General features: G+C 39.6%; 5 protein-coding genes and 1 non-coding gene across 21 annotated transcripts; 1 reads left to right on the top strand and 5 right to left on the bottom strand.

Moving 5' to 3' along the window:
- The first annotated feature begins 43,210 nt into the window (after positions 1 to 43,210).
- lrpap1 (low density lipoprotein receptor-related protein associated protein 1) lies at positions 43,211 to 64,347 on the top strand. Its single transcript, XM_008408386.3, has 8 exons — positions 43,211 to 43,484; positions 52,296 to 52,440; positions 54,941 to 55,071; positions 55,171 to 55,291; positions 56,672 to 56,827; positions 60,555 to 60,637; positions 60,977 to 61,153; positions 62,359 to 64,347. Exons 1-8 carry the CDS (start codon positions 43,323 to 43,325, stop codon positions 62,425 to 62,427), a joined length of 1,044 nt encoding a protein of 347 aa, XP_008406608.1. The 5' UTR covers positions 43,211 to 43,322; the 3' UTR covers positions 62,428 to 64,347.
- LOC103464387 (protein Dok-7-like) lies at positions 62,926 to 87,781 on the bottom strand. Of its 2 annotated transcripts, none has more exons than XM_008408441.3 (12): positions 85,576 to 87,781; positions 85,412 to 85,457; positions 84,669 to 84,751; positions 83,353 to 83,503; positions 82,110 to 82,310; positions 74,300 to 74,419; positions 69,981 to 70,091; positions 68,486 to 69,342; positions 65,496 to 65,550; positions 65,186 to 65,317; positions 64,655 to 64,864; positions 62,926 to 64,066 (listed from the first exon to the last, which is right to left on the bottom strand). In XM_008408441.3, exons 1-12 carry the CDS (start codon positions 85,627 to 85,629, stop codon positions 63,930 to 63,932), a joined length of 2,157 nt encoding a protein of 718 aa, XP_008406663.1. In that variant the 5' UTR covers positions 85,630 to 87,781; the 3' UTR covers positions 62,926 to 63,929. The 2 variants fall into 2 exon arrangements, with proteins under 2 accessions (XP_008406663.1, XP_008406673.1); XM_008408451.3 differs by having other exon boundaries at positions 69,981 to 70,088.
- A 301-nt stretch (positions 87,782 to 88,082) lies between these two features.
- rgs12b (regulator of G protein signaling 12b) lies at positions 88,083 to 145,997 on the bottom strand. Of its 6 annotated transcripts, none has more exons than XM_008408398.3 (19): positions 145,582 to 145,997; positions 143,016 to 144,288; positions 142,308 to 142,547; positions 140,400 to 141,428; positions 135,254 to 135,373; positions 112,594 to 112,615; positions 105,165 to 105,334; positions 103,472 to 103,564; positions 103,191 to 103,334; positions 101,440 to 101,622; positions 101,100 to 101,250; positions 100,691 to 100,776; positions 98,564 to 98,767; positions 98,259 to 98,332; positions 98,039 to 98,165; positions 97,318 to 97,414; positions 97,170 to 97,231; positions 95,002 to 95,275; positions 91,445 to 94,700 (listed from the first exon to the last, which is right to left on the bottom strand). In XM_008408398.3, exons 2-19 carry the CDS (start codon positions 144,090 to 144,092, stop codon positions 94,096 to 94,098), a joined length of 4,758 nt encoding a protein of 1,585 aa, XP_008406620.1. In that variant the 5' UTR covers positions 144,093 to 144,288; positions 145,582 to 145,997; the 3' UTR covers positions 91,445 to 94,095. The 6 variants fall into 6 exon arrangements, with proteins under 6 accessions (XP_081463057.1, XP_008406620.1, XP_008406628.1 ...); XM_008408406.3 differs by lacking the exon at positions 145,582 to 145,997 and adding an exon at positions 145,108 to 145,320; XM_081606927.1 differs by lacking the exon at positions 145,582 to 145,997 and adding an exon at positions 145,108 to 145,319 and having other exon boundaries at positions 95,002 to 95,173.
- Positions 145,998 to 149,522: 3,525 nt separating this feature from the next.
- htt (huntingtin) lies at positions 149,523 to 192,003 on the bottom strand. Of its 9 annotated transcripts, none has more exons than XM_081606883.1 (68): positions 191,870 to 192,003; positions 190,943 to 191,026; positions 189,990 to 190,110; positions 189,185 to 189,244; positions 188,992 to 189,071; positions 187,582 to 187,720; positions 187,334 to 187,475; positions 186,369 to 186,547; positions 186,089 to 186,293; positions 185,709 to 185,756; positions 185,417 to 185,494; positions 184,577 to 184,953; positions 183,298 to 183,462; positions 182,363 to 182,489; positions 182,175 to 182,290; positions 181,983 to 182,094; positions 180,815 to 180,952; positions 179,653 to 179,811; positions 179,465 to 179,562; positions 179,249 to 179,388; positions 179,093 to 179,156; positions 178,877 to 178,977; positions 178,625 to 178,771; positions 178,417 to 178,537; positions 177,845 to 177,990; positions 177,553 to 177,737; positions 177,194 to 177,411; positions 176,235 to 176,361; positions 175,443 to 175,570; positions 175,236 to 175,346; positions 175,032 to 175,109; positions 174,445 to 174,668; positions 173,967 to 174,045; positions 173,694 to 173,855; positions 173,532 to 173,587; positions 173,306 to 173,454; positions 173,015 to 173,151; positions 172,794 to 172,910; positions 172,561 to 172,683; positions 172,119 to 172,378; positions 171,883 to 172,025; positions 171,352 to 171,577; positions 171,069 to 171,213; positions 170,683 to 170,862; positions 170,391 to 170,567; positions 170,166 to 170,242; positions 169,934 to 170,069; positions 169,710 to 169,832; positions 169,366 to 169,573; positions 168,647 to 168,792; positions 167,846 to 168,023; positions 167,575 to 167,673; positions 167,304 to 167,488; positions 166,871 to 166,997; positions 166,635 to 166,738; positions 158,450 to 158,604; positions 158,218 to 158,357; positions 158,050 to 158,132; positions 157,838 to 157,968; positions 157,577 to 157,709; positions 157,025 to 157,180; positions 156,749 to 156,939; positions 156,331 to 156,445; positions 155,342 to 155,555; positions 153,138 to 153,348; positions 152,811 to 152,973; positions 152,406 to 152,566; positions 149,523 to 151,165 (listed from the first exon to the last, which is right to left on the bottom strand). In XM_081606883.1, the coding sequence occupies exons 1-68, from the start codon at positions 191,965 to 191,967 to the stop codon at positions 150,952 to 150,954; spliced, it is 9,720 nt and encodes a 3,239-aa protein (XP_081463009.1). In that variant the 5' UTR covers positions 191,968 to 192,003; the 3' UTR covers positions 149,523 to 150,951. The 9 variants fall into 9 exon arrangements, with proteins under 9 accessions (XP_081463009.1, XP_081463021.1, XP_081463011.1 ...); XM_081606895.1 differs by having other exon boundaries at positions 153,138 to 153,246; XM_081606885.1 differs by having other exon boundaries at positions 175,443 to 175,567.
- On the bottom strand, positions 174,856 to 174,985 carry LOC145553706 (small Cajal body-specific RNA 14). Its single transcript, XR_014089741.1, has one exon.
- Positions 191,870 to 250,150, bottom strand: grk4 (G protein-coupled receptor kinase 4). 2 transcript variants are annotated; one of them, XM_008408554.3, is made up of 16 exons: positions 249,792 to 250,150; positions 226,199 to 226,294; positions 218,053 to 218,165; positions 216,424 to 216,501; positions 215,372 to 215,472; positions 210,497 to 210,589; positions 209,985 to 210,048; positions 209,743 to 209,883; positions 204,447 to 204,637; positions 202,430 to 202,467; positions 201,930 to 202,019; positions 201,534 to 201,742; positions 199,955 to 200,092; positions 198,634 to 198,771; positions 198,281 to 198,458; positions 191,870 to 197,332 (listed from the first exon to the last, which is right to left on the bottom strand). In XM_008408554.3, exons 1-15 carry the CDS (start codon positions 249,841 to 249,843, stop codon positions 198,282 to 198,284), a joined length of 1,719 nt encoding a protein of 572 aa, XP_008406776.1. In that variant the 5' UTR covers positions 249,844 to 250,150; the 3' UTR covers positions 191,870 to 197,332; position 198,281. The 2 variants fall into 2 exon arrangements, with proteins under 2 accessions (XP_008406776.1, XP_008406768.1); XM_008408546.3 differs by having other exon boundaries at positions 198,327 to 198,458.
- Positions 250,151 to 259,231: the final 9,081 nt, after the last annotated feature.

Raw genomic sequence — 259,231 nt, 5'->3', positions numbered from 1 at the left:
CTCTAAGTCACCTTTAATTCACCTTCATGGGCAGAGAAAACCAGGAACACACTAGGAAATAAAATAATGGCAGAACTCAAAGCTGGATGAGCTCCAAATAGTTTAAAAGAACAATCAGGACATGTAACAACAATTGTACAATGCATCTCGGAAAAGGATCATTTACAGGCAGCGATAAAGTTCATCATAAAAATCTATGAAAGGCTTTCTTCATAAGGATCTAAGATTATCCTTTCTCCTTAACTATAAAATGTTACCTTGCAACTACAAATTGATTTAGTAATAAACAAACACAAACAGAGCATAAAAGTACAGAGGAAGGAATTGATCTGTGGTCTTTTATGTAAACTATTGCAGCAGATCATCGTCCAACCCTGTGCTGTAGTTCCCATCTACCCGCCTCCCCACTGCTTCTCTGCATCTGTTTAATGATGGCTTTGCCAGACTTCTAACAAGATTTGCAGAGTAATATTTGTCCTGTTTGATTGTTTCTCCCACCTGAGCTGCTGATTTCTCCTCAGCTCCTCCAGAGTTACAACAAGGCCTATTGAGTGCTTCTCTGATTAATGCTCTCCTCTCAGTTTAGACAAACCATAAAAGATTTTCGAAAGCATTTGATGACACTATTCAATTTAGGTGGTTCACAGTTAAGGTGTATGAATACTGCATACATGTTAGACTGTGTAATGTAATGGGAAGAAGCATACAGGGAGATGCAGGAGAGAAATGAAAGAGCATGACGAAAAGGAAATCTGCTTGGTGGACATTTGAAGTGGGTGGGTAATGTTGAGACAGATGAAGATAAATCAAAATACCGCGGAGAATGTGACTCAGACACATAGAGAGAAAGAAATGCTAATTACAATAGGAGAAATGTTGCCTTTGTGACGTATTAGTTTAATCTAAACTGAATGGGGGGGAAGCAGAATTGTTCCACAGAGCCACAGTCAGTCAATGTTACTGACTCTTGCACATTTCCATCCTGCATGTGACTGAAACGTTGTAACCCAGCCTCACGGCTTAATGGGAATCTGTCCTGAAACAAAAATCATTGCATTTGCAATGATGGACATGCGGAGGGTGTTTAAATGAGCCGTGGCAGGAACAATGTGTCCCAAACAGACATATAGTGTCTAAAAGGCAAATGTAATGCCCAGAAAAGATTCCTGCAGTTATTTTTTGTCTTTGTCTTGTTGTTTTTCCAGAAATGTAAGAAATAAATAGTGATGGAAGGCAAATATCTTTATATTAGACAATATAAAAGTGTATATACACACACACTCACAACACAACACCTGAGCAGAAATCCTAACTCCCAGAAGTGTATTTGATTCTGATTGTGTACCTAGTTAGAGATGCCATCCCTCGGCGATGTCTTGTATCGGCACATCTGTGTGGGTCTCTTTCCGAGAAGCAGACTGCCTGGAGCTGGTTGGCCACCTGGTTCCTCTGTGCCAGCCGTAATCCAATAAATAAGACTGACTGGAGATGGCTGCATTAGCTCCCCAGACCAGTCTGAGAGCAAACCATCCCACTTCTGTTTCTGAATGAGTGCGCGTGTGTGTGTGTGTGCGTGTGCATGCGTGTGTAGGCGTGTGTGTGTGTGTGTGTGTGTAGGCGTGTGGGGGCGTGTGTGTGTGCGTGTGTGTGTGTGTGTGTGTTTCCAAACTTTAATTGCTCCTTCTCTTGCTTCCTTTTGTTAGGGCAATACTATTAGCCATTCATATTATTTAAATTATTAAGCATATTAGTTTGTGAATGTATTGTTCAATAGTCTCTTAAGTTCTAATGACATTATAGACATATCTAATGATATTGCTGCATTGCTGCTTTATCTCTGCAATGTAATGGTCTAGGCAGGGAGAGGTAGGGTTCATCCCAGACAGGTCGTCAGTCTGTCACAGGAACCCTACGTCAAGTTTTCAGCAAATACCTATGTTCAAAAGCCCATTTGTTTTTGTGCTGTATCATGTTATCTTTGTTATATTTAAAGATTCAACAGTAGAGATGGGACCAAACTGTGCCAGGCTTCTGCTAATAAAGTGCCTAAGCATCCCCTGTAAAACAGATTCTTGATAAATTAGTTTGAAAAACGTCTTGAAAACCTTTAAAAATATGTATTTTTAAGTTTCCATGTAATAATTAAATGTTAAAGGATTCATCACATAGTTGTTTTAGACTACTTAGTTCTTACAAAATGTCATGAGGCACCATTGATCTCTGGAGTCTTACACAACTTGTCAGACTTCTCACAATCTCTTCAATGGTGTCATCTTGCAGATTCTGACAGTGATATTACAAGATAGGGAAAGTAACACATCTTAAGGCTTTCAGATTCTGAATAATCTTAGGAATCATTAAAGCCTGATGGCTGGCTGATCAGAAAGATGGTGGTGGAAGTAAAAGGTTGGAGGTTTTTCACATCCGATAGGAGACAGAGGAACATTCAAAAAGCAAATAAGACACAATCATGTGAGGTAAAATGTTATATTTAAACTTGAAAGTAGATCCCACTCTCCACTTTCCCAGCCTTTTCTTTTAAATATAAATGTATTAAGATGTGCTATGGACCAGCAACCTGTCCAGCGATGGAAGACAGGGACAGGACCAGGACCTCAGCTCTAGCTTTCAGTAGTTTCTCCTCCTCAAACATACAAAGCCTCAGAAGCATGAGCAGCATCTCACACAACACAGCTTTGTCTTTGGCACCTGGGTTTCCGTGGCCTTTACCAAGTTACAGTCACTTTGTCTTCAGTAAGACCTGCTGACCTGCTCATCTTCAACCCTCTTTTCCACCAGAACCGTCTTCAGGATAGTAGCTCCCAGTGAGATTTCCAGTGTTCTTGTTTCTTCTGTCAGATCACAATTTTGTCATCTTCTTCTGCAGTGTTTGCTGCATCTACTACATCTTCACCCAGACTTCACCCTGGTTTTATCCTAAATCTCTAAAGGGTGAGCCATCTCTCCAAGTTCATGAGTTTTCAAAGAAGGGCTGAAGATGACACATCTCATCCAGCAACTGTCTCCAAATCCCCCAATGGAAGTAAAGATGAACCGTCTCAGAGGGACTGCAGATATGAAATAGCTATAAGATATAAGTTATATATCCATCAAATGAAAACATCTATGTTGTCCCTTTTTAAATAAAGCCATAGTTCAGCTGTCATCCAAGGACAACCCACCTCCACAAGTTAATTTGTTTGACCAGCTCTTGATCGTCCCACCAACGTCTCTCCTTTGACCCTCTGGTCATTGGGCAATCTTCCCAAATCCATGGCCACCAAATGCAATGGATTTGGTTCAGCAACAATGAACCAAATCCATTGTTGCCGCCAGCCTGAACTGCTACCATGTAGAAAGAGGTATACTGTATTTATGTTGCTAAAGTTTAGAAAGTCATTTGGTTTAAAATACTTTTAGACACACAGGCTGTCCACATTTATTTTATTCAAACACAAGAAAATGTTGGCAGATGCAAAAAGAGTTCAATCAAAATATTAATTCAATCAAAATATTTATATTATTTTCTGAGATTACCTTTTTGGATATTATCTTCAGCTGTTTTTAATAATGTCAAAACATCTTAGATTTTTTGTTAAATCAAGTTGCTAAAAGAATCAGAGTGGGTCATTTTCTCACCACAACACTCCTGAAAACACAAAAAGTGAATTGTCTGGGTTAAAACCACCCAGGGGTAGATAAAAAATAAGGCATAAATGATAGTGCCAGTTTCAAATTGTGTGTGTGTGTGTGTGTGCATGTGTGTGTGCGTGTGGGCGTGTGTAGGTGTGTGTGTGTGTGTGTGTGTCTGTCTGTGCACGGAGAAAGACAGAAACCCCAGAAAATGTAATATATTAGATTTATTTCCACAAACAAGACGAGATAAAAGGGAGAGAGAGCCTCTGGTTATTGTTTCATAAGAGCAGACAAACTGGACTCTCCTGTGGTTGTCAGTAATGTGCAGTTTGTGAGGCTATTGAGTCAACAGTCAACGTCTTACTGCTTGTAATTCAGAAATAAAGTACAAATAGCACACTCTCATTTGCATTAACGGAACATAAATCTACATTTATGATTGTTAAAAATAACTGTACTTGCCAGTTGCATCTCTCCCATTATTTAAGCACTAAATAGGTGCTTCTGTATTCTCAGGTTTTTGCTCTAGAGATGTATTATCAATTTGCCCTGAGCTGTTTCATTTTTGCTCTCTGCTCATTTTATTTTTCAGTGTGCCTCATTTTTGGGGTTACAAACCTGGTACTGGAAAACTATTCTTACTGTCCTTCAGGACATCCACATGGCACAAGCTGCATATGAGATACAGTGATCCAGATCCAGAGAAAGAGAAACATGATTGTGATAAACTCTCCATCACGGCCGTCTTTAACCTCTCCTACAGTCAAACTAGTCAAGATTCTTATTCGTAGAAAATTATTTTATGGATAATTTGGGCCTTGAATTGAGAATTAATGAGTGGAGCTTAAATGTGAGAATCCAAATGTCGAGATTTTCAGCCTGGACTATGTGGTATTACTCTGCCAGCTGCCAAGTACAAATAGCATCCAAACGAGCCCATATTTGAATGAGCCAGATGTTCATAGAATTAAAGGTACATTTAAATGTAATGCTCATTATTGCTGGGGAGTTTTTTTTTCTCCTTTGCCTTACATGTCTTTCTACTTTCCCTGTGGTGCAGATGCACTAAAATTAGGTTATTAGAAATGACAAAGTAAAAAGGTCTTTGTTCTGAATGAGGCTGTAGTACAGCTGACATTGATGAAGAAAAGTGTTTAATTGGACTGTAGCCTCATTAAAAGTTGTAAAGAAATCGGTTTCAGTGAAGGGTTTGGTTTTTTTATCACCTATAGAGACCCTTGGTTGTTAGTTCAATATTTAGTCAATTCTAAATCAGAAAACTGATGTCATTGTTCACAAATCCTCCTGTCACTAAAAAGCTGGAAGTGAATGAGTCCAGTTACAAACTTTAACTCTGCTGAGGTTTTGAAACCTTAAATTGAACAGTCAGTTGGCAGTAGAGAAGAGCTTCTGTCCTGGGAGAGGAAGAACCTCTTCAGAAGAAGAAGCAACAGAAAACTATGCAACACAAAACAGAGGATCTTTTCTGCATGCTGAATATAACATATACAGACACCATAATTGGATGATGTGACCATTTATGACCTGAATGTGAAGTTAGCGTGAGCTCAACAGCTTGTGACTTCTTTGACATCTGACCAACAGCAAATTTCTGACAGATTTAGCAATTATCAAATCAGCGATGACAGAAAGCTGCACACAATGGAAGGAAGAGAACTGTGCGATGCAATAGGAAATTAAAACATAGCATACACAGAGTAAAAATCTGTTTAAATGGACACTTGTAAATGTTTGAAGTATATAAAACACAAGGAAAACATGCTCTTTTTTATCTTTTTTGATTGATTATTGTACCAAATTGTCCACTGATGTACTTACAAATGATTAGTGCCTTTCTGCAGCTTGTCAGCTAATCAATTGTTTGTAATAGGAGTGTGACCTAGATTGATGTCATTTGGTAGAAAGGACTGTGGGAACCTTACTGATGGAGAGAGTAGCATTGACAAACTCCCTGATCCCCGTTTGCACAGCACAGGTTAGCGCTATAGGCTAGAAATAGAAATAGAAAGTTTTATTTCTTGGTACCGAGTACTGCTGTATGTAGGCAAGTGCTAAACAGTAAGGGGGTCTTAAAGCTGTCAAAGCCCTCTACACCCCCACAGATCTTTTATTGGCACTGCATGGGTTTTTAATTGTCTAAAATGGTCTCTCCATAAAAATGGGAATTAATTGAAAACCTGGCTGAGCTTGGAAGAAGCAGCTCCCTTCCTGCACCTGGAGTTCAATATGCGTTTATTTTTTTTCCACTTGAGATTCATTCCTGTTAATAAAAGTTACGTAACAAGGCACAAGCCTGACAGTAACAATGGAAAAGCACTCATGTCGGATGGAAGAGACAAAATTATGTAAATGAATCGTGTCTTGGTAAAATATTTAATCGAACAAACAAATAGCGACTGTGTCCACCACATTCAAGTTTGCAGAATATCAAGCGATACGCTGCTGTAGGCTTAGTTTATTACTTTGGTTCATTTTTTTTTTGTTCCATCTAAAACTGGGAGTCAACTTTATGCAAGTTCTTATTCTGAGAAAAGACAAGTCACATTGTGCAGCATGATTTATAAGATCCTGCATTGACTGTGTTTTCATGCCTCACTCTGACACTTCTCCTTCCCTGACCCTGGTCGCTGCATCTCCTCTTTCGTGACTGTCTTTGGGTTTTTGTAATCTCAGCAGCCTCTCCCTCAGCTTCTTCCTTCTTGACCCCGGAAACTTTAATTCCCACACTTTTCCTCCTTATTCAGAGTCTGGTCGCCACTTTTATATATCTGTGATTTCAAGCCATAGATACGTTTCTCCAGTACAAATGTCCATAAAGCTGCCACAACAGAACAGACTGTAAATCACTGAAAACTAATCTAAAAGGCTCATACAGTTGAAACAAGAAGGTTTATATTCACTCATTAAAAAGACACATATGCTTCTTTTCTCAGTGTGTGAAGTGAAATCAGATCAAATTTCTCTTTTTTAAGGTGAGAATGACCAAACAGAAAGAACATGTCAAATATTTATTTATTACAGTCTTCAAAATCAAAAGTTCACGAACACAATGATTACTGTCTCTTTAGACAATGACGGGAAGCCCAGATGTTGATGTCACGGCTTTGGAAACGTTTGATTGGTCAACTGACACATTTGAGGCACAGCTTTGGATGTATTTTATGACCAAACATTTAAATGCCTTTCAGTCTTGGAATAAAACAAACAAAAATATTTGTTAACAATCCTAACCACACAAAAGCTCATCCTTCTGAAGAAAACTCACATAGTCCTATAAGAAAATAATTTTTGTTAGTCTTCGCTCCAGAAAAAAGAAAATGTTCAAAGCTTTTACGGTCATGAGGAAATGAAACATTGGGTACATTCCCTCTACAGCAAATAACATTTCTATTGCCTTTTGGGACTTCAGTAGGTGATATCAACTGGCGACATATAAAGATGTGGAGGCTGTATATTATTCAGAGAGCGAGGCGAGGGATATCTTTGTTAAACCGCTGCCAGTCTGCTCTTTTTTCTCCACACTGAACTCTGAAGCTTACTGTCTCCTCTGGGAGGATGTGAAATGGGCAGCGCAGCCATTTCACCATTTATCACTGAGAAATAAACTCTGACCTCCCCCCAAATATATATATATATATATATATATATATATATATATATATATATATATATATATATATATATATATATATATATATATATATATACAGTAAAAGGTGTATATATATATATACACCTTTTACTAATCTTTTCAAAGTCATAAAATTAGGTCCTCATTTATATATTTATATATAAATTATTTTTTTTTTCCACTTATTATTTTATGACTTTGAAAAGATTAGTAAAAGGTGACATTCATCAGTCAGCTTTGCGGTTTGTTTGCAGCTTGATTGTTTTGTGTCACTTAAAAAGGTTTTAATGTTCAGTAACATCAGGAGGTTTTCATTGTTATGATCTTCATCAGTGCATGGTTTAAACAAAGGTTGACTCAAGGCACTTTACAAAATCCAACTCAGGCAATTAATTCCAATACAATCCAATTAATGTGTAATCAAATTCAGATCCAATCACAAACAGTTTAATTTTATGCTTAATCATGTTACAGTTCAAATTGTGCTGATAAAATAAAGCTATCTATCTGAGAAAACCCTTCTTTACAGCAGTCGTTGTTCCTAAACAAGCAAAAAGCTTCACATGTAGAGAGTTACATTTCTGACAGACTTAGAGGAGTCATTTAAACCTCCTGAATGTTGAAAATAAACGGACATAAAATTGCTTCTATTTTTGGCATTTAGGCCAGCATGTCAGGTAGAAGATGAATATTTTATATTTTGACAAACCCCTTGCTGGTTTCTCCTGTACCAGTCAGAATCAGCTGCCCTTTTAAGGCTCTCTCATATTGTCTGGATTCTAAACATGACAAATCCTCTGTTTTCCAAAGCAGACACCTTTGATTAGACAGAAATTAAACGGCCTCCTCTGAGGGCGATAATTGATCTCCTAATAGTACCTGGTGAACTATTGAGCTTTCATATGGCTTTTGCATCTTCTTTTGCCTTTTTTTCCCCCTTTGGCATTGCAACAGCTACAGCTGACCTTCAGCAAGCACCAAGAAATAGAAGAGAGCACATAAATCCGGCCCAACCTTTTCCAGCATGTTTTCAAAATGATTTAAGTTCTTACTATTGACCTTGAAGATTCTTTGTGGCTCGTCATCGTCTTCTTTATCTAACCTTTTAACAACCATGCGAGCTTGCACGTAGACGGTGATTCTCAGCCGTTGAACCTTTGCTTGTTTAGACAGAAGAGTAGAGGTCACAGAACAAAGGTGGTCAAAATTTATAAACTCAAACTATATCAGCTGTCAGGGATGAACTTTACCAGCAGGCAAAGGAAAACATTTGCTGTAGGACTAAATTTACAAGCAGTTCAATAAATACTATTATTGTTAATATGTTATTTATTATTTGTAGTGATGTATGTAACGGGTCTCTCTTGTAAATGAGACGATTCTCAAGAGATTTTCCTGTGTGAATAAAGGTTTATGTATTTACCCAACAAAATCAAAGCAAGGATGTCATTTGTTTTTCATATGAACTGCCAGATATGTTAATTAAAAACAAATTTCTCCAAAAATTATTAGACAAAAATACTACTTTTGTATTAGAAGATTGAACAAATCCATAGTCTTGCGCACATTCAACCCTAGAATGCATCAGTGTAGAGCAACCTGGGAAAAATCGAAACTTGGAAGATTTTGGGATAAACTGCCAAAGGATTTTTCCAAACACGGTGCTTGCGAGTGTGTTTGAGTCAGCAGTGCTGATCTTTATTAGCACAATCTGTATGTCGATGTTGGTAACCGTGTGGGAGAAAATACTAATTTTAGAAAGCAGATGCTACACCGACGTTTCACTAAGTATTGAAACATTTCAGCTATTCAGGCTGTCCTTCTCCACTGTAAACAACCAACATTACAGATATCTCCGACACGACTCATTCAAGGACATTTGTCTATTTTTGATTCATAAAGGGAACATTGTTAATATTAAAGCAGAAATAGACGAGAAGAAACCTGTTGCTGTTTCATTTCACATTGTGCAAGGTGAAAAGCTATTCAAAGTATTTTATCCAGAAAACATTTTAACTCATGGTAACCACCTGCAGAGTGTTTTATAAGGGGGGGGGGGGTCATTTTCTAATCCATCATGTCGATTTAAATTCAGATTTTACTCATACTGAGAAAATCGTTGCGTGAATAACTTATACAACCTCAACATCTTTTTGAGCCTCAACTTATTAAGCTTAACGAGTCTACACAAATTCTAAGAATTCAAATGTATTCACTAAACCACACAAACCATTAAAATCAGGTGTGTCACATGTGCATCACATCCAGCACCAGCATGCAGACTCCTGGCATTTCTGAAACGGTGGGCCGCTTTCAAGAGCTCACTAAAACTGAGTGTGGTGCTTTAATGAGATACCACTTGTGCAATAAGATGTGCCATGAAATTTTGTCACATTATTATAACTATGTGTAAGTAATCAGAAGTGACAGCAGATCAGCTACAATGTAGGAGGAATCGCAACGTGACAAAAATTCATAAGCAGATGTGGGTCACCAGTGTTGCATGGAGTCAGTGGCTGCAGACATCCAAACTTCTTGTGGCCTTTAAATTAGGTCAGAAACACTGTTCAGTTTTTGAATAAATTAGAGCTGAGACTGCATGTCTTACCCAACATCAGTGTCTGACCTCAAAACCTCTGCCTCTAGAAGAATGGACGAGATTTCCGATTAAACACGCTCGTTAAAGCTGCAATGAATGGAGTTCATTATAATAAATACATTAGTTTGGAATGAGATGTAATTGAAATTAAAGTTTATGTGAAGGTACCTAACATTTGTGGTAATATGGTGCATTTAAGCAATAATATCATTTCTATATATTTCTAGCTTTACATTTATTTCTTTAGATAATGGGAAGCTTAGATATTGTCATTAGTTGTGCAAAACCATCAGAAAAATACATTCAGTGCAAGACAATTTTCAAACACACAAACTCCGTCTAAATTATGCTTTTATGCCGATTCTGTTGTTTAGTCATCCTTCCGGTCTGCTGTACGAGAAAACACTCAGTCTATTTCCGTATTTGATCTTTATTTTGTGAGAACTGAGAATCCAACCTCACACTTGTCAAAAGCCGTGAAAGGATTAAGTAACAATATGCTGACTAAGAGTCAAATAAAATTCTTTTCAACAAAGGATTTTATTATTGAAGTATGCGGAAGATGTTACTGCATACAGTAATATCTTCTTTTCATCTCAGATGTCCAACCTGTTGTAGCTGTCAGCCGTCTTTAGTGTGCAACAGCCTAACTTTTTGTACGTCCAAAGATCTCAATTAGCCCTTAATTTGCACTGTTGCATTGTTTTATTGTGAACATCTTTGTCTCGGATGTTTAGAATTTGCTATATAAGCAAACAAAGTGTCCTTCTCATTATTTTCCTTTAATATTATTAACACTTTTTATTTTCTTTTAAGCCTCAATCATGGGTCAGATGTCTCCAGAAACATCAGCTGGACAAAGAGAGGTGGAAGCGATGAGTGTTTATATTTTCCCAGTAGACATCAAATGTGATTTTATTTGGAAAAGCAACATTAGAGGGAGGATATGTGTTGATATTATGTGTAATGGGAGACACTATCATCAGAATTTATTGAGAGGACTCTCCACTGTGTTGGTCTAAATTGTATTCACAGTCTCACAGTGAAAATCACATTTTCCACTAACAAGAGGTCTGGACTGTCTTGCAACTCATTCCCTTACTCCGTGTAAAAACCGATAAACACCAGGGCTGCAGTGGAAATCTAAGTTGATATCATCATCACATAAGCTATACAAACAGCATATTGATACCATAAACCTTAGTAATTGTGATACTGGCTGTCAAGCATGGTCATTTATGTAGTAAATACAGCCGGGATGTGAGAATAATTCAGACTTTTATTACTTTAGCAACTGCTTGCTGTGACATAATCATATTCAAGTAACGTCTGTAATGAACCTGCAACCTAAGCTTGGCTTTACAACAGCCTCTAAATCACCTTTGCACTCAACTGAGAGACAGTGTTTACTGCTGTATGTACATATAAGTGCAATTAACTGTGTAATGTTCTCTCACAGCAGAGCTAATTGAGTCAGGGTGAGATCTTTTCCATGTTGGTCGTTCTACATTAATGGTCTGCAAGAAGCATCAGTTTTGCTTATTAGATGATGCAGCATTGATAGACTGAAATAAGTTGTCCTCACAATCAGTCTCAGGTGTAAAACCCACCAGAAGTCCAACTTATTCCCATCTTGATTAAGTGGATTTTGGATTTTAAAGTCGCAAAGAATATTCTCAGTAAATGAATATTTATAAATATGAATATTTATTAATGGGTAAAAATCCACAAGGAAAATAAAATTTGCACACTTCCATAATGGCTTCTTAAAACTTTGGCTAAAAATGATAGTAACTAACAAAGGTTTTTAAATATTGATATATTAACAAATGCAGATTTTAGTACTTCTCCAGTTTCTTTAAAAAACTAAAGCACCAGTTCTGTTTCTTTACACCTATATTGGAAACTATATACTTTTTTTTACATAGTTTTCCAAAAATATCAACATCCCACTTAATAAAAGGTCAGAGCGAGATGTGAGAGAAAGAAAATGTCAGGAGGAAAATGTGTTGTCTTTTCGCAAAGGCTTTCAAGTTTTAGTTTACTTTAAGATGTAAGAATAGAAATACATTTGTGGTTCTTTCAAACTGCAACAAACTTCCTACAGTAAATATTCATCACAAATTAAAGTTGTCTATTTATTCAATACTTCCTTTAACATTTGCAACTCTGAACCAGTTTTATTTAGATGGACTAATGGCAAAAATGTTTGCAGAATATCAAATCCATTATGAGCCAATAACCAAAAATAAATCCTATAACGCAAAATGTTACTGATTAACTAAAAAGTAAAGAACATCTAACATAAACCTAGGTTAGATTAGGCCGCTTCTCGATGCCTGGACTGCAAGAGGATGTGTCGGGAAGAAGTATTAAACATATGCGAGATGTGAAATGTCAGCATAATAAACACAGCCAACTCAGTCAAAAATTATTAATTTAGCAAAAATAAAAACATTCTTTGCAATTAAATTTTGTCAGGGTGATCAATTTAGGCTCTGACCCGGCTGGTTCAGCTTTTCTGTAGCTGAAGATTCTAGCAAAAGAGTCGCTATGAGGGGAATGATTCGACAATAAGAATCATTAATTAATGTCATAATTGGAGTATCTTTAAGGTTTGTTTTGGTGCAGTCAGAAATACCTTCATCAATATTTTTAAAGACCCAGTTTGTTATTCTTTATTTTAATACAGAACCCAATTAAATAAATGTTGCAGAGAAAATATGCAGGAACCACTTAGAAATATTATCTGGGACATAATTTGCTATGTTTTGCTGAGCAGACGCAGGCACACAAAATCCTCTGTTAATTAGTTTACTTTGCTGTCAGCAAGTTAAAGCTGTTTTTTTGTGAACCCAAACGAAGCACTGAACTAAAGAGTAATCCTGAGATTCTTCAAGCCCGGACTGTGCTGACTCAATAAAAGCAGAAAGTTTAAGTTCCAAACTAAATCATAAATTCACAAACTTCAGAAAGAGCGCTGTTTAATGTTCCAGGGCTCTGAATTCACAGCACTAACCGAGCTCCAGTGATTACCTCCACCACTGCCAACAAACATGCATCCATCCTCGGCCCTCGCGCTCACCGACAGTCCTTTCACTTTTCAATCGGTGATAAATCTTTCCATTCAGCAAACGCCCCTCCGACGGCGTGAGGAATCACCTGTCTGCGGGGGTTTCTCTCTGGGAGCTCTTGTAGTTTGTATTTACACTGCCAGCATATTCCGTGTAAATGAGCTTGGAGGGGGATCAGAAGAGGTATTTCGTTGTGCCCTTTGCTGATGCAGCCGATTTCTGCCGCCGTTAGCAGACTTTACTGAGTTCCTGCTGGTCTGATGGGAGAGATGAACGCATGAGAGAGATGCTGAGGTTTACTGGAACAGCTCACAAAATGTTTATTAACCCTTTCATTCATGAATTATGATCCTTTGTCAGGATTTTTTTTCCATTTTTTTTATTTTTATTTTGTTAAGGCATATAAAAAAGGTAGGATTTTTATTTTTTTTTTTAGGTGATCAATTGTAATTTTCTCCAAATACAAAGTTGTTATTTGAAAAAGACATCAATAGTATTGCTCTTTAGGGGTTATCTGAGGTCACAATATTTTTTTTTTACTATCTACAGTAGAAGGAGGGACCGGGCCGGTTGGCATGCTTTTTTTTTTTTGTCTGTCGGCCATATTGGATTTGACAAATATAATTTCTTACATTTGCAGCTGATGGCCAGTAGTTGATAGTGTATTTTATGATGCATTAGTGTCCACTTCAGTGGTCTGTGTGCATTTATAACATATAAATCCACAAGAAGCACAAGAAAACGGCTTTTAGACAGCTGTCCTCTGCAGTGACCACTATGCATGAAAGGGTTAATAACAACTAAACACATTTCCAGAAAAGAGATATATAGGTATCTAATAATTTTCAGTGCTAAACATCTGCTCGATCAATTTAATTTCTTGTCCCGTTATTTCATAAACAACCAATGCATATGTTGGTCATAAACTCAATTTGGTCCAAATCGCGGTAGTAGCGCTTGTCATTGCCATGACGAGCGTTAAATGGACTAGCCTCATGTAATCTAACACAAAGTGCCTCCCTGCATGCTACATTCCTCCTAAATAGGCACATGAGCCTCATGGACACCCTAAATACCCACATGTTTTCCATCGCTCAATGTCGAAACCAATCTTCCAGGGATATAGTAAAATGGTTCAAAGATGGTTCTGACAGATGCCTGAAAAACTCTGAAAGTTTGTCAAACTAACTCGTGACTCCTAACGCTGCCCCAGAGGCAGCACCTGTTGAGATGCAAACATCCAACCAGTGCACAGCATGTTTTGCTCCAAATGAGTGATGGTGGATATGAAACATGACAGCTGAACACAAAATGCCACTGGCATGAAAGCCAGGTGAACTCTGTTCAACCCCTAAAGAGTCGCCTTAGATCAGCAGCACAACATGATGTAGGAAAAAGAGGAACCTTCCTCTACAATACACTCAGGAGCCAACACTGTCTGTTGTGATTTTGCCTTATTAGACTGACTGTCAGTCTCACAAACCTTATTCAAACCTCTATTACAGTGGCAGTAATACTAAGAACATAGTGTGCTATGAATAAATACATCAGCAGCTGCAGCATTTGATTTATTCCTGTATACCACATGTCAATGTGGTATAGAGGATTCATGTAATGATTTCCTATATGAATCTCAAACATTGTGTGCAAGCAGATCTGATATAACAATGTTTCACAAGTGTTTTCAGCCAAAGAGAGTGCAGTATACTTTGAATCAAAATATTAAAACAAAAACAAAAACAAAATCAGGAAGCATAATCAGTCACAGTCACTGAAAAGGTTTATATTTCCACATGAACACAAATGCCTTTTAAAGTTGGTCTGATTTGGAATAAGGTGAAGAAAAATGTCCATCAAATCAGCCAGACTTTATATTTGAACAACCCTTTTACACTCTGTTTTTAAATCTGCTTAAAAAAAATCTCCACCATGCAGCTGAATGTCTGACTCATCAGTCAATCACAAGCTGTTCGGACAGAGGAGATAATCGCCGCCTTGTATTACAAGTTAGGTTGATATCTGTCAGAAGCGAGTCGTTTCAGGGACAACATGCTGCAGCAGAATCGGTAACAAACTGTTCTGACATCCACCTGACCTTACGCGTCGGTAAAACAAAAGAGCTGAGACAGAAAGCAACCAAGCTTTGGAAGGATTTACCCTCACGGCGGATGCCACTGTGTGTTTTGAGGGCAAAAAGATTTGTGTGGAAGGTTCTCCATCATTTGTTCACCTGATGACTAAAGAGGGTTGGTCTTCTTTTGTCTGTTCTTGCCATCAGTCATTGGAACAGACGACACAGATCCTCTTAATAATCAAGTAGACAATGCTGGAAACACTTTACACACATTCCTTAGATCGATAACCTCCAGTCTCCTCTTACCTCTAACATATCAGAGGTGGTTGAATGTCAGAAATGACAATGTAGCTATTCAAATAAACTAAAGTAAACCAGAATAGACAGGCTGAATAGGCATGTCCTTACTGCTTCGACTCTATTTGATAAAGGGATGAATTCATCTTCCCTCCATCTAGGCCTCATTCTTCTCTCGTATTCATTTCTCCACGTTCTGGAGGCGAGATGAGCTCAGGAAAAATCGGTTCCCTGAGACCCATGCTGAGTCTCCTCCTCCCAAGTTTCCATCAACGAGTCTCGTCACACGACTCCGTCACATCCTAATTGAATCATCTTCAAACATCTTGCTTCATTAAAACTTTAAACTGGTGGTTTGGGTGGTTGAGATCAAATTCTGTTCCTTTAAGGGATAATCAGGGGAATTGTCCTCAAACTCCAAAAGAGTTTATTGGTGACTGCAGCAAAAGATGCTTGAACAATAACATCTCAAAATGAGTGTAACATAAGGAAGATGTAAAGAAAAGAAAATAATCCAGGAGTATCAAGACATGGACAATAACTTGCAGGCTTGTGGTGATAACATGCATAAAATTCCTTTTTTGACAGACTAGAACTCCATTCAGTTAAACTTAAACACCCTGAAACCGAGTGAAGCAAATCTTCCTGCAGTGCAGCTTTACATGGCGTCATATTAATGAGCCACATACACACACGGTGTTGTGTTTGGTATCATCTCTCTTCATTCTCAGGTCATTTTATAGCACACCTCCTTGTAATAAGGGGGTGTTTATGTCCTCTAAATGTTCCTGTCGTGATATTTATTACCACTGTTTTCAGACAGAGATGAAACATTAAAATAAGAGGTTTTCTAATTCTGTTGAGGAAATGTAACACCTATACCTGTCAGAGTCGCAAAGGCCCTCCGACTGAGCTTTTAGCTTCTGGCTTTCCTCCAAATGACCAAGTAATTACCCTGTATTAAAACCAACCCTTGCTGACTCTGTGCAAGAAGCCACTCGAGATCAGAGGGGCAAGCCTAAGTGACAGTTTTTCTGTGGCTGAAAGTGCACTCGGCAGTACTTCCCTGTGTTTGCAGGCTGCTGACTGGTAAAAGAGTCGTACCTCAGCAGCTACAGCTAGAAAGTGGCTTTGTGGGAGCACCACAGAGAACGAGCGCATCATCATAAAAGTGTTTTCAGGCAATTTTATGGCTCATAATTTGATTTGAAAATGTCTTTCGAAGCAGGGCCAATAATAATCCACTTTGATTGTGATGGTTTGCAATGGTAGAGAAGTTTGCTTTCCATGTAAATGTTACAAAGGAAACAAAATGAGTCTTTAAAGGGCAATGTAATGCTGCTGGAGTATCACTACAATTATCTTTAAGGAGGAAAATGTGAACAAAGCAGCCATAAATGCCAATAAGGCCTCCTGCCTGTTGTATTACTGGGCATTAACTGTCCATTTGTGAAGCTTACATAATGTCAGAAATGCATAAAAGTGATAATACTTCATGCCTCATGCTGCATAACCGCAGGCAGGCTTTGGGAGCGGTTGCAATGACCATCTATAAACATCTGAAGATGGGGAAAAAAACAGTAAGATTTATATAGAGATGAAGATGGTCAGATTGATCTGAAGCATTATAGCAAACACCCACACAGTTTAACACCGACCTGAGACCTGATACTACAGAGTCATCAGCTCATCTCTTCTTTCAAACACGCCATGTTGCAGTTCCTGCTGAATCCAGACACTCTTCTAGTACCAAATGCTGAATGACTCAGCTATTGTTATTGTCAGAATGTTTCATTACAGCCATCTGGAGCCGTCAGAGACACAGAACCACCACATTACACATATTTACATTTATGTCAACTCAGCCAAATACTACAGCACAAATTTACCAGCGGGTGGCTGGATTATTAGATTAGATTAGATTATTACTAGGATCCAGGCAATCATTCTTGAGTCATTCAGTCAGAGACACCTTGCTGTTTCTTCAACCTCCCAGCACTGTCGGTTAAATTTGTGATTGTTGAACCTCCTTAGTGACAAACCTGAAATTAAGATGAATTTTAATTTCATTGTTTTGCTTTTAGAAATCCTGAGCTGCTGTTTTCTTTTCAAAACGGATGTGAAATAATGTTGATACAGCCTCATCTGGGCTTAAACAGTCATGCAGGATTCCACTTATTTCTCGTGACAAGTTTATATGTGAGGTTGTGTGAGCCTGTCTCCCTACATAGACATGTTGACAATCTGGTTCAAAGGTCATGTCATGTGACACCAAGTCACCAAGAAAAAAAAACAATCATCATGTTTGGTGAAAGAAAACGTCTCATTTTGAGCATTTTGAAACTTAAACAAAGCCCTAACTGTCCTAAATAACCTCTGGTGTTTCAATTTACATGGTTACAATATCATCAAACTTGATTTTCTTGAGTTGAGCAGGATTTGCTCAACTGCTGGAAACTTAGCAATTTCTGATGCTGCATTAGCTATAAATAGCTTGTCATTTGGCGTATGTCCACATTTTCACTGAATGCTTCTTTCATTAATTATTAACAGTAAAACAGCTAACGTGGATAAGCATAGTTGTATGCTTTATATAGAGATTTTCCTTAGCTTTGATTGTATATCTCAATTTTGTAATTTATCATTGTTCATTAAACTCTGAAAGCTGAGTGGCTTTGTTAATATTCTGTCCTAGAATGCGGTTAGATGTGCCCTTTTTTTTTTTGTTGAGCATCTGCCCCTTTAGTGGTCTGTGCCTATAAGATATTGTTACATTTTCTCCCCCCCCCCAAAAAAAAATTTCAAAATAGCTTTTGGTTTGCATCATTTCACCTTTATTCCTGAATCTTTTTATTGTAGGATCTCTATTATACAACAAAATAAGAAAATAAAAAATAAGAAAACCCCATTGCCGCTTTTGGAGCATAAAGCCAGAGAATTACCTGCAACACCCAGACTGGCATCAGGTTCTTTATACTTCATCATCATTCAGCACAGAATTGATGAGATGTCAAACAGATTGAATAAGCACACAGTTGTATGAATCACTGACCATCTGTTTATAATGTAGGTTGTGAAGCTGCATGCTGACCAAGCTTCATCTGCCTCAAACTGATGTCACTGTTTGCTAGCTAACTGAGTGTGCACGTTTCGACTGGACTAAGACAACTTCGGCGTGCCCAAAGATAAAGAATGCAGAATTCTTTAGATAGATTAGAAAAGCCTAAGGTACCATTTTTTTTTTTTTTGTGCACATTTATAGTTAAGCGCCAAATTATTCATACTCCTTGCAGAGTTAGGAATGAAGTGATGATTTTATTCAGTCTAGAAGTTTGTTCTGATTGGAAATGGCACATAGACATGATAAATAGAGGAGGTCTGGAAATGAGGAATTAGGAACTTCAGTGATGAAGCAAACTGAATTACAGATTTTTTTTTTTTTTATTCCAACCATTAACTCGTATACCTACTATGAAGCAAAAGAGTATTTGGAAATTTTAGCAACCATTGTTACTCCATATTTTATTAAACCATTAAGGTTTAATTCCTTGAGTGAAATGAACCTGTGACCTCTTCAGTCCCAGCTCTGTTGCCCCGACATCTGAACCCCGTCATGCACAGACTCAGACCTCCTAGGAAATAAGATAAAGTGCATTTCAAGGACAAGACCTTGCAGCCCTGCTGCTTGTTGTAAAGCTGTCATGGCTCATCTCTTTCTATGCTTCTGTTCTTTTACTCTCTTCCTCCATTTCACATTTGTTGTCTTGACATATTTATTTTTGCTTATCCAAACGTCCTCTTCGTGTTCAACTCATTGAGGAAAGCATTGAGGTCACCTTATACAAACAGCATTTATTTCTGTTAAAGGTCAAAATAAAAGTACACATAAAAGGCAGAGATATAATGAAGGACAGTAGGCATACTTGGAACCAAAACTTTTGAATCAGATAAATGCAGAGTTTGCAAAATATGTATCCAATCTTTTGAACAAATGTCACTCTAGACCAGTGGAAATAGAAACAGCTAATTGAAAGGGGAGTGTTTAGTGCAGTATTCTGGCTAAAGACACTTCCCTGAAGTAAATTAAGGACATTTCCTCATGTTATTCATGTTTTTAGATGACTGGATTGACTGCCCAAGTTAAAAAGCAGTCAATTGCTGACACTTACTTCAGTACTAATTTTAATACCGTGACAAAACTATAGATCTTCTCCTGCTTTTTTAGTTGGCAGAGTTCATCTTCCTACTATCCCAAACACACCTGACCAGTTCAGCACAAAAATAACAAACATAACTGGTAGAAACCAAGAACTTAACTCCCTCACTAATAACTGTCATTTGAATCAGAACTAAAACCCTACACTGCAGTGTGTGCGTGCGTGCGTGCGTGCGTGCGTGCGTGCGTGCGTGCGTGCGTGCGTGCGTGCGTGCGTGCGTGTGTGCGTGGGTGTGAAAAGTTTAGACAGGAGCAATGCATCACTGAGGCAAACACTACAGTTTACCTCCAGGGTCCACAAAGAACAGAACACTATACAAAAAAAACTTAAACTTGCTTTATCCATGACTACACTTTGTGATTAAGATTAATAGCAAACCTGAAAGTGGACATTGATTAACTTGTCCAGAGGATCCTTTGGTTGCTGGATGCAGGTCAAGAGGTGCAGTCTCAGCAGGTTATGCTTACTCTCACACTTCCCACTGACTGCTACAGTAAGTTTGGAGGCAGAGTAAAGACTTTGGGATCTTTGTGGGTTTGTTAATATATTCTCACTGGTATTCGGCTCACTTGGAGTCAAGACGCTCTAAAAAGAACGACTTGGATATTAAAGAGTCAGAGGCTTTGGGAGACCGTTAAAAGGTTAAGAGTGTCCCTGCAGACCCATGTTGCCTTTGAAGGTCATTTCTACATTTAAATTAACTCTAGTTTACTTTTGGGAATCATGTTTTTTATTACCATTTAATTTTTTATATTGGAAAATGAACAGAGAAACAACTGGAAACAAATAGCCACAGTCTGTAACTTTTACAATCCGAAGTGGCAGCGAGTTTACAGGAAGTAATGAAATGAATCTGAGAAAAGCAACTCTAATGTGTTCAAACGTAGGAAAAAGAAGATATATATTCTGCCAAATATAAAATTTATATTGTTATTATAATAAATATTTTACATTGTTTATTTTATTTATCTTGAATTTAATCAGTTTAACAGCAGTAAATTGATGTTTCTTCTGCTTTCAAAAGTGCAGAAAAGTTATGATCCTGTTTCTCTGTGAATAACTTCATATCAAATTATTTGAAAACTTTTGACCACTTTGTCCAAGATATTCCTGAAAGTTAGAACTCCATGATTGCCCAAAAACTCTTTTTCCAACAGGAAACATGAGGAAAGAGATGCTAAATATTGTTGGGGTTTTTTTTATCTCTAATGTTTAGATAATTTCTCAAATTATGCAGCAGTGGAGACGGGGGAGAGGCATCACTTGAAATTTAGCTAACTGTGTGTGGTAATCAGAAAGTATATAAAAATGTATCTGCAGTTAAATGAGCAATAAAGTCATTCAAATCTCTCCTCATGCATTTTAATTGCTTTCAAACTAATCTCCATTAAGATCATGTTTAATATTCCTTAAACAAGCCATGCATTTAAATGCTAAACATCCCGAGCAACCAGCAGTCTTTTCACTAAATGCAAATAACTAATGAAGGAAGTAATTATCTTTTTTATTACTATTTACTTGCAGTTTGTGTGTGAAATCTCTGATTTTCGGTTTTTCTTATGAGCCTCCTAATCCTACAGGGAGGATTTGAAAAGCGTGAAGTAATTCAGAGAATTACTTCAAAACTGTTGATAGCAGCACTTTTATAAGAAGTTTGCCTCTTTGAAATCCATTCACTAATGTACGATTCAGAAGATAAGAGGACAGAAAGTTATATGTCACAGTGGCAGCAGGAAAAGAAAGAAAAAAAGAAAAAGCAAACACGTTAAAGATGTATCAGGAAATTGAGTTGGAGCGTGAATATGGAACACTTATTGCATAAGTCATTTGACGGTGACCTGGCTGCTTTTCTTTAAAATGATAATACTCAAGGATCTAAGTTAGGGTTAGGGTTAATCTTGTACAGTTCACCAGGGAAACAATGTTTTTGCCAGGTGATGAAATTAGTATCTCCAGTCACTAAACTTCATAAATGTTTTCCCTGTCTTTTTCTCACATAGGTTAAGAAACTTTCCACTTGATCGCCAATCTAAATTTTCACTCCTTTTTGTGATTTAGGTTTGAAACTAGAAAGCCAGTCTAGGACACTGGTGGATAGTTTTAAGGGATTTATCTGAAAGCAGGCAGGTTTGAGATAGGTGTGCTTTTCCAGAGGCTCAGTGGGACTTTGATCTCCTGGGTTTTACAGGCCCGACTTGTGAATGTCTGAGGAAGGCAGGCGTGACCTGAATGAGGTTTTTTTTTTTTTTCCAGAATTGAAGCTTTCAGGAGGAACCAGAGGAGAAAAGAAAAAGAAATCTGTTGGACATTTCCTTTCCCTACAAGATTTTTCCACAAAAAAAAACAGAAGTTGTATATAATGTGGCATTTCTTAATACAAAGCATTTATTTGCATGCTTGAAAGGCAGTGTCGAAGATCTTGGATCAGGGTAAAAAAAAAAATCAATTGAAATGTAACCTGAAACAAACATAATGAAAGTTAACAAAGCTTGTAATTGACACAGAAGGACCTGAGGAAGGAACAGTAATGAGGCAGATAGGAGAACCTTACAGCGGGAATGACACGATTAATTACCCAGTTTAACACGCGTTGACAATTACAAACGACCGAGAAACAGCAGGAAGCAGAGCAAGAACAACATTTCAAAATAAAACAGGAAAAGTAGCTAAGTGGACAAAGTTCATGAAATAATTAACCTCTAAAAATGTGACATTATTAAAATAATAATACGCGTAATTAATGTTTTAATTTCCTGGGTTCTTCGGAGTCAAATCAGCCCTCGGGGTTTAACCCAATAATTAATGTGCAGACATATTAATGACGTGACTTTTCGTGTAACTATTATTTCAAACCTATAAAAGGCAACTGGTTAATTAAACCATCCTTTACAAAAGGTGATTAGATAACATTCACAAGATGGTAATAATCTCTCTAGAATGGATATTCTCTTGTTCGACATTCAAAGCATCTAGGGAGCGGACAAAGCAATAAAGAAATGCTGCCTGGATTAGTAGACATGGATGGTCTATGTTTATCTAGATAACAGGTCTTCTTTCCAAACATGTAAAATTACCTTTGCATAACATTTACTTGTCACTTTAGAATAATGCCTGGAGAAGCGGCAAGTGGTGCAGAGTGTCCTTGAAAGTGACAATCGCTGCAGATTCAAACTGTGCAGTCGGTGGCTACTGGGAGCCTTAGAGGTGGATTAAGTACCCAAAGATATTATTTAAGTGAGCACGACTTCAACGTATGATTTATTCAAGTAGCAGCAGAAAAAAAAATTCTGTTACTGAGTGATCAGAACATCTGATTAAAAAAATAAATCAGACAAAGCAAAATATTAAGTTTCGTCCAAATGTGGTTATATTAAATAAAGAAATTAAACAAATAATATAAATAACATTTATATTAAAACGCAAATTTAGTCAAAGGCACACTTTTCCAAATCTAATTTAATTTAAGCTTGTAAAACTAATGTAGTTCTTCATCTCCTAATGATACAACAACTGGTGTATAAATCAGATGTCTTGCTTTACCGTAAACTGTAGGTTTCTGGTGCATCTTTAGCTAAAATATGCTTATTTTTCATTTTGTGAAGTTATTCCATGTGGAGTAGCAATACTTTATCATATGCTCAAGTAAAAGTAAAATATGCAACGTAGTGAAACAACTCCAGAAATTATGTGCGTTTTTTTTTTGTTTTTTTTTTCATAAAAAAATCTTGTGTAGTAGTTACTACCCACGTCAGGTGCATTCCTACAAAAATCATGTCCGACCAAAACTCACGACATGAAAAGTCTTCAAAGTATCCAGATTAGTTAAACAAAGCAAAATAAAAGCAGCACAAATACTGAAGCTCACCGCATCGTGTGCTCATTAGATACAGATCCTTGCTGCTTCGCCCCCTCTGACTTTGACACTGAATCTTAAGTGAATGGCAGACTCTCATTAACCTGTCAGCGACCCTTTATTTCTAAGCACAGTCACACACATTGACCTTTTCACTCAATTAGCTCCTTTGCTCCTCCTTCCCCCTCTCAGCTTCCTGCTCATCTTCCTTTTGCTGCCACTGCTGCAGTCACCACTCACAAAGAAGCACAATAAGCATGTACTGTAATGCCAATATCAACTCTGTGAAGGTTATAAAAACCTTCTACAATTTTACTCCTTTCTTTTCTTTTTCATTGTACTTTTAGATCATTTTTCTATTTGAAGTGTAGCAATCTGAACTTTATTCTCTCTCTCATTTGATTATTTGAGATCAATAAAGTAATTTTGAATTTCATACTAAGTAATTCATGAAAACTGGTTGTTATGTTGTGCTTGTAGATTTAAGAGGTGCCAGCAGAAGATGTTATGTGCATCATAATTGACTAGTGTCAGATGTAGCAATGTGCATACATAATAAATTGCTGTTCAATTCAGCAGAGAGTTGACAAAGGTAGGCAGAGGTGATTGCTGTAAATGAGATGAGCTCGAAAGGTGCCAAATTAAATTTGTGTCGTCTTCCAACAACTCCAAGGTTGTTGAGCAGAAATGAGGTAACGGCAGGAAAATTTAGTTAGACCAGGACCAGCCCAGGAATTAGCTGCCTTCTGTTTGCACACTTTGTTCTTTGTTTTCATCACATCTTGTTCTTTCTCAACTTCTGGTGAGCATTTTATTTGTTAAAATCACAGAAATGTCTACAAGATTTCTGGAATATTGGCTAAATTTGATAAGTATTCATATTAAAAGTTACATTTCTTTTAGGAAGTATAACTGCTTTTAGATTATCTAGATGTAGACTTGTTTTTGCTGAGGTCAAATGGTTCAAAAATGAGCGTGCAATAGCCTCCAGTCTTGAAATCATCATAACCGATCCTGTGCTTTTCTAACACCTGACATAAGGGCTAACTATCCATATATAATGCATGAGTGCAGGACTTCTTAAATGTGCACTGGCCAGCTTTGTCTTTGTCAATGGTTGCATTATTATTTTTTAAAATTCAAATTCATCTCAGTTCGTCGTCTGTCTCTGTGACATCCTGCCAAGCTGTGTCCTCTACGTGTTCTTCTGTGTGGAAATTGGTATTCTTTCTGCGTATCCAGCATTTTTATGGGACAAGCTGCTTGTGTCCTTCATCTTCTATTGTTTAAGCGGAAGGTAAAGGAAACATTTTTATTTACCTTCCTTTCATTTCCCTTTCAAATAAAATTTTCATTTATATTTTTTAAGAAAGGTGTGGCTTGTGTTTGTATATATTTTGCTACGGCTAAATTTAAGTTCAGTGTAAATAATTTATATCATAAGTTATTGTGACCATTAACACTAGCACATAGTTGAAACCAAAAGCTTACATACAGGCAGTGAAAAGTTTGCTGGAGTTCTGGCCCATTCCTCCCTATGGAGCTGGTGAAACTGAGTCAGGCTTGCAGGCTGCTTCGCTTAGACACACCTTTCTAGATCTACCCTCAAATCCTGTTGAAATATGTTCATGAGTTATAATAGTTCAAAGTCCAGATGTAAACCAAAAGGAGATTCTGTGGCAAGACTCGACACCTGATTGTCACAGAGGTTATTGGCTATTTTGTAAAGAATGTTAATGTCTAAAAGGATTTCTGTTCTGCTGATTCTGTACACAGTCCTGTATTTCAACAGTAATGTAAATGCAGGTTTTTCCTTTGTAGCTTGGCATCAAACTTTTACGGAGGACATTGTAAATGGAGGACATTGTCAAGAAGCCAAAAGACCTGGCTTCTATGGCAGGTTTTAATTAGATTTTTTATTTTGAGGACTGATTTAGAATCAGTATATCGCTTCAGTTATTACAACTACAAATTAGTGCTCAGACTTGGGTGATGGACTCAAACCTGAATCCTCAAAGACACATAAATACAGTTACAAAGTCAGCCTTTTATCACCTGAAGGTCATTTCCAGGATTAAGTGACTAATATCCCAGGAAGATTTCATCCATGTGTTCATCTTTAATCTCAACAGTGTCTTCACAGGTTTGCCTAAAAAGTCAATCAGACATTTGTAGCTGATCCTGCTGCTCACATTCTCACTAAAACCAGGAGGATAGAGCACATCACATCACCCCAGTTCTAAAATCCTCACACATGCTCCCCGTGGCTCATATACAGGCCTTAAAATACTGTCGTTAGATTATAAATCGCTGAATAGCTTAGCATCAAACTACATTAGACATCTGTTGTTGTTGTCTCAATCCTCCAGACCTCTCAGGTCTTCTGGTTCTAGTCTACTCTGCGAACTAGAACTGGAAAGACGGCCAGCCCCGGGCCCTGCAGCCCACTGACTGCTGAGACCCTGAACAGAATTAATCAGAGAAAGAAAATGGACACACAGGGAAATGGACCAGTCATGTTTTCTTCATCCTTACTAGTGTTGCATAATCCGTTATGTAAGCTGTTGTCTTCTTTTTGTCACATTCAGCCTGCCTCTTTGTTTTTTATATTTTATGACATCTTGGCTATGCATTGACCTTGGGTATATTTAAAAAAAATAAAAATCACTGTACGTTTGAAACTTTAGCTCCGACTGAACCCCCCTCACTGTTAAGTTCATAACAAGCGAATAGGTTGTTCTATTTTCACCCTGACAAACTAAAATGACTTGTTCAGCGTTGAGAGGCCAAGAGTTTAGGTTTCTAAAAAACAGAGTTCAGTGTCGTCAGCATAAGATTAGTAGTGACGCTTGCACTGAGTAATTTTTCCAAAGGTCTTCGTCTAGAAGAACGACATGACTTCATGATAATCAAATTCACTCACTCATTTCACTGAGAACTACATGGTCATTATTGTTTTTGGTGGTCACATGACTTCTTGTGTATGACAACGGTTGCCTGTAAAGAGAAAGCTTCAGAAAATGTATTGAACAATAGTGGCATATAGTTGATTTTAACTGAACTACATGTCATGCAGAGCTCATTGATTGAGAGTTGCTCTCTCAACCTTTGAGAAAGAGTGCTTTGCAGAGGTATTTACATCCATTACATTGTCCACATTTGAGCACATTACAGTTTCAGATATTGACACCTGCAGATGAGGAATACCCCACAAGATCAACAGCTTTCAATATGCTTATTGTTTCACTGGCTCATTTTTATTTTTTCTAAAATAAATGTTCACGTTGTGCCTAATATATCCATTTCCCCCAAAATACTGGCAAAAATAATAAAAGTCGACAATTTTACTCCTCATATGAAACAGCATAAGGGGAGGGATATTTTTATTTTAAGGCATTGTGGTAAATAAAGTTTTTAAGGTTATTATTAGCTGTTCAGCATTACCAGTCATACAAAAAACAACTAACTGCAATCAGATGTTGCAGGCCACAAGTAGTGCAACTACAAATGAGGTGCTGTTGGCTATGCATATGAGACTGCCAAATACTTCTGGTGTAATGTGTAAAGAATCGTTCCCGTCGTTTTCATAAAGCAGGATGCTCTGAAGCGCTCATGAAACAGTTTTTGATCGTGAAGGTTTTTGCACGAGGGCTCGGCCAGGTATCCACAGTCTCTTGGCAAAAACAAAACAGATCGCCATGTTCTACCTGTAGAAACTAGAGCAACCAAACAGCAGGTGCAGATGGCCAGTAGGAGTGCACGGCACCATGCTGCTAGCACTTAAAGCTCTCAGCCAAACTGAGAGCTTTAAGCTCCACTCTGCAATCTTTTTTCCCCAATTAATCTTCAAATTCCTGCTTCATTATTAGATTAATCACGGGGAAACAGAACTAGAGGTAATAATTATGCAAATTATTTAATTATGAAGCACAGACTTCAACAGAAGCTTGACTGTACTTGGTTTCTTACACCCTATTAATTCTACAGTGTGCAGAGCAGCAACAGCTTTCTGGGATAATACATAAAATGTTCATTATAATAAAAGGGAAAGACAGTCATTAAATAAAAAAATGCTGAGTCATGTAACTAATATGGCACTATGACTACGTAGATAACAGAAGACGATTATTAAGATCTCAGAAGACCTTTAGCGTTACAAAGCAGCGTATCCCTTAAGGGCTTAAATGTCCATTCATTGAGTGTGTGGTGTAGAGGAGGGCAGTTCTGCTCATTTGGGGTCAGTGTGCTGGATGTTTGGGTTGTTTTCCTGCCCCAAAACAAATCCAAATACTTTAATAATACACAATACTTAATACTCACAACCTGCTGATGGAACATTACTTTGAATCAGGAGTATAAAAAGAGATTCATTTTGTTTACGGTAGTCCGGGACAATAATTTTGAGAACCAAAATGCAACCAATCCAAAAGTCATTAAACTTTTAGGCTGCAAGGCAGACTGTGCACTGACAAAAAAAACACTTTCTAAATATCAGCAGAGACAAGATTCCTCCATCACAATTAATTTGGAAGTACTTATGTTGCAAATAAGAATGAAAATGTTTTTCTGTGTACCACTACAGGCTGACTTTAAATAGTGGCCAGAATGATTCAACATCCTGAACAGCAAATACTTGTAAGTTACATAAGTCAAGTCAGTTTTTTCAAGGATTTGTCTGCGTCGATGCCAGTTTCAAAGCAAGTAATATGACTGAAAAAATAAAACACATCATGCAACCTTCCCTATTTATAATTTCTTTGTACAGTTACCTTCTTTATAAGAAATATGAAAACATAAAAGCCTTTGTTAGTTTTGCACATTAAGAGATTACAATGCATTTCCACCAAAGGCCATCATTCAATGCTGCATCTCATTCTACAAATGTTGTAAAGCATCTGGAGTAAAGAATTTCAAAACCCTTCTTTTTATGCCCAAGTGGAGCTGAACACGTATTAAAGTGCCTGGAGTAAGATCACTTCTTCCAGCTGCAGCCTGGTCTGAAGCTACTAATGAAGAAAGAAATTGAGGTGTGGAGCTGGAGATAAGTGAGATTACCAGATCGTTGAAGCTGGATTTTTATCTGTATTTGAAGTGGCAACCAGCCACTGCCAGCATATTGCCCTGACAAAGCAGCTGACAGATAAACCTTGTGAGTAATGTGTCCTGCTTTGGCAGGGTTGAAATTGCATGTGTTGAAAATATCATATGTTCTCCTGCTTTAACTTTAATCAGTTTGCATCTTTTTTTACTGGTTCATCGCGGCTCTGACATGTCAGTCCAGATAGGGGAAACTTTGTGTTTTTAACTCTTTTAGCTGCATAATTAACAGTAGCAGCAAACATTTGGATTTATGTCTCTTTTTTAATTTATTTAGTTTATGTTTTTTTTACATGTCCAAGCAATTGTAATTGATGTCTGAGCACCAAGAAGAACCCAACAGCTTTATTCTCACAAGTGGGGCATTACAGCTTTTTACTACAATATCCCACTTCACAGAGGTGTTATTATTATTTTAAAAATGCTTAAGCATATCTGAGGTGTCCAGGGCTCTGAACCACTCAGGTGACAGTTTGCTTGGGATAATTGAGAATGAGTAATTGGTTTTTGGCAAGACCTTCATTATTTCTGAAGCAGCCCTTCCCATGAGTGACATTGGTAGCAAGATCATCTTCCACATCCTTTAAAAGTGGCCTGTGGTTTAGTTTTGTTAAATATGTCAGTTTAATTTGAGTTGGTAAATCTAGGAGAGACATTGAAATCCAAATATGCAAATTCTTTGCCTGCAGTAAGGGAATTGTGGAAAGAACAATTAATTGGAAGAGCTGTAGTAGGTTTTAACCGGTTTATAGAATAATCTAGAACTCTTACAAACAGCATGTTAATCAAATTACCCATGAAAGAGAGAGAGAGAGAGAGAGAGAGAGAGAGAGAATAGTCTGTGAATGGTAGAGAAAGTAGTATATCATCTGCATAAAGACTAATTACTAATTTGTTCTTACATTTTATGTATTTGATATCCTTAGTTTTAGTTTGCCTAACTGCTGCTGCTAGTTGTACAATACATTTATATAATAGTGAAGCATAGAGTGGGGATACCAGCCTGCTGTCGCTCTGAATACAAGAACTGGAGAATATTTGATTATTTATTCTGATGTATTGTGGTTTTACCTGTAAGGATGAAAAAAAATAACTACATGAACTGTTGTTGAGTTTTTTCCAGCCTGAAAGCAACTTCTGCAATTAAGCTGCTTGTGATCATGACGGATAAATACATGACATCGGTTATGTATTTTTAATCTGGGGTTGAATGCCTTTAATCTAACTTGCCTTAGTCATTGGTAATTGGTGCAGTCTCAGTCAGCGAATGTGAGAGCATTAACTGGATGATATTAGCTTTTCTAAAGCCCTCATCTCCTAACTGTCCTGATTATTAACTTACAAATGTGACCATTAAACCATTTAATCAATGTGTGGCTCAGGGAATTAGTTAAAAATCTTAGCCTAATGAGATGGTAACAACGTCTCCTTTTGTTCAGTGTTAAAACTGGGCTGTTGGGATCCTGGCTTATGTTTCATTGCTTACTGAGAATATTAATCACATCAAGCTGCCTGGCAGCATATGGTCATCATGAGGTTGTAAACATTCAACGAGGGGAAGGACAGCATGATGAATCCGAGCATATCTGCAATCAGATACGTGTATCTTGTGACATGTGTAAACAGATCAGCAAGAGGAAAATGTTAAGATTTGCATCTGTGCCCATTATTTATATGACTGAGTCAGTTAAGAAAATGATTATATAAACTGGGATAAATAAACACTTGCTACAGCAATGCTTTACAAAGTGATGTTTCCTCTGTTGTGATTCTTCAATCTGCTCTTACTAAGTTTATATGTATTGTATTACTCAATGTTAACTTTTATCTATAACATATGACACCAAAAGATACATTCAAAGTTATTCAACAGTTTGTAAAAAAGTGTTTTAATTGACACAGGAAAATAAATGTGCAGCTCACACTGTTTCATAAATGTTGACAAGTAGAAATGTACCTTGTTTTGTGACCTTCACTTTCTTTTCCCCTTTGCAGTTTGTTTTTCTGTTAAATTCTTAATTTGTACATGAATGATAAAAAAGCTGCAAAGTTAAATGAGCTAAAAAAAAATCCTTCAATGAAGAGATTTTAGACTTTTTGTTTTTTGTTTCCTCTGAAGTAAATCTGTATAAAGGAATTGTGAAATTAGTTGCTTAATTTGATTAAGCAACCATAATGTTCAAAAAAACATTAGAAACCCAAATAGATGAATGTATTTAGATTTCTGACCACCTAGCAATCAATAGGTGACATTTAACTAATTTTATTGTGTGGCTGTTATGGCTACTTATTTGTTTAACCCAATTTTGGAGGAACAGATTCCAATCATTTAGCCCGTTGTGAGGGATTGGTGAATAGAAATATTCACTTAGTTTCTTCTTTTAAATGAACGTTTTCTTATGAGAACATTGCTAAACTTTAACAAGACGGGGGGAGTGACCTTTTCTAATACATTTTTAAAGAAATAAAAATGTTTCATTTTGGGGAAAAAAAAAACAACTTGACCCTGCAGTTTATAAATCAAGCATTCAGCAATCACAAGATTTCTATGATGTCAATTTTTTTCTCAAGGACACAGAACAAAAAAATGCTCTGCTCACCGCAGTGACTGAAAGATTAGAGACTTTCTTGTACGCACTGGGTGCAGAAAGCAAATAAATTTCACCATTTCTGTTCAATTTACAAAAAACAAACAACTAATGAAAAGACCAATTTTATAGCTAGATCAATTTTTGGTAATTAAATGCTAGTTTTAATTAATTTGATAATTCTTTGGCAATTTTTTCAGAGCTCCTTGTTTCTAGTTTGACATTTTTGGTAGAGCCAGTGTTAGAATAGCTACTGCACTTATTGTGGCACAAATCAGTTAACTGGTATTGAACCTAAGATATAAACTAGCATGCTACTGATTACAGGTTTTTCATGAATTGTTTCACATAGTTGAACATTTATTTAGTCAATGGTTTGTTTTGTCATTTTGTCATTTTAAACTTAATGTTGCATGCGGTATTACATAATTTAAATCAAATTTATGTCGATTTCAGGATCTCGCCATACTCATAAATTAACAGCAGAGGTGTTGCAAGGTGCGGTGAACATAGATTGATTTTTGTGTTGCTTTGGAGTAGGTAGCTGTTTGAGAAGTGATTATATTAATCCAAGGAAACATGAGCACTTTAGGCCCAGAGTTTCATCTCTCTGGCAGCATGCTATGACAATGTCTGCTGCATTTTTAAACAGGCATGAGATGTCGGCCCCCGGTGTGAGGGGATCAACTTCTGATAACAGAAATCTGCTTTTTATCTCGTTGGTATTCTTTTTTCCTTCATCGTGACCTACATGCCACCATAAAAATGTAAATGTCATTGAGAGGGAGTTCTTCAGTTGGACATCACCTAAGTAAAATCTTTTGGCTTGTTTCCATTTTCTGGATGCCAAAATGGTTGGTTAATGATTCAAAATTAATGAGTAAATACAGAAAAGACACAAGAAATACAATGCATAAAAAATCTGCTTAAAAATTAAAAGAAATCCATACATCAAACAGTACAATCCCCATTTCTTTTTGCTTTTTTCAGCTTGTCTAGTGTCATCCACACATTTCATTGCATTAATGTTCGTTGCTAACTTTTCTTTAACATTCTCAAAGACCTCGTTGCTCTAATCCTTGGAGCTGAAGTTCTGAGTAAATGTACTTTTTTTTTATTGTGGGAACTTTGAAAAAGATCCAATTGCCACTTAAAATTATTAAATCTCACTCTGTGGTTTACAAAGAAAATTGACTCTACAGGCACAAATGCTGCCGGTAGGAAGCCTGCAAGGTCACCCAGCGCTGAGATTGTCCTTGTTTCCCTTTTCTCCAGTTATTTTTCCCTCTGGAGCTCTTTATCTTTTCAACATTGTTATGTTCAGAGATTCCCTCCCAACCCCATTCCAGCTTATGAATTAAAAATGAGGTTTTTCAATGTGTCTTTGACTCTCAAAAATACATATCCATCTAATAAAAATGTAATTTTCTCTATATGTGTGCATCCAAAGGAGAATTTCATCAGCCGCAGCCTGTAGTTGTAATGAAATTCCATCTAATTTTCTTCAACATGATATCTATGAGATAAACTTTTGAAAAAAAGATACATTTTTTGGATATTTTATTCCTGGTACAATTTGAATACAGTGAAGCCAACAAATCAATAGAAGTGAGATCGAAGCCTGAATATAGATTCATTCTAAAGTTACTACGTTGCATTTCTCTCCTAACATCTGGCTTTTTCCAAGCTTTGTCTTACAAGCAACATTTTGCTCTGTGAGTTTAAGCATGCATGATGCTTTAGGTCATGTTTGTGATGGACTGGGAAGCTCAACCTGTGCAGGGAGCATCCAGAATTAACAAGGCACCATCTGGCAGATATTTGCATATTTTTTACTTTCATAAAAAGACTCACTCTTTTCATACAGGCTGAATTCAAATCAAACTATTTTTTTTCCGGAGATTTCTAAGGCCATTTAAAAATGCTGAATGTATTCCTGCTTGATAAATGCAAGAACATTTTGAATTTCCATGGAAATTTAGATTTTACACTTTTAAGTTGACACATAGAGAGGAATTGATGGGGAACTTGTTAGTCTCAATAGCCAAATTAGTTATAAAGTGGCTTAATGCCAATGTTTTAAGATGCTGTATCACAAACTTTGAGGGCAGAGGTGAAAAGCTGAGTGGAAGCAAGCTGACTGATAAACTTGAATTGCTTACACCTGTCAGGAGAAATGGGACGGAAATCTATCAAACTGTAGAGAAAAGCTTCTGGAAGAAACACAAAATGTCACACCGTTCAAAGAACACTTTTTCCAAAAACTATGGAAACATAATCAATCTATTGTGTTCATTTTGGCATTTGTACATAATGTTTGTAATGCTATCTGATCGTAAGCAGTTCAGTGTGACTTAATGTCTGACAGTAAAGAAATTAGATTAAATGTTTATTTAAAATCGAATGTCAACATCTAGTTTCACTTGTACTTTGTACGGAAGTGTAAAATTTGTTTCCATGCCTGGGGGTCACTGTCTTCGCCTCTCAGTGACAGATCCTCCTGAGAAACTCTTCACAGCTCGCGTCTTTTGTTTATGGTGAACCAGGCGGTCTGTCTGGACCCCCGGGGGCTTTCATTTTGTATTCTCCTCCTTTCAGAGTCCAAGGGCACAGTCTGCATTCATTCACATGCACTATTTTGGGTGAATACTCTCACAAGCCGCTCCACGTGACTTTATGGTTTTATCACAATACCTGAGGATTTTGCCTTCACAAAGACACAAAAGGTCGTGCATGTGCAGTGGAACAAATGTAGCGCCATTTCATTTCTCCCCGGATGGCCGGTCTTTTATTTGGGAAATCAGCCACAAATTCAAAAACAAAGCGAAGGGTTCATTAATTTTTTTTATTTATCTCTTTTGTGCAGCTCTATTCACTGAATCAATAATAGTTTAATAGAGAAACATTTCACATGTGCTTCAAGCAGTCAAAGATCAAAACGCTTCTTTACGTGATTTATTTATTGCTATGATTATCTATACTTGATTTTATCTTAATTGATAGTATGTTTTCTTATCTGTTAATATAAAACACAAAAAATTACATGGTTAACAGGGTAATTTTAAAAAAACTATTACTAAACAAATATCGTAATTGCTTGACATCATATTAAAGTGTGGAAAGCAGTCTAGACTAATATAAGGAAATCAGTCAATTAAAATTCATGTGAAAATTTGTTGACATTTTATATTAATCCATTTCTGAGAATTTTATATGGTGACCCTTTGACTTTTCATAAATTAACTTTCATGCTTAATTATGTTTAAATGCCATCAAAGAACAATATCCACAGGACACCCTTAAGGTAACTCTCATTTTGTGCTGTGATGTTTAGTTTAGATTGTGCGTGAGGTTCACTATGTTTTCATGCACAGATGTATTAACATAAAGCTGATTAGCATAAAGCTCACACACATACATGATTACCATTATTCATATGGAATGCAAATTGTGGCCCTCTGGACTTTGTGAGTTAGTCGAGTTCACTTCCTGACAGAGCAGTCTGCCAGAGGACATCTGGGTTTTACTCTTGACAGACACTTGAAAGTGGAGTCAGGGTGACTGTAAATGTATGTGAGACAGGGAAAAATTGAATGAAAGGCAGAAAATGAGAAAAGTACTTGTGTACGATTGGAAAGAGGTGTAGCACAAGATCCAGACAGACGCAGTCATGGAATGGATTTTTTTTTAAAAGTGGTATTAAAGTTTCCATTAAGTCCTTAGTCTTACTTAACTAGTTTACCTTTTTTCCACTATTTTTAAGAGTACTTTTATTCTTATTTATTCTTTTTTTTTTATCTGGTGTCTTGTCTCCAACACTTATTGGGCGAGAAATAAGGTACCTCCTTTACCATTCAGTCAAAGGGAAACACAGACTCACAGCAATTCAATGAACACTCAAGTCAGTCAAACTTTATTCATAGATTCCTTTCTGTGCAGAAAAAGCCTGATGTTTTTACAGAATGTAAAACCTCCCATGCAGAGAGAATTTTGGAGGGATGAATTAACGAAACATGCATGTTCTTAGATTGTGTTAGGAAGCTGGAATACATGGACAGACCGAACGCACGCACAGGGACAATATTCAAAATACATACAGAAAGATCATGGCTGGGATTCACACTCAGAGCCTGCTTAGTAGAAGGGAATAGTACTAAACAAAATGTGATTTGTTGTTGTAAAAAACAATTAATGCTGAAACCTTTGCTTTGTGACAATATTTTTGACCACACAAATGGAACAGGTAAAGAAGAGGTTTTGGACCAGAGGACTCACAGTTTTTCTTTTTTTTGTTGTTGTTTTTTCTCAATTTTGTTTTTATAATTAAAGTCCAAGTGATGTAAGTATGTTCTTTAGAACTTGAGAAGTTGTGAAAAAGATCATATGAAACAGATTGGACAGCACATTTGTTTTCAATGTAGAAATTTGTGGATCAAACTCACAAACGTCCCTCCTTTTTCACCACCTCTCTGCCACAGATTGATTTGTTCCGCTTGTTTTTGTTTGTGATATGACAGGTTTTTATTATGTTGATTGTTACCGTGGGGTGCTTTCTTCCTGACAAAGAGCTTTCTTCGTATGAATCCAAAATTTCTGGGTAAGTCTGTTTAGCTTTCAGTCCAACACGAGCAGCAGGATCCACGAAGTAGCAAGAGAAACCTCCACAAGATTCCGAAAATAAACATTTCTGGACAAAGATGCTCTTTAGAGGCCAGAGGGATGCTACATTTGTCGGTTCCTGTTTGCTCTAACTCTGAGTCTAACCTTTTAACATTTTTTTAACTTGTGTCTTTGCTGTGTTTTCCCATGTGTGTTATCACGATGCTGTCTTCAGATCTGTGGTTGGCTGCTGTTTTTTTTAACTGCTTGCTTTTACATCCCTGTTTTTTCTTTCTTATTGTGTCTGCTTTTTACCCACTCACTTGCCCCTATAGGGGATTTAAAAAGTGATTATATTCTATTCTACCCACAGCAGTAAAGACATTTGGCTACATGATTGTGGCCTAAGCTACAAAATTACACAAAGCGCCATGCCTTCTGTTCCTACTGACTACAAGAGTCAACAAATTATCATTATTTCCTATCTAGAAAATGAGCCATCAAAGGGAACATGTTATTTAGAAACCTGCTTTTTGATGTCAGCATCATCCATCGCTTCCCAGTTGATCCTCGGTTACTCCTCCAGTATCGACAAGAAATAAATCTCTAAAACTGAGGTTTGCTTTAAAAAAATAATTATTGAATCCAGTGAAGCATGGACTCCGGGAGACGGGAAGGAAAAGGTCAGCAGACTGATAACATTTAACAAAAGTTTAATACATCATTTTGTCTTCTTTTTACACAAACAGCCCCAATGAGAATAGCAAATGGTTTAAACAGTGAATAACAACCTAATCTCATGCCAAAGTTGAATATATACATAAAATCATGAAGATGTGAACACAAATGCTTTATTCTAGCCAATGGTTGATTTTCATACTTAACAGAGCATTACAAGAGAACTAAGAAGTGCCACTCAGTGCTGGAACAGCCATCATTATTTCCTTGTCCCTACAGGAATACAATAAGTGCTAAATGCATGTTCACCAGTTCTTAGCAAAGCATGGAAATCATTTCTATGGTGTGGGTGAGAAAATTGTTACTTGCCACAAGCAAGGGACAAAGCTCCTGCTTGACGATCACTCTTCAGCTTTGCGCAGAGAAACGTTTCTCCCAAGGAAAAGATTAAGAAAAGAGTTCAACTTAAAAAGACAAAAACAACATCAGAGCCCTCCGTGCAAACACAGAACTAATTAAAAATGAGTGGCAACGTTTCTGTGCGTTTTCTGTGTTTTTCATTAAATGAGCGACTGTTTGTTCCAGCATATTGGAAGCAATTATTCCTTTACCCCGTTTTTAAAAAGTACTCCTCTTAGACCAGGGCTCAGTAACTTTTATAAAACCTAAGCGCCATCTTTGCATTCGGTCCAGCTAAACAAAAATCTTTTAGAGCCACTAAAGCAACACAACACTTTGAAACAAAATAGCTTGTCTTTATGATGCCTACATTTTTTTAAGTAAAAGAACAAGTGTTTTATTTTTATTTTCAGATTTAATAATTTTGTACGATTAAATATGTAAGCTTTAGGAAAAATTACAAAATAGTTTGCAAGTTATTGTTAAACAAGTGTAAGATCGCAGCACTGCTACTGTGAATAGTTTAAAATTAATTCATCCTTCAATTTACTAATATAATCTGCCTCAAGCCACATTTTTTTTATAAATTGTATTCAAGTACGTTTTTTTATAGTAGAATAAAGTTTTTTACTTAATGATGAATCCCTCAGATTATTGGCTTTAAAAGTTCTTTTCCCACTCAGTTTTGCCGACAGGATCACACTTTTACCCGCCTCACACCATTAGCATTTTGTTTCTACACCACTGGAAGACATGATGCAAAAGGTAAATGAGATTCCTGCAAAACCTATGCAGACATCCTAACTGCAGCAAACACAGCTTGGTCATCACATAATCAAAGCTGCCATGGATGTGTTGGAAACATTGAAATACATTGAATTTCACCAGATTTTTCAGTATTTACAAGTTTTTTCAAAATTGTAGCACATCAAAAGCAACACACAGCTTAAAGACACAGCAGGACTTGATGTTCCATAATCTCGTTTTTTGGGGGGTTTTTTGCTCACGATTAGATCCACGACATGTTTTTCTAAATGATAGCACACATACAAGATATGAAACAGCATGACACGAGCTTAAGTCTCCTCTTAGAGCATTTCACTACATTGGTGCATACAGAAAGATGAATCTTTGCACATTTTTTCTTGGCATAATCTCTATTATCTCTCCAAAGTACTAGGTTTCCTCCAAACAAAGAATTTAGTTTAACATACTGAACTTGAACAGTTCTGTGCCCGTTTCTTTACATTTTTCATAGTGTTGAATGTGTTGCAGGATTTCTCTTCTGTTAAGAAGTCGATTTAGGAGTCTCTGCAGAATCAATGAGAGACAAGCAGACAATAAAAAGAAGTAAATGTGTAATTTATCATAATGGTTTCCTGCAGCCAGATCTATAAGAAATGAACTGCTGTTTACATTTATCAGCTGACACAGCAAGAGGAGCAGTGGGTGGTCAGATCGGCTTGGACACTTGCATTCACAAACAGCCTGAGGTAATCACATTAAAAATCATGAGTAACAATCTGAGGGAGCTAAAGCCTTGTTCTGTTGCTTGGTTCAGAAATGACAGCTAAACGTCCAGATAAATAATTAGCTGAAAAATCTCTTAAGGGTAATTTCTTTACATTTCATTCTACATAACATCCTCACACTGTTCCAGGGTTAATGTGCAAAGCACAACTTGTCTCACCAGGATCTCATTAGGTTTAATGAAAGAGAAGAAACTCACAGCAGGCTGCAGTGTGACATTTAACTGGCAGAACATTGGACACAACTAGGTCCATCTTCCAGGAATTAATCATTTGCAATTCACTTCACACGTTTTAGATTTTGCTATAAACTTTTTTAACGTGTCAATGTCCAAACTTTTGTTCCTTTTCATCCTCCCAAAAGGTCTTTATCTATTGCTATAAGGGGAAAAAAGTGAATAGAGTAGAAAGAGAAAAGAAACAAAGACCCAACTATGATAGAATCATTGTGTAAAATTTGAGGCATTTGTCTTCATTTGTGTCTTTCTAATCAATAAACACTTGGACTGAAATGCCTTCTGGCCTCTTTTACACATCTGAGCAGCCAATCATGAAGGTTGACTTTCAAAACGTTAGGCTTGCTTTGCTCAAGGATTTGAGCCACAAAGCAAGTCTAAATTGCTTAGAATATGTTCTCTGTAAGTCCACAACCGGTAGGCTTCACTATTTTCCAGAACTGAATAAACTAAACTTCTCGAGTCAAAAAGTCCCTACAACCTCACTTAGGAGGTATTGATAGGACTAAATTACACAAGCAATAATAAAAGAAAGAAAGAAAGAAAAGAAAATAAGCTACTTACCTTATGCTACTTTTCTTATGCTTTTCTTATACAGGTTTAGATTCATGAAAAAAATAAAATAAAATAAATAAATAAATTTATGCTTTTTGCCACATTCCGAAATGATGTGATTAGAGATTGCCATTGAAACATTAACAATTTGGGGGAAAAAAATTACCATTTCAATATTGATCATTTTATTATTACAGTGTCTGCAGCTGGAACCAAAATGCAGGACATTGGAGGCAGAATGAAAGAATAACAGCATTTTAATAAAAATATAGAGAAAGGTACAAAAACATGAGCAAACACGAGAATCTACAAGGAAACAAATGCAAATGAGGAGCTTATGTACTTGATTACAGGTGGCTGAAGAACAGCTGAGAATGGAGACCAGGCAGGCAGACTGAGGGAGAGAGAGTAATGACACAAGAGGAGCAGAGAAACACTAAAAAAGCACTGCTCTAACAGGAAGAATAGCAAAGTACAACTAATAAACAAACAAGAATAAACCAAGCAGAAAACGTCAGGCTGAACTAATGAGATCAAGACTGAGCATCAATAAAGATACAAACACAGAAAAAGAAAACCCCCAGCCCCTGGATATAACAGATATACTCCATAATATTACAAACTTTTATGTCAAAAACGTACACTGACTGGTATCCTTAACCACTCAGTATGTGTCCAAGCTGGGTTAATTTTCACCCTGTTCCCGTTGTTTCCACTCCCTGCAACACTTTCGGCACAGTCATTGTGTAGTAAGAGCTGATAAGAGTCAGATAAGAGGGAATCATTTCCCGTTTCTTTAGGGGAAACCTTAATGGCTCCGTTTGGTTGGTTTTGTCCTGCCGCAATTGAGTATTGGGGCAAAAATGTCCATACAATGTAATTTTCCTTTTTATAACCATGCTCTGTAATGACATTACTTTGCTTTCTTCTTTGTTCCTATCATAATTACTGTGCCCGTACACTGTCCTGAAAGCCTTTTATGAAAAACAACTGTTTGAAGTATAACTGCAGTGGAAATATAATAATCCCTTAGATTTACCTGCATATTGGACCAGGCATCCCAAAGTATTTATGCCCCTTGAACTTTTCTGCATTTTGTCAAATTACAAACACAGACTTGAATGACTTTTATTGGGATTTTATGTAATGGTCCAACCCAAGGTAGTGTGTTAATATGAAGTGGAGGGAAAAAGAAAAGTTGTATTTTTAATTACAATAAAATGTCAAAAGAGGTATACGTTTGTAAATAATATCCAACAACCAATTGAGTTCAGAAGCAGCATATTTATCTCTTTAAATAGTCTCCATTTGAATGTAATCTAATCACAATTTTAAACAAAATGCATTTCCTCAACCTCAGAAGTTTGTAAGATAATTTTATTGAACAAACTGCATCATGAATACCAAACAGCACAGGAGACAGGTATGGGATAATGTTTTTGTAGAGTTTTAAAGCTCAGTTAGAGTACAAAAATATAACCCAAAATTTGAATATCTCATGGAGCAACCATGGAGCACTGTCCTGTCTGTCATCCAAAAGTAGAAAAAGTGTGGGACAATTTCAAACCTACACAGACACGGCCGTCCATCTAAACCGACAGGGTGGGCAAGCAGAGTCTTCAACAGAAGAGCAGGCTTTGGTAGCTCTGGGGGAGCTGCAGAGATCCACACCTCAAGTGGAAGGATCAATTGCATGCCATGTCCTTTAAATACCAAAACATTTTAAGTTAAAACCTGGCATCCTCTGTCACAAACCTGACTACATCATCTGTCAATATTAGGTCATTTAGCAAGACAATTCAAAATATAAAGCTAAATTAATAAGGAAATGATCCACAAGATCCAACATCAACTCTTCTTTAATGGACATCGCAAACCCTCACACTATAAACTTTTAGGTTGAGCTCAATACAAAGGGATGCAAGAAAAAAAACAGGACTCTGGATAACCTTCAGACACACAAAGAGTGAGTAATGTGGCAATTTCTTCTTCAATCAATAAATGTACTTAAACATACATTAGATTAAAAAATAAATACAATAGTTTTACAGGAATGACCATATGTTTATTTTAAATATATACTGGTGTGTTGTTATCAGTTGTGTTAATTGTTAATCAAATGAATAAAATATAATAATGTCAAAACTAATCTGGAAATTCCTTCCCCTGACTGCTGGCTGATTGAAATTTATTTTACCATTAAGGCAGCTGAGCAGGTGATTAATAAAAAAATAAAAACCAGGTGATTAATAAAAAAATAAAAACTAAGGGTCCATGTATATGTAAATATAAATTACATGTGTGCCAGAACCAAGGACACTTCCCTGTTTTTTCTGACCAAATCCCAGTGTTTTTGACGAGGTTACGTTGACCTTTCATGCTCGCCTGCTGTCCTCGTAGGCAGACAGACACATTCATTAGGCACGGCTCCATCAGCCGCAGATCTCTGGCCGATGCTGCTGCTCATTAAAGCAGAAAGCTGCTTTCACGAACGAGCCGTAAACAGAGACGGAACAAAGACAGAGGCTGGTCGGAAGGATGTGGGGTCGGGAAGATCAAGAAAGCTGAGATACCATCTGGAGCTGTTTGCACATTGAATTGAACATCACTATTAAAACTGGGTGATAAAAACCAACTGGGACAGGGATGAACACGAGGAAACTCTTTCTCTAAAATAAAAACCTTGTACTGTTTCACAGCCCTGGCTGCTGTTTGTTTTTGTCGCTCCTTCTTTTTATGAAGTCGCAAATTTGATGTCCTCTCTTTGTATTGACAGTAATATCAGTAAACAGCCCATGTTAAGGTCGCATTCTTTTCAACAAAGTCATTGGATCTTTTACATCGAGTAGATCTTGAGAAAAAGCTTTATGATAAATGATGAACTGCTGATTTAAAATTACTAAGGAAGATGATGTGATTTGTTTTGGTCCTAAGTGATTTATGTGAATTTGTGCAACATAGAATCCCACAGATCCATTAATCGCCTTCTACTTTGTTCTTCCTCGCACACACCTCACTTCAAATTTATTGGTATTACAATCCACAACAATTTTATTGAGGCAGAGAATAACAATATAACATCTTTCCCTCAGCCTGTCTCTTGTCCTTACTCTCATTTTTTTTTTTTTTCAAATTTGATGTTAGGTTTAACTGGGTTTAGGTTGAGTCTTGTGGTGTATTGGAATGGATGCTGCACAAACAACTCCATCAGATGACCAGTTATATAAATATTTCTACTATTTTGTGTCTAAGAAAATGCAATTACCCTGGTTGTCTCAGGTGAGAAATGAATTATATCAATCATAAGTGAGGGTATTGCATTATCTACTCCATGTGGCCTTTCCAGATTTATGATGGCTTAGCATTTTTTCATCCTAGCTCATCTTTATTTCAGAACGCCAAAGCTTTTTTTTTATGTGATAAAGATAAAATATTTAAAGACAAGAGATGAATAGTGCTCATAATGCAAATGAAAAACCCTTTTGCTCCATTTAAAATTACATCTGCTACAATATGGAAGAAAATTATACACTCAAACAGAACTAGATTAAAAAATGTATATGATAATTCTACAGGAATGACCACTAAACCCTGTTTTTGTTGTTATTGTTGGTAGTGGTGTTTATATTGATGAAGGTGTGGGAATTTAAAACAAGTACATTCAAAAAATACAATAGATAACAAATAGTATTTAATTTACGTAATAAAAAGGCAAAATAAATTAATCTCCCTTACTCTTTCACTAGATATATATGGAAATGATGTTCGCTGTGCATAACACTACGAATATGAATGTTCAAAGCAATACAACATAAAAGTTGTATTGCTTTGTAACATTGCTTTGTGGACTCAGACTTCATAGTTTACTTCTCCTTTAAAATTAATGAAAAACTGTCATTTTGTAGTTCCTTGGAAGATGTGAGCAGCATCCAGCGGTGTAAACGCGTGGAGGCTTACCATTCGCTCACAGGATTTAAGCTGCTTCGTTGCTTGGCAACAGGACCCCGCGGCATCTTGGGAGTTGTAGTCAATACAGGGTTTGGTCCGTTTCACCAGTCCCAGGAAGCGGGAAAGATAAAGCTACATATCCCAGAGTTCTACTGTTAGAGACAAATCCCACCCCTATTTGAACACGTGACTGTGTGCTGGCGTGAGCTGCAAATAACACTGCTTGTTGTGCTTTGTGCTTGCAGTTTTAGCCTTTTTATTGTTCTTTTTGGCGTGTAGCTGCTCTTAAAGATGAGGCTGCAGTGTTTGGTGACGGCGCTTTGTCTCGGTGTGGGTGTCATGGCTGGGAAATATTCTCGGCAGGTGAACGAGCCCACGCAGAGTGATAGCGATGGGCAGACAGCGGAGTTCAGGATAGCTAAACTCAACCAGGTGTGGGAGAAAGCCAAACGGGTACGTACCAAGAATAAGTTGCTATCTGCACTCTTGATAAAGCAACACATTTCTGTGTTCTGGTGGAAATGAATAAATATTGAAGCAGCTTAAACCTGACGTATTATTTTGCCCGTAAATCTCATAGCTGAGAGTACAACGGTCTCAAGAATCACAATCTGTTTAATAATAAATGAATAGTGAAAAGCAGTGGTGGGAAGTACTGTACTTAAGTAAAATTTTCGTGTATCTGTACTTTACTTAAGTAGATTTAATAATGGATACTTTCTACTTTTACTCCACTACATTTTACAGTATCTGTACTTTCTACTTCACTACATTTCTACAAAACTGTCGCGTTACTCGTTACATCCAAGTCGCGTTGCTCTTTTTTTCCGTTAAAATGTGAAGTTCAGGGACGTAAGGTGGCGCCGTAAAATCCGAGCAATATCTAACTTACGTGTCTGTTGTCACCCATCGCCTCCACCTTTACTCGCACGCGAAGCTCTAGACATGCGCAGTGGTTTCCTCTGAGCGAGTCTAATCATCAGTAATATAATAGCGCTACTTAAATTGATATGGCTACATGTAAAATCAGCAGCGCTTCGCTTTCACAGACGGTGGGGACTTCGTCCAACTTTTAGCGTCACTTGGAAGGAAAGCTTAAAGAAAGGTAAGATCTGTGGACGTGATGCTAGCAAAGCTAGCTGTACTGACGTAGACACACATGTTGCATCTGCGATGAAAAAAAGTTGTCATTCATGCCCTGAATTATTGTGTGGAGGTGTTGACTGAGGTGTTGCAAATATGGGACAACGCTGGTACATTCAGGAACGATCCGATTCTTCTGGACGGATCTTTACTGATTGCATTTATTTAAGCTCTTAAGTATTTAATAACTAGTTTTTTTATGGGAATGTGGATCTTTCAGATCAATTTGAGAAGCAATTTTGATAAGTAAAAGTTAATTTTTTGTGTCACGTAGCGCGGGGTGCTGGTCTTGACTTGGTCTTGGGTCGGTGACCTTGACTACAACTCTGCTACTGGCTCCTTGGTTGCCTGTCCTCTCCCACCCACCTTCTTTCCATCCACTTTCTGTTGGATTTCTTTAAAAATAAAAGCCACTAGTAGCAAAAAAAAAAAAGTGAAGTTCATGTTATGTTAGGACAGGAGACAAGATGTTTCCATCCCTGAAAGTATGATGCATAGAATCACATAGTAAGTAATCACATACTGTAAACATAATAAAAACATGCTTTATCTGTGGCATTGTTCATTAAAATGGCACATTTCTAATGTATTAAAATTAATACGATCGGGACACTTAATGATATTAGCGATTAGGTAATCCATTCAGCAAGCACTTTTACTTTTAATACTTAAGTATTTTAAAAGCCAGTACTTTTTTTACTTTTACTTAAGTACAAATGCTAATGTGGTAGTTTTACTTTTACTTGAGTACATTTTTGTCTGTGTATTTGTACTTTTACTTAATTACATTTTTGAGTACTTTCTCCACCACTGGTTAAAATAAACTTGAGGGTTATTCTCACCTCAAGTAAATTAGCACACGGGAGACGCAGTCTGTTACTCCAATTTCTCTCAGCTTATGAGAAACTGCAGAGCAACTGGCAGCTCAGAGTTCCCATACACCACATACCGGTGAAACACCGTTACTGCACCCATCATCTTTAACCCCTGTTAACAAGTAAAATATTATTATTATTATTATTATGATTATCATCATAACCCCATAAACATTTAAATGCTCCTTTTTTACTTTTTTTTCACACACCAGTGGGCATCACAAGAGGTTTGTTTGACTCATAGACCGGCCCAGGTCATGTTGTGGTTCCCCTGACATTTGCTCTATGCCTGTTAGGAGATGGAACCCAAATAACAAATAAAAATGGGTGGGCGGTAAGTGGAGGGGCCAATGGTTCCCTGGCCCCTCCTGTTAAGCTGCGCAAATCACTGCCAGTTCAGACTTGCGGGAATAATGCATTTAGTGGCCACAGATTAATTTTTTTTCAGAGCGCATGCTCACTGCGTGCTATTTTTACCCTTAGCAACAGTTGCCATGCTGCTGACAATGATGTCATCAGCATGACGTCAAATGATGTATGTGTCATGAGGCCCTTCTGAGGATGACTTTATGTTGTCATAGAGTCCATGACATCACCAACTGATCAGTTAATTCTCTGATCAGTTACCACAAATCAGTTAACAAGTCAGTCAACTCGAGATTCATTTGGACGTTTTAGCTCAGCACAATAAAGATGAACGACGAAAGCCCACAGAGAGAAATGGATGTGAAACCTAAGGTTTCTTTTTGGACGAAAGTGAAAAAGACATTGTCCAGCAAAGTTCATCCTGGTCAAAGAAGCCCAGATTACAAAAAGAGAAACTTTCTCAGTGAACTTTTGTGGGAAGTGATTGAAAAGGCTGCAGATGGACCAACTCTGCATCTTGCCCGACAAGTCTTTGAGGAACAACATAGCAAAATTTTGATCTTACTTTTGAGAAAAACTGGAGATATAAATGTGAATGTACTCTCTGAGGTTTCAGAAGAGCTTGGTGAAAGGATTTTCCAGAGTCTTGCGAGAGATGCATTCCACTTTGCCAGTGGACTGCATTTAATCGCACTACTGGAACACCCAGAAGGACACCAAGTCATCGTGGAAAAATTCAAAAAGCACCTGGAGAATCCTCTTCCTCCAAAGAAAATGTTAGCGTCTACCAAAAGAAAGATCCGAAAGACTTTTTTTCCAACTGAAGACTTGTACGCAGATGAAAACTGCCTGAGTGAAGATTATACTCAGGAAACCATGGACCCTGAACAATTTTTGAGGGACGCAAACAGGATGGGATTCAGACATGGAACAGAAGAAGAAAGGAGAGTTATGGTTCAAAATATTCTTTGGAGATTGATTTACAAGTCCAGTTACAGATCTAGCTATGGGCATTACAAAAGGAAGGACACCGAACCGGTCCAGAGAAGGCTTGCTCCAAAAATATGGAAAGAAGTCAAGGATATAGATTTTGTCTTTTATGACAAAATGGAAAAAAAAGCCTGCCGAGACATCCTGCAACTTCTCTGGGGCAATGAAGACGCAGTTAGAGAACTGCTCTTCAAAATGATCAAAAGCAACAACCCAATAGTGATTTACAAGGTTGTGGAATGCTTTAAAAGAACCCTTGCACGACCACGAAAAATCAATCTCAAAGACACCTTTCTTCAAAAAGCATGGGGCCTCATCAAAAAGGCTGCGGGTTGTGGAGACAATCCAGACGAAGAAGAGAGGCAAGAGCCCACCAAGAGTGGATCAAATGTGTTTAGTCCACACTTAGCTGGGCCTCTAAATTTGGTCAACTCAGAGGTTGGTACTGACTTGGACGAGTCAGGGCCCGTCCCCGAGTCAGGGCCCGTCCCCGAGTCAGGACCCGTCTCCGAGTCTGGATCCGCCTCCGAGTCTGGATCCGCCTCAGAGTCTGGACCCACCTCAGCGTCAGGACCCGTCACCGAGTCAGGAACCGTCTCCGAGTCAGGATCTGCCTCAGCGTCAGGACCCGCCTCAGCGTCAGGACCAGCCTCAGCGTCAGGACCAGCCTCAGTGTCAGGACCTGCCTCAGAGTCAGGGCCTGTCACCGAGTCAGGACAGAACTCTGAGACGGGACCGACCTCTGAGACGGGACCTGCCTCTGAGACGGGACCTTCCTCTGAGATGGGACCCGTCCCCGAGTCGGGACCCGTCTCCGAGTCGGGACCCGTCTCCGAGTCAGGACCCGTCTCCGAGTCTGGATCCGCCTCAGAGTCTGGACCCGCCTCAGCGTCAGGACCCGTCCCCGAGTCAGGATCTGCCTCAGCGTCAGGATCTGCCTCAGCGTCAGGACCAGCCTCAGCGTCGGGACCCGTCCCCGAGTCGGGACCCGCCTCAGCGTCGGGACCTGCCTCTGAGTCGGGACCCGTCCCCGAGACGGGACCGACCTCTGAGACGGGACCGGCCTCAGAGACGGGACCGGCCTCAGCGTCAGGACCCGCCTCAGCGTCGGGACCGACCTCTGAGACAGGACCGGCCTCTGAGACGGGACCTGCCTCTGAGTCGGGACCCGTCCCCGAGACGGGACCGACCTCTGAGACGGGACCGACCTCTGAGACGGGACCTGCCTCAGAGTCGGGACCTGCCTCAGAGTTATGACCTGTCTCTGAGTCAGGACCTGTCTCCGACTCACGACAGACCTCTGAGTCCTCATGCCTAATCTCACCAACGTAGTGACACCTTGTCAGAAGTGTCAAAACTGTTCCTCAGCAGAACTTCGCAACTTACCAGAGCGGATGATTATGGCCTTAAAGATTGCTTGCAAGTTTTCAATCTGAGAATACCGGAAACCTTTAGTCATCCGTTGTTACAGTGAGAGCAAGACGGGTAGATTGACCCGAAGAATCAGAATTGGAGGCCGAGGGAACGATGGCCCACTGGGAGGCTAGAAGGGGTTCGAAGAAGGAGAGAAGGTGGGGGGCTGACGTATCGTTAGAGAGGTGGGGGGCGGGGGAAGCAAAGGATTGAACGAAGGAGAGACATTGAGGGGGGGCTAGTGTACCATGAGAGGAACACTAGCCCACCGTCAATGTAGAGATAGATGTGAGGGGTCAAAGAGGGTGGGGCCGGTCTAGCGTACCGTTGAGTGCTGGGGGGCGGATGAACGGCAAATTGCAAGAAGGGGAGGAGGTTTGGCTGTAGAAGGAGGGGGCGAAGGAGAGACATTGGGGGGGTTAGTGTACCATGAAGGTACACTAGCCCCCCCTCAATGTAGAGGTAGATGTGAGGGGTCGAAAAGGGTGGGGCCAGTCTAGCGAACCATTAAGTGCTGGGGGGGGCAGACGGACGGCGAATTGCACGAAGGGGGAGGAGGTCTGGCTGTATGTAGAAAGAGGGGGGCGAAGCAGAGACATTCGGGGGGGCTAGTGTACCAGGAGAGGTACACTAGTCCCCCCTCAATGTAGAGGTACATGTGAGGGGTCAAAGAGGGTGGGGCCGGTCTAGCGTACCGTTGAGTGCTGGGTGGGGGGGGGGGCGGCCGGTCAGCGAATTGCAAGAAGGGGGAGGAGTTCTGGGTGTAGAAGGAGGGGGGTGAAGGAGAGAATTAATCCCCCCGATCCACCTATAAATGTTATTTTATTTATATAATTAGGGCTATTGTAAGCAAAAATTTTAGTAATCGCGTAATCTATCGATTATTCTTACTATTAATCGAGTAATCATATAAAAAAAACTGACGAAATAACGAATTGGTAAATCTGGCATAACAGCAGTGTTACTATCGGATATCAATATCAGTCCAATTTTTCATTTTTGAGCTTCCCTAACAGATACTTTTTTGTTGTTTAGAAAACTAACCTGTAATAATAACAACTCATTTTCTAAGTTAATCTGAGAAAAAGTCATACAAAAATCTAAAATTAATTTCAATTTAATAAAAAGAGGCAGGCTCACAAATACGCTTATTAAAAATATCTATGATCCAGCTTTTAGTTTATGTAGTCAGTCAGTAGATGAGCTCTCACGTTGCCCCATACATGTCAAGCTTTGAGTTTGAGAATATGCGAAATGTCACCTGAAGTGGTGGTGGGCCATAATTTAACAGTTTATGTTAAATTATGGGGGAAAAAACCTAAATTATGGAAAAATTCTGCTGAAATTCCATAAAAAACGAGAACGTGTACTGACAGAAATTACCAGGACATTTCCCTGTTTTTTATGGAAAACTTTGAAATAAAATACTGTTAAATTACGGGAAACTTCTGATGGAAATTCTATAAAAAACACTGAAAATATCATGGCAGAGAATTACCAGGACATTTTCTGTATTTTTTATTTTTATTTATTTTTTTCAGAATTTCCATTAAAAAAAATTTCCATAATTTAACAGTTTTTATGTTTTGATTGCAGAAACCATTCTGCAATCAATTTGCAGACTTTATTTTGCAATTTAAGACCATAAATTGACGTCATCTAGTCTTTATAACTAACCTTTGCTATTATATATTAAGAGCTAAACATATTCTTGAGCTTGCTATTGTTTATCTTCTGTACATCACAACTAATTTATTGCATTTTACTATACAAATTTTCAACGTATAAATTAAATGTAAAGCAATTTTGACTCTAGTCTTTGAAGTCAAATAAGCAGTTTTGTTAAGTTATTACTATAAGATGGAACATAAAAAATTGCTTTTGAACATGAAAATCATAGTTGTAAACAGGATCAACATACTTCAAAATAAATGCCGAAAGTCTACCATTATTTTTATGAAATACAGGTATAAATATTTTGTTAAAATCAAATGCTACATAAACCCAGCCGGTAACACTTTATTTGAAGGCAGGTGAATAAGACTGACATGACACCGTCATAAACATCTGTCATGGACATGAATAAGTTTTCATAAATATTTATGACTGTTGTCATAAAGCGTCATTCAGTAAATCATGACACTTTTAATACAAAGTTGACATTATTGAAAATGTCTTTGTTTTGACAACTTGACATTAATCTAGACAAAATGATTAATGATTGATTAATAGTATTCAGCAGGTTGTTTTCTAATGTATTAAAATTAAATATGATCGGGACACTTAATGATATTAGCGATTAGGTAATCCATTTAGCAAGCACTTTTACTTTTAATACTTAAGTATTTTTAAAAGCCAGTACTTTTTTACTTTTACTTAAGTACAAATGCTAATGTGGTAGTTTTACTTTTACTTGAGTACATTTGTGTCTGTGTATTTGTACTTTTACTTAAGTACATTTTTTGAGTACTTTCTCCACCACTGGTGAAAAGGCTTCAACGCTAATTTTAGCGTTGTGACAAAGGGGGGTCGGAATGACATTCTCAGCCACATTAGCACGCGTCTTAGTTTGACATTGACATAGTGTTAAATGGTTAACCCTCCTATTATGTTGCGGGTCAAATTGACCCATTTCAAAGTTTAAATTTTTTTTTAAAATGGAAGTATTTTTTCTGCATGTAACTTTTTCTATTTGTCTTAATAGGTGCACTCTATGTATAAAATGAAAATGGTTCATTATACACATTTGCAGCCCCCCCTGGGTCTATTTGTTACATAGATACTGTTCGGGTCAATTTGCAGTCAAGTTGAAGGGTAAAAAGGTTAAAAAAAATGTCCAATTCTATTTTTCTTTGCACCTATGAGACATATTTCACCACACACACACACACACACACACCGCGTGCACGCACGCACACAAACCCACTCTTTCACTATTCTCTTTACTTCACTAGTAAGCTGCCAGAAAGCAGGTGTTCATACAACTTTTGACAGGAACCTTTTCTGTTCCCCTGGACAAACTCCACCCACACTGAGTGGACACTCGGTATAAGTGGGGGGGGAAACATAAATACTCTCTGCAAGGGAGTCCTAAACACATTACACACTAAAGGTACATGTGATATCGTTACTGTCAGAGATCAGGAAATGAGCAGCAGGGAAATAAAAAGATGACAACCATGGAAGCTTTGGAACTTGTTGATCATTCCAGGGCCGACTAGGATAGCAGAAACTCGCATCACATTGTTGAAATGACAAATCTAAAAGGAAGGCGAGTTTTTGGAGAGAACTAGAAGGAGCTGGACCAAATGCATTTACATGCATATTTGGAGGTCCTCATTCTGAGCAGAGTTTTCAAGTCAAAGGATGAATCAACAACCAGTCTATGGGATGCAGAAACAGGCAGGGTAATATTTCTGGCCATAATGTTTCTGGAGACTTTTCTCCAGAGTAATCTGATTTGACAATCGATGGACAAGACAAACTAGCAGCTAATAGAACAGTGTGGAACATGTGGGTTGTAACTTCCTCTGTTCTATAATCCAGGCCCTAATGTCACAGTGGATGAAAGGCTTGTGGCATTCATAAAGATCACCACTGGCATTCAGAGGTCGCTGGTCATTTATGCAATATATGCCTTCCACACCAGCTAAATATGGCATAAAAATCTGGGCAGCATGTGATGCGAAAACCAGTTTTGTTTTGAACATGCAGGTGTAAACTGGAAATCCAGCTGGAGGATCATCTTTAGGACTCATTTGTCTTGATTTTAATCGGCGGGTCAATTTGATCCAGAGCAGAATAGTGTCTCAAGTTCAATTATAAACATCACCCCTTCAAAATAAAATCTAAATGTAATATATATTTTTTTTTTTTTACAAAAAAACACTTTCAAGGATAGTTAGTGTAATTTTGTGTTTAGGTTTTTTCAGTGGGTATAAAAAATGCAAATCACGTTTTTCTATGTCTAAATAAGTAAATTGTCGTCATTAATCCTTTATTTGTGAGAAATTAAAAAACATCATTGCACAAATATTGATTGAAATGGTTAGTATTGGAGTTAATAATCAGATACAAAAATGTTTTGGAGGAATGTTTTGGTTTCTGAAACTATAGCATGACTAAACACTCTCCCGAACACTCACGAACATTATTGCTGTACCTCAGAAACTAACATAATGGGAGGGTTAAGGAGCATCCACAGAGGAGTTGTACTCTTCAGTGGTGACCTGGTGGTATTAAAGTTGCAGAAGTGGGATGATGGCATAGTTTGTTGACTAATTGGTTCTAAAGGCAAGACGTATTTAGCAGGAAGGACAATAGAACCAAACTATCTGTCATACACTTTATTTTTTTATTGCCAATTTCACAGTTTCTTTCTGGACCGATGGAACATTAAAAGTAGTAACCGAGCAAACACACTTCTCCTCTTCCTATCAGAGTAATCCTTCATTTTCTGCTCCTTTTGTGTTGACAGATGCAGCTGACCCCAGTGCGACAGGCCGAGCTGCACAGCGACCTAAAGATTCAGGAAAAAGACGAGCTGCAGTGGAAAAAAATGAAGGTGGAAGGCTTGGATGAGAACGGGGAGAAAGAAGCCCAGCTCAGGCGCAACTTTAACGGTGAGAACAGTCTAAACAGAGAAAATAAGTCTGTTGTTTTTTTCTTTTATTTTGTTTTTAAGAAATTCAAATGTATATTCATAGTTCAACACCATTGACAGTATTTAAGACCGATAAAAAATATGGACAGTTCACGCCGACATAATCCTGTGCTGGGGAGTTGAGCGTGGGGCAGATTTAAATTTACCAAGAAATGCTTAATCAAGTTAGGATAGAAACAGGAGCTGATGTACAAGCGCATGAAAGGATGTTCTCCTGCTAAACTGCAGGTGATGAAGCAGCCGCCCACACAAGTATCTGATGCTTTCTGCCACAAGCAGCAGGTGGACGCCCTCTTCCCTGTAGCACCTCTGGCAGCAGCTCAGAAACAAGATGCCGTACTCTCTCCAGTGATCCCATTTAACTCGATTTTCACACGCAACAAATCACTGAAACACTCTGGCTATAAATGGTGATCTTCAGAGCATTAGATACCAAAAAACATGCGAAATTTAGAGATTAATTTTAGTGCAGCATGCGGTTCTTAATCATCAGCATGAGGAGATACAGGTTTAGAGATTACAACAAAAAAAATGTAAATAATTTATCCAAATATTTGATCTGTCAACACACTGTTTTTCTGTTTTTTCTTTCAATTTATTATCAAAACACAATTATCCAATGAACAGAACTCATCAGATCAGGAAATCATATATTTATTTTTTTAGTTACTCCAATTAGTCTCAAGCCCTTTGGAATTGCTCTGTGACCCTTTACAGACTGGAAGGTCTGTGAATTTGTTAATTACATTTTTTACAAAGAGCAATGTTGGGTTGCTTCGGTTTTTTCCCCTTTTACAAATAAAATCATAATTTGAAAACTATTATTATTTTTTATTTTGTATTTACCAAAGCTTTCTTTGGCTGACACAAAAATGAATTTGAGGATGTGAAATATTTAGGTGCGACAAACGAGACAGAACCTCTTAAATACTGATCTACAAAAATGATCACACATTTAACAGTTAATTGTTACTTTAAATGAGGGATAAAGAAAATGATCAAAATTATTTACTAAGAGTAACAACATGCATGGATATTATTTATCCACCCAACTTATAGCATCTGCAGGAGCTGTAGAATCATATCTTATGTGAGCAGGCTGCACACATTTCTCTTTACTGGCTTTTTCTTCTTTTTTTTTTTTTTTTTGTAAGGAATTTGGCCAGTGTTGAGAGGGAAACCTGATGCAGGTTAATCAGTGACTCCTTGGGCTGGGTGTGAATTCCAGTCAGTCGACAAGGATTGTTGGTCCAAACCCTGTTTAGAATCACTTCTATTTGTTCCTAAGGTGATTTTGAATCCCATCCACCCTGGCTTTCTTGATCTTACATAAAAAAAAAAAACCGACAAAAAACGGGATCTGCTGTGAAATGTTAAGACTGGGTAAAACAGATTTTGTCAGCTTGTGCAATACATTCTTATATTTATTGTGCAAGCACTTTAATTTCTCCATATTTTACACATAAAAAGATTGTTATCGAAGCTCCTCGTTACTCAGTGGTGGAGTAGCATTTCTGCACCAGCAGAGCTCCGGCCACCAACTCTCTGTCCTTTTGCTGGCCAACATATTTTTTTTAACAAAGAGCTCCTGTAAACATTCATCTAAGCCATGACTTCTTTAGCGCTTTTTTCAATTTAAAATATTTATTTGTCTCATTATTCAACACCTCTCGTAGAACTCACTGCAAGAATACAATCTTGTTTTATACTGTTTGGACTCGTCGATTGAGTCAAAAACAGCATCTCAAAGAAGTACAGAAGTCCATCAGCGCCATAAAATATTATACTACTACTTCTGTTCTGTTTATTGAAAAGACAAAACAACCCTGAGTCCCAGCTTGATGCATTACGGGTTAATATGTCACAATGACTGCTTATAAGAGTGCTGATGTTGCTGAATAAGCTGCTGAAACCCATTTTACTGGAATAGAAAAGTGAGCGCCGACTTTCTGAGGGACTAAAGTTCAACTTTATACACTGCAGGAGTATAAAATAGGTGGCAACACTATTTGTTACATTCAGAGCAGAAGAAAACATAATGTTCCATGATTAGATTTTTTATGGATTATTAGTTTGTAAGTAAGGTTTTGATCGTGAATATTCAAGTAAATGTTTTTATTTTCTCCTTAATGTTGAATTTTAAGTTTCTTTTAATGTTCCATGAAACACAAGCATTTTTTTAAACGCCCACCTCAAGGTGTTGTCAGTATAATGACAAAAGTTTATGATGCTTAACCCTTCATTACTGATTCTTCTTTGCTGTTATTTTAAAAATGTTCACTGTCTTTGTTTGAATTGAATGCCTTTATGTCAAAATGTTAATTAATGGACATGCAAATCACATTCACTTTATGCTGTCATTCCCCAACAACAAACTCTGCTGCCGCCATTTTTACAAAGCAAACGGCGTGGTTGTGGACCACAGATTGTAATTATACCATCCTGGTTTTGTTATGCAGTGATCCTGGCCAAGTACGGCATGGATGGGAAACGGGACATGAGGCCGATGGAGACCAACTCCCTGAAAGACCACGAGGCCAAAGACGGCGATGTGTTCGACGATCCCAAACTGGACAAACTCTGGAACAAGGTTTGTGCTCGGATGAAAAAGGAGAGAGGAAAGACGAGGCAGAAAACTGCTCTCGGTAACTTTTGAAGCACGCTCCTTTCTGTTCTCTTCTACCAACAGGCCAAGAGCTCTGGGAAGTTCTCTAACGAAGAGCTGCAGAGCTTGAAGAGGGAATTCCAGCATCACAAAGACAAGATCCACGAGTACAACATCCTGATGGACACAGTCAGCAGGACCGAGGGTGAGCTAAATGTTTCTACTGAAACAAGCTGCAGTCCGTTCTGCTCTTATTGACACTTCATCTATGCTCACCAGTTTGAGGTTGTCATAGCATGACAACCTTGATTATTTACACACAAATTTAAAATTTAGAAAATATGTTAATACAATGATAGGAGTATTATAAAATGTATTTATTTTGATTTGCAGACTTCAGCAAAAACTAGTTTTTATGTATGCTTTGCATAAGACATTGTGCTTTTTTGCTCTTTAAAGAGCAAAAGGAAGAAAAGTTGATATTATCTGGATAATAAGTTGGGCTCTTTGCTTTCTTTTCAGCCATAACAGGCTACATGGCTGACATGTTTCTAATAGATTATCACTTGTAATTGTAAAATGTCAAGCTAACAACACTTTCCAAACCAGCTCTTTGTGTGTCTTTTTTTGTTAATCAGTATTATTTTCAATTAACAGATTTGTTTATTGTGTAAGTAAATGATTAGTGCAGTAGCCTTTGTTCAGCCAGCTGATCAGAACCATGTCAACCCATACAACCTGTTTGACAGTGAATGTTAGTTGCTGTAAATTCAAATTGATCTGGACCCTGGTGTGGCAGCGTAGCACTGATTTTATGGACCTTTGGAGTTCTAAGCTTCTCGTTGAGCTCTGCGGTCCGATGGCAAGTATCAGGCAGGACAGGTTCCCGTCCACCACTCTTTACTCCGTCACTGCTCATCATGTCAAACTGAGAGATTTAAGCAGAGCTGGCAGTCCCCCGCAGTGTTTCATCTGGACGTGGAGAGTGGATGGGCGCAGCATCTCTTTTGGGCTGCACTGACACTTTGCTGCCGTTTCCTTTTTTTTATTATTTTTAAATCTCCACAGCATCTATGTCGCTGCAAGACAAGCCGGAGGTTGTTTTTTTTTCTGCTTGTCTGATGCATTTAAATATTGAGCCAATCACATGTTGCCTGCAGGGCCTGAGGCTCTGTCTCACCACTTTGTCTGCTCACTGTCTGTCTGTTCCTTGATTTTCATTTTGTTTGCCCTTTTTTTCTCTTTTTGATCCAAATGTCAGCTGGTATTATTATTATGGCCTTTGTTTGAGTTTTTCCTCCTTGAAGATGAGATGGACGGGGAATCTCATAACCTGACGGCGTTAGTCAGTAAGTCCAGACTTATAGGTGACTCACGTCTCTTACAGAGGAATTGATTTTAATATCACAAGATCAGACCAATTGTCTTTCAATGCCATTTCAGAGCTTCTGCAAAAACTCCCATCAAGCGCTTGTTTGCTTTAATTTCCATCCCTCTGTCGTTTCTTCCCCTTTTTAACTCGTCTCTTCTTGACCTCGCTCCCCAACACCTCCTCACCCCCACTTGTCTCCTGCCCTCTCTTTAGAAATTCACAAGAACGTGATCTCCCCCATGGAGGGCGACACCAAAGAGCACCTGCTGCAGCAGAAGCACACGGAGCTGAAGGAGAAAATGAGAGGCCTCCACCACGGCTTCGAGCGCCTCCGCAAAATCAGCCACGAGGGTTTCTCTCAAGACAGCGGTGAGGAGGAAGCAAAACACGTCTCGCTTCTCATTTACCCTGACTCTTTATTCACAGAGACTTGTAATCATAGTAACGCTCGTCTGGAAACTTTTAGTTGAAGTTCAACTTGGTTTTCAATAGAAAACAATTGAGGTTTTTTTTGTGTTTTTTTTAAACTGCTTTCAGAGCTAAGTTCTAACGTTGACGTAAATCAGTTTGTCCTTGTTCCAGTTAGCGTTTTTTCTTTCTTTTTTTTCCCTAAAGATTTGCAGCTTTTTCCACTTGTGTATCCATGCTCTTCTCACAGAATCCATTGTAGTTTTTTTCTTTGCAAGCTCCAGTTGCCTGATGGCTACTTTGGGTGAAGGTCTTTGCTGTTGTAGTTCTGGTCTCGTGTCCCATTCCACGTTGGTTAGTATTTTCTTTCTTCTCCTCTTGTTTTGTTAAAGCGAAGAAGTGTGCACAGAAAACTCGATCCAAGCCTTTGATTCAAGGTGACCAAGTAGCCTTGGAAAGCACTTCTGCATAAATCCATAATAAAATGAAAGAGTTTATTTTATTAACTTTATTGACGTTTGCCAAAGAAATGAACGGACAGTCTTTGAACAGAGTCATGTGCACAAATTTATTGATGCAGTTTTGATGAGGATTGTTTGTTTTAACAATTTAAGTTTAATTTGCCCCCATACTACAACCTGCAAACAACATTAGTGTGACTTTAATAAGAACGTCAGTCTACTTTCAGGAAATGTCGGTCAGTGTTTTAGGACTTAGTTTTAGGTCGGTTCCCTCCAGAGCACGGGGAGTTTCACTTGGTTCAGCCAGTATAATCTGGTTTATTTTCACTGAGAATCCTCTTTGAAGTGTGGATTTATATCTTCTACAGGCTGTTCTGTCTTTCATTAGTTTGTATTTATAAAACTAGATTCCGCATTACTAATTTATCTAAACCAGGTGTGAAAAAGAGTGACTCTGTTGGTGTTTCAAAACAAAAGCTCCGATAAGTTTTTAAATAAAGGTCTTACTTTTCTGTGGTGTAATTCTTAGATACTCCTGGATTTCTAATGAGCTTTGAAGACCAACTACGATGCAGGTTGGTCTTATCTGAGTCATAAAACCTTTATTATGGTACTGGGCGATAACCACTAAGCTTCCTGTATGATCATAATTTCTATTTCTCTGTTCTAGCTTGTAAAAGAGATAAGATTTTAAGATTGGTTATATGTAAAACAAGGGCATTGTCACAATGATGTCCTCTTTAGTTCCTCCATCTGGCCTCAATTTTATTGCTTTAAACCATCTAAAATGTTGCATTATTTTTTTTGTTTGTTTGTTTTATGAAGCTTGAAAGTTTTCCTTTTCCGTCGTTTGGGGTTTCAGCCCAAAGATGGGAAAATATGTAAAAAAATAAGCGTGAAAGGAACAGACCGAGCACAAAGCACTCAAGAAAGTAGCCCACGGTTCCCGTTCTCTGGCATCAGTACGGAACATGATGTGCCTTTTAGAAAGTCACAAATAGCAAAGTGATTCTAAAAAGATCAAGATTTATATGGTACTTTGTGAGGAGAAGGAAAGCAGAAGCTAGGGGCCTATGATGAACCTAAGGATATAAAAACACTGGCGAATAGCAGCATGTGAGAAAAGTTGTGATTAAAGAATTACGGTAAAACTGTTGCAACATTTAGTTCAGTTTTGGGCATTTGGTACCTGGGCCTTCAGAGTGACTTCAATTCAATTCACTTTATGACGTTACAAGTATACAAGCCACCAATACTACGGTAAACAAAAAAACACAACATAACAATGTCTGGTATTACAAAGGCTCGGCATCAACATCAGTACTGAGATGTTGGATTTGAAGCGTCCTGCTCGAAATGCCTCGTTCCGATCTGGTTTTTAAATGTGTCCTGAGGGACCACATGGATCTTACTCTCTGTATCCAAATAAACACAGACGGGACTCTTTTTCCTTCTGATATTTTTTTTATATAATCTTTTTACTGCAACAGCATGTTTGAGGAGTGCGTAGAGAGACGGAGGAAGGTGGGGAGCAAGTGAGAGGGCGCTACATAATTTACGCAGCGCTGTTTATCAATTAGCTTATAATTAATTATGAGCGTTTTTTTTGTTTTTGTTTTTTTTTTCCCCTTAGCACCACAGTGGAGACGTTTCCAATACAGTTTTAATTCAACAACTAAATTTATTTGCTATTTTCTATTGCTGTTGTAGTAAATATGTCCTGCAGGTAGCTTGGCAGCAGTTTGAATCTCGCATAAATTGAGGGAATGAAGAAATGATCTGCACTTACAAACTGAAGCATTCATCACTAGCCTTTATCGGCCTTTTCATTAAACTGAAAACGGAGTGCACTGAAGAACATCTTGATATATTTATTCACTAAAACTGGCACAAGTTCTTAGTTGTAATTGGCTAAATTTGACCTGCCAGTCATTGATCAGAACCGATAAAGAGAAAACTCCTCAGATTCTGATCTTGATTGATCAGTTCTCTAGTAAAATAATGAAATCTGTTTATGCCTTACAGCTGAGAAGAATAAATGGCTGCTTGCAATATAGTCTCAATAGTTGAAGTTATATAGAACATTAAAAATACATTTAGGATAATAAAGCACTTTACACTTTGTACAGCCACCAGCAGTAACTTGAGCTTCATTGTCCTGGAGTATGTGGAGGTGATTTTGAGGGAAACGTTAATCCCTTTCATCAGCAGGAAGCCTGATGTATTACTTGAAGCCTGGCTACCCATAAAGCTGAGTTCTTATTATAAAGAAATATTTTATCACCAGAATTTCTTAAAACAAACCTTAAAAGTAACAGACATAAATAATCAAAACGTAAAGTTACACATCTTCTAGAACTGCAGAGAATGACGACCTTCAGCAAACAGACTGTGGATCGTTTTCTGGTCAACACTGTCATGATCAATCTTTTTATAATAATAGAAGGTGGTTGAATGGGGATAACATGGTTCCTGCCTCAGCTACGAGAGAGAGAGAGAGAGAGAGAGCGAGAGAGAGGGGAGAGAGAGAGAGAGAGCGAGAGAGAGGGGAGAGAGAGAGAGAGCTCTCATAGCCACTCAACAGGCAGAATACTGAGGCAACCATGGACACTGAGGTTTTTGAGACTTTCAGCTGCTTCTGTTCACTGCTGCTATGTTTTACGAAACTGATATCTGGCTTATTTACATGAGGTATTCTGGTTGTAAAAATAATTTCTACCTAAATGCAGAAAGGCCTTCTCTGCAAGTCTAAACACCATCAGAGCCCCTAATAACATATTTCTACAACCTAAATTATCATTTTTGATCAATAAGAATTGAGTTTACCTGAAAAGTACATCTCCATATTCTACTTCAGAGACAAAGTGTACTAGTAAAATGGCAACATCTTTTCCCATTAATTTTTATTTCCCCACTAACAATATGATTAATTTTGATAATTTGAGATGATGGTTTTATCCCAGCATTGCAAATTAACAGTTAATTTTAATATTTACAATGGAAAATGGACAGAAATGTTTTATTTTATTCAGTTAATGTCTAAATTTTTGAATTGGAGAGTATTTGGAAACGCTGTTCCTTCATTGTTGATGTGAAGAACAAGTGAGAAGTGAGCTATGTTGTTTTGTCATATTAAAACATCATTTGTCTCCGTTTCAGAGCCGTTGTCGCTCCAAACCGTCTCCTTAGTTTCTCTCCTCACCTTTCTGTGTGTCGTTGCTCTGCAGTGTTTCGGGAGCCGCGTGTGATTGAACTGTGGGAGGCTGCAAAGAGGGCAAACCTCAGCAAAGATGAGCTGGAGTCTCTCAAGGTGAGGCTCACAGCACTTACGAGGTTGCTTTGTGAGGATTTTGTCAGTCTGCCTCTTAGTAGAAACTTTTTTTTCCCCCCTCCCGTTCATTTTAACTCGAGAGGTTTAACTTTTAACTCGAGTGCTGCTTTGGTAGAAGCAGGATTAGATGCATTACTTTGCCCTTCACTTTGTATCGAAGCCAAGATCAGATGGATCACAGGGCTACATTCAGCTTGAGTTTGCAGTGACATTTCTGCTTTATCCGCTGCTTGAAGTGTTTATCAGCTCCATTGTCCATGTAATTGAAGGCTAACTCACTCTGCTCAGTTCATATCCATCTTCTCTCCACTCATTCAGGAGGAGCTGCATCACTTTGAGACCAAGGTGGAGAAGCACAACCACTACCAGGAGCAGCTGGAGCTGTCTCACCAGAAGCTGCGACATGTTGAGTCTCTGGGAGACAGAGAGCACATCAAGAGGAACCAGGAGAAGTACAACACACTCTCCGAGAAGACCAGAGAGATGGGATACAAGGTGAGACAGGATGTTCAATAAAGTAAAGAGAAGTTCTTGAACCCCTGCAGTCAGAACCGTTGTTTCTGATGTATGCTTTATAAACCCTTTGTTTCAAACATGTTTATTACGATGAATTATTCACTCAGGATTCCTGAATTTAATACCTGTAATTCAGTTTGCAACGTTTATAAAAACAGACCCAGCTTTATAAGGTCTAGATGACAAAGCAGAAAAACGGTCCCTAAAATCAATCATCTGTGCTTTTTCTCTAGCAATAACACAACTGATGGCTTTATAAAACCTTTTATTTCCTTTAAAATGAAATTTTCTTTTTTTTTTATCTTCTTATGAGTTAAAATAAAAACACAGATGAAACAAAATTACGTAGGCTTCTATAAAACCAAACTACTAAAAAGAAATGACACAAAAGTTGAAGATAAAATCTTTCATCTCAAACAAGAGATCTGAAATAAACCTAAAAAAAGACGTGAAAAATAGATCAGTAATGTCTGAAATCTCAAACTGTGTGTTAAATTTGAAAAGTTTCCAAATGTAACTTGCTGTAACCCATATTTGGGTCCATAGCGCCATCGACACTCTGGTGGGAACCACAGGGGGCCGTTTCCCACCAGAGTGTCCCTCAGGTGCCCGTCAGCAGTCATCATAGAAGAGCTTGTCCTTTTTAATACTGTGGGTGTCATTTTGTTAAAATACTGACATTTTCATTCCCAGACTCTATAGAAACAGATGTGATTAACCAAACGTTACCTTCTGGTCTGTTGATTTTTTGTCACCAAACTGCACTATTTTGACTAATTTTGTAACTAAATAAGTTGCCTCCTGCTGGACATTATAAACTACAGAGATATAAGACTACTCACTGTTATCTTTATCATTGGCTCCAGAAAAATAGACCAATGTAGCCTTGTCTTGTAATAAACGTCGCTACATGAATGACCTCATTGTATTCCAGCGTGTGTACTCCATTACAAGCGTACATCATTCTGCTTAACGAGGTACTAATTAGATGATCCTCTGAACCCAACAGCAATGCTGGTGGAAAACATGCAGAGACCCATGAAAGCTGCAATTGAAAGTCAGCTCTAAGTGAAAGCATTGGTGTTGTGGTTTTCTTTGATCCAATTTCTGACAATTCAACATCTTATTTTGATAATTCGTCATGTCCTGAAATAGTTGTGCCCAATGTGTGCCTCTGATTTCAGATGAAGAAACACATGCAGGACTTGTCCAATAAGATCTCCCGTCAGGGTCTGCAGCACAACGAGCTGTGAGGTTCGACTCCTGATCGCCACCACTGGAGGATCATGGAACTGCACCCTGCTTGAACTGTGGGAATCATTCCTGTCGGCTACTGAAAAATACGATACGGGAGGTTTTCTTTTTTACTGTGTGACTGGCTGAATGAATGAATGATTTATACAAAGTTTGCCGATCAGACCGACAAACTTTCACTTTTTTTAGTAAACTGATCAAATGAAATGAGTAACTAATGAAATAATTACTAAAATTTTCTGTTGTAATTGTATGATAAATGAAGCAAATGTGGAAAACCAGTTTTGGTACCTAAAACTAAAAATGTGGCACTACTCCTTTACTTCTGCCAGATCTGGTTGGTGAAATAAGGGCAACAATGTTGTGTTTTTCTGCATTTGTAATTAATTGTGAAAATTAAATATTAAGACTGGTATTTGTGCTGCTGCTACTGTTGGCAGTTGTAGGTCGGTTTATTGAAATTATGCAAAAGTGTTAAAAATGATCAATCAAAAATGTAGAGAACAACCAGTAAATCTTTAATATTCACAAAAAAACATGCCAATATGCACAACTGAGGTTTTAAAAAATATATAATCTCTAGTAAAGGTTTTTTTTCTTTTTTTTTGGAAAACAAGCAGCTAATATTTACAAGTCCTACAGAAGTAACATTATTATATGTTCATCACACATCATCTTGTTTTTTCCACAGAGACATTAGGTAGAAAACTGTAGCTGTAATTTGAATTCGCCAAATATCAAATCGCTTCTTGTGTTAGAAAGCAGGAGCAGCTGAAACCCAAATTGCGCTTTCCCCCCCATTCAGCCGCGGCTCCCCTCCGAGAGCCACTGCAGCAGAACCATTGATTGCTGTGATGAATAATGTCAGCGACCGGCTGATTGCTCAGCCGTGTCCTGCTCGGCCCACATGGGCTCGGATTAATGTCATTTGCACCGGGGATCCAACTCTAAGCCGCTTATTTCAATCGAACGCTTCGCCACTTTGATGCGGAATGATAGCTCGGCGAGTTGGGACTCTTTACAGTCGATTGTTGGTTTCAGTGCAACGAGGAGGGCTTGATCTCATTGTGAGATCACATCCTGCTGCAAACTCTAACGGCGGCTGTTTATAAATGTCATCTCAGCTCAACACATCATGGCACCCTGCTTTTGTTTGTCTAAATCAACCATGACTTTGGTGCCGTTCCTTCCTAATTACGTCAGTTTTTAACAAATGTGCCAACCTGGCGTAAAAAACAAACTAAATTCCTTAAGTTAAGTGCCATGCAGTCAAATTTCTGTCAAACACTAATTTAAAAAACAAGTTGCACTTTACAAGACGACGGCAGCAGAAAGACCTCCCACACATTTTCTTGCTTGTAGTGGAATGAATTGCTTGTGGAAACGACTGCGCCGGTGAACCTGTGGGTGTGTAAGTGCAGCAGCGATCGGTCCGACCGACTGGGAGCGGGCTGCGGTGGAAAACCACTCTGAAGTGCTTTTGGAGTTGGGCGTCGCAGAGTCAGTTCAGTGGCCCTCGCCACCTGCTCTCCAGCTGAGTCAGCCTGTCCTCTCTGCCCTGAACATGCTCCGCCCCCACTCTCTGAGCTGTTTCCATGGCAGCGATGTCGAGGTGGGCGTACCTAATGGAGTCATCTTCTGGGGGGGAAATGTTTGGGTGTCATTTTACACAACATCCTTTAACTTATTGATAGACAAATTTAGAGAAACATGCATTTGTTTCTTGACACTCGATTAGGCTGGACTTTTGTTCTGGAACTTGGGAAATAAATGTTTCCATGTTTCTGTGTTGATTTTTTTATTTTTTTTAAATGACTTCTGAATTATTGCATCTAGTTTGACCTGTTGAAAATGTATTTTTTTCACTTTAAATAGTAAAATTTATTTTCACTTTTGCCATTAAAAGAGTATTGAATTTCTCCATGTGTCCCTTGCTAATTTGACTTAATCATCTTTTCAACATGATTTTCAAAGTAAATTAATTTAACATGTATTTATGCACTTTTAGTCAATGAGATATTGATGTAAATGGAGTTTAGGGTTGTAGAAAATAGCGAGGGCACAATGCAGTTGGCAATCTGTTTTACTGTAGCTGACATTTCCTAACAAATCAATAATCAATTAACATCCACATGCGGTAATGCTTTGCAGGAAAAGGCAGGAGCGACAATGTGCATTCAGGAAAAGGGGAGAGAAAAAAAACCCTGTGATTCGTTTAGTTCTTACTGTGTCTGTAGAGCTGCAGGAGGTCATGTCTCACAGCTCTGTATGGACTGGACTCATGAGCTGAGCTGTGCAGGTTCAGCTGCGAGTACAGCAGCTCTGTAGTCGTGGCCTGAAGGGCAGTAGAGGGGATGTTAACGTAGTTACCACCATAGTCTCTGTGAAGGCCAGTGGATGGAGACGGATGAGATTCTTGGACAGATGGGAACATAGCTGAAGAAAAAACATGTCAACAAAGTTTGCGTCGTTAATAATTAACTTATCAAAGATTGGGTTGTAGATGTAGTAAGTCGGGGGGGAGGGGGGGACCCAGATATGCTCTCCAGCTTCCTCTGGAAACTCCCAGAGTATCATCTGATCAATCCTGATCAAATGTCTGAATCGCATAAACTGACTCCTTTCAATGCAGGGAAGCAGCAGCTCTATTTCAGCTCCTCAAGCCGTTTCTGACCCTGAACCCAGCATTTTATTTCAGAAAATTAACACAAAAAATACTTTAAGCAAAAAAAAAAAAAAAAAAGACTTTTTATTTACCACATGCTGATATCGTTCTGAGCGTACTAAGCGTTAGCGGAGGAGGTGGAGGAGGAGCTGAAGGTGGTGAACCGGACATCGTCCTATCCAGACCTTTGACCTCAACGCCCTCACCGTCTCCGTGTGTCTCTCCTGCACAAGAGTTTGGCAACAGTTTGTGACATCCATTTGGATTGAGGTCATCGAACACAGCCATGAACTAATAGAAGATTTAATTAAAATGAAGTGCAGCTTTTAAAAAATCTTTTCTCTTAACTTAATCAAAAACTAGTAAATATGTTAGAGTACATAAACAGTTCATGCTACGCACCTTGTGTCTTGGTCGAAAAGACAGAAGAAAGATCTGTTAATAAGGAGCCATGTTCCTAGAAGAAATGAATTGAGATGAAAAGAAAAACATGTTGGAAGAAATTGGGAGAAATATGCATCATGCCATCAACAGCAAAGTGAAAGACAGTTTCCATTGTTTTACAAATAAAAATCTCAAAAGTGTGGCATACACTTTTATTATGCCCTTATGCTGGTGAGATTTTAGTTTTGTCTCAGGGTATGATACCATTCAGGAAACATAAAAAATAAAAATAAAAAAAAACTGGTGTTAGAGCCTCTACAGAAAACCTTTTTCAACTTTGTGTTGAGTTTTTTGTTTTTATGTGGCTCATATTTTCTGTCTGAAACGAAGTATATAATGATGAGTCAGAGGCCTAAAGTACAGGCTGAACAATGTGCAAGAGCATCTTTCATCATCATTTAGGGCGATTACTTATAAGAGCTCTTTTTTTTTTACACTCTTTGAAGCTGAGGTGTAATGTAATATAAACCAAACAGAGCAGACAGACGAGCACTTTAGTCAAGGCAGTAAATTGTTTTTTCCTCATACTCAGTCGGCTAGACGGACAGTAGGAGGGAGACAACTGCTGCAGACAAAGAGGCTTCAAAATGAATTAATAGAGGAGCAACAACAGTGAGGAAGAGGAGGGCAGGAGGTGAAGAAGAGAGGATGCTACAGAGTTTAGAGGCGGCGCTGACATCTTCAGAGGTGGCAGATGGGAGACAAAAGGGTGGCGGCCCTCTCCTGGAGAAGTGTCTGACAGCGAGCCAGTTTCACCATTTTCTCCTCCCCACAGCCTGTAATGAGGCAACCAGCCAGGTCTTCAGTTACATCATGTGTCACAGTTTGTCTTTAGAGACGCTACGCCGCTTATGGAGTCGGGATGCGAAGGTTTGTTTCATTCTGACAAAGTTCTGACACTTGAGGAACGAGAAACAAAGAAAAGTCATCCGTGTTTCATTCGGCAGGACTTTCTGGCAGTTTCATCACCTCTCATTTACTCCTTCAGTCACCTTTTGCTTCCCCTCTCACACGTTCGGTTTAACAAACACAAAACGCACGCTCACACAAATGATTAGGGGGAAAAATTAATTAATTAATAAAAAAAACTCGCCGCGCTTCCGCTCCGATGAGTTTTCTCGGCAACAAGAAGAAGCCTCTGCTCACAAACCCAGCGGAGAATTAATTAGCCGCAGCGCGGGGGATGTCGTCTGGGAGCTTTTCAGGTTTCAGACACATATCAAAGAGAAAACAACACGGACCAGCAGGCGGGCTGGTGATGGACACCTATACTAATAATAATAGGCCTCTTACTTCTGTGCTTCAGCTCAGTTACCTCAGAACATTAAAAATACTTGGCTTTGTTTTACTGTCACCTCTGTGCGGAGCTTGGATCTACTCAGCATGTCTCTACACACGGTTCTCTGACCAAAGACATCCAAAGTCATTCGGACCAGATAGTTGACTGTCCAAACTTTCAGTGTGAGAATCAAACATCCCTGGAAGCGGCTTGAAGAATGTCAACACGATTTCTGAACAGTAACCTGTTGTGTATCGTCTCTAAACGGGGTGCCCACACGCTTTTCATGTCATAATTGCAGAAAGACTGACTGACTGACAGGTGGATGAATGAAGTGGTGAAACGATAGACTGACAGAGGAATGGACAGAGACTGAGAGACAGATGGAAAAGGGAACAAAGGGATGGATGAAAGGACAGACATGTAGACAAAGAGACAGGCTATCATGTCAGGAAACGCAAATATTTGCCAGTTCCCGTCTCTTTCCTCATGTATTTCTTACTCCGACCTGAAATCAGACAGCAGAATGACACTAAAGAGTCGCCCCCGTTTCCTCACAGCAGATAACATGTAATCTGTGTTTCTGGGGTTTTTTTTGGAGCATTGGGGCTACTTCAACACTCCGTATCTAACTAAATGCTGCCCACGCTGCTTAAACATGCGCTCCACCACCTACAAGATGTTTTATCTCATGTTTACTCCTCTACAGCTAATCTGATGTTTGAATTTATTGAATCTGATATTGAACTGGCTGCAGGGAATATAGGTGATGGTCGTCTTTAGTGATGATTGCATTTTAGCTTTCACTCCTACTTGTATCAAACGATTCAGTTAAAATAGCAAGAAAGGTCACTGTTGTTCAATTCAAGGGTTTAGCATGTTGAATGTAAACAAATGACTTTGACTGTTTTGTTATTTTGAATGATAGAACAGAAAGCAGCTGGCTGTCATTTCTTGTTACTCAAAGATTTTCTTCTCTCGTCTCAAAGGCTCAACTCTGGTTGTAAGACCCGAGTCTCGTATGTCTTTGACTCGTGAGATTTCGAGCACCCGTTTAGTGCAACGGGAGTGAGGGCGATTTTTTTGCAATAAAAAGGAAGCTGATCAGAAATCAATGGGGCTAAATGCAGCATAATCCTAGAATTAAACTGGTTAGAGGCAGCAGAAGACTTAAGACTGGGTTGGATTGGTAGAGACCAGTCCAACGTGTTGAGTCAGAGGGGCTGAATACAAATGCACTACACGTGTTTCAGACTGTGGTTTGTCAAACACTTTTAAAATATGCAGTATAACATATTTTTCTTTCAAATGAATGCATTTAATTCCAACCATCATATAGATATTCCAATTAAATGCACTAAAGTTTATGATTGCAATGTGACAAAATGTGGAAAAAGTTCAATAATTGTTATTGTGATGTGTAAGGAAAACGGTGAATGCAAATGAAGATGTATAGAACTAGTTAAATGGCTTTTTATGATTTTCTTTTTCTTTACCGGCTTACTAGTATTCATTTCGCAGCGTCTCTTGAGAAGCAATCTCCGCCTCATCTACCCGGTTCTCCTTTTTTATTAACGTCCTAAGAAATAAACGGCTGGCTCCGTTTCATCGTTTAGTGGCAAAACGGATCTCAGAAGGAGAAAATGAGAAAGTTCGAGCCTCCTGGTACCTGCGTTTCTGCTGGAACCGAGCTGCTTGAGGCCGCCTGGGCCCTGGGTGAGGACCCTCCTTCACTGTCCACAGGGGGCGCCTTCTCACTGCCCCAGGAGTGTGAGCGCTGCATCATCCACTGACACTGAGCCCTCAGTTTACTGGGACCTCTCATTAACATCTGTTCCTGACCGCCGCCGGCGCAGGCCTTGCCTCCCAGGTCTGGTGGAGCTTTCTGGGCAGATGGTTCCCTCAGCGTCAGGGCCTGAAGAAGACTCCTGGGCGTGTCATACCACCGTCTGAGCAGGCTGGGGATCTGGTACTCAGCGCTGTGTCTGCGAGATGCTTGGGAGGCGCACCTGGATGGGCATGTGCGCTCCGGAACGACCGTGGGCTGAAAAGGTGATGAAGGAGGCATTGGAGGAGGTGAAGAAGGGGGATTGAAAGGAGCAGGAGGGCTGACCACTGACTCATCGTCCTCTCTTCCTCCTCCTCCTCGGCTGGCCATGTCCAGACTCCCATTGCATGAAGAATAGCTCCCAGAATACGATGACTGACTGCCTGTCGCTATTCCAATCCCACTGTCTAAGGAGCTCTGGCGGTCGCAGTCATTAAGCCCCCAAGGTTGGCGCTGCGCAGAAGACTGATGGCTCCCTGAGCCGTCCCTGGCAGCGCCGTACAGTCTGTCGTCTGACCGGGTCAAAGCCTTCAGCGTGGAGGAGCTCGACGACGTCTCGTTGGAAAGGTGCGATCTGACCGGGGGCTCCGCCCAGAACGGAAACCTGTTTCCGTAACTTGCATCCGACTGACTGGATGAGGAGCTGGAGAAGCTGTGGTCGTCCCCGGCAACAGATGTGCTGCAGCTGTAAGTGGAGGCTGGAGAGGAGAAGAAAGCCAAACAGGTTTAGATGAAGAGGTGGGTAACCACACCGACTGAGAGAAAAGTAAACATTGATGCTGTTTTCAAATGACTGATCCTGCAGGATGAAGTTTAGCTCTTGTCATTTCCACACACTCCAGTATTTAGATTCAGCTGTTTGTCAGATACACTCTCAGTTGGGCTGCATTTTCCGCTAAGTACATTTTGCATTACTATGTACAGTTATTTTTATATATACATATGTTTGTAGTTGTAGTTTCTCGTTTTTTTTTTTCCTCTTTCTGCAAGTTTAGAGGCAGACTTCAAGGTTTTGACTTGTGTTCTCCCTCTGTGCTTCTCTCTCTCCCCTCCTCCGTTCTCATTTCCTTTTAATTATTATCTTCTTTTCTTTGTCCATTACATTTCAGATAAAATCAAAGAAATTCTATTTTAAGTTTCATCAAGGACCTCTTCACAGATGACTAACACACACATAATTCAGACAAAAATGTCTCCACACTCTGAGGATGGACAGATGATGAATAGATTAGCGATATGTAGAACGGTATGAATGTCAGAGTTACATCCTAAGCTCCAAAACAGCTCATGAGCTGTTGGTTTAAAACCCAAAGAGAAGGTTTACAGCAGGACTTACATGAGCTGCTGGCCAGGCTGCACTGAGACAACATGCTGAGTCTCTTCTCCAGCTCGCAGGTCTCCTGGCTGATCCGTTTCTCTGCGGAGGCGGGGTCCGCATCCCGACCTGCTGTTTATGCAGTAAAAGAACAAAAAGACAATGAGAAGAAAGGTCCAACTGATACAGGACAACTCACTCTGGTCTTTGGGTGCTTTTTTTTTTTTTTTTTAGATGCTTCTCTGCACACCTGAAGCAAATGAACAGCTCATCACCAGACCTCTGCACAAGAGGACTGCATGCAGAGGAGGTAATCAAGCCATTTGATTCATGTGTTTGAGGCCGGGATTCATTAAAAAGAGGCAGGAAGACCACAGTTGGTAGCTGCTGGGTTAGAAGCTGCAAAAACATCTGGGACTGGGTTCAAAGTTCACCTTCTGGAAAATTAGCTTCACCAAACACAAAGGAATGATTGAAATCAAAGCAAAGTTCCCCAGTCAAAGTCCAGCCCTAAATCCAGTCAATAATCTGTGGTGAGATGGGAAACTTCATGTTGACTCTGAGATGAAGGTGGGATGCCAGGATGGGAGAAACTTCAGTCTCCAGATATGCAAAGCTGCTAGATAAGTGTTGACTCAGAGCAGAACACGACTGGATTACTTTTTTTTTTTTTTTAAACCATGGAGTCTTTTTTTTTTCTTTCACATCACAGTTATACACTAATTCATGTTGGTCTCTCACATGAAATATACATTAAAAAACAAACAAATTTATTGTAGCAGAGCAAAATGCTCAAAGCACCATGTCAACCACACTAAAGCGAAACTGAAAGGATATTCAGCACTTTGCTCAATTTAAAAAGCTTAAATGACTAGAATGAAATGTTACCACTGCAGACTGTATTACAACAGTATAATAAATGTTGTTGGTTTTTTTTTTATCTATTCATATTGTGGCATGATATGGCCTTCCAGTCCATATTACCTCTTTATCACTATGATTCCACAAGATCGTGTAGCTTTACCTTCTTTGAGAAAATCAATTTTTTTCCCCAACGTATTAAGTGTTTCAATAAAGTTAAGGCTAAAGTTGAGATGTTACATCATTCTTCTAAAATATTGCTCCGCTGAGTGTAAATGTGACCAGCATGTCCCAACTAATAACCATCTAATTTAGACTAAAACTTGAAGTAAAACCCAACTAATTACACAACTAATCCCTGACACACACACACACACATGCTGAGCCGTGCCTGTGAGCTCATGCTGCTGCAGGTCACAGAGCGTACGTGTCATCAGCCTCCTGGATCTGTGCCTCTGGACGACAGCTACTGCTGCAGATCAGATGCCAGGTTTCTTCACTACGCTATGCGCAGGGTCAGGTAACATCTGCTAACTTTGCTGCTTAACGCTAATTATAGCTTATTCTCGGCACCGTGTGATGTAGGATTCAGAGAACACTGATTCAAGGTGGGTCGACACTTAAATAAATCTAGTACAACAAATATTTACTCTCTTTGGAAGTTTGCTCAGCTTTTTATCTTTTTTTAGAATATTCAAAATTGCTGAGATAATTAATCAGTTATACATTATCAAAAATAAAAATAAGGAATAGATAAATACTTAGATAGATACTTAGACTATAAAGTGCCATGCAAATGCTGGCAATTTCAAATATTTCACTCATTGTGTAATGAATCTGTAAATATAGTTTCACTCTCAGAAGTTAGTACCAAAAATCTGGAACTTTTTAATGACGTTCCCAATAGTTTGAGATGCGCCTGAATATTTCTAAATCATCCTGCAAAGTCTACATGTTGTTTGGCTGAAGAAGAGAGAGAGAAAAAAAAAAGAGGCTTCGCTCTCACAATGTTAAATACCTGTTTTGCATTTTAGTAACCGTTCTAAACATAATGTATGTGCATGAAACCAAACTTAGTAGTGAGAGAATCAGCAGAAAAGCATATGCTGACCTGCAGCAGTTTGATGCCGTGTTGATCTATTACAAGCAGAATAAAATACACTTTAAAATACACGGAGCACATTCAGCACTCATTTTGGATTGAAAGATAAAAAAAAAAAACTGTACTTTTTGTCTTACATTTTTTTAAGAAGAAGTAAAAACACCTCCTGTGTCGCTATTTAGTTTTTGTGGGTGACAACATAACAACTCCTAATACCTCCTGAGACCTTGTGAGCAAATTGAACCATCTGTATATTTATTTCTCCTCCATTACAGATGCTCACAGCAAGTTTAGCACCAAAAAAGACCATAAACGCTTAAACTCGGGAAGGTGGATTGTAACACATAGTGCTAAATCTGTGCTGGCGTCACCACGGAGCTCCTTAGTGTGTCAATCAGCTCCTGAGGCCCCCCTCCTGTGAAATCAACAATATGTTTCAATTGCACATCAGTCGCGCACAGAAACACAACCCCTTAATCTCCCTGCTGACAGGCGGGGGGTTGTGTTTCCGTTTGCATGGCGCCTCGACACAAATGCTACATGTGTGCAACCGAACAGGCAGTAAACCTCCGTCACAGGACACATGAGGTCACATACCGAAGAGGCTGAAGGTCTTTAGCAGAAAAGTGTGTTTCCCTGTTAAAAGCCTGTTTTTGTTTTGTTTGTTTTTTTTGGTAGAAAATTATTTCCTTCAGCATTTAGCAACATGTTTTGTTGCAAAAGCAACATGATTATGTTGCTTATGTTGCTTTCGCAACATAATCATGAAACATCCATCCATTTTCTTGCACCCTTGTCCCTCAGTGGGGTCGGGAGGGTTGCTGGTGCCCATCTCCAGCTAACGTTTCGGGCGAGAGGCAGGGTACACCCTGGACAGGTCGCCAGTCTGTCGCAGGGCAACACAGAGACACACAGGACACACAACCATGCACACACACACTCACACCTAGGGGCAATTTGGAGAGGCCAATTAACCTAACAGTCATGTTTTTGGACTGTGGGAGGAAACCGGAGTACCTGGAGAAAACCCACGCATGCACAGGGAGAACATGCAAACTTCATGCAGAAAGACCCCAGGCCGGGAATCGAACCCAGAACCTTCTTGCTGCAAGGCAACAGCTCTACCAACTGCGCCACTGTGCAGCCCAAAGTGTGTTTCCCTGTTAAAAGCCTGTTTTTGTTTTGTTTGTTTTTTTTTTTGGTAGAAAATTATTTCCTTCAGCATTTAGCAACATGTTTTGTTGCAAAAGCAACATGATTATGTTTCATGATTATGTTGCTTATGTTGCTTTCGCAACATAATCATGAAACATTAATCAATAATCTGATGTTTAATGACGGCAAATGTAACTGCAAAATGTAACATTGTTGACTGTGTGTTCTATGACTTTGTATTTTTGTGTTTTTATGATGTGAAGCACTTTGAAATGCCTTGGTGCTGAAAGGTGCTATACAAATAAAATTTGATTGATTGATTTAATGAGAGGCTGATAAACTAAACTGAGAAAAAAATCAAAGGCAAAAATTTTTAAAATAACGCTGCAGTAACGTTGTCCCACAATGTGCAGTCTTAAACTAAAAACTAAACATTTTGAGTCAATTTTACATCATGGCACCTTGATATTTATTTATATAGGAACAACCGTGACATTACAAAACTGGGATTTTATTTCCTAAAAGAAAAGGACACCGAGCGTTACCATGGATCCTGCCAAGAGACAGAAAATAGCGATGAAGGTGGAAGAAGATGCTGAAAGATTACCACAGAAGAAGACACAGATAGTTTATGCACATGCACAGAGCCGACCCAATGTGTAAGTAAACTTTGCAACTAGTTAGGGCCCACTGCTGACCTGAGGCTGCTTTAATATACAGGTTAACAAATGTGCATTAATGTAATTTGAATTTATATCACCAGAATCCAAATGTATTACTAACTGAATCACTTCCATTGCTTGTTGTGCCTGACCTATGGTTTACACTTTAGCCCTGTGTATTTGTTAGTGTTTAGATGGAGGGATGTTTTTTTTTTCTGTTTGCTCTTGAACAGCTTTGTTTGTTTTATTTATTTTTGCTTGACTCTCCTAAATGTATAATTATGATTATGGGTGCACCAGGAAGTGAGCTCCCAAAGAAAAGTCCTCTAAGGGCCTCATATACACAGTTTGGCGTTTACAATTACCCCATAATAGATTTATTTAATTCTCTATGTAATTGTACAATGAATTAAATGTGGAAGAACTGCCTTTGAGAACTACTGCTAACAATTCTTTCTAGAAATGTCTCATTTCTCATCTCGCTCGTAAATTTTGGACCACTTTATTTTCATCCTTACTAATTTGCGTTCCATATATGTAGGAGATAATTTAATGCTCACCTGGCTGGTTGGTGGACACGCCATGCAGGGCTCGGCTGGGGGCGATTCCTCTGACGATGCAGTCAAATAAGAAACTGATCTGCTCTCCTTCTGAGCAAGACAGGAAGAAAACACCGGACCCTGGGACACAGAGGTGGAGGTACACACACGATGAATAAAAAGGAGTTTTTGTGAAGGTTAGGTTGTGTTTTGAGCCAGCGACAGCCCTTCCTCAGAAAGGTTGGGCTCACAGTCAGTCTGCTGAAGCCCACACAGCGCAAACTGCAACAAAAACGAACAATAAACAGAGCAAAAGTAGAATCGATATCATGACGCATCCAAGTAGTGCAGTAGTGGAAGTAGTGCATCAAAGAAACAAGAGAGTGAATCTGTAGATTAGTTAAAGATAAATATATATATATCCATAAAACATTGTTTTTGTAAAGCTGCTTATAATGGAAAAAAGAATCTCAGACGGGAATCGTTTTGTTTTTAAATAACATCTCAGTCATGCTTCGGCGGAGCTGTTACAGTCAGCAACTTTATCTCACGCTGTAAACTTTTGATTGAAATCGCATCAAAGCCGACCGAAATATGTTTTCAAAGTTCGGAGTTCAGTAATTGAGTTTCTCACTTGAATCGTCGCTCAGCTTTAATGTGGTGAAAGTTTATCTGATTCATTAGTTGTTCAGCTTATTGAGACGTTGAGACTGCTCAGCATTGGCAAAAGGCTCAGTGATTTAGAGAAACATCCAGTTTTAGCTGCGGCGAAAGAGACGTATCTATGATGCGAGACCCTTTGACAATCACATGAATCCTGAAAGAAGTTAAACGTAGCAAATGCAAATCAGACGATCCAGTAATGACTCTCAGAGCAGCAGCTGTCATCTGATTACCATAGCTTTTGTTAATACACAATGCTCCGACTCTGAATAATTTTTAGGTAATGTCATTGAGACATTTTAAACAAAAGCGTCATAAGACGTTTGAATGAAAAAAAAAACATAAGTGTATCCAGTGGAAAAGTCCGTTTCCTTCTCAAGGTTACAGATTTATTCTCACGAATACACCAAGTGAGGAAGACATAAAATGGTTCAAAAGACTAAAAGAAGTACACAAAGAAAACCAGAATTAATGGCAACAATATCTACCTGAAACAACGTTAAAATTAAAGGTTTGATATTTTTCTGTGATCTTTAAAGTTGTCTGTGGCCTCCACGCTTATCGACAAAAACCCTTCAAATGAATCAGCAATTTACTTATTTTTTTATTTTGTATTTTTTTACAGTAGAGTAATCTCATATCAGTCAGGGAGTTTGGGAATTTTTCTAACCAGGATGCTAAGAGCTTTTGTGTAGTTTGTCAAAGTTTCAGCTGAAGATGAGCTATAGTTTAGAGGCTGCTGTCTTCCATCCATTTCCTGAATTATGGAGAACATCAAATATCTGACTTATTTGAATGGCATGTTTTCTGGTCTTTTCTATTTTGAAGAGTGGCTAAGAGAAATATGCTTCAGTGTCAACACATACAGCTCTGGAAAAAATGAAGAGACCACTGCACTGAAACCCCGTTGAAAACCTCATGGTTATTACACCAAATATTGATTTCTGAACTCTTCCTGAGTAAAAACATTAGTATTCTTGTTTCTAAATAAATATGAACTTGTTTTCTTTGAATTATTTTAGGTCTGAAAGCACTGGAGCTTTTTCATTATTTCTCATTTTCTGCAACTAAATCTTTGCTTGGAATTTCAGAGACATGTCAGTAGTTCATGGAATAAAAGAACAATGTTCATTTTACTCAAACATGTTCCTATAAAAAAGTAAAATCAGAGAAACTGATACTTTTGAGTGATCTCTTCATTTTTTCCAGAACTATAAACATTTTTTGGATGTGCCATCGTTCAGGACAGAGCCAAGATTTTAAGATGCAAATATTTCATAAGGCTGTATATTTTTCTCCCTCTGTGGAGCTTTTATTCTGAGGTTTTGCTTCTGCAACAAAAGATGAATCTACTTTATGGCTTTTCATCTTTGCCGAGGGTTCCAATAAATGTGGAGGGCGCTGTGCGTAATATTTTTGGCACCCAGCAGATTTCCTTTTTTAAAGCCTATCAGCCTACAATGGAGGAAAAGCTACAAGTAAGAAGCACGTTGAGTGGGAGGATTCAGCATTTCAAAAACCAACAAAGCCACAGTCAACGTGAACAAAAAAATCCATTTACCGGGAATTATTCTGGAATTATTTACTTGAACTTATTAGAATATTTTTAAAACAGTCGATTAATTCAACATTTAAGACATAGAAGTAAGTCTTAACAGAACTAATATATGTATCTGACTCCTTGACGTGGGAACTGGTTGAAGAAGGAAAAATATTTTTGAGTTGTATAAACACTAGCAAATCATAATTAGCCTTTGTATTGTTTTTTGAAAGAATACAAGTAATTTCAACAACTGTTTTAGACAATAAACATAATTTTAATAGCTAATTTTCTCTTTAAAAAAACAGAACAGGAAGGCATCATCAGTGCTGTACAGACACAGGCTGTTTTCTGAATCAAATAAATAGCTTATTCCAATTTGAATAAGCCTAATTGATGCGAAGCTGCATTCTGCGTTGCCATAATAATGGATGGAGTGAGCATTCACCCTTTTCCATCTGTCCCAGTTGTGCTGTTTGGTGAGATTCATGAAACTGAGAAGAACAGACTTCTCCTCACCCCCCACAAATAGCTTTATTGGTTTCCAAGCACTTCCTGCTGGGAGACCATGTAACAAGTTGCAGCCTCGGCTTCAAGGGAAAGAACAACACGAAACTGAGAGACACAGATACCACACAGTTCAAGCTCAGGCCACTCGCGTCTCAAGCACCATTAGTAGTGCAGAAGAGTTTTATAAAACGTTTTACATGAGAGCAAACATCATTTCCAACGGTGATCGGCTGCTGCAGACCTAAAAATATTTAGGATGTGCCTGTGATTTTATTTTATGTGTGTTGTGCTTCACATCTTGAGTAAACGTTATTGGAACCAGTCGTTGCTTTGTTTGTCTCTCCTTGTTGCTTTTAAAATGTAAAGAAGCAATAAAAACTACAGGCTCATGATACAACCATTACAACCATGCAGATGGCAGGAGGTCGCTCGCTTCAGCTGCAGAGGGAGATGGAAACAACAACCAGAATGGCAGCATGGTGTCTGTAATTTAGAAATAATGTGTTGCTTTTCTAAAAGTCACGAATCACAAAAATACTCGTGCAGGATTTAAATGCGGTTTTAAACCAAGAATATTTACTATTTGCTGTGATCTTGAATAATTTAAACCTTTATTAGAAATGGAGAGCTTGTGGAGTCACTGAGAACGCAGGTATTTTAAAGACACCATAACCCAACTTCTCAAGAATTATCAGAAGCGTTAAAACTTTTTTGCACATCTTCTGCTTTTTGCAGTCCAGTCAGCACAGCTTCACAGCAGCACAGTGGAGTAAAAATAAAACATTTCTCTCTGTAAAGTGTTGGAATGCAAGCATAAAAAATGCCTAAACACTAAAATCCTTGCCAAGCACCTAAAAAAAGCTTACTTCAATTTTTTTACTTTTCCTAAATTTATTCAAGTTGCATTTCTTCTCACCCACAGATGCTTTAACATCCACCTCCTGCAATTAAGCACAAATTAATCAGCATTTAGGATCTATTAAAGTCGGGTTTGTGTTCAAGCGTGCTTCCCCGCTCGAGCTAGCGCCAGCTGGACAGTCAGACATTACGATCTCTGTGGGTCACTCACACTTTAATATAACCTGGCAAGAGCTGGGCTTAGTTGGACTTAACTTGCAGATACCATGTAAATGACGCTAAATATACAACACGCAGGAGAAACAATCTCACACGTGCAACAACGTACGGCCAGAGGAGGCATGTGTGTTTACACCTGCCGAGGGACACACAAAGGCTGCCAACTTTGCTTGGAAGCTTTGAATGGCTTTTATCTGGGGCAAGGAGCTGGATGGCTGTCCGGATTCTGCGGATGATTGTTTGATACTGGGTCAGTATGCGTGCGCTAAAAGCGTTTGTGCGCTACGGGGTTGAAACGAGTATATGTGGACCCCGTAACCCAGAAAACCTTCATCGGGTCGTTAAAGAAGAACCTGGAAACTTCTAAGAGGAGTTGATCACAATCTGGGGTTCAGGTGACGCTGAGAATACAACTTTGAATAGAAATATCCTACCATTGATCTGATTTGGAATTCAATTAATAAAATATGTGTAACATAATGAAATTATACATTTTTTAAAAATGTGGCAATATTTATTAGATTTTATGCCAAATTTAGTCCTGGTCTCTTGCTAATTTGTCAGAAAGCCGTATTTCTTCTGATGAGGTTTTGTTGGTTTTGGATGCAGGAAAGTGTCATTTGGAGCCATCCATCGTTTTATTTTGTTTACCCGTTCTCAAAGTAAAAAAATCCCAGTTCCACCTAAAGACAAACTGTGAAGCACCTTGAGGTGACACCTGTTGTAAACTGTGGCTACATAAACCGACATGAAACTTTCATGGATTATTATGACGCACGTCACCAAAAACACTTTCATTGTTAATTCCAAATGAAATCAGAGATTTCACCGGATTAACCAAACGTCCGCAAAAAATGATGTTTATTTTACTTTTCTTGGTTAAATTACGACAGCCCCTGGCTGACCCTCCTGGCCTTGCCCAGTACGTCGGCAGGCCAGTCCGCCTCAGGGTGTGTGGATACTTCTGACTGCACTCCACTGCTGAAGAGTGTTTGGATATGATTGCACTACCAGAAGGGCAAACTTACATTATGACCCTGAACTCCTGTGTTTGTTTATTTTACAACATAGCAGACCTTCTGTCCCACAGGACCGGCTGAACTCCCGTCAGGAAGTTTTTGTATGTGTTTGCCTGTCTCCATAGCGACAAAAGTGATGTCACGTTGGCATCGTCTTCATCTCTGATGAAGGAACAGAGGGGCAGCTATTTTTTTTTTATTTTATTTTATTTTATTTAAAGACCAGCTGCAACACAAAGTACAGCAATGACACAGAGACTTGCTTACTTTGTTGGAGCAAATGAGGCCTCAAGGGAAATTAAACAGCTGTGAAATAAAATGCTCAATAATAAAGAACTTTATTTCTCACTTTTTTGATCAATTGGTGTGTAAATAAACAAGGCGAAGCTGCACCGGAATACACTGATGTATCCAATAATTTACATGAACATTAAGGCAAAGTTGAGAAAAAAGATTTTCTGCTCGTGCTCCCAGGCTAAATATGATGAATTGGTTGTACAGAAGCGCCGCGTATACTCTGTTAATTTTTTAGGACTCGCAAAGTGCAAAACAAGGACTTACGTCCTGCTATGCAAATTTGGTATTTGGCTTTTACAGAAAGTCATTTTGCACCCTAGCAGCTTATTGCTTTCGGAACGTAACGCCGTTATTGAAGACATGCGAAGCAAAATGTCAGCTAACGTCAAACTTCGAAGCTACCATGCAAGGAATGCCACTTTCAGACTCGACTGTCCCTCTCCACTTCTGCCGCCATGGCAAGAGGACCTCAACCCCTGTGTCTGCTGGGTAATATTCTGATGAAAAGAAGAAGGACTCTGCGGGTGCACATGCGACCACAAAGCTGCTTGTGATTGGCTGAGAGGTCAGCACTGGTATTTATAGATGTCTCTCATGAGAACATTGTAACCAGAGCCTGAAAACCTCATGGTTATTCTCGTATTCGCTCACGCTTAGGCTTCCTAAGACGGGCATTGCAAAAATGCAAACGCTTTCTAAACCTCTAGAAAAATCCGACAGAGAAGGAGAAACGCTCCTATTTCGTCAAGAAATCATACAAAGTATAATCCTGCAGCTGTTAGGGGCTAAAGTTACTCAATAGTTTGAAACTTCAACCATAGCACAGTCATTTAAAATGCGTGAAGCTGATTGACATTCTTCACATTCATGACCGCCATCAGTTTGACATTCAGAAGATTCTCGAACCCTGACAAAAACAACATCCGCAGCAGGCTTTGGTGGGCTCGGAAATACATTTCTGACATGCAACATGTAGCTGTGAATGTGGCTGCAGTAAATTACTGGTTTTACAATCTATCGGCGCTGGTTTCACAGGTCTCAGAGCCAGGCAGATATCCAAATGTCAATCTGTTTACCCAATATAGAGCTTTTATTCTGAAAATTACACTTCAGTAGTTTCTACATCATAGAAACAAAAAGACGCGTGCAAGTCTCTACAGACTATCAGAGGGTGTTTGAGGAAAATGCTAGTGGACTCTGCATTATGGTCGTGAGTTTTAGGGGAGGAGATGGTCAGATTTTCCTTTAGAATACATAATTACTGTATGTTGATCTCTTTTCTTTAATGAGCAAGCATATTTTTTTTGGTGTTTATATCTTAATAAATCACTTTCTTATGTTGAGATGCATGGAAAAAGACACAAAAAGAACAACATTAATTGGTTGTCATATTTCTTTCTCAGGACTAGTGAATGCAAATGTTTGTCATTTTGAACTCAAGTCAGAAAATGTGCTCACTCATAATTTCTAGAAAACGAAGTGATCAGCTGCTTTACGCATTTTCTTTTCCATGGAGCTCAAGTGTCATATTAAAAAAAGCAAAAGACTCATCAGCTGCTAAAAAGCCTCACTGGTACTGTGCAAAGGTTTCAAATAAGCCATTTCAAACTGACATTAAATGTGAACTGTTGCACTTTTATGCCAACTAGGTAAACTTTGTATACAGAGGGAGATGATTTAAATGAAGTACAATGGCAGAAAACAATTTTTAAGATGGAATGAAGCTATGATAAAAGTCTGCAGATCGTTGCAGCCGTAGCTTCACAAATATAAAATCCCGGCAGTGTGTCAGCCAATCTACTAATGATAAAGACACAAACATGTTTTCTTTTTGCTCAGTATGATGAAGAAACTATTCAATTAAAACTGAGCAGCTGCAGCATGTTCATCAGGAGACGCTGCACAACTTTGAAAAGTGAACCAAAGTGAACCAGCCAGCAAAGATGGATCGGGTCACCAGAAAAGCAACAGAGTGATTTTCAACCTCGTCAAATAAAGGCGACAGAGATCACTTCACTGCTTCAGCTGAGGCTTGAAGTCCACAAAAACATTCTCATTTTGTTCAGCTTCACCCCGACGGGCCCAGTTTCCCACCAGGGACGTCTCCCTGCTTTATTTACATGAATGTGTCGCTTACAGAAGCACATCTAAAACATCTCAAGGACCAAAGCTGCCCATCGCCTAAACACACAAACAGACTACATGAGTAGGCTTTAGTTCCAGTTCTAAAAGTGTTCAGCAATTTTTCATTCAATGATCAATTATCTCTTTTACAAGAGAAAACAAAATAGTTCAAATGTTCATGTTGATTTAAAATAAAAAAAATACATGATCATACTTTCAAAGGCCTTTTCCAAGAAAAATGTACAAATGTTCCTCACACAGATAGACAGCTACTGGACAACAACAAGTGCTTTGAGATCCGTGATTATTGCCAAGTGTTTGACCTCCCAGCATCCTTACTGGTCCAATCACCGGAGCTCCAACTACAATATTCTCATCAGACTGAAAGCTGTAGAGATGTACTCAAAGTTTTTAAATTAGTTTTAGTTCATCTAAGCATAAAAAAGAACTTATGTTGTTCTGAGAAACACTGTGTGGTTTGCACGTTTAAATCAAACAAATTCCTCTCGGTGACCAGGTTTTAAACCTACATTGCCAGTCTTTTTGACTCACAGTCTCTACAGATTAGCAATAAAACACCTCCCGGTTAGTATTTACTCACAGAATCCACAGCGAGTCCCTCCCTCAAACACAAAGCCATGCGGCACGGCACCGTATCGACGCAGAGCCGACAGCTTCCAGTGACCAATCACCACCGGCGGCAGGCCTCTGCTGAGGACCAGCAGGTTGTTGCACAGATGAAGGGAGGCGGGCCCACTTTCCAGCTTGGTGCCTGGTTCCACACTGACAAAGAACCTGTGGGCTGAAGAGACAGAAGAGCATTTATATGTTGAAAAGCCCAACCCTAAGCTGCTTTTTATTCTCATTAAGTCATAATGGCTGCCGGGTAACTGAAGTCATTAATCACAAAGAACAGGAGCCACACAATAACCGAGGTGGAGCTAAAAACAGATCCCAAAGTTTGAATGTGAAGAAGTGATGGTGATGATTCAGCAGGTCTCTGGGCTCCCCTGGCCTCAATTTGTCACAGGCCTGTTTATTCATCTGTTTCAAGAAATGTTCTCAGATTTTTGAAGAGAAGATGTTATGGACAAACACACAAACACAAACACACACTCCAATGCATCCATGCTCTCAAAGGCCCCTTTATTAGGTACACCTTGCTAGGACTAGGTTCGTTCCACCCTCAGCGTAGATTGAACAAGGTGTCTGGAGATCTTGGTCCAGTCATAGCAATTAATCACAATTTAGAACAAAATAAAATAAAATTTAACATAAAAGAGTTCCGTCTGGAATCTTTGCATTGATGCCTTTCCGGTACGTCCATAAATCTGACGCACGAGCAGCATCTGCAAACAAAAGCCACGGACAGCAAATATGCTTCTCTTGGTCCGCTTGGGGTTTATTTTTGCTTCAAAAATCAAACCTCTGGGATGCTGGAAAAGACACGAGAGGCTTTCCTGACAGCAAACAGCAGTGAAAGAAAAACCGCACGTGGATCAGGCACATTTTCTCCCTTAGACGTTTCTGCTTCACCCTCAATAAATGACTGACTCGGTGTTCTTCCATTTTTGTATGCTTACATCAGTAAATAATGACTATTCAATCCTCTTCTATCAGGTTTTAAAAATATATATATTATTTTAAACAGCATCTGAGATTGATTTTTTTCTTCTGTGTGTCACAAGTAACAATATATGATATACTTGTAACTTTATGTGGTCTTCTATATCAATTGCTTTAATTTACAATTTTGCAAATTTTCAGCCTGAAAGCAACAAATTCTTAATTTCCTAGAGTAACGAGGCAGGACTGTGTTTGCGGCATGAGGCCAAGCCACTGACCTTCCCCCAGGCTGTAGCGGATCCGAGCATCCCAGGTCAGCAGGGCGTCTCTGTTCTTAAAACCCAGGATGAGGGTTCTTGCCAGGCAGAGGATGGACAGAGTGTAGGGCACGCCGTCATACCCGGTTCCTGGCTCCACACCACAGATCCCCTGAAAGAAGGAGAGAATGACACTAACACTGCAGACCAGATAACACACAATGTCCCCTGTTCTGAATTTGTTTTGGTTGGCTGATGAATCTTTTGAAGTCACAATAAATTAGTGTGAATTCTGTAGTTTCTCCACTTTTTTCCCCCCACTTAACTACTCCTGCATACTTTGTGCTATTTGAACCATTCAACTTTTCCCACATTCTGCTCATTTAGGACATTCCAGCTGTGACTTTTGGTACTGACATCTTCTGCATTTTATGAAATATTCCGTATTTTGTGATCACTTTGGACCCCACTGAAATGAATGGAAATCACCGATCATTTCAGAAAAATTCTGCTAAAGAGAATTTACGGCAACTGTGAAAGAGCGTAACTTACTTTCAGCTAGCAGCACAAATCAAACATTTAAATGCAATCGTGTCTTTAAACTACTTCTGTTCATGTAAACTTTTTCATATCTTTTACAGATTTAATGAAATCGATCAAGTTTTTGCTCGCAATATGCTCAGAAAAAAACACGAGTTCTTCTGGTTGCTAAGCTACACTGACCCATTACAGGTGAGGGTTCCCTCAAATCCTCTTTCTAACACTTTATTTGCAAAAGAAAAAAAATGAAAATACTGCATTGTGTTGGTCGATCTATGTGGCATGAGGTTTTTTTTTTAAGATTAGAGGGTGTGAATACTTTTCCAAGGGTGTGTGAATGAGCAAGAACTCAGTTTGAAGGAAACCAAGCTCATCTGTGACACCCAGGTTCAATAAATTTACAGATATTGGTCTGTAAGCTTAGAATGAAAGCCGATGCTGCTTGTGATCAGGAATCCACTTGTTCCACAAATCTTGTGGCGTTTCAGTATGTATACTTTCTGCTTTCAGTAGGGAGAACTTTATTTGAAATATTTATGTGTGTTCAATTCATGCAGCACTTTACTCCTCTTTTGTGTTTCTGCTCGGTAGGGATGAGGTTAGAGTTAACCTAACCCTACCCCTGCTTCCTATAAACCTTCTGCGAGGTACAGCTTCATATTTCTTCCATCTGAAGACTGAACTTGTGATTTTTTTAGGCAGCAAACATGCTGTGTATGAAATGCTAAAAAAGAGCTGAAGGAAATGTTGGACCAGAGATCAGATGGAGCAAGACTTTGATCCGGTGCTGAACATACCTCCAGTGTTACATTCAGCCTCTCCTTGTGTCCGCCGCTTTTCCCTTTCTTCTTCTCCTTGCACACAAGTAAAGTCAAGCAATCTAAGGGAAACACAGATTTTTTTTTTGCATTTACTGTGTGATAATTAGGTTTGTTGAGAGCAACCCAATGTCCCCATGTCTATCCACGGCACATCTGTCATAAGAACCCCCCCCAAAAAAACAACAAACTGATCCACTTGCGCTGCCGAAAATAAAAGTTGAGCTCCAAGTACTCTCACATGGTGCAATGCACACTTAGGGCACAGCAGAGGAGCTCAGATTATTCCCACTACTCTTGCCAGTTTCTTCAAGGACACAGGCAGGGCCGCGCGTATCTGTGCTGAAACATTTGCAGCCTGTCATAGCATCTCAAATTATTCTCAACTCAAAAGAATGCAATTTACAGTAGAGCACTACCCAAGTCTTTTAGCAACACTTCTATAAGCCAGCTTGTCGTTTAATATCTGAATCCATCACTGAGGAGCACATTTTATTTGAAACTGGAAGGCCCACAACCAAAAATGAATTCTGTTCCGTTTTCCTGTTCAGGTTTAGCTTTAACAACATCCTCATGTGTTGAGCCCTGCGGCATGCAGCCAACAGACAACTGGCAAGTTGTGCTTAATTTAACAGCAGAAAAATGTTTTGAGGTCGGTGCTGGGTGAAGCAGATGAGAAGATCTGTGTTTGTGATGCATAAATAGAAGGTGTGAACTCCTACCTGCGACCGGGGAGGGCTTCTGGAGAACAACCCAACGAGTCTTCCACTGTGGAGAAGTTTGTTAAGACACAATAAGTCACACAACATTGTCCTCTGGTGGGCAGGGAGTTAGAAGAGCATATTTCAACAAAAAAAAAATAGATAAGAAAAGCTGTAGAATTAACCTTTTTTCCATCTCTAAACTTGACTTGTCCCTCTGCGACAACTGTATCCGTCATCTTCTGTCATGGTTTCTAGCAGCTGTGTGTGTGTGTGAGTGTGTGTGCAAGAGAGAGTGAGGAAGAGATGGGGCAACTTTTCAAAATAGCCTTTACAGCCCAGGGTCCAGACAGCAGACACTTTCCCTCCCTCTCACTAAGACCCCGGGGTGGGGGGAGCCACCAGCCCACTGCCAACTCAGTACAGTTGTCCACCGGCTTCGAGTGCTTATTGTCTGCAATGTAGCTAATTTGATTAAAAGCACATAACTTGCGCACCATACACTTTAACTCCTGCAGTATTTTCTCAGCCGGGTGTTAGACGGGGATTCGCGTCGGCTCAGTGCTGATCTTCTTAGCCTCGGCTCTGTCTGTGCGAATGAAGGTTAACTTGTGAAAAGCCGGCAGACGATACAGAGATAACCAGGTAAATCACCAGAACATTTAGTGAAATGTTTTTATTAAAATAACCATTCGCTTGGCCGTCCGCTTCTGCATTTCGTATTTATTCATCAAGTGATAAAAATAAAAACAGCATGGCCTCGCTGAAAATCATTGTTCCTTTCACAGCTCTTGGCCGAGCCTTAAATGAGAAAAGAAACGAGAATACATGCAGTGAATAAGGGCGCTGAAAATGTCCCGTCTCATTTATGTTTTTGGGTCCCTCAGCGAAAAAGTTTTGTAAAAAATATTTTTATTAAGACAGAATTCTACACTTAAATGTTTGCCTTAGGTGTGGAAAAAAAATGCATAATTAAAGATATTTTAGAAAGATTTTTACACAAAGTGTCCCTAGACTTGAACAGACGTCTCTTTGTAGTGATGTTTAAGGTTACCCAGTAGTCGGTTTTAATTCAACCCAGAAAAATATGTTGACATTTTTGTCGTTTTTAGCCAAGTCAGATGATGTTCTGTTGCAAGTCATTTTAAGTGAGGAGATTTACAAGTAATTTAGGAAGTGACACAATCGGAAAGTGCAGCGTCCCTGTCGTTTACTTATACGAGCTCTTGGTGACTTAATTAAAAACCCCATGATCATTTTTACTCTATTTTTTCAAAAATTATCCATATTTTTACATTTATTTTAAAAACCAATAAATATCTTACCCTACCAGTAATATAAAGGAAGGAGATGGCTGATGCCAAAACTCACCTTAATGGCTCAATTAATATCGCCATCATATTAAACCATGTTGTTTTTTATCTATTATTTAAAAAGACTTCACCTTGGTAAGCAGCAAAAGCCAACTTCAGTTAGCGGAACAGCTAAAGAAACTTCAGCTGGTTCTTGGTGGCTGGTTTAATTTCTTATTAAACCAGTTACATGGATAGAACTGTAACTTATTTTTGCAATCTGGCTCTAAAAAAAAAATAAGACAACGTACCATATTTTTGGTACAATATTACCAAAAAGATTTTAACCAATTACCAGACTAACGTATAATTTCTTAAAGAGATACTTTGGAAGGCCAACTCTTTTAATGGTGGACTAACTAATAATAAACAAGATGTTTTCTGTGATTAAACTGCAAACTACACTGATACTCTAAGCAGCATAGTAGACATAGCTTATACAATAAACATACGATGCTATAAGCTCTAGATTAACTGTGAAACCTCATGAGGAAAACTAGGTCTTAAATAATGGTACTCAATTAATTAAAGATTAATTAATGATTCAATGTTTTGTTGCTTAAATCACATTTAAGTCATAGTTGTTTTTTTTAAACAATTCACTTCTTTTTTCAAATCCAGTAACCAAATAAATTCTTCATAATATCAAGTTGAAGGCAAGCATCTTCTAAAACGATGACTACATGCTAATTCTGTAGTTGTCTGATTAAGTATGTTTCTTTATAGTTATAGAAGAAAGTGTTACAAGGCAAAGTTTTGTTAAAAAAAATAAAAAATTGTGTTTCAGTTAAAATTCATTTCCACCTCCGAGCAATACGTTTGACCACATAGGGAGGTGGAGCAAAGGTTTTGATTAATCTCTTCCTGTCGTCGGCTAATAGCAGCTTTCAGTGGGGAGTCTGCAACCAGCTGCACAGTTGTTTTTGCTGAGTTCTCTGCTCCAGCTTTAAATCAAGGCGATGCATCAGCTGTCAGTGAGTCAGCCCATCAGTGTCGTCAGAGTCACAGTCTGTGAGTCAGACCAACATCAGGGTCTTTAGACAAAAGTTGCTTTCAGTTTGCTGCGGTCTATCTGCCCTCTGCTGTAACCCTGGTCCAGCTGTTTCTTGGCTTTCACCATAGAGGGAAGATCTGAGGTCTGGTACACCGCTGACCTCATCCTGCTGCCACGACACTGCAGCTCCAGGGCAACGCCCTCCCACTTCCTGTCCAGCTCTGAAAAGTGCTGCCCCCGCAAGTCTCGGGACCCGTTACGGGCTTTCCTGACGTCCTCCGACTTTGAGCCGCCTCCGATTTTGTCCACGTCCAAGGCTTGTTTTGGGGCCGTGCGATTGTAGCGGGACGACGGCGACTTGGATTTGCGACGAGAGCGAAGAGGGGGGCGTGGAGGAGGCGGAGGCGGGGAGGAAGGGATGGGGTTCAAAGACGCTGTCCGTCTGCTTGTCGTTTTCAACCCACCTCCACCTCCACCACCGCCCTTCTCCTTCCCTCTCCACCCAGCTCTGTCTTTACCTGAGGATGAAGAGGATGCTTTAAATACACACAAACAGGGAAGCGAGGGGGCACTGCAAACACGAGCAAACATCACGGAGAAACACACAGTTCGCCGGATCTTTAGGTGAGATATTAAAAGTCAAATATGTCCATAAATATCAAGCCTGTATAGCCAAGTGTTAAAACACCAGGGATACAGTAAAACTCAAATACACACACACACACATACACACACAACCAGACTACAAAAAGAGAGCTGGAAGGCAGCAAGAAACTAATTGGACATGACAGATATTCCCATGCTGGTTCTTGGCTCCACTATCAAGGGACAGACAGCGCCATAGTGCTCGTTAGTGTTTATCTCTGTACAGACTGCTGCCATCTACTGGCTGATAGAGGGAGGCTTCATAAGCTCATAGTTTTCTCAATTTTTGTGGTTTGCAAATTTTTTTTTAAGTTTTACAACTGGAAAATTTATGATATGTAGCACTTTTTTTATTTAATAACTTAATTTGAGGTGTTTTATAGGGATATTTCTGTAATGTTATGTAGATTCAGCAGAGTGATATCTGCAACTGGTAGATCACAAAATCCCACTGACGTACTACAGCCAAATGAGGTGAACTGGCTCTAAATGCTAATCTCGACTCTGTGAAGGGTATTGGGTGTCCTAACTTTTATCTTCACTGGCTAGAAAATACATTTTTGTTGATACATTTCGTTTAATGAGTAAAACAATCTTAATTTATGTCGTTTGTGGCCGCAGTCTGTATTTTCCAGACATAAACCAAACTTAGAGATTGGTATCTGGACACCTGAAGAATAAAATATTTAATAGGATTTACATTTTTTCACATGACTTTGTCTCACTGTTATTGATATCTAATTTATTTATAATAAAAGCAGTGCACAGACTGTTCAGTAAGTGTTAGAATCATACTCCCAGGACATAAAAAACAAAATGCTTTTGATTTGTAAATTAATTAGCTGGAACTCAATAAAGCCAGTGGTATTTGTACAAAATGTTCTGCTGGGAGCTTCCAGCACATTCACCTTTAAATGCTAAACCTGATTCATACCATAAAGGAGGAAACAAATTTTGATGTGCCCGTTCTGCTCAATTTTCAGAACTGGTTAAATAAAGTCAGTTGCAACGTTTGTCACATGTTAGTCCTACGGGAAACAAAAAGAAACGAACAACAATGAGGAATTATGCAAACGGAAAAAAGCAGCAGAATCAGGACATCATGTGATGCGAGTGATGCAAGCAGACGTGGACGGTCTCCTTCCATGGCCGCGAGCGCGCGTGTGTGGTGGGAAGCGGGAGCAAACTTTATGTTTGTTAGCGGAAGACCAAAATCTCGGGCATGACAACGGTCGCTACACCAGACACTGAGCAGAGAGGAAGCCCTGCATAGCTAATGACCCGGTCCTGAAAAGCTTTTGTAGCTGAAAGACAAAACTCAGACAAACACACAAGAGGCAAGAAAGACAGGAGAGGAATATCAAAGAGAGACAATGCTAAAGAGACGGAGAAAACGGTTAGCGGTCAAAGACTGCTAAAGAATTTAAACTCAAGAACCTGTAACGAGTTTTTAGATTGATAAAATAATGTTTATGGCCAGGCACAACTAAAGAGTGGTAGTACTGATGCTTCGCAGCAAGAAGGTCCCAGCCTGGGGTCTTTCTGCATGGACTTGGCACGTTTTCCATGTGGAGGTGCGAGTTCTCTCCAGGTACTCCAGATTCCTCCCACAGTCTAAAAACAAGACTGTTGTGTTAATTGGTCTCACTGATTTGCCCTTTGGTATGAGCGTGTGCTCCTGTGTTTCACGTCTCGGTGTTGTCATGGACAGGCAACCTGTGAAGAGCGTACCACGCCTCTTGGCAAATGACCAAAGGAGATAGAAAGATAAAAATCTATGTGAAAAAAATATATATATTTAAGATATACTGTGCGCTTTATTTTGGTTTCCCTCTTAACAGAAACAATAATTAACCATCGTAACCTTTATTTGTTAAGATTAACTCAACATTTTAGGGCTAGACACAACACAAAGAACGCTAGGTTAACTTAGCTTTCAGCTCTTTTTAATGAGCCTGCTTTATATAGCCAAAAGGTTTTAATGATAGAAATAAAAGCAATAAAGCAATTTAATCCATATTAAAGATATGCTGTTGATTTCTACTGCAGGTAGTAAAAATAGCCTCTTCCTCACATCTTTTTGTAATTAATGCAGATTGCAATGTTACGGGTGATTTGGCCTCATGTTTCTGAGTTATAAATATGACAAACTTAAAACAAAAATGGACTTTGTTTTGACCTTGTACATTTCAGCAACCTCTGAAAGCCCCTGTGTTGTTATACCAACCATTAATGATGGAGGTTCGCTGCTCTGTCCCCCATCTGATGACTGGAAAGTCAAAGCTTTCCAGTTTAAACTTGGACATTTACTCATCTGCACTAAAATCGATACCGATTTCTCTCCATGCTTCACAGTTAGGATGCTGTTCTTGTCCTGGAATGCTGCATCTGGTTTACACCAAACATTTCCTCTGTTCAGTTTTACGTAGATTATTGTGAAAAGTGACATTTCGCAGTCTCTGCAGAGGAACACACTTTCACAGCAACATCAGCAAGGGCCTGCTGTACAAACTGTGATGATGTTTTTCATGTAGACTTTTTTCCACACAGGGTCATGAGTGGTTTTGAATTATACAAGACCTCTTTGAATCCTTTAGCAGACCCAGAAGCTGCAACAATCTTCCTTGAGATAGTCAGGCAGCTCATCAAATCTTTCTTTGGGTTTGACTCTCAGTCCAACTGTCAGGAGCACCAAACCTAAATGTCAAGATTTAAACACAGCAAACTTCCTTCAAAATGCCAAATAATCTTAATTATGTGCACCATGTGTGTAATTGTACCTTTTTACTGAGAAATAAATATAATGGGAAAAGCTTGCTTTTTGCTTTGAGTGACTTGAGCTTTTGTAGCAAATCAATTTTTTTTCATTTCTTTTGAATAAACAAATTAATTCCAGACTATAAAACACCCCCTGCTTACTATCCATTTTTGTTAGTTTGTTTTGTAAATAGCTACGGAATAGAATTTCAAACAGAGGAGGCAGAGTGCTTAAAAGGAAAAATTAGAATATATTCCTGAAAACTAGAAAAGGACAGAAAGTTGGTCACATGAGGATACAGAGAGTAAAACGTGGGAAACATTTATTTCAACTATTTACAGAGCGCAATGTCAACTCAGCTGAACCGATTCCTAATGAGACAGCATGGCTGCAACACCATTTCAGAATGCAACATGGTGGTTTTCAGGGAACTATATACAAATTAATACTTTCAACCGGTGGTAACAATGAAAACAACATGATGTATAAATTAATGGATTTATACAGTAAAGTTAAAAATTCATATGAAATGAGTCCAGATAGAAGCTTGCAGAAAACACAGCTCAAAGCTTTCTAATCTGAAAAAGAGATGGTCGATCACTAAGAAAGAAAAAAGCTGCTTGTTTACAGCCAGTGCACATTATTAAAAGTCACATGATCAATGAGCAAGATTGCACACGTAAGCACTTGCGATACAGTCGAAATGCCTGAGGTAAGAGAACAATGATGGAAACGGGTTTAAAAACGCATGTACTGTATATAAAGGTAGTGAAGACTCTGTCTTTACTGAGTCAGACCAGCCAGCTGTTACATTAAGTCAAAAACTATATGATCTCTTTAAAACTGTGGTATTTTCTTTGAGCTTTTTAGATCCTTCCTGGTGTTCGGTTTCTAGTGGCTATTGAGGAGAGATGCACCGAGCCAGTGGTTGGTGACCAGGGTCAAGTTTCGGTTTGATCAGCTGGAAAAATCAAAAATAAAATCTTGTTGAAATCATTCATCTTAATGATATAGGAGTGCTACCATGTTTCAGTGATATTAACTCTCCATAACGTGGAAGTTGCTACTGAGTGTAGAAGACTCAAAGTTAGCCATGTTGAATTTCAGAGAGATGACGAGGGCTGAGAAAAGGGTGAAGAGACATGTGGCAAAGGTGCAGAGGATGGGACTCGAACTCGGGGCTGCCGCATCAAGGTCAGTAGCCTCTGTGCGGGGTGTTCGCTCCAACCACTGCACCACGCACGCAACGCCCTAAGAAGATATTTGAGAGGAAAAAAAATTCTACAACATGTCAAGAAATCTTCGTGGTTCCAGACGCAAAAGAGAGAAATGCTTTCAGCAGATAAGAGGATAGCTAAAGCAAAGTTACTCTGTTGTTTTCTTTAGAACTTACAATACAGGTTATTTTGGGAAATAGTAGACTTAAGATACGGAGCTACTCTGGGGAATAAACTTGAAGACTGGGATTTTAACAATGCTAGCCATGCTAATGCTAATTTAAGATGCTAAAATAGTTTTTTGTTTTAAGGATAGCAAAATCCGATTTTACAGTCACCAATCTCTCGTAGAGATGGCGGTCTCTATCAACGACATATACCAACAGTAATGTACATTAGCCATATTAGCGATATACATTGCAAGTAATGCATCAGTGGTCTCCAATGCCTAATAAGGACTGCTCTGTGCAGAAAGTGTAGAGTAAAACATTATCAATGTCAGTTTTAAGTAGCAACTCTTAAAGAGAATTTGGAATCGGATACAATCACATCGGCAGGTCAAAGTTTTACAAAAACCGGAGGATTGGAAACTAGCCCCAACATTTGTATCAATGCATCTCTATGACCGAAGTAATGGTTTTCTAAAACTATGGCTGCTTAGTCACGTATAGATTGAAACAGACATGAAAAGTTAATGTAAAGAAGAGTAACAGGAAAAAAAATATTACACTCTGACAAATAAGGTCTTGTTTACAATTGGCTAAAGTGCATTGTTAAGATTCTGTACATTTAGGGACTGGAGGAGTGAATTCGGCACAGGTTCCTACCAAGCTCACCCTCAGTCTGATGTCTCAAAGCAAACATAATCCACAGCAAGTCCGTCGAAAAAGTCCACACAGATACACACCACACAAGAAAATTCCAGGGGAACAATTTGTCCATGCTCAATGCATCCATTTTCCTCTCTTTGTATTTTTGACACATTTCATTATTCTAAAAGTGGACTGCTGGCCACAAAGTAGTGCACACCTAAGCCTGTCGCAATAAGCAATTATTATGATAAATTAAAATGAGCTCAATCATTTCCGTTCGGATGATTTGCGTTTCTTGAAGGACAGTTTTGTTTACAGAGATTTCATAATCCAGTTTATTTATGGTTTTCTGTTTGAAGTTTTTATTTAAAAAAAAGTAAATTGTTTTAGATTGTTGCGTTTTATTTTGAGTATTAAAAATATCTTCCAGTTCCAGTGTTAAAAGTTCCATGAAAAAAAAAAAAAAACGTTTATTACTTTTTAAGAAAGGCAGACTGGAATTATTATGCCCTTATCATTAAATTAGTTGCATTTAATCAACAATATTATCGTTTATCACAATAATTTCTTGGACAATTTATTGTCCAAACAAAATTTGTTATTGTGACAGGCCTTTGACCACCTCACATTATCAGACTCACTGCTGTCTAAATAAAATCTAATCTCTACTGTTTGCAATGAAGCTCTTTGCTCTGATCTTTTACACTAGAGTTGTGTGTATTTTTAGACAGTCCTGGAATAAAACTTCTAATTAGCGTCTAAGAAACTGAAAACTATTTTAGTGGCAGGAAAAGAGGAGATTCAGATGCATTTTCTGCCACGTGTGAGTAGTGGCGACTGAAGTAACTTCAGACTGACTCCAGTGGGTCACCGGTCCCACTAACAGTCAGGTGAAGGGAGAGGAGCAGGTTCAGCGGTCTTAAGAGTTCACACCGGCGAGGTACCTGAGCAAGGCCGACCGTCCTGTGCTTGGTGTTGAGGCCGGGGGAGGGGTTTACTCGACAGGGAGGAGGGAGTGATGTAGTTGAGGCTGGGGCTGTTAATATCTCCCTCTCCCACAAGAGTTAGATCTGACAGGGCGTCCTCCTCCAGCATCTGGATCGACTCCCCCCTGGCCAAGTCCTGGAGGAGACCCTGCGCGCCGGGTCGGGTTGACTGGATGGGGGAGACGGTGGCTGGAAACGGAGGGGGCGGTCTGGTTTTTCTGCCACCTCCGCACTCTGCGCCCAGCGCCGAGTCCAAGCTCTGCGACTGATGGCTTGCACTGAGCAGGTACGAGCCACTGACCACGCAGCCCCTGTGGTTGCCATTTCCCTTGTTGCCCCGGTGGCTGCTGCTGGGGAAGCCGCCGTTGTCGGTGTTACGGGAATTCGGGGTGGAGCAGATGGGCTCGGCGTTGCGGGGAGCAGGCATCGTCGGGCTGGTTGGCGTGAGACGCAGAAAGTCCGGCAGCTGAAGGTCGCTCTTGTTCAACAGGCCTCGCTGGTCGTCGGCTCGGTTGCTCTGAGCTTTGGATATGAGGTCGAAGAACTCTGCAGCACGCACAGAGCGGCGCGCACAAAAACATAGAAATACATAAAAAAGGTTCCCACGCTTAATCGTACACATCCAGAACATCTCAGAAAACTTGGTTTTGTAATGCAGAAGCATGCAGCATAAGTATTAATCTTTTAGATACGTCAGGGCTATATTCGGTACAAGCAAAGATTGGACTGTGCTACATTTAGCTAGCATTAAAGCATTGGGTGTTTGTGCAGTCCTGCAGGCAGGCCGAAGGGTTAGTGCGAACACAGCCACAGAAACAACAGAAAAGGGAGGTTGTTCAGTTTTTACCTTCAGCTTCGTCTATATTAATCTTTTTCTGCTTTCTTTTCCCCGGAGCCTTATGCAGAGAGACAGAGTGGTTGGGTAGGGGCTGGCTGCTTGTGCCGGGGCCGGGCCCAGCCTTGCCATTTTCCCCATGGGGGTGGGCTGAACCGCCTTTCCTTGTTGGCCTGTCGTCCCCCTGGGGGCCACACGAAGAGCGGAGTGGGGCAATAAAGCCCTGGTGAGTCACAGCGGTGCACGATTTGGAGGAAGCAATGACAACAGGTGGGAGCCAGAAGTGCTGATGGTGAAGAGGGTCATAAATTTTGACAATCTGACGGTGAGCGGGAGACACAAGTTTAACTGACTGGGGATGATTTTTGAGAATGTCACGGAAATGTTTATAAGAAATAAACATTTGACTTGCTCCATTTCAGAGACAGTGGAATATACACCACCTGGCCAAAAGCAGTTGACTATTTTTGCGTTGTTTAGATTTTGAGAATCTGCTGTGGCATTGTTTTAGCTTCCAGAGCGTCTGAAAGAACCGGTCTGACTCCAAAACAGACATGCGTCAAGAATTCGGCTGCTGACCAGAAATCAGCCACTTTTCAGCTTGATTGGTCAGACTGTCGAAGATCAGCTGGAAACTCAAAAATCCAGCTTTTTTTTTTTGGTTCATCAAAACTGCTACCAAGTCTTCCTGCTAGTGTTTCCAGAAAACTAAAAATTATTTATGTTCAGTATCCTTAAGCTCTGAATAACTAAACTCAGATGAAGCACGGATATAAGAAGCTGAAAGCAGACTATGTTCAGACACGGTGCAGTTCATTCAGGCTGCAGGAGAGAGAGCATGACTTTCACCTGATAACAGGAATGCAGAACAAAAATGATCAGTTCCTGCTCCTCTTGAAATTAATTTTTTTTATAATTGTAATTAATGTTTTCTCAATTAGTCTACAAAAATCACACCTTTGAGTTTCAGATCTTAATGTCAAACTACCTTCTTCTTTCTGATTTGACAAGATTTCATATCAACAAGATATTATATCAAGATTTCAGCAGCAAATTATCTGTTGCTGATGTATAACATTTTTGAAATGCATAAAAAGTATAAAAAAGCTGAATCAAACCAAAAAAACGTTACCCTAAAACCTTTTTTAATCTAAGCCATGGCCTTCCAGAAATACACGTCAAGATCCATTGGTGTAGAATAATTGACCTTTTTTGATTTCTTAGAGGGACAATTTTGTGAAAATAGGAAATAAAACATATATTAAACGCTGCAGGCCTCTTTCTATCAACATCTCCTCCTTTAAGTCGCCCATCTAAACACTATATACCCATGTTTCTAAATAATGAATCGGCTTGTTCTTTCTCCAAATCTGTTTGTGGCGGTCTTCTAAATTTGTTGTTTGCTTGATGCACACTGACAATTTGAGTTTTTGATTGTGAAAAACATAATTTTCAGGATGTGGAATTTACTCGCAACAACATTCAGTGCTGCTGCAGTCCTTTGCCAGATGAAGGATTTTACCTATTGGTTCAGCTAAACGAAGGCGTTGCCTTTCATTTTGGCCAGGCAGCGTATGGAAAATGAATTCAGTAAAAACTTGACCTTGGATGCTCCACTGAGACAGCTACAACGGTCGCTTTGTGTGCTCGGCATCATCAACGTGAAAGGCTCACAGAGCAAAACGCCAGAGGGGCAATCTATCCACTACTTAAAGCTGCACTACTGCAACTAACAGTGAAGGGAAACAGATCCTGGGATTTACTGAAGGTAATGAGGACAGCGAAAAGAAAGTCTCTACAGTGAACTATAGCTCCACCACCACCACTATGATACATCGCTGAAGATCCCGGCACCCAGCAAAAGTTGGCGTTGTTACAGGGGGAAAAAAAAAAAGGAAAAACCAGAGAGGAAAGTTGATGATGCATCCGGCCACAGGCAGACCACATTAACAGAACATTAGGGAACCTCAACAGAGTGATGCAGCTCCTTTTGCACCACAGCAAAACACACCTGTGAGCATGTTTAACACACAGCAAACAGACATGGGTGACTGAAGACAGCAGGAGGGACACTTAGTAGAGCGTGACATTATCGACCAGGCAGTGGAGACATTCAGAGGGTTACAGAACATTCAGGAATGGGAAGAAAACTTGAAACGAGAGGACGGAGGAGAGCTCACTGTTGCTGACTGGTTCCTGCTCGCGGAGGCCGGAAGGTGACTCTGAGCTGCTTTGATTTTGTCTGTGTGAGGAAACAAAACTTCAATTCAATTACAAACCAGCAAACAGAAGAAGAATGAGTATGATGTGTGTCTGTGTTTGTTTCACCTTTCCCCATGGCGTTTTCTTCAATGTCTAACACAACTCGCAAACCATCCAGGTTGGAAATAGGAAGCCCGAGATCTAAAGGTTCCGACTCGCCGCTCTGCATCACAGGAAGACATTTTAGAAGAGGTTCGTATTGGCCATTTAAACAAACTGAAAACCTGAGGCTCGCATGTGTTGTTATCCCTTGTGAGTTTGTAGAACTAACTTTTTCTGCAATTTCAGCACAAGTTGTATGACTGCACAAGCTTCTTACAACTAACAACTAACCCTAAAACATTTGCCCATTTTTTATGTAAAACAGCCAAAAACAGCTCCTCTAGAGTTATAATAGGTCTCTTGGCTACTTCTCTGAATGATCCACTCACTGCCCAGCACACCAGGTTTGTTGAATGGCCATGTTTTTTTGGCCATTGCTATCCTTGACCTGTCTGGAGTCTTACTTGATCTCCATGATGCCGTTTGTTCATTAATATTCTCCAACAAACCTCTGAAACCTCTACAGAATACTTTACTTACACCACACACAGGGTTCCATTGGAGCTTTTTAATGGTGTTAAAGGGCAGTCAAACAGAAATAAATGCTAAAAATCTCAATGAAACAGACTGAGATTTGTATTTATTATTTTATAAAATATGCATAAATTGAAGAGGTACGAATATGTTTGAAAGGCACTGTAGATTACAGCATCTGCCTTCAGCCTAAGGAAAATACTGTACTTACTATACGTGCCACTAAGTCAGAGAGGTGCAGCCCATATTTGGCCACAACAGGCCTCAAGACCTCAGTCACTGGTTTAGTTGGCTTAGCCTTCAGACCCACAGAGCGGTTGATGGGGACCAAGTCAAGCCTGGTGGAGGAACACAAAGACAATAAATCATATTTTTGAGTGATCGGGGGTCTGCAGTCCCATGTTCATCTCTGCTGTTGACGTGTTTTGTACCTGAACAGAGTGCGTTTTTCTAATCTCAGGTCTCGGGAGCTGAGGGTCATACAGTCTTGGTCCAAAACGAGAGGCTGAGGAAAAAAAAAAATGACAGGAAATATTCATATATTGAGGTCGCTGCTCATTCCTATGATATAAATCATATATGTGTCAGAATAATATAAAAAAAGTAAAAAAAAAAAAAAACAAGCAAAATGAATAGTTAGTTATTTATATGAATAAAATACAGAGAAATACAGCTGGAGGACACCAACTCAAATCTACACATGATAACAAAAGCTCAGACACACACTGAGGTTTACCTTCTCTCCTCCGACGAGGAAAAGGTCTATAGCTGCCAGGTTGATGCAGAGTTTGTCACAAAGGCCCTGCAGCAGGTCTCTGATGGACATGCCAGGCCGAAGCGGCACTGGGCAACAGGAGCCATCTGGCAAGCTAATGTTACACTGCCTCAAGGGGGCGCTGCCTCCTCCTCGTTCCGATACGGCGCCACGGGAAACGTCATGCTAGAAAAGGAAAGGAGGTTGATCTTATTTGGGTAATTTGTGCTTCATCATCCTCCTAACCTCCTGCTTGTGACTCAGAAATTAAATTTGACAAAAATATTTTTAAGGACATCAAAAGTGGTCCTGATGAAGAGAGAAACTGTAACAAGATTATACCAGTGTGTGCTGTTCATGAGCGTTTACTACTAATGATGATCTCTGATTAGGTCCAAACTCTCCTAAGACAGAGACTGGAGTACAAATAAATTAACATCTAACTTCACAAACAGAAATAACCAGATAAACCTATAATAAAAAACACATCCACCAACAGGAGATGAGAATATTTGCAATGAATATGTTAAAATCAAATTAAATGTAAACTGTTAATCATCATCAATATAATCATCTTCTGACATCTTTATTCTCTCCTTCTGTCTTTGTTCAAAGACACAAACACAGAAAGGTGAAGAAATAAACTAAGGATGCACAAAATGGATATGAAATAATTTACTAATAAGGGTGTCCTGCAGAGGACAGTGAGGGGAACCGAGAAGGCTAGTTCCCCCGCCGTGCAGAATCTCAGAGCTGCTGCAGGAACTGGGCTCTGGATCATATTAACCTTCTGAACCTCTGCTGCCAGACAGACAGTGCCAGGAGCAGAACCAGACAGTTACACAACTTTCTGCCTCAAGCAGTCAAAGCGATGAGCTCCTGTTTTTGTTATTAATGATTAATATTTTTAAATGAATCAATTCTGACAGTATGTTTTATGAATCGCAGAGAAATATTGTCTCGCTCTGTTTAATGCTGTTCGGTATACAATGAAATGTCAACTGATCTGATGAAGGCAAAGAATGGAGAATGGGAAAACAGTGTCACGATTTGGAGAGAACGCTAGTGAGTTTATGATCGCTGATGGAAGCCTCACAATGGGCAATAACGTCATGCTAACATCACGCTCACTCCATGTTGGGTGAGGGTGTGTTCTGTTTGCCTTACATGCATCCTGCCACTTCTCTACGACTGTTTACCATCTGCTGCACAGATGGCCACAGAAATAAATTTTGTATCAAAATGTTACAGAAACTTGAGAGAAAATCTCTAAAAGTAGCAAAAGTAGAGATGCACTGATAGTTCGGCAGATGACCACAACTGGCTGATTTACAGTTTGACCTACCGGTCAGAAACTCTTATTATTCAGAGAATGCACTGTAATCGACACTAAAAGCCATTTACATGTGGGCAGTTCTTACTGAGTAAATAGAACTCAAAATTATGTATTTTTTTAGCATCATCAGAGCGTTCATGATGACGTCAGGTGAAACAGAGAGACACGGAAAACTATCTAAAGAGTACTTTCATGTGCGGACATTTTAGTCTGCATTTTACTCAGAGTGCAAAAGAGTTAGAGAGTGCAAGATTTTGAGAAGATTACAAGAAGGCTGATATGACTACAGCAAAATCCCTCAATCTTATGCCTTTTCCACTGTCACTGAACATGCTAGATTTAGGGTCGCTGACAGCCTTCTGGAAATTTCTGAGTTAAGAATCTACAGAAACCATCGGGAATACAGCGGTTTTAGTAATGCTAGTGATGCTAAATGAGCTAAACACTAAAATAAGGAGCTAAACTCTATAATCACTGCCTTTGCTTTAAAATGTCAACAAAACCATGTTCTACAGTGACTGTGTGGTGTCACCTATGCTACTACTATAAAAATGTAATGCAGCTCATGCAAGGAAATTCTAAATGTATACTTCCTAGTTCCTAACTAAAAATTAGAATCTGTCAAAATATGCATCAAGCTTCACAAAAATCTGCCATCAAGTGCTCCTTTTAAAGGGAACACCGACATTAAAAGCTGCTCCATGCAAAAAGAAGCTTCAATGAACCAATTATTAGCAAACTGATTAGATCAAGATGACTCCCATCAGACTGACCTCATTCTTCCCCGAACCTGACGTCCCCAGTTCCAGACTGGCTCCTGAGGACAGCGAACCCTGGGACTCCCGACGACCGTTGGTGCCTGAAAATAAAACAAACAAGCAAAAAAAGAGAAGCATCATGAGCAAACACATGCTGAGTGTAAGAGTGCCTCCTGACTAGATTCAAATTAAATGCTTCATCAGATAACATCTTAGCAGCACCACAAATGCAAATTGGTTGCTTTTAGGAACAGAAAATAAACACAAGAACATAACAGATCATTTATCTGTCATCAATCGAGCGTCTAAACACCAAGACTAAATTTTCTAATTTTTAATGCATGATCACTTTTATCATTTCTTGTTTGAAACAAACTATCCAGCAGGCAGAAGTTATGAAATGAAGAAAGGAAAATGGACTGACTGTAATTAAAATCAGCCAGCTCTCGCTTTTTGGGGCCTTTGCCAAAGCTCCTGTTTCGGGACCACGAGAAAAACATGCCCTTCCTCCGGTCTCCTGAGTCATCCCGACTGTCTTCGTTCAGAGACCGCCCCGATTTGGTCTTCTTGTCCTCCTGTAAGAAACACAGCGATGAGTGGAGGAGCAGATAGGCACACAAACAAATGTGGACACAATTTTTTGTTATTTAAAGCTGCAAACTTCAGCTGTTTCCACTCATAAACATGAACATCCCGGGTATTGATCCAAAAAGGCATGCTCTTTTTCCATTTGAGATAAGACACAAGGATTTCTACTGGCTCACCTTCTTGGGAGTGGAGAGGTTGGAGCGGTCGGAGCCGGTGGTGCTGTGCTTTGAAGTTGGGCTGCTGGGGATGTGATAGGGGTCAGGAAGCGGTCTGCCCTCCACCTCAGCCAGCATGCACTCCTGGTACAGCCGAGACTTGAGGAATCGCGTGTAGCTGTCAAACTTCATCAGGTTAAAGATCTAATGGAGTCGGGAGGGAGAAGATTTAGGGAGGTTAGATTATATATTTAAAAAAAAAGGCAACGCAGATGATGATGAAAAAATGAGCAATCCATGAACATTAGAACAGGAAAGAAATCTGTGCAAAAATAAAATAAAACAAAAACAATAGGTGAGCAAAACTACTCAGACAATCTGTATGGTATTTTGAAGCGGAAAATGAAAAAAAATAAAAGTGAAGTTAAACCAAATGATGAAACCTTTAAGCTGCTCTTGGAACGCGTTCTCTTGGAAAAAACAAAGCAAGCTTGACTTATGTCTAATCCCCATCTTTATGGGAAAAGTCTTTAAGATTTGCTGCTTCGGACTAACTTTATTTAGGAGGAGCTGGCCAAGCTGCAAATACCTGGGAGCACAACATAGACAACTTTACATAACATAATTGGTGTCTTAGAAAAAGTATTTTTAATTCTTGTGCAAATAACTTTTTTTTTTTTTTACAAAAAAAAGAATATATGAAAAGTGTGACATGCTTTTGTTTCCTTTACCTCTTGATTTGATTTTTTTAAAAATCTAGTTCAACCTGTAAACTATAATCTGTGTGTAAATTAATCTAATATGATTCCAGCTGTTCTGTGAAGGCCTCAGGAGTTTGTTACAGAAGAACCAGCATCGTGAAGGCCATGGAATATGTCCAGCAAGACAAATACTCTAAATATAAAACCGGAGCTACAATGTATCAAAGCACTACAGTGAGATAAAATTGTCCAAAGTCCAAACATCAATACTTGAAAACTGAGGTTCAAACACTCTTCAATTGCTAGAGACGAACTCCATAAGACCAGCTGTGTGATGCAGCTGAAAATCTAACAATATATGATTCTGGAAAACAGTAACTCAGAAGATACAAAAAACACATGCATACCTCACTTTTTAGATATGGATTTGTATCATAACTTTAAAAGCCATGTATCCATTCTCCATTTACACTAATTTGTGTTGGTTTGGTTTAATCAACCGATCTACATCCTATTTGTGATTGAAAATATAGGATCAAATATTTAGCTTCTGAAATGAAAGGTCAAAAAAACGGAAGACTGTGATGCAATCATGGATTTATCATCAATCCCAAGATATTCTGGCAAGGTTACCATAAGGCTTTCCGATGTGTGTGTGTGTGTAGTTACTGAACAGAAAAAGTGTGGGTGTCTGATATAAATTTTTTTTTAAAAAAAGCATGATAGTGAGGATATCCTTCAGGCCTTGTGACTTCCTTATCAGAGTTTGAACATCTGAGCTCTGCAGCTGAAATCAATAGGGCTTTTCAGACGCTGTGCCCCGTCGACAACATGCGTGTGTAAGGAGCCATTCAGGTCGGTGTTGCTCGACAGCAGGCAAAGATGAATGACTGGCCTTGTGTTGTGTGAGCACTTGACACTGTGTCGAGAGAGCATTTTCAAAGGAGCTATGTTTTGATTCACTTTTAAGAAGAATAATAAATTAGTCTAACAGGAAGTGGCTCTCTTTTTTGTTTGCATGTGAAAGGTTAAAACTGTAGCAGAAGCCTTTATAAAAACGAGTCTCCGTACCTGCAGCTGCTGCTCCTTGAACATGTCCGGTTTTGGTGCGTTGAGGATATCGTCAGCAAGCTGGGCTTGACTGTCGATGTTGACCGGCGTTGTTGCTTTACTGGAAAGGAAGCTGTTGTAGATCTCTCTGGCACGCTGTGAGAGCTAAAAAAAAAATAAAAAAAATAAAGGAGAAGAAGGATTTACTACAGTCGAATGCTCAATAATAACTACATGCTAAAGGAGGGATTCAAATTGATGCAAGTGTGCGCTAAAAGTATTAATCAAATAAGGTCCGTTACCTGCTTGTTGTCGTTCTCGGGAACATGGCTGAAGAATTCACAGGCCTGCCAGAACAGAATATTCTCCTCACTGAACTCCTTCTTTAGGAATTCCTGCAGAAAATAAATGAAACATGGATTAAAAATGGAAGACGAAAAAAAAACAAAAAAACAATTCATGTATAGGTCTTAATCAGAAACGCGTAGAAAAAGTTGAAAGACACATTGGTTCTGGCGTAAAAAGTAAAAGCAGAATCTGTCTGATATTATTCACCCAATACTGTCACACAGCTGAGTATAATACTGAGTAAGACAGTGTTGTAATAATTTAATAGAGCTATATTCACAGTGCCAGACAAACTCGTGAAGCAAGCTGATGAAAATGTTTAAAAACCCCTAAAACAAATCCACTGCTGTTCCTGTAGCAGACAAATTACACACAAAAAAAATGTTGGGAATCCTAAATTTAATTTGAATATCAATTTATTGTTTCTTGCTTGTTTGTTGTGGGGATTTTTTTTCTTTTTAATCACACAAAGCACTTTGAATGGTTCTGTTGCTTAAATCTGCTATGCAAATAAAATAACCTTGCCGATATTTATTAATAGGGGAAAGTAATGCCATTGTAGGAAATAAATGCTTATAATGTTTTTTTGTATGTAATAGTGTCTCTTCTCCTTGGTCTACCAAGTAAACATATTCAAAATAAAAACAAGAGTAAGTTGTATGATATCCTAATCTTCTATACTTGAAAGAATATTTTGTTGCAATGGATTTCCAAAAAGTCTCCTTCTATTTCTGGGTGGAAGAAGCTTATTTTGGAAAATATCCAAAGACTGACATCTTTGCATGCATATGGAAGCCCTTTTTGGATTATGTTGATGACCACATGTCCACCATCCTGTCTCGAGCATTTACAAATTCTTAGACTCCGACTATAAAATGATGAATATATGTATGCCCCCTATATTTTCTTTTCCTTTTTCCTCTCCATTGGACGGCACTGCTGGAGCTTTTGGTTTGTGTTATATTATTGTTTTTACACAAAAAATGTATAAACATATATCTATTAAAAAAAGAATGCAATAGTTACCAAATTTTAGTACATCTAACAAACAATTTCAAATAAATAGAACTGAGCAGAGGAAGGAAGCTGGTGAAGAAGTTAAAAGAAAACCTCTCTCACATTAGAGAGATGCAGCAGAGAGAGGCATCTCAGGGTCGCTAAATGTTAGCTCACTTTTATATCCTACCATCAAAATGTGTGGAGTTTACCAATTCTACTTGGACTTAACTGGAGTTATATGTTCAGGTCAGATAAAGACTGAATTCAACTTTTTAACAAAAACAGGCTTGTCGCCCACTTTTAAGTACGGTGGAGGATCTGTGATGCTGTGGGCTCGATTCTCTCCCTAAAGCTTCTGGGAATCATGTTAGACTATGCGGTATCATGAAACCGTTGAAGTAACGGCAGATTCAAGTGAAAATCTGATTGACTGTCGGAAGTCTGACAAAATATTTTGACGTTTTAACCCAGAAATGTTCATCACAACTCTGCAGCAAAACAATTGCGTTAACACTCACTATTTACACTTGTAATTAAAAAAAAAAAAAACATTAGAAATTTATAATACATTGTTATTGACAAACACATTTAGAGTCTGCTTGTCCACAGCATCTGCTGGTGAACCACGTTCAGGCGGTGTCATTTTACCGAAAAGTAGCGGACTCCTACAGGGTCCTGCAGCAGCCGCTCGAAGCAGACGGCCCAACTGGCCACCCTCCTCTCGGTGTGGCGCCGGTGACTCTGGACGCTGGGCAGGCTGGCATTGCTGTTCAGACTGTTGTCGCTGCTGCAGCCCTGCAACTCCACGCTGTTCAGCTCTGTTTACAAAAACAAATTCACACGCAACATTAAATCCTTGTGTTCTTAAAGGCTGAAACCACTCAAATTTAGTGACGTGCAAATCAGCCCGCCAAAGGTTGCGTTCGGACAGTTTTGACTCGATCAGTTATCAATGATCAGTCATTGACAAGTCTGTTATTGAAGAATCAGATTTTTCCGTTGCATGAATTAAATGCGGAGTAGACTACTGTGAGTTGAAAAGAAGAGCTAAATGTTTTTTTCTTTCTTGCATAAACAGGGATAATGGTATAATTTATTAAGTAGTAAATGGAGTACATTTATGTGCAGTGCTTTTGTAGTTACACCACACAAAGAACTTTACAATAGAGCCACATTCACCCAGCCACGCATTCACACACAGATACACAGATCTACTTGGGGCTACCTGGGGGCACATCGACATGTGGGAGCTGGATTCAAACCCACACCTTTCAAATTGCAAAGCGATTTTCTCTACTAAGTTGCTGTAGTTTCTTAAATTTTCTGTTACGGTTCAACCAAACCCTTAGGATAAAAAAAAATAAATTGATTTTATTGAAATTTGAATCGGCAAGTCACGCGTTTCTGAAATGGGAAATCAGAACCGATAAATGATAATGGTAAAAGTGCTGAACCTGAATAGTACATTTAATCACACCCTGTGGCTAAAACTGCAAATTTTTGATTGCAAGATTATTTTGTTTGCAATTATTTACATACATTTTTTTAACTCTTTTTGCATCAACTGCAAAACAAAATGAGTTAATTTTATCTGAATTAATTTTATAAATATTAAGTTGCATCAGTATTGTAACACTATCTTGTATTAGAAGACAAGACATATGACACATAAATCAATGCGTGGATGTGCCGTAACGTTCTCCAAGTCAACAGAAACATACTGTAGAGGTTATTATCTTCGGACCTGAAGAGGAACAGCACACAGCTTCAGCTTTTACAGCTGGAAACCAGCGATGAGGCCCGAAATCTGGGTGTAGTGACGGACTCAGGAGGGAATTTCAGTGGAGTCCGCTGTGATTGTGCTGAAAGCAGCGCAGTCACACTGGAACTCATTAGGCACCAATGTTTCCCCTGTCAGTTTTAAAGCACAGGTAGAAACCTACCCTGGGAGACCATCTTCTGCTCCTGGGTTTCTCTAGATACAGCTCTAGAAAACCTAGATACAGCACTTTCAGAAGTCCAATTAGTTAAAACTGAGCTACTTGTATTATTCACAAAAACTTTAATAACTTTATATCCTGCAACTGGTTTATTTATACTTAATGTCTGTGGGCACTTGAACCTTATTAGTGCCCACAGTCCTGGCCAATAAAGCTGACTGTTTCTCAAAAAAAGTCGTAATTCTGAAAACACTCGTAATATTCTAATTTAATAGGCTTTCCGAATCAATCCATGCTTTATTATTCTTGGGAGAGTCTTGATCAATCCAAGAATTGCTTGCGTTTCCCACCACTCCGCCGCGTTGTGCCCTTGTTCCTACAATTTAGCTCTGATCAGAAGGCGAGGAGGGGAGCTGAGAATAACCAGCAATGAGCTGCAGGCCAAACTAACAGAAAGTGGCCTGCTATGTTGAGATAAAACCAAAAGGAAGAACAGCCACAGGGAGGACAGCGGCAGTCAGGTGCCCTGAACAACACAGATGCTGTAAATAAATATAAAAAATAAATAAATAAATGTGAAAGAGGAGGATTGTACCCACAGCTAAAGTCCTCTCTGATTAAAAACCTCCAATCTGGGCGATCGGTGGACACTTTCAATGTGACTTCTGCTTTTGCGCTTCATTTCTTACTTTTTAAAAAAATGTATTATTATTTATCAGTGACAGTTTTCACAACGGATCTTTAAAATCATTTGCACCAAAACGAAATGTTTTTATCCACACATTTCACAGCAAAGTTCTCTTCAAGGGCAGATTAAAAATAAACTCCTGAGGCTTCTGCTAAATATTAATGAAGATTTATCACTGTATATAAGGAGAAAACATTAATCTGTGTAAACCTGTCTGTGCTGTCTAAACCAAGCGCTCTGTTCAGCGTCACAGACCCCACTGCACATATCACAGAGACAGACAGATAAAACAAAGTTCTCTCAAAAAAATCTAACTAAATATACACTAAGCAGCGGCTTTATACAGCAGGTTATAATTATGTTATTGAATTGCGTTTGTTTGTTTCTCACAAAAACATGATGTTAGGCTGATCTTACCCAGCAGCTAATATTTCCAAAGTTATTTTGTCACCACTCAGAGTTTAGCATGTTGGCAAAAATGTTCAATTTCAAAATCGTCTTAGCAGAGCACCTTCCTTTACCTACCAGTTTCTCTCAAATCCACACTGCCTTGTGTTGGTCTATCACATAAAATCCCAAAAGAAATATTCCATTACGTTTTGTGAATGTAATTTGAAAAATTGTAAAATAGCTCAAGAAGCATGAAAAGTTTAGCAACAGATGTTTTTTGCCAGGAGACTCACAGGAGAAATTGTTTAGCATCCAGAAATCCAGCATTTAAGCTAGCTCTGCTTAACAGACAGGGAAGTAGGCAAAGCCAGCACACAAAAGGTAAACAAACATTTTCCTGACTTAAGTTACTGTCTACACTTTTAATAGTGCAACATTAAAAGGTTTTCTTTTGTAATAAATTGAGTGATTAGCCAAAATGCTAATCACTCAATTAGCATTGAGTGATTAGCATGCAGTACACACTAAATGAAAAAAACAAAACAAAAAACCCCCCAATATTTTATCATCAGCATTAACATTCCTCTTAAACCTCAGTCAGTATAGTAACTTAGATATTCGATTCCACAGTCTCCACCATTCAGTAAGTTTTATTGCTCTTTCTTGCGCTCTACATTTTCCTCCAGCCGGAAAACAATCTATGAAAACTCCAGCGATCTCCTCACCTGGGTAGAGCTGGTAGGAGCCTGTGTGGTGCCAGCGGGGCAGGTATCGAATCCTTTGGGGTAACCAAGCCCCTCCATCCATAATCACCCTATCAGGGGCCCTCTCACTCTCCCCCCACACCCTGCCTCAAAACCTCAAACACTCCAGCCTGAACAAATAGTCCAATAAAGGGCACAAACAGCTGACATCACAGGGAGGAAGAGACTGGAGAGAGGGGGAAAGAGAAAAAGGTGCAGAACGAGACGCTGCCGTTGGTTAGCAACCTGGACGACAACCTGAGGAACCACAGAGAGAGTTGGGTCGCAGAAGGCACACACACACACACACACACCTGCATGCACACTAACACACAGGCACTAGCTTCCAGCCAGGTAAGTGATCCAAGTGCACGCCGGCCTCGAGGTGGTAAATAATTCAGAGTCGAGGGAGGGGACACTAAAGCACAAACACAAACTCACGTCACAGAAACACACACACTTGAAGCGAAGCATTGATGAAGGGCTCGTTAAAGGAAGGCCTCTACTAAGACTAATGAAGCCTGAACCCCAACACTACTACTACTACAAACACACACACGCACACACAGGATAAAAAGCTGCCATTTACACTTTTTGATAAATCAAAGAGCCCATGCTATGCTTAACCTTCTCAAATGCAACTGTTTAGAGGATTAATAGCATAAAACTACAGATATAACAGGAAAGATTTGCAATAAAGACAATCAAGTACTAAAATTTGGTGTCAACACATCTCAGGCTAGACTGCTGAAGGTAAATTCAGAATGGTTTATTGACACGTGAATGCATTACCGACTATCTGACAGTACAGGCCACATTTACCATGACTCGTATCTTACAGTGAAGAACTCCGGCGTCCCACGGGGGACTGTCCTCTCCCTTCTCTCTAAAGACGTCACACTTTACAGAACAGGTCCACTCTGGGCTCTATGGACCTTATCACAGGGTCCGCCTTTCATTGGCTAATGCCCATTTTACGTCACTGCGCAGCTATCACGTGGGTTACCGGCTCACAAACTCATGCCAATATACGTTGTGGACTACCAGACCGACAGAAAGTTTTTGCCTCAGGACTCGAAAAAAAATTGCGATGTCAGGTATCGTGTTTGTGGAACTAAAATTCACAGATTTCCAAAATGTGAAACGGAAAGCCTTGTTTCGATTAATGCTTGTGGACGACCGCATTTGCAGCTCAACCGTCATAGGATCAAGAAGAACAAAGTGTCTGCTGGCGTAAGTATTATTGCTTTGCTTTCTTTGTGTTTAGTGAATGAAAAAAATAAAGTCAATAATAAACACATCCATTATGAAAACCTTTTAGCCAAGTACAGCATAATGGCAGTATCGATACAACTTCTACATCCTGAAGCCCGTCTGTTACAGCCTTACGTTAGCTGAACAGATCAATATGCTATGTGTACCGTATCTGACATGCATTAAAGATTTTATTTCACCTGAAAAGGCTTTTTACTAAACTGTAATTGTGTTAGCCACGCTAGCTTTTACTAAATTGTAATCGTGTTAGCCACGCTAGCTTTTACTAAATTGTAATCGTGTTAGCCACGCTAGCACCGAGTACCGTGTATCAGGCGTAGGCACATTCGAACCCTCAAAACCATGAATGTCCGACTCACCCAGCCTTGCAAGAACAGGCATCAGCGATCTTGTCCACAGCTATATTTATGCTGAGGGTCTGAGGATCTGCTGTTTTCCTCATCGACTGGTAGCATTTAGCTGCAACTCGCACAATGTTAGAGGCATCGCGTGGCTAAAACATCTTGATGTCGTCCAAAAAAGATGACATGAACTTGTTGGTTCCCTTGTCGTGGCTGATATTTTGTGAAAATCCGGCAGAAATGCTAAACTAATCGACTCAGAAATACTCTGCAGAGTCAGTCGAAACGAAAAATCCCATAGAAGCTAAGCTCTGCGAGGAGGTTAATGTGAGACATGAAGTCACGTGGGACTTTCGAGGGGCGTTTCAGGGCGGAGCTTGGTAAGGTCCATTGTGTGGATTCTGCACATATTTTGTGTGTTACTGTTGAAGAGCATTAATGACAACTAAAGTACCCAGTGGTGTAAAAAAAAAAAAAACCCAATAAACTCAATTTAGATCTCATCAACACAGAGCAGACATCTCAAGGTGTGAAGGCATGAAAAGCTCACAGGACAATAGAGGGTCACGTTTTGTAAGGAATACGAACAAGGACTGGATGGTGGTGAATGTCTATAGATTGCATTTCTAAATATATTTACACCAAGCACAAAATAATATTTACTTTTTAATTTTACAAATAGGTTTAGTAACTACTTTCTGCTGCTAATACATTGACAATGTCTGTTGGAATACATTTCAAGAAAGAAAAAAAAAATGCTGCTAATTATTTCAGACTGTTCCTCAGGTTGCAACCCCTTCTTTGAATTTTTTTTACAGCTTTCTTTAGCTTGATGATGGTAATGCAAGGTAAAAACTCAGTGTTTTTCTCAAAATATATTTAAAGAACAGACCAATTGATGTTAAGGAAAATAGTATTTTTTTTCCATAAACGTTACAATCTTTATGCTGTTTATGTCTCACACACGAGCACAGAACGGGTTTAACTTTGCTCATAAATCACAAAACAGTGATTCACTGGTCTCAGTTACAGAGTAAATAAGATCATAAACTTTTCTACATTAAAACTGAGCGTCAACAACAAACTGCTTAAAAACCTTTTGTCTGCCACATCTTACATCTTTTATCTCCCATCTGCCCTCAGTGAAGCCTTATATGTAAATTTGTGGGGTGATAAAATCCCATCAGAATGTATCTACATGCTAATTCATTGCAACATGCAACAACTTGGAAAGAAAAACATGTTGTGACACAACATAGCTTCAGAAATGTTGGCTCTGGATCAAGAACATCCATTTGTAGATGGTAAATTCATACCCAGGCGTCATTTGGTTTCTGTCCTTCTATAATTATAATTTTGCACCTGAATAAAGAGAACAAATCTATACCACCTCAATTTTCTTGGTAGTTTTAAGTGTCAATGCAGAAAGCATTAGGAGCACATATTACGTTTGTGTTCGTCTGATTATGATATGTTCCAGGGATGAGAAATCATGAAAAGGCCAACATGTCATTTTTCATATATAATTGAATTGCATTCTGTGTAATTTTCCAAATAATTTATTTTTAACTTTTCCCATTAGTTGAGCTTCTGATCTTTATTTAGGCCAGATGACTCTAATTAAATATGACCAATTAAGAGCAAAATAACCTAGAGTGACCTCCTCTTGGTGGACATTATTTATAGAACTCCTCTGACCAAATTTCCTTTGGTTTCTCTGTGAGCAGAATGTAGTAAAGTACTTTGGATAGTTCAAAGTGAGCATAAAACATTCCCCTGGCAAATCCAAATTAATACTGCCTGGTGCAAAACGTTCTGTGGCAGATGGCTCCGATTTGTACTTGGAAAAGTCCGATGCTAAACTACTAAAAGTGCAAATTTTCCACCACAGGTTTGAAATAGCTAAAGGGTGAAATCGTTATATTGCGAGGAACGCAGAAGCACCAGCATCCTTTCAGAGTTCAACTAAACACAACAAATGGGCTTGTTTCTGAAATAATCTCACAAAACCAGCATAAAAATTAATTTTGTCTTCTGCTGGAAAGGAGCAACTAAGCTCTCAGTCAGTGTCTTATGTACAACTTTTTGCTGCATATCTCCGCACAGTTAATGTGCTGACACATATGTCACCCTGCATTGATTGCAGCTGTTGCAGAGCAGAGAGGGGTGGGGAAGGAGGTGAGCAGGTTAAACCAGATTGTACCCGAAGAAAACAATAAACAATACTACTGTTTTTTTTTGTTTATTTTTTTACTATTTAAGATGTAGAGTATCACTAAATTTGATCCGTTTTGATATGAACCCAAATGACATAAACTCACTTGTAGATTTGATCTGAAACACCTAGGAACAACAGCGAGCACCAACGCCTCTAGTCAGTTTGGAAAAACCAGTATTCTTTAGAAACTACAGGACTGAGAGGGAAAAATGGCAACAGGAAAAACAAGGAAGTTCCCAGCACACTAAAATGACTCAAATGACTTTAGAAACAATAAGAAGTTTAGCAACAAAATACACAGAACGACATCTACAGGTAAGATTTATTCCTGTTAGTACAGAAGTGTTTAAGTGGCTAAACATAATACTCTAAAGTTGGTCATTCATCATAACCCAGTTGCACGTTCACGGCTGAGATTCAAAATATAATAAGAAGAAAGCATTCTGGACAGTGTTAGATGTTTAAAAGGCTCATGTACTCACCTCCATCTGAGACTGCAGCGGACTGAAAAAAGAAACACAGAGACATGGGTTAGGATTGTTCCTTGGCCCAGAGCTAACACACATTTATCCAGGCTCCCACAGTCTGTGAGGGCCATGAGGCAGCTGCCTGGACATGCACTTCCAGCCACATGGAGGCTGTTACAGGCCAGGTCCCGTCATCGTACACATTTTCACTCCATAACAGGTTGGTGCCTACTCTTATTGTATTCAAGGTGGGTGGAGTCGCCTAAACAGGCTCTGCAGAGAAACTTCCTTGCCGAGGGGGAGGGGCTTACTGTGTGTTTTGCTTGGAAAAAGGTAAAAACGGCGGCATGCCCTCGATTTTACAGTAAGGTGAGATGTTTGTCTACATGTCTGACATCTTATTTTAACTCAAAGGAGCTTATATGGAGAGTAATATACACCAAAGCAACATTTAGATTCTTTGTATAAAATGTCAAACTAAACAAAAATATATTGATTAAACCTGTTAATATTACAAATATTGTAAATATTCATAATATTTACGTACTTCCTGTTACTATCTGTGTTGTCACTCCCCTGTTTAATTGAGTTTATAGAAGTCCTTGCATGCAGAACCAAGAGAGTTTGGACTTAGTAACGGCACAACAAAGACTTTTTGAACATGGTTCCATCTTCACTACCTAGAGAAGAAAACAAAAAGCCTGCAGCAGCTACTAGATACCTAGTTGCCAATGGTAAGTTGACATTCAACCATATGTTTGCACTCTTCAGTCTGATCAGATTCATTAGAGTTTATGGTGCAGCTTATTCACAGGACAGCCAAAACTAATAAGGGGAGTTTTTTTATTTATTTATTCTATTAGATGAAGACAGCAGAGAAACTACAACTTCCTTAAAGTCTTCACAATAAGAGTCTTAAGAATATACAACTCTAGGAAAAAAAATTAGACGATTAATCTTAACATTTATAAAAAAATATATATATAAATGAGTAAAATAAAGGTAGTTGTTTAATTTAATAAACTTCCAAGAATATTTCTCCCAAATTCAAAATGAAAATGACTTTTAGACCATTTATTTGCAGAAAATGGCAAAATGTCAAAAAAATTTTTATTAAACCTCCAATAAAGCAAACGCATAAATATCTTTACAGAACATGAAAAAGTGTTTAAGCTTAGGAAGACTTCAGAAATTAGCATTTGTTGGAATAATCCTGCTCTTCTTTCACAGCTCTAATGCACCTCGGCTTGCTCTCCACCAGTCTTTCACATTGCTTTTGGATTTAACTAATCAGTCTTCTTCAAGCATTTAGTGATGGATGATGGATTCACACTGGAATGCAGTGACTGTCACACACATACATCTGCTGATAAGAGAAAAAAAAATGTTCAGTGGTTTCTTAATTTTTTCCAGAGCTTCTCTTGGAACTTCAAAAAGTATTTTTTTTTCCTAAGCTAATTAAAACAGCTTACAGTGTCTTCTCTGCTTGCAAAGCTGTGAGGAAAACATTCTCTATCCCTCCAATAAAAACAATAGTGTCCTATTGCATCTGAGAATATATGGATATCTGAGTCCAGTCAAACAATTTGAGACATATTGTATATTTATTAAATGTTAATTATGCTTGACACAAGACGTCAAAATTGTTAAAACATTACAAGATGTTCTCTGGCCTAAAACCTACAATATGTAGTGGAAGTATGCACATCCGGATCAAAGGTTCTTGTCACGTAAAAGATCATTATATATATTAGTCATATTTTTCTAACTTTACATGAGACTCATAGCCTGCAGAATTCACTTGAACAAAAGAAAATCGTTCTGTGAAAAAAAGTCCAAAAGTTGCAATAACCTAGATACAAATAGGTGCTCACAAACTATTATCATGTTGAAGCAATTTTGTATGCAAATTTAGCATTCAGTCCTCCTGACTTCACATCAGCCATCAATTATATGACTCTTATAAACCTATAATAAAGATCAGCTGTCCGGGTGGGACGACATTACCAAAAGATGACTCTAAACAAGAGATGTGCAACATTGTGGGGCCGGAGATGTTTCTGGCAAGTGTTTGTGTTCTCCATGTGACAACAATCGGCTGTCTTCTCCGAATGTCTGGACAAAGGAATAGGATTACAAGACTGACATATTTTTGTCCAAAGTAAACATCTATGCCTGGCTAGAAATTTCCCAAAATCCTGTGGGAGGCGAATGTTTGGGCCGCAATTCCAGATGGTATATTTGGCGCATGAGCAACAATACAAATTATGAAAAGCACACTGCGACCTTTGTGAAAGGTTATGATGAAAGGGATTTGGGGGCTCCTTCACCTAGACTGAACTCTGTTTATTTTCCAGGAGGATATAATTGCATGTTCCAAATGAAAGTTAGCATTGACCCAAAACTTCAGGTGTCTGCTAGAAAAGTTAAAACAGGATTTCATTTTCGGAATAGTGAATCAAAACATCTGTTAAAATGAACAAAAAAACGACTTAATGACTCAAGAATGAATTAATGTTTTTGAAAAAGGTCAAAGCCAAAGTTTAGGACTAATGCTGCTAGTGATGAACATTTGTGGCGATTACATTGAAAAAAAAATTTCTTTACCATCTGACAGATTTGGAGAACATTTGGAAGATATAGTGAATAAAGTTTGACAAGTGAGGATGTACAGCCGGTGGACTCCTAACTGAATCTAAAGGCCATTCAACTTGGTTTTTGCTGAAGGGTGTTATTCCACATGTTCCTGATTTAAGAGCCATATTCTGAAATAGGGAAACTGAGTTAACTAATGTAAAAAGAAAAAAAAGTGACATTTAATTTTACTGGCCACAAACCAGTCCATCTCAGTGATGGACTGGTTTGTGGCTAGTCCATCACAAACCAGGGTGTGGTTCGTGATGGACTGGCCAGGTGAGGTGGAAACCTCACCTGGACAGCTCATCTGTCCACCTCACCTGCACAGGTGATCTGTCCAGGTGAGGTGGACAGCTCACCTGTCCAGGGTGCAACCCACCTCTTGTGCCGTCACAATTTTGAGGAAGTATGGGAAATGATTGGATGATATTTTTTCTATTTCACTGACACAACATATAATAAAAAAGCAACACAATAAAGCTAAACTTCTGCTAGACAAAATTCAGAGTTTCCTCAACTAATACCAGAACACAGAAACACAAACCATGCGCACAGCACGGATTTGTATCTCAGACTTGCTCAGCTGGGATGAGGTCATTCAACACTGACACCAGTAATGAAGCTAACTGTGGAACAATGAAAACCTCTGTGACTCAGACAAAGTAATGGATAAATATACAAAAAGATAGACGTGAGCAAGACAGGACAGGAGAGGTGGGGAGCTGTCCGAGACAGGGCTGTCTGCCATTGAGAACGTGTGGGGCGATGGAGGAAAAACAGATGTAAACAGCAGAAAATACTAAACTAATATCAGCAGGGGAGATGAAAGCAACCCAGCCATCAAGATATTGACTTGTAATGATTTTATTACCCTGCGCAGACATGTGGGAGTCTTGTGAATAAAAATATATTTCTAGAGTGTTTTTCACAGCTAGTCATAAGAAATGCTGCAACTTCATTTCCATAAAATCATGCTTTTCCTCTTTATTTCCTGTATACGATAATAAATAAACTGAACTCAAATCTCAGTGGATTTCACAGCATACAAGAACCAAACCAAACAACTGTTTGTATCACTGCCTATGTTCAATGATGCAACCAGGGCGGAAATCTGAGTTTACATTTAGCATCAGGAGTTAAATCAGAGCATTTCAGTGACAACGGCCCACAGGACGGAGGAAACAAAATGACTTATGGGAGGATCTCAGATATTAGTCAAACTGGAACTAACAGTCATTTCTAGTAGTCAGTTGGTTCCCACAGCTGCACTGTAGTCTTCACACTCACATAATGAGACAAAAAAAAAAAAACACTCTGCCCTGATTTTACAACCTAATTCATGTTTGAAACTTACCGTGAAAACCTAACTTTGTTGAAGAGATCATATGCCAGTTCAAGACTTAGCAGGTGATCACATTTATTATAAATCCACAACCAAAACTGAGCTGGGCATGAACTTCCTAGTTAATGAATACCCATGACTCACCCACGAACAAAGAGCCTCCTGAAGTCAAGCAACAAAACCATGCTATGTCTACACATGACAAAACTTTTTAAAATAAGCAGCTCTGTCAAGAATGACCCTCTCTTATGCTGTATCTGGCTTTGTTTTAATTGGCGATGGAGCCAGCCATGTCCTGTGGGAATGTGACTTGGCATTGTAAAAACAAAAGGTGCCTCTTAATTAATTAGATTATTACTAAAACATTATTTTAAGCCAGTACCTGTAATTTTGTTTAAAATGTGAAACATGTATATTACATGGATTCATAAAACACAATGAACAGCTGTGGCTATGTGTGTTTTTCCTTCCACTCAACTTTCCATTAATGTACCTAGAGACAACCCAGGGGTGAACAACCAGCTTTGTCAGAAAACAGCCTTTATGACTTATTTTCCTCATGGGGGGTTTCAAACAAGTCGACAGTGTTCCTCATGACTGCATCGGGCCAAAATGTGGGTTTTCAATAGATGTAAACTATAATCATCCAAATTAACAGAAATGCATTTTTGAAATGCATTACTCTGGATGTAATGCAGTTATAAGAGTTTCACTCTACAATTGAATCACAAGTCCTCATCATATGTGACCTCTTGGTGCAGCATATGTGCTGCTCTGGCTCCTCTACATACTGTCCAGATCTTGTCTACTCTGACTGGCCCAGATGGCACAGTGAGTTTGATCAGTGGGATTAGACGTCCTTGTGTCCCTGCAGGTGAAAAAGGTCCGATGTGCCTGAACAACCAAAGAGGAACAGCTTAATAACAGGGGAAGAGTGTATTAACTGCTCTTTTCACTGATCTAACCACACATTTCTCACATCTCACCAAATATCGGTCTCTGTGCATCATTAGCGTGAGTGAGGAGTTCTCTGTGGGCTAAACTACTGAATCATATGCCTGACATCTGGTAAAGTTGTGAATTTTTTGTATGTGGGGTCTGTTTCTATGTGTGTGTATTCTTTTTTTTTATTTTTATTTTTTTAGCAATGATCACTTCCAGACGGACTGTATGTCGCGAAAGTTTGGCCCCCGGTTGAGACCTTAAGTCTGTTCTTCTCGACTTTCATCACCCACTTCCCTTGCACGGTATATTCTCTCTTCCCCCGTTTTTTGTTTTTATTTGCCCCCCCTCCATCTTCAATAATCTCACTTTTTCTTCCTTTCTCCATCTCACATTACCATAGCTTCCTTCTAACCATTCCTGTGAAACACAGTCAGTCCAGGACTGACTGTGTTTCCTCAGTCAGTCCAGCCTGTGTTTCCCTCCTCTTTTGGCAGGTCCTGGTCATTCCTGACAACCCAGAGAGAATAACTGGTGTTTTCCAGACATTCCCTCTTCAAATGCCTCTCCTCAAGACCTACATTTAAAGTGAGGTATATAGATGTGTTACAACACCAATAGAAGTACATCTCTTTTTTTTTGTAGTACGTCTATGATAAAACACACAAAAAAACTACGTATGAGCTTATATGAGCATTTCAGTAAGTCTAGAATACTACTTAAATGAAGATCAGTTACAGTCTTAAAGCCAAGTTGTTGACTTTCCACAGATACCAGATGGCACTTGTTTGTTCGTATGCTAAAGGCGTTGTCAGTAGAGTGTCTGATTGAGGTTGAAAATATACAAAGAACTCTTTGCTAATGGGACGAAAGTTTTCTTGGTACAAAATCAGAATGTGTCTGGAAACAAATTTTGTGGATTCAAACTTGGCTGCAGTGACGGATGTCTTGATAGAATATGATAACGCTTCATTTGTTCCTCAGTGAGGAGATTCAAATTGCTGCAGAAGCAAAGTGTTGTCAAATAAAGTTAACCGGAGTAACTATAAAATGCGAATGACAGATAAACCTCTAATTTAGGGGGGGGAGAAAAAGTAATTGCCCTGTAATCTTTATAACTGACTGGTTGCAGTGACGTGTTCAGGTGAAGATTAATTATGAAAAGTGAAATAGATACATCAGAAGTAAAATAGATGTTAAAATGGTGAGAGCGCCAATTGGTTTTTTTCATGAATTAGCTTCTTTATATTGATGATAAACAGTTTTATGGTCAAAGTCACTGAATTAGCACATTGTCTGTTGAAATGTATGGAAGAAGTCTGGGTTGATACAGTGCAGTACTGCACCTCACCTGTGGGGACGCTGTTGATATTCAATTTTTTTTTTCTTATTTCCTTATCAGACCTAAAGTATGTTAGAAGTTATAATAAATAATAATCATAAAACATCAAGAAAGGGTTAATGATCCATAAATGAGCGAAAACCACCATGCTGCTGAGTTTATAGTTGTAATACAGAAGTTCATCTTTAGTCATGATCTTTTTTGGGCTGGTAGTTTTAGCTCCCAACTAATCTGGATAAATACTAAGAGAAGAAATCAAGAGAGCTAGATACTGCAGAAAAGATAATGACTACTTTTAAACTTGAACAAAACCTAACCTCTAAACCCTGAATCATAATGTTAAGTTTACGTGAAAAAAAAACAAAAAACATTTAAACAACACTAAATCTATGTGCCTGGTCGTACTGTTAATCTGTTACCTGCTGTAATTGGTGTGTCCTGAAAGGAAAGGACCCGTTTTTCTTTCTACGAGTTAAATCTTATTTGATTACATGTTCCTTTTGTTTCCACTTGTGTTAGCTCATTCATTAGCTATTACGCAGCTTAAACTCCAGGTTTAGAAAACATGAGTACATCTGACATCTGTTACTTGGACAGCTACCATAATATTAACAATTTAAAGTCATTGTTAAAACAATCTTGAGTTTCCAGAACATGTCTCGTTTTGGTGGATGATGGAAAAGGACAGTCTGTGTTAGGGGATGAGACAATGAGGGAGCAGTAACACTTCACAGAGAAGACAGAAATGTCTATCATTGGTGGAGATTGTGATGGATAACACAACTTATACGCTCCCACACACAAAGACAACACTGTTTGCACCACAGGAACTTATTCCTGGCTCCAACACTTCTCTGAGCTGCCACCTTTGGTGGGAAGCATTAGCTTTTCCCAAATTGAACCGCTCCAGTGAAAGATGACAGAAATATAAAAGAGCATCAACATATCTTAAAAGTCTGTAAACAGTTGTATCACTGCAAGGAGGTCACACCCATAACCCAACAAATAGCTCGCACACACAGTCCCTAAAAGGTAACACACTGATTCCCACACACACTTCCAGCAGAGGAGGAAGCTGGAGGACCAACGGTCTGAGCGAGTGTGTGCCTGTGTGTTTACTTTTGAATATGAGGTGGAATAGTGGCTGCCATTGAGAAGGCTGGAGTCGTCCTGCCAAGGCTGGCAACGGCGGAGCTGCTCGGCTTTAGAACGGCTCGACACGGAAATGGTGGTTCCCGGTTGAGACCTTATGATCGTCAAAAGTGAGACGAATGAGGTGGCTCAGGTGTTAATGCGTGAAACGTGCTGGACAAGAAGAGCAGCAGAAACATCAATAGTTCCTAAACGGTGACATTCTCTATGAAAGACTGGGGTGAGCCCAGAAATCCCCGCAGCGCACTCAGGAATCAATACCTACCCTCATTGACAGGGAGGAATTCAGATAATGGTTTTTCCCTACAACAGAGCCACACAGGAGATGTGACTCAGAGTCTGAGCCAGTGAGAAATGTCTGTTATACTTGGGTTGGTGCCTAAAACAGAAAGAGCAGCAAACAAGATGTAAACACAAAGCAAATCTGATTGAGCACATCTGCCTGAGCGGCTTACAGCTGACGGACAACATCCTGGATGAGAGGAAATGTATTAAAAATGAGTCACTCAAACCACCTTTCCATTGTCTTAAAGTTGTTTGCTCCGCAGGGTTAAACACACATATAAAAGAGAAGCCTCTGCAGGAAGGAGAAAAGAAGCTCCCACTTTCTTTTCTTTGCTCAGTTTCTCTGTTGCAGAAAGCATCTGACTTGAAGAGAAAGACAAAAAGTGCCTGGAGCCAAGTTGTGTTTGCCTCTTTTTTTCAGCCTCATTTTACCTTTGAAATGAATCTCTTGTACCACCTTACACCACCGCATCAATTTTCACAAAAAACAATAGAAAAACCTCTGTTCATTTCCACCCAAAGAATCCATTACTGTTTTTTTTTCTCTCCTTTTTTTCCCCCTCTCCTCAGGATGAAGTCAGTGGAATTCCCTTTCTCTGCATGTCCGTCACTTTGCAGAAGTAAATAGATCTTAAATAGTGCATTTGTCCCTTTTTTTTCTCACGCACAGTCAACAGAGTAACACTGGCATGCAGAGAGTGACGTTTTTGTAGTTTCTCATTAACTTTACACGAAACAGACTAAACTTTACAACAGCAAAGGAAAGTTACTTGTCTACTTGAAGCAACACCGACAAAAAAAAGGATAAAAAGCTAAGCACTTTCTCACGCTCTGGATTTGTATGTGAAGTACTCACTGTATTAAAGTTCCAGACGCGCTTGAAGGAGAGCCTCTTCCTCAGGCTCATCCTGCTCTCCTCTCAAAGAGGAGGAAACCCACCGACCGTTGAGTTTACATATCTGAGCCACACTTGCACAGACGGAGCGTCTTCAGGAGGAATCTACAACAGGAAGCCCGTGCAGACGACCGGCATGGATGGAGACATGCCTCAGTGCCACTGTGCCCTCAGAACTGCTTAACTAATCAGCAGAAGCTGTTTAAAATAAACGGGCTGTAACTCACTGACGATGTTTAATTTGTCTAATTAGATCGGTTGTTTCCCTCTGTTTCACTCACACACACACAAACTCCTTCACACACTGAGCTGACAAGTTCCATTCTCTGGTAGACGCACACACACACACACACATACATGAAGGTCTCAGTTTCCATAGTGAAACACCCCCATCAGGCACAAGAAGGGGAGGGAACAAAGGTCAGCCTGCCAATCACACGGCAGCATGGTTTTTCCATCTCCACCCATCTCCTCTTCCTCCCACTTTAAATCACAGGAAAATGTTTTCAGGTAAGATGATTTTCAACTATGTGTAGAATTCTTTTTTTTTTTTAGTGACATAAAAAATATATATATAAATATGACTCATTTCTGAGAAAATCATCAAAAGACGATGAGACGAGAGGACAGCTTGATGGAAATTAGTTCAGGAGGTTTTGCTAAAGGTCAGCCAAAGCAAACAAAGGCACTTCACAGGACACCGCACCACACTTCAGAACATACACACAAAGACTGAAGTGGCGCATACAGCCTCAAGTTCATGTCTAGCCCTTTTCTATGTGAAAAGGAAGAACAATTTAGAAAAATTTGAAGAAAAAAAAAAGAATTTTTGTTTTTTCACATAAAAAGCACAAATGTTGTTTTGAGAATATTTTCAAGTAATATAATAGTGATGGCATAATAATGCAAGTGCACCTCCTCGAAGACCAATAAACTTTAATTTCCAATTTCTAATGAACATTTAATGCTGGAACTTGAAGACATTTTAAATATCCTAAATAAATAAATACACAAAAACAAATAAAATGGATACTGAAGTTTCTGTAAACAAAATTACCCTAAAAAAAGACTGAAGCCTTTTGTCATCCAGCCTTTGGTGGAAAGGGAGAGACGAGAAAATCAAACAATCGTGCACATGGAAATGATCAAACTTGTTTTAATTTATCAACTGATTTATTGCTTATTGCAACAGGCTTACTAGAAGACATTAAAGGGTGTTACCAATAAAAAAAAAGTGTTTTGCATTTGGATTCACCCTCCACTACTCTGATACCTCAAAATTCAAATTAATTAAGTTAAGTGTTAGGCAGGGAGAGCGTTAATCAGAGAAGCAGCCAAGAGGCTTGTCTGCAGAGACCCCACAGATCAGATGAGAAAATCTGCCGATCATTTTAGTGTTATTGGGTTTTGTAGGGGAACAGAGCACAAAACTCTGTGAAACTTCCTGCTGTGAAACATGAGGATTACAGCATCCTGCTATGGTGATGCTTTTCTTCAGCAGAGTCAGGGAGCCCATTAAAGAAAAACCCACAGAGGACAGAAAAATAAAATCACTTTTCAGCAGCAACATTTTTTTTCTTCAGTTTTGTGAAGCCGTCATTTTTTCCCCCCCTTGCGGTGATTTTGTAGTGCCAGGTCAACTATGCTGAAGTTGCAAGTAGACAAGTGAAAATTTTCGGTTCCAGCGTGTATTGATGCACACGATTCCGTTGAAGTGTCTGGTGAAGTCTTATTTTTTTGGGGGGGAAGTGTACCCACATGCCAAGTACCAGAGCCGAGAGTTTCACTCTCTGAGCAGAGCAGACAGGCCTTTAAACGGTGTATGTTACAAAGTTCAAATCTGGCGTCATGAATAATTAGGAACTGAATGAAAAACAACAAAAAATATACTTAAATATGATCTCATTAACAATTTATTCTAATAATTTCAGTAATTTTAAGGACAAATTGCAGAAATGAACTGATATGTTTTTGCCTTCTTTTAACCACCAAAAACCCCATCAGAGCTCGAGGTACTTCAAATGCTGTGCCATATTGTTGCTAAAGTTAATGCTAGCCTTTCACGTCCCCGTATCATAGCAACATCAGGGATGGTTCCAGCACTCGGCACCCCTCCGACAACCAATATGCACACACACAAAAACTAAGGCGAAAGCAGCTGCCAAAGCACTAATTAGCAGGAGCTGTTGTTCTTAAAGGGAAAGTCCAGTGGAGCCTTGATACTCGGTACGTCAGAGCTGGTTCAGCTCAGCCTGCACACCCGAAATCACCACAGAAGCTGGGAAAACCACACAGCTGAAATTCTTCCAGAAAACTGATTGCTCACACGTCTTGGTGTGTGAGCAATGGATTTAGGAGATGAATACTGTAATTACATGTGCTCAAACTAACCCCAACGCACATTTGTCAGTGCAGGAAAACATAAGAAAGGGTACAATGTCACAAAACATATGAGGAGTGTAAACAGGGTTAGCTGAAATGATGGTATGTAAAGGGGATGAGAGACAAACAAAGAGTTCAGTTCGTCTAGTGTCATTAAACCAAAGAGGTCTTGATGTTGTGTGAATGTCTACTATATCATGGACTTCAAACCAGCTCAACACAGAAAAGTAAACATTAAAAAAAAAAAAAAAAAATCTGTGTTTGGTTTTGATTTGCTACCATCTCCTGAAAACAGAGAAACACACTTTGAATGCATAGTATAAGTTGCTACCTTATACTGACCTAAATTTTCATTTTTGTAAATTTCTCAAAAAAAAAAAAAGTTTAACAAATGTTAACTCAGATGTCAATATTATTTAATCTGTCAGGGCTTAGAGCATCTTTATATACTAAGTAAATAGTGATATTGTTTCTAATGATCAACTTTACAACAAGAAACGCAGGTATTTTATGAAAAAAATCCAAAATAGTTTAAACTTACTGCTTACAAAAGTGAAACCATGTAGAAAATACCTACACTTTAAAATAATGGAGCAGCAAAACCTAAACGTTAGGGCTCTAAATACCACAGAAACTGTGTGACAATAGTGGAGAAATCAGCATGTAAGAGAAAAATCTGAAACTGAGACATTTCCTTTTGGTTTCTTCAAATATAACTGAAGCCGCAGAGGTGGACAGTCTACCTCCTATTTCTTTTATGTCTGTATAAGACGCAGTAAAACCGAACACTGCCCCCTGCTGTTGCTACTAAAGTGGAACATCGGCTGGAGAAGAGCATGGGGGTGAAACCGCTGTCCTCGAGGGCCAACGATTACCTGCTTTAACAGATCTGAATCAAATGATTGGGTCGTTAAAGTGCTTCCGCAGAACCTGATGACATGTTGAGGAGGTAATTCAAGCATTTCATTCAGGTAGGTGAAGGCAATGACATCATAAAGGTTGCTGGACATTGGTGTTCGTGGATCAGAGTTTAAAACCCTGTAATAGAAGAAGAATAAAAGCTAAAGTTGAGAAGGTTTTCAGGTTATTATTCATCTTTTTTTAACTGCAATTAAAAAAGATGTAGAATCAGAGCTGCTAAAGGATAGTTTTTCAATCAAATGCAGAATATTTTAACAGATAAAAAAATGATTTGGTGAATGACGTTTTCTGGATTATTGAGATAATAATCCAAATAGACTGAAATAATTAGTGTGAGGTGTATTTAGGCTATTTCTGCCCACAAAGGCTTCAAAGTGCACTACAAAATAAAATAAATTTACATGCAGGACTTCTTTCAATGTTTTTCAGGTATTTATTAAGACCGTCCACCAGAGGCCGTGTCAAGTTTACATACTGACGTGAATTGTAATGTACTGTATCTTCAATGTAAAATTAATCGTGGTAAAACACAATAAAAAAACAGCTGAAAACTGTATTTATAAGACTGAGGTCTTTTTTAATAATGTATAAATCGGTTAATGTTATAGTTGTAGTTCTTGTTTTTCATCTTAGTTTATTTTTAGAGTGCAGATTAACTAAATTTGTTGGCTGAATCTGGTTTGAGTACAGCTTCCACATTGTTATTTGAAAGTAGTAAGATCAGGCCTGTGCGTGCACGAACAGGAGTAACATGGATGTTAGATGCAAAGCAGTAATACCTGTACTATTCCTTCACAATGCTAGCTTCCATCACCTGTGAAATGGAAAATTACCACCAAAGCCACTACATAGTTTTTTCTCATTGTTTTAGCTAATGCACTCTTTTTATATGTTTTTTTTTATGTCTTCAGACATGTTGATTATAAAACACCTGGCAGAGTACAACACATTCCACATTTGGCCAAAGAATTTAAACCATAAATGTCAAGGAAGGTTTACATTTTCATAATGAAGCACATGACTTCCTTAAAATATTTCCTTAAACTGTTCCCCCAAGCCATAGAATCTGATTGACCCATAACACATTGGGTCAACTTTTAAGAAAACTTTTTTTTTTTTTTTTTTTGAATGACCAACATGCAGTCAATAATATGTTCCGTCAACCACATTTAGCAGAGTAATTATCTGAAAAAGCATATGTAAAATTTGGAAATAGTAAATAGTCTTAAAAATTCTGGCAAGATTAGCAGACCAGTTTGTGTTAACTCAAAATGGGGGACCAGAGCCAACAGGTTGTGCCAAGAGAGAAATGGGTCAGTAAGGCCAACACACACTCCACAAGAGCAGAGATTTATTGTTTTGCTTGAGGTGGCAAGAGCCAGTATAAAACGTCCAGTTCTCTGCAGGACATTTTTTATTTCAAGGGAAGAAACGAGTTCAGACAGCGAACACGTTTCTCTGATCTTACCTCACCTGACAACATTTGGCCATTTGATTATTTGCAGTTTCAGAATCAAACAGACCACTTCTGAAACACTGATTATGTGGGACTAATGCTCTATAGCCTGAGCAGGCTATCAGTTTGAAAGTAGAAAAACTAATAATCAAATTCCAGAATTCGACATTACAACTCATAGTTTCAAAGATTAGATTACATTTTCTCTACTCAAAACTATAATACTTTTGATGGCTATTTATATATTAAAATCAACCTAGTGCCAGAAACTATGTAACAATAAACAACATATAGAATGAAAAACTTCTTAGCTATATCCATGTTATACATGTAAACAGTAAATTCATTAAAATTTAATTTATAAGTATATTTTTTTCAGTTCATCAAGCTTCTAAACTGCTTGCAGAAAAGTATTCAGAGGCCAATTTCCCAGACTAATGATTTTACGAGTGTCTGCTGCTAAGCATAGACCAATACTAATTAAAATATACAGGACTACAAAAACAGATAAAAAGAAAAATATGTGGGGTGTTTCACCAGGAGTGGCATATTAAAGGCTCTGCCAAAGGAAACACACAACTACAGTACATGTAACAACTGTTATGCATAACGTCTGCATGCTTTGCTTGGCAAAAAGAAAAGAGAAGCTGTGCACAGCTGGGTAGTAGTACTTTTTGATGCCCAATTACCTCTATATGTGATCCTTTTTGTCTAACAGGGTCTTAAAATGTCTTTTCTGTAACTGGGGATTTTTAGCTCCTTAAAAAATATACTCTTTAAAAATGTGTTTTTTTGTTTTCTTAATGCTGTACATTGTAATCATAGACTGGTTAAAATACTTTTCCATTACAGTCACGCTTTGAGAATCCACATTTATGGCGTCTCTACACAAAATCCTATGTACGAAATTATGGAACGAAACATTTTCGAATAGTAGCGCAATCTTACTCCGGGAATTTCTTTAATCTTCCCCACCACAGTGGTGCCAAGATAAATTTGTCACAGTTGCGGTTGTTTGCAAACTCTTTTAATTACTGCTCTGACTCCACATGTGGACACGTTTGGACAGGAGCCTTTTTTTTCATGTAGACATTTTCCAACTTTTAGAGATCAACATATCTGACTTACTTCAACGGTATGTTCTTTTGCCTTTTTCATTTTGAAGATTGGCTAACAGAAGATAATTTTACGCAGGTCAGTGTTGAGGAAATTTAAACTTCCTCAACACCGATCAACAAAATAGAACTGACAAAAAATGCTTTAGTTACATTTATTCTATAGTGATTTAGTTAAATTGTTTGGTTACTTTTTATGGAGTTGTCTTTAAACCGAGCAAAACTACTCTCATTTAGGTTTGAATGGCTCTAAAAGAGGCAGAAGATAAAAGTTCAGTTTTAACAAGTTTACCCATTTGTGACATTATGAGAATCAGAATTAACACTGTTTGGAATAATGGTGATAAAACCGCTGACCTTGCAACTGCTGGATATCAATTGAGTAACAACTTACCCAAATAAATGAAAAGGACGACTCTTTAAAGTAATGATAACATCATGACAAGTACAAACACCACACACACTAAGACATGGGCTCTAAAATCAACAGAATGAGACCGATAAATTTGTTTTCCCTAGAATAGTAAAACATACTGACTCAATTCTGATGTGGTCAGACCTTTAATCCAGGATTAGTAAGAAGTTGAAACAAAAATATTTGTATTTATTTTAAATCTGAAGTATGCAAAATGTGACTTCCGACCTCATGGGGTGTTTTACGTACAGGAGCGACACTGATCCTGATCCGTCATCTGATTTTCCCTCCCTAACGCGCTCAGCTCCAGGGGGACATCACGAGGAACGACATGCACAAATCTCTTTAGTGAGAATAAACAATCACACACACAGGAATAAACTTGTGTAGAGTTCTTATCTTTAGGTGCCTGAATGTGTTTTTATTTATAATTTTAGGGTATGAATGAATTTTTTGTGCCCTTGTGGTTCTGTGTGTGTGTGCGTGTGTGTGTGTTGGGTCAAGGGGCTGGGAGAATGCTGTTTTTTTCTCACTGATGTGTTCAGTTAAATAATGTCTTGAGCTGCTCGCCACCACAGTGTCAAAACTTCTTACCCCTCCACAAACAACTGCAATTCATCCACAACTACTAAGAGCAAATCACTAGTGAATTCTTTCACATTATATATTAATCAGTCAATTGAAGGATTTAGAAGCAATAACAATTGCTGCGTTTTATCCAGTTTATTAGCGCAATATGTATAAAAGCCTTAAACACACACACACAGGGACGCAAATATGTTCACACAGCCAAATCAATTAGCTTTAATGACAGAGTGATCAAATGGAGGAATCAACAGGTGCCCCTTTAAATCAAAAGAGCCGAAAGGGCCTAACGATTGGCTCAAACGGGTCACATGATGTGTCAATCCTGAGACGGGCCTCACAACTACAGTTTTAGTGCATCCAGTTCATTTTAAACTAAAATAAATGCAGGTCAACAAATATAACAGAAAAAAAAACATTTTTTGTATACATGTAACATAAAAGGTTATGAACTCAAACTATTAGAAACACTTTGATATCTTGACATGAACTTAGATCATTTGCTGTGGTTGGACATGGCAAGGATTGTGCCATACACCTTGAATCCTACATATATATGTATATATATGTATATATTTAGAGAGAGTGAGACAGACACAAAGAAATTCAACACAGACTGTATCAATCAAGCATACAGAAACGCAAACATTGAACTCATTTACTCACTGGATCTGCAGGCATTTCAGTAAAAGTTTGCTGCTCCATGAAGACGCGTAATCCTCAGCACCGCATGTGAGAGATCTTTTAAGTGAACATCGTCGTTAGCTGTCTAATATGTGTGTGTGTGTGTGTGTGTGTGTATGAGAGAGGAGAGACTAAGTGCTGGTTTTCAAATGTCCAAACGGCTACAGAATGTCGCTGTCACCAGATTCCCCCTTTCCTTCCGTGCGCTCTCTCTCTCTCTCATCCCTCCTCCTCCTCCTCCTCTTCCCTCTCTATCGTCTCCCCTTCCCTACCTCAACCCACCCCCCTGGCCCCCCTTACTCCCTCCCTCATTCGCCTTTGCCGCTGCACCCACCCTCACATAATTTCTATTCCTCCCACACTGCTGCCGGCTGACACACACACACACACACACACACACACACACACACACACACACACACACACACGCGCACACCCACGCACGAGACAAATGTGTAGGCATTACTGCAAAACCCCCCGTCATTAGGCAACACACACCCACACAAAATTTGCGCAAAGTTGAACGTGTTACCCTCAGCGCTCTTCAGTTGTCGGCTCAGTATACCCCACACATGTCTGGAGAATAAACTGACAGTTTTGATGTTTAGGAGGCGGAGGGGGGTCAAAAAAGCAAACAGACGAAGAGGAGGGGGGGGGGACTGGATGAACGACGCAATGATTCGTTCTGAAAGACGGAGACTGACAGCTAAGACAGCTACCTGCAGGAAGCACTACGTGTTAAAAAAAGTGGCTGCATTCCTCAACATGCCTTGACACACAGTGGAGGTACTCACCCCAACACCTTCTAGCGCACACACACCCCTGCTGTCTGCCCTTAACTTGGCCCAGGGGTGATGACAGCGAATGTAGCACCACTCAATGACACTGACGGCTGATAAATAACCAGCAGTCAAGAGGCGTTTACTGGCAATCAACAGGGACAGAATGTGTTTTCACAGTATTATAAACGTAAACAACATGCAGGTGAAAACAGATGTTCACATATTTTGACAGAAAACGATAGATTTTTTTTTTTTTTCCTCACTTTCTCACGTTAATCTAGGTAAATGTTACTTGTTTTAGGTCAATTAGTATTATCAAATATATTTCTATTTAATAATTGCCAGAATAACTCCATTTCACCAGACAGAACTGGTGTAACTGAGTCAGGCTCGTAGGGCTCCTTTTCATCTCTGCCCCCAAAATGATATTTAAAAAAAAACAAAAAAACAACAACAATGTTTTCTTTGAGCCACTTTATAACACATCCATCCATCCATTTTCTTTCACCCTTGTCCCTCAGTGGGGTCGGGAGGGGTCTTTATAACACATTTGGTCAGAATTTTGTTCTGTCCTTGAGAAGAGCGCCACTCGCTCCCACAACAAAACATCCCCATAAAACGATGCTACCACCCTTCCTCTTCACAGTTGAGATGGTTGTTATTCATTAATTATTCTGATAATAAGTCGGATATAAAAATTGGCAAATTATCCAGATTTTTCATTAAAATCACTTAAGCCTTACCTTTTTATACAATATTATAAATTTTCAAAAAAAAACACACAAAAAAAAAAACTATTAATATAATATTATAAGGACGTGTAATAATTCCATTCCTTTTTTAAGTAAAATAATAAATGTCTTATTGCTTGAAATAGAATAACAGCATTTCTTTAGAGTATGCCTCATTATTCGTAGCAAGTTATGAATCTGTGGCTAAAAAAATACTTCTAGCACCAAACGTGAAAAGCTTAGACCTTTCTGATTGAATTAACATCAATATAGTGTAGGACTGATTAATTCTCTGGATTAATCGATAAACAATTGAAGCTGCAGGTGCTTAGTGGGAGACTTTTTTTTGTTGTTTTTTACAGAGTTTGAACCAGATGAAGATGAAAACTATGTCACTTGAAGATTTGAGCGTAGAACATTTTTACAGACAAAAGCTTTGCTTTTTTTTAAATCTTAAATACAGAATGTGGACATTTTTTAGTACAGTTTTGGCTCAGTTACTGCTCTGAGTATATTAAGAATTATTGAACTACTAAATTGGTTGACAATTATTTTAATAATCGATTAATCATTATTAATCCTACTAACTGTCATAGCCCTACTTCCATCTTCCTTCTTTGTCCGTCACCCCTCAATGGAAAATTTAAGTGGAAAAATGTACGTTATTTTTAAACCATAACGTTTCAAAACCTTGGCATATCTTCACTCTTGTAGTTGTAGTGTCGCCACACCTAATGCCAGACATTACCACCAAAGAATTAAAGCTGGTTGAAATTGAGTTTTTTTTATTTATTTGCTCAGACATCAGGCTTTGGAGACACACCAATCATTTTCAAATAGACACCAACCGTCCATTTGACAACATCATTAGATCAAACAGATGTTTGACGGTTCAGCAGAGACGTATAAACACCTTGAATTTGACTTTAATGTGACATACATCGTCTTAAAAGGCTTGACAGAACAGACAACTCTGTCAGGCACTTAATTAGAGGAGTGATGTAAGATGTTATTGGTTGTGCTTTCCCACCAATTCCTCGAAACAGAAAGCTGTTTTGTTTTTGTTTCTTTTTTTTTTTTTTTTTTTACATTAAAAGGTCAACTGTTAAGTTTATTAGATTTTCAGAAACATCAGTCTCACTGAAGTCACATTTGTGTGTTTCGATTCAAACTTACAGCCTGTTAGGAAATATCTGCGTAGCTGTGATGTCCATAACAAGGTTTGAGTCAAATATGTTACATTTACCAAAACAGCAAAGCTACAACTAATGTCGCAGGGCAGCTGTAGCTACAATGTAGCTCACCGTGAATGAGTGAATGTAGTATGAAGCGCTTTGGTGTGACTTGATGAAGCACTTTACAAGTTTGCCTTATTTGTGATATAATTTAATATCTTTAAGTTTCTTTTTTGAAATGTAATGCTGTCTGTGTAACTATTTTTAGAAAGCACATGATGGAAAAACAAATCTTCCTACTTCAACGCAAACAACCAGTTTATGAATGCAGGATATTCTAAAAGATAAAGGAAGTTTCTGCACAGCACAGAACAATGTTTCAGTCCCCAGAAATGCTACATGCATTAATCATTCAATTTGAGTCTATTTGAACAGTAATCAGCCACACAATAAGCCAATTGTGTGGTTTATTATTCATACATCTAAACTGTATGACTTTCTTACAAGTTATATTTGAGCATTTGACCTCTAAATGATTAGTATGGCTTAATGTTATTTGCCAGTCTTCCTTGTGTGAAAGCTTAACACACGTGGGACCAATTCAGCACAAGTTTTATATCAAGCACATGAACATTTTTTGTGCCATGTTGCCCTTTGAAAAAGTTAATTTAATTAGTTGCCTGCAAAGAGGGGATGTATATCTTGTATTGGTGAGATGCAGTATTTAAAGTTTTTTTGGCCTTCAGAGGAGGCTATTTTTTTCCAGTCAATCTTTTTATTGAACCACTAACTCTTGAAGTCATATTGGTTGGCAGGCCACTCCTGGGAAGATTTAAAACTGGTGCAGGAATTCTAAATATAATGTCAAATAAATAATAAAGCATAAATGTTATGCTTTGTGATCGCTCAGATGATAAAGCATAGGATTAGACTGAATAGATCTGCCCTGATGGATCAGGCACATTGTCACCAATGACGATCTAGATTGTTTTTTTCAATACTGGTATCGATACAGATATTATCGGATTGGTGCAGCTCTATTTGTTACCCTCTCCAAATAGAGGTCAGTGACTTTGTTTCTGATCTGTTCTTGTATTTCTTTAGCACGTGATGGGTTGCTTGTTGACGTATTTTATCCTGTATCATGTTGTCAGACAGTTCCTAATAAAATAATTTCTTGACCGTAGAGGCTGGTGAAATTAACTTTTATGCACTTTAATTACAGTTATAGTCATTGGCCGGGAATTGCATTTTATATTTACTTTGAACTGCCTTGTTGCTAAAAATGTGCCACATGAATAAAATTACATGACCTTATTGTTACTGACACAAAAGAGAATAAATCTGGAAAAAGACTGACACCTATTTTCAAAACTGTTCATATTATTTGGTAAAATAACTGTTGAAGAAGATTATTGGTTCACTGAAATGTAAAGCATTATTCAAAAACAAGCAGAAGAGTGTTCAGTCAATTGCTCGTCTTTAAAAATTAAGCCCTACTCCATCACTAGATAGACAGTAAGTGTATAGGTCTGGCCTGAATGTACATACAGTACCACATATTCAGCAGTAAAACATATCTGAATTTTCACCGTGACATCTGAAAGCTCCTAAATGTGTGCATACATGTACGTGAATCTACATACCGTTTGTGCTTTCTGTGTCAGTTCCTCACTAATGAGTTGAATGCCAGCTTGTTGCTCATCGGAGCTCGTTAGAAGAGCGAGCCAACACTTAGAACCCATTTACCCCCCACCACAATCACCACACAAGTACATGCACACACACACGCACACACACACAAAAACCAATCCCACTTTTTTTCCCCCCCGATACACAGCACAAAGCTCTCTCTGTTTGTGAATATTACAGCATGTGCGGCAAGAGAAAAAGGCCTAACAGCCGGAAGAAAAGAAGTAGAATAGAGGCGGCAGGAAGAGCTGAGAAGAAAAAAAAAAACTTTGACGTGGGATGACGATGGGACATCTAAAACTCATGCAAACAGTGTGCAGTTTAACCTTGCAGAATTGAATGTTTCCAACGGAGCTGATGACAATAAAACAAAGGGAATAAAATTATCTAAAATTTGGCAACAGCATACAAAACAAATAGTCTTAACGTTGAGGTCAAATATTCGCAATAACCTGTGTAGCCATAGAGCTGCTGCTCTTCCTTACATGTCACCGTCAGACTGTTCGCCTCTGCAAGTAATTTGTGAAATCTTATCACAGTAGACTCTAAAACAGCTCAATTTCAAAGAATCCTTTATAGAAAAGAAGTATTATGGTGTACGTTGAAGTTGAGCAGAAATAAATAAAAGCTTCTATGAAGAAGATCTAGTCTTTTTCTCAAAAAGTGTTAACACCCCGGGGTAAAATCCAGGTGTTTGAGAATAGAAACTATGAAAATATTTCCAAACCCTATCCAGTTTTGTATATGAGACACACCTCCAAGGTTTGCCTGAACACAGATTTTGGCCCTCTATCTCTCACTCTGCTTCCTGTTGCAGTCAACCAAAGAAAGAATGACAAAAATGTATGGAAAAAAAAAGAAAAAAAAAAGAGTCACAGCTGAAGCAGCCATGGTGAGTTTGACTTGTCTGCTCCCAGGGTGCCCCACTCACCACTAAACAGAGGAAACATTTAACTGTGCTCTGATTCCTATCTCGAGGCCAAAGCTACTGTTATGAAAAGAGCCTCAGATGGCAAGACTCTCCTTCAGACATAAACACACAGACAAGACTTTATGGCAACAACACTGCAATTTATGCACTTAGTTCAGTCTTCTAGCTACATTTTAGAAAAAAACAATAATACAATGGAAAATATAGTATTGAAAACTGATTCATCTAATAGTAGCAAAGTCTATCTCACCATCTGAGCACTAAAATACACAGGTCAAATCTTAACTTTATGAAAGAAGATCTAAATAGGCACATTGTTAGGGATATCTCATGGTTCTCAAATGACTGTACTCCAGGTCATTTCTTGAAGATAAAAAAAAAAAGAAGAAAAATAATTTCTGTGACAGTGGAGTCATGTAACGCTTGAGTCGAGCTGTACACGTGATCCGGTGCCTAAGTTCAAGCCCAGTAATTCGGTTTGCCACATAATTTATTTCAGACCCATAACCAAGGCTGGAAACAATGAAGGGTTTTCCTTGAAGTCAGTTCAAACTAAATGAAGCTTCAGATGAGATTTCAAACTTTAAGGATCTCTAAATCCCAATAAGATCAGTGATTAGAATATGAAGAAAACGACTGATTCAAACGACTGATTCCTAACATTTCAAACCACTCTGCTCATTTCTCTCCAACCTTTGACATCAACAAGTCCTTCTCGCCAACGTAGCATGGGCTCACTGGATATGTTCTCAATTTTCTGACCATTATCCAACAATTTGAGGGACAATACAGTGTAAAAGTCATTTCCCGTACTTAATAAAGCAGCCAGGGAAGCCAAGTGTTTAATTGAAACCGTCAGTTTTCCGATAGTAATAATGAAGTCCTGAGAAGACATCGCTGAGCTCAAAGAGTACAAACACTAATGTAATGTAATGTAATCTACAAACACAAACTGGAAGGTAGAATCACCAGAAAAGAAAAAGACTATCTTCTTGGAGGATTTGTTTCTAAACATTGATACACAACCTTCAGCAACCAAACTTAGTGTCATTCTGTCACAAAAAAAAGCAATGCTGAATGCTTTGTTTCTACTGACAGATTTTGTTAGATTTTACTATTGTATACTATTTCTATGTTAGCATTCACTGTCTAGCAAAAAAAAACAAAAAAAACACACACACACAGTTTGTGCGAGGGTGAATGTTGCTCACCTCCAAGTTGTCCAGGGAGCGGGCCATGCTGAGGCGTTTGGAGCGCCCAAAGGAGCGTCTGGCCGAGGAGCGCTGCGGCAGCGGAGGGAACCCCATCGTCAAGCCGCGAAACCGACCACCCTGAGGCCAAATCAATAAAATTAAGTTCAGTTTATGTGCTATAATGGAGGTCACAATAAACAGCCGTTTGCCAAATAAGAAGCCGCAGGAGATCACAGGAGGGTGAATAACGAGAACCTGCTGTCCACCTCACCTTAGAAAAACACTTCTTTTTCGACAAATGGAATCACATATTGCCTTATATTCAAGTAACTAAATAAAAAAAAATGCATAATTGAACAGGATCATATCCTGAATGGTTCTTTTGAGACACAGAGGCCTTTTTAAAAATATTTTAAACAAAGAAAGAAATCATTAATGATTTCATATTCTTCAAAAAAGGACACTTTAAGTTAGTTCAAGTACGATGTAAAAAACACTTTTTGTCTTTAGCCTCAAGCTATTTTTCTAACGTGAACCTTCAGGAAGCCTCAATTTATCTGAAATACTAGAGAGCTATGTTTTCAATTATCAATTAGTATCAATTAGAATAACAAGCGGGTTTTATAGACAGCTGGATCGTTAGTTGACATGGTTATACGCATGCAGGCCAACTAGACATGTTAATTTGACTGAGTAAAGAAAAAATTTGAAATAGAGAAATGTTGTTAGTCCCGATAAATTGTGTTGCAAATGCATGAACAAGAGGTCACTCTTCTAACATCCTTGATGCGTATGTGTGCTTTGTCAGAAAACTTTCCATATTATTTATATATTTGAGAAAAAAGACAAACACATGACACGTTCATTCACTTACTTATACAGTGCTTTAAAAACTTAAAACTAGAGCCCAGATAAATGGTTTGTTCTCATTCCTGAATGACAGTTTCGACTTCAGAAATAAACGAAACTCATCTCAAGTGGCCACCAGCTCCTAGTTGATTGACTTCATACAAGGAATTATTTATTTTTTTCTACTGCAATTCACTTTTGAGAAGACTGATGAAACAACGTTCAATTAAGCTGAACAACTGCTTTTTTTTTGTATGTTGTTCCTTTGGAGCTCTTGATTAGTAATTATTTCATTCACCTTTACCTTCCAAATCAGAGCAGCACAGGCTCCCTATACTTAGCTAATTGGTATTATATGACTGACTGTTTAATAGATTGATATTTCAGGAGAAATGGAGCATTGTTTCAAAGAGGTTGGAAGGTACCAACTAGTTTGTCTGCATCTGTATGTTTTCCTAATTTGAGCACATTTTTCTCACCTATATGTGACATTTCTCATGGCAGATGCAGGCATTTAAAGTACTTCTGTGTGCCTTCTGCGACAGCTGTCAAATCAATCCCACAATTCTAATCCAATGATGCAAAGTATGTTGCCCAAAAAGATCAAAACAGCTACATCTTTTCCCAGTCTTCGCCCGTGATTGATGATATGATGAATAATGAAGTGCAGCATGCTAAAAACATTAAAACATTACAACGTTTGCAGAAGCACTGGCCTGCAAATGAAGCTAATTGGAATTAGAGCTCAACATCCGTGCAGAAAGTTGCCGCCATAAACTGCCTCAGCTAGGAGCATCAGTGACAGGGGAAAGAGCATTTACTATCTGAAGCCATTTAACAGTGACGTCACGTCACCAAGGACTGCTGTAAATCAGAGGAGACGGGGACTAATCAAGTGTCGCACTGACAACTGTTGCATTTGGAAAGCACAGAAATGACCGGTCATGTCTCTGAACTTCCCACAAGTAACATCTGCCTTATCTCCTCGCACTGTAGGAGACAGCACAGCGGAGTGGGCCCCGGGTGATAGCAGGAGATACGTAATTAAAAGACGCTGACAGGTTTGAGAGGACAGACGCGAGCTGAATCAGACCGCCTGTTTAGGAGGCGGCCGCTGCATTTCATCAGGCATCTGCAGTGGTGTTGCCTGGATACCGAGTCAACCCTACATCTGTGCGTGTGTGCGTTTCCGCGCGCATTCAGATAATGAAGATTCAAACGCTTGATTAAATGCGTAGGCGCAAACACTCTGACGTGACCTTTTTTTTTGTTGTTGTTGGTCTTTAACCCAATTAGTCTTACATGAATACAAGAAAAAAATCCAAAGACGTTTAATGGAGAAGCACAAATTGGGGTTAAGAAGAAAAGTGATAAAGAGCAGTGGTTGTTTTGGTTGGCACAGGAGCCAGCTTTAAAAAAAAAAAACAAAAGAGAGAAAACGAAGTTTCTGAGGAAAATTCGAAGCTCTCATCTGTGTAATTTATCAACCTTAAAACACACTTACATCACTTAAAAAAAACATCTTTCCTTTTTATAGAAAAACACTCTACATAAAAAAAATCTAAAGATGATTGCAGCAAGTTGGGTTAACAGTTACCACATAAAAACAATCATGAGTATGTTTAACACTTCTTTATGACTAAGAATGTATCTGACAATTTAGAAACGAATAACCAAATTGCAGAACAAATTCGTTCAATTATTATTTATCGTTTCAGAAACGTTCAGATCAGCTCTTTGACCATCTCTCAGAATCACGACCAGTATTACCAGCAAGTATCAGCAGTCATGCCACAAGCATGGCATGTGGCTTTTCACTTGCAAAACTTTGTTGCAAGTGAAACAAACACAAACTGAGGCTGTTTAGACTTCAGTCGTCCATTAACGTTTTAGTGTTAATGGAGCTTGAAGGAAAATCAGGAAAGTTGTTGGGTGTGCAGGAAACCAACAGAAAAAAAGAGAGACAGTGCCACCATGTGTTAAACAAAGAGCAAACATTAAGAGACAGACAGCTACAAGCAAATGCGCTATATTAATTAATAAATCAGTGCGATAAATCTGGTTTAACTAATACCAGAGAGTAGAGGGACTGAGCCACAGAGGGATGAGGATTTGGTTCTGAAAACATCATGGCTTCTTTACCAGTTCAGTCTGAGGAGGGCATTGTTCAGAAAGTCCATCTGCTTCTATCAGTTTCTATACTTTGCCTTGGTATTGTTAACGCTTCCTCTGATTGTCCCCACTCAGCTCCCAGGAACCCTCTCAACCAATCAGGAATGGTAATAAAAAAAAGTGCACATTTTGCAATCAAAGCAGTAATCACAGCTTGTAGGTAAGCCTGACGAGATTTTTAAAAAAATGCAAATTTCACAATTCCAAACACTGTTCCCGTTCATCATTTAACATGCTTTTAAGAAGAAGCCAGAAAAAGTGGAACAATGATATAAGCTTTCAAAGACAAAGAAAGCCTGCCACTCCCTCCACCTGTTGCTCTCCACTAAAGAGAAAGACAGAAAACAAGGTAATCAGTTCAACAGGCAGTTGAATAATGCTATTAAATGTAGTCGTTGTTTACTCTAAACTTTCGCATAGTCTGCGAGTCAAACAAAACTATAAACAGATAATATTACAACTGTAGAAATCACACATGAATAATGTGTGCAACTCTAAATGATTGCAATACTCAAAGCACCCCTGCAAGTTTTCCTCAAACTGTCATGGTGAGGTTTTAGAAAATCCAGAGACTGCCTGAGGACATGCTAAAAGTTAAAATTTCACATCAATACTATCAGCGAAAGCCTGAGCTAAAATGGTTGCTTAGGACTGGGATAAGTCCACGAACTCGAGTGCATATCAAACTGTGCCACAGTTGAAGGTCAGACCAAATGCTGCCATGCAAGGAAACAACAATTCCAAGCACAGCAGCAGTAATTTTAAAACGTAATGGCAAAAACAAAACTATCAAAGTGTTTTAATTCCCTAAAATCTACACCTCAAAGTGTTTCACGTGACATAGCAAGACACTAAGACAGCAAAGAAACATTCTTGAACAAAAGCAAACCTGAAGGAAAAATGACAGAAATCAAATAATGTTATCGCAACTAAACGTGAGACTAGAGGCAAACGAATCTCTGGGTGTAAATGTTTTATTTGTATAGCTTTTGTTTTTTTGTGGACTCCATAATGTGATTTTTTTATTTTTATTCGTTTGAGGACATATTTGGATTATTAATCCCACTGCTGAACCAGGAGGTTTTTCTGTGAATTTTCTATTTTTCCTTTCATCTCCATGGTCAAACGTGGTTGGGGCAGCATAATGCTGAGGGGATACTCCTCTTAAGCAAGGACACTGAAACTGATCAGAGTTGATGAAAAGATTAACGGAGCTACAGACAGGGTAATAAAGGAAGAAAATCTGTGGGAGGCTGTGATAAGAGTCGTGTGTATTCAACAAGGACAAGGACCGTTAAACAGCTAGAGCTATAATGAACTAGTTTAAATTAAATCAAAAGTATGAATATTTTTACCACACACTGTGTTCTGGTGAAATCAAAGAAATTAAGAGAGGGCTGATGTATTTTTATTTTTTTTTACATGAAAGTACATGTAAACATTCTGCCTAAGCATCTTCACAGGCAGGGGGTGAGATCATGGGATATATATAGTCCAACTGGATAGTTGTGTCTTTTTCTGCTTCTTAGTGAAATTGATTTCTAATACAATGCATAACAATTTGAAATTCTATCACTTTGACGAATCTGCTCCACTGCAGAAGACAGGTGGTTTTCAGGTGACAACAGATGTCTGCTTGGTGCATAATACATGATCTGATACAGGAGCAGAGAGGATAAATTAACTTATCCATCCACTTTTACCAAGTCTGGGAACTAAGCCAGCATTATGTGCTGCTATAAACCTATTTTCTGAGGTAAATGTAGCCCTTTTAAAAATCGAGACGTTTAATGTCTGAGGAAAAGATGTGACTTGGTGTGTGTGCTGTGAGAAGAGGACCGAAAATGCAGAGCGAGTGGCATGAATTTATAGTCTCAATAATATGTAGCCTTGAACGCTCTCTAGTCATAGTAAATTTCCACGACAGGAATGTGTGATGCGGGGGAGCGACCTGTGACCGGGCTTTCTCGTCTCACAGTCACTTTTAACACAACTATCTCACAGTCCAAAAACTGACTCGAAGAACATTTGTCTTCGGTTGATACTTTGTGAAATAAACTGAATGAAATACGAGCAGGAAAAGTGATAAAAGTCTGACTTGTGCTGATATTTTATATTTTTCCGAGCTTGATTAAAGACGTACCTTTTTCTCTCCCTCCTTTGAGTTCGCCTCTCGCTTTTTCTCTCTTTCGGCTCGCCGTGCTCCGCTGAGCTCCCGGTCTCCGGCGCCGAACAGTTTCTTGGCCCACTCGTCTTTCTGAGCAGCCAGCCGGTGGCTGTGGAGGTGTGCAGGAGGGGGAGGAGGCGGAGGAGGTGGAGGTGGAGAAGGGGGAGGATGACTGACACCAGGTGGATGCATGCGGTCCCCTGGGGCCAGCGGGGCCCGGTAGCGGTCGGCAGGGATCTTATTCATGGGTGGGGGCAGGGTGCTGCAGTTGGCTGATGACCATCCGTCGGTGGACTCGGCGTAGGACTCCTGATCGCTGCTCAGGCCCTGGATGTGGCTGTGGTGGTGCTGGTGCTGCTGACGCCAGTCTCTCAGCACATGGACTGGCAGCCACCTCTGAGGCTCTACTCCTACTCCTCCTCCTCCTCCTCTCCTGTCTCCTCCCCCCATAGCTCCACCCAACTTCCTCGCCGGGTAGTGATGCACATTGAGTCCTTGTGAGAGTCTGCTTGGCAGGTCAGGGTGAGCCAGGGGGAGAGGGTGAGGGAGGTCGGCGAGGTGCGGGTCGTGGAGGTAGTGACCGTTTCTCAGCATCGGCGGAGGAGGGGGAGGCGGAGGGGGGTGGGAGGCGGCTGCTCCAAGGATGGGGCTCCAGGCCTGCTGAGAGGAGGGCGGGCTGTCCCACTGGCGGGCCCCGGACATGTGGTTGTGACTGGGAGGACCCCCGAGGTCCACCAAAAGGACTCGGTTGCTCTTCTCCTCGGGTAAAAAGTTGCCGATTCCACTGTCGCTGTTGCTGCTGGTGCTGTGGTTCTGTTGGGCGTCGTTGTCTGGATCGTGGAAGGCGCGGGCCCGGACCCCCTCGATGTTGTCCCCCATGTCTCGGTAGAGGACAGAAACAAACTGGAGCAGAGGCTGAGAACTGGGTGGGAACTCCAGGCAGCCTCCTGTGTCTGGGTCGGGGGTGCACTCAAAGCCAAACCTCCTTGCCACCCCTGAATGGACCTGCCCATAAAACAGACACAATGCTCAGTACTTACACTTAACAGGCACTGGTTATTAGCATCCCTGAAAACATCTCAAGCTTCATGGATTTTTGGGCCTTGGGACTTTTATGTAATCTTTGTTTTATAGATTACATAAATATTTTATAGGTTTGCTTAAGTGAAAATATCTCTTTCACATTAAAACCATAAACTATCATCTGACAGATGAAATGAATGTAATGGAAGGATGATTTAAAAACTAATAAAATGTACAAATAAAAATAAACCATTGGAGTCATGACTTTGTAGCAAGGAGAAAGCATTTGTTAAAAGTTATATGACGTTTGCAGTTTGCCACAAGCCATTTAAGGAGCACAGCAAATGAGGAAAAAGGTGCTCAGACTCAGTTCAGATGAGTCCAAAGTTGAACTTCTTTGCATGCGGAACATTATGTGGAACGGACAACACTAAGACATAAATGAGAGTGAAACATTCACCTTCTAGCATTAAAAAACAACGCTATCTTTACCCAGCTCCAGTCCTAAATCCAAACAAGAGACTTAAATATTGATGTACACAAGCACTCTTCCTGACCGAGCTTGACGTAAGTTTTACATGAGAATGTTAAAAGTTTCATTCTCTAAATGTGTAAAGCTGGCCCAGAAGACTTACAGCTAAAGGCGGTTACAAACTCATCTTCTTTTTCAGATATTTCTCCTCCCTACTTAGGCTGCTACCCCAATGACGTGACACCAGATAATCGTAAGAAAATGGAAGGTCTTTAAAGACATTTTTACACTGATATGACTTAAAAATGAGAAATTTAGCAGCACTTCTTTAGTATAAAATGTAACAAATATTGTACATGGTCAAAAATGCTTCAGTATCTCTGAATTACCTGGTGATGACATAGTTCTGGGTCCACGATGAACACGTGACATGAAGTCCTTAAACTTCCTTCGTCGTCTCGCCCGTTGCTGAAGTGGCGATCGTCGTGGTCGTCCGTGGCCTGCATGGTTACCAATCCGAAGAATCGGCGATCGTCAGGACAACAGGCGCTGAAGGCGAGTTTCTCTGCAGGGTAGGTGGCCAAGACCTGACCTCTGTCGGTGCACAGGAGTACGCTGTCATGCATGACCTGTCAGGGTGTAATGTATTCATTTTACTGCCGTGCAAACAAATGAAGTTCACACATTTACAAAGTGTAGTTAAAGAAACACCATGTTTCAGTTAACTATTTAGTTTTTATATGCAAACAGAAATAATTGACTGTGCTTACAAGCCGAATCTGATTCAGGGAAGCTATATTTGACGACTCAGTAGAGTGGTGAAATATCCATTCAGAATTACGCCAAAAGCTTGATGACAGCGACAAAAATAGTTTGGTTTCTCTACTACCTGCTAAGGGTTAATGAGAATACATGTCTGTACTGGAGCCTGTATGTACAATTTCAAGCTGGTTTTGAGTAGAGAAAGTCTACAGCAAAGTCAAATATATAAATACAACTCTTGTTCTTTTAAGGTAGTTGAGGTTTTATGCAACAACAAGTGGAAAAAAACAATTAAAAATGTATCTAAGGAAGATAACTAGAAGAGTCAAGTCCACCTTCATGAGGACCAATGAATGGATCTTCTGCTCGGCCCTGAGGCGCCTCATGCTCCCTCTGATGGCTTGCAGACTGTCATTCTCCAAGTTGGTTCCTGTTGAGGCGAGCTCGATGGAGCCGAGATATCCGACAATCATCCCCACGTTAAGAATTCCCTCGCTGGGCTCAAGACCAAAGTCAGCACCTTCTCCAACATCCATATCTTGCTCTTCATGGTGGTGAATGTGGAGGTGGCGGAAGTCGGACTCCAGGAAGACAGAGTCGTCATTCAGCACCTGGGCCATCTCCTCCTCAGAGAGCAGGTTGGGGTTGCTCTGGCTACAGGAGGCATTGCGGTACGGGTTGAACTCTGGATCGGACATCTGATGCGGCTTTGAGGACGAGCTCACCCCGGGCCTGTCCTTGTCCGAGCTGCTGGAGGAGTGGCTGGAATTTTCAAAGATCATGTTGAAGATTCCTCCAGATTGCAACTCGGCCACAACCTTCTCTGCTCTGTTGATGCCAAGCTGCTTGGAATCCAGTTTGGGTTTGTACCAGCCTCCTTTCGGTCCACAGCCTGACCGGCCATTATTGTTGCCCACACCGTTATTATAAAAAACATCCAGCTCGTCATCACTGGAGCAGGAATCCAGGTAGGCCGCCGTCATCGTGTTACTGCTGTGGTGGCGACTGCCGGCGGCCCGTTGAGGGTGGCGCCGGTGACGCTCGCCCTCAGCAATGACCAGCTTTAAAATGCCAGAGCAACGTCCAATCAGTTTGACGACATCTTCGTGCGATGCCTTGGAGACATTTATGTCATTGACAGAGAGGATGCAGTCTCCTGAGCGCAGCCCCACGTAGTCTGCGGGACTTCCTTTAAGGATGCAGCTGAGGACACAAGGACTTTGGCCTGTCAGCGTGAAGCCATACCCTGTTCTTCCTCTCGCAACCTCCACAGCCTGAATGCGGCCATGCTGGCCGATGGAGGCGAGTTGGGGAGGCTGAGGGAATGCCAGCCCACTTCCAACACAGGGGCGTCTCTTGGACGACAAATCCACCTGCCTGGACATTGTGCCAGGAAACCTTCTCTTTTCCATTGATCGGATGGGTTTCAATTGATCATTTCACATCCTTGGTTTGAGACATGTTGGATGTCTTAACAGCTGGGCTGCTTTGAAAAGATGAGCAGCAGCTCAGAATGCAGCACATGGGTGAGAAGCAGGGTTCAAGCTTTAACACAGCTTTGTGAGTGGTCCCATCATGGTGTCAGTCCTTCCTCCTGGCAAAAGGCAGCTGAGGCAGACAAGGAGAGGAGAGAATGCAGTCATGAGATTATTTTCAGTATTTCATAATATAAGGCTTTCTATGTGCATCTCAATAAATATAATGTATTTCATTAAAATTTGATATATTTCTTGATAGAATTATATCAAGAAATATATCCAATTTTAATCTTTTGCTATTTTTAAATATTATGCCTATATACGTACACACACACACACACACACACACACACACACACACACACACACACATACATACATACATACATACATACATACATACATACATACATACATACATACATACATACATACATACATACACTGAGAAACTGTTCTCATCAGATGTAAGGCATAATTAAATAAATTAACTAATTTTAGGCCAAGTATTCATATATTCAGGTTCTTTTAGACGAACTGTAATTATTCCATTCATCTACAGAGGATCAGTATAATAACTGTTAATCCATATTTGAAGACAGAGGTGATAGGAGGAGACTGACGCACCTGTGCGTTGCTCCAGGTAAACCTGCGAGCTCTGTAACGACTTCAGGCCACATTTTTAACTTTCGGTTTACTTTTTGAATTCTAGTTGTTTAGTTTATGTTAGACAGCTCGAGTACGTCAATTATAGTTTTATAGAGATTACCGTTGACTTCATTAGCTAAGCACTCAAGTGGAGTAAACCATAGTTGTAAATGGCTACAGACGAGATAAATTGTTATCGTGACTTCACTCTCATATCTGTATGTTTTAAATTCTTTCGCATAAGTTTCAAAAGGTCTCCTCCTTTCCGTTAAGCTGCAGTTAAACCGTGGCGTACACCCACCCGTGCTCGAGCTTGAGATCCCTCCTCTTTTTGTTCCACATCTTTGGAATGTCGGTTTGTTACCGTGGCAACGGATATGTACACAGATCCATCCCGCTCCGTCATTGGCTGTCCTGGCTGTCTTTCAACGGGCTGCGCTGATAAACTGTCTAAGAAGTTAGCCTGAGAAATCACAAGTAAAACTTCTAACGGTAACGGATTCCACAGGTGTCAAAACCCTGCTAGCCTCACCCTCCTGGAGCTGCGTTTTTGTGTCATTGTATCACGTCTTTATTTAGAAAGCAGAGTTGGGGTAAATTTACTTTACGATAACGAAAACAGCTGGGGTTAAAAAAAAAAAACGTCTGAGTTGGGATGGCCAAGTTAAAGAGGTGGATGCAGTTTTTTTTTTTTTTGTTCTTCCTCCCTTAATGTTCTGACAAATATGTTTGCACCAGCGGGTTCACTCATGCGTAGATTTAAAACAAGACTTACGTGTCTGTGTCCAGCGGTCATGCTGCTCAGAGACATCCCATAGTTCTGTCGCTAAGGTTTGTTAGGTAAACTCTGAGGCGATGGGTAAACAAAAGAAAAGGACTACACCATCTGGCGAAGTAGCCTCACAAGAGGAGGAGGAGGAGGTCTGGGAGGAGGTGTGTTTAGAGTGGGCAGCAAGGAAAAGGGCGTGCAGACGTGGTGAGACCCCCGACTCAGACTATAGCAAGGACATTAGCAGAATGACTTCAGTTTACTAGTTTTGTGCAGGGTAGATTTGGACTTTAAAAACGTTTTCTCACCGTAAGAAATGTTGCACAATAGACTTTCTGAATCAAACTGAACTATGTGCCAATTATTTTAGTGTTTTATTTTGATTATTGCAAGCATGTTAAATAGTGCTTATTAAGACACCACTAATAGTACCTACAAGGACCCAACCAACTACTCAGTTCTGATGCTTAGTAAGACATTGACTTTTCAGTAGACTAGCACTTTTGTTGCAAAAATCTTTAACAAAAATACTATTGATATATCTAATGTTTTTTATTATTTAAATCAACATTCCTTTTTTTAAATTTAATTACTTACCAATTATAGATTTTATAGAGTAGCAATCAGCAGTGAGGACCTAGACAACCAAACTGAACTAGTTTGACAAAAAAAAAAAAAAAGAAGTAGTGTTTGTAGTGAACAGCTCTAGTTGAACAGTCTGGGTCAGATTTTGTTCAACCTCCATTTTATGGCCTGGCTCTGTTCTTGATATAAGAATGAACCTTGAAAGGTTATAATGTTAACCTCAACAAGCTGCTCTTTGGTGTTAAAAGATTTTTGACACGAATGCATTTTCTGCCAAGCTCACCAAGACATGACCCACCGGCAACGTTTATCCATGAGAGCATTTCTTGCTTTCATCATGTCAGATTCATGGACCATATGGCAACTTCCTGGTAATCCTGATAATACCTTTTAATCAAACCACCCATTTTAATGGGTGCTGTAAAACAGGAGTACGTTTCCATACGTTTTCTTTGGATGAGTAGGAGGAAAGTGTCCTAAATATTAAAAAAATAAATAGGCATCACTTGATTAGACATTTGGATATTCCCACATCCTCCCTCGTGGTGTTGTGTAATGGATGGTTGTACTGCAACTGCAATTTTGTTGTCTTTCCGACAATGACAATAAAATTCTTCTGATTCTGGGCACATGTAATTTTTCTAGCAAGCTCAGCTTAGACATGTATTCCCTCTCTAACATGAGTGAGTTTGTTCTCTCCAGTAAGCTTGAAAAACAAGGCTATATGACCAATCACACAACAGTATTTCTTTTATTTATTTCTACATGTAATGTAAAATGTAGAAATACTTTCTACATTACATGTAATGTAGAAATAAATACTGCTTTTAGTAGTTTCCCTGGAAATTGAAAGAAATGTATAAATATAAGATGTGGATTATGTATTTAACAACATAATCCACATTATGTGGATTATGCTTTCTCCCAATTAAGAGAAAGCTTAATTGGGAGACTGAGTCTTGGTTTCTACAAACTCCACAAATGCTAAGCTAAGTACTGATTTCAATAAGCTACATAATAAAACAAAAAAAAAAACATAAATTACATTTTGGTGTTAATCAAATAAGAATTTTGATCATCTTAACTGGCCTAAAGGAGGAAAAGTTTGGCCTGATTTATTTCAGGAAGTGATTTCAAAAAGATATACTTTTATCAAGAGTAGTTAAATATCTGGTTTCTATGCCTGTCGCGATAAACGATAAATCAATTAATCGGACGATAAATTAAACCTATCGACCTCATTTTAATGATCGTCTTTATCGTCTCTTCCAGCCTTTTTTCTTTCTGTTGACACTGAATGAAAAAAGGCTTAACTCCGGTGCTCTTCACTGACCCTCCCTATTTCCTTGGTGCAATGTCCAGCGCACATTACACGAGTTGTCGGCCCATTTCCCAAACCTGAGACACACACTAGCCTACACAAACCCTAGGTATAACGGTTCGATCGGGTTCAATCGTGCTGTGTGGTGTCCAGCCACATGGGCACAAAATAATGGCTACAAGTCCAGTTAATTCATTTTAAAATCAGGCATTAATCAATGCTTTATTAGAATCTACCTGTGATGCATGTGGCTAGAGTCAGCGTAAAGTCCTGACTGAATGAAAATCATTTTAACCTATTTATGTCACGTTAACGAAGAACAGCTGAAAACTTACCGGGTTTATCAACTCCTCCCCTTGTCATTTCTATATTCTTTGCACGAAATGTTGAATAAATATTGATACCACATATCGTCTCCAATGTCCGCTGGACTTCGGGTGGCGCCATGTCAGCTGTTTGGGATTCCCCTCCGTAATTTCCCCTCAGAAAGCACGGAGAAGAATCCGCGCTTTCTGATTGGCTACCTGTCACATTCAACGGACTGCGTTAAGCTCCCAGGAGGGGAAAACCCCTGATTTAGATCGGAGAGGCCACGACGATCTACCGTAACCCACCACACACTGCAGGATGATCGGTTAGATCGGCCAACGATCTAAGATTGTCATAAGGGGAAAATAGGAGCAAAAAATTGTGTAGTATGAACTATTGCATTAGATAGTGGGATGTGCCCGTTTTCTCCATTTAAATCTAGTGATTACTGAAGGCCAATATAGTATAGACTTCATAATCTGCACTCTTTTGGTTGAATGCAGTATTTATTTCCACTTTGGCTTTATGTTGTCTAGTTTTTATTCAAGCACGTTTTTTGTTAATGGAGACTGAGAATCCATTTTATTTTTGTTTTTGGTTGTTTTAGTTTATTTTCCAGTGTTAAGTGTTCTTTGAAAATAAGAACACTTATTTTCAAAGAACACAAGTTCTTTGAAAGTAAGAACTTATGTTCAATTTCCTGATAGAAATTGCATGCAATTTCTATCGGGAAATTGCATGCATTATTAGTCATTTCCATTAAATCAGTGTCAAAAGGTCTTGAAACAATATTATTGTTTATCGCAATACTTTAGACAATTAATCATCCAGCAAAATTTGTTATCGTGACAGGCCTGGTTCCAAATCTATATTTAAAAGGAGTGAGTATTTTTTTAGTCATAATCAAATGGAATGGACAGAAAAAGTATGACTTGGCTTTTTTTTCACTTCAGAAAAAAAAGGAAGAAGTGTTCAAGCCTTTCAATGGGGTAGTTCATCCACAGACCAAAAAAAACAAACTCGGGAAAGATTTCTGGGTAATCGCATTACCCCCCCTGCAGGAGTCCTTTACGCCTCTTACACAAGAGTCAGATAAAGTACAAGCTGAATAAAAGAACATACTGACGTTTATCCTAATAATTTAATTAGAAATGAGTAGTTTTGAATAAGAATACATCATTTGCATTCTTATATTACCCCAGAGGCTGAAAAGGACACTGAAAACAGGACGTAGACAGCTTTAATCTCCTTTAGAGAGGCCTCGCGTTGGAATTTACCCAACAGCTGCAGCAGACTCCTTTACTGTCTGAATACATAACTTGACCAGAGGAAACCAGTCATAGCTGTCAAGGTTGGAAATTGCTAGGATCTTTTATTAAGTGCATGAGGGGGGGGGGAAAAAAAGCACTGAACATGTACACAACTTCAAGTTTTTGCCGTAAGTGTTGAGTGTGGTTGTGTGTGGTGTAATATTTATATCAGACAAAATATTTAAAGCTTAAAAAAATAAAGAAAAACTGTGTTTATGAGGCATTGCTACACTTTTCTTTTGATTTGTCGAAGCTGCTGTCGGTCTCTAAGGTCCCGTTCGGATTGCGTTGCGTCCTCTTCCACTCAGCGGTTCCCACAGGAACACAACATTAAACACAGCAGTAACGTTAGCATGCAGTCGGTGTACAGGACAAGCTGAGCATCGTCTAAGGCAAGTGTATCTACAGAGCACAGTCACAGGCAGCTTGAAGTCTTTAATAAGCTCGTATGTTTTCTGCATTCACTGACTTTTACATTATACTTTGTGACTGTGTTGAGAGTGTGGACACTCACATCTTTACATAGTTCTTTTTTATCATGCACCATGGCTTTCAGATTACTGTACAGTTGATTTTTTTGTTTTTTTACATATATATTTTTTTTCTTTTTTCTTTTTTTTACAGAACAAGAAGGTAGCTCCATGTAAGACTGGAAACTACCTCCAGTTTTATGACAATAATAATAATAAAGTCACATCCAACATCCTGAGACTTAAAAACGTAGAAGTAATGAACAGGTGGAATCATTCAGATCTGCAGTTAATATATATATATATATATATATATATATATATATATATATATAAAAAATTGGATAGATTTTAGTGAATTCATAAAATCATAAGAAGAAATTCTTTACATCCACCTGCAACTGGATTTAAAAAACAAAAAAAAGGCAAGAAAAGATTTAGGTATTTTTCTTACAGAACAGTTTGACGATGTAAACTGGGGGGATTTAAACTGTTAAAATGATAAAACTTTCACAAAACCAGACCTTAAATTATGCCCGGCATTTACCCGTTTAACTTTTACACTATGTGAACCATCCAGAGTAGGTGTGGCGTCTTGCTGAAATAAGCTACATTTCCTGCAGTAAGAAGTTCACCGCGAGTTCCCCACTTCGACAGAGAGAGGGCGAGGGAGAGAAGGACATAATGATTAGCATTCTTACATAGAAAGCGGTTATCTTTTTGCCTTCTGCATGTCTGAATAAACACAAACACGCAACTTAAATATAGAATTTTTAACAACATTGAGCAGGCGACTCTGACCCTTGTGTGTCAGCCTCATTTTTAAAGTCCCAACTAAGCACTTTTTAACAAAATTCACTGAAAAATAGATGCGTTGAAACTTTAAATATAGCAAATACTTTGTCTCTATTTAACTTTACTGACATCACAATACTTAAGCAAGTCCTAAGAGCAAAGAAACAAAGCCGTCTTGTATTTGATTTACATTATCTTCCGTTCGTTTTTAAAGAAAAAGGTGCTTCTGTGTGGGGAGGAATCTGCCAGAGCTTCAACCCGCGTCCTTCACATCTAAGTCAGGGGCTTCCTCTTCCAGAATTCAGCCTCGTGTACATTTCACAGACCTAAAGTCTCATTCTTCATTTTGACGCTCCTGAACGCCACTGAGCTCGCACTCGTGGGTTCAGCGGTTTACATTTTTCAAAGGTGGAAGCGTGGAGAGAGAGAAATGAGGCTTCAGCAGCTCAGGTTGGACAAACATCCTGTTCTTTCCCACCACCGCTATTTATCAGGGAGCCGAACATGCAGATTCAATTACTCATCTCTCTAATTCACTTTCTCTCTGAGCCTGACTGTCTGCATGTCTGCCTCGGCGTGCTGCCCTTCAGAGCGACGCTTCCTGGTGGATGGACTGCAGACAGCCCAGCAGCTGGTGGTAGGGGCTCCCCGGCAACGCCACCGTCTCGAACACCGACTGAAAGGCCCGGCGGTCCAGCTCCTCGTCGATCTGGTGCCGATAGAAATCCATGGCGACCAGGCAGAACAGATTGACGTCCACCGTCTCACTGGACCCCATCCGGCTGATCACATGTGGAAGTCTGGTTAATGGAGCAGGAAGTTAAGGACGACAAATCACAACATTTGAACAGCAGAGGGTTTGGACCGAGCTGCTTAAAATATAAATCTGGGAGACTGTTGTTTAACTCTTAACACGGTTAGGAGGTGGCGAGTATCCCAGTAGGACGTTACGCTGCTAAACTAACCTTTTCCCTAGTAATGAAATCAACAAATTACTGACTGAATGAAGAACTCGTGTGGTTTGAGGAAAATGTTAATCTTGATATAAGATGAGCATAATGACAACGACTGTACTGGCCAGTTATGGAGACTGAAAATCGATGTCTAGTCCTTCTCGATGAAGAGAAAAACTGGATTGTTTCACAGCTGTCTGAAGCAGAGAAGTGTTGAATAACCCTCCGTCAGCCTGCTGCTGCACACTGTTGGTCAGCATGCTGAAATAAAAAAAACACATTTGCTTGTTACGATTTTAAGACCACAGGAAGACTACCCATCGCTCTTTACTGCTCCTCTTCTGATTCAACGGTTTATCATCTCTTGTGACGATGCAGTGACAATCATGCAACAATGTTTTCCAGCCAATGACTGAATTCCACAGAATCTCCTAAAGATGCTGAAAGTGGATGAAGTTAAAGATAAGGTTTCGATTTCCTTAAACAAAATAACAAGACAGCAAATTTATTTTTGCTGTTTTGCTTGAAAGGCATCAATCAACAAATCCTTTTTGCCAGGGCTCTTTGCTGCTCTGCATTGTGGAAATTGTAATTTTGCCACAGACTCATAAAACAATTTCTAGTAGAACAAATTATTTCTGCCAGAGAATTTCTTGAGTGAAAAAAAATGCAAGAACTAAGATGGAAAAATACTTTCAAATACTTTAAACGTGATTATATTTTAAACAGAATTTCACTGAATCTTGGAGATTATTTGATCAACACGAAAGAAACCAAACAGCAATCAGAGACCAGAGTCCAGTTACGATATGAAGGTCCAGAAAAAGTATAAAAGGATGAGTTTGAGTTGATTGATTGGACCCGAAATTTACTTTTCTCCTTTCATGTTTTAAGGAGCTTTGATCTCTAATGGTCAGCGAGTCGTCCTCTCCATCGGTTTAAATACAAGATGGTTGATGATGTAAAAATTGATTATGAAAAATAGTCAGAATATTCCATCAGTGGGCTGTAATAATCCCCCAGGACGAAATTGAAAAAATAATCACTGTCTTGTTCATTAGCTCTACTCCACGTCATGTAAGGATACAGGGCAGAGATCCACTGGGAGGTGGAAGCGGAGACAAAGAAGCAGGACAGGCTCCACATGGCCATGGCGACTGGTGTCCTCTGAGTGAAGTTGGACAAAGACAGCAGCACCCAGTCGCGCACCATAGAAGACTGACCAGTGGCATGGAGCGTCTGGAAAACCTGGGCAGCGTCACAGTGGAGACGGAGAAAAAACAGATGAGAGAGAGAAACAAGAAAATGTACCAGTGGGAGGAGGAGGAGGAGTCCAACGGCATAATATGATTATTTTTTTTATGTGTATTAAAGAAATTACTTTCTTTAAAGTGGATTTAAGGAAATATTAATTGTGAAAGACTCTTTGATTAATCCAGCTCTAGAAAAGAACACGATGGGTCTGATTTTATTCCTATGCCTCGTTGCTGACCTTGTAGACAACAGTGGCCATGAACTGTGGGTACGGCTGCTGATTGGACAGGAACTCTCCGATGACTTTGTTCATGACGTCCTGCGGAGGGAAGAAGTCGTCCAGAAACTGGGGCAGAATCTTTGACACGACCCGAGCCTCGCTGGGCAAACCCTTCCTGATCCTGCGGGAACAGGAGACAGATGGACAAAATATTAAAAACACAACAGGTGTCCTCTGGACACGATGTCCAATTATTGGATATTTACTTTCTACTTACACAGCATTTGTTAAAATAAAAGTATGTGCTATACGGCAATACGAAAAATTTAAAATAAAAAGCTTTACCTGTCGAAGAGCACGGAGACCCTCTCCATGGCGACAATGACCGACTCGCCGTCCGGGGCCTGCGGGTCAGAGTGGGCGGGGCGGCTGGCAGGGCTGGCTTTCTCCTTGCCTGAGGAGAAACCAACATGACCCGCCGTGACGCCAACCGCCTCCGCAACAGAGTCAACCTGACCTCTAACCCCTGTTGCATCTGAACAGGACGCGAGCACCGCTGAGAGGGCGAGAGGGATGGGTAGCGCCGGTTGAAACCGGGAGGGGGGGAAAAGTTAGAGTGGGGCTTGCAACCGTCATCACACGACTCAGAATGTTGAACAGCAACAACCAAAAGAAAAAGAAAAAAAAAAAAAAAGAGTTTCTGAGAGCGTTAATATTGGAGAGTTTCAGTAAGACACTAGTCAGAAACTGCTTTGCTCATAAGATACGACTCAAAAAACGTACTTGCAAAAGTATTTACTACCACTTTAACATTTTGTGACATGACCACAAATAATGTCTGTATTTTATTCAGATGTTACGTGATAGTCCTTTTAAGAGTGCATTATTGAGAAGTGGATCGTAAAGAATGCATTGTTTTATTTATTCTTCCACAAATACAAATCTTAAAGCATTTCGGCTCCCCCAAAGCAAAACTTTGCACCACCTGAAGAATAACAGTGGCAGGTGTTTTAGTTGAGTTTTACCAGATACAGTTTAAGAAATGTTTTGTTCATTCTTCTCCTCAAAAATGGCAACAGTTCAGTCAGCTTGGAGAGTATCAGTATCTGATTATCAGTTTTCTAGTCTTGGATTTATATAAAGTCTACTGGATCTATATCTGGACTTTAACAGGGACTTTCTATCCAAGAACTGAGCTCAAACTCTTCCTCCACAGCGCTGCTTATTTAGGGTTGTTGTCCTTCAAAGCGTGGATGGTATTTTCAGGGTGATTCAGTGGTATTTTTATTACCACATAAAGCTTTTTGAATGCAACCCAAACAGTTCAACTTTGTTCTACACAATTTGTTGTCCTCTACATGCCATTTCTGTTAACAATGTTCTCCTTACCTGGCATCTCTCGGCGTAATTTACACAGAGGTTTTTAGTTATTAAGTGAATTTAGAAGGAGATTGCTTCCACTGGGTTTTTATTGTGGGTATTAAAGAAGTCTGATTACTAAAAAAGCCAAAATGTCAGATTTTAAGAAACATTAATTATTTCCTGTGTTGGACTATCACATAAAATACCAATAAAATATATATACAATTAGTGGTTTTCATGTTACAAAATGTAAAAAAAAAAAAAAGTTAGTGGGTATTAATGTGAATACTTCTACAAGATGCTGTAAATCACAAAGGATCTATGCAAAAATTAAGTCTGCATATGCAAAAGCGCGAACGTAATCTCAGAATCTGCGAGTTTGCGTTGAGCAAAGGAGAAATATCTGTGCCATTAGCACATATGAAAAAATTATCTATGGTTAGTAGGGGTTACTGCAGGGGTTAGAGGTCAGACATACTTTAGATTTACATTCATCAATACATGCAGGAAGCAAGCAGGTAAAAATATGTGATGATTACTGGTGATAACTACTACTGGTTGAGATTATTCAAGATCTTTTATAAAGAGATAAACATAGAAAAACAATGGTGAAAACATGCAGAGACGGATGGTAGAAGTGGTGGTAGGTGGACTGGAGCAGATTTATGAACTAACCAAGTTCAATAAATAAATAAATCACAGGTGTTTCCTCAATATTTGCAACCTTAAAACAGCTAATGCTGGATTTATTCCCAGGCTCATAAACTTCAACATCTGTCAACTGAACTAATTTGCAAAGTTTGGCTGAAAATACAGTTTTATGAATATATTTTATAGTTCAACAATAGCTTGAAAATGATCTCTGTGTTTTTAATTACCTAATGAAAAGAAATTCTCCAGCAGCCGCTTCACCATGAGCTCTTTTATCTGTAAGAACATCTGGAGCTACAAAGAGGGCGACCTCAGTGAAGCGTTTTATTCCCATGCTGGATTTCTGCTGTCTATGTTCATATGTTCAGCTCATAATTAGACTGTAATGGAAAATCACATGTGTTAGAAGCAGTGGAAGGACATGCGTGCTGTTAGTTGGAGTTGAAATAAGAATGAATGCAGAGAATGAAACTGGAGGCATCAGTTCACAGCAGATGAAGTGTTCAGGTTGGCGGTCACGTCAAAGCACGGCTTACCGGTGTACATGCAGGTGAGCATGAGGCCCAGGGCGGCCATGGCTCGGTGAGGCGACGGCATGTTGACGCGATCCACGCTGAGCTTGACCAAAGCTTCTCCGTCGACACGGGACAGCTGCTCCGACAGCAGGAGGCGCTCCAGTCCGCGCAGAACGCAGTGATAGATGATGGAGGGAGTGGAGTCCTCGCTGGCCGACACCATCACACCACAGAGCTGCAGAGGACAGGAGCAGCACATGATGCAAAGGGAATCCAATGCTTTGAGGTTTTTCAGTGGCGATCAAGATTCCTGCATAATCTGCAGAAACACTGAGCAGATGTGTCTTTTGAAAATAACAGGAAATCCAGTGAGGACGTCCTGCAGCCCCGGAAACGCATTAAAAACTGAAACTTCAATGCTTTTTATTGGGAGTTTGCGCAATAGAGTACAAACCCAAAGAAGCACAAAGTTTGACTGAGTGCGACTCAAACTTTTGAAGGCAAGAAAAGTCAAAAAGAGGAAAAAAAAATAAAAATACAATATACAAGATAAAATAATTCTGTCAAGAAAAACTTTGAGACCTGTGATGAACATAAAGGCCAACTTACTTTTAAAATTATATTTAAGACCTTACTTTTAGATACGTTGATAAAAAAAACTTTTAAAGACTTTAAGGACAAGCGGACACCCTGTCTAAAAAAACAAAAACATAAAAAAAAAAAGCATGAAATGTGTATCTTTGATCAATCAATCAAATTTTATTTGTATAGCACATTTCAGCAGCAAGGCATTTCAAAGTGCTTTACATAATTAAAATAAAAACAGCATGTGACAGTGAATAAACAGTGAGAAAAAGATTGTGAAAAAGATTAAAACAAATAAAAACAAAAAAGATAAAAACATTAAAACCTCAGAGTTTTAGTTAGAACGCCATCTAACAAGGGTGCTCACACCTAGAGTACCCTTGATCACGCTGATTCAATTTAACTTTATTCATCTTCTATCTTACTTGTATGACTGCGGCCATAAACTCAGCTCCGACATCCAGAGGGTAGTTCTCCATCATGTAGAAGGCCACTGCACACATCACCAACACATGCTGCTGGTTATGCAGGTTCACACAGCTGCAGAACGGAGACACAAAGCAAGCAGGCAGAAATTACAGCTGATGTGAGTGAAATGTCGACAGCAGCATCTTGAGGCAAAAAAAGCGCAGATTTCTTGCTTCTATTACGTTATTAAGATGGATTAAAAAGAAACCAATTGAATAATAGATTTTCTTATATTGCAGGGGGAGGAGGATTAACACAGCGGCATTAAACACTTTGGCTCCCCGAGAGTCTTTCATCACAGCTTAAAGTCATCAGAGATGAACCGAGGTCAGCGTCTGTGCGCTTAGTGCGTTTTAGAAGGAGAGCAACACTCACTGAGCAATGGCCTTGAGGTTTGACAGAAGGTACTCAGAGACTGTGGGGACGAGCTGTTTAGCCGTGTCGTCCAGCAGGTCACACTCCAACACGTAGAGCACCCCATGCAGAGCCCCCATGCGGCTGGGCAAGTGGGTGCTGCGCAGCGTCGTCTCCAGCAGGCGACACACCGGCTCGGCTATCGCTTTGTCCTGGAAACGTCCAAGCAGTTATCAAGAGTCAGGAGGCGGTCGGCAGCAGCTTGAATGGCCTCCGGCGGCATCCCGACCCACTCACCATGCCCAGCACAGCAGCAGCCTTACAGATGGCGGGCACCAGGTACTGATTCAGGATCTCGTCTTCGGGCGGGTGAAGCTTCTGGAGCTCCATCAGGGTAGAGAACATCATGTCGAACTGGTTCCTCTCCGTGAACAGGTCCGACACTGCCAGCAGCTGCGGAGAAACGCAACGCTGATTAAAGCCTGGAGAAGCTTTCCTTCCAGGGGACGCAGGTGCATTTTAGTATATTTAAATGTATAGATAAAAAAAAGGAATTCAACTTGTAGCATACATATTTATTATTTCATCTCATCATTTATTTGAACAATCAAATAAATGATTCATTACTCTGTGTGTACTGAATCCATAAGCAAGTTTGAAATATACTTCAGATTTCTTGATATCCAGATAAACAAAGACTTTTGTTCCCACCATAGAGCAAAAAAAAAAGCTGTTTAAGTTTCACCTTTAAATCAGAAACAATAGACTCCTCTTATTTAATTTAGGTGAACAGATCTTTAGCTGAGCTAATGAGAAGATATGAGAAGATACTGGTGGTGTCCAGCTTACCGATCTGACCACTTCACTGATGAGGATGGTGGGCGTCCTCCTGTTGCTGGGAGAGCCCGGGATCAACCACTGGCTGTAGAGCTCCAGGAGAAACTGGGAACATGAATGAATGTCTACACCTGCACGGTGCTTCCTGAAATCACAAAAACACGAGTTTAGAGTGTGGACGGTTCTCTGGAGAAGGATGTTTTATCTACACAACAATCCCTCAAAACAGAAAAAAAAAAATCAATAACGGAGACAGTAAAAACTCAAACGGACCTCGAATTTATCGGCGATAAAGGTGGGGAGGTCAGCGCCGGAGTGTCTGCTTCGTCTTCTTCATCCTCACCCCATTCTTCCTCCCTAAGAGGAGTGATGTTATTACCTAACCAGACTGAATGGATGGAGACCTGGAAAGGACACGTGCCAAATGAAACGCACGTTAGCAACCGATATCGTGTTCCTCAGGCATTACTGTTTCCTCGTCTTACCTGCCCCAGTTTGTAATCCATGTTGCCCAACTCCCTCTCTGTGTTGATCTGAAGCAGCAACTTCTCATGGCTGATCAGGGTACCTGCCGAAAAAAAAAAAAAATCAGGTGTAAAAAGTATTCGGAGTATTTCCAGAGCAGAACAGGGTCAGACTGGAAGGAGGGCAACCTGCAGAAGCAGCCGAGAGTGAGGGCACAGGATCCCAGGCGTGGTACGGGTGGTGTGTGCTGACATTGTCCCTCTTTGACACTAGAGCCTGGATTTCTCGCTCCACTTCTCCGCGAATCACAGCGAGTTTTCTTCCAAACCTGGACAGGGAGAAAAACGCCGTCCATGAACAACCCTGTCTGATAGTTAACACTCCCTGTGATTGGACAGACAGAAACGAGTGCCCAGCTACCGTGTTTCCAGAGCTTTAAGGCTTTTGTTTCGGGGTTGCTGTTCCAGACAGCTGACTGCGGGGTTGCCAGCAGTGGGCAGGGTCATGGCGCTCAGCACCAGGCTGGTGATAGCCTGCACTGCTAGCACGTTTAGCTGGGTACGCTCCAGGTCCTCCTAGAAAACAGGTGAAGACGGAATAGAAGACACCTCTTTACACCTCTCGTTCTTGTCGTGTTAAAAACCATAAACGTTAAGAATTCTTTATTAAGATTTTATGTGATAAGACCAAAACAAATTACAGCCAACTGTTGGAAGGATGTGAAACATGGTTTCAAATCCTGACTAATAAAAATTTGAAAATGGTGGCATGCATTTGTATTTCACACCCTCTACTCCGATACCCATAGATACAATCCAGTGAATCCAAACGCCTTCATTTGTAACTGTGTATTTTAATCTCAGTTGTGAAATTAGAACACTTCTCGAGTTTCTCCTTGTAACGAGACGAGCTTCATTTCTCGTTATGTCAAAAGTCTTTTTTTAACGAAGATATAAAAATACAGATTATGACTTGATAAAAAGGTATAAAGAAGCTCGCTGTGACTCAAATTCTTCTCACCGTTTTGTCCAGATGACATCTAAAATTTCCATGATGTTTTGCTGTTCTATCTTTCCTATTAAAAGAGAAGATATTTTGCTCTTGATGAGATATAAATGTTGTTATAGGTTGTTTTTTTTTTTAACCTTGTGAAGATGAAAAACTTCTCTCGTTTTAGCAAGTTTTGCCACCAGCAAATTTTAAAAATAAATTTGCTCCTGAATTTATTTTTTTACTTTTGGCAGTTTAATGCCTCCGTAATAAACACAACCCCATGAGAGTCACAATAAAATTTGGCTACGTAAATTTCAGTGGTGGGAAGTACTTCGTTACTGTACTTAAGTACAATTTTCGTGTATCTGTACTTTACTTAAGTAGATTTAATAATGGATACTTTCTACTTTTACTCCACTACATTTTACAGTATCTGTACTTTCTACTTCACTACATTTCTACAAAACTGTCGCGTTACTCGTTACATCCAAGTCGCGTTGCTCTTTTTTTCCGTTAAAATGTGAAGTTCAGGGACGTAAGGTGGCGCCGTAAAATCCGAGCAATATCGTAACTTACATGTCTGTTGTCACCCATCGCCTCCACCTTTACTCGCACGCGAAGCTCCAGACATGCGCAGTGGTTTCCTCTGAGCGAGTCTAATCATCAGTAATATAATAGCGCTACATAAATTGATATGGCTACATGTAAAATCAGCAGCGCTTCGCTTTCACAGACGGTGGGGACTTCGTCCAACTTTTAGCGTCACTTGGAAGGAAAGCTTAAAGAAAGGTAAGATCTGTGGACGTGATGCTAGCAAAGCTAGCTGTACTGACGTAGACACACATGTTGCATCTGCGATGAAAAAAGTTGTCATTCATGCCCTGAATTATTGTGTGGAGGTGTTGACTGAGGTGTTGCAAATATGGGACAACGCTGGTACATTCAGGAACGATCCGATTCTTCTGGACGGATCTTTACTGATTGCATTTATTTAAGCTCTTAAGTATTTAATAACTAGTTTTTTATGGAATGTGGATCTTTCAGATCAATTTGAGAAGCAATTTTGATAAGTAAAAGTTAATTTTTTTGTGTCACGTAGCGCGGGGTGCTGGTCTTGACTTGGTCTTGGGTCGGTGACCTTGACTACAACTCTGCTACTGGCTCCTTGGTTGCCTGTCCTCTCCCACCCACCTTCTTTCCATCCACTTTCTGTTGGATTTCTTTAAAAATAAAAGCCACTAGTAGCAAAAAAAAAGTGAAGTTCATGTTATGTTAGGACAGGAGACAAGATGTTTCCATCCCTGAAAGTATGATGCATAGAATCACATAGTAAGTAATCACATACTGTAAACATAATAAAAACATGCTTTATCTGTGGCATTGTTCATTAAAATGGCACATTTCTAATGTATTAAAATTAAATACGATCGGGACACTTAATGATATTAGCGATTAGGTAATCCATTCAGCAAGCACTTTTACTTTTAATACTTAAGTATTTTTAAAAGCCAGTACTTTTTTTACTTTTACTTAAGTACAAATGCTAATGTGGTAGTTTTACTTTTACTTGAGTACATTTTTGTCTGTGTATTAGTACTTTTACTTAAGTACATTTTTTGAGTACTTTCTCCACCACTGGTTAAAATAAACTTGAGGGTTATTCTCACCTCAAGTAAATTAGCACACGGGAGACGCAGTCTGTTACTCCAATTTCTCTCAGCTTATGAGAAACTGCAGAGCAACTGGCAGCTCAGAGTTCCCATGCACCACATACCGGTGAAACACCGTTACTGCACCCATCATCTTTAACCCCTGTTAACAAGTAAAATATTATTATTATTATTATTATTATTATTATTATTATTATCATCATCATAACCCCATAAACATTTAAATGCTCCTTTTTTTACTTTTTTTCACACACCAGTGGGCATCACAAGAGGTTTGTTTGACTCATAGACCGGCCCAGGTCATGTTGTGGTTCCCCTGACATTTGCTCTATGCCTGTTAGGAGATGGAACCCAAATAACAAATAAAAATGGGTGGGCGGTAAGTGGAGGGGCCAATGGTTCCCTGGCCCCTCCTGTTAAGCTGCGCAAATCACTGCCAGTTCAGACTTGCGGGAATAATGCATTTAGTGGCCACAGATTAATTTTTTTTTCAGAACTCATGCTCACTGCGTGCTATTTTTACCCTTAGCAACAGTTGCCATGCTGCTGACAATGATGTCATCAGCATGACGTCAAATGATGTATGTGTCATGAGGCCCTTCTGAGGATGACTTTCTGATGTCATAGAGTCCATGACATCACCAACTGATCAGTTAATTCTCTGATCAGTTACCACAAATCAGTTAACAAGTCAGTCAACTCGAGATTCATTTGGACGTTTTAGCTCAGCACAATAAAGATGAACGACGAAAGCCCACAGAGAGAAATAGATGTGAAACCTAAGGTTTCTTTTTGGACGAAAGTGAAAAAGACATTGTCCAGCAAAGTTCATCCTGGTCAAAGAAGCCCAGATTACAAAAAGAGAAACTTTCTCAGTGAACTTTTGTGGGAAGTGATTGAAAAGGCTGCAGATGGACCAACTCTGCATCTTGTCCGACAAGTCTTTGAGGAACAACATAGCAAAATTTTGATCTTACTTTTGAGAAAAACTGGAGATATAAATGTGAATGTACTCTCTGAGGTTTCAAAAGAGCTTGGTGAAAGGATTTTCCAGAGTCTTGCGAGAGATGCATTCCACTTTGCCAGTGGACTGCATTTAATCGCACTACTGGAACACCCAGAAGGACACCAAGTCATCGTGGAAAAATTCAAAAAGCACCTGGAGAATCCTCTTCCTCCAAAGAAAATGTTAGCGTCTACCAAAAGAAAGATCCGAAAGACTTTTTTTCCAACTGAAGACTTGTACGCAGATGAAAACTGCCTGAGTGAAGATTATACTCAGGAAACCATGGACCCTGAACAATTTTTGAGGGACGCAAACAGGATGGGATTCAGACATGGAACAGAAGAAGAAAGGAGAGTTATGGTTCAAAATATTCTTTGGAGATTGATTTACAAGTCCAGTTACAGATCTAGCTATGGGCATTACAAAAGGAAGGACACCGAACCGGTCCAGAGAAGGCTTGCTCCAAAAATATGGAAAGAAGTCAAGGATATAGATTTTGTCTTTTATGACAAAATGGAAAAAAAAGCTTGCCGAGACATCCTGCAACTTCTCTGGGGCAATGAAGACGCAGTTAGAGAACTGCTCTTCAAAATGATCAAAAGCAACAACCCACTAGTGATTTACAAGGTTGTGGAATGCTTTAAAAGAACCCTTGCCCGACCACGAAAAATCAATCTCAAAGACACCTTTCTTCAAAAGGCATGGGGCCTCATCAAAAAGGCTGCGGGTTGTGGAGACAATCCAGACGAAGAAGAGAGGCAAGAGCCCACCAAGAGTGGATCAAATGTGTTTAGTCCACACTTAGCTGGGCCTCTAAATTTGGTCAACTCAGAGGTTGGTACTGACTTGGAGGAGTCAGGGCCGAACTCAGAGTCAGGGCCCGCCTCAGAGTTAGGACCCGTCTCCGAGTCAGGACCCGTCTCCGAGTCAGGACCCGTCCCCGAGTCAGGACCCGTCTCCGAGTCTGGACCCGCCTCAGCGTTAGGACCCGCCTCAGCGTCAGGACCCGCCTCAGCGTCAGGACCCGTCCCCGAGTCAGGAACCGTCTCCGAGTCAGGATCTGCCTCAGCGTCAGGACCCGCCTCAGCGTCAGGACCTGCCTCAGAGTCAGGGCCTGTCACCGAGTCAGGACAGAACTCTGAGACGGGATCGACCTCTGAGACGGGACCCGCCTCCGAGACGGGACCCGCCTCCGAGACGGGACCCGTCTCCGAGACGGGACCCGTCCCCGAGACGGGACCCGTCCCCGTGTCGGGACCCGTCCCCGAGTCGGGACCCGTCCCCGAGTCGGGACCCGTCTCTGAGTCAGGACCCGTCTCCGAGTCAGGACCCGCCTCAGCGTCAGGACCCGCCTCAGCGTCAGGACCCGCCTCAGCGTCGGGACCGACCTCTGAGATGGGACCGACCTCTGAGACGGGACCGACCTCTGAGACGGGACCGGCCTCTGAGACGGGACCTGCCTCTGAGTCGGGACCCGTCCCCAAGACGGGACCGACCTCTGAGACGGGACTGGTCTCTGAGACCGGACTGGCCTCAACGTCAGGACCCGCCTCAGCGTCAGGACCCGCCTCAGCGTCAGGACCCGCCTCAGCGTCGGGACCGACCTCTGAGATGGGACCGGCCTCTGAGACAGGACCGGCCTCTGAGACGGGACCTGCCTCAGAGTCGGGACCTGCCTCAGAGTTATGACCTGTCTCTGAGTCAGGACCTGTCTCCGACTCACGACAGACCTCTGAGTCCTCATGCCTAATCTCACCAACGTAGTGACACCTTGTCAGAAGTGTCAAAACTGTTCCTCAGCAGAACTTCGCAACTTACCAGAGCGGATGATTATGGCCTTAAAGATTGCTTGCAAGTTTTCAATCTGAGAATACCGGAAACCTTTAGTCATCCGTTGTTACAGTGAGAGCAAGACGGGTAGATTGACCCGAAGAATCAGAATTGGAGGCCGAGGGAACGATGGCCCACTGGGAGGCTAGAAGGGGTTCGAAGAAGGAGAGAAGGTGGGGGGCTGACGTATCGTTAGAGAGGGGGGGGGGCGGGGGAAGCAAAGGATTGAACGAAGGAGAGACATTGAGGGGGGGCTAGTGTACCATGAGAGGAACACTAGCCCACCGTCAATGTAGAGATAGATGTGAGGGGTCAAAGAGGGTGGGGCCAGTCTAGCGTACCGTTGAGTGCTGGGGGGCGGATGAACGGCAAATTGCAAGAAGGGGAGGAGGTTTGGCTGTAGAAGGAGGGGGCGAAGGAGAGACATTGGGGGGGTTAGTGTACCATGAAGGTACACTAGCCCCCCCTCAATGTAGAGGTAGATGTGAGGGGTCGAAAAGGGTGGGGCCAGTCTAGCGAACCATTAAGTGCTGGGGGGGGCAGACGGACGGCGAATTGCACGAAGGGGGAGGAGGTCTGGCTGTATGTAGAAAGAGGGGGGCGAAGCAGAGACATTCGGGGGGCTAGTGTACCATGAGAGGTACTCTAGCCCCCCCTCAATGTAGAGGTAGATGTGGGGGGTCAAAAAGGGTGGGGCCAGTCTAGCGAACCATTAAGTGCTGGGGGGGGGCAGACGGACTGCGAATTGCAAGAAGGGGGAGGAGGTCTGGCTGTATGTAGAAAGAGGGGGCGAAGGAGAGACATTCGGGGGCTAGTGTACCAGGAGAGGTACACTAGCCCCCCCTCAATGTAGAGGTATATGTGAGGGGTCAAAGAGGGTGGGGCCGGTCTAGCGTACCGTTGAGTGCTGGGTGGGGGGAAGGCCGGACAGCGAATTGCAAGAAGGGGGAGGAGGTCTGGGTGTAGAAGGAGGGGGGTGAAGGAGAGAATTAATCCCCCCGATCCACCTATAAATGCTATTTTATTTATATAATTAGGGCTATTGTAAGCAAAAATTTTAGTAATCGCGTAATCCATCGATTATTCTTACTATTAATCGAGTAATCATATAAAAAAAACTGACAAAATAACGAATTGGTAAATCTGGCATAACAGCAGTGTTACTATCGGATATCAATATCAGTCCAATTTTTCATTTTTGAGCTTCCCTAACAGATACTTTTTTGTTGTTTAGAAAACTAACCTGTAATAATAACAACTCGTTTTCTAAGTTAATCTGAGAAAAAGTCATACAAAAATCTAAAATTAATTTCAATTTAATAAAAAGAGGCAGGCTCACAAATACACTTATTAAAAATATCTATGATCCAGCTTTTAGTTTATGTAGTCAGTCAGTAGATGAGCTCTCACGTTGCCCCATACATGTCAAGCTTTGAGTTTGAGAATATGGGAAATGTCACCTGAAGTGGTGGTGGGCCATAATTTAACAGTTTATGTTAAATTATGGGGAAAAAAAACTTAAATTATGGAAAAATTCTGCTGAAATTCCATAAAAAACGAGAAAGTGTACTGACAGAAATTACCAGGACATTTCCCTGTTTTTTTATGGAAAACTTTGAAATAAAATACTGTTAAATTACGGGAAACTTCTGATGGAAATTCTATAAAAAACACTGAAAATATCATGGCAGAGAATTACCAGGACATTTTCTGTATTTTTTATTTATTTATTTTTTTTCAGAATTTCCATCAAAAAAATTTCCATAATTTAACAGTTTTTATGTCAAATTTACCAATATTTAGTTAACCCAAAACTGAAATTCTCTTTTTACTCTGTCTTTTGTGATGCATTCACAAACTTTTTTTAAAAAAAACCTTGGACATTTCCAAATACTTTTGTCCTCCAAACCATTGAAGTCTGTATTCTATACCATATGTTAATTATAGTGTAAAATATATTAAAGTTAATGTATTTAATATATTCTTAACATAATTTTGAAACAACATTAAATTCTAAGTCCACAGGAAATGTAGTTGTAGAACACAAAACACTTAGTTTGAAAGTAGCTCATGCAAAGTGATGTAAAAATGAAACCATTCTGCAATCAATTTGCAGACTTTATTTTGCAATTTAAGACCATAAATTGACGTCATCTAGTCTTTATAACTAACCTTTACTATTATATATTAAGAGCTAAACATATTCTTGAGCTTGCTATTGTTTATCTTCTGTACATCACAACTAATTTATTGCATTTTACTATACAAATTTTCAACGTATAAATTAAATGTAAAGCAATTTTGACTAGTCTTTGAAGTCAAATAAACAGTTTTGTTAAGTTATTACTATAAGATGGAACATAAAAAATTGCTTTTGAACATGAAAATCATAGTTGTAAACAGGATCAACATACTTCAAAATAAATGCCGAAAGTCTACCATTATTTTTATGAAATACAGGTATAAATATTTTGTTAAAATCAAATGCTACATAAACCTAGACGGTAACACTTTATTTGAAGGCAGGTGAATAAGACTGACATGACACCGTCATAAACATCTGTCATGGACATGAATAAGTCTTCATAAATATTTATGACTGTTGTCATAAAGCGTCATTCAGTAAATCATGACACTTTTAATACAAAGTTGACATTATTGAAAATGTCTTTGTTTTGACAACTTGACATTAATCTAGACAAAATGATTAATGATTGATTAATAGTATTCAGCAGGTTGTTTTCTAATCTATTAAAATTAAATATGATCGGGACACTTAATGATATTAGCGATTAGGTAATCCATTCAGCAAGCACTTTTACTTTTAATACTTAAGTATTTTTAAAAGCCAGTACTTTTTTACTTTTACTTAAGTACAAATGCTAATGTGGTAGCTTTACTTTTACTTGAGTACATTTGTGTCTGTGTATTTGTACTTTTACTTAAGTACATTTTTTGAGTACTTTCTCCACCACTGGTAAATTTAGGCATATCAAACCACATCAATACAAAGCACAACTCTGCGGTTGTCATTCCCATTAAATTGGCCTCCTTTCTATACATTACTGCTTAAAAGAGAAAAGTTCTTGCTTCCAGCTGCATATACCTCTTGCTGAGTCTCTTCCTCCTGATCCATTGTGATTGGTTGGGTGACCAGCACCCCCAGCAGAGTGGCCCAGGTTTCCTCAAACTGAGTCCTACTGCTCCAGCCTGAAGAAAAATCCCAGGTTAATTACAAAATGCACATTAATGTTTTTTTAAATTAACCTTAAAGTAAAAATTGAGTCATCATTTTTGGAAAGCCCTATATATCCCGTTAATTGTAACTATGCATATCTGTACCCAATGTGTTGATGCGGTAAAGGAATTCCCTGAAGACGTCCTTTTCCTGCAGGAAGTCCACAGGGATCTCAGGCAGCGTCGTGCCAAATTCTCCACCTGGTTGTGGGGACCAGCCCAGTTTCCAAACCTGAACATGAGCGCACATCATTAGAACAATGTCAATTTATTTAAAACCAAAGTGCTGCACAGTATGTTAAAACTACTGATAAAACACATAAGAAAACAAAACAACTAACTAAAAAAAAAAATAGGACAGGTTAATTACAATATTAGGCTTTATGTAAATGCCAAAGAATAAAAATGAGTTTTCAGGCGTTATTTGAAGTTGTCAAGTCTACGGGCGGTGACAGAAAACGCCCGGTCTCAAACAAAACACGATATCCCGTTATGCATCTAAGCTGCAAGACTTGTTTTCTTCCTTTCAGACACCAACCAGTGGAGGGACTCTGGTGTAGCTGTTGACCAGAGGCAGGCGTGAAATACTGATGATGATGTTTCGCAACGTCGGAGTGAGGAAAACTGGAAACGCCCGGTTCCTCGGGTGACCCAAGGAGAGGATGCTCTGCAGTCCTTCCACCAGTTCTGCCATGATCTCACATGCTTGCCACTCGCATTGGACTGCAACAAACAACCGTCATTCAAGCAGGACCAAAAGACAAAATGCACTAAAACAAAATTTGCGCAATTTCTGAACCACTTCTTACTGTTGAGAAGAGCCGAGTCCAGCTGATCTTCACCGTCTTTTTCTCCTCGAGACTTTTTCTTCTCTGGATGCAGCAGCCGGTCACCAGGATGAACAGCCACTGAAAGGCAAAAATATATATGTGTATATATATATATATATATATATATATATATATATATATATATATATATATATATATATATATATATATATATAAAGAGAGAGAGAGAGAATATAGGAAAAAAAACAACAGAATTATACAAGAATGCTTTGCAAAAAATGCTCCTGACCAGCAGCAATGGTGAGGTGCAGGCAGTAGATGAGGGAGCAGGTGTACGTCTTGTACTCCAAGGTAGAGAGCTTGTTCCACACACAGGGCTGCTGCAGGGCCAGGCAGAGGCAGGACAGAGCCCACTGTAGGTCCACGCTGAGGGGCAGCTGGTCCTGCAGCAGCCGCCACGCAACCACCTGCACAAACACATTCACACGCACGAATAAAAGACAGGATCTACTGAATATTTACATACTAATTATGGTTTGTGCAGGTTCCACCAAACCAAATTTAAGGCTTTTTAAGACCTTTTTGGGACAGTATTATGAATGGAATTTAAGACCTGCAGCAATGTACAAAAGAAAATCACAAATGGGACAAATATGGGTTGGCAACAGAGGCGATCCAACAGATGAGATGAACAAAGTTTGACCAACTATCAATACATTTGCATTTAACTGCGATAGACGTATAAAAAAAAAAAAAGAAAGCTAACTCGCTTTACACTTGCTAAAAGCTAAATAGAAATCTATACAGCATGTACAAGATTAAATAGTCCCGTAAGACCTGTGATTAATGTATTTAGGGCCAACTTATTTTTTATTTTTGATTATAGGCATTTTAAGATCTTAGCTTTAGACAATTGAATTTAAGACTTATTAAGGATGCACAGGCACCCTGACTGATATAAAAGATTACATTTTTTTTAATATAGTGCCAACCAATGTCTGGTAGTGTTTCTCAAATCTATCTTCTAGTTAAATTACTCTGAAGTTTTCAAAAGGCTTTCAAACATCTGTCATGTTTGTTGTTATTTTACCTCAGCCGCCATGCAGGTGAAGGAGGTGATGAGGTGCTCCTTGTCAGAGGGAATATGTAGTGATGAAGGCAGCTGATTCACACTCAACAGATACTGGGACAAAGCTCTGCAGAGGGCCAGAACCCTGGGGCAGAAACCCGGCTCGTCTGAGGAATAAAAGGAAAATACAAACATAAAAGAAGAAACGTCAGAGGACAGTGAATGTTTTATTGTACAACAGAACAAAATAAAAATCAACTATTTTTAATGCCACAACTAACAAGACAAGATCCACCTTTTTTATTCTCCTTATCATTACCAACATAACACATCACTACATTTTTCTCTATTATAATAATCATCATCTTCCAGATAATTTTTTAAATATATTTCCATATAAAAAATTAAAGTTTTCAGAATATCATATTTAGTGATTATAATTTTTTATATCATCATTAGTAGCATCAATATTAATAATTTCCTTTTATAATAATTACCACTAATATTAATCATAATTACTATATTACAGTGTCGTCATTATAAGCGTCACTCATAAATATCATCACTAATATTTTGGTTAACATCACTAACCCAATTTCTACAGCTAATTTTACAACCAGCATTATTATTATTATTATTATTATTATCATCATCACCATTACTTTCAATATAATGATCACTATTGTTATCCTAATTTTTAAAGCCCTGCTTCATATTCCAGCTCCTTTCCCACGTCTCACCGTACACGTCACCAAGCTGGTTCCAGTACGGCTGGGGGTGAGGTGGCGGCAGGAAGGACTGGTGTGGGGCAGGAAGTGACCCTGTGACCTCTTCTAGCTGATTGAGGGTCACCTGCAGGGCCGTCTCCAACAACAGAGATCCCTGACCCCGGGTTAACCTCTGCGCCCCCAAACCCAGGCAGGGACACAACAGGCTGAGATTGAAATCCTGGAAAAAAAAACAAAAAGTTGAGATGAAATTAAATTCACCTCTGCAGATTAATATAAATATGAATCATTGCCTCTATGCTCTAAAATGGGTGTTTTAAGCCGGTGCTTTGGGTTAACGTAATTGTTTTATTCACCTTGCAGCTCATAACGCCGAATAGATCAGAAGCAGGTAATTTAGTGAGGAGCTCTGTTGTTTCGAGCAGGGAAACATCTCCATGGAGACAGCACTGCGACTTCACCAGAGCAACATACCACTCCTAGAAAAAAAAAGAAACAGTTGCCAACAAGCTTTTTTTTTTTTTGTCCCCCACTCTTAAGAACAATTGTGATGTTATTTACTTTTGATAACAATCATTACCTTGTCAGCAACAACCTTTTCAGGGGCTATGGGTGGATCCCCATCCAGAGGGTGGGACGTGATAGGAGGTGCTGGGCTGCTGGTGTCGGCCACAGTGGCTCTGAACCTGTCCAGCAGGGAGTAGAACCTCTGATGCCTGCCACGGGTAAACAGAGGAGATGACATTACTCTTAGATTTGTTTCTTTCCTTATTTAAAAACAATAAAACTGAACCACGTGCGAAAAAGAATACCTTTGAGCTAGTCCGCTGGTCTGGAGGTATTCCTGAATCCTCTCCAGTTCTTCTACAGGCAGCTGGGCTATGCTGTTCTGTAGCGGTGTAAATATGGAAACAATCAGGCCACTGCTCCATTATAACAGTGTTTTAAATAAAAAGAAAAAAAAAAGAAATGTCGACCTCTTGGTATTTATTTTCATTACACTTCCACAACACATTTCCTGCTGCTCTGGATCTTACCTGCAGCGTCTCAGCCAGCAACATTTCCACTCTTCGGCACGCCAGGGTGTCCACCATGCGAGCTAAAACCCTAAACGGCGTGTTGAGCAGCTTGTCCACATAAAGCATGAGCAGAGAGCCAGACTGACTCAAGTGGATGCCTTCCAAACACTGTAAAGTCTTCTTTAGCATGGTGGGCTGTGGATTTAAGAAAAGCAAAGTAAATAGGAGAGACAGGGAAGCAGTAAATAAAATAATCTAGATTTTCAGCAGAGGAGAGGAAGGAGGGGAAAAAGGCCGTTTTTAATCTTACAGTGGGGAGATTGTCGCATCGAGACTGGATTGCCTGAATGAAGAGTCCGCTGGCGGCAGAGTTGCGGTGGACAGCGCTGATGAAATCTTGTACTGGAGGCTCATGGGAAAGACTGATGAGGTCACGCACGTGGTTGACGATCAGCCAGGTCAAATGCTCCGAGTCGTGGAGATTCTGACACTAAAAAGTAACGCAATTGAGCAAAAAGAATTACATCCGCTTCCTGCCGCAGACTGCAAGAGTCTAAAAGGTGACATGTTATGTTTCCTTAAACAGGTTAGGATACAGGTTATACAAAAGACGTTCATTACTTTTTTTTTTTTTTTGCTTTTTTTGCACAAAATCATTCTTGGATAATGAGATTTTAATACTAGTCGTATTCTCACCACGTAGTCACAGAAGAGGATCAGAGCTCCCCTGCGTACAATCTCCCTGTTGACCATCGCTAACCGGGACTCTGGTTTTTCTTCCTCTTGTCCTTCACCAGAGGAGTGTGGACTTAGCAGCTTTGTGCATGAGAGGCTGTGACCTCTGACCAGGAAGAGGGGAAAAGGCACAGCAAGAAAGAGTGTCTTTTAATAGCTTCATAGCTTTTTTTATCAGCTCATTTACAGAACATTTATGAGAGTGATTCTATAAATCAAAAGATCCCATCTAGTTTCTCCTCACCTCGGAGTCTGATGAACCTCAGTCCACCACGAATAGTTAGTGTAGTTAATGATGAGAAGGACCTGGCACCACAGCAGCACCAAAGATGGGTGGGTGGTGACGAGGCTCTGCACCATGCTGTTCAGCCCCTCTAAAGGATAGTAGAGGCCGGCCTCCAGACCCGGCTGCCCGCCGCCCTCGCCCTTCAGGAGCCGACTGGCTGCAGCCGTGATCCTGCGAAACATTCCTGGAAACAAAAAAGTCAAAACGTACTTTGTGAATTTCATCGTAAAAAAACATCGCATAAGACTTTTTACAAGCTTTAATTTTGTAAAGAACTCTGAACACTGGAACCGAAAGATATTTCAAATATCCAAAATAAAAACACAACAACCAGAAACAATAAATAAAATAAGAAAAAAACAACAACAACAACATGGAAACAAAACCATAACTAAAATAGATTATGATGGATTGCCATTAATTATCAGAATGGAAATTATCAAACTCATTTAAATTTTTTATGCGATTCATTGCGACAGGCTTACTCACCGCTTTTAAAAATATGAATGAAACACATGAGCAGCGTTCCCAGCTGCTGGCAGTAGAAGGTGTGCTGTTGCTCCGTAATGTCCACTTTGACCCGTCTGCTAGAAATTTCGTCAAGCAACACTCCGACCAACTGTAGCAGGAACCTAGAGGGACGAGGAATTTATTTTTTGAAGTTGCTCATTATAAACAGTTTGTTAGTCATGTTGCTTTTTTAGAACCTAAAGAGTTTAACTCACCTTGCAAAGGTTTCTTCAGGTGGAACCTTCTGCGCGTCTTCGCCGGCTTCCTGGTCACAGCTGGCGTCGGCGGCAGGCGGGTTGCTGGGGGACGGGATCTGCTGATGCAGGCGGCGAATCGTGTGGCAGGAGAGGAGGTGCGGGGAGAGAGACAGCTCGTGGACCCGAGACAAGACGATGTCCTCGGTGGACTGGGACACGAGTACTCTGAGCACTGCCAGGATTCCAGACACCCACAGCTGGACTGTAGCGACAGATGCCTACAGAGATGCGGACATTTTTTTTTTTGTAATCATTTTCTAATCAACAGACAAACTTGCAGGATCGTTATTGGAGCACAAGATTTTCAGCAGCCAGGCCAGAGAGCGACCCATTTTTTTTTCAGAAATGTTTTGAAGATGCTTTCTGGATTACTAGACTACTTTTGGGAATGTATTCTCACCATGGTGACAGGGATAGTGAACATGCTCTTCAGCAGCATGTCAACTGGTCTGAGAGAGGAGGGGGCCACAGTCTCAAACAAGGTGTTCAACACTCCTAACGCCTCCGGAGAGTCCAGCAGCATCTGCGACGCAACAAAAGCAGCACACAGAACATCAGGATGATTCATCTTGCCTTATCCAAGAGAATAAATAAGGTAAGATTAAAGAGATGAATATTCTGCTCAACAATAACCTGCTGCTTTGCAATCATAGGAAGAATAACATCTGCGATCTGCCTGGACAGTCTCTTCCACTTGTCCTCATTCTCTTTGTGACACTGCTGCAGAACGAGAATGAACATCTCCAACACCTGGAATGAAAGGCATGAAGGCACATTTAGGTATGAAGACTAAAGAATCTAGGACAACGTTAGCCTGCTGCTGCTGCTGTTGTTGTTGTTGCATTTCTGCATACCTGATGGTACTGCACGAGTCTGAGAAGCATGGACACCACCACTTCCTTCTGAGTGTCCAGCTCTTTGCCTGCATCTGCTTTGTTTGAACCTCTCAGCACAAAAAGATCATAAACTATAGGCTGCAAAGCAGGAATGGCTGTAAAAAAAGAAAAAAAACACAACTTGATTACTCATTAGATTTTTGGAGGATTACTTTCAAAAATACACTCTAAAAAAACAAAAAATAAAACTGTGTGGAAGAGATGTCGATAATTGTGGTACATGGCGTGTTTTCCTGCGTTTCCTCTCACCGTGGGTGACCGCTTTCCTGCCGCTCGCCATGATGCCGTCGCACAGCTGGATGATCTTGGGGATGCTGATAATCTGCTTGGAGTGGTAACGTTCGTAAGACAGCAGCACCAGGAAGAAAAAGATGTTTGGGATGATGGCTTCAGAATCCCTGAGCAGGAGGAGCAACGGTTAGATCGGCTGACAGAGTTTCAGAGGAGGAGAAGAAAAAAACGAAAAGAGAAATACCTGAACTGGCCCACTTCAATATATTCAAACTGCTTCAGGACAAAGCCTATGAAAACCTGAAACAGAGAAAAAAAATTGTTGCGTTACGGAAAACGATGATGGAAGTTGATACGAGGAAGGAAAAAAAAAACAAAAAAAAAACTAACAAACAATGTTTTTAACCTGATCCGAGTCCAGCAGGCAGTAATTGACTCTGAGCTGCACAAGCTGGGCCAGCAGGTCCAGAACCTGTCTCTGCAGGGCCACAGAGGTACTGGTGGTGTACTGCTTCAAAGCTTTGATCACAAGCGGCTCAAACAGACGGATGTGGTTGTGAATAGCATTCTGAGAGAAAACAAGGTATCTAGTTAATTTCAGGGCAAAAATAGCATGCATTTATATATGAAAAATCTAAAGCGTCAAAATCAGCCGTCAAAAAGAATAATTTAGGTGCACCTTGTCTCCTCTGTGACGTGTAGCGTTGGCGATGTTGGATCTCAGCTGATTGGATGCTTTTTGCATAACGTCAAACCATCTAGAACATAGAAGAAGGGAAACATTTTATAGCAGAAACATTCATATAACTTGAACTTTTTCCACATTTTGTTTCTACATTTCATGTGGTTTAGCAACACAAAGAAGAATATAATGCTAAAGCATGGCAAGCATTTATAAAGTCTTTGCAGAATTATGTTTCCATGCAATTGCAGCTGCAAGTCTTCTAGTAGCTGCAATTTACTTTGGAGGATTTTTTCCCCCAGTGCAAATAAAAAAATACGGAAAATAAAAAATAACCACATCATACCTTGTAGCATGTAGTTACAATGTGACAAAATGTGAAAAAGTAGCTCTGGCATTTAAAGTCTATTCTTCTCTACGCAAACAAAAATGAGTAACACGCGTCATACGATGGAAACGAGTGTGGCAACGTTACCCCGAGGTATCCTGCTCCTGCTCAGCCTGCACCATGTTACGTAGGCTGGCATCAGCCAGAGCCTGGGTGAAGTGTGTGTACGGAGCCATAAAGCAGTAGTGGTAGAGGCCCGGGCGCAGGCTGGAAGAGCCGAGGCGCAGGGCTTTGCCCTGGGAGCGGCTGGGTCCGCTCAGCACACTTTCATACTGGGAAGCCAGGTTGGTCCCGAACAGCGTCTTCAACAGCTGCAGAGAAAATCCAAAACTTTTCAGAGTACAAATAAACTGAAAATATGCAATATAACCAAATTATGGACATGATGTATCACTTTAACCATCACCTTGACTTAAATAGTGATTTTTTTTTGGTTGCCTTTACCTACCTGGTGCAAAGCAGCCAAATAAGGACTACATGAGTTAGTTCCTATAAAGCAGTGTATGGAACCATCGCACAGGGAGACCAACGCCTTTACAGGCCCTGTCGGCAGGAACCAGCCTCGCTCTGTGTGGAGGAGTACCGGATGTAGCGCACCGCTCAGTGCCACAACCATGAGGACTTCCACACACAGTTAGTGTGAGAAAAACACATCTAAACTTAGGATTACAAACCTGCTGCACACAAACAGTGGCCATGGTGGGTTCTCTGGAGAAACAGGACTTCAGGTAGCCCAGAATTTCCTCTACACACTATGGGGGAAAAAAAAGACAAACAGATTATTACTTTCTTTAAAAAAAAATAATCTCATTCTCTGCCTATTTCTAGTTAAAAGAAGTGTAACATTAATTTTTTCAAGAATAAAAGACAGACTTGACCTTTCCAATGTCATGCAGCGTGGCCAGCTCCAGCAGCTGGGACAAAACATCCAAGGCAGCGTGCAGAAAACCTCCAAACTTCTCCTGGCTGCTGTAGAGATCCAACGTCACCTGGGAGGGAAAACAAAAACACAAACCATTTTAACAACTTTCGCAACCTAACAGGAAACGTGCCGAGCTCAGCTAAGGCGGGACAAGAGGTCCGACCTTATAGTTGGCGTGTGTCGCTTTGAGGACGTCGTAGAGCTTGAGGTAGGGAGGCAGGTGGTAGAAGCTGCCCAGGGTGATGGATTTGTTCACAGCTGCTGAAGTGGTGCCGTCTGCTTGCCTGCCTGCTTTAAAATGATACAAAGCACAATTCGCGGTTCGCACACGTTTGTTTTCCCACAGTAAAATTCAAGCGTCTTCAAGGTAAGACTCCAAACTTTTAAAGCACCACACTTTGGATATAAAGATAATACAAAAAGACCTGAAAAAGAGTTTAATTCACTGTTTAATTACATTATTTATTACTGTTGTTAATAATATATTGAGGTAGTATTCTACATTCTACAACCGGGAGAAATTAAACTAAACAAAATTTTTTTTAAATGTCTCTATGGCACCTGACCTGGTCCAAGAATGTTCTCCAAGAAAGAGCTCTAAAAAAATTCTTACCAAGTTTTCTGGAAGAATTTTGGTAATTCTAACTAGCCTAAAACAATTGAAGTTTGGTCTGATTTAGCTTCAGAAAGTGAGGAATAAATGTGTGTCATTTTATTATTTTTAAATATCTGGTTTAAACTGTAAAATTTAAGGCCTTAAGCAAACGTTAGACTGAGCTCAATTACAAAACTGTGCAGGTTGAATATAAAGTACTTTTAAAAGACTTCATACAGAAAGAAATCAAGAGTTTTCTAAATCTTTTTTTACCTTTTCTAAACCTTAAAACTTTTTTTAAAACATTCATTTATAAACTGAAAATGATGCATGTTGGAGGACAATGATGTGTGGATGGACCTGTGTTGATCTCGTTGCTCTTCTTTGGGCTCATGGGTGCAGCAGCAGCCTCGGTCGTCTCCTTCTCCTTCCCTTTCCTGCGGATGGGACTGAGGGACGGCGTGTTGCTCAGAGAGGGGAGAGCAGCCTAGAAAAAAAAAAAGATACAGAGCAGAAACAGGTTGTGTCTTCCTTGTTCCTAAAATCATTCCATTTTTCACATTTCTCAACAAACTAAGAGAATCCAGGTTTAATGCAGGATAATAATATTGTATGTTTTGTAAATAAAGACGATCTAAGTCGGTGAAGATTTAAAAAAAACTGAATTAGCCCTTTACTTTGCTGTTGAATCAGAAGCAAACATAAACATGTTGTTTTGTGATTTGTCAAATATGGAGCTATAATATTAAAATTTATTAAATATTTTAAAATCAAATTTCTATACTCTTGTAAGAAAATCAAATGTTTACAGTTTGTAATTTTGAAATGGAGAATTTGTCTGAACCGTTTGATCTGATTTGCTGTTTGGTCTGTGATAGATTTAGTTTATTTCAAAATCAGTTTTAAAATCCCAATTTTTGATTGGCATTCAAAGATAAAAACAACTTATTTCAAAATCCACTTGTCCAGATTAACTCCATGACCCAAGAAGTAGTTAAGGTGAAAAATGCAGTGACATATCATTTCTTCTTAGTTTTTAATGCAGTGTGCTTTTCTCCTAGTACTCAAATGATCACGCAGTTGGAAAAAAAAACCTGAAGTTATGATACAACTCAGCAGATCATTTTCTCTAGTGTTCTTTCATTTCTTCGCATCTTCTGCTAACCCTTTATCCAAGTTAAATTTAGAATAAAACTCAAAACCCATACTTTTCAAAGCTTTCCCTAGGAACCTTATAAAATAACTGCTAGCAAAATGGGGCCATAATACAGCTTTGACAAAACTCAAACTCAATATAAGCTGTTTTCCCTCAGGCTTGCCTTAGCTGCTGGTCCTGGCGGCGTGTCGTCCAGAACGTGCGCACAGATGTTGAGAACCTTTAGCAGATGAGAAAACAGCTGTTCCACCATGGCCACCAGGGAGCGCTCTGACAGGGCTGTCCAGGGTTCCTCTGTTTTATTTGGGCCTGCACCAGTGTTCCCAGTGCTTCCTTCCTCCTCTCCAGCCCAGGGGTTGCGTAAGCATTTAGGAGCCACAGCTGAGAACAGTGATATCTATTAAGAGCCAATACTTTTCCTCTTTAATTCAAAAGATTACGCAAAAAAGTGGCACAAGTTTGAATAATAAAAAAGACCAATTCTGCAAAAACAAATGGGGAAATTTAACACGAATTTCTCACCCGCAAGCAGGTTCCCACAGAGCAGAAGTGCATCTTGGTGTGCAGAGAGATCCAGAGGAAACCACGCAGAAGACAGCAGGGAGAGCACCATGTTGGCCGGTCCCACGGTCAGCGTCTTCCGCTCAGAATCCAGCGCAGACGAGGAGGAGGCCGAAGAGGTTGGAGCGTTGCCGCTCTGAGACAAACTATAACGACAAGATTATCAAAAATTTTGCTTAACTGCTTACTGACGAATGGAAAACAACAACCATTAAGGGAGATTTTTTTTTTTTTTAAACAAAGGTTCTCAAACCTGAGTGTCCTGCCTCTGCTGCGGTTGAGACTAGAACGAGAAGAAAAGTTGCTGCTAGAGCTAACGTAGCCACAGTGCCAGCCTGTACTCCAGGTACCGACAGGAAAATTTGATGCTAGAAGACACAAGGCCTCGCAGCAGCCAAACTACAGAGAAAGAAGAAGAATGTTTAAGTACCTTAAAGAGGTAGCAGTACGTATCTTCAGTTGTTATAAAAAACGCTATATATATATCTCATATTACTTAAAAGAAATTGGACTTTGCAGTTTGACACCTTGAAATTAGCATCTGTCTCTTTAAGAAGCTCCTGCCTTCAGCAAGTCATCACAGCAATGCTCCTCTATTATGCCATTTATGTTTGTAAAGGGCATAATGGAAGATTTCTCAAACATGTATGAAAGAATCAAAGCAACACTCCAAATATGTTTCTGATGAGGGAATAACATTATAACATGACATAAAGCTAAAAAAAACCCCACTGATTTCAAATAACTTCCTTCCCCCCCTTTAAGAAAACACCATCAGAAACTTGCGACAACAATAAATGACTGAACATTTTTCTGAAAACTTACAGTTAGCGCTCTGGAGGTGGAAGATGTAAAAGCATGGGAGACTGCAGTAACAACTCTGGACAGGTTGTTCTCTAACGAGACGTCGGACACAGAGTTAGAAAAGTTGTAGCCTCGATACGTCCTTGAGGAAAGAGAAAAGTTTTCTCACATTTACCTTGAAGCCGACTTCAACGTACTTGACACCATCTTTCAGTTTCATGAACAATACCTTGTGATTGTGCTGACTGTGAACTGGGATGGGGGTTGTGTCTCATGCATGAGTAGCTGCAGGTAGACTGAACTCTGGTCCCGGGCGATCGCCACCACTGGGTCTACCTGGCCTTGGTCACAGTCAAAGAACAATCTTGGAACCAGTCTAGAAGGAAGAGGCACAGGAGAGAAAAAAAAAATTGAGTTTTGGGTTAAGATCTTGGATTATACAGTGGTGTGGTCTTGTTCAAATACAAAAGAGCTAGCATACCTGCTGACGGCAGAGGCTGCCACGTGTCGCACTCTTGGATCGTCGTCTCCCAACAAATAGATGACCACATCATTCAGAACCCTGCCCTGAATCCGTAGTCGCTAAAGAAATTCCAACAAATTTAGGCTCGCGACATGTTTGTCGGTATAAAATCTCTCAATGATCTACCTTTGCTTTCAAACAAAGAGAAAAAGAAAAGCCGAGGCGGCAGCATACCCCAGTGAAGTGATGATCTCCTTTGTGCAAAGTTTCAGTTTTTCTCTCCAAGAAATTAATTAATCTAAACCAAGAAAAAAATAAAATAAAAAAAAACTAAATGTACAATGGAAGCAAAGACACGTGTCGGTCGCAGTCAAAAGGAACAAATCTCACCTGAAGTCTAACTCGGACAGAGTTTCCAGGAGCTCGGTGCGAACGAGCCAGTAGGAAGAATCCCGCAGAGCGAAGAGGTCTATCACCAGCTGCAGCCCGAGCTCGCTCAGCGTGCTGCTGCACAGCGTCATGATGCAGTGCTGGAACGCACCACAAACACAGACTCAGTAACACAAACGGGCACAAACCACTGACGCTCCTGCAGGCCCATCCTACCCTGACTGCAGCACACGCCATCTTGCAGGTGACCGAGGATTCGTCTTTTAAAGTTTTCTGGAGCAAAGGCACCAAATCCACCAGGGACAGGGGGTTACCTGAAGAGCAGAGTGCAGGAATAACAATCAGCCTCGCATCAGCTCAGCAGTAACTTCAACACGAAAAGAAAAAGAAAAAAACACACAAACCTGTTGTACTCTGCACACCGGCCAGCCAGGTGTGAATATTGTAACGTGTTTTGGTAAGCGCAGCTAGGATGATGGCTCCACAGAGGATGGCTGTGGCCCCTCTGATCTGGGGGTCCCCGTGCTCGATGAGGCCCAGAACATCACTGATGTACTGCTGCTCTGCAATGGCACAGACCAAACAGCTGTCAGACTACAGTTGTCAGAAAAATGATCAAAACTACTGAACAGTTTTGATAATTATCACTAGGGCCGAATTGATTAATCCAATGAAATGTTATTAATCGATGATTGAAATAATCGTCAACTAATTTAGTAATTGTTTCATCTCTAACGCAATTATATAGGCTCAAGAAAAAATCTTTTTCTGAAGAAGAACACCATCATAGCAGTAATTAAGCCAAAACTGTACATAACACACACACACATATAATGTAATTAAGATAAAAAATCTCTGTTAGTAAACATATTTTACCCAGAACTCCTCAAGCGGGATAGTTTTAGTTTCACCAAGTTAAACTTCTGTAAAAAAATAAATAAATAATAATAATCTATCACCTTTTGCTACCCAATTGTTAATAAGTTAATCTAAAAATTAACAGATCAGCACCAGACTGTATTGATGTTAAGTTGAGCAGAAAGATCTGAGCTTTTCACATGTTGATTATAGAAGCATTTTTTAATGATCTACCATTTACTAAAGGAATGCTACTTAATTGCTTTTTAGGCATTTTATCCTCATTTCAAAAGGAATTAAATAATCTATTTGCATCTTCTCATGTGTATCTAATATTTTGTAGAAGAGGCTTAAATGAAAAATCTGCAGAATGTGCCAAATTTTGTACCCAATTAAATCACTAGAATAATCGATAGATTAATCAACATATAAAGCAATCGTTGTCCAGTCTTAATCAGATAAAATTTTGTTCTGTCTTTTGTTGCATTTTTTTTTCTTTTACAGTTTCTATCAATACTTAAACTTTGGCTGGCAAAGTCTGAAACTCCTCTGACCTTATATAAATATTCCCACCTGCATTAAACCAACTTCACATGTATTCACCTATTATCGGATTAGGACGACAGCCAACCTTCTTCAACAGATTATCTTTTTTTTTTTACCCAAACACAATCAAAAGGGTTTTGACAACTGAATTTGCTATCATACCTGCAACTGGGACGCCATCCAGTGGCTCCAGGTAGAGAGAATTAAAGAACGCTTCAGGATGCAGCGCTGCTGCAGCTCCGACGCAGCTGACCGCCAGCGCCTTCACGCTCACTCGAACCTCTTTATCAGGAATCAATCCTGAAGAAACAAACAAACAAACAAAAAAAAAAACACTTGTATGGCTAGACATAAACTGACAAATATTAAAACTCCTTTCGTCAACATTTTGCAAGTTATGTTATGAAATTGGTTTCATTGGAATTTTATGCGATACATAAACTACACACTATCTACCATCTGCATTTTCTGTGACACATTCATATTGTGTAGTTAATCATTTGTAAGTCATTATTGCTTGTTATGTTAATATCTGGCAGTCCCATGTAAAATAGATTGTGTAAAGTTAGGATTCTTAATTTTCCAAAAATATTAAATCTCTTCTTTCTAGTCAACTCAGTTTTGTGTATCATCACAATGCAATGAAACCCACAGAGCTGAAGCTGTAACATAACGACGTGTGAAAAGGCTGAGAAATGAGAGTAATTTAGGGCTGAAATGATTAATAGATTATTGAAATAATTCAACTAATTTAAAAAGACTAAAAAAAAAAAAAAAGACAATTTGCTGAAACACCCACAGGGAAGCAACTGAGCCAAAACTGTACAAGAAAATATATACATCTTACATTTAACATGAAACATGTTCAAAAAAAGAAAAACAAATGTAAATGTACTACCCAGAACTCCTCAAGTGGCAAAGTTTCAGCTTCTTCTGATTCAAATTGTATAAAGAACAAAATGTCCTATTAAGCACCGTTTTTCTGTCTTCTAATGTGTTTCTAATATTTTACAAAAAAGGCTTATGTGATTGAATGAAAAATCAGCAGAATGGGCCCATTTTTAAAAAATCCAATTGATAAACTGATTTTCCAAACAAACGATAGAATAATCGATTACTAAAATCATTAGTTGCATCCCCAACATATTTTACTTTGTTAGGTTCGTCATAATGCCAACTTTTATTATACTTTGATTTTCTTCTTTGTAAATCCTAGGTTTATGTTAAACTCTTAAAATATTAGAAAAGATAAAATTGTAGTTCAGCCTAATTTTGCTAATACAGTATATACATGTTCAATTTCAAGCCGTGGCTTGAAGCAGCTGCTCACCGTTCTTGTGTCCAGTGAGAAGAAAGGAAGCGGCGAGAAGTCGCACACAGTGAACCAGTGGCTCCGCCCCCTGGTCCGTGTAGTGTCCAATCGGACCCTTTATCCGTGACGGCTGTAAGACATTTAATAAAACGATCAGAAATAAATCGTGATGTTTACTTCTTCGATCGTTGACCACAGCTGTGGACGTACCTTATTATCAGGTTCGGGTTCAGCAGGCTCGTCCTTGGGAACGAACCGGTCCACGCTGCTGTCCGAACCCTGCCGATTGTGACCTCGGCCATCGAACAGATGAGGCTTACTCAGAGCTGGACGCAAAAAAGTTTTTTTTTAGGGTGACAAAGATCTACATGGGTTTTCATATTCAGCTGCCTGCCTACCGAGGGCTGACTGCAGGAACGGCTCTGAGGGTTCTTCCTGGGAGGAAGGCGCTGCTCCTTCATCTTCTTCATCCTGTAGCGTTCCTATCTGCATGCCGGAGTACTGGCTCTCGCTGCCGTCCAGGACCTTAGTTTGACACACAAAACGTCTTCATGAGAGAATTAAAAGTTTGATTCACGAGCAAAACTCCCAACAAAAAGCCAAAGTTTCTCCCAGTAGGAAAAACGCCAGCATGCAGAAGCAACATGTCGAATTTCAAACTACTGGATCCGATTTGCTGGAAATAAGACGGGGACATAAGAAAGAATCCAAACTTTACGTGGTACACGCATTTTAAAGTTAAAGGTCCACTGAGTCATGCTTGAAAACACAATTTACAGCAAATCAAGTACATACAGTAGGAAGCAGGGGGCTGGTGATTTCACACAAATGCAGCTTCTATAATACAGGGAAAATCAAAAATCAAGCTTTTGCTTTTATTCTAACAGGAACAAGTTCTCATTAGAATATTTTAAGCTAAGCTTTATTAAAAAAAATGTTTGACCAGAAGAAGGGACTTCAAATACAAGTTGCTCTTCTCACTGGAGCAAAAGTCTTCTGCAGCATCTTCAAATAACAGAGAATCTCATCTAAGGATGAACAAAAAAAAAGGAAAAACAACTCTTCATGCTTCATCTTTTACAACTCACTGCAAGCCAGTAACATCCTTGGTCTTAACCGCCGTCTTTCAAAAGCATCTGCCTTTTGAGAAAGAATCGTTCAAAATGAGGGGGAAAAAGTAAAGGAGGCGCAAGCTACCGTCCATGACAACAAGAGGAAAAGATGCTATCACAACCCAGGAAATCGAGTGCAGGGGTAGAAAACGAATAAATGAGGGAAGCCAAAGATTTCAGAAACAAGCAAGGCGCCACCCTTTCTTTTCAAATCATCTGACCTTGTCACTAGTGCTAGAAGAGGAGGTGGCATAGAAGGAGGAAGAGGACGAGACAGATAGAGAAGACGACGAGGAGAAAGAAGCGGTGTAGACAGAGGAGCTGCTGGCTGGCGCGTCGGGACCCTCGGTGGGAGTCGGCGAGAGCGGAGGTGGCTGGACTGCCTGCTGCAGGGAGGGCCGCAACCGCGGCAAGGTGTGGACAAGGATAAAGAGGGGGAAGGCAAAACCATTAGAGAGGACAAGAGTTGGTTTGGGGTTTTTTTGTGGGAAGAAAATGTTGCTAACCAAAGACCTTAGTTATGACTGTGTTAAAGGTGTTTTTATGAGAAAACAGGCCAAAAGAGGAAAAAAACATTTTTGACAGCTTGTTCCGGTTCTAATAAACAGTATTGTTTCTCAACCCCTCACGCGGACTCAGGAGGAGCACAGAAAATGTGATGGGCAGCTGGGAAGCGTGGGGAGTTGTCCCGTCAGACTGTTGACTTCCAAAACTACACACACACACACACACAAAAAAAAAAAAACTTGTAAAAGAACACACAGTGCGACCGCACTTGGGGTCTCTTAAGACCACGGGAGGGTTAAAGATGAACTTCTTGGCTTTTTTCTAGAATTAAATCTTACATTGGTATTTACAGTTTGAACCATTTACTGAATTGCTGATTCCAGTCATTTACAGTTATGCAACTAAAATAAATTAAATTTTGAGACCATGTAGCCATTACAGTTCCTAAACATTTGCCAAGTAAAAACTCTAGGCTTTTCCAGACTGATCTCCACAAAGTTTTCTTCCACTTGACCATGGAGAGTCCCACATGCCTTTTGGCAAACTGTTGTCAAGTTGATCTGACTTCTCATCAACAGCGGCGTTCTCACTGCCTCTCTCCCACAAAGCTGTGACTGGTGAAGAACCCGGGCAACATTTGTTATCTGCAGAGTCTCTCCATCTCAGCCGCTGAAGCTTGTAGCTCCATCAGTGTAGTCAAAGGCGTCCTGGTGATGTCTCTCACTAGTCTCCTTCTTGCATATTTTAAATGTCACTGATCCGTACTGATGGAACCTATTCAGAAGTATTTTTACCAAAATTCCTTTTTTTTTCTTGCTTTATCAAAAAATGATTTCACAGGGAAATAGTGATGATTGTGATTTTACTGAGCTAAAAACAAAAGCAGCTTCCCCCACATGTCAGGGTTAATCGGTGTAACAGTAGCTTTCCGTAAACACAATCACACAGCAGATCCAGAAGAAAAGCATTTTATAGCAAGAGAGTCCTACTGACCAGTTCTGCTACATCCGAAGGCGTCACGGCCGAATCCGGTCCCTCTGTGGTCGTCTGAGACGAGTCGCTTGGTGGGAGCGATCGATCATTGGTGCCCAGCGCCATCCCGCCTTCGCCGAGCGGCCCCCCGCCTTCTGGGGTGGCGTTTTCTGGTGTGGTGTAGTCGGCTGTCTCCGGGGTGACGTTGGCGCCACTGGAACTTCGACTCAGCATTTCCTCCTCGTTTTCATTGGGTGACTCGGGGGTGCCTGATGCGGACGTGCCGCCGCCCTGCTCAGAGGAGGCGCTGAGGTCCACAGAGTCGCCAGGCTGCAGCGTGTGCTGCGAAGAGCGCGGCTGCTCTGTGATGATGTCCACCTGAGCAGCAGATGAGTCGTCTGCCCCAAAGAACACGGGAAGAAACTAGACTTTAAAAAACAAAGGCGGTAAAAATGATCTCACCAAATTAGAAAAGGAGAATTAACAGACTGTTATGTAAAAGAATAAATTAATAAAAACCGGAGCACGTGACGATATGTTCTTTGAATATTCTCAAGTTTGAATCCCATCCAAACTAACACTACTCATCCTCCGTAGTGGTGGTGGTGGCAGCATCACGCTACGGGGATGCTTTTTATTAATAGGAACAAGGTAGATGGATGGACTGAAACATAGAAAATTCTGGAAGAAAAGCTGTGAGAGGCCAAAGAGTTTAACTTAAACTTTCAATTAATTACATCAAGGTTTGTGTGAATTTCTGCAAGGTACCATATTTATGTTCCAAGAGCACAGCCTTCTGTGCTTGCAGAATTTCACATGATTACTACATTTTTTTTATTGCAGACAATGGAGACGTCTCACCTGTGAAGGCTCTTGCGTTGACTTCTGCTCTCTCGGGGTCGTCCTCCAGCCCATCCTCTTCTCCAGAAAGAATTTTACCTGGAAAGTTCAGATTTATTCTCAGCTAAAGAGATTGTGATGCGTGCAGCAGAAAGATACGGCCGCATGCTCCTTTATTGGAAGAATCGAAACACGTAAGGTAAGGTAAGGTAATCTACGGCCTCAAGAGACTAAATTGAAGGCATGGTTGCCCAGGACCTCCATTAAACTAGAGTGTAAGTCGAGGTGAGCACAACATAAACAAACAAGTCACCTCTCTGTTTCCTGAGAAGAAGTGGACTGCAGGAAGACCCTCCCCCCGCTGCATAAGGCAGGAAAACAGGAAACAGAAACAAGACGTGAGAGAAAAAAGCAGCAAAAGCCGATGGAGCGTTGCAGGAAACAAAGATATTTATACACGGACAAAAGGAGGCGAGTTAGGGAGCAAAGACAACGGCACAAAGTTAGACCAAAGTAGAAGTTGGAATGGAGAACAGATTGACCAGAACAGTGCGCACGAATGAACTAAAGGCCACCTGAGACAGCCAGTCGACTGATGCGCTAAGTGCTAGTTGACTGAGTAAATATTTGAAGGCCCATATCGCTAAGCATTAGAGGGATGAACAATCTGTCCCAATTGATTGATGGGATTACCGATGAGCTCCAGGATGCTGCCCGAGCGAGCGCGGCTCTCCGTGTCCTGACGAAACACGGTGGCGTGAGGAATGCTGCCGGCCGTGATGAGCACGTGCAGAAGCTCCGGCGGGGGAGTCCTGAACATCTGCTGCAGGAGCTCCAGGGCGGCTGTGACCACGTTGTGATCCCAATGCTGCGTGTAGTGCAGCGTCAGCTCGTACACCTTCAGGCACACAGGAATCATTCAGCTAAGGAGAACGAAAACACAAATGCACAAAAAAGAAACAACTGATCTGACCTGCAGGAGTTGCTCGGGTGTTGGCTGGACGTCGGCCTCCTTCCTCATCACTCCAAAGCTCCCTTTGAGGCTGCTGGTGTTGACTTGGTGCTGCAGCAGGGGCATCAGGTAGCGAAACGTTAGCAGCACCCCCAGAATAAGATGGCTAGGGTGTTCGTCATCGACTGGAAGCAACAGGCCTGAAGGAGGAGAAGAAAAGGCAGATTATGCGCGAGTTAGCTTATTTTTTTCCAAGTAAAGTAGGATTGTTTTAAGTTATTGATTCATCTATCAATTATTCGGACAAAAATAATCGCAACATTCTGCAGCGGATTTTTCATTCAAGTAATTTTGTATACATTAGAAATTGACTAAAAGATGCAAATAAGCAGTTAAATTAAATTTTTAAATAAGAGAATAAACATTTTATTACTTAAAATGCAATAACATAACACTCCCTTAGTGTGCACTTGATTATTTGTAGCAAAGAATGCTTCTGCAGATAAAAAAAAAAACGAGATACTAACAACATATTGTTAGTTTCTCACTAGTAGAAAGCTCAGCCCTTTCTGCTCAACGTATTAATAAAGTGTAAATCTGGTCTGTTGCTGATTTTCTGGATTAACTAATACATAGTTATAAATATTTTTATTTTCTCACACAATTTGAACCAGATGAAGTTAAAACTATGCCACTTGAGGAGTTCCGGGTAGAACATATTTACAGACAAAAGTTGTTTTGGTTTTTGTCATCTTAAAAGCAAAATGCCATCGTAAATACAATACTGCTCTGACTGTATTGTTCTTTCAGCAATACTCCAGTTAATGAATCAATTACTAATTTTGATTACAATTATTTCAGTGAATGATTCCTCACGATCAATCGTTTCAGTCGCGCTGTAAATCAACAAAATTGATCCTTGTGATAGTAAAAATAAAATAAAAACACAAATCAACTCTGAGCGTTTCATTCTGTGTGCGACCTACCCAGCAGCACATTAAGGAGCCAGGTGTAGAAATAACTTGTGCGTCTGGAGTGTTGGCACACGCTGACGGCGCAGCTGGCCGCTGTCCGTCTGATGGTGGGGGAGCTGGACTTCAAGTTGGCAACAAATGACTTCAGCAGGACCTGAAAAAACAAAAAAAAACATAAAGTTACAGTACTACAATGACACGTTTCAAAAGTGTGAGGATCGCCAACAACAAACAGGACTGAGCTTATCTGAGTCGGATACCTTAATCTCGCCGTCGTTAGCGAAGTTTCCCAAGGCTGACATGATTTTAGGTATCGCTGCAGCGAGCGTCTCCTGCACGGTTTCCTCCTGACGCTTGGTGATGCGACTGAGGCATGGCAGCAGGTTGACCAGGTAAGGTCTGGACCACAGAAACACATGGAACAAACATGACAAAATTAAAAAGATTCACACGATGATGTTTTCCATCCTTACTTGTAAAACCTAGCATACTGGGAAAAATCAACTATTGAATTTTATTGCTAGCAAAAAACGATTGAACCTCTGAGTATGTTGTTGTGTGCCAGTTTTGCTGGACAAATAATGATCCTGTTGCATCATCCAAACGGGTATTTATGAGTGAATATTACTTCGAAGTGTTTTTCTGATGAATGTTGATAAAAATAAAAGAAAAAGAAATAGCTATAACAGAGCCAAAGGTTTGATGTTGTTAATAGGATCAATATATGATTATTCTCAATAAATAAAGTGCATATATGATTATTTACTCATTTTTGCTTTAATACAGCATAGTTAATATTAGAGATGCAAAAGAATTCAAATCATAATCATGATCCCAATATCAACGAGTCCAACACAGTCAGAGCTTACTTGCAATATTGGGTAGGTTACTGTATATCAGGAGACAGTAAAGCTTTGAATGCAAATAATATATTTGACTACATGGGTAATATTTCCCTCCTCTTGACACAAACTTCCTACAGATTTCCCCCAACAACATATTTCAACTCAAAAGAGCAAAATAACAATGGAAAACAAAAACGAGGATAAAAATGTAGGTCATTAAAACTCTATAGTTGTTGATAAATGACACTGCAATTAAAAACTATATATCCTAATTATTTGTTTTCCTAATGTGAGCTTTATGCAAGTTTCTCCAACTGAAATTTAAGATCTTTTTAAACAATGAATGGAATTTAATGTCTCTGTCACAGCAAAAATGATACAAAAGAAAACTGCAAATAAATAAATCATATGGGTTCGCAATAGAAATGAGTCAATGGCAAAGACGAACAACGTCCAACCAACTGACAATAAATTTGCACTTATCCAGTAAGGATGTAAAACAGTGAGCTAGCTTAACTCTTGTTAGCTAGGGTATATTAGCAGCTAGTTACCAGTAGCCACAACCGCCGTGAGTCACAGAACACAGTACAGATTAGTGCACACGACTAAGTTTTGCGTAACAGTAAAGCACTGCGAGAAAAAAGAAAACTACATAGAATGAGACAAAATAGTCCATTCACAACAAAATTTAAGATCTGTGAATAACGTATTTAAGGCCAACTTGTTGTTTTTCAATTACTTTAAGGCCTTAATTTTAGATATATTAACTTTTGCGACTTTCGCGTCAAAATAAATATTAACATAAGGAAGCGTTACAGTGCCTACCTGCATTTCTGGGGTCGGATGAGGTGGGCGAGCTCAGCAAACCTCCACAAAGCTGCCCTCAGACTCCGTGAGGCACCGTTCTGTCGAGGTACGAGAACCACATTAAACAAAGCACTGAACTTTTACATTTCTCTTATGTGAATAAAATGAACTAAACAACAAAACATAACCAGGTCTGAGCCTTAATTAATACCTTTTTAATTTCTTTGTACAACTCCAGCTGCAGTCTAGGCAAGTTCGAGTCCATCAGAGCCTGGGGAGTAAAAAGAGTCTAGTAAGTAGCAGAAATGATTCAATAATAGCAGTTATTAAGATATTCTGCACAATTACAATTGTATTTTTTTAGAACAAATGGAATTTGCCATAGCTATTTTATTTTTTTTAGTTACAAGCAAATTTATGATTAAAGACTAAAGTTAAAACAAGAAGACCACAAATCTTTGGATGTTCTACTTTGTTACAGGATGACTGTTCACAAATATATGTGGAAAGCTAAAAGTTTAAAACAGGAACAATTTTCTGTCACACCAAGTTCTTCCAGCCCCCAATACAACACACTGCACACTTGCAATCAGGGAAACGTCTTTCTCCAGGCAACTGGACTATTCTATTATATTGCCAAAGAGAAGACGATGATTTAGCGCTCCAGAGAACATGCCTCCTTTAATACTAAATGTTGCATGTAAATTATACAAGTTTAGATACAATGTTGATAATTGAAAAAAGAACACTGTAATACTTTAGCAGCAGTGGGAATAATTGTTGCTTTTCTGTTTTGAATAAAAGCAAATAGGTCAGGTTGTCCAATTTTTGTTTTTATGCAACTATAGTTACAATACTTTTTCCTTATTATCTTATATAATTTCAGCATGAGTTTCTCTCTTTTCATGTTAAATAAGAAGAATTGGTCCAAAAAAAGAAATTTGCTATGTATTGGATTTACTCAACAGCAAAATCCAGCTTCAAAACAATCACAAAATGTACAAAATATTACTCACTTTGATGATTTTGTTCAGGCACTCATCAGCCACCATACGGACATCTGATTCACTGTCATCGCTGCAGAGAAGAAACATCTCCATGGCGATCCCAAGCAGTTTCTGAAACTCTGGAGATGTTCTGTTTCCAGGCCCCCCAAAAAACACAAACAGTCAGGCAATTATTAAGCATTAAGATTTTTATAAGTGACTAACTGACATAAATTACTAGAAGCTGCCTCCATTATTTCTACTGATCCACTGGTAACATAATTTAAAATATTTGGTCAACGTTACACTAAGGATGCCTTTGCATGTCAAATATTGTAAATGCAAGGAGTTAGCAAAAGCTGGCTATATTAAAAAAAAAACACGACAAAATTGTCTTTTTAATGTACAAAACTGGGACTAGACACTTAAGTGCCATCATGGTGGGCTTATAAAATAAACCCATCAGTGCAGCGGTACCTAAATTCTTTAATTTGATCAGAACAGGGCCAATGTTTTTACAAAAATCTGTACAAAATACTTCAATCTTATCTTCAATTTCAAGTTTAAAATTTTTTTTTCCCCAAGATTTTTTTTTTTACAACCCCTTACCGCTTAGTTTTGCTCCTGTACCAGTTTGAGTCACGCTTCTCTCTTCTCTAGCAGTAGTTTTTTCTCTGCCTTTGGTTCTAAAAAAAATCTAACTCGAAGGCAGCTCTTTAAAATCTGACAGAGTGCTGTTCCTTCGTCACATTGTCTTTAAAAAAAAAAGCTCTAAATTTAGGTCATATTTTTCCATATGTGTAGACATATACAAACATTTTAAATGAAAACTACCAAACAAAAGAATCTGGGTGAGAATTTACTTTCTATACTTAATCTGAAAACATAAACTGCAAAAACACTGTGGTAAGATTTCTCCACTGTAGAGTGGATGAGAAGAGCCACTAATGAGAAGTCATTTTATTCCTTTTATCAGGGCCTACCTCAGTGATTGAGCCACAATGTTTTCACATATCGTCAGGCAATGGGTCACTCTGTCCTTTTTTGTTGCAGCTTGCTCCTTTTTTCTGTAAAAGCATCACAAATTCAGAATGTCAGAGAAGCAAAGAAGGCCGGAAGAAACGCACAGTCATTACCGGTTTCTTTGAACATTTCTTTGCTTGCAACCCAACAAATTATTTAAAAAAAACTATGCAATAAAAAAAAAATTGATGTTAATACATACAGTGAGAAACAAACAGAACCCAGAAAAGGAATCACAATGTAATTCAAATAAAAATGGGATTAGAAATACAAATCTTAAATTTCACACTAATTTTATTCTGCAGGACTACAAACTTTAACATTAAAATCTAAAATTAATGACTTTGCACCCACAGTTGTGGGTATGCTACTATAAGTCCAAACTTAATATCATCCATCACAAAGAGCCAGAACACAATCCTCCCAGCTATCCATCAGGATGGTAGCATTACATCACTCCAATGAGTGAACCTGCCCCCTTTTTTAAAGCTACGTTGGTTTGCAGTGGTAGTTAGAAGAGCGTTATACACTTTAAACAGATCATTCTAAAGCTTTCTGACAAATCTAGTTCACAACACAACCAAAGATGCTTTAAATTGGTCTTTCTGACCATTCACAGGTGCGTGAGCGTCAGTGAATCGGCTTAAGCGTTGGTCACAACACATATAAGCTTGCTATAACCATGATGAGAAATAGCCCCGCTAATATAATAAATAAATATTCCTTACATTTTTCATGAGATTAAACAGAAGATCAGATTGTGTGGCAATACACAGTAATATACAAACTATTCGAGGGGGTTGAGGGGTGACACTGGCATCGCTAGCGAGCTAGGCTAACTGTAACGCAGCGGTGTCCGTTTTGTAGCATCTAAAAAACGCACTTACTGTCTCTGAACGAGCTCCTCTGCTGTCGGTGGTCCCTGCTGTTGTTGAAATGACTTCAGAGACTCAAAGGCCTTCATTAGCTTCTCCATGGTGGCCATTTTAGCAATCCACAACGAGAACGCTCGCCCGAGAAGCTAATATTTACTATTTGCGCTAACCAGCTAACACTGTAGAGTAAGGTAGAGGGGACAAGTTAGCCCTAAGAGAGCAGGAGGTGCGTAGCGCGTCGAGGGTTAACGCTGCCCGCGGCGGCTACCACCCGCTCTCCGCTTTCACTTCTGTCAACTTGCCGCTTATTTTTCCACAATGTTAACCCTGACAGAACCAAATGTGTGCTGAGAATATGCCATCTTTGATGCAGCAAATGCGTTCTTTCCAGCAGTCACACCAGGAAGTGGCGACAAGTTGCAGCGTCGGGGAGGGACGTAAAACTCAGTGGCCAATCAGTGTGCGGCTTTCTTTTGGCTGATTTGTCAGAGAGCCAATGAACTGCTGCGTTGTTCTGCCTCATGTTATTGTTGCTGTCATGGGACCGTTGAAATCAGGAGGCTGTTTCGCAAAACCCTAGATAGGATATTAAACTGTCAACTGTGATTTTTCTGTTAGTCACATGCAGTTTCTTTTCTCGCTTTTTTGAAGGCAGCGTTTAACAACTACCTGAGATCATTGTTTAGCGCATAAGGTCTGTTTTAGATTAGACTGGCATTCCTATCGCCTGTCACACGGATCAAAAATGGCTTTTTGTACAGTCAGTCCCTTTATCTATTTCCTCTCTATGGTTTAAATCGTACACCTTGGCCTATAAACTTGAATTTAACTGACAACTTATTAACGTTTTATAGACTTACAATGATTGTTCTGCATGCACTCAGTGATCAGAAGTTTATATACAATTTATCACTTTTACCAGTGTAATTCTAAAAACAACTTTGAAGGACTTTAACAAGAATTAAGTGCACAAGGTTAAGTTTATTGTGATTTTTTTTCTTTTTCGAAACCACCCCGAGTCAAAATTATACAGGCAGGTGTCCCTTAACATAAATCAGAATATTTTGTGTGCAGACATCAACTATTCTGGCACAATTATGACTATTTGACCTCTTAGAATGGAAGGTAAATTTGGATCGCTTGTGGCTGTAGAGTACTAGGTTGTAATCCAGCTTTATGAGATTCCATTCATTTCTCCGCTGCCATCTCATCACAGTGAGTGTTCGCAGAAAGCTACATCTGTGAAATTAATCTAAAACTTGCCACGGTAACCCTGACCTTAGCAAAGAACAACAGACTTTACATCATTTAGAAAGTGTAATACATACAAAAGCGTAATTTATTTCAATACTAAAAATCCCAGCTGTTTCATTTTGGATTGGCATTCTTAAGAGTGCTATCCTGGATGGCGTAGTGAACCCCTAATAAACTACTGTCAAAAGTTAACAAACAGAGCTGGTGCAGTTCACCAGTCTGTGCTGGTTCATATACAACACATGCCAAGAATCGTATTGGAAGCATTTTGTTGCCATCCAGATGTCAGAATCATGCCTAATGCAGCAAATTTTCATACCAAATGCCTAACTTTGCCACTATTCAACAGCCTCTGCGTTTAGAGTAATATTTTCACACAAACTTCTGTATTTAAAGTTTCATTAACCTTATGTTCCTGCAGGTGGCAGTGTTGTCTCCTCAGCTGAACAAGTACAAAATAATGAGAGTTTAATTACATCAACATGCTGCATAACTTATTCGATTAACTGGTTAAAAAGACATGCGGGGAATCCGTTGGTCTTGCTTCTCTGCCACACCTCCACAGTCAGATGAAGGAGTAATCTTTCCAACATCAGCTGACTAACTGACATAACGCCGCAGGTGAAAGGTTCATCTCTGGGAGAAAATAAAGAAAACTGTAAAGGCAATCAGCTGACGGGAACAAATTAACTTTAATTTACAGTCAGCAGAAACTGTAAAGAAAGTTTCACTTCACCTCCGCCTTTCATTCACAAACAAATCGACAGAAGAAAAACAAGTTAAGACACCTCTTTTAATACAAATGGCAGTGTATTATTTCATAATTACAAATGTCAGATATGGTACAACAACCAGTGATATAACTTGTACAAGAATTAACAATGACTGCAGTGGTTGAATAACATGACTGTACAGACTGAACATGGAAAAAAAAAGAAGAAAAATCAACTCCCTGTTTGAATACCAAAAATCCATTTGTTCATCCTCCTTTTGCTGTAAATATAATATTCCATGTTTCTTCCCCCCTCCACCCCCCACTACAGAAATAAAACTACAGAAGATCTGAATTTGTACAGGTTGCATTACCTACAAACTAATTCAAGTGATATTCCACTTTGTAGGCGCTTGCTGGCGAGCCTCATCCCAGTTTTGACTCGCCACCAACGCTCCGACAGAAAGGCAGGAACAAACCAGGAACATTTGTTATCCAACAGGCCAGCTCCACTGGTCACTCCCGGCCATTCACAGTCCTCCTCTGATAACCAGCGACACATGTTGGCACAAGAAGGTCATCACTTACATACACAAGGATCCTGAAGTATTACAAATTGATACATGCTTGAGTAATAAAACATGTTTTTTTTGTTGTTTTTTTTGTTTTTTTTAAACAGCCATTACAATGCACTTTGTGCGGACATTCAAAACAGTTGAGCTGATTTAAGTTTTTAAGTTTTTTTCTTTTTTATATGTAGGCTATATGAAGAAATTTTAGTGGATGGGAAGTAAATGAGGTATTTAAAAAAAATACGAAGGCAGGATGTCAGAAACGAAATTGTTAATTGGCACATTTATAAGAAAGGCTGTTGGGTTTTTTTTTCTTGAGTAAATTCTTCTAGAAAAGGAAAATGTTTTAATCTGGAGAAGGTTGCTTTTGGTATCATTGTCAGAACAGTTAAAAGACACTTCTCAAAGTCATTGTGTCAAAACATGTCATACAGTGCAATGGATCTGATAGAGCATCTTCACTCCTATGTGGATTGATATGAAATACCTTACAAACAAAGATACAGGCATGGGTGATGGGACGCAGTTAAGTTTCCACCTCGGAGCTTTAGTTACATGTTAGAAATACAGAATTTACAAGTTTGCTTTGAGGCTAAAATCTACATGAATGAAACCAGCTTCAAAGTCTGCCTGAGAGCAAAGCAAATTATAGATTTCTTTTTTTTTTTTTTTTTTTTAAAAAGGACAACAAAGACAAATTCAGGAATCAAATAAGCGAGAAACTACTAAATGTTCACATCTGATTTCTGTGGGGGGGGAAGAAAAATTTCAGAACACATTGGTTTAATCGACTGGGAACTCAATGCACATCTTATCAGACGTATGCAGCCTCAAAGTCTGAACGTATCTGGGAGATGTTCAAGTTCAAATGTCATTTTTAAAAACTGCAATGAATAATTACAGACTGCTTTCGTGTGAATTGGATTTCTCTCTAAAAGTTGCTGAACTGTACAAAAGTAGAGCTAATGAAGTCTAATTCACAAAGTGGAGCAAAGCCGCGTCATTGAACGGTGAAATATACACAAATGTGCAGCCATCATGCTGAAGTGGGGGGTATTCACAGCATTAAAAACGGGTGTTGAATGCGACGGGGCGGGGCTGAACGGCATCTGCTTCTACAGCAAAATCTAGAAATGAACATAAGAGGAAAAGTATGGGGAAGAAATTGTCTGATGGTTTACATGGAAAAAAAACACTTCTTCAACAGAAAGAGAGAAATGTAGAAAAATCATATTTAAACTGCTGATCGCAATTGTAGTAAATAAGTACTCAATACATCAACTTGTTTTGTTTTTTTTCCCGGTAGTGGAAACAACACCTTTTCACTATAAACTAGTCACGACAAGGCGCATCCCACAAGATTTCAGACAGCGGAGTCAAAAGGAATAACCAGAAAGTGGTCCAAGAGTCGAGGCCCACTTACAGAGCGTTTCCGAAAGACCTGGAATGGGCAGTTGCTGTTTTTCTATTAAAACAATAATTAATGTAACTTGGTAGCACGCACTACTCCGCAGAGGAAAAAGCACATTTAAGCCAGCCTAAAGTTTTCTGTTGAACATTTGGACAAGCCAGTGAAATATTGGGGGAATAGAGTCTGAAGACATAAGATCAAAATTTAACAGAAAGAAAAAAAAAAAGCACCGCACAACGTCTCAAAACCTTCTCACCAAAAATTTAAAAGTGGAAAAATCACAATATGGAAAGGTTTTTCAGGATATTTTACTATCAGGCTTCATGCGATTGAGGGAAGAATGTATGCAGAGATTTACTGAGTCTGAAGGTGGTGATTTTATTATTTTTTTTAAGTATTGCGCTCTAACACAAAAAGCGATGACTTATGCAACTCTTATCAGCAGAACAAATAGTTTTTTCTTCTATTCCAAAGAAAGTGCAGTGCTGAATTAAAAAGGGGGAAAGCATAAATCACTATAAAATAATCACTTGGAGCAAAAAACTGTAACAGATATGCAACTAGCAGGTGTGTTCTTGTTGGAAACGCCGTTAGGCATCGCAAATTTTACGATTTGAACCCTGCTGGAGCTTAGGGAAGATCTATTTGAAATTCCAACATCGATTGCGGATTTCAACGTTTGCTCTGTGTTTTATTAATACTGAGCTGCTGCACAGATTCCCAAAAATAAATACATGTGATCTTAAAAATGACTAGGAACACGCACCGCAAACTAGTCTCCGGACACACACATCTGGTTCATCCTATCCGGTCGCACGGATTGTACGCATGGTTTAAAATGACTCGCTGCTGCAGCTGTTCCACTCCCGGGAAAAGTTCAAGCATCACAGCTTTAACAGTGATGAAAACCTGGATTACCTTCCAACTGTATCCCTTGGGTCTAGTTTGAGATCCGCCTGCGACTTCAGGCGTTTTGCGACTAAAAGTTAGTTTGGTATAAAGTGGAGCTAATGTGCTAACAAAGATCAAGTTAAGGACAAACATACGGCACATATAAAAAAAAATGGGAAAAAAAGGCCTGATGCTACATTGTGAAAAATAAAAAGACTAATGAAACTAAAATGTGCTTCTTGAAAGAAACCGCCTAATGAACATTATTCATACTCATTCCAAATAATAACAAATAATAATAATTAAAAAAAAAAATAAGGTAATGTATGCATTCAAGTGGTACTTTTATGGCTTTTTGTACAATACAACCTTTAGTGAAAATATACATCTAGACATAAATTCAAGTACAAATGTACAAAATCTTTAAAGTCATACTTTTTTCTTTAGCTATAATACACTTTTAATACAGCTCATAAATACAGGTCGACATTCACTGAGTTCCTAAGATTCTCGCGCTCGGTTGGAGATTGTGGAGAAGCTCTGCGGCGGAGGGGTGTCGGGCGGAGGGACGGAGTGGTTTAAAGTCGCGAGGGCCCTTCTGTCTCGTCGTCACTGTAACCGCTCTTCAGACAGACCTGGGAGCAGTAAAAAAAAAAAAAAAGACAAACAACCATGCAAATTGACTAACAAGTTTCATCACTAAATTTGAATACATAAGAAAATGTGACATTTTTTTTTTTTTTATGAAAAAATGTTTTCACAAGATCCAAAAAACATGGAATGAGAATGTTTAGTTGGGATTTTGCGGCAAAATTAAGAAGGAAAAACTATACAGTCTGAAAATATTTAAATGAAAAAAAATCTAACTTGAGCCAATTAAAGACAATTAATGTAAAAGAAGAAAATATTTTACATATTTGAAAGACAAAATAAAATAAAAAGAATGAAGGCAGTAGGAGATGATCCACTGGTTTGGAAAAGCAGGAGAAACAAAAGCTTGTTTTGCAAAATTCTTCAAATGTTACAACCAAAAACTTTAGTGTTTTAGCTTCGAGTTTATGTAATGCACCAACAAAAAGTATTAAATAATTGTGAAGTGAAGGGAAAATGCAATACAATATTTAGGTGAATCATGAAAGGTGGCTAAATGGTGGCTTTTATATGAAAATAAATAACTACATAAAGACAAAAACTATCCTTTCACTTTATAAAAAAGGAGAAGAATCACATAGTAACATGACGTTTGTAGTTTAAATGTGACAAAAAGTGAAGCTGCTCCTGGCGTATGACTGCATAGCACCGACAAACACTGAAATTTATGTTTTCCTAAAGCAATGTTTCCTGTCCTGCCTTCCTAGATGAAAATGACAGTTTTACAGCGAATTCCAGAGAGGACATAAAAAGTAGTGAATCTGCCAACCCCAGAAAAAGGACAAAGACAAGAGACGGGCCTTATTCTAACAAACTCACAAAGGTGCATTAATAAAACCTTCAGATTTCATGTGAAGTAATGTCCTTTCTGAGTTTGGACAAGGCCTGTGGGATGGACAACAAAAGAGGAAAGCCAGGAAAGCAGGAAGTACCTTAGCCCCCACCCCCTCGGACAGTCGCCGGAGCGCTAGCACTTGCCTCTCTTCTGAACAGGCGGTAGAAGAAGCCCCGCTTCGGTGGAGGGTTGGGCCGGTTTATGTCCAGGTCTGGGCACAGCATCCCGTCGGTCTCATAGATGTTGATTTCTTTGAAGCACTCCATCTCAATCATCTACGAGCAAAATCGGCAAATCCCACATCATATTTTTAAATACCTTACTTCTACTCCAAGGCAACCAAACACTCAGGAAACAGACTTTTTTTTTCTATTCTGTAGCTATCAGACATTCCTGTGTGAGGTCATTGCTGTGGGACTTCTAGGATGACGTCATTTCAGGCTGCAGTACCTCGTTCTGCCACGGGATGGAGACACTGCCTGTGACAAACTTTGAGTAGAAGTCATCATCCGTGGGGTCAAGGTTCACGCCTTTGACAGTGGAGAACTGCTCGATGTCCAGGACGTCTTTACAGTACACGGCTCGAGGCTGAGAGGGGGACAGACAGGAGCAAAATGAAGGACGTAAGACACGTGGGCGAGGGGGGTGGGGGGGTACAGAAGAACAATGAACAAGTGATGCAAAATCTGTAACAAGTCTTTTAAATCTTACAGCCGCTTGAGTATTTAGAAAAATTGTTGAAGGAAAGGAATAAGAAGTTCTCTTTGCAGTTTGCCAAAAGCCACGGGAGACTAACGCGAGTAAGGATGTGAAATTTGAACTGGCTGGAGGTTCAACAATTAATCGGATTAATCATGATCAATCCCTTATCCACATAATCATCAACTAATTTAGTCACCGAGTAATCAAAAAAGTCCATATGCTGATAAACACTCTCCAAGGTGTGATTTACCGTGCAAAGAATATATACATTAAGCATTTTAGATGAAAAACCTTTGTAAATATTTTCTACCCAGAACCCTTACACCGCCGTAGTTTAAGTTTCAAATTCTGTAAAATTTTGTTATTAAACACCTTTTCATATCCAACTTTAAATTGAAAAAATCATCAACAGATCAGCGCTACAACATGAAGTGAAGCAGAAAGAGTTTATTAAAGAATTTATTTTGTATCTTTTTTAGCTGCAAATGATCAAGCGTTCATTAGATATTGTATAAAATAAGCTTAAGTGGTTAAATAGAAAAAAATCAGTATAATGTGCCATTTTTTAATTCAATAATGCGGCTAAATCTCAGAATAATCATTCATTGCAGCTCTAAATCCTGCACACAGCCAGAACTACGATAGATTGGTTTTAGATCATAATCATGTTAGAATGGCCCAGTCAAAGTTCAGACCTAAATACAGTTCAGCATCTGTGGCAAGACTCTATACTTAAAAAAATGGTTCTAACAAAGCGTCACTTCAGAGAGGCTGGATACAATGTCACATTTTTTCATTTGATCATAACAAACAAAAACAAATCAAAGACGATATGATTTGACCATCGACAAAGTCTCTCAAATGATCTAACTTTCATAACTAAAAAAAACCTACTGGTCCAGTTTATTTCATATAAACTGAGCTGTTGAGCTGAAATTAAACTACAATCACACACTGGTTCCACCACAGCCACTGGCTGCCATGATAAACTCATTTCCTTCTGACAATGGCATTTCCTGCATACAGACGGACTGAGCCTCAATGTGCCGTGTGTGTCCATCTCTCTTACATCTGGTATGAAGGGAGGGTCCAGCATGTTGGCCTCCAGCCGTTTGAAGTTGATGTTTCTGAAGATGGGGTGCTGCTTGACCTCAGTGGCCCCGCAACCCCGACAGCCCAGCCTCTCCTTGGGGTCCTTGGCCAGGAGCTGAAACCCAGCAGGGGGAAGGAAAAACAGATTTAAACATCTGAACCTTCAAAAGGTCCGACTGAAGAGAGGCAGGCAAAAAATGACGTGTCGGCTAGTAGATTTCCTGTTGGGGAGGAGGGCAACAAAGAAAGGGCTAGAGAAATTAAATTTTTCACTTTTCTCAAAGACCTTTAGGAGAGATGAACATTAAAAACACAAACCACTACTGCAAAGTACTAATGCAGCAAGAGAGAGTGTAGTTAATATTAATAAAACCTAGCTTGTCTTGCATTTTACATCTTTTGCGTAAATAGCACAAAGTTTCCTAGACGATTTTAAATCTTGTCACCCACTCGGCTCACTCGTCTATTTCTGGCGGTAGAAGTCGCCGCCCCTCTGGCGTCTCGGAGACCGACGTCCCTCCCTCTCCTGCTGCGCTCTCTCCTCTTCCATATTTACCTTCTACCCTTTTCTCGCAGAGCCCCTTCTTCCCCGAGTCTCCCTGACTCCTCTTCTCACTGGGGAGACTTTAAAAATGCTGAACTGTGGGTCAAAATGTTCCACTAAGTTTAAAAAAATAAATAAAATGCCCTGCTCTCAGAAACACACACAGTCAGTGGCTCGCTCTTCAAAATTGTGAAGGGAAATAATACGACCATATGAAACACTAGGGGAAATAGAGACGGTAGGTAACAGTTTGTTAGACAAAATAATTATTTGAAGTAATTACAAATGGTCAGTACTGTTATAAATGAGAATGTGTAATTTATATACATTTTCTTGATTTCCATCTCTGTGCTGCGTTCAGAGGCTGCAGCAGCGTGTGCATCTCTACTATAGTCCAGATGATATATAAATGAGCAATATTTTTAGAAGAGAAATAAGAAATACTTTAGTTTAGAAAATGTACTTTTCTAGGTTCCAATTAAATATCTGCCTAAAACCTCCACAATAAAGTGACAGTAAACAGAGGAATCAGTTTTCCTTTTCCATGAATACGGAAATTACATCAAGGAATGGCTTTCATCTTTCCTGATAAAAGTTTGCATTTCTTTGCTCCAAATCCTGAACAGAAAACACTATTTTATTTTTCTCATAAAAGATTTAGAAAACACAAGTTACCTTCCTTCTAAGCTTCATTCAATTCAATTGAAAAATATTTTACTGAAGGAAAATTAAATGCTGCTGTAACTCATTAATTCAAGATTCTTCAAAGAGTTACTCTGGACGGTGATGGATGAAAATATCTCCTGTAGCGGTCTGTATTACAGTGAGTTTGAAGAAGCCTCTGACTGAAGACACTTTTCTATGTCCTATGAAGAGGATACACGTTTTACAGCTCAAGAAAAAAGAATAATTTAATATCAGCTAAGGCTGCAAAGTGTCAATGAGGTTCTTTACCATTGTCCTAATCTCACAGAGAGACAGACATCTGTCCCTTCAGTCTCTTCCTCCTCACCTGCCTGCAGATGTCCTTCGCATCCTCTGAGAACTTATCAGAGTACTCCTCTTGGTCCTCGCGCACCCGTCTGTCCACCTCCTCCCGCTTGACCCGCTCCTTGCGTTTCCGGAAGGGCGACTGGCCCTGGATCATCTCGAAGATCAGACAGCCCAGACCCCACCAGTCCGGGCTGAAGGTGTAGCTCTCGTTCTGGATCACCTCGGGAGCTGCGGAGGGGACGAGAAGCAGCGGGTGGACCGTGACGTAAAGCGGCCTGACGGAGAACCGAGGCTACTACTTCTTAATCTTTATGAGTTATTTTCTGGTTAAGTAAAGGTCAAATAGCAAAGTGTATACAGAAAGAGTCGAAATGGGAAGAAAGGAGCTGATGGATTAACATGTTGAAGTTCTTACCCATGTAACCAACTGTGCCCACTCTCCCTCGTATCGTCTCCCCTTCAGGGATCTGAACAGCGAGACCCAAGTCGGAGATCCGAATGTGCCCTGAGCAAAAGTAAAAGACAGATTGTTTACCAGAAATGTTCTGAATACCAGTAATTTAACAAAAACAGGCGCCTGCAAGTAACATCTGCAGAAGCACACACAGCTGGGGATGTGCTTGAGTTACACCGAAGCATGAAATAATTTCAGGGAAAAACCGGCCGAAAGAAAGGTGGGTATTCTTTTACTTCAAGATGGATGTGAGCAAATTAATGTTAATGCAAGAAGGAGTGCAAGGAGAGAGTAAGGCAAACTTAAAACAGTGCCTCTGCAGCCAAGGAAAACAGGCCGATACAGTGCAGCTTGTTTGATTTGGACATTGTAGACCAAATTTGTGAAATGAAAAATGAAGGACAAGAAGCACATTTTGAGCCAAAAATCGATGTAGTAAAAACTAAAAAAAGGCGACATACCACGGTCATCCAGAAGGATGTTTTCAGGCTTCAAGTCTCTGCAACAAACAACAAGTTATGAGCTGCTTCTGAAATTAGAGTTGGTCTCAAAAACAGTATTTTAGAAGAGTAAGAGTATAACAACATAAGTGAAGAATAAATGCTCTCAAATGCAGTTTTGATCTTCACCAGAGGAGCAAATTAAGATGTTGGGAAATTTGACGTTTAATGCAAAGCTGTGCAAGGTGAGGTCTCAACTTTTTTTCTGAAATTACATTTATTTTACACGTTAAATAGAAATAATCTCACAACTTACCTTAAACCTTCTTTCAATCCAACATGCCAATATAAAAAAAATAATAAGAAGACTTTGTATAATCTAGCCTAACATATAATAGTTAGATCTTTAGAAAAACACAAATAAATTACACCAATTTTCAGCCTGACTGGGCTGAGCAGAAAATAATTCAATTTCAAAACCGTGTTTTCAGAGGTACACTGAGAAAGTGGAGGTGGATTAGAAATGGACGATTTTTTTCTGCTTTACCTGCTGGTCAGAAACTAAAAAATCCTATCTTTTTCTATTCACCATATTTTAGTGCTACATGGTCTTGCTAACTCTAACACTCTGTGGCGTTGTAGTCGGTACTGAGGGACAACGACTCATTAATTTTTATTAATTTTAGCTGTATTTTAACAGAGCCATGCTAGCTGTTTAACCAGGCTGTTCCAACAGAGAGCGAGACTTCAACAGGTGACGACTGGTCCGACGCTTCAGGGACGAAATGGAGCCATCTGATATAGGACGTCAACTTTAAGCACTTTTTGTGCCGGTTTGGTTAAAACTGATATTAATGCTGGCTTCTGCTGGATTTAGAAATGTGGGCAACCTTTAAGAGTGTGTTAAGGTGAGAGTTGGCGTTCTTCAGGAAGGAATCATGATTTTTATGTCAACGCTAACACTGTCAGCCATGCTAACTACTACTGTAAGATGCTATCGACAGCTTAAACTGCGGGTCTGCAACCTGCAGCTCTTTAAACCTTCCACAATAGCTCTTAATAACTGGCTTAAAATGAATCAACTAAGGTTTAGAAATTTAGTACCAAATAATGGTTTTACCAGTTAGATTTTTTTTCCATGACAGAATGACACTACTACTACAATTTTTTTTGTCATGTTTGAAACTATAAGCTCTTTTCTCCATTGTTCATGATTTTCAACATCCCAAATAAAAAAACTGTACCCATCTTCTTGTTTTCTTTGCTAATGTTTTATGTTTTTCTGGATTTTAGAACCTAAAACAGATAGAAAATGTGTTTCTAAGAAAATGACATCAAATTTCCTGAAGTAAAATTTGCCAAAAAAATATAGGCTGTCTTTTTCTTTCATATAAAGTCATGTAACATTTGTGGCTCTGAAGTTTATTTAGCTGGACTAAGGCCAAATGTAGCTCTTAGGATTGTAAAGGTTGCAAATCGTATGCTTAAACTGTCAACTCCACCTCATTTTGTCCTGTTTTGAATTTATAAAACTCTGTTTTACAGTAACTGCTCTCTTACACAGCAGCACGACTTCACCTAAGCTCCCACCAAACATAATAAGCGTAGCTCACGGCAGGAAAAATGGAAAGACATTTTCAACGATGCTTGTTACGGCTCCTAAAAATGAATCAGAATCATCCGATGCAATCAGCAGGTCAAAACCAGAGATCTGAAATTGACCTCAAATCAGTGACTCAAGCCTGAACTGAAGCAGTGCGAACAGAAACCACAGAGACAGCTGTTTCCTCTGACACACGCAGAGATCAATGAACATGTTTTTGCGGTTATAGCTGCTTGAGGCCTGGAGATTTAGCGGCGTCTTTTTCTTCTATGAGCACCTGTGTTTATGCTCCCATTTCTCACTGATTTTGACAGGCGCTTTATGCCTTCTAAGAATCTGTACGTAAATCAAATTGTCCTTCAGAAACATTTTCTCTGGAACAACAGATTGCATCCTCAGAATATCCCCGAAAACCTTCAGCAAGTAAAGCGTCACCTGTAGACTATCCTCTCGCGGTGCAGATCCTCAAGGCCACAGCAGATCTCAGCAGCGTAGAAAAGGGCCCTTTGCTCGTCAAAGCCAGAGTTTCCCATGTTGTAGATGTGGAACTTTAAGTCACCACCATTCATTAAGGTCAAGACCAGGCACAGCGCGTCCTTGGTCTCATAGGCATAAGCTAGACTAACCTGGAGGAGGGAGGGAAAAAAACAAAGAGATACATTTACAGAAGCGGTAATGAACCTGGATCAGAGACCGGGTGGGAGGAGTTGGATAAAGAGAGAGAAATGAGAGGATGGGGCACAACTCTAATATCAGAGTTGTATAATGCTCCCCAAATATTCATCAATTATCCCAAATGGATTGTCAGGAACGTACACAACGTGAAAACCAAAGAAGACGTATCCCAGAGATGGAAAATCCATCTTGTTGCTCTCGCTCCATCATCAATCACTCTCCTTTTTCCTTCTTTCCCACAAGCCTCCCCCCTTCTCCTCACTTCCCTGCTGTGGGTCAGTGACACACAGGGTACAGTGTGTGCATGTGCAGTTGTGTAAAATGTTGCTGCCATCAGGAGGGATCCCATCTGCTATGGAGCGTGTAGAGGGAGAAAATACAAGGAGGGAAGGAAAACGTTCCTATGGGCCAAGTGAGCAACAAACATCCAGCATATAGAATTTTATTGTGTTATTTTATGGTACAATTGTAACAATAAAAATAAATGATCGCTTCTCTTTTAGGCAACTGTACGGCTGTGACTGCATGGTTCGGCATTCATAAAACCTCAAACACAAATACTACTTTTGAGAAACATACCCATTTGAAAAAGGAAACTTAAAAAAGTCAACTGATTTAGTAAAACTGGACACCGTAACTTAATTTAATTTTTAAATTTACTGACATTTATTGATGCTTTTGTGGAACAAATAGTAAAAACATCATTTCTGACGATACTGTAAGTTTAGTTTTGTATTTGACGTGATTAATAGAAATGTATCAAGGCAACAATAAATCAAAAATACTTACTGTGATAAGAAATTTTTCATGATAAATAAACAATGCAATAAAAGCCCACCACAAGGATGTAGTGTAATTTCACTATAAAAACATTAAATGACCCAAAAAACGGAGACAATCTAATCTGATTTTTGATTTTTAGCCGCCAATTGTCATTTTTATTCTATTCGCATTTTTCAATTTAGACTAAAGGATTCTGATAAGGATTTGAACAACCAAAAAAAAAAAAGAGTTAAAACTAGACAAAATGAACAAAATTCATCCATTCATCATCTACACCAAGGGTGTCCAAAGTCGGTCCTCAAGGGCTGGCATCCTACACATTTTAGTTCTCTCCCTGGTGGTAGTAACAATCTTTTCAGCTCGTCAGTGTTCCTGTTAGGCCTCTAATGAGTCATCATTTGATCCAGGTGTGCTAAACCAGGGAGAGAACTAAAACATGTAGGATGCCGGCCCTCGAGGACCAACTTTGGACAACCCTGATCTACACCTATTAGTTCTTGCAGGGGTTCAAACATAAGGCAACAACGCTATCAACTACTCTACCTTGCAGCCTTAAAATACAATTGTTTTAAATAATAAAAATTCATCAAATTACATATGTACATATAAAAAAGAAAAATCTATATCTGCAGTACTTACTGAACCACCTTTGAAATGCACAAGCACAAAAAATAGTTTTACCGATTAAATCCAAGCAAAACTTACTACTGCTACTTTCCTTTATACTGCCGTCTATTTTGTGCTTGCATCAACACTGATAGGGATATTAGAGTAAAGCGCAAGTCAAAAAGATGGGAAACAAACTGCACCACAGTGCGGTAGCGCTACCTCACTTCCCCTGCTACACACATCAGAGCAGAATCACCCCTGTGGCTCAAATTCCCATGTATCCTCCCACACTGAAAGCTCATTGTGTAAAACACGCAGCAGGCTAATGGTATGCATTGACTAATAGTATGCACCAATCACAAAAAGGTAAAGAACAATACTGAGAGAGAGGAACGAGGACTTGGAGAGAGCACTTGACTCTTCTCCTCGCTGCTGCTGTTTGGTCAGCGTTTCCAGGCAACTGTACTGCTCTTGTAGGTAGAGAGGCACATCAAGAGTCATCAGTTCTGCCTGCAGCACCCAGAACCAACACACACATATGCACACACACGCGCGCGCGCACACACACACACACGCGTAAAAAAAACATGTGCCAATCCCAGGTGACTGAAGCTGCAAGTCTGATGTTCAGCAACATACCCACTCCAACCTCTGTGTGCGAGTGTGTGTGTGTGTGTGTGTGTGTGTGTGTGTGTGTGTGTGTGTGTGTGTGTGTGTGTGTGTGTGTGTGTGTGTGTGTGTGTGTGTGTGTGTGTGAGAATGAGCATGCCTCTACCATGACTCACTCAAATCAAGGGCGCACAACATAACTCATGCTGCATCAGAAATCGACTAATCCAACACTCTGCACAACCTCAACACAGCCGTTGGCTACAAGTGGAGAGAACGAAGAGGCTTCGAGGCACAGCGCTGCCGAGCGAAACATCAATACCGTCGTTCTGCGACAGCCTGTACGCGTAACCACAGGGGACGGTCAAAGTGATTTCCACACAGCAATCTAAATCCGTATCAGAATCCTTTTTCAAATGCAATTCTTGTTGGATTGTTGTGAAAAAAGGACTCCAACATTGTGAAAGCACAAAATCTTACCAAGTGCTCTTGGTCTAGTTTGTGGCGCAAATATTTTAGTATGCTTGAAATAAGACAAAACTAATTTACAAGTAACGTTTCAGCAATAGATAGGAGCTTGTTTTAAATCAATAATTCATTAATATTGAAGAAAAAACTACTTGTTGGGGTAATCTGCCAGTGGAGAGCTACTTGTAAGACAAAACTAAGATATTTGCACAAGAAACTAGACCATAAATATTTGGTAAGATTTTGTGTCTGGCAGTGAAGTTGCTGCAGATGTCAAAGCTCTGATCTTTGTTCCACTACATTCCTAATGAAGTGCAAATCTTTACACCAAAATTATATGTGATCATTATCGAGAACAAATCTGAAAAAGGCCGTCTAGCAGTCCGAGTCATAAGACCACATGGGCAATACAACACAACATTATGTAATCCACAGCAATGAAGTCAATAACCACACACATACACACACATAGCTATTGCTTAGGCTATTGTGAGCATGAGTTCTGCAGGACATGCAGCATCGCCTTTTGAAAAGCGATGCTGCAATCCAAATCAAGTTTTATTTTTGTTTTTACAGTGATTTTTATGTCCAATCAATGTTGGTTGAACAAGCTAATTTATTAGTTGGTGGACAATAAAGATCAATATTAGACTACATTTTTTGTGCTCTATATTATCTCAGAATGGTCTGTCCATCCAGCTCGTCTGAGATTTAAAAGAATTATAAATATGTCAAACTTCCAACATTCACTGATTTATTTAACAGAAGTAAATCGTAGCAAAAGTACACGTTCTTCTCCTGCAGTGATGTATGTTTGTGTAAACACCTGGAGCAAATGGAAAGAGAAACACACATTCCTGGTTGTGCAGTTGAGCTTGAGAGTCGATATCAACATACAGCAGGGTAACTATATAAAACTAGGTATTTCCATTTCTTTTTTGATTGTTTTATTGGGAAGAAAACAAGTAAAAGGCTGATACGGGTAAAAACGTTTGCGTTAGCTAGAGCTTATGGACAGCAAGAGAAAAGAGAGCATTCAGAAACTGGACTTCATTTGACTTTTCCTCCCCCCAAAAAGTATGCAGCCGAGACCAAATATTTGCACACATTGTACGAGAAGAGGATCATCACTTCTCTGTTGTCTGACATGTAATCAAAATACAAGTTTTCTGTTTTTAGGTCAGTTAAATGTCTGCATCTACTAGGAGCCAGAATAAAAGAAAGAGAAGTTTTATTATTTCAATTTTCGGTGAATGCACACATCCCTTAATTATTTGATAGATCTATGAACTTAGTCTACTCATTCTCTCCCTCACAGACACAAACTTCTTAAGCTCTGACCAAATTTTTCCAAACGCCTGAGATCAGGGCTTTGTGATGGCCCCCATAAAACATTGGTTCTGTTGTCCTTAAGCTACTTTGTTAATAATTTGGTACTATGCTTATGATAACTGTCTGTTTTAAGCCTAAGCTTCAACTTCCTAGCTGAGAAAGTGTGCCTTCATCATGAGGCCATGTATTTTGTCAAACGTTCGGTCCACACATATCATGATGCTGCCAACACTGTACTTTACAGTTGGAATGATGTTCTCTGGTTTGTAAGCCTCCCCATTATTCTTCCAATCAAGGGGAATAATGTCCCACGGTTCTACTTTAGTCTCATCGGACCACCGGACGTGTCTCCAAAACTGAAGGTCTTTGTCCCTGTGTGCATTTGTAAACTGTAATCTGGCTTTCTTTGTTGTTTGTGGAGCAACGGCTTCTTCCTCGCCGAGTGGCCTTTCAGCCCAAAACCGGTACAGGACTCGTTTCACGATGGATGACGACGCTGTCGGGAAGATTCTGGCTAAATCTAGTCCAAGATGTTTGGATGTTTTTATGGGGTTTATACAAACCAAGACAGCTTTATCTCTGGGCCCTTCCTGGGTGGAATGATGGCAGGACATGCTGCTTACGCTTGTATGGAAATGTTTGAACAGATGAACAAATTGAAATAAAATACAAATCTAAAGAATGCAGTCAATATTCTGGAATTTAGAAAATAGAAATAATTTTATCAATCCCAACCGACTCATTTCATGTCAGACACTGAGAATGCATTTGGTTTTAAGTGTGTGTTTATCTGCAACGCAGTCTGACTTGCAGACGATAGCATAAAACCATGACAATTTGTTGGCAAGAATAAATGTTCAATCAGTTTCAAGGAAATACTAAAACATTTGAGGCTGACGGCATGCTGCAAATAAACCCAAATTTTAGGTGTTTGCATCCTCTACATAAAATACTGAATATGACTTTGATTTAATGAATTCGAGGAACATAAGTGGTCCGAATGTTTACGTGTTCCTGAAATCATTCAAGACATTATTTCTGTGGTTTTGTTGTAATAAATCTCTCTCCTTAAAGCCAAACAAGCAGAACTCCAGTTTTGCTGCATCCAACTTTTAGCAGGTGACGATTAAAGGATTTGCAAACACGTCATTTGTTTTCATTTGCAGGATCCTGCAGCCGCAAGCGCCAGGCATGCATGCATACAACACAGATGCAATTCAGGGAAAGGTTGAATAAGAAAAAAAGTCGTACTTACTACAAAACTACTGTTAACTTTTTCTAATATGCGTTTTTCGTTTAGTGCCATTGCTTCACCTTTTCTCTTCTTCACCCGTTTCTTTTCCAGCTTTTTACAGGCGTACATCTTACCGGTGGCACGTACTTGGCAGGCACAAACCTGAGAAAGCGAGCAAAATGGGCTCATGTGAATCTGAACATGAGCCTTTCTATTTAAATATTAAATATTACACAGTTACACAACAATCAACCTGATCTTACCTCGCCAAATCCACCTTTTCCTAGTACTCTGTAATGTCTGAAGGTATTTTTGGTTACAGGTTGCCTGCAGGGATAAAAAACAAAAACAAACAAAAAAAATAAATTAATTAATTAAAAAAAAAACAAGAAGAAGATGTTAAAAACGGGAGAGAAAAGTGTTAAAGGAGAGAAAAGGGGCTTAATATACCAGCTGATGTCACTCTGACACACCATGTGATGTAGCAGACAGATTAATGGTCTAATTTATTATTAATCCACTCTGATGACTGCTGTTTCCATCCTGCTCTTTTCCTCCAACCATTATGCAAAGTATAAATTATTAACCTCTCGCAGAGACAGACTGATTGGCAGCCCCACCTTTATGTATTAGAGCAAACATTGCTGCTGCTACTTATATGACTAATAGGCTCTGGTGTCAGCCATTTTCTAAGACCAAGAGAAAGCAGTACAGTCTAAATGTTCTCCATAAACAAGATCACAGTGGATGCTTTGCGTTTGCCGGCTCTACCCACCTTTCCAACCATTTCCACTGCAGGAAGCGAGAAAAGTACATGGACTCCTGGTAGGAGGAAAATGGAGCTCCGCTCAGATAATCGCGAACTATTCTGGAGGGGGGAGGGAGAACAGAAAGAGGGGTTGTGATTATTCTGATAAGACGAACTTCTCACCAGGCTGCAGAGCAACATTAAATCACAATCTACTCCCCAGCATGTGTTTACGTTTGTGCAGCCCTGTAATTTTGTGCATTGCTGGCTGAGTTACTGTTCACAGCAACTTTCAGTGGAAAGATAAAAAAAAACAAACAAAAAAAACAACAACAACCAGGTTTTAACACTGTGAAAAATACAAACTGCCTTTGAACTGGGTCGGGATATGATTTTACACAGAACAGTAAATATAATGTAACTACGAAGTCAATGGGGAAGTGGGTTGTGTTATTTGAACACATCAAACAAAAATCTAGACCTCAAAGAAAAAAAATTTAGAAAATGCTTTGTGGATTTCACACTTAAAACGTAAAGTGGCACTGCCTCTTGGGAAAATGTCAGAAAACTGACAATCTGGGAAGATGAGTTGGCTCTTTTCTTTGACTTCTGTAACACTCCCTTCATATGTAAGTAATAAGCTGTGCTGTGCTGCCCAGACAAGGCTGTACAGTGATAAAACATTATGATGCTTCAGAATAAAGGCAGCTCCAGGTTAGAGCAGAAATCTGGGTTGTGGACGACAAAGCACGCTTTAAAAATGTAACTCCTCTGTCACGATAAATTTTACTGGACAATTAATTGTCTCAGAATACGATAATATTGTTATTTTGAGATCATTTTTCGAGTAATATAACAGTAATGGAATAATATTGCAAGTACAGCGTCTCTCAGACCAATAAACTTTAATTTCTAACAATCACTTAACACTGTAACTGGAAAACATTTTAAACATCCACACTAAAACAAAACACACACATTTGCTGAAGTCTCTGTAGACACAACCACCCTTCAAAAACGGGGACAGTTGAGAGCTGCAGGCTGAAGCCATTTGTCATTAAGAAAGAGAGACATGAGAAAAACAAAATCATGCAAATGGGAATTAACAAGCTCATTTTAATTTATTATGTGATTAATTGACTTGTTGCTTATTGTGGCAGGCTTACGTCACAATCATTTGAACTAAAATAATTTGAAATAAATAAGTTAAATAAAACTTAAAAAAAAACTAAAGTTAAGTAAAATAGAAATAAAGTAAAATAAAAGTGTCACAAGATGGGAAATATTTCAGTACTGTCAAACTATGCAATGGTATTTATGACATATTACTTAATACAATCCAAAGACCAGCTGTAAAATACAGAATATTTGTAACAAATAAGTAAAATAAATGCAAAAAGCTTTAACCATGATAAATAAGATGACCTGGACAAGTGGACAGTCCATTACAACAGCAGAGAGAGAGGACGGATCAGCACACATGTCTAAGTAAGGAAGAAAATTAACCTCACACGTTTGTTTTGGCACTGCAGGAGGAAGCCGGAGTACCTGGCGAGAACCCATGTATGCTTTGGGGAACATGAAGTCTCGGCAAAGAAATGCTGTGTGGGATTTGAATCTAGAACCTTCCTGCTCAAAACCTTAAATACAGCAAAATACAGTTTATTCTGCTAAATGATGTATTATTTAATAAGATAAATCATCCATATAATTTACACTCAAGCTACACGTTTACATTTCTGTTAAAGTTTTTGCCACAATATTTCACAATAAATCTTGAAATAACTTCAGATCTTCCACAACTGTGGTTTGATCAACTGCTGTCATCTCATCAACATCAAGCAAATTTCTGCAGGTACAGAAAACCGTAACACTCCTCTGTTCACAAAACCTGCGAGTTACAGAAAAAAGCTCTTTTTTTTAACTCGCTACTCACAGACAGAAGCTAAAGTCAGAGCAAATGTCCGACCTCTATATCCAAAATGATGACGTGATGCTGATGTTGGGTTCAAAAATTTTTTCCCCAACCATAATTTGAAAATACTTTAACACTAAGCAAGGCAAGTAAAGCTGCCTGTGGTCAGCGCTCGCTGCTTTGACCAAAACCCTTCAGAGTTTCCACAAGGAAAGCCCCCCTGCTGAGATAGAAAGAAACATATGCTATGTCTCTGTGCAGCACAGATTCTCTGTGTATGAGAGTAATATACATACAAGCTGTCAACAGGATTTCAGGAACACAATCCCTCCGATTAATATCTTTCCTCTTCAAATCTTCCTGGTTTAAAGCTTAAAGAGCCACGCCATGACCAAGCTGCGCTGGATCATGGTCTATGTGGCGCAAACGGAGAGAGAAGAGAAATGAGAGGATGAGGGAAAACTGCACTGAAGGGTGACACTATGCTCAGGCTATGACATAACACTATGTTGGACAGGACAGGAAGGAATATGCAGGAGCGAGCAAATGTTCTGCCAGAAGTCACGTTTCCTACAGCTGAGGCACGGCACTTCATTTAAAAACACGGAGGGAATCTAAAAGCAGAATGATCGTGGAGAAATGGAAACTTGAGGAGTCAAACTTTTCTGCTTTTCTCTTAAATTGTCTTTATTCCACAATTTAATATTTTCTTCTTTTTCCACTCATTTTCTGCCCAGTCCTGGACAAAAGAAGATTGTTTGAGAAACTTTGCTGAAGTCCCTTTAAAAGATCTCAAGAAAATCTACTCGCAAGCAAAGTAGGGTGAGCCAAGACTTTTGTACCTGCCAGGTGATTCATTCAAAAGTGGACAACCTAAGAGGGTGTAAAATATGGAAATGTCCCTCGAGTCACAATACAGCCACTAAATCCTTACACAAACATGAAACATGTTTCCAGGAAACAGGTTGGAAGAAATAAAACAGTCTGCTGGCGAGAAAATATCAACAACATATTTGAGGTGTACAAGGTTAGCTGCTCTAATGAGCGCTCGCTCTCTAGAACCACCGAGACGCTGAAGTGTCTCGAAAACACACATTGGAGCAGATCATCTGTGGTTAAATCGTCAACAGAAACACCGGATGGTACGGAAAGAGGTCAGAGTTGGATCCCAGTATTCCCAGTCTGATTTTCATCAACCTGTGTGGTTTATATGAGCCTCGTTTCCAACCAGCCGTGAAGACATTCAGAAAGATAAATCCATCAGCAGTGCTTCAGTTGACTTTGGAGCCGGTGCTTAGAAACCGTATCAGCAGACAACCAGAAAGAGTAAAATCAGGACTTATTCACCACGATTAAATGATCACGACTGTCCATTCATTATACGACATGACAAAAAAAAGCAAACAAACAAGAAATGAACTGCTGTACTGACGTTAGGTAAAGCTCTAAACAGTTTGTGTCCAGGATGTGTGGACTCAGCAGAGATTTTAACTTCCCTTTTCTTTATACTGGACCTGTACCAATTCTGGATGGAGGAAAGATAGCCCTGATTATACAACATGACGAGGCCTGTCGCAATAAACAATAACTCAGTTAACCGCATGATAAATTAAAACAAGCTCAATATTTTCTATTTGCCTGATTTATCGTTTTTTTCTCTTTTTTTTCTCTCTTTCCACCAAAAACTGGATGTTAAACCTTTTCAATCTGGTGTTTTGCTCTCAACTGGCAATTTTTTAAGGAAAATATTGTTTGCAGACACTTCATAATTAATTTAATTGTTGTTTCTGTTGTTTTGTTTGTTTATTTTGGATATTTAAAATCTCTTCCTATTCCAGTGTTAAATGTTCATCCGAATTTAAAGTTTATTAATCTTTGAGGATGTGTTCTTGCATTAGTATGCCGTCTGGAACAATTTATCGTCCAGCAATTTATTTATTTTTTTGTCATTTACATGACTGTTATATTCACAAGTAAAAAATGTTTTTACAATATTGCCACAATACCAAAAAATTATGATACAAAAGGTCCATTTCAGCAGCCATGATATTATTCCGGCATACTGGGAGCTGAAATCAATCTACTGAATGCTTAAGAAATAGCAACCTATATGAGAAAAACAGAATTACCGATGAAGAAGAAAATGGATTTATGCTTCATGTTTTATTTTGTAAACCAAAAATCCTCCAGAATTCACATATTAGTAAATCTAGTCCACCTGCATGTAGATTGTAAAATAATGTGCCAGCTAATGCAAAAGGAAGATTTTTTTCAAAGGTTATATGATAATATCAAGCCCACCAGTTACTGTGCCAAATTTCTGCTAATTTATTCAAGCAAACCAGTGATACACCTGGAACATACATCACCTGTAACTTAATTGTTCTCAGTTTTCAGCTTTAACTGCATTTATCAGAGAACAAAACGTTATATATGAATTACTGATGACCTTGACATCATGTGTTACTACCACGTACATGATGCAACGTACCATGAAGGTCATGGTTTTTCCGGCAGCACTTATTGAGGTAAAACAAAGTTAGACAGCAGTATACAAGTAATAGTGTGTGTGTGTGTACATGAGTGCAGTAAAAAAGAGCCAGTCTGTTTGCTTCCTCTGGCTCTCAGCGGAGGAAGCACAAACACCTGCACCGGCGTGCGTGTTTGTCAACCTGCGCGTACGAGGAAGACTGAGGTGACTGTTGTTTCCATGCCAGCCGTCCGGATGCTTTCCCTGCCCAGTGCTGCGTTTGTGCGTGCGTGCGTGTTTACGAGTGTTGCATAACCCCAGGTGTCAGCTGTCCCGCCATTACCAAAGACGAGAAGGTGCCGCGAGAACACAAACCGTCCCCAATGGAGCCGCTGGCTCTGTACACTGACGGCAACAATCGATGGCAGAGGTAAGTCGCGAGCGATCTATACACGTTTTGTTGCTGCGCGCAAGTCCAATCGCAGCTGGAGGACGAGGGCTGAGTTTCAAGACTTACTTGGTGCAGTCGTTGAAGAGCTCCTTGCATGGACTCTGCTCCAGCCTCTCCCGGCACCGAGCGATAACGTCCTGGGGAATGTCGGGTAGATGGGCTGCCGACTGGAAGGAGACAAAGAAACACAAGATGAGACGGGGGGGGGAGGATTCACTTGAAAATAAAGTGGGTTTTAAAATACTTTACACCAGTAATGTATTGATGATACATAAACATTTTCCACTCTAAAATTATCAAAGTTTTCAGTCATGTTTAAAATAAAATACAAGTTGCCTGTGAGCCTCTGTGGACAGAACAGAAGTGAACAAGAAGGGGAGAAAGAGAAAGAAAGACAGAAAGTCAGAAAAAGAAAGCAAAAGAGAAAAAGAAAGAGTAAGAACAGAGAGTAAAGAAGGAAAACAAAAGAGCAGAAGAAGGAACACGAGGAAGGAAGAGAGGAAATGAGGAAGGAAGAGAGGAAGTAAAGAAAGAAGGACGGTCAAAAAGAATGAATGAAGGACAATATAAATATAAATAAAAAAAATGTCATTGTCTGTTTGTCTTTTTCACTCTGTAATACAGATCAGGGAAATACTGAAATCAGACATCATTGTTTTCCAGATTGTGTAGAAATCCTGGGCACAATTTGATCAACAGAGAATGACAAAGATAATTTAGTCCCACCAAAGTTCACTTTGGATATGGATTACACTAAATCATCCCTAGCACTCTCTCCTAAGTAATCTGAAATTAGCTGTAGCCATAAAGGACAGTAAAATCCATCAGCGTGACCAAACACATTACTGGAAAGCTTAGTTTGGTGGAAATCACTGCAGTGACAATTGCAAGAACACAAAGTTGTGTTTCTCACAGCACAGTAATTTCATTATCTGCTGATCCTCACAAATGGGGGGGGAAATGTTTTGCATCTGTACAACGTGAAGCCATCAGGGCAAACCTGCATTTTCAGATATAAATTACTTAACACTGACTCTTACAACGCCTCGCTGGAAGTTTAAGATGTAAAACCGCGTCAACTGGTTCTGAATCAGAGTAAACATGTTCATGCGTCTTACCCCGTTATTAAAGTATGTGTCTAATACATTCAGTCCACAGTCCCTCCTCTTCTCGTCGGGAGCTAGCTGGTACATGGCCTGTCGGAGGAGAAACAGACACGTGAGCAGCAACGCCATGCTAAGCCACGCTCGTTCAGCCATCTTTAATACTTCTCCAAATAAGGGGAGAGAGAGAGACGGGCAGAATGGGAGGCCCTGAATCCAGAAAAAAAAAATAACGGGATAAGAAGAGAAAAGGAGAAAGTAATGAAAGGAACTCTGCGAAACGACAACTTTATTCATCTTCACGCTTCATTTGTTACAATTGTTGCCCGACAGAATGACGGGCTGCGCCTCTGGTCAAATATGGCCGTACGTGGGGAAACGGTCTGGGAGTTTGACCACCTCCAGCCGCCTGTTTTGTTTGAAAACAAGCTCTGCAGAGAGGAAGAGGACCGAGCGCTGCAAATATGCATCACAGCAACGTGACACTCCGGAGGGGAAACGGCAGAACACACATAACGCTAGAGATTTATTCAAATAGGTGCATTTTTAGTGCTTGCAATGAAAAGTCTTACCAAGTATTTTTGGTCTAGTTTCTAGTGTAACGATACTACACTTGAAATGAGACAAAGCAAATTGTTCAGCAACACATAAGAGCTTGGTTAAAGTAAGTAATTCCTTAATATTGATGAAAAGTACTAGTCTGCCAATGGAACAAGACTTTTTTTTTCTTTTTTTTCTATAAGTTGGAAAAAATCTGGCACTAGAACTTTTTCCATTTCATATCATACTATTTCTTGAAATTGAAAAGTTACTAGTTAGTTTTTAGTCTTATTTTACAATATTTGCATTCAAAACTAGACCAAATACACTTGGTGAGATTTTTTGTGTTTTTGCAGTGTGCCTGCACACCGTGAAAACCCCTAACATAGGTCCTCATTAAACAGGCACGACCCCCCTCACCCCCTGTGTTTCCTTTCTTGCATACCACCAGGGGCCTAGACACAAGCTCGGGCCTGTGTTTGCTTGCTCACCCAGGGGAACTGCCTCTGACGTGGGACTGACCTCATGGAGGAGTGCAGAGAGGAAGAGGAGGGGTCTGCTCTTTAACAACCAAAGTCACTAATCACCCACCCATGCAGGCAGAGCGCCGGTTTACCGCTCCCATTTCTCGTTCTGCACGGCCCGATGTAGGCCAAGACCCAGCTGACAGATGGACGATGTGAGGGAAAAACACGACAAGCAAGAGAGCATCTGGGACAGCTGTGGGATTGTCAAAGGCCGCGAAGGGAAATTGTTAAAGTATTTGGTCAAAATTTAAGTCAGACAGACCAAAACAAAGTTATGTGGGAATTTTAAAGAACAAAATGGAAATAATTTATACAAACAGCATAATTACAAAATAATAAAATCAAGCAATAGAAACATTTTTCCACATCTGTTTGTTTCAATATAAAAGTTAAGATGTTTGTCTGTGTCTGGTGAATTTCTGCTCAAAACTAGCTTGTTCTTCATTCACGGTGCATAGAGTATCCAGAAATTTCACTAAAGAGAAGCCAAACTCCATATTAAAAAGTACAAAAGTACAGTGTGGTAAAAATAATAACCGAGTAAATGCAAATACATGCTACCAAACTCTGCTCTTACCACAGCGTCCATGAAGTCGATGCAGCGCTTCAGCTCTGGCCGGGTGTCACAGTACTGACGGAACAGCAGCCGACCGATGGGCTGCTTCTCACATAGACTGGTGAAGTCCCTCTCTGCAGGGAGAAACACAAGGAAATGAAATGTAGCGGCTGTCCTCCAGCCTGGTTCAGGTTACCTCTGAGGGAAATGACAATCACTACGTTTCTGCTGCGTAGCCATCAGCTTTTGGCCCCTCAACATTGTTGGCGGACTGCCGTCTTGTCGTTCATGCGTAGTAACACAGTTTTGAAATATGTTTTACTTCACATCTGTCTTCTGAGGAGGCAGACCTTTATGCAATCGCTTAAAGTGGGCGTGAGCAGCAATTTACCCTGCTTACTAAAGGAAAATGTGTTTTTTCTTTGAACGCCAACTTCCAAATTCAGCCCTTCGACCTTCCAGCAACCAATAATCTAACAGAGACTGTTACATTTAATAAGAACATTTTGTAATAACCTCCCAATAAGATTATAAGATTATTATAATGCTATGTCATTGGCAAAGCATTGCAAATCTTTTGAAAATCAAAAGTTTCAACCATATTTTTGACAACCGGGACGATTTACCGACACCAAAACTCTATTGCGTTCATCTTGATTGATCTCTTTGAGGAGCGCAGAATGTATTCTGGCCTCAAGACATTCCCAGGCTAGAGTGGGAAGTGATGGTCTCTCCGGCAGGTGGTGAGTGTTCGCTGTGGCCTCCTGTACAGCAGGACAAACCTCCAAGGAAGACGGCCGGGAAGCATCCCGATCGGATGACCAAACCATCTGGACCGACTCCTTTTTAATTTGAGGAACAGCAGCTCTGCTCTGGTACTCCTCACACCGTCTCTATAAGGCTGAGCTCATTTCAGCTGCTTGTAGCCTTGTTTCACTCATGATACACATCTCACAAAAATAGGTGAAAGATAAAAAAAAAAAAAAAAACCGAGAGCCTTTCCATCTTGGCTTAGGTTTTTTATTCCCCACCACCACTAAAAGCTGCTGCACCTCCCACATTGCTGCAACCAATCTGTCATCAATCTCCTGCTTCAACCTAAAATCCCTTGGGAATAAGACATCAGGACAAGCATGGAGCATTTTGTATGAATTATCAAACCACATGATGGATGCATAACTTTTACCATGTCTCAAAATATATTACTCGTTTGAATTTTTACAGTATTTAAAAAAAAAGATTAAACGTATGCGGGAACTAATTTACAGCAGTTTGTTTGAGGACAGTATAAACTTGTATCGTCTTGACAGGAGAATATAACTCAAATATCACTGTGAGACATACTAGGAAGTTAGAATCATCTACTGTAGCGTTATGTAGTGGATATATCATTACTATAGTGTAGTGTATAATCTGTTCTTATCTGAATTCATCTGTTTATGAACTTTATGACGTCTCATTTTTGATCTGTGGTGTTTAATGTTATAATGGGCCACAGTTCACAGCTTTACAAGCCTCACTCTCCTGTAGAGGTTTCCTACAACCTGGTTGCATTTGTGTCATTTCAAGACCCATGACCGTGTTCATGGGAATATTTGACCATTCTCCCAGAAGTCCATTTGTGAGCTCAGGCACCAATGTTGGAGGAAAAGTTTTTGCTTTGAGCTTCTGCTCTAATTAATTCAGAAATGGTTATATAGAGATAAAGTCTGAACTTTGTGAAGACAAGTCAACTTCCTCACCAAACTCACACACCCATGTCTTTAAGGTATAACTTTGTGCTCTCTGCCACATAAAGAGACGATCTTCAACTGTTCCCGTAGAGTTGGGATTATGAAATTGTCCAAATCATCTTAATACACATAATCCTCGCTCAAACGAACTTTACATTTGACACAATGGAAGCTGCCATCTTGGCAGATGTCATACTACTCAGACTCGTCCTATTGAACATCAGTTTCCTGAAAGTGACCCATTCTCTCACTAATATTTGCAGAAGCTGTCTGCATGCCCTTTATGCACCTGCGGCCCTGGAAGAGGCCTACAGAAAAAGACAGACATGCAAATTAGGTTTTTTTTTTCCAACATGCCTTGGAAACAAATCAGACAGATTGTATTGATGTTTTCTGTTGGCATGTCAGTCTGGTTTTTTTCCTGTGCAGCTGGTCACATCTTATTAGAACCAATTGTGTCCATTTGACTCATATTTCCTCTTTTACCAAATGAGGAAGAAGACTCGGGTCGCTCTGTAGCATTGGCTGACGGTCAGGACAGATCCACACTCACACAGAGACACACACACAAAGCAAACACAAAAACACAAATGCGTGTATTTGTAGAAACAAGGGGAGGAAGAAAGACAGTTGCAACAAATAAAAAATTAAAATAAAAAACCCCCCAAAAGAACCCCACCAACTCTTTACAGTAGTTCTTTTATTTTAAAAGCATCATGTCCTCTTCTTTGTAACTCACAGCGCCACTTTAGACCTCATCACTGTGGGAAATCCAATATTCTCAAACGACTGAATTAAAAAAAAAAAAAGAAACCATTTGAGATTTTTATTACTTCCTTGTAAACAAGACAGCCACAACATTTTAAATCCAATTGCAAAAGTTCTCGCCAACACATCTTTAAATCCACGAACACTTTATGCTCACTTTTGATCCTTTACCACAATCCTTTGGAGGTTTGTGCACGTCTGCATAAAATGAGCAATTCCCTCTCAGATTATTAGAGGGAATCTGAACGATAATAAAAATCAGGGCCATTTGTTTAAACAATACAGCACTTCTCCTCATGTGAAAAAAAAATTATGTATGACATTTATAATTGATCGTCTAATAGATAAGCGGCATGAGAAACACGTTTATGATCAGACTGTTTGCTGGGAAACTATGTACAAAATGGGAAAAGATTTGTAGTTGTGAAAAGACGGCATCGGTGTTTTTGTGTTCAGAAATATTTTCTCCTCATCCTGGCTTCACTCAGCGTCCAACCTAATGTGCACCGATTCTCAGATGTGCAGCAGATCTCCTTACTGGTTGCACCGACATGCTGCAGACTGGAGAAAATTACTGTTGAAAAAAGAAAAAAAATCACTCACTACTGCAGTTAAATGCTTAAAAAGAACAAGAAGGGAAAAACTTAGAGAGGTAACTATTTACCCAAAACAAAGACCGCTTTAATCACAAAGGTTTATACTTGTTGACCGTACTGGGCCTGAAAGCGGTGACAGCTGGAAACCAAATATTTACCATTCAGATATTCATTTGTTGGGTCTTTCGAAGAGCAAACTGCAGCGCTCTGCTCAGAGCACGCGCAAGAAAAGTTTCAGTAGTGAGTTTATTGCACTTATGGGGATGGAACTGTATGACACACAGCTATTCAACGTTAAATGAGCCTACACTTTTATGTTTCGGATCAGCTTCCTAATATTTTGAAATTTAAGTACAGGCCTGAACAGCAAGGCAGAAGGTAGAACCATTGCTTTGCAGCAAGAAGGTCCTGGTTTTGAATTCTGGTCCCGAGGATTTCTGCAAGGAGTTTCCATGTTCTCCCTGTGCATGCGTGGGTTCTCTCCAGGTACTCTAGGTATAATGTCAAGTAATCATACACAACCGTAAACATCTTGAGGATGTTGAGTCACTGTATTGTTTGGGAAGTTGATGAATTCAGTGTTCAGGTGGGCATCAACTCCAGAGCAAAAGCAAAAGATCATAAGATGCTGGTCGAAGAGGGTAGGATGGTGTTATTGTCCACAATGAAACAAGAACTGGAATGCCACTCAGCAATTAAAAAAAAAAAAAAGACATTAATCCAGGGACAGGATCAAATAAAAATCCACATTTTAGTTTGCATATAAACTCAGAGACAAAGAACTTCAGAGACATCTTCAGAGACAGATTAAGGTCTAAGGAAACTAAAATTGGAGTACATGTGACCGTATTGGCTGCTGTAACATGAGGATAAATTAGGAAGTTTGCACCATTCCAGCTAACGTACAGCGGTGGCGGCATCATGACGATGCAGTGATTTTACATCAAGGAGCGACTGAAAACTTTCATCAAATAGATGGAATCATGAGGAAAAACATTATGTGGAAATATTGATGTAACAACTTTAAACATCAGTCAGAAAATTAAAGTTTGGACACAAGTGGGTCATTAAATAGACAATGACCCAAAATCACACAGATTAGTTACAGAGTGGACTGAACACAGAAAAATTAAATCCAATCTGAGGAATAAGAAGTATTTAGTGTTAGTATTCAGTAGCTACAAATACTAATTAAATGTATGCCACATCTGAATTGAAATACGTTTCTAAAGATTTTATCTTCAAAATACTTTTATATTATTCAAACATTTAGTAAATATAGCTAACTTTGGTAATCCATTCAGATCTAAACAGTGAAACCGTACTCTGATTAAAAGTGTTAAACCAGCATTTACTTCTAATCAGAAAATATTTACTTCTCGGCCCCTAAATCATGTGCGCTTTCTTCCAACATTGTCTTTACTATGATGCTTCTTGCACAACCATTACAATTTTCTAATGTTTTTTTTTTTTTTTTTTCCATTTTAGCAGTAGACTGAAAACTGGAGCCTGGCTACAATTACACTGGAGGATATACAAATGATTTTAGTATGCATGTTTTCATAACTTCTTCTACAAACAAGTCATTTCTCTAAAAGCCACCCACTGACACATGTTGGGATTGACACAGAGAATGTGGATGTTGGATGAGAAACATCAGCTGAAAATATTGCTGGATAAATGCTGTGTCATATATGAATATTATCATTATGTGATCCAAGACCTTAAGAAAAACATTGGCTTCTGTCTTGTTTTCAATTAGCCAGTTGAATTTTAACTCTACTGTCAATGTTTCTCAAAAAATAAAAATAAAAATCTCTGTGTGCAATAGAGACTTCACCCAAGTCCTGACTAAGCTGCAAGAGTCGCACAGGAAAATGAGAAGGAAGCATTATATGGTTGGGCAATCACAGGCAAGGCTGAGTAATTTGTCTCTACCACTGAATTAAGCGGCAATTTCAACTTAATTAAAACTCCAGTTTAGTTCAAAATGAAGTGGGTTAGTCAGATGATGAATGGCAGTCAAGCACGCACAGTTCTTTGAGCATCTATAGCAACATGCTAAAGTGTTCAGACCCCCCAACTTTTTACAATCACAGTGCGTTTTATTGAGTCTGTTATAAACTAATGCAAAGTAGCAAATTTTCCATCTACTTTGAGAAGTAGATGGAAAATTATGCATCGTTTCTTTTTTTTTCTTTTTTACAAAAAATCTGGCAAGTGTGCGTTGTAGCTCCCTTTACTCTGATAAGACCCAATGTCATCAATTTAGATAACACTACTGTGTATTTTTTCTCAGCAAAGCGCCAGCTGTTCTCTGACGGCCTTCGAGGTTTGTTAGATAACATTAGTGAACGTACGGCATCGTGGTGGCCAAGGAGAACATCAGACAGGTCAGGGATTTACATTTACAGCAGGACTAGGTTTTGAAGCTATGTATCCCAAGCCTTGAACGTCTCACTGAGCACCGCTCTGTCCATCACTTGGAAAAGGAGAGTATGGGACAGCTGCAAGCCAAGATATGGCCGTCCACATAAGCTGCATGAGACAAGGTCAGTATTATAAGGGAAGCAGCCGAGAGGCCCACGGTGACTCTGGAGGAGCAGCAGAAACCTACAGCTCAGGCAGGAAAACTCGTCAACAGCACAGCTAATACTTAACAAGTACAGAAATCTGGCCGTTATTAAAGAGTGGAAAGTGGCCAATTAACAACCCTAAAACCAGCCAGGATGATCTTAAACCAAAAGCCAGAGTTACAGTGAAATACTTCAGATCAATGCAAATTAGCATGCTAAAATTGACCAGTAAAAGTTGAGATCGATTGACAAACTGTGGCAAGACTTAAAAAATGTGAATTGAAGATAACTGATAAAGTCTGAGCTATTCTGTAAAGGAGAATGTCAGAAATCCAAGCGTCTAGATGTGCAAAGCTGACAGACATTCACCAAAAGCATGCTGCACTTTTTCATAAAAAAAAAAAAAAAAAAAAAAAGCACAAACTTTTTGTGTTGGTGCATCACATAAGATCGCAGACAAATTAAAGCGTGTGATTGCAATGTGACAGAATGCGGAAAAAGATCTAAGCCTGCGAACACTTTGTGCAAGGCGCCATACTGAGCTAAGCAATGACCACGTCTCTGAACTGCTATGCAAGAGAAACTTCTAAAACTGGTTTCTCAACATTTCACCAACCCTCTGGAATGTAAATTAGAAGAAGGATGTGGGCTTGTCACGATCAAAAACAAAAATTGCTGGACAATAAGTTGACCATTTTCAAAAACAATAATGGTAATGGCATAATAATGCAAGCAAGTCATCTCAAAGATCAATAAACTCTCAATTTTAATGAATATTTAACAGTGGAACTGGAAGACATTTTAAATATCCAAAATAATAAGTAAACAAAACAAAAACAACGGAAACAATGAATAAAAATGAATTATGAAGTTTCTGTATCAAAATAATTCTTAAAAAAAATAAATAAATAATAAAAAAAAAAGGAGCTAGTTCAGGCCAATATACCAGACTGAAGTTTTGGTAGAAAGAGAACGAGAAAAGAGAAAAACGATACATCCTGCAAAAGGAAATTATTGAGCTTTCAGTTTTAATTTATCACGCGATTAATTGATTTATTGTGGCAGGTCTAATGTGGCTTTTCATATGGTCCATATGGACAGCTGGCCAGGGCAGCAGTAAAGAGAGGGGCACACCAGGAACTAGAAAATAACATTTATCTTACCTGTCAGGTAGGACCTGAACACCTTCACTACTACCTGTATGCATGTTCAGCGGAGTAAGTTTCCCCAGCGTCAGTGAGTACTGGGAACCAAGTTACGCGTTTTCTACAGGAAGAACAATTGCTGGCATTTTAATTGGTTGGCGGGACAAATATATCTACTGTATAAAACTGAACAGCAGAAAAAAAAAAGCTGGATGGATGGAGATAACGAAGCACAGAGGTCTGAGGCGAGCAGACAAAGAGGCAGCAGCACGTATAGAGGAATCTGGGTTTACCAAAACTACCAGTCGCTTGTCAAGGTTAAGGTCAAACGCCTGACATTATCGAGACACAACAAAGACACTTCTATCAGTCGCTTTACTGTATCCTTGCACATAGCTACACGTCTACCAGCTAGATTACACAAGGGGGAATGTTTTGATCTCGTGCTCCACTCGATAGGGAAATTACACAACAGGGTGCATGAAATGCTGACATATGTAAACTCCTACAGCTGGGGAGCGCACACTCACACCTCCAGTCCAAATCTGGATGTCAAAGTTCTAGTTCTAATGGGAACGAGAACACATTCTGCCTTTAAGGTGTCTTGAGAACCGACAGATTCAGGGGGTTGTGCGAGTTATTTTGTGAGGGTTGTGTGAAAAAGCTGACAAGAAGCACAATCAGTGCTGAGTAAGATACCACCAAAGGGAGTATATATACACCTACATCCCTTTCACTCGGGCCCGCTCTTATCCATCCTGTCCTCAAAAGATCTCTCCTGCTGCTGTAAATGGTCTCTCCGTCCACGACTCTCCTCTTAAGCCCCTCTCTGAAGTGGCTAAAAGATTGAAGGAGAGAGAGAGAGAGAGAAAGAGAGAGATGCAGATAGTGGTGGAGGTATACGTGGAGATAGAGAAGAGGGAGGGCATGAGAGCATGTGGGGGAGGGTAGCCCTGCAATCTTTGGCAGCGAGAGCTGTGACGCACAACCACACACACACACACACACACACTCTGGTGAGGTGTGGCATCCACAGAACCACCACGATGGTTGCACTGTAATCTAACCCAACGGGGCCGGCCGCACCACAAATTCACCTGTGGTGTTAAAAGTAGGAAGCAGGCCGCATGTTCTGATTTAACGTGTGAGCAGTCATCTCAACACGGATAGTCTCCCACCCCAGACGTTCACTCGCACACGCCCAGTTTCCTGCCCCCCCAACGGGCCTCCCCGCCCGTTACCATGGGTGGAGACGAAGAGAAACAGGAAGGAAGTCCAACATGAACTTCTCCCCGAAGTCAGACACACCCCGACAACCCAACGACACCGCGGGCGCTCGCCGCTCATACCGATAGTTCGTCGAAGCTCCTCGCATTGGCTGATGTGCGGGAGTTTAAGCATCTCCTTCCATTTCTTACTGCGGCCATTCCTCTTGCCTCCTCCACCTGGAAGACAGACAAAAAAGAAAAAAAAAGGAGTAGAGATTAATGTCAGATAGTCGGAGCATCCAATAAGCAGTATTTCCAGCACAGGAGCAATGAAAGACACACTTGGAACATTCCTCCAAGTGTGTCTCTGTGTGTGTGTGTGTGTGTGTGTGTGTGTGTGTGTGTGTGTGTGTGTGTGTGTGTGTGTGTGTGCGTGTGTTTATGTTTGCATGCATGTCTTCAAGCACGCTGACCTTGGTGTGACCAGAAACAGGGACAGCTGCTTCATCTCACCAGTCGCCTCTGTGCAATATGACGGAGCATGTGATGAAGAACGCTGACAGCTTCAAACATCACGAGTCTCTCGCTCTCACACACACACCAAGTGGATCCCAGTCAAACATTAGCCAAACTGAATCGTCATTCACAGATTACTTCCATCTCACACACACAGAGGTGGTGAGTATTGTTCTCAGAAAGTCTGGAAAGCTTTACGTAGGGCCTGATTGCCCACAACAGCAACGGCAGATGCAGTGTCTGTGCGTGTGTGTGTGTGTGTGTGTGCGTGTGTGTGTGCGCGCATCTACAGTTGAAGCCAATTATTTACCTTCACTAAAACATACACACACCCTTTTTGTCCTTACTGTCTGCAAGCTTCTCGATACTTTGCTGGGGGTTTGAACCCATTTACTTTATAATTAATCTGGTATTGTGATTAGAGTCACTGTGCATTTTAAACACCAATGTGTGCCATTTAAATGGAAATATTAAATGGAAATTAAATATTTCCATTTAATGTTCTTTCCACATAATTTCAATCATTTTGAGAAGCGCAGCTTTTCTTCCTGAAGCAGAATACTCACAGATGCTGATGCTGCCACTACCCTTTTGTTCTGGGGTTAAATTACACAGTTCAAACTAAAACATCTCAATCAAATCACTGAATGCACCTCATTTCCCAAACAGCATAAAGGGCTTCAACTAATGATTACAGAATCGATTATTGTATTGTTTAGTCTGACGATTCATCAAATAAATAAATTGTCACATTCTTCAGATCATTCATGAAACCACTCAAGCCAATATTAGAAATTCATTTAAAAAAGTCCAGATAAGCAAATATTTCAATTACTGTTTTGAGTAAGAAAATAAAAATGGCATTCCCTAAAATGCAACTATACATCTTAGTGTACGTTTGATCATGTGTAGCAAAAATGCATCTGCAGACATAAAAATACGGACTACTAACCCATTGATTATTCTTTAGGTTAATAAATGGATAGCAAAAGGTACACAAAGGAGGATTTTTTTTTCAGATTTCAAACCAGGTGAAACTAAACTAATTGCATTTGAGGAGTTATATGCAGAACATATTTACAGACAAAGAAGCTTTTCCATCTAAAATGCAAAATTTATAAAAACTTTTTGTACAATTTTGACTTAATTACAGCTCTGATCGTTTTGTCTGTTCAGCAAATGGCCTTTTTTGAGTCTCTATACTCCATTTAACGATTAATCGATTTCTAAATTGGTCGACGATTATTTCAATTATCAATCACGAGTAATTTGACTACTTGTTTCAGACCAAACAGTATGGTGGCTGAGGAGCCTCACTGCATTTTTACTTTTATATCACTGTTTGAATAGATGAATGTGGCAACTTAAGGCATCTAAAATTTGTATCCATTTTCCATGATGTCATGCAAGGACATCATGGAAAATGGTCCTTGTAAAACAAGGACCATTTTTTGAGGTAATGCCTCAAAGTGGTTTTTTTATTTCATTTTGTTTTGTTTTTGAGGCGTTACCTTACAACACATTCAGAAGTTTGCCTCCATTTAACTCAAATAATGTGACTTTAGAGGACAACTAAGCAACATCATTATCTGGGCTTACCAGGCAGTTTAAAGGCACCAATAGTATTATTAGTGCATGTAAACAAAGTAATAAAAAAAATATCTCTAAATATTCTGACATTTAGCAAATATAAATACATCTATTCAGCCCAGGAAAAATGACTGTGCTTTTTTGGATGCGAGAATATACATTCATTATAAACAGAAAAGCAAATTTGTTGTTTTTGAACCTATTTATAGATGATATATTGATTCCACAAGTTAAAAAAAAAAACTAAATAAATTGGATGATATTATCGCATCAAACTTGAACAGCGAAACTTCGATAAAAAAATAAACTGAGAACAATCAAGTTAGCAATCAAGCTCCAATAGAAATTTGTAATTTTTATGTGAGAATTACTTTCTTTCATTTATAATTTTTTTAGTTGCAATGTCCAGAGAATCCCAAAGCGCTTCATGCTACACTACATTCAGTCATTCACACACACATTCACACGTTAATGGTGGTGAGCTACATTGTAGCCCAGTTGCCCTGGGTCAGACTGACAGAAGAGAGACTTGATACATTCGGCGCCACTTGGCCCCCGGACCAGCGGGGAAGGCGGGTGAAGCGTCTTGCCCAAGGACAGCGACTGAGATGGACAGAGTGGGTGTTGGAACCGTCAACCCGGTTTAGTTCAAACTTTTACCTCCCACCGCCCGGATTATTTCAGATGATCAGTGAATGCGCCATACCTACGCACAACAACAATCGTCAGTGTTGACGTTGTTCCTGAAACTTTCTGCTATTTATCCATAAAGGGTAAGGTAGACACCTGATGTAACAACAGGTAGTTTCACGTTTTCGAGAATACAGGACGTCAATTCGTACCTGGCTCCAGAGGAATTTAGCAACGGCTCATTTTGGCGGGAAGAAGGCTTTTGATTTAATATATTTAGATAAACAGATTTGAAGGCTTTTGTAAGTAAATAACCATGTTTATTAACACAAAATAAAACTTTGATGTAAAGAGAGGCATGTAAAAAATGCCGAGTAATTATTCTCAGATTTGCATAAACAGAGTCCTAAGAGTCTAATGTTTCCAATCGCTGAAAATATAACTAATGCAGCTACTATGTGCAATTTAGTGATAAAAAAAAAATCACACTTAATTTATACAAGCAATCTATTAAAAATGGGTATGTTTATAAAAGCACTATTTCTGTTTGTAGGGCTATAATACTGTCTATAATACCATTTCTCTGACATGCAATCCTAGCCATAATGTCACTTAAAAAAAAGACTGCAAAGAGGTAATGAATAGTTATCACTTTTATTCTATCACAACAGAAACACTACACAAGTCTGAGGGAAGCCTATTGGAAAAACTTAAAATTAGGGTAAGAGACTACACTCTCTATGAAACACACAGACTAATATACAGAGTTTTAACAATCCGGCACCAGATCCAACCAAATGAACTCTTTAATCTATCACTTTAAGCTTGGGTTTTATTTTGATTATTTGAGTATTATTTTTCATGCAGATTAGGATGAAAGTAAATAATCATCTGATTCTATCGTAATCCTGCATGGAGTTTGATGATAGGTTCAACCTACATTCACGTTGCCTCACATCAGTCCTTGAACGCCCCTCAATCGCTCAGCTCTCATCTATTTTGGGCAATTCTGGCACCATCTGTTGGGCCCCTTTTGCCTTCGGATTAAGACCGCAACACAATATGAAAAATCGGCCAGAGTGCAGATGATCTTGGCAGGTTTCCCTGGAGTTCTTCAAGAAAGCTGTGTGTTTCCCGTCTAACAAGCGAAGACTTGTTAGAAAGTCTGCAGCATGTACAAAGCTGCTACGGAGGGATTGTGGCGGCTTATCCTGACAGCTGCATATCAGGAGCGTGTAGGTGTCTGCTAGCAGGAGCGTCGTCTTCTCCATGACATGAGCAACAAAATAGATGGGTCAGAGATTTGAAAGCATAACTTCCAACACTGGCCTCAGCCTGAGCATACAGCCTCTTCATGGCCACACTGGGCTGGCTGCTATGCACATTAAGTCATTGCAGCCAGTTGCAAGTAAAAGGCATTCACTAAGCAACCAGAATGAACAGTCCACAATTTTCTATGATAATGCATAGAAATCAATATATGCTGGACTACCAGCTGGGGAAAGGCACACACTCCTCCAAATAGCACATATAGGCTGGTTGTAGTTTAACTGTTTATTTTATGATGTCAAACAGAAGTCCTAGAATTATATTAAGATGATGAGGAAGGAGCAATTGTAGGAAATACTGGAATTAATTGGGAAAATGTGGGTTGATACCAATATGGCTGTTATGTCTGATAGTTGTCATTTACCAATGTCATATTTTACTACTCATGACATCTTGGGGAAAAATGGCTTCACTACTGCTTTCTGCTTCAGGTAAACTCCCCACAATCCTGCGGTGCCTCACCATCACTGTCACATGACCAAACAAATAACACATGACCGACTTCCTCCCATCATCCTTCAGAAACAAACAGCAACAAGATGGGAATAAATATTGGTCAATAATATAGACCCAATCTTATTTATCGGACCGATACGGTAAAAAAAAAGACTAATATCATTCCATACCAATGTTAGTGCTGGTATATGTAATTTTAAAAAAAAATTAAATCACAAGAGCCCACAAAAAACAGCTGTAGACCTCAAATTCCAATTGAAGAGGAAACAGACTTTGAATCTCATGTGTTTGAGTCCTCCTGACCGCTCTAGAGAAGATATGCTTACACAGAGCTAAAGCAGCTTAAAATTATAATGCCGCACTAAGTGCAGAAAACAGTAAATCCTTTCACGTCTCTTTTTTTTTTTGCCAAGCAGCCAACAGAAAACTTGTGAACTGTCTTTTTGCTTTCAGAAGGGTTGAGAAATAAACCTTGTATTATTTCACTCCGCTGGCTAATAGTCATGGAAGTCTGTTTTACAAAGAGTAAAAAAACGTCACACACCTCTTTATATCTGGCTTTCAAAGGCAAAATATGAGAGATTTATTGTCATTCACTCCTGCATCAACTGTCACTGCGGTATTCACAGGTATTTATCGTCTTTGCCTGGGAGAAGCAGTCAAAGGTAGGCAGAGAACCACTTTTCCCCTCAGAAGAACACATTTAACCACACTTGCGTCTCACATGGATACACTAAAACCAACAGCATCATGTCTGCCAGAAACAGAAGACTTCAGATGAGTGTGATGAGTCAAAGTTTCTTAAACTTGAATAATTATTTTAGCTCTTTGTGCCTTTTGTCCTCGGGGACAGAAGGAAACCACCAGGGAGAAGGAAAACATGCGACTACTGTCAGGGGAAATGGATAAATAGTCTGTTTAGCAGATATGATTTTATTTCAAAAGTGATTAAACATTCTGCTGTAACGTGCAAGAAGAGCCATTCTCACTTAACTACTACTGGCTTCAGTTAAGTTGCTAGTTGTACTTCTGACAAAAGCCACAACCCTTTTTCCACACTGCATGTGCTATCAGGACTTCCTGGCCTATTGTTATACTGTTTGTAAGGTACAGTGGTGGCGTGGAGAATGAGGTCAAAGTTGAAGCCCTCCTGGGATGACAAGGAAAGTCCTGAGAGCTGGACAGACGTCAATCTGTCGAGAGGACGGCCATCGCTCAACGCGTTTAGCGGCTTCTTCATTGGGGAACGGCTGATTTAAGATCAGGTACTGAAACAGCCACGAAACACTCCTGTGTAGTCAGAATGGAAGACCAAATACTACGAGAAAAACCACACCCGTTTGTTTGCAGTAATAATTTGCTGAAGCAAAACCTGACGAGGACAATGCTGACTGCACAGCATTTTCAAAATACGGCTTTGTATTTTCCAAAAACAGCGACCTTCACTTTCACTGGCATTCCTGGTGAAAATGTAGAAAAGATAAGTCTCACAAAATTTTTTAGAGAACTCTAATCCTTTATTTAAATACAATTATTCAATTGGGGGGTAGGGGGGAATCCTGTTTTAAGAAATAATCACTTTTTTCATGAGCCAAAACTTTAGAGAAGCACCAATAAATCAACCGTTAAACGGATGTGGATGAGTTTTAGCTTGATCAGCACTAGTGACCAGCTGGATGGAAGCTGAAAACTATCTTATCTTTTTTTGGATCAGTGAACACACCCGTTACGCTGACATCAGCAATCTCTGTTGTGAGCGATGCCAATGTGTGAATGAAGTCAGGGAAAAGAGATGCAAGAAGATGATCAAGATCAAACTTTTGTATTAGAGAGAGCACAACTTGTAGCAGAATAGAAGGCGGCTGAAAGATTTACACAGCAAGGTTCCTTTTTTTTATCAGAAGTGTGTTTTAAAAAAAAAGCAAAGAAGATTGTCTAATATTTAATGGTATCTTGTTCCATAATTGTGAGGCCACGGCTGTAAAAGGTCAAATCGCATTAGGTACAACCAACAGAAGATGATCAGCTGAGCTGAAGCGCAGTAACGAAACATAAGGCTGAACCAAGTCACAGAAGTACAGAGGTTACAGTCGTTCTCTTTAGACAGCATTTCAAGGGATGTACTTCATGTGTAATTTCTCTGCTTCATAGGGAACGTGCCACGCAGCACAGAGGTTTGCTATTGGTTCACTTCCAGAGTCAACTTCCATTGCCTTAGTAATTATTTCTGCTGCCACCCTTTAAAACGCAGGTTTTTCAGTTCAGCCAGCCAGTCTATGGAGAAAAGAAGGTTTGGGACCACAAGGACATCACCTTCTCGGTGATGTTATCCATGCTTACCTCACCGTCATCCACAGAAGATGCTAAATTGTCTAATCAATTGGTCTCTGCTTAGAAATCTTTGTAAAGCAACATATCGCCTCCACTTCCAGTGTGAATAATTAATGAAAAATCATAGGTTAGATATAGAAAAAGTGTGTTTTTATGCACTTTGTATTATTAGTTGTTAAAAACTTCAGTCAGCTAAAATTGGTGTCAGGAAGTCAAAGTGTCACAAAACACATTCTCTGAAACACAGATTCAGCTGACTGAAACCCAGCAGGATCTATGGGGGAGCACGTTGTTTTTCAGTAGATAGTGGACGCAAGCAGAGGAAAATCCTCTGCCCTGAAGTTCATGAGACACCAGCTGTCCCACCAACGACATCTGACAGTTTCAACAAGAACATGAACTGACCAGGATCAGTAAAACGTGCAAAACCACAAAATTACTGACATGAAGCTTTTATGTTTGTGCAGTGTGCATGCTCCTGCGATACTCTTTTTCTCTCTATTTTTGCAAGATAAATTATTTTCACAACGTAAAGAAAAAAAAAATACTTCTGCTTTTTAACATAATCTGATCCTGTGATTTAATGGCATAAAAACTGAGAAAGTGCCATTCATTGATCAGTTTAAGTATCCACTGACTGTAGAGATCAATTCATCTGGGGGGAAAAAGTTATTGTTTGGTTTTGACTCTTAACATGTTGGATGTAGAATAAACAAGTGTCTCCCTCAAAGGCACTAATATTGCTGTCATGTATGCATTGTTGTGAAGTTTCTTTTACATTTAAGCAACTAGAAATTTAAAAATTGTAATTTAAACTGCTTTGTTGGTTTTTTTTCATAAAATGTGTAAAAATTATAGTTCCGAAAGTTCACAAAAACAGCTCGAGTCAGTTCATCTTTTTGTTCTATTAGGCCAAAATTCAAATAATGCCTTATGTTTACAAAATACAGCTTTTAAAAAAGTTTTACTCAAGAACCCATCGTACGGTCGTAAGCAGAAATAATGAGGCAGTTTGGTCCTAAATTAAAACTGGCTGGGTTTTTTTTTTTTATAAATTAAACTGTTTTCATTTTAATTAGCAAGGAAGGATTGAAACTAAACTAAGTTTTTGAATCTAAACGGAAAGTGTTGCTGCTATTCTTGGGACCAAACCACAAAGGTTTAACTAACTCAGACAGTATTTGGGGTCTAGGGCAACTTTTTGACATTTATTCTCCATGACTCGTTTTTTTGAAGTTTGTTTTGGTGTAGAGTCGGTGAAAGTTCATGCATCTGGAGAACTTTGAATGACTCCAAACCAATTGTTTTAACTACAAAACATCTTTAGTGCTTTGCTTTTGTCCCGCATCTGACATTTCACTAACATTCCAGCTAAAGTTGCAGGGAAGAGGAGGTGGTGTTTCTTCTTATCTGATATTCCCCTCTTCTCTCTAAGTCAACAACGTTCTCCAATGTAAAATGCTTTCTGGGTGGTAGCATTACAAAAAAAAAAAAACGCTTGGAGGAAATTTATTTACCGTATTTTCCGGACTATATACTGCACCGGGCTATAATCCGCTGATATCTCCACCGCTCTCGGTTTTCAACATGCTGGATTTATTAAGGATTTATCTCCGTCTCCAAAGCCGAACTGTGGTTTTGTTCACACCACGTTTTATGTGCAGCGGTTCCATTTCCCTCCTGTAGTGCCAGATCGATAACCTTCAACTTAAAAACTGCATCATATGAGTTTGAAAACATTTCTCCGTCATGCCTGCTGCTAGCATGTGGTTGTTCTAATGAAAATTAGCACATTCTTATTTTATTTCCAATTTTGACTTCCAATGATTCACTCCCTGGTGGTTGCAGGAAAATCCACAGAAAAGCCAAATCGGTCTATAGGCCGCATGGTTCAAAGCGTGGGAAAAAAAGTAGCGACTTATAATTTGAAAAATACGGTAATTTAACATAATTACCTTTTTTTTATTATTATCATTTTGATTCCAATACAAAGACAGAAAAGTACACTGTGTTCCCGTGAGTCAGAGTACAAGTCATAGTGAGATATAGTCTGGCAAATTATTCAGTTCATCTGCACAGGTAGGGCCTGCCGTCAGCGGCTTAACAAACACTGGACTTGGATTGGTTTAAAACAACCTAAAGTTGAGTACACTGAGCCTTCTTTCAGCTCAGTGAATGACAGTCCATAGCAACAGGTGGGGGAGGGTCAGCACAGTTTTACTCTGTGGTTCATAAAGACAGAAAACATAATTTCACATTTTCTCTGGAAACTCAAAATGACAACAGTATGAAACAACCACAGCTCCCTAAAACCCCGGTACTCCTCGATGGCAGTACTGAACCAGGAGAACTTTATCTTTATAGTGCGAAGCTTCAGAGAAGCCCTTCCATCAAATCGTCCAGACCAATCCAGTTTTTTACCCCATACATAGTCGCTCATATGGAATGGAGAAATTATTTACTTAGATTTAGGCCTCTCTCACTACAGCAATGCTGTTGTTGGCATATCCTCCAACTCTGAGGCTGGCAGCAAGACAACCAGAAGACACACACACACACACACACACAAATCCTGAACAAGCGTGAGTAAACCAGATGGTTTGGGTTTGAGCTTTTTGTTAAAAATCTGCACATCACAAGTGAGAACGATAAAACTGATAATTCTTTAATTATGTGATGATATGGATTTAGATAATTGGATAAAACTGACCGAAACAGTAAGTTTTTTGAAAAGAAGGCAGCCAGACAAGACTTCTGAAGAATCCACGTTGAGGTCAAAACCTGAACGACCAGAATGGAGAGATTACGAGCAACAACTAATCATGTTGCTCTGACGAAGCTCTGAAGAGCTCATCCCACTGATATTCCTGAGGGCTGGTATGCTGACAGACCAGTTGTGGGACTGAAGGGCAAATGCAAAAGCAAATTCAGACTAGTTTGCGCACAAACAGAAAATCTACTGTTGCTGTTGTGAAAAAATCGGAACATGCAAAAGGAGAGCAGCTCTCACTGAGTAGAGTATGTGATAACAGTGAAATATTGTTTTACTCTGACGGAGCAGTAAAGAACTAAAGTAAGAAGGATGGATAAAACCAGATGTGCAAAAAAAAAAAAAAAAACACCCAGGCTAATTGTGACGTTCTTGGTCTTATGTCTCAAAACTGGCAGTATTTATGTATTATTCTAGCATGAAAAGTTGCCGATTTAAGTTTGGATGAAATAAATGTGACCGCATTGAAATACTGAAGGAAATGACAAAACAGGTCAAGGTTCCCAAGAAGAAAAGACAGGAGAAGGCAAGCTGTGTGGGAGTGGGGGAGCATGTGCACATACGTCTCACAGCCAGCTGGGCCACCCCACCCTGTTTAATGTCACTCTGACGTCAAAGCCATGTGTGCAGGCCCTTAATGCAGGCAGGATGGAGCGAGTATTTATTTAACTTTGGTTCTCTCCTCCGAGAGAGCAGGGGCCCTGCATAAACAGCGGCTTCAGGGAAGTTTTGCGCGTTCACAGCCGAACCACAACCGGGGCTGAGATCATCTTCCAACAACTCGGGACAAGCCGCCGCATCTCTTTTAAGTGACAGCAGCACTAAAAAAAGATGACGGGTTGATGTCAAATGATCAACCTGCTGCTCGAGTATGAAGATGCACTTTTGTTTCCATAAATGGCCGACGTGTGTCGAGGCGTTTTTTTTTAGCTCATTGTTGCTGATTTTTCTGCCCGTCACCAGGTTAAGAAAAGGAAATGCAACAAAGACTAAATAGACATTCCTGCGTCTTTTTAGGGTCTCGTTATCAAAAGTACAAACAGAAAATATCTTGTCTTTTCAGAAATCACCACAACAACTTTCCTTAGGAGCTGATTCACTGAAAACATGAAGTGTGTGTTATTGCCAATGCCGTGATGACGGCTTTGTGTCAAAGTTCGTCAACCTGGGTGGAGAAAAGAAAAACAAAACTAATAGAAAGAATGAGTGAGATTATTTCCATTTATATGAAACTTCTTTTAAAAAAAACATTCAGTGTTCTTTGTTACCGTTTTGTCTTCTATTTTAGATTTTTAATGTGCTTAACTCCTCTGTAAAAAAAAATCCAGATTAATGAAAATTTGTTAACAGTTTTGCATTTAAATCATTACTGAAGTTTGAGTAACTTTAGTTTAATTTATAAACTGATGAATGGCAGGATTGCCTGCTCTGGCTTCAACTATGCTAAAATTCAAGTTTCAAGAAAGTGTTTAAGAAATCAACTGAATGACTGATAGGTTGGTGTGTTTTTTCCTCTTCTATTGAAGGAACCTAGTTTTTCAGGAAATGGCATTGTGAAAAACCAACTACAATATATTATTTATTTTTTAAGTATAATACTGGTATATGAGTGATGTCTGACACACCCGTCATTAAAAACATTAAAGAAAAGCATGTGTATTCTGTTTTTAAAGTAGTAAAATGTCTTAAGATTTTACTTAGCACCCAAAGCAGTGGTCAATCTTTCTTTTTCCCCCGGCTTGTTTTAATTTCAAAACAAAAAAATCTTCATGGAGCAAAAACTAAACTATTTTCCTGGAGCTAGAGGAGAAACGCCACGTTTGCACGCATTCCTTCTCAAATTCTGGAAATTCTCGTCTAAAAGAAGCAATGTTTGGTAAAAATAAAAACACTGACAAAGCCTCAATCATGGGAGTTAGAGAGAAATATAAACTGCATTTCTACAAATCCAAACATGTTGTGACGTAACTTAAATTACAAACTTAACTACTTTTCCAACTTTCCAAAAACACTGATAGCAGTGTTTACCAGCATGTTTGTTTGCCAAGATATTCACAGTCACAACTCTGTGCCGGCGAGAGTTGCATTGCGGACTGAATATAGAGTTAGGCTCGCAATAATTCATAACCCTGACAGTTATTAGCTACAGCTATTTTTATTCATGTAAGAAGTTTGTTTATGATTGGGAAGAAGACAGGAATTTCCCAAATGCTAACAGAGCAAAGTACAAGGAGTATAAATATCGGAATGAAATGACTAGAATGTGAAATATGTTGAAAGAGTTACATATGTCCTTCTTATAAAATTATTTAAAAAGGCTGTCTTGGTAATAAAACAATCAAATCATTTTTTCGTAGTAGCTGACCTCTTCTTTGCATGTAATAAACACATAATTGCAATAAGCTCAAAGTCTTAAGTTGGAAAACCTCAAGGTCATCGCCCTAATCTTCAGCACTCACTACCAGATTCAAGTCAGGACTCCTTCTGGGCTGCTCCAAAGCTTCAGTATCGACTCCAGCTAAAGGAAACCTGTTACTTTAAAACCTTTATCTGTCAGGGGTATGAATAGTTCTGAGTCTGTAGGTGGAGATCCAACAGCTGCAGTACTCTCACAGAAACACAACGATAAAGTGGTAGGAAGCAAAGAGATGGTCAGCCACTGTTGGCTCCATTGTAAAATGAGCTTAGCACACACACGCACACACACAGGCACAATGGAGAGTGGTGGTAACAAATGAACTGCTGGCTGTTTTTCCAGCCACTCCACCTTACAGTGCGTGATTGACTGGTGTAACCCCCTAATAGGAAAAACATTAGCTGCGTCGGACTTCGTCGCCTTTTCCAAGCCAAGGCCCGGTGTTTGCATAACGTAATCCGTCTGTAAGCACGCGCTCAAAGACGCACATCAGGAGAAATGTGCAACTGTAATCCTCACCTCCCTCTTGCTGCCATTATAAACTGCTCCCCTCTCGTCATGCCTTCGTTAATTCTTTTTACAGACAGATTTTCCTCCAGCGCCTTATGGTCATGGGAGAAAGTGTGGGTCACACACCAAACTGTGAACAGCATTGCGGCATTGAGGAGAAAGGCAGGACAGGACATGGCGCTGGGTCTCACATGAGGTAGGACTCGCCGTTTTTCACATGAGCAGAATGACACACACACGCACACACACCCACACACACCCACACACACACACACACACAGGGCCTCAACACAAACGTGTGCTTTTGCTCTCGTTTCCAGCAGTGCGCTGCTGTGTGGGTTTTGCAAGACCTTCCTTCCTCCGCACCATCTCTCTCTGAACTCGACATATTCCATCAAACAGAGGCGAGATCTCGCTTGAAAACCAACCCCTGTTTTCCCAGAGTCCCGTGGGAGACGGGGGGAGGGACGGCTGGACGAGGGAACACTGTGAGACTAAACTTGAGACACAGACTGACTCTGTGGGTCTAAAAGGGCAAAAATGAAAGAAGGGTTGGATGCAAGTTATCTCCAGCTGTCCCTCTGATGAAGGGCCCTTCGGTCGATTTCATGGCCGGGCTGAAGGAGCAGGAAGACGATCACCGAGGCCTTGAGGCTGGAACACGCAGCACTTATTACGCACACGCAATTATCTCTGATAAGACAGGACGCCAGGTCACCCTGAAGGGTGGACTGACATGAAACACCAAGGGCAGACGCAGAAATGGTGATTCTGGGAATGTTACCAGAGGAAAAGTCAAAAAACCAGGAGGAACCTCTGACGTTCAGCACATTTACGACAAGATTTCCATTAAAGAAAAACAACTTTAGCTTGGGGTAAACTTGTGGTTGTAAAGCACTTGCAGAGTTATTCATTCCCCTTGGACTTTGTCACATTTTGTCATCTTAATGCGTTTTGTTCACTAAAGTTCTACAAACTGCTGAGGCTTTCATAGAAAACATCTTCATATATACCAAGATTAAATTACACACAGATGGGGTTCTGTCTACTAATCAGGTAACTTATGATGCTTTTCGTGCTATTATAAGAAATTAAAGCAGGAATTAATTTCCTTCACTAAAGCAGACCAAGAAAGCTGAGGGCAGGTTCCAGACTTTTCCAGACTGTGGGAAAAATCTGATGAAATTAGAATAATGATTAAAAAAAACAAACAGTAAAGTTTGTAGCTGAAGAAAAATGGGTATGAATACTTTTGCAAGGCACTGTACATTGATAAAAACAGCTTCACGGCCGTCTTGTTAGGCGTTATTCTGCATTTAACAAGACAGCTGGTTTAACTATCCCTATATTCTTGTGGTGCTTCAAAAAAGTGCCTCGTCACGTTTTAACGACCCAGCTAAACACATACACAGCGAGTGGCATGCAGCGGAGCTGAGCATGCAACACAGCGCGTCTCTCTCCCCACATGGCCCATTTGTGGGTGTTATAAATGTAAAATGAGTCCCACATCAAGGGACCGTCACAAAGCGATGTGTTTTACGAGCTTCAGCTGGAGGAAACACCCCAGAGTGATGACAACAAGTGTTTGCCCAGCGACAACCGCAAAGCTAATAAAGCTACGCCGGCTAACGTCACACATGAACGCTCACCAGGGCTTTGAGAGACCTGCTAGCCTGCAATTTGAAGGCTGGTGGCCAAGAGGCAGGACGCACAAAGGATTTATAGCCCCAACAACAGAGGTGTGTCCCTTTAACACCTGCACTGTTCTTCTGTAAACATCCAGCTTCAATTGCATAAAGAAATTTGTTGAACAAGGATTACCGGACTCAACTTTGCTGGGTTAGTGTAATCGATGGATTAACCACATTCCGGTTTTCATGAAGATGACTACACCTGACCAAGATTTAATTTAATACAATGTGTAAAACAAACTATAGTGACCTAAATGTCTGAATATGTGCATGAATACTTGTTAACACCTTTAAAACAACTGTGGAAGTACAGTAACACTGCTGTTTGACAGTAAATATCATGTCCTTTAGAAAAATTCTTTAAATGAACCAATTTTTAAAGTTGTGCTGACAACAAAGTCAGATGCAAACAAGGTTTAAAGTTTTCACATTGAATCATTTGCCTTTTTATAATCACTTATAAGCTAAAGTTTTTTTCCTTTCAGCCTGTGGCACTTTTTTGCTTCAGTGCATCCTATTTGTACATAATAAAAAGGACAGAGCTTAATTGTTACTTTTATTTTTTATTATACAGCCTCAGTTGTTGCTAAAACACTGCTTTATATTTATTCACCAGATGAGCTGCTATATACTTGGCATTTGCTGCCAACAGTGTTTAATGTAATGTGTGTAGTGAGTATAATGCTAAAACAAAAATTACAGATAAGCTCATCCCTCTTATCAGATGTTTCCCCTGAGGTTTTAAAAACAACAGTTTTTATGCCACTGATGATAAAAAAAAACATTCTCAACAATCTACAACTTTGAGTTATTTGGCAAAGTGACTGAAAAGCTGTTTTTCAACCACGATGATCAACCACTTTGACGTCTTTTAGTCCACTTTCTGTGCTCACCGCGGTACTGAGACTGCCCTCGTCAAAATTCAATAACATCCACATAAATACAGACTGTAGAAGAACCACGTGTTGGTTCTGTTGGACTTCAGTACAGCATTTGACACTGTTGACTGTGAAATACTACGGAAGCAAAGGGAGAGATGGGTTGGACTCTAGCACAGTAATTCACTGGGCCCAGTGAAACTGGGACTAAAAACTGGGACATTTCTTGCGTTGTACCGGACAAACATTTTATAAGGGATACCCCAAGGTTTGGCCCTGGGGTCAGCTAACTAGCGCAGCTGACAATCAATAAGCTAAGTTAGCCAATAAGCTAAGTTAGCATAGCAAAACAGATGATACACAACTTTACATTACAATGTCACCAGGTGACTCCGAACTCATCCAAGCACTAAGATGCTTAGAGCAAATCAATGTTCTAACAAAGTTCTGGTTGTGCCAGAAGTTCTCCAGTTGAACATAAACAAAGCTGAAGTTATTATCATTGCACCTCAAGAGGAAAAATCAAAGTCACCACAAAGGTTCAGTTATTACAGCTAAAAGCAGAAATGGACTCAGACCTGAACCTTCAGAGATACATAAAGATGGTTACAAAGTCGACCTTCTTTCACTGGGAGAACGTGTCCAGCATTAACACGTTCTTAACTGATGCAACAATTATAGATCAATGTCCTCACTGGTCTGCCTAAGAAGTCAGTTATCAGACAGCTGCAGTTGATCCAGAACACTGCGGCACATGTTCTGACTAAAACCAGGAAGACGGAGCACATCACCCCAGGTCTAGAGTCCCTATAATGGTGACTTCCTGTAGCTCAGAATATAGACTCTAAAATACTGTTAGTTTATAAATCACTGAACGTCACCTGGTCACCTGGTGTCAACCAAAAAAATGCTGAAGGACAAGTAGTTGCAGATTTTCATTAGTTGTTAAGTATGGCACCTTATAAGTGTTCAAATTTGTACCATTTTTGAATTGTGGTTGGGGGTTTCACAAGGTCATTTATAGGCCTGCAAATGCCCCCCAGGCTGCACTTTAGACAGAAGGGGTATCTAATAACAACTGAAGAATGATGGACCTGTCAGATTCTGCATCAGATCTTTTCTGTTTCTTTTGCTACTCTCCACCTCCTGCAGACATATTTCTAGGCCAAACACCGCCGAGTTGGCCAGCTATTCAACTTTGTCCCTTGTGTCCAACTTCAAACGATCACAAAAAACGCATCATGTCAAAAACTGTTTGCCATTTCTAAAGTAACAGGTGTGGAGAAAAACTATTCAAATTATTACAATTAATGAAATATTTACCAATTTGTGTTGCACAATATATCGAGAGACGGTAATGAGGACAACTTCAATATCTGAAAGATTTGCTTGGATACAATATTTGTGACACTAAAATATTTCAGGTGAAATATTACATAATATTTAAACAGATTTCAACCGTTTGACACAACTGAGTGAGGGGGAGGAGATGAATCCCAGCAACAAAACTGTAAAAGATGACTGTGTGTCGAGCAGCACAATATATTGAACTGCAATCAACATCATCACAATGTTAATGCAACCAATACAATTCTAAAGAACTGCTGAAGATAGGATTTTATTTCAAGTGCCATGCATGCAAATTTAGCAAGTCAATATTATTTTTGGCTTGTTAAAGTTTATTTTTTGTGGCCAGGATGCCAAAGTTTTGATGATGTTGAAGATAAAAAAGACAGTCAGGAAAATGAGGGTAAATCATGTTGATAATATTCACCGCAAAATTCAACATGACATCATACTACTGGTATTATGTCACTGCAACTACACTTTATACCCTACACAGAGTATCTATAAGCTATATAAAAGGGAATATCAAATTAATTTTTAAACAGACTGAAGTCTTCTCTCACTAATATGAGACAAGAGGACAAGAATATGAGACAAGAGGACAAGAGGACAAGAGGGAAGTCTCTGGTCAGGATTCTCCAAGGTTGTGATCGTTTCATTTAAACAAGGAAACTGCATTATAATGACTATAATCTACAGAAAATTCAACAAGTAAAGACAAATCTTGAAGGAACAAAACCCAACAATAGCAGCTGCTGTAGCACATCATCTCTCAAAACTAACAAAGCAAAGAAATCTGTAAATCCACAGCCATCAGGACGTAAATAAAATCCTAAAATATCACTTTGAATGAAGAAGTTACTCTTCAGAGTAGAAACTGATCATTCAAAACCTACAATAGCTAAAAGACACAGAAAATATGAAATTACCATACTGTTGATCAAAACAGGGGAAAAGATGAGTGATAAGAATTGTGATTTATTGTGATAATGATGGCTTGTAATTCATGATGTTGAAAACTTTCTAAACCGTCATGAATCCTAGGTTTACCAACAATAAACAAAAATGTTTGTGTTCTTTTCTCATAGTTCGGTTGGGATTGTTACAATTACTTTTTCCTTGAGATCACCGATAAAATGTCAACTACATCAACACGCTCCATCCTGCCACAACACGTGTTCAGATTCCAACCAAATTTTTTTTTCCCCCCTTGTCCGAACAGCTCGTACTTTCTTAAAAACCCTGTCACTGCCATAAGTGGTCGTGGCCTCTATATTTAAAACACTCATCCAAATGCAACTTGTGAACACCAGCTCTGAAAGGACTGGCTTTTTTCTAGACTTGAACAAAAACCGACTAAATCACACACACACACACACACACACACACACACAACTAAACGGGACATGTAAGATACCACTCAAAAGTCACCAAATTCACAGAAGATGTTATTTTAAGCCGTATTAAGAGGACTGAGATCAAGTTTTCTAAAAAGCAAACACACACGATCCTCGGCTTTGCTTTGTTTGATTCCACGATGAAAAAGCCAGCAGAAAACCATGTCACCAGAGCCAGTACAAACTATTTTGAAGCTAATGGACAGATTGAAATATGCAAACATATTGTCTGGAAGCCTGGTGTTAAATTAACCCTTTCATGCATAGTGGTCAGTACAGAGGACAGCTGTATAAAAGCCCTGTTCTTGTGCTTCTTGTGGATTTTTATGTTATAAATGCACACAGATCATTGAAGTGGACACTAATGCATCATAAAATACACCATCAACTACTGGCCATCAGCTGAAAATGCAAGAAATTATTTTTGTCAAATCCAATATGGCCGACAGACAAAAAAGCACGCCAACCGACCCGGTCCCTCCTTCTACTGTAGATGGTAGAAAAAAAATATTGCAACATCAGATAACCCCTAAAGAACAATACTAATGATGTATTTTTTCAAACAAGCTTCAACTTTGTATTTGGAGAAAATTACAATTGATCACAAAAAAAATTAAATAAAAACAAATTATTATTTAAAAAAATCCTGACACAAGAGATCATAAATCATGCATAAAAGGGTTAAAAGTAGTGTTGTGTATTATTTGATATTTTAAACTAATCATAAATATTCATTTAAATGGCAATGCATGGTTGGATTTTTCATTAGTTTTTAAAAATTTCCTTCATTGGTGACAAAGGGGTTCGCATACGTTTACTTTTCCAGGCCGTCTTAGAGGATGGCATGTCTCAAAACTTTTCTGCATGCAGTGCTTCATTTCCTCGCAGGCACACACAACGGCATTTTTAGTTAAAACAATATAATTGGCTAGTTTGTAAGTTTCCTACCTTACATAAGCAATAGATGTGATTTTAGAAACGGTCTCAGACAAGGCAGAGGGAAAAAGTCTGAACAAAAGCAATTAATGTAATGTAGGCCCAGTGTTTTACAGCCCATGAGTAAACACAATTTTTCAGCACACTTAACATGACCATCTGCTCCAGAACGACTCTTTAACAGGGTACTCTGCCAACTAATATGCTATGAAGTGTTGTAAACAGTGGAGCCTGCAGGATGGGCTCTGATAACGTTGTCTCCAAATGATTAAGTGCTTTTTAAATAGCGTTTACTGTGAAGAGCTGCTAACGAATGCATTAGTACTGCCAGTACGCTACAAAGTCACAAACATTTTTTTAACTAGTAAATGAGCACTAAACACAACATAGTTTATAATGAGATACCGCTGCTGACTCAGACAATACCTGATGAGTTCTGAGTATTTGCAGGGAAACGGTATTCACACAACCTAAGACTTTTTGACACGCTACATCTACAAAGTTCAATGCACTTTGAGGTTTTGGGTGGCCCATATATATATTTATATTCCCCTGGTTAAAAAAAAAACTGACTTATTTATATTCATTCCACTTTCAGTGCAGTTACAGCTGAAAGCTTTGTCTCAACCAGCTTTGATCACCGACGGCAAGTTTCACCCATTCTTCACATAAATAGATTTTGGAAAGAGAAAAATCAATGATTATCCATTTTCAAGTTTTCCACAGAATATCAGCTGGAGTTAGATCTGGACTTTGACTGGACCACTCCAGCATATCAATATGCGTTGATCCAAATCCTTTCATTGTGGCTCTGGATGCATATTAAAGGGTGTTGCCTTGCTGAAAAATTTACTTATGCCTCAGTATCACATATTTTGCACCTAGGATTGCCTTATGTTCTTGTAACTTCCTTTCAACAATGGACTTATTCTTATTACTCTTCCACAGAGGTCAAGTTTGCAAAGTTCATCTTGTCAATAGATTCTCCCACCTGAACACTGGGTTTCATTGGGCAGTTTGACTGTTCCTTGGTGTATTATCTATAGCTCTCCAGATCTAAGGCCTTCAGTGAACAGTTTTATTTATGCTGAGATTATATTAGCCACATGTGAAACGCATTTACCAATCAGAAAACCTCAAGGGCAGCTGGTTGTGCGGAATTTTATTAATATGCATCCGAGTAAAGGAGGATGAACAAAAAAAATAAAATCTGTTCAAAGGGCAGGAGGACATTTGCCACGCAATACTGAAGCGGAGAGCTCTTCTGTGTTTGCAGAAATGTGAACATTGTTTTAACTTTTGGTCCATAACAGAAATGTCCTGGAAAACAAAACAAAAAAACTGCCACATCCAGGAATGTCAAGTCTGCAGTCATAGTAAGTCCGCATTTAAATGATGTAGCTCCAGTCCCACTTCCTGTCGGCATTTCAAGTTCCAATGCCAAACACCAAACCTTAAAGAATGTGTAATAAATAGTATTTAGAAACTAAGAGGAGGTGAGATTATATTCTGAGACCGAGATGCTCATTGAAACCAACTGGGCCTGTGAGGATGTTTTAGAACAAACAAACTAACTTTTTATGCTTTTAATGACGTCTGAGAGTTGACTTGCTCAAGGACACATCTGCATGTTAGACTGTTGCATACTCTGTGGCTTCGACCCACTGCTCGCAGCTTTAAGAAAAAAAACAAACTAAATCTGTTTTGCCAAGATGTGTTGCTGTAAATTATGAAGGTGAAGAAACAGAAGCTTTTTAATCCTTGAATGAACCAGAGAGACAGTCTTTCCTGTATGAAGTCATATTTAAAGAGCGGAGACGACTCTGATGCCGGTGGCCATTTGAACACTTCTGATGCAACGAGTAAAGATGCAACAGAGATCAGTGGCTGATTTCTGATTTTTAGTTTCTGCTACTCTGACCAGAATAATAATGGCAGAGACCCAGATTATCCATTAAGTAAATAAGTAGTTAGTAATCCCATTAAAGAGAGATTACTATACAACCGAAATAGTATTAAAAATATCTTTTTTTATTATTATTTTCAACAGTTTGTCTGTTGAAAAATTTGTAGCATGAACATATTTTACTATTACTTGTTTACTTTGATGTCTGAAGCGAATGACGCCTCCCCACAATTCCAACTGGGGAACCACTAAACCAGTGATGTTCAAACTTTGTGCCATATGGAATGAAAAAAATTAAAAGTAAAACATAATTTTGTTAAAAACCATAAGCACAAAATTATACATCTTTTTGACTTGCTCAGTCAGATTTTTTTTTACAAGAAATATATTTTTAAATTAGATCCTTAACTTAAGAGTTTGCACATTTGTTATAAAAAAGGAAGATTTTTGTGGCGAAAAATGTCTGAAGTTTGCTTTTGAGTAAATATCTCTAGATATATGTAGTTATATTTACATCAAATTAAAGAAAGTGACAAAATAATAGTTGTTAAAAAGCAAATCATATGTTCTGAACCAAGCACGTTTCATTCTAAGATGAATTTGATTGTTTCACATAATAAACATAAAAAGTCTCAATTAACTTGCTGTTCTGGTTGTAAAATTCAGTCTAAGGGTGAAACTTTGGACAGGGGCAAAACTTTCACCTCAGAGATTGTTTTGTAAAGACTGAAAACACTCCTGAATCTAGCATGCTGCACAGCCAGAGGTCTAAAGCTCAAAGGAACAAACTGCAGCCAATTTGTTCAGAGTTATACATTCAGCCTTCCTGTTAGCTGCTTAAGACGACTCTCTTCACAACTAAAGGAGACACACCCAAGATGGGTACGAACTGTCTTCCTGTGACAGATGGCTCCCTTTTCAATCCAAAAGGTCAGGTATGACCAAAATCACAAAACTACAAAATGATGAAGGAGCAGAATGACCTGTTCCCCCCAAAGTGCCACTATACAAATTGTAGCAACTTGAAAGAACAATCGACTTGAATCTGTAGCAAACATATTCACATTATTGGAAAAAAAAACAACCAACTCCGAGTCTTCTTCCAACACTGAAAACTTCCACACCGAAGAGGGTTATGCTACACCTCTTAAGGTATTGATAAACCCCTCTGTCCATGAGCGCGAGCCGCTTGGACCTGATGAACCAACACATCTGCCTATTCACACTATTTTGCATCTAGGCTAAACAACTGTGCTCCACTCAGATAGATATTGTTTTCACTACAGCCTCTTCAAAAGCATTAGTGTGCTGGTTTAAGCACTGCTTTCTCGGAAGAGAAAAAGAAAAAAGTACTTAAAAGAAAGAATAAAGTGATATCCCGGAAGACCGTCAACGAAGTTTATGTATCCTTGTTGCTAGCGAGAGATAAATTACCCATATTTGAAAAACAGCAGATTTCTCAATACTGAATATCTTAAGAAACAAAAAAAAAAAACACTTTAATGAAACTTCTCTTTTTTTAAGATCTGCTGTGAGTCTGGTGCCACCCTTATACTGTGAGTATTGCTCCCACTGATGGCAGCAATACTCCCAGGAGTATATAAATAATGCCATTTTTGCCATTTCCCTAAAATTGTGCAGCTGTAGCAGAGTCATGGTGGCCCAGAGTTTGCATCTGCAGATGACCTAATTAACATTATATACCACATGTGGTTGAGAAGACTGAGATATATTAATTAGACAATTACTATGAGTTCAGTGATCAGAAAAAAAAGTGTGATTATTCAGTTCCTGACTGGGCAGTCAAGCTGAAAAATCGTCCAGTTTTGGTCATCAGCCAATTTCTAGGTGCAGCTAAAAAAAAACAAAAAAAAAACATAAGGCTTTTAAAAACCTGATTAGGATCTTGAGCAACCTTAATACTGTGAAACCTTAGCTGATTAAAATAATAATGTCCAAACGGAACATAGCAGGTTCTGTAACATGCATGTTATTAAATACCATCAGCTAAACATTTACATCTTCCAGCTTTACCTGCATTACATTATGGTCCAAACTCTGAATACACTCACTTTTATCCCTGAAAGGCCTTTTGAGAGCCACTACAGATAGAAGACTGTGTTCTCTGGCAAGTATTGAGCCACTGATGTCAGGTCCAAGCAGCTTTTAACGACATGGGGAAAAAAGAGAAGAAGAAGAAAAAAAAATGCTGCCATGTGAAGAAAACAGGGCCCAGTTAAAACCTATCCACTGCTGCTGTGTAATCCATTTTAACAGCGCTGTTTGCGTTTGGTCGTGAAATCATGACAAGGTAAATGAAGCACTGAAGGCCTCTGAATATGCACACGAAGACCATTGGGACACAGTCCGGTGAAACGGTCCCCTGTAAAAAAAAAAAAAAAAAACAGTGGGATTTTTGCATACAGATAAGCTGCTGCACCACCGAAGTCCTCTTTCCTCTGCATGGAAAGTTCTCGCTGTATTCCCATTTCCTAATCAGCAGCATTGCAGCGAAATATATGTCTGCGGCAAAAACACCCCTCCGTTCACCCTGGCTTCCTAATTAAGGTTTAAACAATAAAGAAAGGTAAGACAGGCAGCTCACGCAGCAGCCAAATGTCTCCACGCCCTGCAACCTTTCATTTGAGCACCATTACATGGGGTTATGTCATCGTAAATAAGCACAGGTCCTTGAGTAAAAAAATTTGCTCGACACCCTCCAATGCAACGCGATGCTGCAAAACACTCCCTGCGCTGTTCGTCTCCAGCCTTTCTGGGCCTTATGTTCAATAACCTGGCTGACAAACACAAAGTGCTTCCCCCAGTGCACAAGCAGATGATTTCATCTGAAGAGGTTTGCCTGGAGACAGAGCACTGCGCAGTGATGGGGGGGACTGAGAAAGCATAAATCCTACAAGGAGGACAGCCTTGTGGAAGGCTCTGGCTCTCCTCATGTCGTACATGTTCGGATGGGGGGAAAAAAAATAGACTCAGGTTTATTTGAGAGGGGGGTTCCGTTTCGGACACTTACCTTCCCTCGCCTTCAGGAGAACCGTGTTGGCCACGATATTTTCAATCTCCATTGTCAGAACGTGAATCCCGTGCAATCTCGATACATTTCACTCAGCAGGAGAAAAAAGAAAAGACGGTTTTTCCAGATCAAAGGTGCCGACGGCCGCGAGGCTGTTGCACGCGCACAGGGTGAACGCGGCACTGGCGCATATTAGGACTCAATTAGCGCTCGTCGGTCCTTTTCAATCCCATATGTTTGGTCAAACCCGAGCCTACGGAGCTTTATGGTTACAGCGGAGCTTGTTAGCATTCACCGCCTGCCTGCCTGCCCGTCTTCCTTCCTGCTCCGGTTCCCTCCTCCTCCTCTTTTTCCTCCTCCTCCTCACCCCTCCTCTGCGCAGCGAACCAGGGGAGAGTAGGAGGGATCAATTTACAACCACCGCAGCCACCACACATTCAATCACAAGTGCATTCATACATAAATGCATGAATTTCCAAAGCTCTGGTTTTCTGAAATGATTGTTAATGGACAGTCGTGTCTAAATCTGAACCCAGTGGTGGGAAGTTACTGTACTTAAGTAAAATTTTCGTGTATCTGTACTTTACTTAAGTAGATTTAATAATGGATACTTTCTACTTTTACTCCACTACATTTTACAGTAAGTATCTGTACTTTCTACTTCACTACATTTCTACAAAACTGTCGCGTTACTCGTTACATCCAAGTCGCGTTGCTCTTTTTTTCCGTTAAAATGTGAAGTTCAGGGACGTAAGGTGGCGCCGTAAAATCCGAGCAATATCGTAACTTACGTGTCTGTTGTCACCCATCGCCTCCACCTTTACTCGCACGCTAAGCTGCAGACATGCGCAGTGGTTTCCTCTGAGCGAGTCTAATCATCAGTAATATAATAGCGCTACATAAATTTATATGGCTACATGTAAAATCAGCAGCGCTTCGCTTTCACAGACGGTGGGGACTTCGTCCAACTTTTAGCGTCACTTGGAAGGAAAGCTTAAAGAAAGGTAAGATCTGTGGACGTGATGCTAGCAAAGCTAGCTGTACTGACGTAGACGCACATGTTGCATCTGCGATGAAAAAAAGTTGTCATTCATGCCCTGAATTATTGTGTGGAGGTGTTGACTGAGGTGTTGCAAATATGGGACAACGCTGGTACATTCAGGAACGATCCGATTCTTCTGGACGAATCTTTACTGATTGCATTTATTTAAGCTCTTAAGTATTTAATAACTAGTTTTTTATGGGAATGTGGATCTTTCAGATCAATTTGAGAAGCAATTTTGATAAGTAAAAGTTAATTTTTTTGTGTCACGTAGCGCGGGGTGCTGGTCTTGACTTGGTCTTGGGTCGGTGACCTTGACTACAACTCTGCTACTGGCTTCTTGGTTGCCTGTCCTCTCCCACCCACCTTCTTTCCATCCACTTTCTGTTGGATTTCTTTAAAAATAAAAGCCACTAGTAGCAAAAAAAAAAAGTGAAGTTCATGTTATGTTAGGACAGGAGACAAGATGTTTCCATCCCTGAAAGTATGATGCATAGAATCACATAGTAAGTAATCACATACTGTAAACATAATAAAAACATGCTTTATCTGTGGCATTGTTCATTAAAATGGCACATTTCTAATGTATTAAAATTAAATACGATCGGGACACTTAATGATATTAGCGATTAGGTAATCCATTCAGCAAGTACTTTTACTTTTAATACTTAAGTATTTTTAAAAGCCAGTACTTTTTTTACTTTTACTTAAGTACAAATGCTAATGTGGTAGTTTTACTTTTACTTGAGTACATTTTTGTCTGTGTATTTGTACTTTTACTTAAGTACATTTTTTGAGTACTTTCTCCACCACTGGTTAAAATAAACTTGAGGGTTATTCTCACCTCAAGTAAATTAGCACACAGGAGACGCAGTCTGTTACTCCAATTTCTCTCAGCTTATGAGAAACTGCAGAGCAACTGGCAGCTCAGAGTTCCACTGCACCACATACCGGTGAAACACCGTTACTGCACCCATCATCTTTAACCCCTGTTAACAAGTAAAATATTATTATTATTATTATTATTATTATTATTATCATCATAACCCCATAAACATTTAAATGCTCCTTTTTTTACTTTTTTTTCACACACCAGTGGGCATCACAAGAGGTTTGTTTGACTCATAGACCGGCCCAGGTCATGTTGTGGTTCCCCTGACATTTGCTCTATGCCTGTTAGGAGATGGAACCCAAATAACAAATAAAAATGGGTGGGCGGTAAGTGGAGGGGCCAATGGTTCCCTGGCCCCTCCTGTTAAGCTGCGCAAATCACTGCCAGTTCAGACTTGCGGGAATAATGCATTTAGTGGCCACAGATTAATTTTTTTTTCAGAACGCATGCTCACTGCGTGCTATTTTTACCCTTAGCAACAGTTGCCATGCTGCTGACAATGATGTCATCAGCATGACGTCAAATGATGTATGTGTCATGAGGCCCTTCTGAGGATGACTTTATGATGTCATAGAGTCCATGACATCACCAACTGATCAGTTAATTCTCTGATCAGTTACCACAAATCAGTTAACAAGTCAGTCAACTCGAGATTCATTTGGACGTTTTAGCTCAGCACAATAAAGATGAACGACGAAAGCCCACAGAGAGAAATGGATGTGAAACCTAAGGTTTCTTTTGGACGAAAGTGAAAAAGACATTGTCCAGCAAAGTTCATCCTGGTCAAAGAAGCCCAGATTACAAAAAGAGAAACTTTCTCAGTGAACTTTTGTGGGAAGTGATTGAAAAGGCTGCAGATGGACCAACTCTGCATCTTGTCCGACAAGTCTTTGAGGAACAACATAGCAAAATTTTGATCTTACTGTTGAGAAAAACTGGAGATATAAATGTGAATGTACTCTCTGAGGTTTCAGAAGAGCTTGGTGAAAGGATTTTCCAGAGTCTTGCGAGAGATGCATTCCACTTTGCCAGTGGACTGCATTTAATCGCACTACTGGAACACCCAGAAGGACACCAAGTCATCGTGGAAAAATTCAAAAAGCACCTGGAGAATCCTCTTCCTCCAAAGAAAATGTTAGCGTCTACCAAAAGAAAGATCCGAAAGACTTTTTTTCCAACTGAAGACTTGTACGCAGATGAAAACTGCCTGAGTGAAGATTATACTCAGGAAACCATGGACCCTGAACAATTTTTGAGGGACGCAAACAGGATGGGATTCAGACATGGAACAGAAGAAGAAAGGAGAGTTATGGTTCAAAATATTCTTTGGAGATTGATTTACAAATCCAGTTACAGATCTAGCTATGGGCATTACAAAAGGAAGGACACCGAACCGGTCCAGAGAAGGCTTGCTCCAAAAATATGGAAAGAAGTCAAGGATATAGATTTTGTCTTTTATGACAAAATGGAAAAAAAAGCCTGCCGAGACATCCTGCAACTTCTCTGGGGCAATGAAGACGCAGTTAGAGAACTGCTCTTCAAAATGATCAAAAGCAACAACCCACTAGTGATTTACAAGGTTGTGGAATGCTTTAAAAGAACCCTTGCCCGACCACGAAAAATCAATCTCAAAGACACCTTTCTTCAAAAGGCATGGGGCCTCATCAAAAAGGCTGCGGGTTGTGGAGACAATCCAGACGAAGAAGAGAGGCAAGAGCCCACCAAGAGTGGATCAAATGTGTTTAGTCCACACTTAGCTGGGCCTCTAAATTTGGTCAACTCAGAGGTTGGTACTGACTTGGAGAAGTCAGGGCCGAACTCAGAGTCAGGGCCCGCCTCAGAGTTAGGACCCGTCTCCGAGTCAGGACCCGTCCCCGAGTCAGGACCCGTCTCCGAGTCTGGATCCGCCTCAGAGTCTGGACCCGCCTCAGCGTTAGGACCCGCCTCAGCGTCAGGACCCGTCCCCGAGTCAGGACCCGTCCCCGAGTCAGGAACCGTCTCCGAGTCAGGATCTGCCTCAGCGTCAGGACCCGCCTCAGCGTCAAGACCAGCCTCAGTGTCAGGACCTGCCTCAGAGTCAGGGCCTGTCACCAAGTCAGGACAGAACTCTGAGACGGGACCGACCTCTGAGACGGGACCTGCCTCTGAGACGGGACCTGCCTCTGAGATGGGACCTGCCTCTGAGATGGGACCCATCTCCGAGATGGGACCCGTCCCCGAGTCAGGACCCGTCTCCGAGTCAGGATCTGCCTCAGAGTCAGGACCCGCCTCAGCGTCAGGACCCGCCTCAGCGTCAGGACCCGCCTCAGCGTCGGGACCGACCTCTGAGATGGGACCGACCTCTGAGACGGGACCTGCCTCTGAGACGGGACCTGCCTCTGAGACGGGACCTGCCTCTGAGTCGGGACCCGTCCCCGAGACGGGACCGACCTCTGAGACGGGACCGGCCTCAGCGTCAGGACCCGCCTCAGCGTCGGGACCGACCTCTGAGATGGGACCGGCCTCTGAGACGGGACCGGCCTCTGAGACAGGACCTGCCTCTGAGACGGGACCTGCCTCTGAGTCGGGACCCGTCCCCGAGACGGGACCGACCTCTGAGACGGGACCTGCCTCAGAGTCGGGACCTGCCTCAGAGTTATGACCTGTCTCTGAGTCAGGACCAGTCTCTGACTCACGACAGACCTCTGAGTCCTCATGCCTAATCTCACCAACGTAGTGACACCTTGTCAGAAGTGTCAAAACTGTTCCTCAGCAGAACTTCGCAACTTACCAGAGCGGATGATTATGGCCTTAAAGATTGCTTGCAAGTTTTCAATCTGGAAATACCGGAAACCTTTAGTCATCCGTTGTTACAGTGAGAGCAAGACGGGTAGATTGACCCGAAGAATCAGAATTGGAGGCAGAGGGAACGATGGCCCACTGGGAGGCTACAAGGGGTTCGAAGAAGGAGAGAAGGTGGGGGGCTGACGTATCGTTAGAGAGGTGGGGGGCGGGGGAAGCAAAGGATTGAACGAAGGAGAGACATTGAGGGGGGGCTAGTGTACCATGAGAGGAACACTAGCCCACCGTCAATGTAGAGATAGATGTGAGGGGTCAAAGAGGGTGGGGCCGGTCTAGCGTACCGTTGAGTGCTGGGGAGGCGGACGGACAGCAAATTGCAAGAAGGGGGAGGAGGTTTGGCTGTAGAAGGAGGGGGCAAAGGAGAGACATTGGGGGTGTTAGTGTACCATGAAGGTACACCAGCCCCCCCTCAATGTAGAGATAGATGTGAGGGGTCAAAGAGGGTGGGGCCGGTCTAGCGTACCGTTGAGTGCTGGGGGGCGGATGAACGGCAAATTGCAAGAAGGGGGAGGAGGTTTGGCTGTAGAAGGAGGGGGCAAAGGAGAGACATTGGGGGGGTTAGTGTACCATGAAGGTACACTAGCCCCCCCTCAATGTAGAGGTAGATGTGAGGGGTCGAAAAGGGTGGGGCCAGTCTAGCGAACCATTAAGTCCTGGGGGGGGCAGACGGACGGCGAATTGCACGAAGATGGAGGAGGTCTGGCTGGATGTAGAAAGAGGGGGGCGAAGCAGAGACATTCGGGGGGGCTAGTGTACCATGAGAGGTACTCTAGCCCCCCCTTAATGTAGAGGTAGATGTGGGGGGTCAAAAAGGGTGGGGCCAGTCTAGCAAACCATTAAGTGCTGGGGGGGGCAGACGGACTGCGAATTGCAAGAAGGGGGAGGAGGTCTGGCTGTATGTAGAAAGAGGGGGGCGAAGGAGAGACATTCGGGGTGTTAGTGTACCATGAAGGTACACCAGCCCCCCCTCAATGTAGAGATAGATGTGAGGGGTCAAAGAGGGTGGGGCCGGTCTAGCGTACCGTTGAGTGCTGGGGGGCGGATGAACGGCAAATTGCAAGAAGGGGGAGGAGGTTTGGCTGTAGAAGGAGGGGGCAAAGGAGAGACATTGGGGGGGTTAGTGTACCATGAAGGTACACTAGCCCCCCCTCAATGTAGAGGTAGATGTGAGGGGTCGAAAAGGGTGGGGCCAGTCTAGCGAACCATTAAGTCCTGGGGGGGGCAGACGGACGGCGAATTGCACGAAGATGGAGGAGGTCTGGCTGGATGTAGAAAGAGGGGGGCGAAGCAGAGACATTCGGGGGGGCTAGTGTACCATGAGAGGTACTCTAGCCCCCCCTTAATGTAGAGGTAGATGTGGGGGGTCAAAAAGGGTGGGGCCAGTCTAGCAAACCATTAAGTGCTGGGGGGGGCAGACGGACTGCGAATTGCAAGAAGGGGGAGGAGGTCTGGCTGTATGTAGAAAGAGGGGGGCGAAGGAGAGACATTCGGGGGGCTAGTGTACCAGGAGAGGTACACTAGTCCCCCCTCAATGTAGAGGTATATGTGAGGGGTCAAAGAGGGTGGGGCCGGTCTAGCGTACCGTTGAGTGCTGGGTGGGGGGGGGCGGCCGGACAGCGAATTGCAAGAAGGGTGAGGAGGTCTGGGTGTAGAAGGAGGGGGGTGAAGGAGAGAATTAATCCCCCCGATCCACCTATAAATGCTATTTTATTTATATAATTAGGGCTATTGTAAGCAAAGATTTTAGTAATCGCGTAATCTATCGATTATTCTTACTATTAATCGAGTAATCATATAAAAAAAACTGACAAAATAACGAATTGGTAAATCTGGCATAACAGCAGTGTTACTATCGGATATAAATATCAGTCCAATTTTTAATTTTTGAGCTTCCCTAACAGATACTTTTTTGTTGTTTAGAAAACTAACCTGTAATAATAACAACTCGTTTTCTAAGTTAATCTGAGAAAAAGTCATACAAAAATCTAAAATTAATTTCAATTTAATAAAAAGAGGCAGGCTCACAAATACGCTTATTAAAAATATCTATGATCCAGCTTTTAGTTTATGTAGTCAGTCAGTAGATGAGCTCTCACGTTGCCCCATACATGTCAAGCTTTGAGTTTGAGAATATGGGAAATGTCACCTGAAGTGGTGGTGGGCCATAATTTAACATTTTATGTTTATGTTAAATTATGGGGAAAAAAACTTAAATTATGGAAAAATTCTGCTGAAATTCCATAAAAAACGAGAAAGTGTACTGACAGAAATTACCAGGACATTTCCCTGTTTTTTTATGGAAAACTTTGAAATAAAATACTGTTAAATTACGGGAAACTTCTGATGGAAATTCTATAAAAAACACTGAAAATATCATGGCAGAGAATTACCAGGACATTTTCTGTATTTTTTATTTTTATTTATTTTTTTCAGAATTTCCATCAAAAAAATTTCCATAATTTAACAGTTTTTATGTCAAATTTACCAATATTTAGTTAACCCAAAACTGAAATTCTCTTTTTACTCTCTTTTGTGATGCATTCACAAACTTTATTTTTAAAAAACCTTGGACATTTCCAAATACTTTTGTCCTCCAAACCATTGAAGTCTGTATTCTATACCATATGTTAATTATAGTGTAAAATATATTAAAGCTAATGTATTTAATATATTCTTAACATAATTTTGAAACAAAATTAAATTCTAAGTCCACAGGAAATGTAGTTGTAGAACACAAAACACTTAGTTTGAAAGTAGCTCATGCAAAGTGATGTAAAAATGAAACCATTCTGCAATCAATTTGCAGACTTTATTTTGCAATTTAAGACCATAAATTGACGTCATCTAGTCTTTATAACTAACCTTTACTATTATATATTAAGAGCTAAACATATTCTTGAGCTTGCTATTGTTTATCTTCTGTACATCACAACTAATTTATTGCATTTTACTATACAAATTTTCAACGTATAAATTAAATGTAAAGCAATTTTGACTCTAGTCTTTGAAGTCAAATAAACAGTTTTGTTAAGTTATTACTATAAGATGGAACATAAAAAATTGCTTTTGAACATGAAAATCATAGTTGTAAACAGGATCAACATACTTCAAAATAAATGCCGAAAGTCTACCATTATTTTTATGAAATACAGGTATAAATATTTTGTTAAAATCAAATGCTACATAAACCCAGCCGGTAACACTTTATTTGAAGGCAGGTGAATAAGACTGACATGACACCGTCATAAACATCTGTCATGGACATGAATAAGTCTTCATAAATATTTATGACTGTTGTCATAAAGCGTCATTCAGTAAATCATGACACTTTTAATACAAAGTTGACATTATTGAAAATGTCTTTGTTTTGACAACTTGACATTAATCTAGACAAAATGATTAATGATTGATTAATAGTATTCAGCAGGTTGTTTTCTAATGTATTAAAATTAAATATGATCGGGACACTTAATGATATTAGCGATTAGGTAATCCATTCAGCAAGCACTTTTACTTTTAATACTTAAGTATTTTTAAAAGCCAGTACTTTTTTACTTTTACTTAAGTACAAATGCTAATGTGGTAGTTTTACTTTTACTTGAGTACATTTGTGTCTGTGTATTTGTACTTTTACTTAAGTACATTTTTTGAGTACTTTCTCCACCACTGCTGGACACAAACTCTTATTCCGTACTTCCATAGGCTGCATTATGTTCGGTCCAGGGCCCTCTGGTTTTAAACAGAGTTGGTTGGATTAGCTCTGCCTTCTGTCATTTTAGAAGTTACACATTTGAACTAAAACTTTTGCGTGGGATTCCTCAAGGTTAAGTTCTCGGGGCACTTTTAATCAACATCTCAATGCTGCCCCTGGTCTGATTACATCTTCGACCAAACCTGTGCTGATGACACAGCGTTTGTTTTCCTTTACCAATTGTCCACAGTCCCTTAAAGTGTTGGTGGTTGTTCCTAGTTTGGTCATGTCACACTTTTTCTGTCTTTTTTGGCACAGTATGATGCCGTCCTCTGTGGGAGTCCAACCAATGCGTCAGTTCACCCACAAACAGAATGTTTCGTGCCGACTGTGAAAGAACAATGAAGTATTAATGACAGCCTACTGTAAGAAGAAAGAGCCGTGATGCCAACAAATAATAACAGATAGAAAACATCTACAAGGCGATTCCTCCAATTTGCCATATTTGTTAAGAATCTACTGTCCTTAACGACAATCAAAGTTTATAAAAATGCAGTACAACTGAATTATAACATGCATTAATGTTATTATTTTTATGAACTTTTTTTTTCTCAATTGATTCCTACAACTAAAAACACACTGATCGGTAGTGGCTTGGGTGCACTGATACAAAGTGGTTTGTTTGCAAGTACAAGATTAATAGGAAGGGATGAAAAGGTGATGTATAGTTACAAAGCCACGAGAGGTCGGGTTTAAACTATTTCATAACCCGGGAAACGCCAGATCATTTACATGTTAAGCCACTTGAATTAATAGAGAGTGTAGTTTCTTTTCACCGTGATATTGTGAGTAAGGTAGGTTTGAACTTGGATCAACATTTTAACAGTAACATAAAAGTTCACTGCTTTTTCAGCAAAACTATTCAAGAATTAAAGGATTCAATTGTTGACAGAAAAAGTACAGGATGCTTTTAT

Source organism: Poecilia reticulata, chromosome 1 (assembly GCF_904066995.2).
Source record: "Poecilia reticulata chromosome 1, P_reticulata-male-v2, whole genome shotgun sequence".
Taxonomy (NCBI): Eukaryota; Metazoa; Chordata; class Actinopteri; order Cyprinodontiformes; family Poeciliidae; genus Poecilia; species Poecilia reticulata.
The sequence above is the reverse complement of the archived record's forward strand: the minus strand, read 5'-3'. Positions and strand labels throughout refer to the sequence as shown.

What these genes read in the sequence shown, in the direction of transcription:
- lrpap1 (XM_008408386.3), top strand. Translation starts at nt 43,323, where the DNA reads ATGAGGCTGCAGTGTTTGGTGACGGCGCTTTGTCTCGGTGTGGGTGTC. An exon ending in TGTGGGAGAAAGCCAAACGG is followed by an intron (nt 43,485 to 52,295) that starts GTACGTACCAAG and finishes TTGTGTTGACAG; the next exon opens with ATGCAGCTGACCCCAGTGCG. An exon ending in ATGAGCTGGAGTCTCTCAAG is followed by an intron (nt 60,638 to 60,976) that starts GTGAGGCTCACA and finishes CCACTCATTCAG; the next exon opens with GAGGAGCTGCATCACTTTGA.
- LOC103464387 (XM_008408441.3), bottom strand. Translation starts at nt 85,629, where the DNA reads ATGACGGATACAGTTGTCGCAGAGGGACAAGTCAAGTTTAGAGATGGA. An exon ending in GAAGCCCTCCCCGGTCGCAG is followed by an intron (nt 84,752 to 85,411) that starts GTAGGAGTTCAC and finishes TGTTTCCCTTAG; the next exon opens with ATTGCTTGACTTTACTTGTG. An exon ending in CGGTTCCAGCAGAAACGCAG is followed by an intron (nt 65,551 to 68,485) that starts GTACCAGGAGGC and finishes CATTTCTTCTAG; the next exon opens with GAACATGGCTCCTTATTAAC.
- rgs12b (XM_008408398.3), bottom strand. Translation starts at nt 144,092, where the DNA reads ATGGAAAAGAGAAGGTTTCCTGGCACAATGTCCAGGCAGGTGGATTTG. An exon ending in TCAAGGAGCAGCAGCTGCAG is followed by an intron (nt 101,623 to 103,190) that starts GTACGGAGACTC and finishes CGACTCCATTAG; the next exon opens with ATCTTTAACCTGATGAAGTT. An exon ending in TCCTCGTCGGAGGAGAGAAG is followed by an intron (nt 98,333 to 98,563) that starts GTAAACCTCAGT and finishes TTTTTTCCTCAG; the next exon opens with CCTCTCGTTTTGGACCAAGA.
- htt (XM_081606883.1), bottom strand. Translation starts at nt 191,967, where the DNA reads ATGGCCACCATGGAGAAGCTAATGAAGGCCTTTGAGTCTCTGAAGTCA. An exon ending in CAGCATCCTGGAGCTCATCG is followed by an intron (nt 185,757 to 186,088) that starts GTAATCCCATCA and finishes TGCCTTATGCAG; the next exon opens with CGGGGGGAGGGTCTTCCTGC. An exon ending in CCAGCTTGGTGACGTGTACG is followed by an intron (nt 168,793 to 169,365) that starts GTGAGACGTGGG and finishes TTTATTCCTCAG; the next exon opens with ACGAGCCGGGTTTCTGCCCC.
- grk4 (XM_008408546.3), bottom strand. Translation starts at nt 249,843, where the DNA reads ATGGAGATTGAAAATATCGTGGCCAACACGGTTCTCCTGAAGGCGAGG. An exon ending in CTCTTCAACGACTGCACCAA is followed by an intron (nt 210,590 to 215,371) that starts GTAAGTCTTGAA and finishes TCCCCCCTCCAG; the next exon opens with AATAGTTCGCGATTATCTGA. An exon ending in CATCCTTCTGGATGACCGTG is followed by an intron (nt 202,020 to 202,429) that starts GTATGTCGCCTT and finishes ACTTTTGCTCAG; the next exon opens with GGCACATTCGGATCTCCGAC.